General features: G+C 40.8%; 2 protein-coding genes across 6 annotated transcripts; both read left to right on the top strand.

Annotated features, from left to right (window-relative positions):
- Positions 1 to 94,157: 94,157 nt before the first annotated feature.
- Positions 94,158 to 226,555, top strand: PROM1 (prominin 1). Of its 5 annotated transcripts, none has more exons than XM_051964059.1 (27): positions 94,159 to 94,463; positions 102,843 to 103,302; positions 153,755 to 153,813; positions 162,607 to 162,812; positions 175,318 to 175,438; positions 176,440 to 176,503; positions 177,939 to 178,028; positions 182,930 to 183,147; positions 184,387 to 184,461; positions 187,593 to 187,656; positions 190,788 to 190,947; positions 195,974 to 196,126; positions 200,699 to 200,822; positions 201,713 to 201,816; positions 204,934 to 205,018; positions 207,044 to 207,190; positions 207,590 to 207,661; positions 211,033 to 211,125; positions 213,217 to 213,270; positions 214,366 to 214,446; positions 214,589 to 214,657; positions 216,351 to 216,443; positions 219,696 to 219,811; positions 220,437 to 220,460; positions 220,863 to 220,931; positions 224,000 to 224,039; positions 225,231 to 226,555. In XM_051964059.1, the coding sequence occupies exons 2-26, from the start codon at positions 103,080 to 103,082 to the stop codon at positions 224,016 to 224,018; spliced, it is 2,583 nt and encodes an 860-aa protein (XP_051820019.1). In that variant the 5' UTR covers positions 94,159 to 94,463; positions 102,843 to 103,079; the 3' UTR covers positions 224,019 to 224,039; positions 225,231 to 226,555. The 5 variants fall into 5 exon arrangements, with proteins under 5 accessions (XP_051820021.1, XP_051820020.1, XP_051820019.1 ...); XM_051964057.1 differs by having other exon boundaries at positions 94,159 to 94,518; XM_051964058.1 differs by lacking the exon at positions 94,159 to 94,463 and adding an exon at positions 95,370 to 95,503.
- An 11,754-nt stretch (positions 226,556 to 238,309) lies between these two features.
- FGFBP2 (fibroblast growth factor binding protein 2) lies at positions 238,310 to 241,046 on the top strand. The gene is made up of 2 exons (XM_051964128.1): positions 238,310 to 239,316; positions 240,570 to 241,046. The coding sequence occupies exon 1, from the start codon at positions 238,612 to 238,614 to the stop codon at positions 239,299 to 239,301; it is 690 nt and encodes a 229-aa protein (XP_051820088.1). The 5' UTR covers positions 238,310 to 238,611; the 3' UTR covers positions 239,302 to 239,316; positions 240,570 to 241,046.
- The last annotated feature ends 6,089 nt before the right edge of the window (positions 241,047 to 247,135 follow it).

Raw genomic sequence — 247,135 nt, 5'->3', positions numbered from 1 at the left:
TTTCTCCGGCTAATTCTAAGGCATCCAGGGGGCTAGCACAGTCATCACAAAAAAAGATGTGAAGTTTACTTAAGCCCACCCACATGTCACACCTCTGCCTTTTGCATTACAAGCGATTGATTCTTTGTCCCGTTCTGTGATTCTTAACCCTATAGTAGCGCTAGAAACATCGGCATTAAAATGTTGGAATTTTGTCTTGATTGTTGAAAGCGTTGAATGTTTCCCAAATGCACCCACCCTGCTTGCTGCTTGTTCCGCTCTGGACCCGGTTCATTGTCTGTCTGAGGCACCTGTGCAACATGTGCTGCTGAAGTAACTCAGTAGAGACTGCCCATTCAGGTTCCACGTCACAGTTTGGTGCTTCTCAGCCATTTGGTCTGATCCCATGTGAACCAAAAGGTTGATCACCTCGTAAATCCTGCCAGAGCACGTTGGGACGTTCAGAATCCTAACGTGCGACCGAAGACCTTGGTGTCCGGCAAGATTCCTCTTCCGTTTGATCTCGGTCCTTAGCACACTCCATTACACGGGCAGAGTCTTTGCACGAGACGTGCCCATCTTCATGATGGTATGTTGGCTTTTGCTTTCAACACGAGTGTGGCAAGTCCAGGCAGGGAGTATCCTACAAAATGATTCGGATTGCGTTTGGTCAGACCAAGAAACCATCGGCCAACTTCTCCTCCTTCCATTTACATGCATCTTCCGGCTTGTGCTTCATTAAGAACACCGCTATTTGTGTGGTTCAGGTTCTCCAGTAAAACATTAACTCCGTGATCATTAGAGAGCTCATATTTAGAATAGCAACGAGAGAGAGCAACTCTAGCTAATCTAAAAACGATTATTTTTAGCACTTTTTGCCTCCTTTCCCTCATTCTACTGCTATTTCTGTGGAAATGGAAGGAAAATTACACAAGATTATTTTCTATTTTTCTTTATTTCATGGGTTGCAATGCGCCAAAAAATTAATTAACCTCATGGCCATCCTATTGGTAATGAACGTGTCCTGGAGTCGATCCTAGACTGCAGAAACAACGCCACTGGGACTATATTCAAAGCCTTTTTAGCTTGGCAGAACATGACAGAATTGTGCTTCATTAGCTTAGCCTTCAAGAATTCAGGAACATCTCCACACCTTAATGAGGTGATGAAATAGGTCTCTAGTGGAAGAATTCTGGAAATGGAGGCTGCCCTAAAATGTGCTTGCTACACTTAAAACAAATATTTAGCAGTGCCGGGAAAGCTTTCTGGCTTTCTAACCTCACTCAGCTCCTTTTTTTGTTGCAACATGACTTCTCTGGTTCACCTAGACGCCAACAAAGAAAAGAGCAACTTGGATTACATATAAAAGCCCATCTTTAGAATATTCTGGTTTTTTTTTTTTTTTGGCTGAGCCAACTGGGGCTAAGTGACTTGCCCAGGGTCCCACAGCTAGGAAGTGTTAAGTGTCCCCAGGTCCTCCTGACTTCAGGGCTGGTGCTCTATCCACTGCACCACCTCGCTGCTTCCATATTCTAATTTCTAAAGGCAGGAAGAACATTTAACAAGTTCAGGACAGAAGTCTTTGGATCTCAAGGGAATAAACTATTTAACCTTTGGAACTATTACTGATTATGAAGAACTTAATGATTTCTCAGTATTTTTTGGTTTGTGAAATGTTTTGCATTTCTCATCAGGGAGTTAGGCTCAGGTAACAACTTGGTCTAAAGATGCTTCTAATAAAGTACAAAATGTGACAAATTAACTTTTAACCTTTGCAATTAAAGTACAAATATCAAATATTCAAAGCTTTTTTTCTTTCAGATGTGGAAATGTTCCAGCACAAGACAGTTACTTACAGGGTGCATATGTCCACACGTGAAACCTTTGATAGACTTTGATCCTTAAGTAATCAGCAATATGTCAATGGAGGAATTGGTCAACAGAGAATTAGTAGCACGTCTAAGATCGAAATAAAATTTCCTATGGGATCTGCCATCAATGTCCATGGCTATCTGTTTCTATGACGTTGGACACTTTTATCTAACATTTGATGGAGGGAAAATGGATGCCGTTTACCCCGAGATCAAACATCAAGCCGTCCGTCTATCTGGATCTTAGCTGCAAACTCCAGAGAAGGCTTTTACACACTACAAACTGGCCAGGAATTGAAGAGAGGTCAGAGGCTTGGGATTGGAAGACTCGGACCTAAATCTAATTCTAAGCCATTCTCCACTAGCCAAGGGCCTGTGAAGGGGAGCCCAGTGCCTCCCGAAGCGACCCATTCTTCTTGTGGAAACCTGCTAGCAAGTTTTCCCCTTCCATTCAGTGTCTCTTCTGATGTGCACCTTTTACTCTTGTGTTCTGCCTGGGGCTGAGCAGATGAGCTCCCCTTTGTGCACCAGCTTTCCAGATCCTCACGCGTCTCCTAAATCTCTGTTCTGATCGTGCCCAGTTCCTTCAGCTCGCCTTGTATGACATCATCCTATTACCTTCCTGCATGCTTTCCAACTAGGGGTCTTCCATGAAATGTGACCCCCATGCCCGAAAAGGGCAGAGGTCAATGGCATTATCAGCTCCCTCGTTCTGGACTCTGGTTCTCTTAAGACAACCTAACGCTGTACTCCTGAGCTTTTGTTTTGGATCATAGCACAACGTTGACTTTAATAATAATAATAATTATGTAGTGCTTTCCATTTTGCAAAGCGTTATTTCATTTTAGCTCTATAACAGCCTCTGGAGGTAATGCTACTATTAGCCTCCCTTCATGGAAGAGGAAACTGAGGCAGCAGTTAAAGGGCAAGGGTCAGACGGCTAAGAAGTGGCTGAATGTAATTGAATTTGTCTTCCTGACTCCTTACTGGTCCCCTCTCTACTGCCTTCAACTTGCTGTCCTTTTTCTAGCTCCCCCCCCCAAACCCTGGCAGTATGGCGTAATGGGAGGACCAAGGACTTAGAACTTGCTCCAGATTCCAGCTCTGCTGCTCCGGCAAGCCCCCAGACCCGGACCCAAACGATAAAGAGATTGGGCTCACCTACCAACGTCATCTCCACAAGACAGAAAAACCGTTGGCTGGAGAATGGCCACCCAGAACATTGGGTGCAAAGAACTCCTCATGTGGTCTCAGTGTTTTGAGCAAGACTGGACCGGACTATCCCATCATAGTGAAAGTCTTCCAAATTAGAACCATCCAAGCCAGAGTTTTGTTGTTAAACAACAGAAGCTTGACACAGTCATAAGAGCAGAAGGAGATATTCAGCAGGATTCAGCACTGGATTAAGCTGAGAAGCTTTCCACTCTTGGTCATGCTGCTGGTATGTTAGCCTGAAGCCTTAGGAAGGAGTCCCCTGACTCCTCACACTCCAGCTTTTTTTTTCTTTCTTTGCTCTAGTGATGGGAAATTATAGCAATAGCTTTAGTCAAAAACTTTTAAAATTTTTTCTTTTTTGTTTTTCAATTAATAAGCATTTGATTTCTCTAATCTTCTGCTTCACCTCCTGGGGGGGAAAAAAAAAAGCAAAATTCTTGAGACAGATAAGAACAGTCATGCAAAATGAACTCCCTCGTTAGCCTTGTCCAAAAATGTCTCCTTCTGCATCCTAGGTCTGTTACCTGTCTCAGTGGGTGGGCAGCATGCATCATGATCAGTCCCCTACAATTGCAGTCGGTCATTGCGTTGATTAGAATTCTGAAGTATTTCAAAGCCATTTGTCTTCACAGTGTTGTTGTTCTTGTAAAACTGGCTTTCCTGGTTCTGTGTTAGCAATTTGTCTAAGTCTTCCCAGGATTTTCTGAATTCATCCTTTTTGTCCTTTTTAATTGTGCAAGAATATTCCCTCACATCCATTAATTTTGCCATTCCCAGGTAATGGTTACCTCTTCCCTTAGTTTCAACTTTCTTTGCCATAACAAAAAGGGGTTGAGATCCATTTTGTCTTTTTCTTTGATACATTTGGGATATAAATCTAGTTGTGGCATCTCTGGACCAAAGGATAGCCACAATTTGTTAATTTTGGGAAGATGGCTCAACATTACTTTCCAGCATGACCAGACTAATCCATAAGTTCTATCAACAGTGCATTAATGGGCCTGATTGTCCTCAGTCTAACATTTGTCATTATTTTTGTCAACTGCCAATCCAACAAGAGGGAGAAGGAACCTCAGGGTTGCTCTGACTTGCATTCCTCTATTATTAACGAACTGGAGCATTTTTCTTCTATTTATTGATAGTTTATATTCCTTCCTTTGAAAACTTCCTATTCATAACTTTGACCATTTATACATTGGAAAATAGCTCTTGGTCCTATAATTTAAATCAGTTCCTTATGTCTTGGATAAATGAGACCCTTATCAAAGAAACTTTCTACAAAAAGTTTTTTCTCCAATTGTTTCCTTTCTAATTTTAATTATTGGTTTTATTTGTGCAAAAAAATTATATAATCAAAACAGTGCATTTTATCTTCTGTAATCCCTTCCAAACTTTAAATTAGTCATGAACTCCTCGTCCATAGATCTGAAATGCAATTTCTTCCTTGTTCTAACTGTATAGGATGTTGCCTTTTATGTCTTAAGTCATTTGTCCATTTGGAGTTTATATTGAATTATGGTGCAAGGTGTATATCTGTTCTTAACTCCTGCCAGATTGCCGTTCAATTTTCCCAACAGTTTTTTACAAATAATCCATCCCAGTAACTGCAGGATTGTGCGTTTATTAAACGTTATGCTCCTATGGTCCTTTACTTCTGTGTGTTGTGTCCAAGTCTGTTCCACTAATTGACCTCCCTTACTCCTTCTACCCGGTACAAATCATTTTAATGATTGCTGCTTTGTAGCATAGTTTAAGATCTAATAATGTGGCCCTCCTCTTCTCTCCCATTATATTTCATTTTTTCCCTTTAGGTTCTTGATCATTTATGTCTCCATATGAACTTTATTATTCTCTTTTCTCATTCTTCAGAATAATCCTTGGGAGGTTTGATTGGCACAACACTGAATAAATTAGATTACATAAATAGTGTTGTTAGTTTTATTGGTTCAACCCACCCATGACAATATTTCTCCAATTCATTCAGTTTGTCTTTATTTCCTCAGTATTTTGTATTTGGACTCACATTGTTCTTGTATGTGTCTCAATAAATCAGTTCCTAAATATGTCACGAATATTATTATTTTGAGCGGAATTCCTCTTATGTGCATTTGTTTTGTGTCTTGCAACTTTGTTGAATTATTTCGATTAATTTTAGTTGATTCTAAAATTTTCTAAGTAAGCCATATCATCTGCAAAAGCAATAATTTTGTTTTCTCCTTGCTTATTATGCCCATTCCCTCAATCTCTGGCTTTATTGCCATCCCTAGCATTCCTAACTTTTATGTTTAATAGTCATATTATAATGAATATCCTTGCTTTACCCCTGCTTTTATTGGGAAAGTCTCTAATTTTCCTCCATTATATATAATGCTTGTTCTTAGACTTTGTCAAAATACCTTTTCAACATCTATCAATATGACCATGTTTACTATGCTTTTCAGAGTCCACTATTCCACCAAGTCCAGTAATATCTATGAGGTCAATTTTCCTCCCTCACATTAGAATCTAAATCACCTTAATCATGATTCATGCTTTGTGCACTTGAATATGAATATCCAAATCTATGTGTTTTTCATATTGTCTCCTTTCTCAGATTTAGTCTCCTTTTTGCTGTTATTTTTCCTATGTTCTTCTTTGTGGTACCTAGTTTGGTAAATTATGTGTAGCCAGTTTGGGATTTGTTTGTTTTTAAGTTTAGGTATCTAGAAGAACTAGAAACGGTTTGATTTACCTAGAATAAATCAATCCCTTCCAAATATCAGTTAAATGAGGTGCTGTTATGTTAAATTTCAACTAGAAGAGACAATAAGGAATATTGGTTGATATGATAGAACTTATGGATGAGTCTGATCATGCTGTAAAGTAATTTTGAGCCATCTTCCCAAAATCAATATTTTTAAAGTTTTCAACTTTAACCTGATAAAAGAATGCCCTCTGACCTATAGCAGTAATATATCATCTGATTTGTAAGATTCCTTCCAGATTTAACTTTCTGTCAATCTAGAAGTAGCCTGAGAGTACATATTGGGCTTTGCTTTCCACATATATTTTTAGTTGGATTTCATTTAGGAGTTGCATTAGCTTCTGTTCCTTTCTAATTGCATCTATTCTGAGATTGCATAATGGATCAGATCTTGCCAGGTGAGTAACGAAAACCATAGAAATTAGTTCCTTCAGAAGCTTACCAAGCTAACACCAAAGCCTATGTCAGTGCCTCATCATGGGATAGAGGCAATTCTGGACTCTTGGAAACTCTGCCTCTGGAGTCTAAGTTCTAGAGATTCTTTGAAGCTAAAAAGATTTGGAATCGAGTCTCTTTCCAATTAGACTTTCGGATGTCCAAAGTTCAGTGTAACAAATCATAGAGATTCACCCGGACCACATGTTGGGTTGGTGATTGGTGGACTCTTTATTCTTGGCAATTCATAAAATTATATAATCAAAGGTGGTCCTTAATCCTAAAAGCCCCCTTTGTGGTCTTGTACCCATAATGATAGAATAAAGAAAAGGGCAGAGAAGACCTTAAGGACTGTGCCGTTGTTACACTTGCTATGAGCCTTAACCAGCAAAATAGTGATTTTTATCCAATGAAGTGACGTTATTGAAAGAAGTGAACCAACTCAGTATTGATATTCTTGCAATAAATCAAGCCATGGGACAAAAAGGAAGATAGGGCTAAATGAAAAAATGACTCGGTTTCTCGTTGGAGATAGAAGGGAATTCATGGGATAATATGTTAGAGATTAGAGATGTCTAGAAAAGAGGACATATTCTGAGCCAGGGAGGGACAGCTGAAGAAAAGGCATGAAATCAGGCAGGAGATAGAGTGAGGAACGGGAAGTAGACAAGAGTAACATAAATTTGGCAACACAGGAAAAAACCTGTCATGAAAGACCCCAAATGCCAAATAGAGGATTTTGTATCTGATGCTGGAAGCAATAGGGAGCCACCACATTTTGTGGAGAAAGAATGTGACATGGTCAAACCTGTACTTTTGGAAAATCACATTGACCACTGAGCAGTTGAATGACAAATCCGTTTGTTTCCATCTTTATTAGTGGGAATCACTAATTAAAATCACAGGATTTTAGCATGGAGTCTCTAGCACCAGCCACGGCTGAAAAATAATTCCCAAATGGAGGATGTGGGGAGAACGATAAGAACGCTACAGCAATTGCCCCAAGGAGATAACGAAGTTTTGAGCTAGGATGGTGGTCATGTGAGTGGAGACAAGGGGACATACACAAGAGATGTTGTGAAGATAGAAATTACAAGATGTGACAATGAGCTCGATGAATGAGAGTGACGAGTGGAGGATGAAACTGAGGTTACAGACCCGGGTGATTGGGAAAAATGGTGCCCTCAGCGTCACAAGGAAATTTGGAAAAACGAAGAGTTGAAGGAGAAAGAGAATGAGTTCTGTATTGTGGGATTTTTTTCCATCTCATTTCCCCTGTTAGAATGTGAACTCTTTAAGAGCAAGAAGTGTTCTTGTCCATATTTAGACCTGCACCCAACCTCAAGCCCAAGGCCTTGCTTTAGCACTCAGTGAACGATTTAATTGAGGTTTTTAATGCTGTTTCTTTGGTATTCTTATCCCTATTATAAGACTATTATAAGACTATAAGACTATCCCTATTATAAGACATAACTCTCATACTCTAGAGCTTATTCCAGAGCGTCTATCACGCCTTCATTCTATCCGCCTAAACTTTGCAAATGAAGAAGTTGGAGCTCATGGTGGTGAAATTACTTTTCTCAATGTCATCTAACTAGTTCCATTCTTTGGGAGAGTCTATGTGGATTAAATGTAGCCCAGGGAAACTCACACTGAATAATTACATTCCTTCCATCAAGAGGTAGTGTGGTAGAGTGGATAGAGAGGCAACAGCTTGGAGTCCGACTATGGCAGATAGGTTGACTATTGGTTATCATGCCATTTCCCAAGACTATAAATTAAAGTTCATTATCAATCTGCTTTCTTAAGTCTTGATATGATTTTTTTGTGTGTGCAGCAAGACAACTGTATAAATATGGATACATATATTGTATTTAACATATGCTTTAACATATTTAACATGTATGGGACTGCCTGCCATCTAGGGGAGGGGGTGGGGGGAAAGAGGGAAAAAGTTGGAACAGAATGTTTTGCAGGGGTCACTGTTGAAAAATTACCCCTGTATATGTTTTGTGAAAAAAAGCTTTAATTTAAAAAGGAAGACTCCATCCCAAAGCATTTATTAATGAGGCACAGAGCTTTGTAAATACAAAGAAAACCCAAGAACAAAGAGACAGACCAAGTCCAGTCCTGCTCTGTAGTAGCTTCTATTCTAATGGAGTAGTTGAACGGTAAATAACTTCTGGGCTCCCAGCACGCAGGGACTGCCTTTTGCCTTTCCTTGCATGGCCAGGGCTCGGGATAGTGGCTGAACGCGGCAGGCACTTAGCCGGTGCTGGCTGACCTGTCCTGGACACGAGAGATACACCGAGCAGAAGGGAGGGGAGCTCAGATGGGGAGAGGGGGTGATGTCTCCTGCAGAAGGTGTGGTTTGTCTGAGGTGATGGCGAGGGAGAGCATTTCAGGCATGAGGGGCCAGGGAGACAAAGGGGCGGAAATGGAGCATCCCGGATAAGGAGGAAATAGCAAGCCATTGTAGCTAAGTCATCAGTTGGATGGGGAGGAGTGATCCCTGTCAGGCAGAGGCCGTCAAGATCTTGCTTCACTTTGTGGATGGGAGGTTTCCTCCCCCTCTCTCTTCGGAGGGAAGAGTAAAAAGTCCGAGGGAATAGCCAAAGTCGTCTCAGGGATGACGTTGGGAACAAACTTTTAGTGTTTGGGGAGCACGTTAAGTTCGTCGGAATGGAAGTTAGGTTCATGGGCCTTCATTTTAGTGGACTGATGACAGTCCAGGGGGAAAATCCCTTTGTTGTTCAGCCGTTGGTGACAAATCTCTTCTTGAAGCAGAGAACTTCAGGGTTGTGAGGGACTTCTGCATCCACTAGTCCATGTCTGAAAAGCAATCCCCATTATCAAGCTGCTGCATTAAAGGAAAAAAATAATTAAGTGCTTGCGAGATGCCAGGAACTGCGTTAAAACTGGGGAAACAAAGAATTTCTTCTAACCAAGCCCTCTCCCAGTCGGGGCTTGGTTAGAAGAAATTCTAATGAGTTCCATTCGGATTTTAAGACACCTACTAACATTTTGTGGGAAATCTCTCAACACAATTAATATGACGGAGACTGGATCTCAGGACAAAACTAGGCTGGATGTCTGGATCCGGTGAATCACCAGGATTTGCTGAGCTGTGGTCAGGGGAATGTCCAGCCTCCCCACCCGTACCAGTCGGGCTGGTTTTTTACTGAAAGGCTGCAAGGCTTTGTGTCCAAGACGTCCGCGATTGGCTCAGGGCACTGAGGCTCAAACTGGGCCTTGACCCAGCTTCCTGACGTGCTCTGGTCATATGATCTGGCCTCCTGGTCACCTCCGGGCATAAATGACCGCTCTGTCCCCTGAGCTAAGGGCTGGAATATCCTCGTTGAATATCCCTCCTAAGCTCTGGCTAAGTTACCTGTTGTTAACTGCTAAATGACCCATACCTAATCATGCTCCTCATTTACTTTCTGTGTGGAACTTGATCGGAGAGGTTCCCTGCTGGAACCAGGCCTGCCCCCACCCCCGGGTGATTCAGGGTTAGCAGCTGAAAGTAAGCTCCAGGATCATCATCGATACCAATGGGTCCAACTCAGATGGAAATGGGGCCGGTAAACACGAGGACCCCGCCGAGCCAACGCTGACTTGGTTTTAAAGTTTTAATAATAAAATATGTTTTATTGTATTTTTCTTTATTTGGTTAAATATTTCCTGGTCACTTTTTAATTAGGTTCAGGCTGAACCTGAACCTGAACATGGGCTGTGTTTAACACCTCTGATTTAAACCAACCTTCCTTATTTTACAGATGGGGAAACTGAGGCCTAGAAGAGGCCTTGTTTAAATATTCACAGGTAAAAAAGCCAGAATTGCTGACTCTAAATCTACAATGTCCTCCTACCTTAGGGTGGCAAGTGCAGCCATATTTCTTTAATGACTGACTGTAAGTGGTCCCTTTTCCTGATTGTAACAGAACTGAGAAAATGAGATTGTACTTAATGTCTACTGCCTGTAGCCGTGTCTACAGCCCTGCCTTTCTTAAAAAACTAGCATACAAGCAACAAAACAGTTACCACTTAGTCCATTAGATTATAAAAGGATTTGTGAAACATCTATAAAGATCAGCGTGCAACGGGGGAGGGAAAGACTGTTTCGGATGAAGAATGACAAGTCATTCGTCTATTCACTGAACAATAAATATCTGATACGTGCAAGTCACCATGGAAACAATGGTCACGGTGTTCCATTTAAGAGCGCAAGCATGGAGTCTCATCTCAATTCTCCCACTAGCTACGTGCACGACCTTGGACAACAACTCCCGGCTCCTGCCTGTGACCTGGTCCTTGGTTGGGCTGAGTCACGTTGGCCAGACAGTTTGCTGCTGCTTGGATCACTTTGTATTCCCTTTTGCACACTTCATGTCCCCTCCATAGAACGTAAGCTCCTCAATAGCAGGATCTCTTTTCCTTTCACGTCCCTAGCAGCTGGCATGGCTTGAACATAGCAAGTAATTCATAAAGATATGTTGAATTCAGTTGAATTGCTATAACTGGAATGTCGTGGGAGGAAAATATATTGATAGGACCCACAAGATTTGGGGATGGAAAGAACCTGTGGATGTTTAAGAAATAGGAATATTCAATGGGAAGTGGATTTGAAGTTAGATCTGGATCCTAATTTTTGTTGCCTATAAAACCATGGTCACTTCATGGGTCTCAGTTTTCTCATATGTCAAATGAGAAGATTGGATTAAAATCATCTTTTCCCCTTCTAACTTTCTTCTATTTTTTCTAACTATCATCAGAGTTCCGCCAGGTAAGAAGAATATTGAGGACATTTTGTAGTAAAATGGGAAAAAACCTATTTTCATGCTGGAAAAAAAAATTATTGCATAGTGTAAGCATTTTTGATGTCTGAATAAATCCATGCTTAATGTTTTAGAGAGGGAAATGAGCTAGCATTAACATTTTCTCACAGAACCCACTTCCTATTGCCAGAAGACCAGATTCAGTGGAACAGAATTTGGAAGCTCCTGAATTTCATCTCAAAGGTCTCGAGAAGTCTGTGAAGTATCCACCTGGGAACAATAGAGAACAAACTGTTTCCCTGCCATGATAAGGATCTGGGTTACTAGCCAAGTATAATCACATTTCTTATTTTGGACAATAAGCCACAGTGTCACTGGTGAGTTCCACCCTATTCTGCCCCTTGCCAGTTGTACAGGTGCAGCTGTTGCTTGTATTCCCCACAATGTGTAAATTATACTGAGGTCATTTCAAAACTCCAGTAGCCATAGAGGTCACTCCAAGGTGCTGTCTCTGTTGCCCCAAGGATAATTCCTCAAATTGTGATCGGGGTGGGGTGAGGAGGAATTCTGCCTTGGTCAGAACATGAGCAGTTTTGTTTGGATCCAAGAACACACGAGAGATGGTATATGGAGGGTCCATTGTTCTAGACTAGGAAATCATGATTCAGTGTTCTTTAATTTACTTTCTGCCTTCAAATATGTCAAAAACAAATAAATTGGGAGTGAAATTATCTTGGCTGGGGAAGAGCCAAAGACGATATTTCAAAATAGAAAAGCATTCCTCAAAGACTTCATTGTGTGAGGAGAGAAAGGATCTTCATGTACACAAACAGTTTCTTTCTTTCTCTTGGTGTGCACTGTAACACATCAGTGCTAGAGTTACATTCCCTTATTGAATTTAGAAAAATTTTGTCTCTTCCTATTGATAGCCTGGAGCTGTCTGCCATGATAATGGTCACTGATGAAGGACAGAAAAAGGTAAGTCCTGCCTCAATTCTTCTCTTGATTTCTTTATAAATAGATATGTTTCCAAGCAAGGGGATCAGATAATGAAGTGTTTGATGTGTGCCAAAAGAAAGTAAATTTGAGATCATGGAAAAATGGCATACTTTGTAAAACTGAATTGAAATCGAATTCAAACACGCACAAACGCCGCTTCCCGTCGCCAACAACAAAAATGAGTAAAAAGATTACTTAGAAATGTGTTAATTTTCCATGTTTTACATGTATTGGACTACCTGACATCTAGAGGATGGGGTGGAGAGAAGGAGGGGAAAAGTTACAACAGAAGGTTTTGCAAGGGTCAATTTTGGGAAAATTACCCATGCGTGTGTTTTAGAAATAAAAAGCTATAATAATAATAATAATAATAATAATAATAATATCTCCTTAAGAGTAAAAAAAAATGTTAGTTCCATAGCTTCTTCAAATTGCTCAAATAAATTTACCATTTTAAGTTTCTCTAAAAAAAGAAAGAGAGAGAGAGAAGTGTTAATTTCTGGGAAACTAGAAACGCCCTGAATTGTGAATCAATAGAAATCTGAGCATTAGGAGGGACTTTAGAGGCCATCAAATTCAACTGCTCCCTAAAGGCTGAATCTGCCCTAGAGAATTCTTGATCGTCTTTAAGAAACTGTCGTCCAACCAACCTATGACTGGAAACTCACTACTTTCTAAAGCTGCCCAATCCGTTTCTGGACATTCTACTTCTTAGGATATAATTTCTTCTTATGTTGATTTTAAAATCTCTCACTAGAACTTGAATTTAAGAAGCACTTTGAACTTTTCAAAGCCTCTTTTGTTATTTTTTTTGACTGTTAGAATTACCTTGTGAAGAGTTTTGGGCTGGTCGAGTTGGAGGGACACTTAAAAGGGGATCCAGCCCAACTCTCTCCATTTTTTTTCCCATGGGGAAGGTAAGACCCAGAGAGGTTGTATGACTTGTTCTCAGTCGCAGCAGAAGAGCAGGATTCCAAATCCTGTTCTCTTCCACTGCAGTAGGAAAAATAACAAGTTTTGAAGGTTCTGATCAACTTGCTTTCTCCTCACTATCTAAATATTAGCTATTTCCTCAATATATAAAGCACATTAAAAGTTTCCTAAAATTCAACATAAATTAAAAGTTTAAAAAAAAGAATCAAAGATAGATAGATTCTCCAGTCTAGTAAAAAAAAAAAAAGTTTGTGTAAGATTCAGAAATAAAACCTAAGAGAAGCTCAGGTGGCATCTCAAGGACATCAGTATTCTCTTCGCTGTTTTACCTCCCACACAATTTAGACATGAAAATATTTACATTCTCATTTGGAAATATTGTAATGGGTGACCAAGATTATCACCTGATTTTCCTCAAAAGCCTGGAGTATGAAGCTTTATATAATAGCTAATTAATATTGGCTCAACATGTCAAAGCTTCCTTTGTCTTCCTAGCTCTTAGCTGGGTGCTTAGCACATAGTAGGTCCTTAATAATGTTTGTTGCCTGACTAATTGGTGACTGTCTCTGCTGAAGTCTATTTCCAGAATGTCTCCTCTCCCACCCATGTTTCTTTGGACTCCCTACTTTTCGGCCATCTTTGTAATTGGCCGTCTATCCAGACTGTACCATTTCCTCTTCTCTTTCCCCATCCCCAACCCCAGTTCTGGAACCATGAACCATAATCACAGTGTTCTTAATGGACACATAAGAACCCTGGACATAGATCAGAGGAAGCTAGTGCACCTGGGATACCTGCTCCCAGCCATTAGGATGAAGAGGACCCAGAGAAGATCCCAGGTGCCCTGAAACTTGGCATTTTATGATCCTATGTGTCAGGCCCACCCAGACTGCAGCTGTGGAAAAAGCCTGAGCACTCTTTCTCCAAATGATACCTTTTCCCTTTCTAATCAGTTAAATCCAGCTAATTACACCCAAGAAATACTCATTAAAATGATGTTAATTAGGTCCAGTAGTCCCTCTATAAACTGCTGGCCCCTGTATGTCTTCAGCAGAGAAGCATTTGCAAAGTCCTTTTTTATTTGAAATTCTTTAACTGGGCCATAGGTAATCTCCACTTACAGACTTCTGGCCCCATTTTAAAAGTCAGTCCCGTGTCTCGATGCAAAAGCTCGGTCCCCACTGAGAATTAAAAAGCCAACATTTCTACCCCTGCCTCGATTGTGTTCTAGAGCAGATGTGTCAAAGTGGCTGCAGAAAAAAGTTCCTGATCAGATTTATATGTAACTGGGAAATATTGAAACAAAAAAGCAGCATAATGCAACCAAGACAATACGGATTAGTGGCTTTCTGAGTGAATCTGCAAGCTACTTGAGTTTGCCACCATCATTCTAGGACTTGAGCCCAGGGACTCCATCTTGAAAGGAGGCCGGGTGGATTTGCTCTGTCCCAGGACCCCAGATTGCACTTCTTCCCTTCACTACCTGTCAGAGGACTTTGTCCTGGTGACAAAGCGAGGTGAGCCAGGACTCATGGACGGTCACACTGCACCAACCTGTCACCGCGACCCGAGCGCTAGGGGCCGCGGTGGGCAGGAGGAGGATGGGAGAGAGCACGAAGTCTGAAGTCAGTCCGTCAACATTTATTTATTGATCATATATATTTATCAGCACCTACAATGTGTCAGGCCCTGTGTTAAGCCCGGGAGATGCAAAAGAGGCGAGGATAATCCTTCCCTCAGGGAACTTCTAGTGTAGGGGACTTAGCCTAGTGGCCCTCCAGCCACTGTACAGTGAGCGCTGGGTATTTTTATTCTGGAGTATGGATTACCCCGACACTCCTTGGGGTTCCAGAAGGGTTCCTTTCATGACCGCCATCTTGTTTAATTCACCTACCTCCAACATGACTCAGATTTCCCTTTAGGGACCTCATCATGTTGTCCTGACTATTGATCTTGTTGCCAGATCATCAGTAGTGCAGTCTGAAGGATCCCTAAACCTCTCCTGCACCCCCACCCCCTCCCTTTCAGCACTGGGCTGCCAGGCTCCCAACACTGGAACATTGGAAGCATTTGATAAATGCTTTATCATTCCTCCTCGTTCATTCAGGTCTTCAGTGTGAAGACGCAGTGATCCCAGGCTCTCCGGGCCACAGAGCGGGAACTCCGTCAAGACTTTTGTCACTGGACCAGCTTCCAGGACCGACCCTGTCAGTCCACCATGGCTGCTCTTTAAATATCATCTGCTAAATGACCGAGTTTGCAATATTCTTTGGTGAAAAGAGTCTTCACGCTACTGAAATTGCTCATTCTTGAAGTATTGAAGGAAGAGCGTCTTAAGAACCTGATGAAAACTTGTGCTTCTGGGGGATTCTTACCTAAGAGGTGACTCATTAATTAGTGCAACTGATTATAAAGTTATGGCTCCTCAAAGGACACACCCACTGGGTGCTAACAGACTGCATTAAGGAATTCCCAAGAAGAGCAGTAATTTAGAAAGCAATTTATGGAAACATATGCTGGGAAAAGGGGGTCTGGGCGCTCATCAAGCCTGATAACCTTACTGTTCTATCAACACCCTTCTAATGTCAGGACAAAGCCAAAAGCTCCCTCCACTCTGGCTAAGCCCCCGGGGTGACTCATGGGAAGACAGCAATAAGCCCTATGTAGGTGGGGTCTGGAGCTGCTTTATTGGAGCTGCATCCAAGCCGGTGAGCCACCTCACAGAGGCCTGAGCATTACAGAGAGCCGTCCCTCCGCTGAGGGCCATCCCTGGCCAGACGCCAGGGCTCAGACACAGCGGCCCATTCTCGGTGCCGGCGGGCAGCAGAGGCAGCCTGGACCTTCGGGAAGCAGCTCGGAGAAAGCCATCGCTTTCACGTCCCCGGGAGCCCCGGGATTAGAGGGAGGCGTAGGGACTCCACCTGGGAAGGAGGGAGCCACTGTGTGGGAGATCCTGCTGCGACCCAGCCCTTCTACCTGTGTGGTCCTGGAGAGGCCGCTGGCTGTTTACCGGGCACAGACACCAGGCAGGCAATGAGCAGAACCGGGGAGTCGGGCTGCTCTTGGGGAAGATGCAACCGGGAGGAAGGCAAGGCAGATCCAAAGCCAGGAAGCCGGAGCCAGTTTGCTCCAAGGATATGGGCTTCGTAGACTGGTCTTATGGCTTTCAGGCCATCTCATTCTGTCCTCCATCCTAACCTGCTCTTCCGTATCCCTCCACATCCGAATAGATTCCCAGCATTGCCTGAGACATTGGTGTCTTTGCGCATGTCGTCCCCCAGACCTGGAGAGCGCTCCCCGTCACCCCCACCTTCTAAAGTCCCAGCTAAGCCACCTCCTCCAAGAGTCCTTTGTGATCTCCTGTGTCATCAGGACTGTCTGTCTCTTAAAGTAATGTTGCAACGCTGTGCGTACTTTGCTTGGCCATGTAGATGCATATAATCTCTTTGAGAGAAGACATGGTGTTGAGTTCATATCCTGCCTCTTCAGGATGGCGTCTTATTTCTAGGAAACATTTAAAGAGTGTTTGTTGGATGGAGTAGAACTTTTCAGGGAGCAATGTCTTGATGAATCTTCTGTTTCTATTTTGTATCTTCTTGTACCTCAATTTGATTGGATCCACTTGTGGGAATCCAAGACTGGGCTGGATGAATGTAAGGCACTGACTCCCACCACCAATTTCAGTGTACAGAATACAGATCCCAAAGTAACTACGAGGTCCTGCTTCCATGCCCCCCTGCCCCCCCCCCCACAGCACTCCCTCCTTCCTGAGGAACAGTGCCAGAGCTATTGTCTAGATCAGGGCTTCCTAAACTTTGCCTACTTGGGACCCCTTTTGCCCAAGACATTCTTATGGAATCCGTATAGAGTTATACAAAATAGGGACACAAATCAAACATTTCCTGATAATAAATCATAATTTCACAAACTCCACATTTAGTTACAAGACCCCATATGATGTCACAAGCCATAATTTAAGAAACGTTGGTCTAGATGGCTAAAGGATTACTGCTCAATGGAGCCTTTATTTAGAAAGAATGAACAAAAACTTTACCTGCTGTTGGTGAAAGATTATTGAACTGAAACACTACATTTAAAATAATGACACAAATTGGAGATTAGCCCTCTCTTGCAAGGAGTTCTGGCTCAGGATTCATGCCAGCTAAGGGAACCTGACCCCACAGAGAAGGGTTCAGACTTTTCTCATCTTCTCTGACTCCTTGTGCACTCACCTGGAATTAGGCCAGGAAAACTTCTGAAACAAAGCTCATATCTGGTTCGTGTCTAGGGTGGCCCTTAATAAAACCCCAAAGAGAAAAGTCACTCCATGTACAAAGTAGTATCAGGGATAGGGCATTTATTTATTCACTTCCTCTACCACAAAAGAATCATAAGCACACACTGACAAATCCTAAAGTGTGAAACAGTGACCTATGGTTCTTATTACACTCTCCTGGGATGGAAAGACTTCCAGGATACTTGGGGGACTTTGGAATTCATTTCACTTTCATCTCAGCCTGTATTGTCTAAGCAACAAGGTCCATATTTTCTGGCCAGCCATTCCTGTACAACTCATCCTCCATCTGCCTTTCTGTCTGTCTGCTCCCTGACACTTTACTTAATCTATCTATCTATCTATATCTATCTAATAGATATATATATATATATATCTATATCGAGACAGACAGAGAGAGAGAGAGAGAGAGAGAGAGAGAGATTGATTATTTTTCCCCTGGAAAGGATATAGCTTTTAATAACAATTCCTTCTGGGCAACCAGCAACTGATTCAATTACTCCTGACCTGCCACTGATGAGGATGTTGCTGACCCTGAAGCATCTATCTCAAAATTACTATTTGTCCATAATTCAGAAGGAGAAATAGAATAAATATCTGTATAGGTACTTCACCAAGTGCTTTTACAAATAATATATTATTTGATCCACCCTACAAGCCTACAAGATAGGTACTGTTATTATCTCCATCTTTTCAGTTGAAGTAACTGAGGAAGACAGGTTAAGGGACCTGCCCAGGGTACAGTAAGTGTCTGAGGCATTTAAATGCAGGTCTTCCTGACACCAGACCCACTCATGTTCTAGCTCCCGCATTCCCAGCTGCCTTCACAGGAGAGATTAAGAATCCTTTTTCAATCCTGTGAAGACATAGCACATCCTCCATATTCATTTACCATTGAAGACAGGTACAATCCAATGCTCTATTTACTCTGCCCCAAACATAGTGGAATATTACAACACTATAAGAAATGATGAATGAGGAGGATTTAGAAAAGTGTGGGATGATTTCGATGAACTGATAAAAATGGCCAAAGTAAGCAACGCAGGAAACAACGTATACGATGACTACAACCATGTTGATGCAAGATCCAGAAGAGAAAGTAAGCCTTGCCTAATGATCATGACCAAAGCTGGGGCCAGAGAAGAGTTGAGAAAATGTACTTCATTCTTCTCTTCATAGAGAAGGAGACTTACGTGTGTGGAACATTACGTATATGCTGACGTATTGGTTTTGTTGAACTTTTTTTCTCTTTCAACTTTATTCTTTGTGATAAGGATGGCTTCCTAGGTAGAGGAAGGGGAAGGATATATTTGGAGATGAAAGTGATATAAAAATAAAATGTCTGTTAAAATAATTTTTTAAAAAAGGAAGCCAGGATGGCTTGAGTGGACAGAGGGAATATTCTCTGAGTTTGCAGGGCACAGAGAGTGGTCTGTCTGGGTAGCAGAGCCCTCCAACTTAACTGTGTGCCTCTTTCTCTAATCTTTTTCAGAAGGCACAGTGTGAGGACAGAAAGGTCAGTGTTACTTCAGGAGCTGTCCACAATCAGGGCAGAGCCTCATGTTGCAGACCTTTCACTACTTCCCCACCACCAACCTGATTCCCGCTCTGTTCCATTCCCTTGGGGCTGTTGCATCCCAGATTTAGGAGAACTTACATGTATAACAAAAACATATCACTGCATATTTACTGAGCACCTCCTATGGTATTTAAAAACACTGCTCTGTGTGCTGAGGAAAACATAAAACTTAAGTGAGACACATTTCCTGACTTAAATGAATTTACGTTCTAGACGACAAATAAGACATTTGAAGTGGAGTTCAAATTGAGATGAGATTCAACAGATAAAGAGAAGTAGAAAAGAGGTTTAGGTGTAGGGAATAACTTAATGAAAGACTTGGAAGTGAAAAGGTAAAGGGTATTTAGAGGCCAAATAGTGAAAGAAGTGTTAAAGATTAGCAAACTTTTTAATTTTTTTTCTCAGATAGAGAGACCTGTCCCTAGTCCATGATTTGACCATCAATTAATCTAGCTGCAAAGGTTTTAGAAATTCTTGAAGGTCTGCTTCTCTTCCCCACACGTGCCTCCAAGTGTTGAGTGATGTTTCAATCCCCAGAGACAAGAATACAAACACCTGGGAATCCAACCTTCCTATTAAGCCTCAATGAGGGGAGGTGGAGCCAAGATGGGGGAGTAAAGGCAGGAACTGCCCCACCTTTCCCCAAACTACTCCAAATGCCTTAAAATAATGACTCTAAAGATGTTTTAGTGTCAGAAGACCCAAAAGAGGGAGAAGAACATTTTACAGCCAGAGTCAACTTAGGTCTGCAGAAAAGGTCCGTGGAAACAGGGTGGGAGTCTAACGTGCAAGCCCAGAGCAGCCCCAGCCTCAGCCTTAGTCCTGGCCCCAACCAGAGAAGCTGGACTCCGTTGCTTTAGCACTAGATCTTACAGCCACACTGAGGCTGGGACACCCCTAGGAGTTCCAGGGCAGAAAAGAGGGCTTGTGGTCAAGTCCCTAGAAGAAGCCCTGAAAACAGCTTGGGACAGTGCACCCCCTAACCCTGGAACCGGAGCCTGACTTTAACAAAGAGTTAAAAGCTGAGTAAAAGGCTAGAAAAATGAGCAGACAACAAAAAAGTGTCTGATCATAGAATGTTACTATGGTGACAAGGAAGGTCAAAACACACACTCAAAAGGAGATAACAAAGTCAAAGCTCCTACATCCAGAGCCTCCAAGAAAAATAAGAATTTGGCTCAGGCCGTGGAAGGTCCCAAAAAGGGATTTTGAAAGTCAAGTATGAGAAAGAGGGGGAAAATTGGGAAAAGAACTGAGTGGTGCAAAAGGAAATACAAAAAGCTAGTGAGAAGAATACCTTAAAAAAACCCAATGAGGAAATGCTTGCTTTGAAGGACACCCCGGGAGGATGGTCCAACACTTCTTGGAGACTCAAGTGACAGATGATAAGCCATTCATTCCCAACCCTGCAGAGGAAATTCAACTTCTCTCAATCAGGTAAACTTAGAAGAAAGCTCTAGGATCGGGTTTCCCTGACAGGGAGTTTTTCTGTGCATTTTCTGTCACAGCATTCTTGGTTTTGCATTGGGTTCTCCGTGCCTGACTGGATTCCACATGGAGATCCCGTGGATGGCTCAGCCCGGGCGGAGGCTATTCTGAGAAATCCCAGTCTGGCACTTCCAGGATGCCATCGTCCAGCCAGGGTTTTAGAGCAGTCCCGCCACAATACTGAGAACTCATGACCGTGTGGTTTGGCTAATGGCCTCTTTCTTCCTTGGTCCCATAGAGTGAAGCTCCCCCACTCATTCAACTATTCAGTTTAATACATAGAATAAAGAGGGGCAGTTGGGGGGGCGCAGTGGATAGAGCCCCAGCCCTGAAGTCAGGAGGACTTGAGTTCAAATCTGGCCTCAGACACTTAACCGGTCCTACTTGTGTGACCCTGGGCAAGTCTCTTAACCCCCAATTGCCTCAGGAAAAAAAATCATATAAAGAACCTATAGTACTACTATGTGTACTGTTGTACAGATACTCAGGATACAAATACAAAAATGAAACCTCTCTGGGCTCATATTCTTCCATAGCATTGTTTTTTCTGGTAGTTAAGAATTTAATCAAAGTGTATCTATATAACTTTCCTCAATACTCAAATGCATTTGCAGTCTCATCGATTTGGATATTCCCACCAGTAATTCAGATTGCAAGCCATCCATGGCTGCCCATGCTGTGACTCTTAGTAGCCAGAGCTAGCTCTAACACTGGAAGGAATTGTTCATTTTCAATGTGAATATTTACACCTGAGGAACTTGGCAATCATTTCAAATCATTGATTTATCATTGTATTTATTGGCTAGACTTAAGAAAGTATTCGTAACAATATAAAGTGTCATTTATTATGTTGTAACATTATAAAATTAGCAAAAGCATACACATATATGTACATGTGTGTAGGTGTGTATTTTTCTGGAGAACATTTAATATATTCCCGTTTTGCTCTATATACATTACTTGAGTTTGACAAGAGTAAAGTAGAAGGCTCAGGGAATGAAATCATCATTAGACCGGGGGCTTGGTGACATCATCATCATCATCATTGTCAATAACGGGCATTTCCATGATGCTTAAGGTTTGCAAAAAGCTTTGCATCTATTTCCTTATTTGAGCCTCACTTATTTGAGTCCCACTGGGGACTCTTGTCCCCAGTTTTCTGTGTTTGTCACAGGGAGGTTCTCCAGCATATCTAGTCTTCTCTTTCCAGACCATTCAAGTAGAATGACCCACTGTTATCTCATTTTGGCCAAAAACCTCATATATTTTCCACTAGTTCTTTGTCAAGACTTTTTATTTGCTATATAAAATAGCTTATGCCCATCATGTGGCTTTCCATTGCTTTGTCTGTGTGAGTTACTTTTAATTTCTTACAGATTATAGTATTCCAGGAAACACATTGCAATAATGGTATTTTTTTTTAAAGGATAGGAATTTTGGGGGGAAAATCTTGAGTCATTAAAGGGGTTTTGCATCTTTCTGAAGATAATCCAGTTTACTGTCCTCCCATCATTGAATTCTGTACCCAATTTGTTGTCCATTTGTGTGTATGAGTGTGTATGTGTGCATAAAAGCTTCTTTGTATGTGTGCACATGTATAATACCTGTCTATATACACTCATATGCATGTGGTGTACATGTGTGTATATATATGTGTGTATATATATATATATATATATGTGTGTGTGTGTGTGTGTGTGTGTGTGTGTGTGTGTATGAGTATATATAAAAATAAAAACATACCCACAATACACAAATCAATATAAAGTATGCATATGTGCGTATAGGGTATGTGTGTCTGTATACATATAGTCCCCCTAACTGCTTATCATAATCTAGGCAATAGACACTCTTCATTCATCTAGTTTTTTCTGGATCGATGATCAGGTCAGATCCTTTGGAGTGATTATAGATCTTTTTCAGAAAGCTCTGCAGCATTCTAGAGCTTGGTGAAAATAGTACAAACAGGAACATTTAAAGGATTTAACTGTGGCAAACTTTTATCTCCCTGTTTTATTCCTCCCCTGATATTTGTGATCATTAAGTTGTCTGTGGCTCTAACTTTCAAACAAGCTCAAATCTTTTTTTTTTTTTCTGGAGATGGTTTATTAGAAGAGAACTCTTAAAACTTATCTACTTTTAAGCAATTGCTTTGTTTACAATTGGGAAACAATCAGGACACTAGGATCTTACATGCTCTATGCCTTTCATTTGTAATAGTGAAGAGATGGGCTAGCATGTGAAAGCTGGCTCGGTGAACTGCAGATACTGTTAGGAAAGAAGGGAGATCCCTTTAATGTGCATGGAGATGACCCTATTCAAATCTTATGTAGATAAGAAAGGAGGCACATTGGTTGGTAGTTACTGATATTTCCTCACTTGTCTTTTTTTCCCCCAGTGTAAATCATATCCGAGATTATTTTTGATGCCCTAGGTATATCCTGTCCTTCAGATAGCTTGCCAATCAGTACCTTCAGTGCTCTCCCCTCTGGTACAAATCTCCTCTGTGTACACAAAGTCTAATCTAGTCGCTTTTCCTGTATTTGTTCTCTTTAGTGACATTTCTACTTATAAGCACATTTGGAACTGTGATTTCACAGCACAAATATGGTGGCTCCTCTGTCCTTCAGGTTGAGAAAATTTTGCTTCCAAAGCCTGTGCACGTCTTTCCCAATTTTTCTCTGCTTATTTTTCTTCTGCTTTTTTAATCCTTAAATATACTTGAAATGTCTTTGCTTAGCTGGTCCCTTGCTAAGCTTTCTTTAAACTGGGGTGTTTTCTCAGTTCTATGTGGTGATAGAAACAGGAAGAGAGCCTAGATTTATGATTTTCTAGGCAGAGGGAGATTCTAAGTGAGGAAACCCCTCTGTCTATCTATTTAGATTGGCTTCTTCTCTAAAATGCAAATCTTCTTGCATTCAAGATCAGCTCTATTCACTATTCCACATCATGTCTAATTTTGTGATATGATTAAAAATCTATATTTTTCCATAAAATTTGAAAACAAATTTATATTTTTTTCTTCCTTCCTCTCTCCCTCCCTCCATCCCTCCTTCTTTCCTTCCTTCCTTCTCTCCTTCCCTCCCTTCTTCCCTTCTTTTCCTTCCCTCCCTTTTTTCTTCCCTTCTTTTCCCTCCCTTCCTCCCTCCCCTCCTTTTCTCTTCTTCTTTTCCCTCTCTCCTTCCTTTTCTCCCTCCCTCCCTCCCTCTCTCCTTCCCTTTTTCCCTCTTTCCCTCCCACCCTCCTGCCTTCCTTCCTTCTTCTCTTTCCCTATCCCTCCCTCTCTTTCTCCCTTTCCCTCCCTCCCTGCCTCCCTCTCTCTCTCTCTCTCTCTCTCTCTCTCTCTCTCTCTCTCTCTCTCTCTCTCTCTCGCTTTCTTTCTTTCTTTGTGACTTGCCCAGATCACAGCAGATTTATATTCTAAACTAGTCTTGCTCTTGGCTGCCATCTCATTACCACGACAAGCATGTGTTGATTAACGTGATTTTAAGGCTGTCTCTATGAAAGAGATAAAATAGAGTTTAACTGTTTGTGTATTTTAAAGAGATTTTGCTTGTGTAGGATGCTATCCCGCTCCAGCTCGTCCTCCTCTGCTCCCAACTCCATCAGGACCTTGGACAGGACTCTAACAGCAGCTAGAACCAGGCTTGTGAGGGCCTTGGCAGCCACCACTTCCACACCAGGGCTGCCTCATAGACAACCTTCCCCACCTCCATTTCTAATTCTTTTACACAGAATGTAAACTCCATGAAAGCAAGGAGTCTTGCTTCTGCATGTTTGTATTCTCTCTGCTTAGCACAGTGCCTCTCGCACAGCAAGTGCTTTAAAACTGCTGTTTGGACGAGCCACTGAATGAATTGCTCTACGCTTGCCTCTGGTTCTAATCAGCAGATCTGCTTGGGGAGGACTCTCCGTTGGAAGCCTGGGATAGCCCCGCGTCGTCTCTGTCTGAGGACAGGGCATTTTCTACACTCTGTAGTCCTCAGCTTCTATTTATTTTCTCAGTTGCTAACTTGAGATGTTGATATTAATCTGCCCATCCCTCTGTGGTTTGTGGCCTGGTTACCTTAGAGATCAGCTCTCCCCTCGGGCTCCCCGGTGACAGACAGCTAGGATCACTTGGGGCTAACAGTCCCTCAACTAGGATTCCAGGGGTCTCCAGGGTGGGGAGAGGGTTGGGTATTACAAGTCGCTTCGGTCTCCAGCTCTGAAAAGATGGCCAGGTTGCCGAGGGACTGACGGGAGCTGAGGCTTTTGTTGTAGAATCCATGAGAAGTAGCCCCCTAGCACTGACCTGTCTCCTAGGAACTAGAGCTGGGCTCCCTGAGTCAGCGGGTTTATTTTTGGAAAGTTTTAAAGGTGTACAGAGATCCCTGTTCATTTCATCACATTGACAACAACTGCCTTTGCAACCTTTCCATGATGCTTCTTGCAAGCTTGTGCATTTAAAAATAAATAAGTATGAGATCTCCAAATATTTGAGCCATGGCTTAACTGAATTCAACAATCTTCTGACCCCAGTAACTAGAGTTAACTTTTCCTAATATCCACCTGCTTGCTCATCATGGCTCTATTTATAGATGATGAGGGGGGCAATAGAAAAGGCACCGACTCAGAAGTCTGCAGATCAGAGTTCTAGCTCCATCAAGCTCTATCACAGCAGATAGAGAGTCAGTCTGCAATCAGAAAGCACCGAGTTCAAATGTGACCTCAGATACTGACCAATCATATGATCTTGGGCAAATCATTTAACCTCTTTTTCAATTCAGTCAACATTCAATAAGTGCCTACTATGTGCCAGACACTGTGCTCAGCACTGGGAATGCAAAAAGAGACAAAAGATAGTTCTACTCTCGAGGATTTTACAATTTAATAGTGAAGACAATATGCAAACAAATGTATACAAAGAGATTTATATACAGGATACATAGGAAATAATTTAAAAAGAGAAATAAGTGAAATTAAGAGAAGCTGAAGGATGCTGTTCCGCTCCAATTCCACTTCTTGTGGAAGGTGGAATTTTAATTGGGACTTACAGGAAGTCAGGGAGGTCAATAGAGTGCAGGAGGGAGAACATTTCAGGCATTAGAGAAAGCCAGAGAAAATGCCCAGTCTTAAGTTTCCTCATAAATAAAATGGGGGAAATAACACCTCCCTTCCAGTGTCATTGGGACGATCAAATGAAATAATAATTGTAAAGCATTTAACATATTTGGTATATAGTAAGCATTGTATAAATTATTATTATTAATCAGCTACTTCCTATCTCAGTTTTGTCAGATACAATATAGGGGTACCACCATCTGCTGTACCCCCAACTGTTGTGGGGAGAAGCCGATGATTGTGAACATGTTTTGAAAAAATAATACTCTGCAAATGCAAGGATCTTAATTTTTAATAAATTGCCCATCTCAAAGTGATTTCCTCTCTTACTCATTTCTTCAATTTATTATGAATCTTAATGAGCTTGCAATCTGGCTTCTACCCTTACTGCTCTATTGAAAGCATCCTGCCCAAGGTCACGAATAACATCCTAGTATAACATCAGGAAGAATGAGCTCAGGACTAAGATCGCGGGAGATAAGAATTCTAGTCTCAACTCATTCCTCCACTGACTCTGGGTGATATCAAACCTTCATTTTCTTCAGGTCAAAAGAAGGAGGAAGACTAGATGATGTTTAAAGTGACATATTTTCTAGCATTATATTCTTCTGATTAACAAATTGAACATTTTTTCCTTCTCAAGGTCCCTTTCTGATATTTCTGCAACATCTCATACTGCCCCCACTTCCTTATTCTTGAAGCTTATCTCCTGTGGCTCATAGGTCACTATTTCATCTTACTTGTCCCATCACTAACCTGGCCACCCCTCCTTAAATTGCTAACCAAACTCCAGCCCCATTTCTTCTTTAAACTCTATAAATACGAGCTTACCCTGAGATCCAGCTCTTCAGTCCCCTTTTTCTTTATACCCTCTTTCAGTGATATCATTCATTCTCAAGAAGAACTTGATTTCCTATTTTTCCTGTTCATAACTTGTTTGTATATATTAATTTGCTTGTGAGCTCCTCAAGGATCAGGACTTTCTTTATCCTGATTTTTGTCTTTCTTTGTATCACTTAGCACAGAGCATGCTACCTAGGAAGAGCTTTATAAAAGTTGTGCTTTGCTTTGTTTTTTAGTTCTAACTCTCTAGTTGCCTTTTACCCATTTCCACTTTGATGCCCTACTACAAGGTCAAACTCAACATGTTTCAATCAAAAATTGCAAATTCCTTTCTCCACCACCTTAACTCCCCCTCCCTCCCCTTCCATAGTGGGGAGCAAACTAATGGGAAAGCAGGAACCCCTTTGGTGAAAGAGAACATGATCCAAAATTGTATATCAAGAGTATAAACAGGAAACAGGCAAACCAAGGTTCCCACAGTGGACCAAAGCCACAGGTCTACGTAAGTGCTGGGAAATGTAATTCACGGCAATGGTGTAAAGATAAAGATGAAACACACTAAAGTCTTATACAACTTCTCTGCCCAGAGCAGAGTTCATCAGATTATAGATTTAGAGCCGAGAAGTCACCTAATCCAACCCTTTCCCCCTTCCTCCATTTCGCATCTGAAGCACACTAAGTGACTTGACTTGCTAAAGGTCATATAGATAGATAGAGCTAAGATTATAGCACCTGAGTTTAAGTGTAGTACTCTTCCTCCTGAGCCACACTAGCTTTCAAACTATAGCCAGTCATGGATTTTTTCCATTCAGCTTTCTATAGTCCTGTACAAAACTCATCATTTTTCTTCTCTTTGACCTTCATTCAATATTCATTCAGCAAACATCTGTTAAATGTATCCTTTATACAAAATTCTCCTAAGGGAAATACAAAAATGAATAACACTCAATCCTTGCCCTCAAATAATTTCCCTCATTGTATGATTGATATCATATTTTCCATCACTTGGGCTCAAATCTTTGCAGATCTAGCTCCTCTTTGCTTCCCTCTCTCCTCTGTCCCAGTCCCCAAATTCTCCTGGGTCATTTGACCAGTCTTTTAATACTTGAAGGATTGTCAATGGCACATTGATTAAATTTCTTCTGATTGGCCCCAGTTGGCAGAAGTGAAGCGAGATCCTTCGGTAGCTTGCCGATAGCTGGAGAGCTAGCTGGATCTATTTCTATATAGATATATATGTAGAAATATGTATTATGTGTATAGGTATTATGTACATATATATGGATAGGTGTACATATCCATACAGACACATGTGTTTATTTGGTAAGAGTATTGTGTATAATGCCTCAGAATCCAGCCAAATGCTGGCAGATCTTTTGTAGGATATGTTGGGGAAGGGATTTCTGGTAAGAGTATTGTGTATAATGCCTCAGAATCCAGCCAAATGCTGGCAGATCTTTTGTGGGATATGTTGGGGAAGGGATTTCATTTGTTTGTGTCTTCTGCAGTCCCTTCCATCTCTGAAATTCTGCTCTATTACATTTCTCACATGTAATCCTTCCTTTCTTCTCCCATTTGTGTTGCACCAGGTCAAGCCCTCATCATCTCGACTATGACAATAACCTCGTGATTGTATGACTTGTGAAAACAAAAAGGATCCTTTTTCACTGTGATGAACACTCCATGAATTTTTATACGAATTCTCTTTTTCATGTGTCAGGTTTTCCCAGAACATCTCTAGGGGCCCAGCCTTTTCTTTTTGAAAACACACATATCATAATATTGCTTAATTTCAGATCAAAATCTCTGGCCATCCCTTATAATCTCCCTTTTAAAAAATATTTACATACAGAGCTACACACTGAGCAATTTTAATAATCCTCACACATCCCAAGCAAATGCCTGTATACGAACTAAAATATCTCATTTACATTTTAAATGAACATTTCCCCTCAAATTGACGCACTTTTTGTCCCAGACATATTCTAATATTAAGTCCTGATAATTTGTAGATGTCTTAGAAATAATTAGTACATGTCTTCATTATTTGCTGTCAAATTTACTTTTAGGGACAGATTTAAGTTCTAGTACAAAATACTAAGTGATTGGGGATCTGGATTTGAATACCTGCTCTGATACTTTCTAGGCAAGTCCCAACCTTGCTGAGCCTCAGTTTGTTCATCTGTGTAATGCTGGGGTCTTGTTCTTCATGGTGCCTCTATACTGTGTCCAGGGAACGAGACCCTTCACAAGGTGCCTTCTGGGCTGGTGCCCAAGTACATAGTGAGAGGAGAGCTCTAATGATCAGTCCCTCAGGAAGGTTTTGCTGGTTGCCTGGGATGAGAAATGTTCATAACGACCACTTTGCAACGTGCTTGCAGAACATTGTATTGTTCCGGGATGCCAAGCAACATCCTCAATAATCAATTTCTCAGTCCGTGCTTTCCTACTATTTTTACAGCACTTCTCCATCAGGACCCCAGATCTCAGCAAAGGGAAAGGTTTAGTTGTACAGTATTTTTTCCCAGTGTATCACTTGTTAAGATATAAAAATTTAATTTGGGGCTGGTATATTACTACTGAGGAGAGGAATATATGGAATGAGGGAGCTGGACCAAATGATCTAAGGCAGGAGTAATTAACCTGGAGACCATGAAAATCTTGAAAATTTCCTATTTTAATAACTGATTTTAGTAATTAGTTTCCTTTGCAATCATATATATCTTATGCTATGCATTTAAAAAGATTATTTTGGGAAGTGGGGACAGCTGGTTTTATCAGATTGCCAAAGGGATCCATAATACAAAAGAAATTAAAAACCATTGATCTAGGTAGGGCTCCTTCTCCACATGATCAGCTGTAGGTACTGCAGTCAAAACTGGATCCACATCTGAAAGGAAGTGTGCTGTAGTGGAAAGGATACAGGGCTCTGTAGGCAGCTGGATGGGTATGGCGTTGGAGGTCCTATACTCAAACCTTGTCTCGTATACTTAATGGTGTTGTGCCATGAACAAGACATTGAACCTCTCCCTGTTTCCTCATCCTTAAAAAGGAAAAAAAACAATCATCTCTGCCTTTCAGTGTTTTGTGAGGATCAAGTGAAATACATAAGCGAACTGCTACATGAATGCTAGCTAGTTGTCATCATTCCTGTTCAGATCCCAACTCTGACACTTAACAGGTGTGTTCAGATGAGCCAGTCCTGTCCATCAACAAGCACATCAATCAAAAAGCAACAAGTATTTATTAAGCACCTACTGTATTCCAGGCACTGTGCCACGTACTGGTGATACGAAGACAAAAAACATTGGTTTTTGTCTCATTGTTTCTAGTCTCATAGATTTTTATTTTATGCTGATATTCAACAAGTACATATGACAAATACAAGATAAACCGAAAATAGCTCAAGAAATACTGTGAGAAAGAAAGGTCTCAGTCGGTGGGAGCAGGAATCAGAAAAGACTCCGTGTAGAAGGTGATGCTAGAGATGAATCTTGAAAGAGGAAAGGGACGCCATAATGTGGAAGTGATGAGGGAGGGAATTCTAGCCTGGAAGGTGACAGGAAATGGAGTACTGTGATGAAGGAAAAGAAACATGGCCAGTGTGGCTGTATTGTAGGATGCAGGAAGGGAGATAAGTACTGAGGCTGGAAATATGGGCTGGGGCCAGGTTATGAAGTGCTTTCACTCTCTGTGCCTCTCTTTCTTCCTCTGCAAAATAGGTACACTGACACTTGTACCATCTACCCTATTGTTATTAGGAAAGCATTTTTGGAAACTCTGAAATCCTCTACATAAGTGATTTTTAATAAATTCAGGTGGTAAAAACACGATTGTTGACAGAGCAAGGATCATAGATTTTGATTTAGAAAAACACTCCAGAGATTATTTAATCCAAATCCTGCATTTTATTATGAAGAAATAGAGGCCCAAGAAAATTATATGACTTGGTCAAAGTCACCCAGTAGTAGGACCAAAGTTGGAGCCCACTTCCTCTGGTTCTAACACTCTTTCCACTGAAATCACCAGACTCACTTGGATGTGTGGGGGAGGGGGAGGGAGGAGGATAAAGAAGAGGAGGAGGAAGAGAGAAGGGAGAAAGAAACAGAGATGGAGAGAAAAAGGGAGACAGACAGAGACAGAGACCATGAGAGAGACTGAGACAGAGAGACAAATATACACACAGAAGGAGAGAGAGAAAATGAGACACACACACACAGAGACAGAGAGCTGGAGATGGAGAAGAGGACAGAGAGGGGGACAAAGAAAGAGGGAGAGAGAAAGGGAAGAAGGGAGGAAAGGAAAAAGAGAGGGAAGGAGGGACACAGAGAAACAGACACGGAGACAAAGAGAAAGATAGAAAGAGACAGAGAGATAGAAAGAGAAGATATAAGAAGAGGAGAGGGGGAAATAGACAGACAGATGGATAGATAGCTTGATTTTTGAGAAAAGGACAGGAAAAGGAGAGAGACAGTGACTGTATTATAGAGAGCCCATATCTTCTTTAGCAGTGATTTTTAAGAGGTTTCTTATAAAATAAAAATAAAAAACCTAAAGAGAAATATCACTAAGCTCTTTCACCTGCCCCAAGACTCCTCAAAATAATAATCAGATACTACACATACTGGATGACACAGCCCATCCCACATGAGCACTCATGGTGAAAAGACAGAAGCTTTCAGCAGCTCCCAGGCCAAGGAAAGCCTGGGCAAAGGGGTAGATTCTTGGGAGTTGCCCCCATAACAATGCTCTGACTGATGACAGCTAACCACAAAGCTCTAAATAGGGAAGCTAAATTAGCACTTTAAGGACAGATACATCAAGGGAAGCAGAAGCCAACGCCAAGAATGTAGAACATCAAGTTGGGGACCAAACAGAACTTTATCCTAGAGGACAGAAGGAGAAGGAGTCGGATTCTGGCACAAAACCCCAAATCAGGAACTGAGTTTGGAAATATTCATAAAAGAAGGCAACAAGCACAATAAAGAAAAGTGAAGAGATGCTGAAGATGGTAAAATGAGAAGAAGATATCTCCATAATTGCTTCAAGAAAGGTTTCAGAGGAGAAAGACGGTGTGGCCATAAAGATTATGAGAAGACTATGTAGCAAAACATTTTTTAATGTAAACAGTGCCTAAAATAAAGATATATAAGAAAGAATCAGATGGAGAAAAAATAGCTTAGAAATGAAATTCAAAAATCTTACCCAAGTAAGAGACCCTCTGAGAGAATAAACAAAATGGAACTCAAATATTCTTAGAGACAAGGAGAAAATAAGAACAAAAGCAAAAGTTCTCAGGAAGGTGACAACCAAAGCCCCCAGGTAAAATAAATAAACAAATGAAGAAATGAAACTACTATAAACAGCCAAAACCCAAGAATTCAATATCAAGAAACCACAGGATCACATAAGACCCAGCAAAAACCACTGTGAAGAAGAAAAAACCTTGGAAAGCAATATCATGAACTAGAAAAGACTAAAGTCTTATAATTAAAAATTATATATTCTGCAAGATAGTATAATCCCATAAGGCCATCAGTGTGGAATGAAACTTTAATAGAAGACTTTCAAATATTCTTTAAAAAAAATGCCTGAGTAGGAATTTCAATTGGAGTCAAGAGAAATCTAGAAAGGGAAATACATTTGAGCAACTGAAAGGGACTCAAAAATGAAAAATTCAAAAACATCATGTCTTCAAAGATCACAAAGGGAATTAAATATGACAGAAGGCCTGAGGTAGTTTTGTTCTGTTTTACAGCAATATAAAAGTGGGGGCAGGGAGAGGAATTTGGGAAGAAATGTAGAAGAGAAGTTGGCAGAACTCACTATGCTGCATATTTTGGTTGTGTATAAACCATATGTAAGCATCTAGGAAAGGGACAAGGGGTAAAAATATCATGCGAACCCCACTCTTGTCTGAACTACACAAACAGGAGTTAGATACACACAAACATACACACAAACATCTTTCTCTGATTCTGGTATAGAAATATGTTAAATGCAGAAAATAAATAGATAGCAATATGTTAAATGCAGAAAATAAAGAAATAGTAATATGTTAAATGCAGAAAATAAATAGATAGCAATATGTTAAATGCAGAAAATAAATAGATAGCAATATGTTAAATGCAGAAAATAAAAAAATAGTAATATGTTAAATGCAGAAAATAGATAGCAATATGTTAAATGCAGAAAATAAAAAATTAGTAATATGTTAAATGCAGAAAATAGATAGCAATATGTTAAATGCAGAAAATAAATAAATAGTAATATGTTAAATGCAGAAAATAAATAGGCAAGGCTAGAGATTTAAAAGGGAGGATCAAGGAAAGAATGGAAAGATCTCAAGCAAGACAAATTTTGAATTTAAAGAGTGAGTGATGAAGGATAGATAAAAAGGAAAGAAACAAAGTAGAAGCACGACTCCAGATCCAGAAGTAAAGTTGAGCAATAGAGGAGATGCAGAAGAGTTCAATTACTGATCACTAGCACTGCTCATATGCCTTCTTTTTATACCACTGTCTTCTTTGTAAATAAAATTGCAAGAAGACAAAAAAAGGAAAAAGTATAAGAGGAGAAGAGGAATCTATAAGAGGTAGCTATAGAGTTAACTGTCATAACTATGATTATGAATGGTAAGCACACTTTTGTAGATGAGTACAGCAGAATATGTTAGATGTCAGGACACCATCGGTTGCTTACAAGAAACAAACTTGAAACATGCAAATTACACAAGCATTAAAATGAGAGTTGAGCATAATTCATTATCAGGTAAACTCAAACAAGGCAACAGTAAAAGTAGACATGATTAAATGAGATAAATAGAGAAATTACCTTATGCTTTAAAACATAAATGATGAAATAATGTTTCTATTTAATACATATTCAAAGAGTGTCATAATATCTGAGTACATAAAGGAAAAACTAGTTGAATTATAAAGAGAAATAGACTACAAAACTAAGATAATTGGGGGTTTTTGATATACCCCTTAGACAAAACCAAATCCTACAAAGCAATAAACAGGAAAGAAATAAAAAACTTAAATAAAAATTTTAAAAAGTTAGATATCCTAGATCTCTAAGGACTATTGAATTGAAATAGAAAAGAATATCCATATTTTAGGTGCCATATGGCATATTTGCATAAATTACACAAATTTATTAGTTAAAAACCTTATACAAAAGAAGAAAAGAAAAACATACCATAGTGTTTAATAAAGACCTTAATTGCCAAGGTAATTATTTAACAAAAAGTGCTAGGAAAATCTGGAAACAGTGTGATGAGATTAGATTTAGAACATCACACACCATATGATAAAATAAATTCCAATTATATGCATGATTTATATATACGTGGTTGCATCACAAATTAAAAGATCAGAGAGATATCTTTCATAACCATCAATAGGGGAAGAGTTTTGTACTTTATAGGGTTTTTAAAAATAAGTATTCCTTACTTAGCTAAGTAAGGAATAGAAAGAAAGAGGCATAATTTTGATTGTATGAAATTAAAAATCTCTTGCCTCTCCCAAAATCAATGGACTTAAAATTGTAAGGGAAAACATTTGCAGCAATTTTCTCTTCTAAAGATCAGTTACTCAAGATATAAACGAAATAGATGCAAGTATATATGAATATATCATTCCTCAATAGGATATGAACTAGCAGTTATCAAAGAGAAGAAAAGCAAGTAATAAGGAGTCATTTAGACAAATTATTAATCATTAGCAATTAGAGAAATATAAATCAAAAGATCTTTGAGGTTATACCTTGCACCTTGGTAAAGATGACAAAAAATTGTGGGAGGAAAAGTGGGAGGAAAACACTTTAGTGAAGATGTGTTCATCCAACCATTATGGAAAAAAAATGTCAAATTCTATCCAATGAATCATTAAACTATGACCCAGCAATACCTTTGTTACATACAAACCCCAAATAGATGAAAAGAAAGGAATCGTATTTAGAGAAATATTCGTAGAGAAATGGAAAGAAGTAAAAAGTAGAGAGATATCCATCAGTTGGGGGAATCATTCAAAAACTTATGACATATGAATATAATTGATTACTATACCATAAAAATAACCACAGGAACAGACTCGGAAAAATAGGAAGATTCATATAATCTAACACAGACTAAGATGAACAAAAACAAACAAGATAAAGAAAAACCAATTTGAAAGACTTTAGAATTCTGAGTAATGAATTACTTAACGTAACTGACCACGATACATATTTCCTTCACTGTGACAAGAAGTGATGGATTAAAGGTGATGAAAAATAGTTTGAGACAACCCAGACAAGGCTGTCGTGTTGCTTTGACCTGTTATGCTGAATTGAGGACATGTGTGAACAGAAAAGGAAGAAGAACATGCTGAAAGTCCGCTTTTCCTGATCTTCTTTGTATATGGAAGGGTTCGTGCTTAGAGTTGTTTGTCAGATCTGGCTGGAGGGGCCTGACATCCTCCCCGTGTCCTGTACCCCCTGTTTGGAATCTTGCTAAAATAGCCCCTGGCCCCTGTGTGGGCCCAGTTTTCCACGGCCTTCCCCAGGCCTTAATGCTCTGACAGCTCTCCTCATGGATGCCATGGAACTGTGACCAGAGAGCAACAGTCGGCACTGCTAGAAAGGAGAATCGGGGTAGACGAGCTCTCCTCCAGGGCCTGTCGTTTATTGGGTTTCTGTGGGTAAAATCTCTTTGAATGTGCATCTGCGCCTGGATTCAATTCCCACATGCCCCCGCTGCCCAGATCAGCCTGCACACCAGACCTGCCTCTCGGGCAGAGTGACAGCTATAAAAGCCTGAAGGGGCAGGGGGCCCCGTGATGCAGGGGGAACACGGATCGTCCGTCCTGGCCCATTTTCAGAAAGGTGCCGGCCAGCTGAGCAGCGGTGGTCGATAGTGGCTGCTCTCGCAAAACAACTCGAAGGTTCTAAAGATCTTTGCTGTAGGTTCCAAGGGAGGGATGGGAGGTTAGAGTCTTTTCCCAGGGTGCTAATTAAAAACAAAACTGGACCAATGTGGATGCCGTAAATAATTCAACTTGCAGAAAGAACCTTGGGGTTCACCCCACTGCTCAAATCCCTGCAGAGTGCCTCACTAATTGTGGTTTTCAGAGCTTTGGAGCATCCTTCCCCAGAGAGGCTGAAACTTCCTGGCCCACAGCGGATTGCTCTATACTGGAGAACTTGAGAGATGAAGTTCTGCTCATTAGTCTCCGAGACTTCAAGTGATCAAGGAGCCTCAGAACATGGAGCTTCCCCCTTGTGTCCCCAAAGTCCGGTGTTGTGTTATGGGAAGACGCAGTGATTCTCTTGGAGGTCCACCTGAATGGCGAGACTATGCTTCTGAATGTCCTGGCTTCCTTTCACAGATCAGTATCTCTCTAGTTACTGTGAACTGACCTTAAAAATGTCCCTTGAATAGCAGCCCTTCTATTCAAATAGATCACCCCCTCCCCGATACCTCAGTTGGACTTGGCGTCAGGAATAGCTGAATTCAGATCTTGCATCGGACTCTTGCAGGCTGTAAGACGCCGGGCAAATCCTTTAATTTTTCTCGCTCAGTTTGCTCATCAGCAATTGGGATAATAAAAATACATACTTCACAGGGTTGCTGTGAAGACCATTCATGAGGGACTCCAGGCAGGCTCACTTCATTCCCAGCTCGGTTCTCTGTCTGGACTGTCTGGACCACTCTGCCTTCTCACCAGCAAAATTACCTCCTCCCCATTCCCTGCCACCTCCTCTTTACCTTTTTTCTTCCCTTAGCTCCTTAAATTGAGTCCCATCTTGTTTATATTGTTTTTATATCGGCAGCATTTAGCACGGTATTTAGCATGTAGCTCTTATTTAATAAGTGTTATCAATATGTTATTATAGATTGATCAATAGATAAGAGCTCTTACTATCTATCAATTGATCGATCTGTCTGTCTCTCTGCCTATCTCTCTGTCTAGATCAATTTCTCTAGCTAGATTATCCTCTCTAAAGTGTTTTGTCAACCTAAAAGTGCTAAAGAAATACTAGTTATTGATACAAAGTGAAGTGAGAACCAGGAGATCATTGTACACGGCAACAACAAGATTGTATGATCAATTCTGATGGACGCGGCTCTCTTCAACAATGAGATAATTTAGGCTAGTCCCAATGATCTTGTGATCGAGAGAGCCATCGGCACCCAGAGAGAGGCCTGTGGGAACTGAGTGTGGATCAAAGCAGATTTTCACCTTTTTGTTGTTGTTTGCTTGCTTTTTTTTTTTTCTTCGTTTTTCTCTTTTGGATCTGATTTCTCTTGTGCAGCATGAAAAATGTGGAAATATGTGTAGAGGAATTGTACCTGTTTAGCATATTGGATTACTTCTGTCTAATGGGGGAAAAGGAGGGAGAAAAATTTGGAACACAAGGTTTTGCAAGAGTGAATGTTGAAAACTCTTTGCATGGGTTTTGAAAATAAAAAGCTATTATTTTTTTAAAAAGAAAAGAAATGCTTGTAAAAAAGAAAGGAAGGAAGGAGGGAGGGAGAGACAGAGGGATGGAGGAAGGAAGAAATGCTAGTTATAATCAGCCTTGATGAACCTGTCTTCAGATAGTGACTGGATGCTAACTTGTTGGGGATATCAAAATAGGGATTACTCTCAAGTATGGGTTACACTTATCCACAACAACAGCAACAACAAAAATAAGCCCCTAAATAGGAATGCTAAATGTTTCACAAATATTATCTCAGTTGTTCATCACAACAGCTCTAAAAAGCAGGTGCTCTCAATTAGCTACATTTTACAGATAAGGAAACTACAGCTAAGGTCATGCAACTGGTGTCTGGGGGTTCAAATTCAAATCCTCCTGACCCCAAGTCCAGCAGGCAATCTGCTCCATCACCTGGATAGCTCCCGAGCTCCCTTCCAGGTCTCCCGTTCTGGGATGAGGTCCTAATTGGGATCTTCTTCCTTTTAGAGGGCGTTCCCACCGCTGTCCACAACCCCAGTGAGTGCCTTGCTGAGCATCACGTGGCAGACATCTTGCTTCCCAGAGTACAGCCGGGTTGCATGATTCCGCTGGTCCCTCCAAAGCTTCACCTTTTTATGGCAGATTATAATGTGCTTTGACCCTACCAATGGTCCAGATCCACAGAATTATTCAAGAAATTTCCAGTGTGAGACTAGAGATCCTGACTGGTCTCTAGTTTTCGCATAAGAACACAAACTTAAAGAAGTAATGAGACTGGCCAAGGCCCACACCCTTCCCCATCTTGTTACCCTTCAGTCCTAGATTTAAGTCCTACGGGAATCCGGAGCCCTCGCCACCCCAGGTTCAGTGCGAAGTATTTGGGGGCAATTACCCTTATGTAAGGGCCCCTTGAGATGCTCTCTTGAGCTCCCACCCAGGGCGTTCTCTCACAAAAGTCCGGCCCGAAATCACACATGAAGTAGCAGAGCATTTAATTGGAAAGGACCCATTACGTAATTACCAGAGAAAGTCAAGTGAGAGATTCATTCTCAGCACCATCAACAGTAAAAAGAGGAGGCAGCGGGCCAGGCTCTCCTGGCCCGGGTTCCCATGCTTGTGAGGAAAGGGAACATTCCCAGGAAGGTGGTTGCTCCCGTCGGCTCCTGGCGAGCCCTTCTCCTGGCTCTCCTCCTGGCAACCTGTGATGGCCTGCTATTTCTCCGCTGCGCTTTTTTAAAGCCCCTTGTCCCGCAGGGTCCTGGCTCCGCTGCACTGCCCTGCACTCCGCCCCCACAGCTGTCACCCACAGCAGCCCTGCCCTCTCCCATGCTCTCTGCTCCAAGCTGGCATCTGCTCCCGCAGCCAGGGGCACCTGGGTGGGCACAAAGGCTGACAGCACGAGTTTGTGAAACTGGCCAGAACCAAGGCGCTCCCCCGTGCAATCAACACATTTCAGCTCTTGGTCAGAAAGGGCCCCCACACCTAGCTGACAGACAGTGGGTTTATTGAGGGGATTATCGGCATTTTCTTACCTCCCTCCTCCCTCCCCAGCTGCAGGAGTGAAGGCAGCTCCATTCCCAGCCTCCACTCCAAGCCCAGGCTCCTTTTCACCTTATCGTGTCTTTGGCCCCTAACACTAGAGCTGTAAAGCTCCAGAAGGTCCTCTCAGTTGTGGAGAGGGGGAGCTGGTGACCTTGTCCTCCTTGCATCCCTCTCTTAACTGAAGAGCCCCAATCTGCTTAAGGAGTTTTGTTACCGTTCCTAGGACCCTCTCTTAGAGTGAATAAATGAATGAAAAAATCCATGTCTTAAGACTTGTTATATGAAATTCACTGTGTTAGGAACTAGAGATACAAATGGAGAAGTAAAACAGTCCCTGTTCTCAAGAAACTCACCTTCTAATGGGAAAGATGAGTATGTAGATTTTAGCTGCAAGTCCCACAGTTCTTAGGGAGCCGTAGCAAGCTCTTGAATGTCCTTTCCGCTCATAACGTTCTATCCATTTTTAACACTGACAATTCCAAGGACTTTGGAGATAAGAACTTTCTTCTTTGGGTCCCCTGTCACTGGGACATCTCCATAGGGGTTGCTATCAAGACGATGGCAGAGAGTTGGGTGGGAAGCATTGCTATTCTCAAAGCTCTCAGGTTCCGAGTCTCGGGCTGTCTCTGTCAGCACCTTTAGCCCACGATCCCAACCATGGCACTCTAGGACCCCTTTGGTGAGGCAGGAGGGGAAGTTATGGGGAGCTCACATTTGGATTCCATTGTTCTCATCCATTCAAGGTGAGGCAAAGGGTCAGCCTGGTACCCCCGGAATAGATCAGAACTTCCGGCTAGAGTGCTGGCAAGGGATCAGAATAGATCCTCTAGCTTGGACAGCTACGCTCCTCAGAAGCCTGTTAGTATTTGTGCCTGTCTACGCATGATCGCCTCGCTTTAACTGAATATGGTGGGCTATTGTAGGGGCCCCTCCAGGACTGGGAATGGAAGAGTCTGGGTGTAAGAGAGCTAGAGGTGTAAGCCCCATGGCAGAGAGGCAGATTCCTGCTGCAGCAGTATTCTGCAGTCCTCCTCGGACCAAACTCTTCCCACTTTCAGAAATACAATTACAGGAACGTTCTTGAATTCAACTTAATTCAATAAGTATTTATTAAGTGCTTACTATATGAAAAAACATTCTTATTAGAGCTAGAGGGATAAACAACTTAGAGAAGGTGAGATCTCTGCCTTAATTGAGCATGTAGCCTTGTGGGGAACAGGCAACAAACACATGCTGAGAAACAGCATATGTCTCAGTAGTCACTGCCTTTCAGAATAAGTAATGTGAAGGTCCAGGTTTGTAAAGATCAGAGGAGAGTGTTAGAAAAGCTGGAATTCGGGAGATCTAGAACAAACCACGGACTCCTCACCATCTAGCCACAAGACTGCTCAAGTTGTCTCCCATTTCTGTAACTCAGTTTCCCTATCTGTAAAGTAAGTGAGATGGAGGAGAGAAAATTGGAGCAAAAAACCAAGTGTTTGAAGTTGCAGATGTGACAAAAAATATTTAGAATAAACAACTTGGAGCCTGTAAAAAATTGAAATGTAGGAAGTAGGGAATAAGGGTAAGATGTATTTACTACAGAGAAAATGAACAAGGGAATAGTTTAAAATGATCTTTGGGGAATGATTATTCTTGGTCTCCTGTATTTTCACATCCATGTCTGCAGCTTGGGGTCAGGTTTAATGCACTGTGTCCAAGATGATAATGTTTGTCTCCCGGGAAACAAATGACCATTTAAGAATCCATCACTGACAATAGATAAAAAAAACCAAACCTTTTTCCTATAGAATTAATTAAATCTTGGTGTGAGTAATTGATCAATATAATAATAATAATAATAATAATAACTCAATTCTGTATTCCTTTAAGGTTTACAAAACATTTTCCTTAAACCATGCTATGAGATAGACTCTGCAATTTTATTGTGTTCACTTATAAAGATGTAAAAGCAATGGCTCGGAAAGGTTAAATAATTTGCTCAAGGTCACAGCTACTAAGTGTGAGCAATCTGTCACTTACCACAATCACTAGGGGTTGTGCTGTTTTTTATAGGAGAAATTTCCAAAGAACCGAGATTCACCCATTGGAACACATGCATGAATGGGTGATTTTTAAGAAGTAACCATTTGCATACGAGGCACCGTGCTAAATATTGATGATACAAAGAGAAAAGCGAGACAGTTCCTGCTCTCAATGCGCTCCCATTCTAAAGCAAAAGTCAACCCACTTAAGAAGTTTCAGCCGATCCTTAACACGTGATTTCTAATGTCATTTCTATCAATAATCACATCAATATCTAATGGTGAACCATTTGAGAACTTTCAGTGGCAAGGACATTATTTTCTAGTAGCTATGGCTACTGCATCCCAGAAACAATTTCCAGGTCATGTCTCCAACAGAGGTTGTTTCCTGGGATGGTGACCTGGGACTTGGACTGAAAGCAAGAATGGCAGGTTATGGGAAGGATGACTGGCCAACGGTGGCAGTTGGTCAGCAGTTGGAAGCAGCAAAATGGACCTCAGTAGCGATGGATCCCCTCAATGATGCCTTGGGGGAATCCAGCTAGGAGGAGGGCCAGGAGTCTTGAGGTTACTACTGGTCCCACAAAGCCCTGAATGTGGACTCCTTCCTTAGGAAATCTTTCTAAAATGTATCATGGCCAGTTCTATCTTTCCAAATGGAGAACAATCAACAGGATTTAAAGTTTTTCTCCATGACTCAGGTTTGTTATTATGTATGTAAGTTATTATATTCAAAAGATCTTTGATTTCATCAGTGGGGCCCCCATTTCCTCCATGGACACACATCACTGTCCCTCAGATCAAACTTTAGTAGACAAATTCATGAACTACTACAGCAAAACAAACAAAAAAAATCCATAACTTATGACTGCGCTTTTGAACATAGTTAGGTTGGGCCTTGGACACTAAAGCCTTCCATGAGCTTCTCCTTGAAATCCCTCTAAAGCTGCCCTCTGGCCACCCAAGCTGGCCAGGGCTACCACCATGCCACAGTGAGGCAGATTTGGGGGCAGAACTAGTTGTCACATGATTAGTAATAAAGCAGTGCCTTTAGGGGACATCGAGGTTGATGGGCTCTCTTTGGCTGAACCCAGTGGCCCCAGATCAGAGGATTGCTCTCTTTTTGGTGTGTTTGGTTCTATTTTTATTCCTATCAAAAGGTGAACTGCCTCTTCTGGGCGTACTTGTCTCCAGTAGAGCCATTGCTCGTGATTTACAGATTTTAATGTTCATTCTATCAGCTGAAGAACTAGCTAGTCAAACTTATGAGAACTATATATGACCATTAGGTGGAACAGTAAATAGAGAGCTGGACCTGGGGACAGGAAAATCTGAGCTCAAATCTGTCCTTGGATAGTTACTAGCTATGTGACCTTGGGCAAGATTTGATCTCCTCATCTGCCTCAGTTTCCTCCTCTGCAAAATCCCTCCTAGGATTTGGGGAGGATGAAATAAGAAAATATTTGCAGAGCATTTATGGACTTTAAAACACTATATCCATTATATACATGATTGCTATTTTTTAACAGCCATGATCAATTAAGTTCTAAGTCAAGACCTCACTGGTCCTCCTTTTTTAATCAAGAAAATGAGTAGTTTGAATGAGGTGATTTCTAAGCTCCCTTCTAAGTCTGAAACCCTAATTCACTTCACAATTATTGTCCAAAGAATGCAAATAAAACTGTGAATTATATTGCCCTCCATTTTGCAAATATAATTTGTGCTTAATCTAATGATTAGTGAGGAAGCTTGGAGAAGATTCGGATACACAGATACCTCTGGTACCCAAGCCCCTCAGCCAGCAGTTAGCACTCTAGATAAAGTCGCATTTAGCATTTGGACTCTGGCTTGGATCCCACCGGATCTTCCTCCCAGACCATTTAGACAGATTAGACAGCTCTAACTCCTGGGAGGCACTTTCCTGATGGGTGCGAGTGATGAGTAAGACATGGTCTTAGACACTGGGAGAATGAAGAGGTGGTTGTCTACTAGGTACTGAGGCAAGGCAGAGTAAGGCGTTGTCTATAGAAGCATCCTATTAATGGAAATATGTGTCACTTGGCACAAACTCACCCTCTTCAGTTAATAGAATAGTGACCATCAACACAACAGTCTTAATCATCCTATCAGATTAACCAAATACTGCCTTAAACAAGGAAGTTCCTTGAGGAAAGAGGATAAAAAGGAAGGAAACTCAGATGCTGAGTGGAGTGGCTGTTCTCATATGGAGTGGGGCTGTCTTACAATGGGCCTAAAGGGGGCATTTCAGAGTGGGAAGGAGTTAGGAAGAGGGCACTGAGCCGGTATAGGAAGGTATAGGTATCTATCCATGGGAGGGAAAAGAAGGAGGAGGAGGAAGAGGAAGAGAAGGAGGAGGAGGAGGAAGAGGAGAGGAGAAAGAGAAGGAGAAGGAGGAGGAGGAGAAGAAGGAGGAAGAGGAGGAGGAGGAAGAGAAAGTCATGAGAATAAACCTGAATAACAATCTCTCAAATCTCTGAGACCATCCTCAGATCTCCTTCAGTCTTCATGTGACTGCCCTTCAAATATTTAAAGACAGCAATGGTATCTTCCCCTCTTGCTTTAAGAAACTCAGATTGTTTGTGCATTGGAAAACCACCGAGGGTAATCAATAAACCTCAAACACACCAGATTGCAATGGCTACGGAAGGGACAATGAGGCTGATGACTCTGTGCAGTGCTTGTCATCGGTCTCTTGGAAATGAAGGACAAAACAGAATGGAGAAACTCATGTCCTAGTAAATTTCCTATTTTAATGTCCAGTTAGTGTTTTCAGTACAAAGAAAAGTGATGGGAATCAGGAGTGATTTGGATTGGAAAAACATTCCACAATACTTTTCAAGATGTTTGGATCTTAGAAAATCCCCAAATATATTTCGATGCAGCATTGCCAGAAATTTTCAAGAAAAATATAACGTGTTTTTTTTTTAATTTAATTCGGCTGAATTCAAATGATCAGTTTCTGCTTTTTTTTTTTGAAACTGCAGATTATAAATGAGCCCCTCCTGACAGTATCAGTTAAAAAAAAAAAAAAAAGGAAAAAAAATGAAACTAGAATTAAGGTTAAACAGTAAAAATTCTGTTATTATTCTTTATGGATTTCTGGAAGAATGCACAGCTGGACTTGCTCATGCATAATTTTTTTATTTGAGTCTAAGTTGCCAAAGGGCAAAGATAAATAGTGGATTGGGCTTCTTTATTTAACTATTGGGATAACTCATCACAATGATAAGAAGTTCCTGTTCCTTTTTGTTTGTCTGTGAGGCCTCTAAAACAGAAGTTTCTGCCCCCAAACAAATCTGAAGCACTTTTGAAAAGGAAATGCCAGAAGTTAGTGATATTTAATTAATTTATTTTCTCCAGGCTAGAGCTTACTGGGCAACTCATCCAAAACTCGTAGAGACAAGAAGAGAGCTTTAATATGAACAATAATAATTGAAGGAAGGAAATTATAGGATAAGGATTAGATCCATGATTTCATTGGTATATAGGGAACTCCATCTTTCTATGCATGTTGGAACATATTTTTTAAATTTATAGTTTGAGAGCATTAAAAAGTTAATTGATTTGTGCAAGTTGTATAGTCAGGAGGAGTCACAGGCGGCTCTTGAATCCGGGTCTTTCTAGTTTCAAGGAGAGCCTTCTTTCCAGGACACCATGCTGCCTCTACTGCAAGGGTTTACACATAGATGAAATTGATTACAGGAAATGTAATCTAGAGAATTAAAAGAACAACTTTTTTAGGTTCATCATCAGCAATTACTGAAGAAATAACTTCAAAATGCTTATTTTGGAACTCATATTAGAAGAGAAAATGCTAGGCTGTAATGGGGTCATGTCTAAAAGGCAAAATTTGCTCAGTGAATTTAACTTAATCTCCGGGGAAATAAACAGTTCAAAAAAATGAAATCCTTGCTATATAAAAATATATCCAGCAAAAAGATCTCTCTAAGTAGCAAACTCTACCATTTAATTGAACATAATGGGGGTGAAAATCATTTTAACAGTGTTTGTTAATGCCTTGTTTGATAAAAACTGCTTGGATTATTATTATTATCAATCATATTATTTATACTATTATATGAGTGATAATATAATTCATAGCAACAATGACTGTAGTAATATTAACAATTCCCTCAAAGCCCAACCCACTCTCCAGATCTCAGACAGAGGCGACAGCATAGCAGGGCAGTGCCAGATGAGGTGATACACAACTAGGAACTCTGGAACCCACGACCATGTCAGTTAAAAGGAAGGTGGGAAGTAAGCATTGATTAAGAGCTTACTGTGTGCCAGACACTGTGCTAAGTACTTTACAAACATCTCATTTGGTCTTTGTTATTACTATCCCATTTTAGAGATGAAGAAACTGAGGCAAACAGTTAAATGACTTGTCCAGAGTCACAAGCTAATAAGTGTCTGATGCTAGATTTGAACCTAATCTTCAGGACAGGCTCAGAGCTCTCTCCATGTCATTACCAGCAGCCACAGAAGCTGGACTGGCCAACTGGGCTCTGGGAACATGATTGGGTAATACCATATGGAGGTGCCATAGAGTACAGAGCAGCGTCCTGGAATCAGAAGTCTCATCTCCCTGAGTTCAAATCCAACTTCAGATACTCACTAGCTGTGTAACCCTGGGCAAGTCACTTCCCTCCTGTTTGCCTCAGTTTCCTCATCTGAAAAATGAGTTGCCAAAGGAAATGGTCAACCACTGCGGTATCTCTGCCAAGAAAACCCCAAATGAGATCACGAAGAAGCGGACATGAGTGAAAAACAACGGAAGAATAACCAGAAATTAGCTTAGATCCTGATACTTTTATTCACCTATAAAAAAGCAGTTATTTTATTATCTATGCAAAGGCACACAGCATGTTAAATACAACAGAATAATAGCAAGACAGGGACTTGTTCCAGACAGACTTCACTTGTAAATCCCAGTGAAAAAGATGAAAAGAAAGAAATGAGGAGGAGGAGGAAGAGGAGGAGGAGGAAGATAACAGACTACCAACAGCCTATGAATTGCCTAATCCAAGAATAGACTCAAAAGTCCCTCCATGGGCAACAAAATAACAGGAGGATAATAACAATAACCACAAGCCATGCTACTCACTTTATAAATATTATCTCATTTCATCCTCACAACAACCCTGGGAGATAAATGCTATTGTTATTATTATTCATTATTCTTTTTCTCTTCAGCACTCACTTGAACTCAACCAACAAATGATACTTTAACAAAGAAGCGTTAAATCAAAGGCTGAATCACGAGGATTTATTTGGGGAAATGGAGGCATTTATAATGGCAGTTTGTGGTGAGCTTTTTCTTCTCAAGACACAGCCAGGTGATAAAAGTTCAGATCTTTTATTATCCCAATATAGCCCGGTTAGCTTAGAGGCCAATCTCTCTGCTTGGTTCCAAGAGCTCTCTCCAAATGTCTTTAAATCCAAAGGTCTGGTCCTTCAGCCTCTGCCTCTGCTTTCTTCAGCCTCCAGCCAGCTCCAGTCTTCATGTCATTCCGGTGAAATCTCGACTTGTAGCGTCTTCCTCTCTCAAGAACCCCTTCGACTGGCCCATTGGCCTATTTATGCTCCTTCCAGAGAGAGGGATTATGGGTAGTTCTACTTAGTACCTTGTTTCAGGTTCTGCCCAAAACATCTTCTTGTAAGATTAGATCAACTCTAATTAGTTAGCAGTTAGTAAGGATTCCAACATCTCCCCCTTTCTTTTGTTTTAAAAGATAGGGGGTTTCTGAGGGGGTACACATAAATCCATCAATATGGGCCAGAACTTTGTAACAGATATACATGGTATACATAAATCCATCAATATGGGAGGCATTATACATAATTTACATAAGTACATAGCAATATAACACAGGCTAGTAGTAATGTAACAACATGAATCAACCTAAAAATTTACACATGTCCATAAGTCCTAGAAACAGTCCAATAGGATTCCATTGTCCATTAGTTCATGTGCCAGGAATCCAATAGTTCCTGTAAGCCCTGAAGTACTGCAAAAGTCTCATCAACAATTTTTCATCTCAGGGAACCCAATGATTCTTGCTGGTTTTTCAAGAAGTAAAACAGTTTCATCTTGTGTTAGGAAATCCAATGATTCCTGAAGCTTTTAAAAGTCTTTTTAACAGTTTCATAGTCAGCCATCTGATTCTTTCTCCATCTGTGGAAATATAAGCAGATCCTCTTCCCCAAGCAGCAGTTAATCTAATTCCCTTCTATTTACCAAATTTAGGATTTCTCCTCATCATCTGGTAATTACATTGGAGTCGTTTGCATTGGATATTGTCTTGTTGTCTTAAAAGGCCTGTATTCTTCCCAACTGTAATCCTGATTGCTTTTCTGTTGGTTGATGACATCAGAATCCTGAATTTCTAAAGTCTCTCTGGGTGTAACCTCAGCTGCTATCATGCCCCACCTGTCCTTTGATTGATACTTTGGAGCTGGGCCCTGCCTCTCATTCTTTTGGGTCAATATACATTTAGAGGCCCAATGAAAGCCTCGGTTACATTTTGTACATGGGGTTTTGGGTTTTCTCTCACCCTGTCTTCTCACTCCATCTCCATATCTACAATGAGCTCTCAAATGTCCAATTTTTCCGCACTGAAAACATCGACGAGTTTCTCTAGAATTCCTCTGCCAAGAAGGACCTTGTCTTTCCATGTTCATCATAGTCTGGGCATAATAAGCATTTGTGCCCACTGTGGCACAGCGTCTTATGATTTCTTCTAAAGGAGCATCTTTGTCTAGCCCCCATATAATTCTTTTGCAAACCTCATTGGCATTTTCCTTAGCCAAATGTTTAGTCATTATTTCTGTTGCTGCATTGTCTCCAATGGTTCTTATTACAGCTGTTTGTAAATGTCCACAAAATCTGCAAAAGGTTCATTGGGACCTTGCTCTATTTTTGTGAAAACATTATTTCCATCTTTCTGTCCAGGGAGAGAATTCCAAGCTTTTATTGCAGCCTTAGAAATTTGCTCATACACTGTTATGGGATAATAAATCTGTTCTGAACTCTCTGCATACTGACCTTCTCCAGTTAGTTGGTCAAAAGCAACTTGTACAATAGCTCCTGTTTGCCTATTGCGTTGGGTTTGAATCCTACATAATTCATGAAACTCCGAAAGCCACAATAAATTTTGTCCCGGTTCTAGACAAGTTTTTGTTATGGATTTCCAGTCATTCGGGGTTAGGATTTCATAAGACAAATTATCTAGTAACATCTTCACATAAGATGATGTAGCCCCATAAAGAGTGCAACCCTTTTTCAAATCTTTAATTTTTTCCAAATTAAAAGGAGTGTATCTTCTCCTTTTTTGACCTGAGGAGTTGAGCTCTTCAATCACAGGATATGCATTTATAAAATCAGATATATCTTCTCCTTCATTTTTTGCTTTAATTAATGCTTTTTCTAATCTTGTCAAATTCTGCTTTACAGGAGAAGCTGACTGCATTTCTGTCTCTCTCCCTCCCCCTTGTTCCACCCATGAAGGGTTAATTGCGGGGGGAGGGTCATGAGATGTGGAATCACCTAATTCCTCCTGCTGTGAAGTATCATACTCAGAATTGTAATTAACTCCATTCTCATCTGATTTGTCCTCCTTTTCACCTAGTAAAGTTGGCAATTCTTCCTCCTGTACTTTCCTTTTCATCATTCTATCACTTAAATAACTTCTTATAGCCAATTGTATTACATTATATGTATTAATTATTGAGTTAGGCCCATTTTTATCATAGAATTGACAAAGATCCTCTCCAACCAATTTCCATTCATTTAAATCTAATTCCTTATCAAGAGAGAAACAAGGACATATATCCTTTACAGTTTGTAAAAGTTCAGTGATTTGCTGTAAACTTATAATTAAACCTTGGCTTTCCATAACTTTGACAATGCTCTCTAAACATTTTCCTTGAACAGAAACAGGCTGTTTTCTAAATATCTTACCTCCAGGCACAGTAGGCTTGACCATTTCACCTTCTTGTATGTACAAAACAGTGTCCATCCACACACTGATGTGGGAAACTGGGGAATGTGTAGATAATATCCCAGTCACTAATACAGGTAGTCAACGTGTGACTTATCACCCAGGAGACGTAGTGGCATCAGAGTTACTCATACAGAATCCTAATAAGCAGCCTCGTGATAGTCACCCAGGTTCTGACTCCAGACCACAAAAACCAGAAATATACTGGACAGCAGCAGTAACGGCTGACTGACCTATGCTCACTATCTATATAAATGGCCTACCATTGGAAGGATTGGTAGACACAGGTGCGGATCGTACAGTTATTAGAGGTGCCAGTTGGCCCAGTCACTGGCCAAAGATTAAAGCAGATACCTATATGTCTGGAGTAGGAGGATCAATAGCAGCTGAAGTTAGTGCTGCCCCTATGAGATGGACTTTTGAAGCCAAAACAGGAGTTTTTACTCCTTTTATAGTTGAAAAAATCCCCATCAATCTGTGGGGAAGAGACGTTTTACAACAATTGGGGTTAAAAATGAGTACTTCGGTTTTTTAAGCAGGGCTGCTGTTGAAGGCCTGCCAACACTTTCACCTATTCCTATCCAATGGAAAACTGATACACCAGTGTGGATAGAACAGTGGCCCTTAAGTAGCGATAAAATTCAGGCCTTATTAGATATAGTACAGGAGCAGCTTGAACAAGGGCATTTACAACCTTCTCTAAGTCCTTGGAATTCACCAGTGTTCGTTGTAAAAAAGAAATCAGGAAAATGGAGGATGCTCACTGATTTAAGAAAAGTGAACGAACAGATGGAAACTATGGGAACTCTTCAGCCTGGACTTCCATCTCCTACTCAGCTTCCTAGAGAATGGCCTCTTTGGGTTATAGACATCAAGGATTGTTTCTATTCCATTCCTCTGGATAAGGAGGATATGAAGAGATTTGCCTTTTCGGTGCCCAGTGTCAATTTAGCTGAGCCTTATAAAAGATATGAACGGACGGTTTTGCCTCAGGGTATGAAGAACAGCCCCACTATGTGTCAAATGTATGTTGCTGCTGCTCTTGCTCCAATAAGAAAAGCATTTCCAAAAGTTATGCTATTACATTATATGGATGATATATTGGGTTGTGCACCTGAGGAACAAATTCTAGAAGCATGTCTACAAAAAACCATAGAAACACTAAGATACTACAAACTTCATATCGCTACAGAAAAAATTCAAAGGCATGCTCCTTTTCAATATTTAGGATATGAAATATATCCTAAGGCACTTACACTACAAAAACTGTCTTTAAGAACAGAGAGGTTGAACACCTTAAATGATTTCCAAAAATTAATAGGAGATATCCAATGGATGTGTCCAGTATTAGGTTTAACTACCAATCAATTGCAACCCCTATATGACATTTTAAGGGGAGACACTGCTTTAAATTCACCACGCCGGCTTACAAAAGAAGCTCAAGAGACCTTGAGAGAAGTTGAACTGGCTTTATCCAATGTAGTTGAGAGAGTAACTCAAAAACCCTTGGAAATATCAGTTTTTGCTACGAAAGAAGCACCCACAGCAGTCCTTCATCAAGGAGACAGTGTGATAGAGTGGGTGAACCTCCCAGCACAACCAGAACAAAGCCTTACGCCTTACCCAGTGCTTGTGGCTAGAATTCTATTAAAGGCCATTAAGCGAGCAGTACAATTATCTGGGACAAGACCTGACAAGATATATACCTTCTATACAAATGCACAAATTAATGTATGCTGTGAAACCATCCCAGAGTGGCAGATTTTATTGGCCATGGCTCCAAATTTTGCACATGGATCTCCATTAAAGATAACCAGACTACTGCATAATTGGCAATGGATTTTTGAAGAGAAGGTTTCTAAGGTTCCTCTTGAAGGACCAACCATCTTTACAGACGCAGCCAAACAAAATATTTGTGCTGTATACTCTCATGATCTAACCGTAAAAAGAGTAGTCAGAACTCCTTTTCAGTCCACTCAGCAGAACGAATTATATGCGATCATGCTAGCTCTCACTTATTACCCAGGCGACATAAATATAATATCTGATTCAGCCTATTCAGTAGGTGTGGTACAAAGAATTGCCACAGCCCAAATAAAATTTGCAGCTTCTAATATATATCAGCTCTTTAAGGAACTTCAAGAGCAAGTGAGAAAGCATCCAGGAAAGATTTATATCCTGCATGTCCATTCACATAGTGGACTTCCAGGTCCTATTTTTGATGGAAATTCAAAGGCAGATAGCCTTTTAACTATGTTGGCCAGTACGCCTTTATTTCAGGAGGCCCAGGAATCCCATTCTAAATACCATCAGGCTGCTCGAGCTTTGCGTTTACAGTTTGGGATTACAAAAGAAGAAGCTAGGAGCATAGTGAAAAGCTGTACAGCTTGCCTTCCCTTCCACGCTCCTACACTGCCTCCAGGGAAGAACCCTCGTGGTTTGAGACCCAATGAAATCTGGCAAATGGATGTGACTCATTATAAATCTTTTGGTCGTCTGTCTTTTATCCACGTTGTGGTAGACACCTTTTCAGGATTCACTTTTGCCATACCAGCAGCAAAAGAGACAGCCCGAGTGGTCACTGAATTCCTCATTCAAGCATTCGCAATTATGGGTGTGCCACAAGAAATAAAAACAGATAATGGACCGGCATATACCTCCAAACATTTTGAACACTTTTGTGCACAGTATAAGATTCTACACACTACTGGCATACCCTTCAATCCTCAAGGTCAAGCAATAGTAGAAAGAAGAAACAGAGACATTAAGACACTCCTCCAAAAACAAAAGAAAGGAGGAGCCACGGGTAACCCTAGAGAACTTCTAAATTTAGTTCTCTATACCATTAATTTTTTAATCTTTGATAAAGATGCACTGGCTCCAGCAGACAGGTTTTATAACCCACCAGAAGAGCAGTGTCCAGTGCGAGCAGCTCCACTATCTTTAGATAATCGCCAGGTGATGTGGAGAGACCCAGAAAGTGGTGAATGGAAGGGACCAGATAGACTAACTGCTTGGGGGAGAGGACTTCTGGCGCAGCTCCACTGAAATCCGTCAAAAGTGTTCTTTGCAGCAGAGTCGTTTCTCTCGAGTCTAGCGCGATCAGCCAGCCAAGAGGAAAAAGTGTATTCTGGAATGGCTGTCTCGCCTTATATGTGAACCTTCTGAGAGAATGGGATTATGGGTTTTCTCCCATAGTGCTCTCTGGCCCAAAGAACTTTAAGGTGTGGACTTTGAGTAAAGGTGGGAACACAAGCCTTGTCTTGATTAGTTCTACTTAGTATCTTGTTTCAGGTTCTGGCCAAAACAACTTCTTGTAAGATTAGATCAACTCTAATTACTTAGCAGTTAGTAAGGATTCCAACAGCAGTTGAAGAACATTGTCACGGGAAATGACTAAAGAGTTATTCTTTAAGAATCCAGAATTAGTGATCGATGCAGATTATGCCAGAAGAACCTGCAAAACACATCACTGCAAGCTATAAACCGTAGCCCCTAGCAAGGCAGGACCTGCTTATTAGAATTCCATAATATATGCTGCCCTCCTTTCGTGCACTGACCCATGGCCAATCCTCATGTGCTGTCGGCCGGGACATTGGAAAGTGCGGATTGAATAAAACAAGATGTTCATAGATCATCCAGGGAGAGAGTTAGGAACTGGACCCGTTATTTCGTTGGTTTAGGGAACTCCCAATGAAGGAAAGTCCTTCTATCAACAGAGGCAATTTTGGTAAATTAGTTTCCCAGAGCACTAAGAGGCCACAGAACCAGTCTATATTAGCAGCACAGCTTGAAGCAGGTCTTCCTGGCTCCAAGGCCAGTGCCTTGCCCACTCTCCCTCCATGGTAGTAATGATCACACATTATTGTCGCCGTTGTTATTATGATTATATAGGTGGCAAGACCGTGTGGGTAGTTAGGCCCACTGTGTGCTTCACAGGGAGCTAGGATACACACCTCCAGCCTCCTCTCCTTCCTCTTCTCCAAAGATGACCCTAATTACTGCTGGGAAGGGACACAGAAAGTTGGGGCTGGCGGCCACTTTGTTTTCCTCAGACAGAAGGGTATAGCTACCATTACATCTGTCTTCTCCCTTAAATATTGTTATATAGTATATATCACATAGAATATGTATTTATGTATATATAATATGTATAATATTATGTATGTGTATATAAACATATATACATATAGATACATAGATAAATGGATAAATAGATGAATAGATGGCTATATGGACAGACAGACAGACTAGGGGATGAGGCTTTCACATATAATCTAACTTCTGGAAAGGAGCAACCTCAGGCTTTCTCATCAAATACACCAGTTGTACAGTGAACGCACAGCACTCAGACCAGAAACTCATTTATCCAACTCAGTAGAAAGATAGAAGTCTGAGACTGTATACGGAGAATGTATATCAGACAATACAGAGTGAAGGAAGTCTTTCATTAAGAATGAGGTAATTTTATTCAGCTCAGACAGAGACCCCTACATCTCACCCAAGGGGAACCCCAAGGTCTCTAGCAAAGTAAGCTGGGACAGGGACGTGATGGAGGCTGCCAGGGTCTATCGTGTCAGCTTCTTCCCATCTTTTTCTCCCGATACCTAAAGTAGCTTCTTCCATCTTGGCTCTTGAAGCTTGAAGCTCAAAGCACCCACAGAAACTGCAGATTAAGAGACTTGAGCTTTGCCCTGTCCATCTCCCGGAGAAGGGCATTCGTTGCTAATATGAACAGAGAGACTCACGAGACTAGACTTGAAGACTGGGTTACATTTGTTTCCTTCCCCTGTCCTAGACTGGCAACTCATCTATAACTTAAACTCATAGAAAGTTACACGGGATGTTGAGAAGGTAAATGGTCTGCCCAAAGTCATAGTATGTGTGAGAAGCAGGAACTGCATCCAGGTCTCCTGGACGCCAGGGCTGGTCCTTTCTATGCTTTCCTATAGTTCTACAAATTTAAATTTTTTATTTTATTTTAGTGATGAATTACTTATCAAAATTCATCTTTTTTAACCTAATTTTTTTTCCTTGGGTCAGAGTGAAGAACCATGAACATTTGACATTTTGACCTGTGGATTTTAGTCCCTGACTCTACTTCTAACTAGCTGTGAGGGATCACATCTCTGAGTCAGTTTCTCTACTCCTCCATCTTTAAAAGGAGTTGGACTAGATGAGTTCTCTGTTCATTCTATTATTTGGTTCTAAGGTCCCTTCCAGCTTTACTATTTGGTTTGATGTCCAAGGTCCTTTCAATATATACATTCTCATGTTCTAATGTGCTTTACAAAGCCCACATTATGTGCTTTAAGGAAGTCTTTGTTGAGGCAGATTCTATTTGAGAGCTACAATCTAACACCCGAAAAGCTTTTATATTTCCCACTGTATTTAAATAATGCACAGGGAAAATGGTAAGTGACAAGGAGGAAACCGAACGGACCTTTCCCTAGTGTGGTGCCCCATGCGTCGCCAATTAAAAGAGCATTTCGATTCTCTCTGAAGCCATTTCCTTTCTGGGAATCTTGAAGTCTGCTGTAAGAATCAGAGGAACTAAACTGAGATTAGTCATGCATACCTGAATCACCCCAGTCTGTCATGCCTTAATTTAGTCCAGTCCATTTTGTAGCTCCGCATTAAGGTCAGAAAAGAACTAATTAGCAAAGGCTCAGGGAGGCCTTTCTTTTTCTCCAAAATGCTTCAGATTAATTATCTGCCATTAAACTTAATTTACACAAGTGACAAAGTACATTGTTCGGTCAGGACTGCCCAGGTATTGTTCTTGATCGACCTGGAGAAAAAAGAAAAAGAGAAAAACCTGTAGTATTCACTAAGGGTCAAAATGCAGAAGTTCTTGCTAAAGTAGAAGGTCGAAGCCCAATACTAACTTGACTGAGCCCTCTAGAGCCTCTCAAGCATAAGAAAGTGTTCTGCACCATTATCTCTTGCGATCCTCACTGCAGCCTCATGAGGTTAGGTAAGCAAGGGGCAAGAACTCCATTTTACTGATGGGAGTAAGAGCATACACAAAAAAGAGTGGATGCTCTTCCTAAGTCATTTATTCTGGGATTCAAACCCGTCTCCTTACTCCAAGGACAAAGCTCTTCCCACCATGACTTGTCACAGCAAACTCAGAAAACTTTGTTGCCTTTTCTTTCGTTGTCCATCTTGTTTCCCACTTCTGGCATGGCTTACCCCCATTTCTAGCCATTGACTTTTTTGCTTATTGACCCATTTTTGGATGCATGAATGAGTGAATGAATAATGAAAAACATTAAAAGTTGACTATGTATAAAGCATACAGAAGGAAGCACTGTAGGTCAGCTGAGTGGTACAGGGGATGGAGTACCAGACCCAGAGTCGGGAAGATCTGAATTCAAATCTGGCCTCAGATACTTACTAGCTGTGTGACCCTGGGCAAGTCACATAACTCTTCATTTCACTTTTCTCATCTGTAAAATGAATTGGAAAATGAAATGGCAAAGTAGTCCAGTTTCTCTAACTATAAAACCTCATATATCTTAAAGAGTTTGACATGAATGAAAACAACTAAAAAACAAAAACAATGGGACTACGGACTAGGAATATAAATAGCAAGAGAGTTCCTGTTCTCAAGGAGCTGATATTCTAAGGGAGAATTATCAATTAAACATTGATATCAGCTAAAATTCAGGTGAAAATGTCCTTTTGTCAGTCAATAAACATGAACCTTAAATTATAGAGTACAACAACAAAGTATTATATCAAGTTAGACTCAAGTTAAATTCTATTTTTTCCATGAAATATTTCCAGATGCTAAAATTGGAAGTGATTATTCCCTAGATTTGTTTTGGCTTTTTTTTTTTAATATACTTCTTTATACCCCTAAGATACTCATTCAATTTAAAGCTAAAAGAAACATTAAATCCATTTTGCATTTGAGGAAATTGAGCTAATGAATATTACATGTGTTTCTGTATCATCCATACTAGACTAGGTATTCCTAAATGAAAATAGTTATGGCTCATTTTTTTATCTCCCTAAGCTACAAGTATAGTTCTCCATATGACTGGATTTAATACATCCATTGGAAAGAACGGCTTCCTCATCTGTAATGTGGGGTTATTAACACTTACGTGACTTATTCTTACAGGGTTGCTTTGAGGATCACAAGAGATAATGGTGCAGAACACTTTGTTACCCTTGAACACAGTCTGTGATTCTTAGAAGGAAGTTTATTAAAAAGACAAAGAAAAGTAATTACATGACGTTGAATTTGATGTGTAAAACTCCATTGCTGATACTTGTTGAATGTTATTTTTTAAAAAAAGAATATGAACAGTTCTAACTTTGTTGCTGTTCAGTCATTTCACTTGTTTCCAACTCTTTACAATCCCATTGTGTTTTCTTGGCAAAGATACTGGCGTGTTTTGCCATTTCCTTCTCCAGCTTGTGATACAGATGAGGAACTGAGGCAAATAGGGTTAAGTGACATCTCACAGCTAGTAAGTATCTAAAGCCAGATTTGAACTTAGGAAGATGGGTCTTCCCAACTGCGGGTCTGCTACTCTGTCTTCTGCGTGGCCCAGCTGTACCACAACTCTAGCTACTGTGTTTATTTATTCAACGTATTTTTGAAGATGAAGATGCTTTGTAATTGCATCTCATAGCAACTCTCAGATTCCACCACTAAGCTTTAATCAAGCCTGGGGGATGCTAGGAATAGACTGGAACAAAGAAAACTGAACTCCAAAAAGCCATCAAGAGGATGAGGTTCCTTTTGCCCTTGAATTCTAACATCTGGCGTTTATAGACCATTCTTAAATTATCAAAATATTGTCTCACTCGTTCCTTATTATAGGCCTCTGGAAAATAGATAGGTGATGGTGTTATTATTATTATTCCCCACTTTACAGAAGAGGAAAATTAAGACACAAAAATGCTAAATTGTTTGTTAAGTTTGTCTGTTGGGGTCTGAATAGTCCAGTCACCTAGTTCAAACGCCATCATTTGATATTTGAGGAAATTGCCTCTGAGATAAGTGAAGTGACTATATACACAAGAAACAAGATTTAATCCAAAATCTTCTGACTCTGAATCCAATGAATTTCCCAGTTACATAGTTAAGTAACAGGTACGTTAATCTAGATGTAAATATGGGACTTTTTGCTCTATGATTCTTTCTGCTACATCAGAGATTCCTTACTGTAGCTCTTTAGAAATCATAAACTTTTGGGCCCATTGGCCAGTGGGGCTCCAATTAACTGCCCCAGATATGTTCTTAATGTTAAGAAAGATCAAGAAAGATCCCCAGCATGTTGAGTGGGACTCAGTGTGTTGGTATTCTTACTGCAGAAACAAAAGCCTTTACAAAGTTAGCAGAATTATCATTCTGGATCAACTAGCTAATTGGTGGCAGAAGGAAGACCAGTACACAAGTCCAGTGGTTCCCAGAGCATCTTTCTTTTCTCTTTCCCACATTGCCCTCAGAGAGAAAAGCTTGATTACCAAGCTTTGTGGTCACACCACAAATTAGCGTGTGGCCATATGGAGGAATGGATGGAGTCAGCGTGACTAAACCCATATTCCCCCTTTCCCATGCCCACATCTTTTGACCTGTGAAACAGCCTGTGATCATAATATTTTACCTGTTCCAAATGATCAAATTAAGGCTTAAATATGTAACATGCTTCTATATGTGGAAGTGAAGTATTTTAAAGTCTTATTGTAAACTTAATATTTTTCAGTAATCAAATAAATAAATGGCAAAATCTTACCCAATTGCCTTCACTTTTCACAGGATAGAACCAAAAAAACTAGAAGTCAACAAACAAGCAAATAAGATGTCTTTGTTCTATATCCCTTCCAGGCCTATCTAATTCTTGACCACCTGTGGTCCTGCTCATGTGAATTTTGTATTAATACAGTAAGGAAATAAATAGAATGAGAGAAACAGTATCTTCCATGTAAAGAGACAGGTAGATTTGTTGATAAAATCTTTACAATCGAATGTGATCCATATATTTCTCAGCCTTGCCCGACACAATATTTACTAGGTCCAATGTAGGATATGTTGGGAAATAAAGGTTCCTTCTTTGGTTTCAGACCACCAAGGAGCTGGTCTAGTAACTTCAAATGCTCAAAATACTCAAATGGACTGATGATCTCGTTAATGTGGGTATTGCCCATTTCGTGTAAATTTTAGGAAATATTTTATTTTCTCCCAATTACATAGAAAACCAATTTCAATATTCTTTTTTTAATTTTGGAATTCCAAATTCTTTCCATTCTTCTCTTCTGCCATATAATTTTTGATCAAATTCTCTTATAAACCCTTCATATGAGGTCCACTCAACATGCTGGCAACGTTTCTTACTGTCTCTTGACATTGAGAACACACCCGGAGCAGTTAGTTGGCCCCTTGAATAGACCAATGGCCCTAAAACCAGAAGGACCTAAATTCAAATCTGGCCTCAGTAGCTTTGCTACTCTGGAAAAGTCACTTAACCCTGTTTGAAGTAGAAGAAGAAAGAGGAAGAATAAGGAAAAGAAAGAGGAAGGAAGAAAAAGAGGAAGAAGGAAAAAGAAAAGGAAGAGTACTTGCATTATAATATGGATTTTAATTTTAATTTTCATAAGTCAGTTAATCAATAAACATTTATTAAGTGCCTACTGTGAGCCAGGCACTCTATTTTAAGCACTGGTGATTTAAAGAAAGGCAAAAGACAGACATTGGGGAGGCAACATAAAAATAACAAACTATAAATAAGCAACAGTGAGAAGGCACTAGAACTCAGGCAAATGGGGAAAGTCTTCTTCTAGGGGATGGGATTTTAGTGAGGAATTGAAGGAAGTGAGGAAAACCAGAACGTGGAGATGAGGAGGAAAAACAATTCAAAACCTGACAAATGTCAACACATGTAGATATTCTCATTTAGGAAATGTCATAAAATGAGATTATATAGAAACAAAAAAGTGTCTATTATATACAGCTTGATTTAAAAAAAAAAAAAAAAAGCATAAAACAACTGAAACCTATTAGTTCCAGAGCTGTCCTATTTGTCCATCTCTTCCTCTGGATGCCTTCTGTTCTCTTCAGTGTGTTTTTAAAATGCTTCATTGATGTTCTTTTCTTTTTCTTTTTCTTATATTGCTATTATACTCGCCCTTTCTCTTTACCAAGTCTTCTCCTCTAAAATAAAAACCTGCTGCTGTAACAAGTAAGCACATTGGAAGAAAGTAAATGCATACAATGTGTATGCAAATATCAGTTGGATTCTTCCTCCTTCACTTTGTGTTGGAAGGTCTTTCCTTTCCCTGATTGTCTCCTTCCTCATAGTTTTAGAACTTATCTGTTGATTTATCTGTTTGTGCTCTTGATTTTTATTGACTTTCTTCACCTTAAGATCTTTAGTGCTTCAACCTTTTTTCCCTTTCTATTTCTTTCCTGATTCTTTACTGGTGTTTATTAGCCCTCAGGACAAGACTGTGGCATTGCTTCAACATCATCCCACGCTGTGAGACTTCTGTTCACTGACCCAGGTCCTGCCATTAGTAGGCGCTGTGGGAGGAGGATTGGTCCTAGCTGACTTAACAGCCTTCTGTTCTTTGGACTTAGGGCATGACTTACTCTGGTTTCCTGGCCCTCTCCTTCCCCCAGTTCTCCATTTCTTCACTGGTGGAACAAATCACCATTTGCTGCTTTTTTCCAAGACAGGAAGGGATGGAAAGAACATTCTGACCAGAGCTTCTGGAAGTTTGGGGTCCTTAATGCAATAATCTCTACTCTCCTTTTTTATGTCACTGGAAAGAATCAAGATGTGAAATTTGTTATGGTAGAAGGAGAACATCTCACTATGTTCTCTTTCTATTTTTTTTTTCTTTAGTCATCATCACAGTTTGATCTGTGTCCCTGCCGGCACTGTGCAAGCTAGTGTGGAGAGATGCTGACCAAGCACTTTAAGGGTTAGCAAGTTCTGGAACTAATTCATTGCTAGTTTCCCTTGTCAGGAACTTTCTTTTGGGTCCTGTGCCTTGAGCTGTGATTGTTCTATCTCTAGCATGTGATTTCTCTTTTGCAGGAGTTTTAGGAATTAGTGGGAGTGGGAAAAGTGACTAATTTGCCCTCATCCTATCATATTCTCTTCCACCTTTTCATCTCTTTTTATCTCTTTACAAAGAAGGTGGTAAAAGAAGAGCAATATGAGAACACTAGTAATCTGGAATTGAATCTGCTTCCGTTCCATTGTCAGTGGAGTAAAGTTCCTGCAACGTCCACTGTCCCCCTCCCCAAGTTTGCGTGTTCTTTGCCTTTGGTGGCTCAATAATGATAAATAAGTTCTTCCTTTTCTTTCCCGTCTAAATCATAAAAAAAAATTATAAAAACAAGACAAAGCTACTCAGACACCAAGCTTTTCAACGTCCTCCGTGACTTTTAAAGACACTAGGATTTTGAAAGGACACCTACTTCTTCTCCCCCACTGGAATGGAAGCATCTCATTATCGTTCTTAAACCTTTTTTTTTTTTTTTTTTTTTTTTTACTAGCTACCCCTTTTGCCAGAGAAATTCGTTACAACTCTGAGTAGACTATCTAGATCAAACACTTACTGATAACAGGTCATAATTTCACAACCTCCACATTCACTTAAGTGACCCCAGAGAGGTCACTTTGATGACCTCAAACTTTTACCCCTTCCAGTTGCTCAGATGGACTTACCAGCCAGTCCTGTCTTTGACGCCTGTGTTTACATTTTAAACTTCCTTCACAGTTCTGGTATTTTCATCAGGGATACTCAAGAGTCTTCTATTGCTTTAAATGTCTATTATGTTTACCACAACATTATATTCAGTCTTAAGAGCATAAATTTGGAGTTGAAAGGGATCTTAGAGGCCATTAAATCAGTTTACAGATGGGATAACTGAGGCTGAGAAGAATCAAGTGACATGGCCAGCATTGCACAGGTAATAAGTAGGTGAAGCAGGAACTGAAATCAATTCTTCCTGACTCCAGGCCCAACACTCTACTAGTTCCTGTATCAAAACGTACCTTCCAGTCTCACAGGATAATTAATTCTTCATTGTACTCTTATTGTCTTTTGTCCTTTGGATTTTTTTTATTCCAAGATTTTCTCTCTTTTATGTTAGTTGCTACCATGGTTTCTTGATACTTGAATTCATTTTCTGGTTCCTTGCAGTTCTTTTATTTTTCCTTTAACCTGGAAGCTCTGGATTTTGGCTAAGAGATTCCTAAGAATTTTCAATTTGTTAATTTAAATTTTTTCAATGAACATTTTTTTCTCTGTTTTCTGCCTCTCTCTCCATTGGTAAAAAGGAAAGAAAAGAGAATCCTTATAACAAATAAGCATCAATAAAACAAATATCCACACTGACCAAGTCAAAGAATATGACTCATTCTGCATTTTGAGTCCAGCACTTCTCTGTCAGGAGGTAGGTATCCTACTTCATCAGTTCTCTAGAATCATAGTTGATTATTGCATTGACCAGAGTTCCTAATTCTTTCAAAATCATTTTGCTTTACAATGTTGTTATAATATAATTTTTCCCCGGTTCTGCTCAATTCATTCTGTATCAGTTCATACAATTCCTCCTGGGTTTCTCTAATACCATATCTTGTCTCATTCCTTATGGCACAACCGTACCTCATCACATTCAAATATCATGTGTTCAGTCATTTTCCAATTGATGACATTTCCTTAGGTTCTAGTTCTTTGTGACTACAAAAATAGTTGCTATAAATATTTCTTACACATAGATCCTTCTCCTCTTTCATCAATCTCTTTGGGGTACAGACAGGTAATGGTCTAGTTTTAAGGTGCTTTCTAGATAGCTTGATCAAATCACAATTTTAAAAACAGTACATTAATGTTCCCTGTTTTCCTGTAGCAATTTTGAGGTTTCTTTCAGATGATTATTGCTGGACCTTATTTTTACTTTGCCATCTTTTTCTAATAGATTTAAGAAGTTTTCAGTTCCAATTTCTTGAAATATGTTTTCCAGATCTTTTGTTTGATCTTGATTTTCAAGCAATCTGAGAAATTTTTCAATTATTTCTCCTTGACCTATTTTCCCAGATAAGTTGTTTTTGATAGTAGATTCCTTCAGTTTTCTTTCATTTTTTCAGTCTTTGATTTTGTTTTGTTTCTTGTCTCTTGGAGTCATTTAAATCTTTTTGCTCTATCTGTTTTAGAGAGTCCATTCTACTAGGGGAAAGCTTTTCAATTTCTATTCTAAACTATTTGTTCTCTTTCTATTTTTTTTTTCTTTAGATATCTTATTTTACTTTTTATCTCTTGTTTCATTTCTTTCAGGTTCTCTTGTAGTCCTTGTGACTACCCTATCCTTCCTACAATCCCCACCCCCATTCCTGAAGTTTTTGCTTGTAGTTTTTTTCAAAAGAACTCTCATTTTTTTTGGTTTGCCTCTGGGCATCGCTTGATCTATGTTATTTCCCCAGCTTGTTCCTGGTTTGGGATTCTGTTTCAGAGCCAGAATCCCATATTCTTGGACAGGATGATCAAACTCTTTTTGGTTTTGATATTAATGTCTGGGTTCTTACCACTGGCTTCCACCTTCACTACTGTGTCTATGCTCAGAATTCTGGGACGTTTCATATACCCCAAGATCTAGACTGACTCGTCAGAGTTTTACAGGATGCAGGTGCTCTTGGAGCATCTCTAATCAGAGAGCAATGGTAGACTTCTGATCTGTTTATCTGAGTTCATGCTGTTCTCTCTGACAGACTCACTTTGCTGCTGCTGTAGGTTTCAGGCTGTCTGGACTGGATAAAAGTGCTTACTATTGGTTCTCTTTGGGTTTTTCTATCATTATTTGATCTAGAATACTTTTAAGACCTTTGCTGGAGTACATATGGAGTGGTTGTCCCCCTCTATGAATTGTCACATTGCCAATTGAACTAGAAGTTCCTGATACTCATTTTCAATTCTCTGGAGAGTGTTCCATGAATCATGTCATACAATATAAATGGAAGCATATAAAAAATAGATTTTTAAAAATATCTTTTTATAGAAACTTTGGTTTTTTTACCATCAAGAATAGTGATGGCTCCACACATGGATGTCAATATTATAATCCAAGATGTGGTTATAAAGGAGGAAGAAATGATATCGGGAAACATAACTAGACTAAATAGAGTGTACATAAAGAAGGTTTATGCTCAAGGCAATGCAACTGTGAAGCTTTTAAAGATTTTCAAGGTATTTTAATGAAAGTAAGATACTAAAGGCAAGAGGAAAAAATATTATTATTATTACCAAAAAATAAGATAACAGAGCCCCAACAATTGTCAACTCATAAGCCTACCTTCCTATCTACATAAAATTTTATAAGAACAATCTAAAATCCATCGAGGGCACAATTGATGAGTACATTAGAAGGGAGCGGTAAGATTGTGTGGGTAATATTTCATATTATTTTTAAATCCAATTTTATTTTATTGTCAAGTCTGAATTCTTTCTCTTCTCCTTCCACATTCTCCCTCCACCCCACACACCCACTGAGAAAACAAGAGAAATAAAACTGATAACAAAAATGTATAGAGAAACAAAAAAAAATGTGGAACTGGCCATACTCCTCCCAAAAAACAAACATAAGTCACATTCTGGATTCTGAAGCCATCATCTCTCTACTGAGAGGCCGACAACACATTTTATCATGAGTCCCCTGCAATTGTGGCTGGTCTCTAGTGATCAGTGTTCCTAAGTCTTTCAGAGTTGTTTTAGACCATATCCTTTAACATCACATAATTAGACAAATAATATAGCAATTACAAGACCTCATTATGTTCATTCTTTGTTGACAATTAAAAAATATTTGCTTCAACGAAGCAAAACAGTATTTTAAGGACGCTCCTCCAACTAGGAATCTCCGTAGATAAATAGGAACCATCAATCCTTGGAAGATGTTATTATAACTAATTATCTTAAACTCACAAATATCAAACAAAGTCCAAAATAAGAAGAAATTTCTGGATTCACATCATCTAATTTCCTGATAATTTTCCTTCTCAATTTTCTCTCCTTACTCCTATTCAGAGAGAGAAGAAACTTCTAAGGTCATCTAAACCCAGTTTATACCAAGATAGCAAACCAGACAAAAAACCATGTTTTAGAAAAAAATGAAACTAAACAATCAGAATTAGAACCAGTAGATAAAGCACTGGGTTTGGGGGTCAAGAATATTTGAGTCTAGTCTCAGACAGTGACTTACTAGCTCTAGAACTTAGGGAAGTCACTTAACCTCTGTTTGCCTCAGTTTTTTCACCTGTAAAAAGGGGATAATAATAGCACCTACCTCCCAGGGTTGTTGTGATCATCAAATGAAATAATATTTGTAAGTCACTTAGCACAGTGTCTGGCACAAAATGACTGTTATACTAATATTAAAACAATTAATAAATTAATAGAGAAAATAATCTTAATACAGACACAGAGAGAGAGATCTGCATCTGAATGAAAAGAGAAAGAAACGAATCTCCTCTGGGACTTACACTCCAACCTGGGACAAGTGCAGACTTTTTTTTGCCGGGGGGGACTGAATCAAAACTTGCTGAGTTGGTTTCTCTACTTGAAGATTTCATTCTCTATCGTCCCCATCATAGCAGAAAAACCTTTCTGTCTGTCTCCTTGTGCTATCAGCAACCAGAAACACATTGGGCCATATGTCTCCCTTCCTGTACCATAACCATCCTCCCTTGGGACTCCCCACACTCCCTCCTGAAGTCTCTTTTACTTTCCTTAATGGAATTATGCAGTCGGCACACAGTTTCAAATGAACTGAAGTCCAGGGAATACAATCCATTGCTGTCTCTTTGTAAGTGCTTTGGAGTTTGGACAAATTCACAAGAGGGAAACATGTAATGAATGAATTTTAAATCATCTAAGAGAAGGGATATGGCCCCCCCAAAAAATCCCTGAGAGTGGACATGAGCGATCAAGGATAACTAAGCAGCTCTTGGATGCAAGAGAATGTAAAGGGGGAGGGATAATTAGGCACATAATCAGGAGGGTTCCTGTCCCCCTAGAGTGTTGAGGGCAATGATCTTCAGGCCAAAGCACAAGAAATAGGGTCAATATGGTCCTGCAATGGGCCATCCTAAAGACCTCAAAAACCTGATGTATCCCGAATTGAGTGTCCTGGGCCCTTCATCACTGCATACATCATTCCCTGTCACTGTGGACAAGTGCTTAGCACAGCGCCTGGTGCACAGTAGGTGCTTCTATACAATGCTTGCCCCATCCCTACCTTGCTATCAGTTATATTTCTGAGCCTTTGCAGATCTGTCTTCATTGATGTCGGTATTCCCGACCCCATTTCAGATTGCAACCTTCATATAAACTCAGTAAATTGTGAGAAATGGATATTTCTCTCTTATATTTAATAACTAATCATTGTATTAGAACCAAGATTTTTTCCTACTGCCTCATCCAAAGGCCTAGCAGAGTAATCTCTCTTTGAGATTTATTTACTCAGGCCAAGATATACAAGAAATCCTAAGCATGAGCTAATGGGTGTGTTCCTGCTCGTGGTTTGCTCTGACAGGCCCAAGGAAAGGTAGATTTTCTCCATTATAAGCTCAGGTGATACGGAAATTGAGGTCTCTGACCAAGGTTTGAGTGACCCGAGTCAATGCCCCAAGACCTTCCTTCTAATCTAGCTCCCATCTGCTTTGGTATTAACTAATCCAAGTTCTGTTTGCCACTCCTCAGAAATGCCCCCTCTCAGAAAGGCACATAAACTGTGACCCTGCTACCATTAGGGGTCTTTGATCTAAGAAAAACAGCCTAGTGACTCTCTCCTTGTTAATAACTTACTGGCTTTATTAATAAAATGATTAAATTACCCAGAAACTATGTCTCTCAGCCTTTTAAACTGTCACAAAATGGTCTTCAAGGGTTGCTGTGCCTGAAGTATTTATCACTTCAGAGCTAAACTAATAATGTGATCTTCTGAACTTGGGTAGACTAGGTCTTGGAGAATAGATGTGCCATTTATCACTTGACCTGGAAGAACTTTATCTGAGTTTTCAATTCCCTCACATAGCCCTTGGGAAACCAGTCACCTTCAGTTCTGATGAGACATCAGAGTCGGATCCTGGAATGAGAATTTAGAAGTCGGAGTGAGACCCACAGAGGTTAAGGAACTTGCAGAATGCCATACATAGAGTTTTGCCAAGCCAGAAGGGCTGAATACTGGTCTCTTGTTGGACTGTAGATCTATCATTCAAGGACTGGTCTAACTAAGTTTGGAGAACCTCATCATCGTTAGGTTGACTGCTGGTTAAACTTTTGTTTTTTTTTTTTTTTTTTTTACCACAGTAACTCTTGCTCTGTTAAGATGTTCATATCTGCCAAGATGGAGGCAATATTCACATCAGTGAAACTATGAACCTTTGCAAGCAACAGTCATGTCTCTGTTGTTATTCAATAGAGAATTGCATGAGACTTTTCAAATTAAATGGGCTTGATCACAAATTCTGTTCATTATCTTTTTTGATGGCTCTTCAGGGTCCTGTCATAACTACTATAGTGATTATCATTGTACTAAATGTCAAAATGCCTGCTAACAGAGATTTAAAGCAAGAAATATAGACCTATATTTGTTTGGGGACTTGATACTCACCATAGTCTTATTGGCTATAAAAAGATTTGGATTATCTTATGTTGAATTCCAAATAGTTATTTCAAATAAAAAGATTCAAGCAAATGACTATTAGTGAATTGATATTAGTCTGTGGGATATTCTCTAGCAATTTCCCCTTCTATTTTACTTTAAAAAGGAGGCCATTTGCTGTAAGTTTCTCTTTTCCCCTTATCTTCATCTTACAAACCCTTAACATAAATCCCTGTCATTTCCTCTTAGTCATCAATAAAGTAACCTTTCTCCTTGCCAAGACCAACTCTCAAAATATACCCTTGAAACCCTTCTACTTATTTAAGTAATCCCATTCCATCCCAACTCCACTAGCAGGTTGCCCCCTCTGTCATCTTCACTCTTCCAATTTTTTTTAAAATAATATTTTCCCCAATTACATGTTAAAACAATTTTTCATATTTATCTTTTTAAAAATTTTGATTTTCAAATACTTTTCCTCTCTCCTGCTTCCCCCCCATAGCTTGAAGTGATAATCAATCTGTTACAGGTTATACATGCGCAATCATATAAAACATTTTCATAATAGTCATTTTACATAAGACTTGAAAAAGAAATCAAAGAAAGAGAGAAAGGAACAAAGAAAGTAAAAGGAAGGAAAGAAGGAACAAGGAAGGAAGGAAGGAAGGAACAAGGAAGGAAAGAAGAGAAGAAGGAAGGAAGGAAGGAAAGAAGGAAGGAAGGAAAAAAGGGAGAGAGAGAAGGAAGGAAAGGAGAGAGGGAAGGAGGGAGGAGGGGAGGGAGAGAAGGAAAGACAGGGAAGAAGGGAGGAAGGGAGAGGGCAGAAGGAAAGAAAGAGGGAGGAAGGGAGGGAGAGAGAGAAGGAGGGAGGGACAGCTAAGTCATTCATAGTGTTATTACACAATGTTGCTATTAATGTGAACAACATTTTCCTGGTTCTGCTCACTTCACTTATATGAACTTCATCAGTTCATATAAGTCTTTCCAAGTTTTCTGAAGTCATCTTGCTGGTGGTTTCTTATAGAACAATAATATTCCATCACCATCATATACCACAACTTTCACTTATTTTCAATCTCATTGTATCAACTGAATCATTTCCTACTACCTACAAACATGCCCTTGTCTCCCCATTCAGAAACTAATTTTCTCTTGAACGTTCTGTCACTGCTATCACTCCAAATCTCTTTTGTTCTTTGTAGCTAAACTCTTTGAAAAAGCCATCTGCAATAGATGCCCTCATTTTTTCTTGTCTACTTCTTTTCTTAACCCATTCAATTTCGTTTCCAATCTTATCATTCCACCAAAATTACAGTGTCCAAAATACTAACAATCTTTTAGTTGACAAATCCAATGAACTTTTCTCAGTTTTCATTTTCCTTGATTTCTCTTCAGGATTTGACACTGTTAATCACTTTTTTTTTTTTTTACACATACCACTTTACACATATTTTCAAAATGAAACAGGCACTTCATATTTAGAAGAATAGCACATGTTTAATCTATACTAGAATGCCTGCTGTCTTGGGGAAGGAGAAGAAAGGGAGGGATAGAAAAAAATTTGGAAGACAAGATTTTGTTGAAAGCTAACTTTGCATGTATTTGGAAAAATAAACTATTATCGGAAAAAAAACAAGCATTTTCATAACACAGTACGATAAAAAGATGATTGCACATGAATCTGCAATTCTACCATGTATAGCATTCTATTCCCTCCAAATATACAGCAAAGCTTTCATGCAAATATTTTCCCCCTTTTTTCTTCCTTCCCTATTCCACCCCAGAGATGGTTACCATTAGACACAAATAGATATATATATGCATGTATGTAAGAAGTAGCCACTCTCAGATATAGGTGTCTATAACATATACATATATATATACACACACATATATTATATATATAATTATCCTCTACACACTTCTATTTATCAGTTCTTTCTCTGGATGCAGCTAGCATCTTTCTTCATGTGTCCTTTGTTTCTAATTTTTGTATTTGTAATAATCAAAATGACTGAAAATCATTCTCAAACCACTATTGCTGTTAATGTATAATGCTCCCTTGATTTTGCTCATTTCATTCTTCATCATTTTGTGCAAATTTTTCCATGCCTTTCTAAGATCATTGATCTCATTATTTCTTAGTGTTCCATCGCAACCATACCACAACTTGTACAGCCATTCCCCAATTGATGGGGTCCCTATAATTATCAGTTCTTTGCTACCAAAAAGAGAGCTCCTATAAACATCCCATTCACATTCAAAGTTATAATTATTTGAAAATTCACTTCAATCTTATTTTTACTTACCATTTTATTTCTCAGCCTCTCTTTTTACTCTATTCCTGTAACCTTATCTTCTTTCCTCACCCTCCCATCCCCATTTCATCCACCCTTCTAAAAGTTCTATCCCCTTCTTATTCCCCAGGTTTTTTTTTTTTTTTTACCTCTCTACATGTTCAGAAGACTTCATCCTTCCAATTGTTCACATGTTTCATCTTCAACTGAGATGAGAGTAAAATTAAAATATTATCAGTTCTCTAGCCCATCTACTTCTGTATTAGTTCTTCCTTTCATACTTTGTTTTTATAATATAATTGCTCCCTTTTATCTTTTCCTACACAATTTTGTTTTTTAAAATCACTATTTCATACACAACTGAGCCCCAACCTTTCTTTCAAATTATAATGATGTCAGTTTTCTTGATCCAGAGGATTTGATCTGAAGGAATCTATACCAAATCTATACCAAATCTCAGTCCTTGCAGGTTTTGTCTTTTCTGACGTCCTCTTAAATTGCCTTGAAGGACAGCTGCTTTACCCCTTTGTAAAATTATTCTAAGTTCACTTTATGGTGATTTTCTGTCTGTTTGTGAAGGAAATCTGGAGAGCCTAGAAGTTTTTGACCTGATCCGCCATTTTCCCAGAACTAATACCCCCTCCCCAAGAAATTTTAACAGAATGATCTAACTCTTAAATCTGCAGTGGTTAACCTCTTCTTCAGAGGTTTTATATAAGTAGGCAATAAATGCAGGTTGTCTCCCAGTTAACTACTAGCGTTTCTGTGAGAATTCCAAGTTAAAAGATCCCAGGTGAAAGTTTGCAGAATTTGTGAAGACAAAAAGTTCACCCAAGAATGGTGTTCACATTAAATCTAACTCTTTTGAAAATTCCAAAATTGGTGGACTTTTAAGTAAATATTCATAGTTTATTGATTATTTAATTAATATAGTCGCATGGAAATGCCTTTCAGAACTCTGGAGATTATCCATTTCATTTATTAGAGAATATTAGGTTTCTTGTTCTAAAAAAAATGGAGATAAGAGGTCCTATAAAAGCATTAATATCCCACCTTCAGAGAGCTACTCTCAGATCATGATAAGTTGGTAAAGTGTGCAGTGATTTAGAGTGGTGGTGTAAGCATTGAATTGAGATCTGTGAATTCTTCTTCTACCAGTCCAGGAGATAATGGCTTTTTCAGACACTATTAACAGGGACTATGTCTTCTGCTAATGACTCAGATGAAAGAAAACCATTTTCTTTTATCTGAAGTTGGCTTAAATGATCATGAGCCTGAAATGACCAGTTCCCCTGAATCATTCAGAAATGCCCTCGAGTGAAAAGTTACAGACTCCAAAATTATTCCATAGGGCAGAATGTGTGGTGTGCTCTCCCACTTATCACAAAATTTGTTTGGAAACCATAGCTATTCATTGTGGGCACAAAAATCTTCATGGCGAGTTACATTGACTTGAAGTGGAACTTGCTCAAGTGGATAAAAAGTCATTTCCTTTATTATAGAAAATGTACATGGGACAGGAAGGCCATACAAGTTAAAATATGAAAGTGGTGGGCTTTCCTTTTTGTAGTGACAAGGAACTGAAGATAGAGTGGATGCCCATTAGTTATGGTATATAAATATAATGGAATGTTATTGTTCTATAAGAAATGACAAGCAGGCTGATTTCAGAAAAGTCTTAGACAAACTGATGCTTTACCAAGTGAGCATTGCCAAGAGAACATTGTATACAGAAACAACAAGATTATGTGATGAGCAATTGCGATGGATTTGGTTCTATTCATCAATTAGGTGATTCAAGGCAATTCCAGTAGACTTGGGATGGAAAGTGTCATTCTTATCCAGAGAGACAAGTATGAAAATTACACGTGGATCAAAGCATAGTATTTTCACTTTTTGTTGTTGTTATTTGTTTGTTTTTTTCTTTTGATCTGATTTTTCTTTTGCGGCATGATGAATATGGAAATATGTTTAGAAAAATCGCACATCAAATTGCATGACATCCTGGGGACAGGGGAGGAAGGGAGAAAAATTTGGAACGCAAGGTTTTACTAAGATTAATGGTGAAAATTATCTTTGCATGTATTTGGAAAATTTTTTGAAAAAATATTTAAAAAATAGATGTGTCCTAGGGAACAAACTGGATAGCAAATAAAAGACATTAGTGAATAATCTCAAAAAAAAATGGTGGGCTTTTGACCAAGAATGGAGCACAAAAATGGTCCTTGGATGTCAGAATTCTTCACCATCCTTTCTACTACACAAAACAAGAATTGATATGCCTAAAGTATACTTTAAAAATTGAAAAAGGTGAAGAAAATGTAACTTTATGTAACTATCAAACTTATTCTTTAAAAGAGCAGTCACTGCAATCTAGGAAGAAAAATAACAGTGGAGAAACACACACATACACACACACACACACACACACACACACACACACACAGAGCAAATAAAATTCCAAAGAGGAACTAGCCCTACATCTTTGTCCTCAGATGGCTGTATGCAAATATTCAAAATAAATGTGTGTAAGACAAGATAGTCAGAGATCCTTATGTGAGGAAGCAAATTTGACCATATGACCATCTCCCTGAGTCTTCATCTGATAGGTCCAGGACAAATATGAGGCAGGAAGGCTATATCGTATCCCAGTGGGACTGAGTGGGTGAAAGAAAATGAGGGAGGGGTGGTAGCTAGTAGTATTTTATACTAAGAAAATCGAATGAGGAAATCTAGGAACCAAAAGAGAGTATCTTTCTAACAAGATGAGTAGAATAGGAAATAGGAAAAATAACATGATACTAAAAATAATTTCCCCTTTCCTCCAAGACCCCCCCCCCAAAAAAAACCCTTCTTTGCCTTAATGAACTGATTCAGTAAGCACAAATTTATTTTGAATGTCTTTGATCAAAGTCATCAGTAATCCGGGTCCTCTGTTCCTACCTAAGTAGAGTGAGTGACATCTCGGAAGACAGGAGTGGAATTGAAACAGTTTAGACATGGGGGCTAAAAGAAGAAGATTAATATAAGCTTTCTTAAACCTCTTAATGATATCCCAAACATTAATAGTGACTGACATCATGGAGTTTCACAGTACTAACTTAAAAACCAAGAAGGATTTGGTCCAAAGCAGCTGCCCAGTATAGAAAGCCTATTTCACTTGCAAAATAATATATATAATTTTCTAATATTTTCCAATATAATTTTCTCTCTACCAACCATATACTGGCACAGATATGGCATGTATGGAGCTTGGGAAACTCATCTTTAAGCTTAAAGGCACCTTTTTCCATTTCACCAATGAGGAAGCTAAGGCTCCAGAAGACGAAGTGACTGGGCCAAGGTGTCACGGGGCTTATTAAAGCAGAGCTGAGTCCTCAGATGTCAGCATTCTTCACCATCCTTTCCGCTACACAGAACTCGCCCGGGTCCCTGGCCAAATTTAAATCTGCCTACAGGCCTGAGGACAACTGGAGGGAAGGAGAGCCAGCCTCTAAATATTCACAACTATGGTAATCTAACAATTCATGAGCTGGCAATGGCGTCCCAGGAGCAGCAGGGCGGAAAAGAGAAGGGAAGGCAAGCAGCAGGTTTAGACAAGAGAGGGGGAGAAGAAGAGAATGAGCTCCTGCGTTCCGTTTGCTTGTGGCTGGCTGTCACGTGTGAGCCCCTTCCCTAAACCATCTGTCCCACTTCTCCTCCCCCAGCCTAAAAGTCTCACCAGTGGGGTCATTATTTTGAGGTTAAGGCACCATTTCCCAAAAGCTCCTGTTAAAAATTATAAATATTTTACTAGAAAGAAGCGATACACGCCGGCATGTGTCAACTTCATTTATCAAATTAGCAGAAAAACAGGCAGGGACCTGACAAGTCACATACAACTGAACTCTTGATGAAGGACAAGGAAAGACTTGGAGGCAGGCTCGAAGGGGAGAACTAGGCTTCTGGGGGAGATCAGGGGTCACTGAGCACCTTGGGGGATTGGGGAAATATCACCAGAGAGAGACGAGAAGGAAGCAGAATAATAACCATAATTGTATGGTGTCTCCTCCGACACCAGGGCCAGTTTTGTGTGGCTGTCAGTCGTGACGCGCAGTCTCCAAACAGTTAAAAATCATCATCACTCGGAGGGTGGCGGAGAGCTGCACGGTGGGTGTGGGGAGGCTGCAGCCCATAAAATGAGTGAACGAATGTCTCCGAAGTTCAACCCATACCAAGCGCTGGGCGACACAGAGGGATTCAGACAGAAACAGAAGGTGAGCCGGCTCCGTGCCGGGAGCGAAGGCTTCCCGCTGGCCGACCATTCCCTCTACGAGGACCTTCTTTGGGGCAGGTGCCCTCTAGGAACCCACATGAGCGTGAGGAAGTCCATGGACAGAACCACAGCAAAAGGGCAGGAAGGGTGGCGATGTGCTTGGCTAGAGGGAACATCCACCTCCCGGAGATCACAGCTCTGGTGGAATATTGGACCTTTGTCACAGTCCATAGCACTTTACAAATCATAATAGCTCACATTCTACAGCACTTTACAAATTATTATACTACATATTATCATATTATATGTTATTTTGTATATATTATATTGTTACTTATTATAATATAGTTATAATAACTCAATTCTATAGCACTTTACAAATCATTATACTACATATTATTGTTTATTATATTATATATTATTTTGTATAAATTGTTATATTATTACATGTTATAATTATAATAGCTCACATTCTATAGTATTTTACAAATAATAGTTCCCATTCTATAGCACTTTACAATTGTAGTAGCTCATATTCTACAGCACTTTACAAATTATTATACTATATATTATTATATATTATTTTGTATATATTATATTGTTACTTATAATATAGTTATAATAGCTCACGTTCTATAGCACTTTACAAATCATTATACTACATATTATTGTTTATTATATTATATATTATTTTGTATAAATTGTTATATTATTACATATTATAATTATAATAGCTCACATTCTATAGTATTTTACAAATAATAGTTCCCATTCTATAGCACTTTACAATTGTAATAGCTCACATTCTACAGCACTTTACAAATTATTATACTATATATTATTATATGTTATTTTGTATATTATATTGTTACTTATTATAATATAGTTATAATAGCTTACAATCTATAGCACTTTACAAATTATTAAACTATACATTGTTTATTATATTATGTTATTTTGTACATATTGTATTGTTACATATTATAATATGATTATAATAGCTCATATTTTATAGCACTTTACAAATTATACTTTCCATTATTGTATTATTATATTATATATTATTTTTGATTATATTATATTATTATATATTATAATACATACTACATATGTACTATGTACATACATACATCTACAGCACTTTATAATTATCATACTGTATATTATTATATTAGATTATATATTATTTATATATAGTTATATGATTACATATTATAATATAATTAAAATTGCTCATATTCTATAATACTTTACAAAGAGCTTTGACTTGGTGGCATAGAGAAGACAGTGGATCAGGAAGATGGAAAGCCTGGGTTTGAATGCTAGCTTGGACATTTACTATCCATATTAACCTTGGCGATGGACATCACTTCTGAGCCTCAGCTCCCCCATCTGTAATAACATTTGCAGTATTTTCCTCGTAGGGCTATTGTCAAAACCTAATGAGATGTTTGTAAAATGCTTCAAGTGTTATTAAAAATGGGAATCATCATTATTCCCACTTAGCAGATGAGGAAAAATTATTTGCTTCAGGTCCTTCAGCCACAGTAGGACTGAGCGCTAAGCTGGGCTTGAAACAAAATTCCCCGGCTTCCCATTCTGGCAAGGACCGGCTGTGGCTATTTCTATCCATGCTCCCAGACGTGGGCTAGGGTGTTGGTGACTCTGAGACTAACTGGTTAGAGGCAGATTATGGCAACTTTGTGAAACAAATCGGATGTTTTTGGCTCAAAAAGATGAAAAAACTCCCCAGATTCTCATCTATTTAACATGTCGGGCATCTTGCCTCAGTTACTCCTGACCCTGTGACAGCTTTCACAGCTAGACCAAGGCTAGGACATTTGGCTTCCTTCTAGACAGAGAATTCCCAGGAGAAGGAGGATTCTGGAACTGACCGAGAGGGAAGGGGCTCTTTCTCTAGCTTAGTAACAGAATTATTCACAAATAGGCACAGTTTTATAATATGGGGCTGCTGCCTCTTAGAGCAATGGTGTTATTTCACTCCGTGAACCAGGAAACCCGAGTGGATGATCTCGTAGACTCAGGATCCCAGGCCTGGAAGACGTGCCAGGAGTCCTCAAGCCTAGCCTGTACCCAAACAGGGAGCCCTTCCCCTCCACCTTGACAAGTGGTCTTCCATTCAACCTCTGCTTAAAGACCTCCCGGAGTGGGAAACTCACTGACTTCCAACACACCCCCAGTCCACTCTGGGGCACTTCTAACTTGTGCCGAGTCAAAATCTCCTCTGGTAACTCCTAAGTATTGCCCCACTTCTTCCTTCTGGAGCCAGGAAGAGCCAGACTAAAGCATCTTCCATGTAAGAGTCCTCCAACATGTTCTTGCTATCTTTTCTCTGCATTATACATCCCTCATTCTTTCTCCCGCCATGAATAGCCATCAACAATTCCTTCATCGCCTTGGTCCCTTTCCCCTGATCCTGTGCTAGTTTCTCATCCTTCTTAAAATATGGCATCAACCATTGAATTAGATACAATATTCCAGATACAATCCGAAGGAGAGGAATTCCCAGAGAGGGAATATGAATTAATGGCCAGAACAATGGTCAAGGAATAGGGAGAGACACTTCTTACCACAGGTGATTTTCCTGCAGTTTGAGTTTCCTCTGGTATAAAATTGGAACAATAATGTTGTTGATGTATTATTCCATATGCTGGCATTCTGTGGGCTGTGCCCCTTCACTTGAAGACTCTCCCTCCCCATCTCTGCCTCTGGCTTCCTGATAGTCTCCACTAATAGCTCGACTTTAGCAAGAACCCTTTCCAAAACCCCCAATATAATACCTCCCTTGTATTGATTATCTCTAGTTAATCCTGTTTACTTCTCGGTATAATTGTTTGCATGTTGTCTCTGCCAGCGGATCGAGCTCCTTGAGAGCCACTTCTGCAATTTGCCTCTTTTTGTATTCCCAGGGCTCAGCAGAGTACTTGGTACATAGTAGGTGCTTAATAATTGTTCCCTGATTGACCCATAAACCTCTCAGCAAGTATTTGCCACGTCCATATCAGGTATTATTTTTGCCCATTATGCTACGGAACCTTGAGACCCATGAAATACTCCGTAGATGTTCTCATAATCCCCATGAATTTTCAGTTTGATGAGAGCAAAGCGAGATGGCTTGTACGCCTTTTCAGATTCATTTTCAGCTTCCCAGCTTGCAACGCCACGCCTGGGACCGGAAGCCCTCCCACAAGCATATTGGTGGGACCTTTTATAGACCCTTTGAAGTCGGTAAAAGGGGTTCCTGGCAATTGCAGAGCTTTTCAGAAAGTAATGGCTGAAAGTCCTATTTGCTGAAAATATGACACTCAATTCCCAAGCATGACTTCTTCCTCTGCTTAGAACACCGTCCTTGGAACAATCGTCGGCCGACAAACAAAGCAGATTTTGATCTTATTTGTGTGACTTTTTTTTTTTTTAACACAAAAGCCTCTATCAGGAAAATGAGGGGCCTTTCTAATACACGTTTCATTTGCTTTAGGAGGAGTGGTTTCCTTTGTTTATAAAAATTTCCTCTTGGCTTAGATGAATGTAACTTGGAGAAATATGTCTTTGTTCTTCTGGCCACAAGTGACTGCTCCTGTCTGACCCCACTCTGAACTCTGTATTTCTCCTATTTTCTTCCATTCTTCCTTGTGTTGGATGGGTACATGTCTCCTTTCCCCTAGAAAGTCATTTGCCCTCTCAAGCTGTCTCCTCATCTGTAAAATGGGACTCATAAGAGTCAAGGATAAAATTTGTTAAGTTCTTAGCAGCTTTCAGCCTCTATAAATATGGGCTATTATTCTATGTACAGTGGCCTGCAAGTTTTAAAGCATTTGTAAATATGAGTTATAGTAACGTCATTATTGTTACAAGCACCTTTGGAGCAGGGAACTGATCTTATTCATCTTAGGGTGCTCCACGTGGTGCTCACTTGGGGAATTGTCCAAGACGGTTTAATGCCTTAACTTTTATATCAACGGGTCCTTTGTGTCCCTTGCCACTCTTTGGTAGTAAACTATCAAAGGACAGAGATTGTGCCATGTTTAAACTCTGCATCCATAGGCTGAGCCCAGATTTGAACAAGAGCAGGAGGAAAAGATTAATAGCTGAGGTCTAGAGTGTGCTGGTTAACAACTGGCTCTCTGGGGGAAGGGAGGAAATGTCCCCAGATGGGCTTTAAATTTAAACTACACTGTTAACATTTTTTCCATCACTTTCTTAAAACCAAACAATTAGCAAAAAAAATCAATTAATCAATCAACCAATTAGACAGGCCCTGATTTGTAACCTTTACTACATCATGATGTGTAAATGTTTATAATGAAAATTTAACAAGTGGCTCTCAAGCAGAGTTGGTATGAGCAGCAAATGCAGGGCCAGAAAGAGCTTTTGGGCCTAATTTCCAACTCTGCTCTTATTGTCTGTGTGACCCTGGCCATCCAGGCGAATCCATCTTCTGTTTCCTCCTCTATAAAACCCAAGTTATCTTGATGGCTTTATAGGATCTCTCCCAGTTCCTAAGTCCACACAAGGAGCTCCAAGTCACAGAGGAACTGGTGGTCAAGCCGGAATCCAAGGACAAGTGGGTTCTCAGCTCCCTGAGGAAGAGGCCTCCTTGGAGGTGTTTAGATGTTAGGCGCACAGCATATCGTGCACAGTATACGCAATTACCAGCTTATTTATTTATCCCCAAGTTATTGAAGTGAATTCAGTTCTCACTCCTAGGAGATTTTTTGGATTCCTACCCCTGCCATTGCGCCAAACTACGCACTCCTTAAAAATAAAAAAGAAACTTCTTCTTTTATGTTTATGTCTTGAAGAACTTTAATGCTATATGAAATCTCCTGGTAACTGGTTCTTAGAATTACTTTACATGCAAATGTTTTCCGCGCTACACATCCGTGACATCTCCTTTGTTTCCGCAGCTCTCCCAGTCTTCCAGGACATCACTGGGCTCCTGTTCCCTGAGGCTCCTGACATTTCATTGTCTAATTGCATTTTAACATACCTGGCTTTTTTTTCTTGCTGAGCTACACTGCCTTCATTATTACTAGTTTGCTTTTATTAAATTTGGCTTAAATATCTCCAATGCATGAGTTAACACTCCTTGGGTGACCTTGGCCAAACCACTTACTCCTTCTGGACTCAGTTTCCTCCCCTGTAAAATGAGAGGATTAGACTAGTTGACCTCTTCAAATCTATTATCCTAGGCCCCAGAAAAACTTTATAATTCAAGATTTTAAAAAAATAGAAAACAATTTTCTTTTCATTGTTAGTCTTATAATCTTTAATAATTTAAGGATCCTTGATTATTTTATTTTATTTTAATATTTATATTAGGCATCTAAATGACACAGTGCAGTCCTGGGCGACAAGTCAGGGAGACTTGAATTCAAATCCAACTTCAAGTATTTACTAGCTGTGTGAACTTGGACAAACTACAATCTCTGGCAATCTCAGTTTCCCTATCTATAAAATGAGGGTGATTATAGCATTTACCTCCCAGGGTTGTTGGGGAAGATCTAGCAAATAAAATAATATAAAGCACTTTGCAAACTTTGAAATGATATATAACTATATATATGTGTGTGTATAATTATATATAAATGCTTACTATTATTAGTATCAGTGCAAATCACAATCTATTTATACAACTTAGAAGTTTGATGAATTCTCAGGGCAAAAAGAGATAGCTGGATGACTCAGTGGATGGAGTACCAGGCCTGCAGACAGGAAGACTCATCTTCCTGAATTACAATCTGTTCTCAGACACTTATTAACTGAATGATCCTGTATAAGTCACTTGACCTGTTTGCCTCAGTTTTCTTGTTATAAAGTGAGCTGGACAGGGAAATGGCAAAGCATGTCAGTGTCTTTGCCATGAGGGATCAGGAATGACTGAACGGGGGAAGAAATTAAAGCCATTTTTAGTCATATGAAAAATTGTTCTAAGTTACTATTGATTAGAGAAATGCAAATTAAGACAACTCTGAGGTACCACTGTACATCTCTCAGATTGGCTGAGATGATGACAGGAGAAGGAAATAATAAATATTACAGGAAACATGGGAAAACTAGGATACCAATATTCTGTTGGAGGAGTTATAAACTAATTCAACCATTCTGGAGAGCAATTTGGAACTAGGCCCAAAGGACTAGCGTACCCTTTAATCCAGCTGGATCTCCACTGGCTTAAATCCCAAAGAAATGATAAAGGAGGAAAAGGGCTTCACATGTGCAAAACTGTTTGTGACAGCCCTTTTTGTAGTAGTGAGAAACTGGAAACTGAGTGGATGCCCATCAGTTGGAGAAGGCTGAATAAATTGTGATATATGAATGTTATGGAATATTATTGTTCTATAAGAAATGACTACAGGATGATTTCAGAAAGGCCTGGAGAGACTTACAGGGAAATGAGCAGAACCAGGAGAAAAACAGCAACAACAAGATTATGCAATGGTTAACCAACCATGATGGATGTGGCTCTTTTCAACAACAAGGTGATTCAGACCAGGTCCCATGGTCTTGTGATGAAGAGAGTCATCTGTACCCAGAGACAGGACTGTGGGAACTGAATGTGTTTCACAACATAAGATTTTCACCATTTTGGGTGCTGTTGTTAGTTGGCTTGTTTTTTCTTTCTCGGTTTTTTCCCCTTTTGAGCTGATTTTTTCTGAGCAGCATGATAAATGTGGCTATATGCTTAGAAAAAATGCACATTTTAACCATACTGGATTATCTGGGGAGAGAGAAAATTTTGGAATATAAGGTTTTGCAAGGATGAAGATTTAAAACTATTTTTGCACGTATTCTGAAAAACAAAAGGCTATTATTATTATTTTTTTTTTTAAAAAGAAACTAACGGGCACAGTGCAAAGAGGTTACCAGAAAGGAAAAAAAATTGACTGAATAGCAACAACATAGATAAAAATAATTACCTCCGATTCTTTGGTGATGACTTCATTCAAACATATTTAAGCTGGAAGAAAACAAAAGCCACCTAATTCATAAGGTATCTCTACTCTTCCAAGCCGACCCCCTGAACCCCTGTTTTATAGATGCCTATGATGGCACATCATCCTCAATGAAGATCATTGAATGAGATCATGAAGGGCATCAGTCTGGTCAAGTTTTCCTTGTATATCTCTTCTATTTCCTAGCACATGACTTTATTCAGAGTGTCCAGTAAATATTTGCTTCTATTAATATAGATGATCTGCTGATAATCTTTAAACCAGACTTATCGAGGCTGGTCCTCTGAGGATACACACACATGCATAGATTTCCCAGCGTGGTATGATCTACAAGAAAGGATTATCCTTCATTGGTGTAGCCTTTGATGGTGTCAGTTCTAGATCATGCTGAGAGAAAATGGTTTTAATAGATCGATGAAGTGATGTAGGAATTTTAGTAGAAAAAAATCCTTGGGTTAAAAAATCAGCCGCCTTGAATACTAGCTCTAGTTTTGTCTTTAGAACCAAAATAAATAAGATGTACTTCAGGTCTATTTGGGGTGATGGGACACATAGTAAGTCCACATGTCAGCCACTGTCCGAAGCAATGAGGATAAAACAAGTGGCAAAATTAAATCTCGACATTTAAGGAGCTCGGATTCCAATGAGAAAAAGAAGGGGAATCAACATTTGGATAGCAGGAAAATATGGGAGAGGCAGTATAAGCATGGGGGAGACAACAACATGAATATACTTATGTAGGATCAAGATATATGCAGTGAAAAGGGAAGGGGATCTTAGAGGAAGGCACTGAATGTTTCTAAATTAAAATATAATGATCCTATCAGAGGAGCCCATAGCTCAGTGAGATTAGGTGAGGGGTAGCTCAGAGGGCAAGGAAATGCTCCATGGTGGAAATGGCCTTTGAAGACTGAGGAGGATGTCAAGTTGGAAATGGGGGCTCAGAGGAGATATTCGAGGTATGGGACCCAGAAAAGCAAAGTCACAAGGGCAAGGAGGTGATGGTGAGCTTGGCTGTCAGCTGCCCTGCAAGCAAGAGGAGCCTGTATAAAATGGCATGGCCCATCAGGACTGCAGGAAACAAAATAGAGAAGTGCACACCTTCCTGATGCTGCTCTACCAAGGACAAGCAAATGTCCTGTCAGGGAGAAATCATGTAGCTCCAGGAAAAAAACACACACACACACACACACACACACACACACACACACACGAAACTTCATTCAAAATCCATTTATATGTAAAAGTAATTCTTAGAACATCTAATGGGAGGCTTAATGTGAGCTAAAAGGACTTGAAAGGAAAAACACAAAAGAGGATTTTGAAAGAAAAAAAAAGAAACGCATCATTTGAAACAGTAGAAAACTAAATAAAGGGAAAATGTGGCAACGCAAGCTGACAGGGAGTCAGTGTGATAGGATTTCTAGAATTTGGGGCTTCACATCAGCAAGAATTGGGGTCCAAAACCTCCCTCTGATATTTACTAGCTATGAAAATCAGTCCAATTCTCTATACCTCAGTTTCCCCATCTGTAAAATTAGGGCTTGATGACCTTTAAGATCTTTTTTTTGCACTAAATCTGCGATGTTATGGGTTTATTCAAATGAATATTTGGCCAAGTATTGACTATGTGTGAGGCCTGAGGATTCAAAAGCTGAATATAAGAAAGATTTTTATTTGAATCCAATCCAACAAGAAATACAGTGCTATCATAGTAATAAAAAGCAAGGCAGAGTGTGCGGTGCTAGGGATAGAAAGATGAAAATACAACCTTCCCTCCCAACAAGTCTCCATTCTACTGTGTGTTGAGGTGGAAAATGTGACATTTAAGCAGTTACACGTAGACATTCAATTGTGGGAAGAAATGAGCACTGGCAACAAAGAGGCTTGACAGAGGCTCCCATTAGGAGAAAGCACCTGGACTGTGCCTTGAGGAAGCTAGACCCAGCCCGATAGGACCCGTGATTGGGTGATGGGAACCAGGAAGCACACCTAGCCCTAGATCTGGGCCCTGGGCCATCCAGAGAGCCACGTGCTCCAGCCTCTGGCTGAAGGACCCTCGGGACTGGTGGCCCCTGTCAGTCCTGAGATAGCTGGTGGCAGGAGAGTGTCAGAGGTCACTGACAACCAAGACCAGAAGAGCTCCCAACTGGGTGGGCTCCAAAGCTTCTGGCTCCTTTTTGCTGTTGGGACACAGCCAACACAAGCTCTTCCTCAGACTTCCAAAAAGGGAGGATTTCTCCCCACCACCTCCGGCAGTTGTAACAGTCAGATTTTCAGTAGGAGCTACATCTCTCATCTAAATTTTGTATCTCTACATAACAAGGGTTTATATTGTTTTATAAATGAATTAATAGACTTTGTATTTTCTGCATCAGGGCTTAGGTATCTTCTGTCTCCTTTGTCAGTTCAACAACAAACAAATTAAGCTCTTACTATGTGAACAGAATTGTCCTATAGTTTACAGCATAAGCTGTATCCTTTAGACTCCAATACTTGTGTCAACATCATGCTCTCCTTGTCTTGGGTCTTCTACCTCTCAACTTTATTGCATGAGCTGCCTCAAGGCCTGAAGCCCCCAGCCTCTTCCCAGAAGTGGTCTTACTATTATTACTGATGATAGTTTAGTATTTGCACTGCTCTTGCTATGTGTCAGGCACAATGCTACCAGCCTGATGTATATCAGGGATCCTCAAAACAACTTTGTGTGACTTTGGGAACTGATCTGCCCTGGGCTTTCGCTTCCTTATCTGCAGAAGGGGGGATTTTCCATATTAAATCAACCAGGATCAAAGGTATGAACTAGGTGAGAAAAGTCTTGAGTCAATTTGGGAGGAGTGAAATATTTTGATTCATTGGGAAAAAAATCAGAGGATGCTCCACAAGAAATGAATTGTGATTGGTTGAATCAGGTATATATACATATAGTCAGATACATACATATATAGGTACATCTATCTATCATCTAATCTATCTACACACAACAAGCTCAAACTCAGTGTGTGTGTAGCTAAATGCTAACTCATATAATTCTGTAGCAGATTTCCAAAAGGAGAATTCCAACGATAGTCTGGCGGCGGTTAAAAGAATGAAAAGAATTGCCTTTAGGGAGCAAGGCAGAACGAATTTTCACCTTTTTTTAAACCACCTCCTTTGACCAGAAAACAACCTTGAAAGGTCAGAAAATTTGGACTTCCCAATAATACCTGGAGGAGTGTCCCTGGAGCAGCAGTGGCCAATGGCATTGTTTGAAGCAAGAACTGAGAGCTACCCCATGGGAACACTAGTCACAGTGAAGAAGGGCAGACCTGAGACTGGAAAGGCACTAAGTCTATTGAGAATTGCAGCCAAAGGGTACTTCAAGAGGGTACTGTGAGGAAATAGAAGAATTGCCAGTAACTAGGAAATGTGAGTTCCACTTCAGCCACATTTACTCTCCAAGTTTGAGCTTACTATCTCTTCCAGGACCTTGTGCATGGGTTTGGACTTTTTCCTCTTATCATCAACTCCACCATGCGTAAATGTACTACTACCTACAAGCATTCCTCAAAGCTTTAAATACATGAAAGAATCATTACTTTGCTCTCTGGTGAGTGAATTCTAGAAATATATGTGGCCATATTCCAGTTTGTGAGAAATGTCTGATACTAATTATTCTCATGATATAACATAGCAGTAAAAATCTTTTTGTAAAGCTGATTATCACTGGCTTACCGAAGATCAACAGACGGGGGCTCATGAACAACAGTATTAGAAAACTCCAGTTCTTCAACTTTATTCCTTCCAAGCTCACTAAGACTTTTTCTCCTCTCTGTCCCATACTATCAATATTAGTAGTCCACATCTGAGCAGGAAAAAACTCCATCTTTAGAAATCGAATCCTAAATGGCTGCAGTGTGTTCTGGGTTGACCGCTCTCTGACACCAAATGTGTGACTCATTGGAGAGATGACTCTCCCACATTACCAAGCAGGGCAGTTGCAGATCTTCCTTGAGAGAAGAAATTTTTACATCAAGAACTCCCTACACCAATGAAGTCACGAGTTGCAAAGACAGAAATGAAAATAGTCCTTGTTTTTAAAAAGCCTTCATCGAGTTGACAGTCTACATGTCTAACTGACAAGGATGGCAGAGGAAATGTGTATTCAGATAAGTAAAACAATCTTTGAGGGCTAAGAGTTAGCAATTGCAGAGATTCGGCCAAGCTTTGTGCTTGAGGGGGCATTGGAGACAACTTTCCAAAAAACTAGGGACTGTAAGAGAGAAGAGTGGGTAAGGCTGGCAAATAGCACTGGTGCAGTTGACAGCTGAAAATATAACTGAATCTTACACTTAATTCCAATTTCCATATTAGAGAAGAAAGTTGAAAGGGATCTTTTTGCATTTTTGATTTTGCCTTTCACTCATGTTATTAAAAAAAGTAACATTGATTTGGATTTTCTTTTTTTCTCTTCATCAAATCTACCATGCATGAATGCACTACCTATAAGCATTACCTGAAGCACTTTATACATGAAAGAATCATTCCTTTGTTATCTGGCTTATTGAATTACAGAAATATTATTCTTGTCAATAAAGCCTATGGGCAGAAAAAGAAAAACAAGATTAACAGGAAATTGAGATGAGACATTTACAAGAGAAGCCACCAGCACTTGTACCTACTGTGACCCGGTTTTTATGGAACATCTCCACCCACCCCTCGCTTCCACCATATTAAAAGCCAATTGCACTATTTTCAAATTGGGAAGGTATACTAAAAGGTTTGAAGGGGTTTTTGTTTTTGGTGCTTGCATGTTTTTGAAGCAAATGTACTAAGTTCATATGACAAAACTAGCCAGAAGAGTAGGGAAGAATTACCACACAGTGAAAGAATACTAGAACTGAGGAACCTTAAAAGGTATCTAGTACCTTTAAAAAATCCTTTAATATAACTTGTTCAATGGGTAATCATCTAGATACTCATTGTGTGACCATGAGAAAGTCATTTCACACTGTTTGCCTCAGTTTCCTCATCTGTGAAATGAGCTTGAGAAGAAAATGGCAAATCCCTCCAGTAGCTTTGCCAACAAAACCCCAAATGGGATCACAAAGAGTCAGATACGACTGCACCACAATTACTAGGAGATTCTTCAAAATATCAAATCTAAATTTGACTCTTTGAGTCTTCCACCCTTCTGAGGTTAAAAAATGCTTTGTTTCTTCAATTGGTCCTTATCTGACATGGTTGCCCTCTAGCGTATAATCTGCCTTAGCGATCTTTGTCCAACGGTATCTTTTTTGGTTAAAAGAAACATTTCTTACAGAGACTATGCCTTTTGGTAGCAAAAGTCAGTTTCTCACAACTCTTCCTCTCCCTGCCATTTTGTTTAATGGAGTGTATCAAGGGGTAACCAGGATGTCACCGAGGGTTTCAAATCTAATTCATTTATAAGTCCAAACATTACACTCTCCATGACGTTGGTCCTCTTTGAAAACAAAGAACGACTAATCCATTTCATAACAAGAGCTGTCGAATATAAGAAACAGCTAGCATTTACATGCCATAAAATTTGCAAAGCACTTTGCATATATGACTTCATTTTGTGTTCACAACTCTGGTATAAATTAGATGCTATTATTATTCCCCCTTTTATAGTTAGGGGGAAAAGGAAGCTAGAACTTAAATGATTTGCATGGGATCATACAGCTAGTGAGTGTCTGAGACTGGGCTTGAATTTAAGTTTTCCCAACTCCAGGTCCAGTGCTCTCTCCATTGAGTCACCTGACTGCCTGTTAAAGAAACTAGGGATTTTAATAGGGATATTTAGGGAGAAGAGAAAGTCTAAGGTTTGTATAATAACTCAGAATCGGTTGCTCATTCAATATTTGAAGAGTCATCACATGAAGAGGGATAAGATTTTTTTCTACTTGACACCACGAGGAAGAATCAGTAACAGTGGACAGAAATGGCTGCGGCAGATTTTGCTCTTCTTTTCGACCAATTTCCTTTTTTTTTTTTTTAAATTTTTTTTTATTTTTTTTAAAATTTTTTATTTAATAATTACATTATATTGACACTCGTTTCTGTTCCGATTTTTTTCCCCCTCCCTCCCTCCACCCCCTCCCCTAGATGGCAAGCAGTCCTTTATATGTTGGATATGTTGCAGTATATCCTAGATACAATATATGTTTGCAGAACCGAACAGTTCTCTTGTTGCGTAGGGAGAATTGGATTCAGAAGGTATAAATAATCCGGGAAGAAAAACAAAAATGCAGATAGTTTACATTCGTTTCCCAGTGTTCTTTCTTTGGGTGTAGCTGCTTTTGTCCGTCATTTATCAATTGAAACTCAGGTCTCTTTGTCAAAGAAATCCACTTCCATCAAAATATGTCCTCATACAATATCGTTGTCGAAGTGTATAATGATCTCCTGGTTCTGCTCATTTCACTTAGCATCAGTTCATGTAAGTCTCGCCAGTCCTCTCTGTATTCATCCTGCTGGTCATTTCTTACAGAACAATAATATTCCATAACATTCATATACCACAATTTACCCAGCCATTCTCCAATTGATGGGCATCCATTCATTTTCCAGTTTCTAGCCACTACAAACAGGGCTGCTACAAACATTTTGGCACATACAGGTCCCTTTCCCTTCTTTAGTATTTCTTTGGGATATAAGCCCAATAGAAACACTGCTGGATCAAAGGGTATGCACAATTTGATAATTTTTTGGGCATAATTCCAGATTGCTCTCCAGAATGGTTGGATTCGTTCACAACTCCACCAACAATGCATTAGTGTCCCCGTTTTCCCGCATCCCCTCCAACATTCATCATTATTTTTTCCTGTCATCTTAGCCAATCTGACAGGTGTGTAGTGGTATCTCAGAGTTGTCTTAATTTGCATTTCTCTGATCAATAATGATTTGGAACACTCTTTCATATGAGTGGTAATAGTTTCAATCTCATCCTCTGAAAATTGTCTGTTCATATCCTTTGACCATTTATCAATTGGAGAATGGCTTGATTTCTTATAAATTTGAGTCAGTTCTCTATATATTTTGGAAATGAGGCCTTTATCAGAACCTTTAACTGTGAAAATGTTTTCCCAGTTTGTTGCTTCCCTTCTAATCTTGTTTGCATTAGTTTTATTTGTACAAAAGCTTTTTAATTTGATGTAATCGAAATTTTCTATTCTGTGATCAGTAATGGTCTCTAGTTCATCTTTGGTCACAAATTTCTTTCTCCTCCACAAGTCTGAGAGATAAACTATTCTATGTTCCTCTAATTTATTTATAGTCTCGTTCTTTATGCCTAGGTCATAGACCCATTTTGATCTTATCTTGGTATATGGTGTTAAGTGTGGGTCCATGCCTAATTTCTGCCATACTGATTTCCAATTATCCCAGCAGTTTTTATCAAATAATGAATTCTTTTCCCAGAAGTTAGGGGCTTTGGGTTTGTCAAACACTAGATTGCTATAATTGACTATTCTGTCTTGTGAGCCTAGCCTTTTCCACTGATCCACTAATCTATTTCTTAGCCAATACCAAATGGTTTTGGTGACTGCTGCTTTATAATATAATTTTAGATCAGGTACAGCTAGGCCACCTTCATTTGATTTTTTTTTCATTAATTCCCTTGAGATTCTCGACTTTTTATTGTTCCATATGAATTTTGTTGTTATTTTTTCTAGATCAATAAAATATTTTCTTGGAAGTCTGATTGGTATAGCACTAAATAAATAGATTAGTTTAGGGAGTATTGTCATCTTTATTATGTTCGCTCGGCCGATCCAGGAGCACTTAATATTTTTCCAATTATTTCAGTCTGACTTTATTTGTGTGGAGACTTTTTTATAATTTTGCTCATATAATTCCTGACTTTCCTTTGGTAGATAGATTCCCAAATATTTTATGGTATCAACAGTTATTCTGAATGGAATTTCTCTTTGTATCTCTTGCTGTTGGGTTTTGTTGGTGATGTATAAAAATGCTGAGGATTTATGGGGATTTATTTTGTAGCCAGCTACTTTGCTAAAATTATGAATTATTTCCAATAGCTTTTTGGTAGAATCTCTGGGGTTCTCTAGGTATACCATCATATCATCTGCAAAGAGTGATAGTTTGGTTTCCTCATTGCCTACTCTAATTCCTTTTATATCTTTCTCGACTCTTATTGCCGAGGCTAGTGTTTCTAATACGATATTAAATAATAATGGTGATAGTGGGCAGCCTTGCTTCACTCCAGATCTTACTGGGAAAGGTTCCAGTTTTTCCCCATTGCATATGATGCTTACTGATGGTTTTAAATATATGCTCCTGACTATTTTAAGGAAAAGTCCATTTATTCCTATGCTCTCAAGTGTTTTTATTAGGAATGGATGTTGGATTTTATTAAATGCTTTTTCTGCATCTATTGAGATGATCATGTGGTTTTTGTTTGTTTGGTTATTGATATAGTCAATTATGCTAATAGTTTTCCTAATATTGAACCAGCCCTGCATTCCTGGTATAAATCCTACTTGGTCATAGTGTATTATCCTGGTGACAATTTTCTGTAATCTTTTTGCTAATATTTTATTTAAGATTTTAGCATCAATATTCATTAGGGAGATTGGTCTATAATTTTCTTTCTCTGTTTTCAGCCTACCTGGTTTAGGTATCAGTACCATATCTGTGTCATAAAAGGAGTTTGGTAGGACTCCTTCAATCCCTATTTTTTCAAATAGTTTATATAACATTGGAGTTAATTGTTCTTTAAATGTTTGGTAGAATTCACATGTAAATCCATCTGGTCCTGGGGATTTTTTCTTAGGGAGTTGATTGATAGTTTGTTCTATTTCTTTTTCTGAGATGGGACTGTTTAGGATATTTACTTCTTCCTCTGTTAGTTTGGGCAAGCTGTATTTTTGGAGGTATTTTTCTATTTCATTTAAGTTGTCGAATTTATTGGCATAAAGTTGGGCAAAGTAACTCCTAATTATTGCTCTAATTTCCTCTTCGTTAGTGGTGAGTTCTCCCTTTTCATTTTTAAGACTAACAATTTGATTTTCCTCTTTCCTTTTTTTAATCAGATTTACTAAGGGTTTGTCTATTTTGTTGGTTTTTTCATAGAACCAACTCTTAGTTTTATTAATCAATTCAATAGTTTTTTTACTTTCAATTTTATTGATCTCACCTTTTACTTTTAGAATTTCAAGTTTAGTGTTTGACTGGGGGTTTTTAATTTGTTCCTTTTCTAGCATTTTTAATTGCAAACCCAATTCATTGACCTTCTCTTTCTCTATTTTATACAAATAGGCCTCTAGAGATATGAAATTTCCCCTTATTACCGCTTTGGCTGCATCCCATACATTTTGGTATGATGTCTCATTATTATCGTTTTCTTGGGTGAAGTTATTAATTATGTCTATGATTTGCTGTTTCACCCAATCATTCTTTAGTATGAGATTATTTAGTTTCCAATTATTTTTTGGTCTACTTCCCCCTGCTTTTTTGTTGAATGTAATTTTCATTGCATCGTGGTCTGAAAAGGATGCATTTACTATTTCTGCCTTACTACATTTGAGTTTGAGGTTTTTATGTCCTAATATATGGTCAATTTTTGTATAGGTTCCATGAACTGCTGAAAAGAAAGTGTATTCCTTTCTGTCTCCATTACATTTTCTCCAGAGATCTATCATATCTAACTTTTCTAGTATTCTATTTACCTCTTTGACTTCTTTCTTATTTATTTTGTAGTTTGATTTATCTAATTCTGAGAGTGCAAGGTTAAGATCTCCCACTATTATAGTTTTACTGTCTATTTCTTCTTGCAGCTCTCTTAGTTTCTCTTTTAAGAATTTAGATGCTACCCCACTTGGTGCATATATGTTTAATATAGATAGTGTTTCGTTATCCATGCTACCCTTTAGCAAGATATAGTGTCCTTCCTTATCTCTTTTAATTAGGTCAATTTTTGCTTTAGCTTGATCTGAGATCAGGATGGCTACCCCTGCTTTTTTGACTTCACCTGAAGCATAGTAGATTTTGCTCCAACCTTTTACCTTTAACCTGCATGTATCTCCCCGCTTCAGGTGTGTTTCCTGTAAACAACATATTGTAGGATTCTGGCTTTTAATCCATTCTGCTAACCGCTTCCTCTTTATGGGGGAGTTTACCCCTAGACCAATTTCCTAATAAATAAAGGCTCCCAAATTGCAAAGGGCCATCTCATCAGGCAAAAGTTTTCCTTTCTCTGGAAGTCTTCAAACAAGGGCTGGATGATTGATTACTTGTTGGGGAATTGTAGAAGGCATTCTTTTTTAGCTGCTCTTTGGGCTGGATAGCTTCTTGCAGATTCTGAAATTGTAGTTTCTTTCAAGTTCCAGCTAACATCCCACCTTCTACAGGAAGCCATTCTTAGTCACTTAATGTTTATGCTTTCCCTTTATTAATCATCTCCAACTGGTCTACAATATAACTTGTTTGTACATAAGTTTTTGCACATCACTTCCTTCCATTACATTATGAGCTTTTTTTTTAGGGTAGGAACTGTCTTCTGCTTCTTTTTTTGTATCCTCAACTAACACAGGTATTGGACCATAAAAACTGCTTAAGAAATACTTATTGATTGACTGATAGATGCTTGATATAATAAAAGTGAATGTCATGATTTTCATGACATCTGTGTTATATTGTTCATTCCTCATTCTCAAAAAATAACCAAGAATACCATGAGCATGAGCAATGACACTAGGATGTCTTAACTTAGTAAATTGGATTTGTGGTGGCAAAACTGGACAAAATCCCAATTTTATTCTCTCCTCCAGTTATTGAAGTCTTGTGGCAAGACACCGGTCAGGAAGACGGGTGATGGCCCAGGATGCAGTGAATGACCTTGATCTTTCTAAATTAAGGTCTTTTCCAGGTCTAAGCTTGCCTCAGGTCATACACATTCCATGACTAAGGGCAAAGTAAGAATCGATGCCAAAGATGATTCAATTTACTATCCTAGAGATATCCACATGGGAAGGGAAAGACCCTCAGAATTTGTAGTCACAATAGAGAACAATTGCTATTTACATTAAGCCATCAAAACCTAAACAATGAACTCCAGAGGCATGGCCAGGGTTATATATACATATGTATACATATATACACAAATACATATATGTGTGTGTATGAATGTATTATAAAACAACTATATAATGATATAGTGCTAACATTTAAATAGGGAATAAAGAAACAAGTGTCTTTTTCCTGTTTTGGGGTTGAGGATTTGTAGAGAGAACTGGAAGGGAGAATAAAAGGAAGAATAAAGAGTATATAAGTAATATATAAATTCTAGTTAATATTATTCCAAAGTCCTCAGCATATCATTTAAAGTCTTTCACAATCTAGTCTTATTTATATTATTCCCATTAAGGCATACTGCTCTCATCATACTGACTGGCCTGCTGAACTTCCCCAAGCATCACAACACATCTCCCGCCTCTTTGCTTTAGAATGAGGAATCTCCCTCTGGTCTAGAAGGTATAACTTTCAACCACCAGCTCAAGTCTGGGCTCCTATCAGAGTTCTTTCCTGACTCTCTCTGTTATTAGCTCTCTCCCCTGCCTTCTTTTCCTCCCCTTGTCTTTTACCACTTACTTCTGATGCATTTACTTACACTTTTGATCTTCCACATAGAAAGTAAAGCTTCCTGAGGCCAGGGGCTGTTTCACTGTGGTCTTTGTATCCCTAGTATCTAGCATTGTATAAAATTTTTGAAGTTTTAGTCTCTGTTTGTTATCTAATTGATGTGGAAACCTCTCAGGGAAGTAATTCTACCAATCAAAGGAGATATTTGTAAAGCATTTGCACAATTCCTAGCATATAGTAGGTGCCATATAAATGCTTATTTACTCTTGATGTATTCACTCTCTCTCTAATGTAGATCTATAACCTGTAGGTAGTCTGAGGGATTAAGTGACTCGCTCAATATTTCAATCAGTAGATATTAGAGAGGGAACTTGAATTCTGGTCTTCTTGCTTTAAGACTAGCTGTCTGTTATGTTATTCTTCCTCTCTGCCTTACACACAGTTGGTGCTTATAAAATGTTTGTTGAATTTTGCCATATTTGTCTTTTCAACAGAGGTGATTTGGTTCAGTTCTGGTGGTTTTGAGGTGAAGAGAGCCATCTGCCCCCAGGAAAAGGAAAGGATTATGGTAACTGAGTTGGATCACAACATAGTTTTTTCACTTTTTTGTTGTTTGCTTGCTTTTTGTTTTTTTCTCGTTTTTTCCTTTTTGATCTTTTCTTTTTCTTTCTCTTTCTTTCTTTTTTTCTTTTCTTTTTTTCTTTTGTGCAGCCTGATAATTGTAGAAATATGTATAGAAGAATTGCACGTGTTTAACATATATTGGATTATTTGCCATCTAGGGATGGAGGAGAGGGAGAAAAAAATTGGAACACAAGGATTTTCAAGGGCGAATGTTGAAAGCTATCTATGCATGTGTTTTGTAAATGAAAAGTTAAAAAAAAAAAAAAAAGAATTTTGCCGTGAATAAAAATGAAGACACTCCACTTAAGTTCCTATGCAGAGTATAAATAGCACTGAAATGACCTAATATTTTACTCTAATGGCTTGCTTTGGTGGGAAATGATATGGGCCACGGCTGGGAAGTCACGGACAGATCAGAGTGAGTTTGGGGAGCCATGATGGCACTATTGTGGGTGCTTTCTTTACTCTTACAGATTGCCACCTAACTTTTGGCATAAGTGAAACAGAGGTGGCCAGAGATGATACAGAGGAAGAGGACTTGAGGGAGGGTCACTAAGCTCTGCTTGGTCTGATTCAGGGGATCTTAGATTTACAATCAGAGAGGGATCCCCTATTTAACACCCTCTTTTCAAAGAGGACAACCTGGAAAGAGGCGAGCGCCTTGCCCAGGATCACCCGGGTGGTCTGCTGTAGCAGCCTGGGCCTCCAGCCAGAGCTGGAGCTTGTGTGCTACACTGAGCTGGGGAAGCATCAGGGCCTGGAAGTATTTTGTCACATTGCTCATGCTCATTAATACCATCATCTGCCCAGGGAGGTGGTAAAGTGAGTAAAGTGCCAGCCCCAGAGACTTGCCAGCTGGGTGACCCTGAGCAAATCACTCCACTCTGCCTCAGTTTCTTCATCTGGAAAACGAAGGAAAATGCAAACCTCTCTGCCCAAAAAACTCCCAATGGGGGCGGGGAGGGAGACAAGATTGAGCCAGACCAGCTCTGGGTCAGCCAGGGTCTTTGGCTCCTGGCCGGTTTTTGCTGTGTTTGCTTTGGGTTTAGGGAGCTCCCAGTGTGCCTGAGAGTTTGGGGGTGGCTGAGGTGGACCAGCTAGTTCAGAGGCAGAGCGGAACTCAGGTCTCCTGACCCCAAGGACACTGAGGCAGGCTTCCTCCCCTGATTAGTCAGTCACACAGGTCTCCTGGATATTGTGCCTTAAGCCCTGCAAAGTCCCTTCCTCCTCGCACTGCGCAGAATTAGGTCTAGACATTATTGCACCACCGCCGGCGAGCTCAGACACTCATATCAGGCAGAGCCTCGTTTCCAGTTAGCTCCTAATCTCACGGTCCTGATCTCCAGCAACATTTAATTAAATTTTACCTATTTAGCCCCAAAGTGGAGTCGAGGGCTGCGTGTGAGATGCGGGATTTGGGGAGGAGAAGGAAGCGAAAATCCGTCCCTGGAGGCACCATCCACCTCCTGCCGGCCAAGTCTCTCCTCTTCCAGCCCTGTCTTCTCCCCCCAAATTAGGCTGGGCTGTAATTACTCATTTGCCACACGCTGTATCATCCGAGGGGCTTCTTAAGGCCTGAGGCTCTTAGCTCGTGCTCAATCACCCCCGTGGCCAGCACCAGGCCTCTGTAAATGTGGCTTGTGAAGGAGATTACAGAGGGACAAGGAGAAAGCAATGGGGGCTCCTCGGGGCGATTCTTCCTCTGGGAGCGGCTCCGGGCCGTCACCCAAGGTTTCCGGGGGGCCTGTGGCCTCCAATTACCCAGAGGAGACTCCCTTTGCTTCGAAAAGCCATCCGAGGAGAGCAATGTCCTGCGCTTGCCAATGAGGGAGTCGGGGTGCAGAGAGAATTAGGTCCCGGGTCGGGGAACTGGGGATCTCCATGCTTCGGGTTCACAAGCAAACTCCCATTTTGTCCTTTGCGAGGTTCAGCCTCTACCTGAAATATGTGTGAGAAAGGGGAGAAAGAGGCAGACAGAGACAGACAGAGAGACAGACGGACAGAGACACAGAGACGGAGAGATTGAGCACGACAGCCAGAGAAGCTGAAGCTGAGACGTTGTCTGCTCTCCACCTAGCTCTCCAACCCGACTCTGCAGTTGCAGGCATCCTTTCGGGGCCGGAGGTGGGGAGGACAAGGGAAGGGGGAGAAAAGATTCTCTTACAAATTTAAAACTCCGCAGCCTTTCGTACCCCCCCCCAGCCCCCGGGCCAATCCTAGGACTTAGGCTCGCTCTGAGGGCGCAACAGGTCCCCCAGTTTCTCGGTGGTTCCCAAGCTGCGAAGCTAAGTGACCTCCCCTCTCCCCTCCCCATTGAGGGGAAAGGGCGAAGGTGGGCGGCCTTGGGCCCAGCGGCTGGCCCGCGGGAAGGGCGAGCCTCCCAAAGTCGAAAAGCCCCCAGCCTCTGCCCATTGGGAGTCGGAGCCGGTTCCGCGCCCCCTGCACCGGCTGGTACGGGGGGGGGGGGGCGGGGACAGAGAGGTGCGGGAAGAGGAAGGGAGGGGAGGGTTCTCCGGAACCCCAGCCGGTGGTCCCCTGAAACTGGAGGCCAGTTCCGTGCCTCATAAATCATTCATGAGCCGGGGCTTCGAGGGCTGCAGAGCACGGAGCGAGTACGGGAGGCTGGTGTGTGTGCGGGCAGGGGGAGGAGGAGGAGGGAGGAGGGAAAGAGGAGGAGGAAGAGGAGGAGGTTGGGCTGCGGTAGCGGCAGCTGTGCTGGAGGGGAGCGGGAGTCCACGACGTGCCTTAGCCCGGCCGCAGCTGCAGCCCCAGAACTAGGTGCTAAGCTACGCAGGGGGGAGAGGGGAAAGCAGCTGCCAACAGCTGCCGGGAGGTGAGTACCCGCCCCGCGGGGGCCACTTCCAGGAGCTGGGAAATACCTGGGGAGAGGAGGAGGGCCCCGAACAGGGAATGCGGGGAGACCGCGGGCCCTTAGAAGCCATGGGGAGCGCCGGGATGGGAGGGAACCCCCAAAGCCGAGCTCCGGGGGGAGAGGTGTGCGGCGAGGGCTCCGGTGGGGCTGCGGCCACAGAGACACTTGACGTCGGGAGGTGGAGGCAGGAAGAGCGCGGGGCTAGAGCCCGGGCTGGGGGGAGGACGCCGGGAATCGGGGCTGGAAGGGGGGCGCGAACAGGGAGCAAACTTTTTTGACTTTTGCTGTAATTTTCCAGCGGCGCAGCTGGGGGTTTTCTCTTTGCAGTAGGGAGGGCTTGGGGGAAGAGACGTGAGAGTAAATCGGTCTGTGTTGGGGCTGAGTTGAAAAATAGGGGGGCAAGACTCGCCCCCGCCCCCCACCATGTTGTGACTTTATTGGAGGTCCTCTGGGACCGCGGGCTCGCCTTCTAGGAAGCTAAGCGTGGTAGCGAGAGCAGGTAGGGATGAGGGGGCGGAGGGCACGACGGGAGACGGGCTGGGTTAGAAGAACGCCGGCTCCATTGCTAAGGTGGAAGACGGGGCTCTCCTTCAGGAGCGCGATTCCCCGAGGAGCCCAGAGCGATCGTCCCTCCCGCCCGGCTTCCCCTCCGGGAAGCTTTGGGGATGGAGCGTTACCTAGTTTGCGGGAATGGAGCAGCAGAAACCACCAGACGGATCACAGGAGCTCCGTCCCCACCCCCCTTCCCTTCCCCTCCCTCTCTCTCCCCTCCCCTTCTCCCCACCTCTTTGCTCCCGCGGGATTCCGACCCAGAGCATCTTCCTGCTTGTCCCCGAGCGCTGAGCCCTCCAAGGCTGGGACCCGGACCCTGCCCTGGGGAGGAGAAAGGAAAAAGTGGAAGCTTTCGATTATCCGGCGTGGGCGGAAGCTCGGGCTCGGCGCACGGGTAGGGGGGGCGTGGGGTGTGGGAAGGGCTCCGGAGTTAGGGGATCCGGGCTCGGACCCGCGGCCAGTCCGAGCTCAGTCCCCGGCCGCCGGTCCCGGACAACAAAGGACAGACATGGAGAGAGGAGGAGCTTGGGTTGAGCCGGGAGTTTAGGCGCCTCGGACCACCCCCTCCCTCAAACCCTCCGAGTCTCGGCCGGTCCCGCTCCTGGGCAACCACACGGTGCGAGAGCCGTCCTGGGAGGGGGGCTCGGAATGCCGTTACCCTCCCCCCGCCCCCCGGCCGAAGAGCCTGCTGCCGCCAGGCTCCGCTCTTCCCTGGGCAAGTTCCAGTCAAGTTACTCCGGGTAACCCCGCGCGCCCCTCCCCTTAGCGGGTCGGTGCCGGAGGCTGGCCCCTCTCCCCGCACTCCTGGCCCGGGCTTCCTTCCTTTGAAATCGCCTTTGTATTCTACTGCTTTGGTGCACGGGAGCGGGGGGAGGGAGGAGGGAGGGAGAGGGGCGAGGACAGGGGGGAATATGGGGGAGGGGGCGGGAGGCCAGTGGAGAGCTGGTGGGTTCTGCGGGCCGCCTAGAGAATACTTAAAAAGAGAAAGGGGGTGGGGAGGACGCCCTCCTTCTCTGCTGGTGACAAGCGGTTGCTATAGGGAGAGCTTTGGGGCTGAATGGGGACCGGTCCCCGGCCTGAACGTTTCGGAGAGTCCTGTCGCCGAGCAGATACTGATGCTTTTTAAGGCTCCGAAGTGTCAGGGAGGGATTAGCAGGGGTTTTCTGTCCCTCCCCCCGACCTCGGAGCCCGAGTACGAGACTTGTAGTTCGACGTACGGAGAGGGGGATTGGGGGGTGGGGGGAGGAAGCAGGATTTACACGAGGCAGGGGCCTGGGGCTTGTAGGCTTTCTGGCTGGAAGGGCCCTTGGAGATCATCCAGCCCACCCGCCTCATTTTACAAATGAAAAACTCAAACCCAGCCAGTGTCTAAGATGACAAAGGTATCGACGACCTCAGCCAGGCTAGAAACTCAGACCTCAGATTTAGGTGCCAAGAGCCACGTTATGTTGGGTTTGGTTTTAAAGCTGGGATCTCTCCCATTTTAGGGGTGACAATCATACCCCTAGAGTTAGTTCTATACCCCAGACGCTGGGACTACCGGGAGGGTCATCCCTGGACCAATGAATGTAAGCTGCCTGGGAGTTCCTTTCTTGATCTACACGATGATCCCCCTTCTAGCTTCCAAATGCTGTGCTCAGCCCTCCCAAGCCCTCCCGGATTCGGGAGCCCTCCCGGATTCTGTTCTCTATCCCCCAAAGCCGGGCCAGAGAATTGGAATCGGGTCAAATAGCAAAGATAGAGATGGCTCGATGGGAAGGACCCTCACGTGGTCCGGGGAGCGGGGGGCTTCCGCTTGGCCCCCAGGGCAGATCCAGGAGCGATGGGTGGAAGTCCCAAAGAGGTGGCTTTAGCCTTAGTGTCAAGAAAGCACCTAGGGAACAGTTAGAGCTGTCCAAAAGAGGTATGGCTTCCCTCCGGAGCCAAAGCTTTCTCCTTCACCGGGACGCCCTCAAGTCCAAGCTACCTTATCTCCTGTCAGGGATGCTACAGTGCGAAATGCCTTTTGGGGATGAGTTGGATTAGTTGGCGGCGGGGGCTCCTTTGAACCGAAATGATGTGTGTCAATCTTGGGAGATCTGATGGTATTTGTGCCTCTTTCCTGTCAACGTAGAAATCTGGAACCATGAACTAGATGGATCATCCTTAGATAGGGGCCTTCAGAAGTTCCCAGAAATATCCTGCCCGAGGCAGGATAACATGAGATTGTCACTGGGGAAGGCCCAGAGCAGGCACAAAACTCTCCGCTCTAAAGCTCTAAAGACAAAACCCTAGTCTTGCTTTGAATCCAGTGTAGACCGTAATTTGAAGGTTTAGCTGTGCTCAGAGCGTTACTGAATGAACATTGCCCCCCTCCAAGTTCTTAATTTGATCTGGAAGATAAAATAAGACATGAGAATATTCCTGGGAAACAGGCTAGCCTTGGGCAGAACGGAAAAGGGGGTGACATAGCCTCTCCCTCTTCCCCGAGGGGTCTCTTCTCCCTCCTGAGGGGCAGCAGGAGAACCAGATTCAGGGCTTTGCTCTAGAGCTTAATTTTGGCCCTGGGCCACTGATTTTACTTAAACCTCAGCTCCGTCTTTGTAAAATGGAGTTCACATTAGCTGGCCATTGTCTCTTCCAGCTCCAGGTTAATGATTTTTAAACTTCCTCCATTGCAGCAGCACAGCTGTAAATCTGTTTACTCCAGGAGCCACTGTTGCCACCTTCCTCCCTCCTCCCACTCCCCACTGCTTTTGCCCAGAATTCAAAGGCCTGAAGCCTTTATGCTACTGAAACTAGGTTCCACTGAGTGAGTTTAGTTTTACTCCAGGAATCCTGTGTTTTGAAAGAATTGCTACCATTGGATGGTGGGGATACCTTTTCATTTAACTTATGATTTAGGAGAGTGTGGTACAGAAAACAAATGCGAAGAGACTAATGCTCAGTAAGTCTGGAAAGCCAGGTGGGCGTTGTTTATTTGGTTCCTTCTAAATTAAATATAAGATTAAACACAAGGACAGGCTTTGTGGCAACACCAAATCCTTTTTGAATTCATAGCATCTCCCTAAGGAGAGCTATAAGGTAGGTAACTTGGGGGGGGGGCACACTCCCCAGGTGATTCTATAAAGTGAGAGGACTTTTTGGGCAGGTGTTCCCAGGTAGTGCTATCAGATGGGTGCCCATGGAAGGGGGAGGCTCAAAAAGAGGGGAGAATTGTTCTGGCTGTTTTTGGAATGGGGCGCATGTGCTTCGTATTTTCTGTTGGGTTAAATGTAACCTCACCTATATTCAATGTTTGCTAACCTGGCTGTTTGCATAGGAGGTGAAGTCACCTTCTCACTGGGAAGACCCAAAACATAAACCGAGTTCTGATACTCCCCAGGGAAACCCCCGAGTGCGAGCGCACACCACAACATCATGTAATCAGAACCTCCAAAACCAGGGTCTTTGTGACCATCAGCTTTGGGAGTGAATTCCAAGTCATTATCCTGAGCCTCCCTTGGTTCTTTTATTTTCCTGAAACTGAACAGGTTGCACGACACCTGAGGTGTCTTTGCATCTGGTTTCTGGTGCCCTTCCACATCATGGCTTTTCTAATTGGGCAGGTCATGACTCGGATGACTTAGCATCCTAAAGCTCATTTTGTTTTCTGCCAGTTGCTGAAAATGAGGTAACGTTTACCTGCCAGCAAAGCCTATGGGTATTTTCTTCCACCCTGGGCCGATCCCACATTTATTAAACACTTACCAGGTTCTAGGCTCCTATTTTCAAAGTGCTTACCCCCTCTTGTGAGGAAGATGAGTACACAGAAAGAAAATCCAAAGTAATTGTGTAGGGTATTTGCCAGGATTAGTCCTGTGAAGGAGCTGAACTTTGAAGTAGGGATTCCACTAATCAGAGGAGAATTGAGTGTCTGGTCCAGATTTGGGGGGCTGAGGCAGCAGTGGAAGCCTGTAGATCTCGCTGAGTAGGCAAGTGACACGACCAGATTCGAGTTCTCGGAACTTTCCTTTGGCAACTTTGTGGAGAAAAGACTGGACCGGGAAAGGCTGGAGAAGGAAGCCCAGTTAGGAAACTGTAGCAAGCCTTGGTGAAGGCCATAACCTTGGGAGGTTGTACTACCAGAGGCAGTGTCCACAAAACATGGCAGTGATTTGAGGATTGAGAGGCTCATGATGGAAAGGCTGAAAGAATGAAGTTAGGAGAGGAGGGGGAAAGGTGAAGAGTTCTTTGGGAGCTTAGATGGACAAAGGAGTAAGTTGTGGCTCAGTATTCAGAGGACCTTTAATCCATAGAAAAAAGGGGGCATGTGGGAGAGGGGCAGGGTACAAGAGAGGGAGAGAGGAGGGGGTGAAAGGCAAGAGAAGTGCGTGCTGATGAGACATGAATGATGATCTACCGAGAGATCTAGGGGAAACTAGACACCCAGGAGAGGGAGGGGAGAGTCATGAAAACCTAGAAAAAAAGAGATTCGCTTAGGAGGAGGGGTATCCGAAATACTGTGTGCTGCTGAGAGATCCCAAAGCATGAGGACGGAAAGCCACGCTCTGCCAAGTAAGAGATCACTGGAAACCACAGAGGAAATGGTTTTAGCTGACTGAATTGGGAATCCAGAGAGTAAGAAGTGAGAGGGAGTTGAGAATGCTCAGGCAGAAAGCGTAGATGTCTTTTATGGAAGACAGGTTTTGGAAGAAAGATGTGGATGAAATGGACCATGCTGTAAATTTAAGGGAACTATATTCTCTTCCTTTGAAATATCTCCCCAGAAATAGTAACTCTGAGGTCAAAGAAGTGGACCCCATGGGGAAGTGTTGATTCTATTTCAAAAGAGAGCTCCCACTTGGATAGGGTGATGGGATTAACTAAAGACCTCCCACCTCCCAAGATAATCTGATGACAGGACCAATAGGGACAGTAATGGTGACTCATGCTCCTAATCCCTAAATCACCTCACAGTTTGTCTCTTCTCTACCTCTGAAATAAGGAATATCGCTGAGCAACCTGACTGCCTAAAGCTGTGTCATTTCAGTCATTTTCAGTGATTCCAACTCTTCATGACCTCAGTTGAGGTTTTCTTGGCAGGTACTAGAATGGTTTGCCATTTCCTTCCCCAGATCATTTAATAGATAAGAAAACTGAGATAAACAGGGTTAAATGGCTCGCCCAAGGTCACATAGTTATTGTGTTCAAAGCCAGATTTTAACTCGGGAAGATGTCTTTCTGACCCCAGGTCCTGCCTTAAGCCTATGTAACATCCAAAATGTATGTTCTTCAGCAGAGTTGGCTAGCCATCTACCAACTGTTCATTAGTTTATGCTAATTAAACTTTTTTATCTTTTAGCCTTGCTTTTAGATTTATTGAACACCAATCAAAAGGGCCTAGGTAGGAGCAATAACTCCAGGGCAAACTTTAGGATTTCTCAGCTGAAGAATATTGAAGGAATAGGGAATTCAAAGGAAAGTTCCCCCCTTCCCCTCCAAGCATGGAGATCTAGGAATATTTGGAAGCAATTTGAAAGAGTGTAGATGAGGATTCAGTGAATAATGGGAGATTAAAAATCAGAGGAAGGGGATGTTCCAAAGGGTCCTTAGGCAGAAAAGGATCAAAAGCACCTCTAAATGAACTGCTAGTGGTCCAGAAAAGGACTACCTCTTCCTCTATAAGAGGAACAGAGGGAGAGGGAAAGTGTGTGAGTAGGGGGGTGAAGGGATTTAAAATATAAAATTGGAGAATAAATGGAGCTTTCAACAGATGGCCTCATTTTTTACAGTGAAGTGTAAGATGAAATCCTTTGCAGAGAGAAAGAATGATTTGGATATTTGGGGAAGAGGGAGAAAAGGTGAGAACTACCTCTGAGATTCGTGTGACTGAATCAATCATGGAAAAATAAAAACATCATGTACCACTGAGATCAGATAACAAATTTGTAGTGGATGGATCTGGTTAGCACTCTGACTTCTGGGAAGAGAAGCAGAAAAGGTGTATAACAGGGGGCAATATTCCAGATTTAGGATTTTAAAAAGTTTAAATAGACTGAGTTCAAGATTTTGAAGGTGAGGCTGGAGCAGGGATGATGGCTTGGGAAAACCAGGCTAGAGTTGGACTAACTGGAAGGTGGGGTATGACCTGAGAGTAAAAGATGGAAGGACAAGAAATCCTAGTCAGAGAAAGACAGTTTACTCATGGATTGTGAAGATGTGAGCACATAGGACCAGATCAAAGAAATGAACATCTCTGTATGCGATGGGTCTAGGGAAGATATAACTCGTGGAACTTAAAGATGATAAGCTAGGGAAGGAGAAGCTTTGATTGGAGAGGGTAACAATGTAAGTTGATGCTCCCAAGTGTAAAGACTGAGGCAGAGAGGAAGAGGAAGGGGAAAGTATAGAAGTGACAGGGAATGATGGGAAAAATGCTTCTAATCAGGGGGAGTGAAGACTCAGGTATAAAATGAGAATCATTGGACCTTCCCTTCAAACTACTCTCAGATACAGCAACTGTAGAATACTGGCTCTGCCACTTGTATGAATCGTAGCCTCAGTTTCCCTCATCCACAAATTGATGGGGATACTAGATAATCTCTGAGATCCCCTTCAGCTCTAAAATCCAGGAGATAAACATTTGAATGGCTTTAACTAGGCTTAATATCAAATGTGACATTGTATGAAAGCCAGATTTCCCCATAATAATTAGGGCATTTCAATGGAAAAAAGATTAGAAAAGCAATTGCTAAATAATAAATTCTAATTATGTCTTACTTTTTTGTGTGTGCCCTATATTTTCTTCCTTTCTTTCTTTTAAATGGCTATGAGGCCTCAGAAACCTGAACAGCCTAAGCAGTTCTGGACCCCTGAGAGCCAACCCCTCATTCGACCTGCATGGTTCCCTGGGAAATAGAATATAGATAAAAGGTAGATTTGGAAACTGCCAGGTAGGAACAACGGGCAGCACTTACCTGCTCTCTGGGAGAAATCAAGTAGACCTTCTGCTGCAGCAAGGGACCCTTCTGAATCCTGGGAGAAAAGCATGGCCAGAGCATATTGTCTGACTTCTTAACGTTCCCAGAATAGACTCCCGGAATGTCAGAGGCAGAGCTGGAAGGAGCTTTAGAGATCATCCTACATTTTACAGATGAAGGATCTTTAAGGATCTGAGTCCTCCCCTCCACCTCCCTTTTCTCATCAGCACTACAAACTCCTGTCTGATTTCTAACTTCAACGTGCCCTGATTCTGACAGGGAGCCCAGACGTTTATTAAGTGCTTTTGGGTGCCAGGTGCCGTGCTAAGTGCTGGGGATTCAAGCAATCCAGCCAAGCCTTATCTACCAGGAGCTTAGATTCTAATGGGAAAACCATTATTGCAGAGTGCAGCTTGGGGAGTGAAAGGAAGGTTTGGTTCTGAAGTAGAAGCTTCTCTCTCTCTCAGATAAAGCATCTTAGAGCCAAGGTCCAGCCCTTTCTTCCACACTCACCCAAGGTCTGGGGGAGCTCTCCAGAGTCACTTAGTTCTGGACTTTGTTTCCTCATTTGTAAATCCAGGTCCCCTATCTCTAGGAATTGTTTTGAAGGTTCTCTGTAAATCACCTGACCAACTAAAGCCTTTGGAAATGGAAGCTATTGTTATGCATGTTTACCTGAATCAGACTAAGCTTTCCCGTAACTTAGGTGGGAACCTCTCCCTTCCTAGTGGAGAGCCTCCCAAGGGGAGGATGTGGGTATTAAGCTTTTTTTTTTCCTTATCTCTTTGCCAGGGTTGGTGTCCTTCTCACTCCTAGGAAAGACCTCCTCCATCAGCTCCGAGCACATGCCCACTTAATCCGGGGAGGAGGAGGAGCAGCCGTCTGGGAAGCCTGATGAACACACCTGCCCATGTCACTGGTCTGCTTCACAGAAACCCGGCTCGCCACCTGCCAGAAACACTTCCCAGCTTCAGAAGCAGAAGCGAGCCCCCCCAATCCCTCCTCATGTTTTCTGAATCTTGTTAAACTATGGCTCTCGTCCTCTGTTTACCGCTGCTGCTGGCGCTGCTCGGAGGGCCCGTTTCGGAGGGGCAGGCTGTGCCCCGGGACACCTCGGGAACTCTGGACTTGGGGTACCTCCCTGCTGGGAACTATGAGACTAACGTACATGTCGATTCGGGGCCCATCGAAATTTTGTTCCGAGTTGTCCGAGCCTTCCTTTTTGTGGTGCAGCCCAACCCTTTCCCTGAAGGTAAGTGACTCCCCCTTTTCATCTTCCCCCTCCCCCCCACCCCAGTCAGGAGTCTAGGAGAACTAGTTCCGGCGGGATGGACAAAAGCAATATGAGTTGAAATGGGTTAAGTGTTTTAGACCACAAGACATAGAGAAGCAGGATGTCAAACTCAGGATGGGGGCTTTTGTACTTGGGGGAGGGGGGTTCTTTGGCTTACTGTTAGGGAGTAAATTTATTTGGGGGTGTACGTGTAGAAACTCAAGTGTGGAAAAGAGTATTCATTCATTTTAATTAAAGATGAACTCCATAATGTTGTGGCCCTGGCGGTTAAAATTTAACTCCATGGATCAAGTATTAGACTTTGCTTTGGGCAAGGGGAGTCCGGGCTAAGCTTGTTTAGTCGCTCAAGTGTTAAATGGGATGCATGTCCATATGAGTTGTAAACAGTCTGGACTGTGGGGGAAGGGGATGATCTGGCTAACTGGGGGCATTTGTACTTCATTTGTGCACATATTAGCTGTATCATGTTGGGTCCATCTTCTTAATCCTATCCTCTTAAAGTAGTTTATGTTTATATTTGTGGGAATGAGATTATAAATTTAAAATGGCCAATGAGAAGTATGTTAGGTTGGGTATGGAATTTGCAAATAAAATTGCTTTTATTTTTAGATTACCTATCCATTTCCATTGAACTTAAAAGTTTCCTTATAGTCATAATATGCTTTATTTTTTAAAGCAGTTTCCTCTTCATTTGAGGAGTTGCCATACTATTTGGACTATTTTGAGGGGTAGTCATTGATGTGTGTTTTGAAAAGCCTTTTCATTAAATTAGCAGGAATTCCCATTTCAAAAATTAGATAAAACAAGTCAGTCACTTGTCTTAAAAATGTGAGTGTATACATATACACTTAGTAAACTATTATTTGATGTTCTTTTTATGGAAAAATTATGATTTTCTTAACTGAAACTCCACTCTCCCCCTCCCCCCTTTTAATTTACAAACTTCTCTGCTACTCTGACCTGGCACTGGAACTATATAAATATATACAGAAAGAGAAAAAACTGACAGACAGAGAGAGACAGAGACAGAGACAAAGAGAGACAGGAAGAAACAGAGAGAAACAGTGAGAGACAGACAGACTGAGGAAAGAGAGAAAGAGAGAGAGAGAGAGAGAGAGAGAGAGAGAGAGAGAGAGAGAGAGAGAGAGAGAGAGAGAGAGAATATGAATGAGAAATAAACAAAATTTGTCATAATTCCATGCTCCAGGGGTAGGTAGTGTATATGTTGAGATATCTAGCCACTGGGACAATGAAGTGAAAGTTGTTCACTCACTTGTTCAAGATTTAGAGTTCTAGGAAAAAGGATCACTTTGAACACAGTGTCTATTTCTAATTAAAGAAAATGGAGATAACAATTCAGACGTTTATGTTACTACATTAATATTCAAATACAACACTATAATCATCAGAAGAAAAGGAAAACAAATTATGAATAAGAAAAGAAGTTTATGCATAATAAACACTATGTACTAACAAGTTATTTCTGAATAGTTTCCAGTTTCTTGAGGGTTTTTTTTTTTCTTAAGTGTGAATATTGTAGATTAAGAAACTGTAGCTCTATGTGGTCTCTGTAATTTCTATCTCTTTCTTGAGGGGAAAATAAAGATGCTGAGAATTTGCTAATGGAGAACAATGCATTTACTTTATTTGAACTTTGTAGAGCTCCCTCCCCTCCCCCCAAGAATTGGTTCCTGTGTAGTATTCTTAGGCATATCATGTAATTAGCTAATCCCATAATCTTTCTTTCCATATGTTGTTCCATTTTACTGTCTCTGTTTTTAATGGGAAGGCTACTTCGTAATTTGTTTTTCAAGAGCGAACTGATTTTTAGTTTTCAATGCATGTGATAAAGCTAGAAGGCAGCTTTTGGCAGCCCATAAAGCTTTAGATGCACTCTGGAGTGTATATAACTCAAGTCTGCTGTTAATTAGACTGGGGCTTCAGAAGAACTTCAGTCTGAATATAATCTCTGAGCTTTGGCCCAGTTTATTTCTTAATCTTCATCGATATTTTTGTCTTCCAGTTTCAAAAAAAAGAAGTCCCAAATGTTTTAGCATCAAGCTGGAAGACTGAAGGAAAAAACATTGCTTAGATTGTGTCAAATAACCTGTTGTTGAAAGGGTGACCACTTAACCAACTTGTTTCCCTGACCCATTTTTTTTAATAAGTTTGATTGTTTTTATATGTAATATTCACCAAGTACACCACACTTTAAAGGACAGACGGGAGAGAGAGATTTTACCTCCTGGAGTCCTGTAATAAAGAAAGGGCTGCATAACTGGATAAAATGCTCAGTAAGCTTCAGTAGCTCACTATTACCTCTGGTATAAAATGCCCACTCTCTTATCTGGTATTTTAAGCACAGTCTCTCTCCAGCCTCTCTATACTATGACATATCTTCCCATTCCCAGAGATCTTCCCATCTTTCCAGCTCTACTGATCTAGCTACCCCTGGTCCACAGACTTTGTCCCTTGCCTTTGTGTGCTCGGGCTGTCCCCCCTTCCCCCAATACATTTTGGGATGTATTCCTCTTCTCTGCCATTTTGGAACGGCCTTCTCCCCACCTGTAGAGTCCCATCTCACTGAAATCACACTATTTTCTATTTGCTTCATCGTCCGTATGTTAGTTGGCTCTTGGAGAGTAAGAACTTTTTCACTTTTTCCGCGTATTCTCAGTGCCTGGACTTGGTGTCTGGGATATAGGGGAATATTGTTCTTTGTCCCTCTTTCTCAAAGACTATGACATCAGAGAAGTGACGTCCAAGGGAGGGGGGCTGGGCAAGGTCACTGGTCTCACTTTCCCCTCCAGAGCCATCTGGGTCCAGTGGCCAGAGAGAGATCAGGATGATGGGGATGGTCCTGGATGCAGTGGGAGATCTCTGCTTTTTGGGGGGGAAGAGAGGGAAGCTAGGGAAAGGATGAGTGGGGAGAATAAAGGAAGGCTCCTTAGAGGTGGGTAAGTGGGTTAACTAATACTTAAGTAGTGAGTCTGAAAGACTGGTTCAAATCTTGCCACTGTTACTAGTTGTGATTATGGACAAATCATTTCGATTGCTCCTTATCTGTGAGATGGAGATACTAATGCTTGGAGCGCCTACCTCCTAGGGTTGCTGTGGTACTTAAATGAGATAATATATTAATAATAATAATAATAATAATAATCACTAGCAATTATAGTATTCAAAGGTTTTCAAATATGGGAAAATTGAAGGGGAGCTCAAAGTCCTTGTTCATAGTCACATAAGTAGGAAGTTGATGAAGCTGGATTGAAGTTCAGGTCTTCCTAACTCAAAGCCCAGGGCCCTAACTCCGGCACCGGCTAGTTAGAGGTTAATGAGGCTGTAGTTCAGTTATTGCCTTGGAAGAGTTCCCCAGGAAGACAAGTCGTGTTCCCAGCCTCATGAATCCAAGTCTCTGAGGCAGACGCTTTACCCCCTGGGCTGCGCTCACAGCTTTCTGAGGCTTTGAGAATTTGGCAGAACCTGCCTAGGGGGAGGGCTTGTCTTCTCTGGGAGTTCCCCATGCCAATCAATCCTCAAGTCTAGTCTAAAACACTCAGAGGTCAAGTTGGAGCCACTGTGTACGGTTCTTCAAGTTTTTGTCAAGTGCTTTGCAAACACTCGGTGCCAGAGGCCCACGGCTCGAGAGATGCTAAGGATCTGGTACCAAAAAGCCCAGACTGACACTCGGGTTCGGACCAGAGCCCGAGAAGCTTTGCTTGGAGACCCCCGATGAGGGCGGAGACCCCCGGCTCCCCGGGCGGCCTGGGCACTTTCTGGACCGCTGTGCTTGTTGGAAAGCAGAAACAGGGAGGTGATCACGGCTCTCACCTGGGGCGTTGAGCTCATGTCCTAGTTGGTGGGAGGGACTGATAAAGCACAGCTGGGGGTGGGGGCAGCTTGCTTTGCTCCTCTGTTTGTGTGGGGTCCCATGGCCTTTGGGAGGCGGACTCGGGGACGTGAGACTGTGTGCAAGTAACTGAAGGGCCCCCTGGGGAACAGGGGCTGCTCTGGGTCAGTTTGGCCCCGCTGGGGTCAGAGGCAGAACGTGGAGCAACAGGGAAGTTGCAGAGAGGCAAGTGTAAGCCCAGGGCTGCCCTGGCCCCCCTCCTCGGAGGCAGCAGCAGGAGCCGGGGGCCATGGTGGAGATTTCTTCCCTGTCTGACTCGGTTTGGACAGAGCGGGCGGCCAGTCCCTCCGGCTCTCAGACCCCACTGAGGTTTCCCTGCCCTCAAACCTAACGCTGTGGCTCCTGTTCTCCCCAGGATGCCCCAAAGCCTCGTTCCGCTTCCCCAAGAACATCTCGTGGGGGCTTGGATGTGACCATGACCTTCTTAAGCCATTTCCTCCCACGGGTTAAACATCACCAGCCCTTTCCCTCGGCCTCCGTGTTGTCTGGGTCCCATCTAGATTAACGGACTCCTCAGGCCCCAGTGCCCAGACCTGGACTGCAGAGAGGCGAGTGGGCAGGGGCAGAGGGAGTCGGCTCCTTGTCTCTGGAAGCCCCGCGTTTCCTAATGCAGGCCACTGACTCATGGCGGGCTTGGGGTCCATCACAGCCCAGGTTCCCCCAGTAAACTGCTTGCTGCTGACCATCCTCCTCCCTCACGCTGCCCTTAGGGAACTGACGTTTGACCCCAAGTTAAAGACTTTAGCAAGAGAGGAAACGATTCTGGACTTGACCCGAATGAGAGTCTGCGGCCCAGGGGCAGAATCCCGACTTTCTGTTCTAGGTCCGCAGACTCCCAATCCAGGGCTTCTCCTGGCGGGGATGTTCCCTCGGCCGGACAGTGAGTTACTGTGGCAACGGGGCGACTATTTACACAGCAACAGCCTGTTCCGCACAAGACAATCTGGACAGCCGCCATGCTATCCGATGAGGTGCCGGGGAAGGAGTCTGTAAGCCATGACTCCAACTAACTGTGTCTCTTACTTGCCTCCTCCAGTTCTACATCATCGAGTCCTTGGGATTGTATTTTATAGATTTAAAAATATGGTCTTCTCCATAAATACTAAGCATTACTGCCTGGCCGGTACTACGGAGAGTGGGGCTGTGGGGATACAACGCGGCCCCTGAGCTTCCCCTCCTCCCTACGCCGGCAGCGTCCAGCCCTGGCTCCACTGCAGCCGTGGCTACTGGTCCCTCTCCCCTCACCCTGCCCTCCACAGCTGTCTGCTGTAGGGACAGATGCAGTCTAAGGGAGGGCGGGGAAGCAGCAGCTGCAAGAGAGGCCAGACAAGGCTGAGGGCTCTCATGCTCTCTGGGGGCCTCCCAGGGCTGGCCAGCTGCGGGGCTGAGGCAGAAGCAGGCTGAGGATGAGGAAGAGGAGGTTAAACTCGTCAGAGAACGAGCCGCTCTGTGTCTTTAACCTCGGTCTGCCTTGGTTTCCCCAGCGACAGTATGGAGGTAATAACAGCATCCGTATCCCAGGGTCGGTGCGAAGATCAGAAGAGGAAATGTTTGCAGAGAGGTTAGCAAAGAGCCTGGCACTAGTCATTGCTATATAAACAAGAGGTACAAGGAGGATGATGGGGATGGACAATGATGGAGGCCGAAAATAGGAGCTGGAAAATCAGGGGGAGGGATTTGGGGTCTCGATTAGCTCTTGAGCCGACTCCTCACCATTTGGTTTGTGGAGAAAAAGAGTAGAATATTGAAGCTTCGTACCCTAAACAGATTTCCGTGCTCCCTGTGGGCCATGGATCACTGGGCTAAGCCATTTAAGAACTTTCTCTAAGATTCTGGCTAAAAGTGGCTGCTGAACTAGTCTGAGCTGTTTCTAAGCCTCCTGGAGCTCCTGGGGAACAAATGGGACTGTGGAGGCACTCGAGTGGCCTGGAAGATCTCTTAAGGTGACCTCTGGTGCTGCTAGTTATCCAGCGCCCTCTTGCAAAGAAGGACTGGGTCATTCCCTTCTGAGACCCGTCAGAAAACCACCCTCCCCTTGTAGTCAGCTGGGGACCAGTTAGACAAAGATTAGATCTTGGGGAGAACAGCTCTGGCTTCTTAGGACTCAGTTCCGAGAAAAATAAGAAAAAAAAATGCTCCTCAAAAACTGACTTATAAAAAAGAGTTTGGAATCGAAGCAGTGCCTCCAGAATTGTTAGAGATCTTCCTTTCCCTGAAGGCTTGTCGAGGAAAGAGAGGGAGGGAAGGGAGAGAGAGAAAACACTTAATTAGCATTGAATGTGCTAAGTGCTGGGGTAGAAATGCAAAGCTTTAACAATCCCTGCCCTCAGGGAGTTTACTTTCTAACCTGGGAAGTCCCCACTTAGGGGAAGTGACCTTGCTGGATAAAGTGAAAGGAAATTCACCCGAGGCCAGACTGGAGATGGGCCAAAGATAAGATGGTGGCCAGAGGGGCCAACCCTGGGTCTGACCCTGATGGTCATTGAATGCTTATTGAGGTCAAACTCCAAAGCTTAATGATGTAATAGACCCACCTAACTTTTTTCCTCAAGAATTCCTTTAATGATTCTCCAGTCGATTTATATTTTCAATCTCATTCCATCTATTTTGGGGGAAGAGATGCAGTTAAGCTTAAGAAATGGAGCCGTGAGTATATGGAGGGAAGCCCAATGGAGCAAATTGTGAGATAAATTATTTAAAGGCTCTTACTAAACACACACACACAAGTTGTAGTGGAGTGAAAAGACCATGAAATTTCGACTTTGGGGATATGATTTTGTTCTCTGTCTATGAGACACATGAGCTCACTTAACTTCATTGGGCCTCCATCCTCCTAAAGATGAATTCAATTTCTAAGGTTATTTCAAGCTATCTAAATGCTACCATCCCATGGCTTAGAATACAGATGCCTTGTTAACCATTTCTCCAACTCCTTACCTTGCAACAACTCCCCTGTTAATGCCTTCTGATATGACTTTTATTATTGCAACTTCTAATTCACAAGGATGATACCGAACACAATGAGATTCCTCCTATTTCTATCCTTAACCAATCAGTGGCTACTTAACGTCATGAGAGAAGCTTTTGTCAACCATTCATTATTTTTCTCTTTGGGAGGGGAAGAAACCCTCAAAATTGTCTTTCCGAACATCTAAACACTACTTTTCTCCAAGGGTTCAAATCGTGCTTTCTCACACTTTCAACAAAAAGGAGAAAGAAATGTTCTCAAAGACACTGCTGCAGGTCACTTTTCCTCCCTAAATACTGTGGATGTGGAAAATGTCTACTTTTCAGTCTGGTTTTATAGCTCCATAAATGAGATAACTGCCCTGTAGTGATCTCGTGGGAGATGACTTACTCGTCTCACTTATTCTGCTGAGCTGCAAAAGTCCAACACAGATAAATGTGAAGATCTGTTGTGATTATTAAGGATGTGCCTATGTGGATATTAAAGCACAATCCACTTCTTCATGCAGTCTATTGGGTGTTTTATAAACTGGTAAATCAAAATGGGCAAGCCTCAATGAAACCATTTATAGTTACTCTTATACAACCAACTTATTCACATAATTCAGGGATGAAGTCTTTTATTTTGCCAGAATTAGCCAGATAGTAGGTTTGTTTAGCTTGATTGCTATTTGGATCTCCTTTAAATTAGATGGATGCGGGACTGAACTCTCCATTATTTTTCCTAATCCCTCTGTGCCCTTTTCTTTTTCCTCCCATCTTTCTCACCGAAATTTCCTGTTTTAGTCCTTTACGCCACCATTCTTCCAAGCTTGAAGCCTCGGGAGCTATTTTCTATTCCTCCCCACCCCTGATTGACCTTGAACCAGTCACTGAGTCCTATAAATTCCCACTTCCAAAAATGCCTCCTTGTACTTGGACCATATGATCTAAATTCTTTAGGGAACGATCAACCTGCTGTTTTGATTTTTGTCTCATGAATCCAGAATTGCTTAATTCAAACTGGAGGTAGTTTGATCTTGAGGAAAGAAGATAATGACTTCACAGGGTTAGATCTTTAAGTGTTAGAAGGATTTCCATGGACAAGGGGGGGAGTATTTGTTCATTGGGGCCGTGAAGGATAGGAGGAGGAGGAATGTATGGACACTGGATCAGACCAAATCTAGACTTGGTGTGGAAAAGCCTCCTAACAATTGGGATTCCATCCCTAAGTAGAATGGGCTGCTCTGGGAAATACTGGGTTCTTACTGGAAGCCTTCAAGATTCCTTTTTGGATATGGATGGGACAAGATGTTCATGGTAATTCAACCCCTGGAAAATTCTGTAATTTGTGGGTAGCTAGATGATAAAAATGGATAGTTGGTCATTTGAAATGGTAAAAATACTTAAATTTTGCTTTCTTTGAAAAAAATCAATGCACAAGTGAAATGTATATTTCCACAATAATAATAGTTGATGTTTTTGAAGTGCTAATTATCAGCCGAGCATTCTACTAAGTACTTTACAAACATTTTCTTATTGGATCCACACAACTCTGAGAGGTAGATAGTCTTTTTGAAGCTGGACTTTCTTGTTCAAAAACCAATTATGGAGACTCCTTCTGCTGATATAGACTGTAAGGCAGGGACAATTTCACTTCTTTATCTCTATTATCCAGTATAGGGCTGGAAAATGTTAAACGCTTAACAAGCTTTGTTAATTGGCTGCCTGAAATTTATGGTCAGGAAAAATTGATAAGTGACTTGCCTAGGGTCACATAACCGTGTGTCAAAGATGGGATGTAAGGGACCCCTGGGCCACCCCCTCCCCAGCTGCATCCTTAGGATTTCTGCACCTTTCTCCTCCCTGTAAATGAATTATCTTTTATTTGTTGCTTCTAATTAGAGTGTGGGTCCCTTCAAAGCCAGGACTCTCCACCTTGTTCTGCTCTGATCCCCAGGGTATAAGTGCTCAGTAAATGCACTTTCAATTCCGCTATTCTTTTATAGGGAGGCCAGCTTTCAATCCATCACTCCCGGCTGGGATTGAATAACAGTAAACAAATAGCTCTAGAAAAGGGTTTATAAATCCTGTTCCTATCTGGCTTGTGGGCTTTTAAATATTGAGCTCCTTTGAATTAATCTTATCTATCTCACACATGCCTTCCTAGGGCAAACTGAGTGTATACCGGCTGTGGGGAAGGAAGGCAGGGATTCTGTGCTCATCACACAGATTTAGCAAAAGACCCATGGAGGTGGCCCAGGCCTGGGCAGGCTGGCAGGCTCCCCGGGGGGCAGGGAGCTGCCCCCAGGGTTACTTGTAAGCCCGTGGTGCATTGGGTAGATTGTCAGATGGAGACCTGGACTTCTTCCTAGGGTCTCTGCAGTGGGTCCCTTGGGGCACAACTTCCTCCTCTTTGAGGGAGAAAGCACTTCTCCCCCTGGTGATTATGGGAAAGTGCTGTACAAAGGATTACTTCCTGTAAATAAACACGAGGTGCCCTTGTTGTTGACTTAATTCTGCTTAAAGTGTTTACTCACCCAGCCTGGCTGTGTAGGAAGTTGTATTGGGTAAACCACATGAAGGAGGAGGGGGGCAGCTGAGTGCCAGCTTCCATGGGCAGGGCACGTGCTTTCCCGAAGGGGACGTCCACCCTAAGGCGGCTTTGTCCCCCTGAAGGGGACCAGCTCGGCTTCTGGTCTGTCTCTTGGCCACCTCATCTCTAATGGAGAAATTCTAATACTCTACAACTGGGTGATGGAGCTTGGACCTAGACGTGAGTTCAAAACCAACCCCTAAATTTAGCAACTCTCCTTGGGCAAGGTAGTTGATCTTTGCCTCAGTTTCCTTATCTGCAAAATGGAGATAATGACACCTGCCTCCTGAGGATTGTTGTGAGGACAAAATGTGATCATATTTGCAAAATGTTTCATAAACCTAGTAGCCAGGGAGAGCAGTGTTGGAGTTTTAATCAGGAAAATGAGAGTTCAAATCCTGCTCAAGTTAGCTAATTCTTTAAGGGTGGTTGGGGGGTCTGGGCTGGAGTTTTAGCACAGTGTGACCCGGGATAAATCATTTAATCTCAAGTTTCCTCTTCCTAAAATGAGAGAGCCCCCAAACCTCCCTGGCTGATTTTTAGCAAGTCCTCTTATCTGTACAACTTCCAGCATAATCCACCTACATTATTGGATTTTCTGAAAAAATCGACCATTTAAAGGCTATTTTTCAGTCTTACTTACCTGGCCCCAGTTTTGTTAGCTTCCATTGAGAAAATGAGTGTAAGATACTTGGAAATGCTGATGTGAGGGCGGTTTGGTTACATAATTAAATCATATTTATTCTAGTTTGGGAGCTTGTTGCCCTCCAGTTGGAAAAGACCTTAGGAGTCATCCAGTTCTCCCATTTTAGGAGGATATCAGACTGTATAGCAGAGCTAAGACTCCAGTCTGGATCCCCCTTGCCTAAATCTGACACTCTTTCCCTCCATACATATGGTGGAAAGTGATTGGTCTCTTCTGAGCGGATCCTGCTGAGAAGGTCTTGCCTTTTGGTAAGCCAGAGTTTTGGTTCTTTCTTCGAGGAACTTGGACCTGTCATTGTGAACCGGTTAGAGAAAATCTAAGGGAAAATCAAGAACTGTAGCAAGCCTCCGGAGAGCACTGGGCATCTTGGGGACTTTCTGAGCCATCCCATTTGTCACTGGTCCCTGGGCAGGGGGTTTGAGAGCAGGAGGAGCTGGCTCAGTAGAATGATTCTGGCCATGAAATATTGCCCAAGAATGGTTCCCATGTTCGCATGGCGGGTAGATAGAAAATGTCACGTCGCGTCGCAAATACTGGTTGGAGTCCACAGTTCTGGGCTTTCAAGGTCTGTGCTGGACCCATAAGACCTGATGCCCTCCTGGGAGCCAAGCATCCAGATACATTTTCTGGTTTGCTGCTTCCCGGTCCCTGCTGCCCACGGTATCAGAAAAACATGGCGTGTTCAGCGATGAACAAGCCCCACAGAAAGGGGCCCCAGGTCAAACTGGTTTCAGGCTAAAATCTGATATGGAGATACCCGAACCACTCCTCTACCAGGAAGCTTAATCTATCTGATCTTTGGGCCACATAGGGTGATTAAATCTAAGATGCATCCAGTTAAATTACAGCGAGATTGAGAAAACTTTCCCTCCAAGTCCAACATGTAAAAACAAATATGATTAGTAATAAATATGATTACATAGCAGGAAGAGCTATGTAAATTGAGGAGCTTTCCTGGTCTTGTTGGAATAAAACAAGAAAAAAGACTCTTGAGGGTCATGATGGAACTTGAACAACATGGGTCTGAGTTTCTGCATTTGATGCTATAGTATTCATGAATTTTCTCATTCCCAGCCTAACTTCTGAGCAGCTCGAAGTTAAGGAATATTCTGCCTTTATTTATATTTATTCTTTATTGCCTGGGACTGACATTTTTCAGTATGCCAAAGTTTTCTTCCTGGATGCTACTAAGAGAGGAAGAAAGGGTCTCCGTAACAGGTATTCGTAGCGCTTAGAGGGAGCAGAGAGTGAATTACTAGGCTTAAGAAATCATGTTGTCAGGTCCTTGGCTCCCAGGGATTTAGTTTTGTACCCTGGTCTGTTGGGGCAATTCTGGGCTCTAATCCCCTCAGAGAAAAAGTGTTGGTGAATCATGTAGATGTGTACAAGGAACAATGGAGGTCAGCAGGCTTGGGGGAATTAGCAGAGATTTCATGAGAAGGAAGCACAGTAGGTGGATGGTGTTGACCTGGAGTCAGGGAGACAGGTTCCAATTCTACCTCAGATAGTTATTAATTGTCCCTCTCGGCAAATCACTTAATTTCCCTGGGTATCAGCTTCCTCTTTTAAATGAGTGTGTTGGACATCCAGTTCTAAAGCCATGATCTTCTGTCCTTAAGAGCTTTGCTCATCATTCATCAGTTTTCTCATGATCACATAATGGGTGCTAAGAGAACTCGAACTAGAATCCAGATCATTGGGCTTCCCATTCAAGGCTCTTTGTACCATGCCTAATTAAATTAAACTAATCTTTAAACACTTAACTATTTATTGAATGAATGCTAAGAAGCTAAATGGATTGATGTCAAGATAAATTCTGCCTGCATTTACTGGGCAGGCTTATAGTTTTAGGTATAAGGTTGGTACCATTAAAAGCATCAGACAATTTAAATCAATCTACAGGGTTTTAAGCATCCACTTTTGTACCAGGCACTATACTGGGTGCTAGGAATACATATTAAATTTTCCAATGGAGTGTTCCTGAGAGCTCTGCTGTTCGGTTCTGGGACGAGCTTGTTTTCCATTTACATTGTCTAAGAAGATGTTTGTATAGCTCCGTGGGATGTTCATTAATATCTGAATAAAAGCCATTCTGCATCCACTTGGTTTTTCCTGTGTAGATTGTTAGGCCAAATACTTGAGTGATTTGGGATATTTCGTGTGTGTGTGTGTGTGTGTGTGTGTGTGTGTGTGTGTGTACTTCGTTACCTTTATTTTCTAATTTATTCCGTATATATTTATTTATTATTCCATATATTTTTATTTATTATATCTTTATTTATTATATATATTATTATATGTATGGAATAAATTAGACTTTTAGAATTTAAAGACTCTGAATGCGACAATCTAGCATTTTAAGTAAACTGGTCACAAGAGACTTGTCCTCAAGGACGTGAAGATGGTTGAATAAAAAAATGAGGGCAGCTGGTCAGCATCTTCATTGAGGAACAACCAAAAAAAAAAGAGAGAGAGAGAGAAAATGGGTTTACAATTTAGCAGCAGGACAGCTATCAGGGCTTGTTTTCAGAGCTGAAAACCTTTACTTTTAGAAGGGGATTTATTGAAGGAGATTGGGAAATGTTCTTCCCCGGAGAGCTTTAAGTCTAGCCAACTACCTGGCAGTCTGGGATGTTTTACTCGCACCGGAAGTGGAAAAGGCTTTTACTTTGTAATTCAGTAAACTTGAAAATGCACCCGCTTGGGGGGAAGTAGCTTTTGGTGGGCCCCCTATCAAACGATCATTTAACCTTCACAAACTGACTCTGTGGTTCCTGTGGCCAGCGGGATCAAGCAGCCCTGGTGCGCCTTTCCAAGGGGATGTGTGTTCCCCAGTGCTCGGGAATCTCGGGAGGTTGCTTTCTTATGCTTTTCTCCAGATTTCCTTGGCATTTCCACAAACCTTCAGCAAGGGGTTGCAGCTCCAGGTCCTGGCTTTGTTGCGGGGATGGCAACGGGGGGAGGTGATCACTCTCGGAGACCAAAAGGAAGGCTCCTCCAGGAATGTTCCCAGGAGATCTGGCTTTGGGGAATTCAGAAGATAAAGGGATGGAGGGCTGGCTTGGAGAAGGGACACGGGGACACATTCATGGCAAGGAAGGTGACTTTAGGCTGTGGTAGTGTTGAGGTCTAGCTTTGGGGAACCTAAATGAAATTAAGGTTAAGGTCTAGTGGCAGGTTTGGGTACAGATTCGGCGCAAGGGGGTCTAGTAGCGGCGCGAGTTCCCAATAAAAGCATTTATTGGCCTGGAGAGCTAGATTGATAAAAGAGGTTTATTATTAGATAAGCAAAGTTAAAGTATAGGCAAAGGTAGAGATAAGGAGGGCACTGGACAGAGGGTCCAGTGGACAGAGGGTCCTCACATGGTAGCCATGTTTGGAATCTCTGCCAAGAGGGGTTCCCAGCGTGGCCTTTTTATCATAGGAGACTTAGCTCGGGGGCTTTCGGGTGTAGCCCCAAAGTTGGCTCATATCCGGGCAGGGCTGGGAACAGGTCAGATCTTCTATTGGAATTCAAAGGGACCGGGATTTGTGAGTTAAAGGGCCATTTACATTATTAACTAGGAGAGGCTGGGAATCTAGAAAGGAATCTTTCCCGCATCAGTAGCAGCTCATTCAAGGAGGTGGGTGCAAGGAAGATGCTTCTCCTGTGCATTACTGGAGAGGAGTGAATTATAGCGAGTGAATGTATACCTGCAAGTTATCAGGGTTGGTAGGAAAGGCTGCCATGCTGGATAGAAAATTGTTCTCGGAGCCAGGAAGACCTGGGTTAGGGTTTCAGCCTCAGGGCCAAAGGCAAGGCTCCGATTTTGTTAGTGATGGATCTGAATCAGAGGAAAGGATTTCCATCTGAAAGTCCTTTACAGGTCTACTCCCCATTCTTTCCCCCAACACAAACAGCCTGGAGACTGCTGAGTATCTGTCCTGAAGCCTAGACCAGATCAGTTGGAGGATCTCATCACTTTGGCCACAGGGGAATAAAAATGGATTTCACAAATGTAGTTCACAGAGTAACATTTCTTTTTCCAATCCCATTCCCTACCCTCATCCTCCCCAAAGTGAAGTTTCTTTTTCCTAAGCATTGTGGGAAATGGAGTCTATACAAAACTATACAAAAACTTCCCAGATCCCCCTCCTAAGGCACAGAGGGCTCTCCATGGGCATTTTTGGTGAAGGGAAGCCCGACACTGGCCAAGCCACAGATCCTCCACATGTTCCCATGTACTCAGGTCCGGTGGTTAGGGATGCAGAGGTGGAGGAGGTAGGGAATCTTTCAGCCCAGGACAGGAGCTCACCTTCTAGAGGAGGACATTCTAATGACTTGCAGAGATGCATTTTTTGAGCATGGTAAAGTCACAAAATGCTACGATAGTTTCCAAGACTTCCATTTCATTCTGGATCAGGCAGTTCAAAAATGGTTTCATGAAAAATATTGCAATTAAACTGCCATTTAAAGGTGGTATAGGATGCAAACCAAGAGATGGGGAAGAGGAGAGGCTAGGACTTTGGGGTGACCTAAGGATTTTTAAGACCCAGGAAGAAATGCAAAGAAACAGGAAAGAGAGAGATAAATGCCTACAGCAGTGAAGACCATCTTAGTCTGAAAAACCTGTTTTGCGGGAATGTCTTTTGTTGAGTGATTTCTGTTGAGGATGGTCTCCTCCTCCCTCAGGCTTCAGTCTGACCCTTTTAAGAATCCTCTCTGTGGAACATTGCTGTGATGGAAACATTCATCTTCCCTGTAAACCCATTGATTCCTCCTCCCATACACACTGGGACAAGCGCATTTGAGCCAGAATTCAGGGAGCAGTAAAGATGAGTTGTACAAAAGTTGTTAGAAGGCTAAGTCCTTGCTAGATTGCAGAAAGCATTGAATGCCTGCCTCATAAATGTCCTTTTCTCTTTATGAGGGAGCCATTTAGCCATCACTGAGAGCAGATTAGTTTGTAAAACTTACAGCTGTACAAGAATCATGGTCTTTACTATTCAATCCATAACCTTTTTCTTCTAGATGTCCTTCAGCCCCAGAATGCCATTTTTATTCAAACAACAAAACTCATGTAATTTTCCCAGGTAGAAAACTTTCAAACAAGGATTAAAGGAATAGTTTTGGCTCCCAGGGTCAAATTGGCTTCTGGTTTTAGGTTAATTCTTCTGTCACTGTTCCTAGAGATTCCCAATTGGGAAATATTGTTTGAAACTACTTAAGGAGACTGGGGATTTGGGGAATAAGGAATTGTCACAGAAGCTTTAAGACCCCCCTAAAGAAACATCAAGTGGCCAACCAGCCATCTCCCACTGACCTCACTGAAATCTGAGTCTGTCTGACTTGTATCTTGTCCAAAAGAAGTCACTAAAAGTGCTTGAAGACATGTTTATACTGCGGTCTCATTTATAACTCAGTCCCATTTAATTGACCAAATATTTATTGAGTGCTTCCTGTGTATCTGTTACAGTATAAGCAAAAACTTATTTCTGGCCCAGGGAGTCAGGAGTCCTGGACACCAGTGTGATCTCTGCTGCTAGCAGCTCTGAGACCTTGGGAAGACCAAGCCTTCTCACTTTCGATTGTCATAGCTCACAAAATCTCCCAGTTGAAAAGGCCCTCGGAGGCTGTTTAGCCATCCGACATCTGAACAGGGATGCTCTACAGCACTCCTTGGCAAATGGCCATTCAGTCTTCCCTAGAAAACTTCTGATGTTGCGGAGGGCCCCCAGTATTCCCAGGCAGCCTGTTTCCACTTGGAGATGGTTCTCATTCAGCGCCTCTTTTACCATGGCACGTTATTAGCCTGTGCCCAGCAGAATTGTGGGATTCCACGGGGAGACCTGTGCATGGACTGAGTTTGTAGCTCTCACAGACAATTCACGGCACGTCTGGTGGAAACTTGGCTATCTGGCAGCCAACACACCCTCTGAGAAGCTCTGATCGCACCCATCTCCTGCTGGGAAGTTTTCCCGTAGTATGGGACCAAAAGCTAATTGGAGTATAAGTAAATACTCATTAAACACATTCAGGTGTGGGAGAAATAATGATCAAGATGGGAAAGGGGAACATTTAGTGTGATTTCAATCATCAAAGACGCTTTCTATAAAGAGAGGGCACTTAGCTAACCCTTCCAGGAAGGATTACCAGAATAACAGACTTTTAACAAAATCCCCATGAGTTCTAGCTTATTTGGAGATCAGCGTCCTGTGTTGGATGGCACAGAGGATAGAGTTCTGGTCCTGCAGTCAGGAAGACTCAAATACTAGCTTTTTGACCTGGGCAAGGCTCTTACCAGCCTGCCTCTGTACGTAAGCCATCTGTAAAAAGAACCAGAGAAGAAAATGGCAGACTTCTCCAGTATCTCTGCCAAGAAAGCCCCAAATAGGGTCAGGGAGAGTTGGACTGAAGACCAGCACCATATCTTGTTAAAGTTATAAAGTCTGGGGAGCATAAAGCCTTTTTAAATAACCTGAGAGAGCTTTTCTCATGACTAAAGGTAAGCGGGGGCCTGAGTGTTGTGGTGCAGTGGAAGGAACATTTACTCTGGATAAATGGGACCCGGGGCCTCCAGTTCTGTTGTTGACTGGTGGGAAACTGGCTTGGAGAACCCCACCGGTTCTGCTCAATGAGAGGTTGGCTTTGATTACCTCGTCAGTCCAGTTCTTCCAACCTAAAGGTCAAATTTTAGCTGAGTGAATCTGAATATTTACCTGAACACAAAGGGGCCTTCCTCCCTTGCCCCATCATCCCCTTCCCCACAAACACCACGTGACATATAGATTTAGCCTCTAAGGCACCTAGATAAGTTTCTCTAATGATAGAATTGTCTGTTGAATGACAGAACCTTAGGGTTTGCAATGGACTTTGTGTGCATTTTGACACAAACACCAATCTAGATGATTCACAACCTGGCTTTTGCTCCTGGCTGTGTAAGCACTGAGTAAGTCATCTAGAAGATCATGGGGACGTAGAGTTTTGAACTGGAAGAACTTCTTTATGAATCTTCCCATGGTTACTACTCTTCTTCCTTCCCATTCTCTACCCTGCCCTGCTTCCCCCCACTTTTCTCTCTTCCCCACACATTTGTTGTTGGCTGCCATGATCATAGAGACCCCGAGTGAGGAGGCGAGGAAGGAGGAATGGTACCTATGTCAGGCGAGCAGGGCTTTAAAATTTGGATTCAAAGGGAAAGAACTAAAGCTCTCTGAGCATATTGTATTTCTTGCAGCGCTTTGCCTGAGCCCCTTCCTTCCCCACTCCCCCATTATCTTTGCTTCTATTAGATTGTAAGCTGCCAAAGAGGGTCTGGATCACCTTTATATCTCAGCACCATGAGCAATGTCTTGCTGGTTGTGGGCACTTAAGAGACATTTGTGGTGTTAAATGCACGAAGGCACTCAAAGAGTAAGCAGTGAAAATGGCCTAGGCAGAACAGCAAATGGCTACGACGTTCAGATGACATGTACTTTGGCTGGAGAAGCAGTGGCCAAATGTGAGTGGTCTGGCTGTACTCGGTCTGTGTCCAGAATTCTCTCCTCCCCCCATGTCTAGCTTTTCATACTGTTCATATTATGAATAGGGGAGTTCGATTTTGGGCAGAGAGAAGGTCTTATCAGATGTTCTATCTTACCTATTAGTCTTCTTTCCAGAGAAAGGATATTTTTGTTTACCTTAGGGCTCAGGCTGAGGAGGATATCTGAGGAGGCTTGGGCTTGAGATTGTCCTGTTGAGCTCCTTGTCAGAAAGATAACTTTGTTCTGGTGGCCAGAAAAACCAAGTATACTCATTACAGGTGGTCATAAAACCAATTTTAAAACCTCAAAGCCACAGTTATCAATTGGAACGGCTTTAAATGGGCCAAACAGGACAAAGGATCAGAATCTCTTTTTTGTTAGATTTTATGGATAACCATTTAAGTTGAAGAAATAAATGACTCTGCAGAGTATTTCTGAGAACCAGAAACCTTGAAGCCGAATATTGATAAAGTGACTATCCTGGTTCAAATAATCATCCCCGATAGAAATCTATGAATGAAATTCTGAATTATAATTGTTCTATTAAAAAGGAGCAGCTAATGTTTTTAGTTTGGTGCCAGTGTTTATTAAATATAGCATGTTTGATAATTGAGCCTGAAACTTATAAATGGATCCCTTCCAAACCTAATTGCCCTGAAATGACCTGGTGTGCCAGGGAAAGATGGGCTGTAGACGCTGCTTAATAACCCTGTGTAGGATGGATAACTGAGAGGCCCGAAATAATGAGATTTGGACAGCAGGACTCTGAGGAGTGCGATTGACTATGACATTCTGCTTAATGCAGCCACATCTACCCTAGTATAAGCTGACTGAATCCCAGAGGAAGCCTGCATAGCATGTAATTGAGTTTCCTTAAAAGGTCATTCGAAACTATTGCCTGTGAATAGAAATAAAGACATTGGAGTTATGTCTCACCGACTTCAGAAACAGGATATACACCTTAGATGTTTTACTGAGATGAGCACTGAATTCAGAAGGAAATAACGTCTCTCTTAGTCACCAAGGCATTTTAGAAATTTTAAGAATTTCAATTAATATTTACCATCTCCATTAAGATCTTCCTCTTGGGAATTTTTGTTACCCAGAATATTAGCTGAAAATGACTCAAGTAATTCGGTAATCACCTACTCAAGCGTGGAGGGACTTTATCAACAGGAGCTTTGCCACCGGCCATTGATTTTCACTGGCTACCTTAATGATCAAAGAACCATTGAGTGGAGTCAGTTATTCTGTTATATTTCTCTTCCCTCTCCTTTCCCTTCCTTCTTTTTTTTAGTGTACAAGTACTATATACATTTATATATAAATATACATTTATATGTTGGGTAGACCCTGTAGTAGAGTTGTTGGGTCCAGAATAGAAGAGGAGGACGAGAGAACATTTAGTTGCCTTTGGGAAATTGGAAAATGATTTTAATGACCCTAAAGTTCCCCCTAAAACAAAGACCTCACCTTTTAGTAATAATAATCTATGGCTGTAAGTCCTAGAATTCTAAAGTTTTTAAAGAATTGCCAGGCACTGAGCCCACACTATTATAGATATTATCTCAGGTACAACAAATAACCCTATGAGAGTTTTAATTGTGATCCTGTTTGAGGAAACTGAGACAGACAAGTTAGCGTGGGGGCAAAAGAGATGCGAGAAAGACAAATAACAGGTGAAGACCTGAAGGGAAAGGTGACATCAAAGTAATGAGTGATGAGGGAAAACGAGCTGGTCAAGGGGCGAAATGCATCAGCCGGACATCTCCCCTACTCTTTGGTGTCCTTGAAAGGCCGGCGTCCCCAGTATCTTGGCTGTTTTCCTGTGCTAACCTAGGGAATCCTAGGGAACGAAGGCCACCGGGTCTGGACCAGCGGAGGAAACAGTCACTCAGGTGCGATCATGGAGAGTGGTTCATAGGATGCCTCCGTTTTGTGCAGTTCTAAAACTCTGTGCTTCTCAGTAACCATCTGGGGCAGCCCACTGCATTTAGTGGTTTCCCTGGCTGGGGGTCTGAGCTAGAACCCCACTTCTGCAAGGAGGCTTTCTGGAGCCCTTTTGATGGTACCGCCTCCGTTTTAAGTTATCCCCAATTTATCCTCTATGTCTTGTTTACTTCTTGTTGTGTCCTTGCTTCCACCATAAACGCCCCGAGAACAGGGATTTCTCTGGGCCTTTCTTTGTACACCTGGAGTTTTTCACAAAGCTTGGCACATAAATGTTGGTAGCAGCCCTGTTTGTAGTGGCTAGAAACTGGAAAATGAATGGATGCCCATCAATTGGAGAATGGCTGGGTAAATTGTGGTATATGAATGTTATGGAATATTATTGTTCTGTAAGAAATGACCAGCAGGAGGAATACAGAGAGGCTTGGAGAGACCTACATGGACTGATGCTGAGTGAAATGAGCAGAACCAGGAGATCATTATATACTTCGACAACGATACTGTATGAGGATGTATTCTGATGGAAGTGGATTTCTATGACAAAGAGACCTAACTGAGTTTCAATGGATAAATGATGGACAGAAACAGCTACACTCAAAGAAAGAACACTGGGAAACGAATGTGAACTATTTGATTTTTGATTTTCTTCCCGAGTTATTTTTACCTTCTGAATCCAATTCTCCCTGTGCAACAGGAGAACTGTTCGGCTCTGCAAATATGTATTGTATCTAGGATATACTGCAACATATTTAACATATATAGGACTGCTTGCCATCTTGGGGGAGGGGGGGTGGAGGGAGGGAGGGGAAAAAACGAAACATAAGCGAGTGCAAGGGATAATGTTGTAAAAAATTACCCTGGCATGGGTTCTGTCAATATAAAGTTATTATTAAATAAAATAAAATTTAAAAAACAAAACAAAACAAAACAAAGCTTGGCACATAAGGTAGGTGCTTAAGGCTTGTGGGAATGATTCGATTTTCTTATTCCAAAGCTTTTTCTCTTTGCAACTCGTGCCTCTTGTCCTGGTTGTGCCTCCAGAATCAAGCATCAATAACCCGCAAATATTGATTTTTGCCCTTTTGCCAGGCATTGGGCTTGGCACTGAGGATACAAATAAAATGTATGAAACCATCCCTGCTCGTATTCTAATGCAAGAACACATCCAGCCTTTCCAGTATTTAAAGGTAGATAGCCTGTCTTTCCCCATGTCCTACCCCAATTTTTCTTTTTCTAATCTCAATATCCTTGATTCTTTTAAGCTTCACATGGCACGGTCCAGGCTCAAGCTGTCATCTTTGGGGCAATGGATACCTTCTAGCCTTCAAGATAGGGTGAAGAGGGGCCAAGATGGTGAAGAGGAAGAAAATAGAAAAACGAACCAAACTTTTACGTTTTAATTTTTATTTATTTAGTTTATTTATTATTAACTAAAAAGGATTCTTAGTGAGCAAGGAAGAGAGAGGGGGCCTCTGAGAAGAGGGAAAGACAAAGATATCAAAAGAGACCATTTGGATGGTTTGTTATTAGAGAAAGATGAAGTCTAAATCTAGGACAGTCCTCCCCATGCAGAAGCCGTGATTAGAATCATCCATGGAGAGGTCATCTGGGCTGTGTTTTTAAAAAAGCATGGAGTGTTAGAGCAAGGGAGATCTTATTATATTGTTTCTCAATAGGGATTTTGTGGTTCACAGGCACCGAAGGGGCTGAAAATGGAGTTATCGCTGAGATTGCCTGGGGTGCGGCTAATAACTTTTTCTAAATTGCATCTACAGGAAGCTCAGGCAGGGGACGGATCTGGAAACTCTGCCTGAGTTTGTCTAAGTGCCCGGCTGCTGCCCTTCCTGGGCTCGGCCCAAAGCACCCAACCGCAAGCTTTATGGACTTTCCCCACTTGGCCCCGTTGGGGATCTGAGTCACGATCGTTTGTCACTGAGCCCCAGAAAAAAAGCTCGGAAGGAAAATTCCCGATTCTTTTGGAAGGTCTGGGCTCCTGTGCTTTGATCTCTGTTGTGGATGTTATCAATGCGATGTTATCACATTCTGGTGACTCTTGTTCCCTGTGCCTGGGGAAGCCCCTTCCGCATCTGAAAGAGTCTCAAAGACTTTGGGATTACCTCATTTATTTGGAATTGTTGGGGGGGGGGGGCGGGAATGAGCCACCCTACTCAAGTCAACTAACCAAAGCTCGCTCCCACAAGTGATAAAGCGATGTATTTTTCTGTGCAATTAGTTCCCCGTTCCATGGGCATCCCGGCCTGGTGCGAAAGCCAAAGGAGAGTTACTTTGGCCGCAGGGGCAGGCCTGCCACTAATTAGCTGTGAGCGGACGCCTCCCTCCCAGGAGCTGCTATTTGCTCTAGTGCATCATAAAAATGTGGGAGGGCGGGCTCAGGGATTCCTCCGCTCTGACATCCCATCTGCACTTCCTTGTTCCTTAATCATAATGAACATAAGCTCATCTTTTAGTTCTTGCTGGTTTTTAAATAGTTTTCCTGACTTCTTTTCAACTAGTGGTAGCTATCACTCGTTCTTAACTGTTTACCTTGTCTTTTTATTTGACTGTTTCTAATCTGGCAAAAACCAAGCTAGTGTCTATTGGTCATTAGGCTTGAAAAGAGAACATAAGAAGCAGAAGAGCATCTGCTTTGTCATCTCTATTTTGAAAGTTCCAGAGTTTGAGGACGTTGAAGTTCTAACATTTCTAACGATCCAGGGTAAATCACTTAATCATATTTGACTCAGTTTCCTCATCTGTAAAAGGAACTGGAGAAGGAAAGGGGAACTCCCTCCAGTGTCACTGCCAAGAAAATCCCAAAATGGGAACGCAAAGAGTTAAGACAAGACTTGAAATGACCAAATGCCAAAATGTAGTTTATGACAAGGATGAATCAGCTTTTTATTTCTTATTTCCATGCCTTTGTATAGAAGATCCTTAGGAAGCTTCTAAAGTAGCCAGGGCCAAATGCCATAATAAAAACATCTAATGGAAAGAGTACAGAATTGAGAGCCTGCCGCCCTGGTGGTGGGACCTCGTGAGCCATTCTTCCCAAGGCCAATCAGAGGGCAGCCCTCTCTTAGTGACCATGAAGGAGAATGGGCAGTTGCCTCCCAGTGCCCTGGTGGGCTGCAGTCCTGCCTTGGAGCCTTCTGCTCTTCATTTTTCCATATTTGAGGAATAAGCTGATTGGACTAGGAGATCTCAGAGTTCCCCTTGCAGATCCTTAGTCTGATCTTATGAAGTATCATATGGCGGGGAGGGGGGGAAGACTTCTTAATTAAGAACACAATGGCATTGGGAGAATGGCTTTTGTTTAAACTCCCATCTACATGTCTTAAATTATTTTGTGATGGGCCCCTTTGGCAATCTGGCGAGACTATGACCCTCTTCTCAGAATACTCTTTTTATTTAAGGAAAATATACTGACTCTCAGTAAAATTAAAGATTAGTACTCCCTCTCCCCCCCCCCTTCAAGTGCCTGAACCCTCTGAAATCTATCTACCAGCCCCCTGAGGCTCTGTTTCCTAATCTAAGAAGAGCTGATTTCAAAGTGAAGGCATAGGGTGCCCAAAATTGGGAATTGCTTGGAAAATGGGTGAGATGAAGCATTTGAGTACAAAGAAGAGCATCATGGGAATACTGTTATAAGGAAGGCTTTATATCCTACTTTACATACCTTTTTTACATATTCCGGCTACTTCTTTTATATGCCCTCAGGTTGAAGGAATGGTTTATAGTATTATTGATTTATTAGAGTTGAAAAGGGTACATTTGAAATCATTTACTCCATTCTCATGCCATTTTATAGAGGAAAAACTGATCCCCAATGATGTGAAATAGTCTGCCCAAGGGAAGACAGATAGGAAATGATTGGAATCAAAATTCTATCTGGGTTTTCTGGATTTGCAAATGCAATACTCATTCCCTACAGAGTTGGTGGCTCCCATTCCCCTCTTCCCCACACATAACCTCGAGCTGAGGGTAGAAAGAGGCAATTTCTCTGGGATTCTTGGGTTCTTCACTGGTACCCTAACATCCTAAGACCACAGAGCCCAGGGGACCCAATCAGAAGGAAAGTGATTTTCTGATAGTAAGCAGTAAAACCAACATTTAATTTCAAATTTTCCTATTCCTAACTCTTGGTACTATATAATGTTTTCTTATACTATATTCTTCTGCATCTAGGATTGGTTTGCTCAGGAGTTCCTGATTACTACTTTTAAACTCCTGGGCTACATTTTCAAAGAATTTTGGAGCTTCTTTAAGTTCTTTGAGGTAGGATAAAGTGGTTATATTTTTTGAAGAAAGAAATGCATAAATGCTTGAAATGAGCACATTTTGTATCTTGGAGTGTAATTTGTAGTGCTGGATTTTAAAAAAGAGAAAGTGCCCTAAGAAAATGTTAGTTTATTTCAAAGAGTGGGTAAGGCTTTCTCTAGGGCACTTAAAATCCACATCAAAGGAGATTATCTAAAATATGGGAATTATGAGTATATAATCTAAAGAGTAATTAGAGTAAAGGTAAGAGAATTGCTTGAAATCTCAGGAAAGACAGAGGGGATCCCTGTGGAGGCTGGGGGCGGAATAGCAGTAATAGTGGAGAGATCTTGAGTTGGGAAAGTATTGCCAAGTTGTGAAAGTTCAAGTTCCCCAGTACTATGACATCTAGCACACAATAGGGATGACCATCTTTCAACCCATTCTTTGCCAAAACGTTATATGCACTTAGATGTGAGGAGGTTTTTTTTTTTTTTTTTTTTTTTAAACTTGTTGAAATAACTCCAACTTTATAATGAAAATAGGTAGGGGTTAAAAAAAATTACAGAGAATTTGCTTTATAGCCAGTTTTAGTAAATGACATCTATACTACAGAGAGATAGCAGAATCCTAGGTAACCCAGAGAAATTTTTCGTGTTGTTCACTTTTGAAGAGGAGCGTGACACAAGTTATGCTGACATTAAGGGAGGTCTCGTGGCCAAGCTGGGACGTTGGGACAGGCACAGTTTATAATATTATTATATTTCATATATATTTCATTATATATATACATATATATATATAAATATACTGGGGAATCTGTAGGAAATAATATTATAATTTTCATCCAATATTCCTAAAGAAACGATGCTCTCTGGGGTTTTGTGACACAGTTTATAAACTATATGGCTACAAAGGAATGGGAGATTGCACGGTGTGGGAGAGAAGAATTGGTTGGGAAGAGGATGAGTCTTGGTCCTGTCCCTGCCTCCCTGGGGATGTTGGATGAATCACTTGGTCTGGGCGAGTTTTAGTTTCCCAATCTGAAAAACCAGGGACTTAGATCCCAAATCCTGTGATCCAGAACGTGGTGTGAGACAGTGTGGTAAAGTGGTTAGGGAGGTGGACTCAAAGAGTCAGGAAACCCGAGTTCCAGTCCTTCCTCAATGCTTAACTGGGTGTGTGATCCTGGGGAAGCAAGGGAGCAAAGTCTTGCCTTTGGCCCGAATGTTCACGAAGCCAGAGGAGGTCCATAGACAATAACTAACAAGATAAGGGATCCTGGCCAAACACCTGCTGGGGAGGAGATGTCCAAGGGGACCAGGACGTCAGGGAGGGACGCCAGGATGCGAGGGCACTGGATTTCAGGGAGGTCGGGCTGGCCAAGGTCCCCGGCCTCACTTTCCCCTCCAGAACATCTGGGTCCAGAGACCAGAGGGAGATCAGGATGGTAGAGATGGCCCAGATGCAAAGAGACCTCGGCCTTTTTAAACCAGGACGTTCAACAGGTCTCAGGGTGACTGAGGCTGAACCCATCCAGGAGTAAGGCAAAGTTCTAACTGAAGCAAAGACTCCCCTTTCTCCAGAGAAAGTGGACAAACAGCACCCAGCCGGCCAGGAACGGGTCTGGAGTGAAACCTTCCTAAGGGGCAGTGGGAGTTACTGGGGGGTCGGGAGGAAAGCTCGCTCTTGGACAAAGACACAAAAAGCCAGGAACCTGGGGAGGTGGGGAAGGAGCCTCTTGGAAGCTGGTGCCCACAACCTTCCTACTGACGGGCAGAAGTTAGTGGGGAGCCACAGAGGCCCAGGGATTCTGCCAAATTAGGTGGGAGAATCAAGGCGGCGGGCTCTGCATATTTCTATGGAGGCCTTTTTTGGTGCATTTATTCGCAGTGGGGAAACTTGGGTGTTCAGGCTAAAGTTTTAATAAAGTATTCCTTTTTATCACCAGCCAGGCTTAGGGGGTTTCCTATCCATTACAACTAAGGATATACAGAAACTCACTGGAGGTTTGACATAGCTCTCCCTCCCCCTGCTCATGGGCCGGCTCCTGCCATTAATAAGTGTATGTTGAAAACAAAGGAGCCATTAAGATTAAACAAACAGAATTAATGTTTGTGTGGGGTTTGGTGGGAGAAGTCTCCAGAGCTGTGGGGCTGAATCCACTTCCCGTTTTGGATTTTCTGCTAGAAACTGGCTCTCTCTGGGGAAGGAACAGATTCCTGCTCAGCAGTCCTCAGTGACTCCCCGCTGAACGGCTGCTCCCCTTGCTTGGGACTCGCGCCTCCTACAATAGGGCGCCTCCTTTCTAGCCTTATCCCGTGGTTTTCCTCTCCAGATTCTCTGTCCTGCAGAGAAACTCAACTGAGGCACCTCCATGAGGGTCTCTGCCCAAGTCATTCCCAAGCAGAGCCAAAGAGTCTATAAGGAACTTCAGTGAACGTCTCCTCGAAGCCGTCCTCAGATTCCCTCACAATAACATAAGTGACCATGGGTCTAACCTCTGCTGGAAGACCTCCAGGGAGGGGAGCCCTTGGGGCAGCCCATTCTATTTATGGATGAGTAATCAATTGTTAATTAAAACTAAACTCATCTGGGGGCTGATCTGGAGTCAGAAAGATCAAGGCTAGTGTGATTCCGGGATCCTCCGTGTCTGCCTCAGTTTCCTCCTCTGTAAAATGGAAAGAAAATAGCACCTCCCTCACAGCATTGTTAGGAAGATGGCATTTATAAAAGGCTTTGAGAGAACTATTATTGTTATTGAAGTCGTCTCTTGGCAACTCCCATCTCCATTCCTTCTTTCAATCTGCCATTACAGAACAATTCTCCGACCTCTTCCAAATGACAGCTCTTCAGATCTTGGAACAAAACTATCACCTCCTTCCCCTGATTCCTTTTGCCTGTTGAATCCCACCTTTTCAACGGCAGCTTCTCAGGGTCCTGGACCCCCGCCCCCCCACTCCCACTTGAGTTTCATGTAATCCTTGGATTCTGCCTCTCCCAGGCATACTTGTTTGTATCACGATCACCTATGTCTGCCTCATGTCCTCCCTACTAGACTGGAAATTCCTTATTTAGCTGGAGCCACATCTTGCCTAAACTTCGTATCTCTGTCTACATGGTAGATCTTCATGGTAAATATGTGTTGGATTGTATTAAATTAATTTGTGCCTGCTTTACCATTTCTGGTCAGTGTTCTGGATGGTAAAAATGTTACCGAACAGGTCAGCTGGGTATTCCTTTTCGTGCAGTTATAAGCAGAAGTACGTTGTTCATTTATTTGAAAAATATGATGCTGACTCTCTTAAAAAGCAATTTTGTACCAAAGTAACCAAATGAAGCTACATGGTGTGGTGGATCAGGCACTGTGCTTAAAATCAGGAGGACTTATCCTCAAGATCCAGCCTCAGACCTTGGCTGTGTGACCCTGGGCAAGTCACTTAACTCTATGGATTTCAGTTTTCTCATCTATAAAATGATCTGGAGATGGGAGTCTATCTTTGCCCAGAAAACCCCAATGGAGACATGGAGAGTAAGACCATGGCTAACAGGACTCGGTAACAAGTACAAAAATTGAATGCATGAGTCTTCCCGAAGACTTGTGCACGTTATAGTCTGGTGTGATCGGCTCCACAAGTTGAGCTTAGTGAGATCAGCTTGGATTTTTCAGCTTCAGTTCTTGGTATGGAAGTAACAATGATTTTAGAGTCAGAGGACCCCAGGTTCATGGGCTCTGCTCACCCATGGAAGAGGGCGAGTCATATACCCTCAGGTGTTCAATTTTCTCATCTAGAAAACGAAGAAGTTGGATTTAGCCCCTGGGAACTCTAAATTCTCGGATTATTACAAAGTAGTCATTAAGGGAAGCAGTAAGAATGAGATCAGACGGAGGTTTCCTAGTCCATGTCCTGTAGCCTAAGGAAATAAGGAGCTGGTATTGGTTAGATGGAAGACGATGACATCCCCTAAAAGGTTTTAAAACAATCCATTTGTAGGCATTCAATAAATACTTGTGAAGTGGAATGAAAGACTGTTGTCTGTGAACGATTTACAGACATTGCAGTGTCTCAGAACCTATGGGGGGCAGGACTGGGCAAATCTATCTGAACGAGACCCCCTTCTCTTCTATCTCTGACAAGTGATCATCCAACCTTTGCTAATGATGGTAGAAGGTACATCCTCCTGTGGGAGCTCATTCTACTGAAGAATAGCTCTAATTGCTAGAAAGTCTCCCCCACGTTGACCTTGACTTTGCCTCGGTGAGATTTCCACTGCTCATCCCTTAATTCTGTCCTTTGAGACCCAGCAGTCCAAGACCCACAATAATCCTTCTCCCACATGACTATATTCAAATACTCAAATACAACAATCATATGTCCCCCAAATCTTCTCCAGGATAAATAAAACCCCCTGTTGCCTGTTCGGTTTCCTCATCTGTAAAATGGGGAGTATCTAAAGTGAGAAATGGGCATGTAAATCTTCCTGATTTCAGGTCTGGCTCTCTATATACTCTGCTGCTTTCTTGATCTATTCCATCTCACTCCATGGCTAGGATGGAAAAATCTTAAATTTGGTATTGTAGTAAGTGCAACTTTAGGGCATAAATGTAGTGAGGAAAAAAGAAAAAAGAAAACAACTCAAAAAGGAGAAAAAATAAGGTTTAAAGCAAAATAGTATGTTGTGATGAGAGGTGGTGGAGAGATACCAGAAAGGATTAGGAAGGAGATTTTTTAAAAAATGAAGTCACTTGAGGACCCGATAGAGGCAGAGGTAGGGTCCATGAACATGATTGGCTTGACTCAGGGGCTTTGGTAGGGAAATAACTGTGCCATCATAATGCCTCCCTTACTCAGAAGTAGGTTTTCTAGGGAGAAGAAATTTTGAGCAGTTGAAATAGCTGTCACTAAGCCCATTCACAAAGACCCAGATACTCGGGTGAACTTTGGACTCAAAGACCCGAGTTTGTGTCAGCTCCACTATCTCTCTCCTCTGTGATTTTGGACAAATTGCCGTCTTATCTAGGAATACGGGCACTATCTACCACGCTGGACTGCTCAGTCAGATAAATCGGTGTTTGCTGGGTACTATGCGACGTGCTGGTGATATAGAAACAAAAAAATTAAACAATCCCTGCTTTCAGAGGGCTTTTGTTCTTTAGACTTCTGTGTATGTAATTACAAACAAATAGGAGCTAAGGGGGAAGAGAAGGAAGAACTCACGTAAGCAAAAAGGTGGTGATTACAAAAAGGAAATCAGGGACTCTGAAAGAAATTTCAAATATAAATATCACTGGGATTTGTTCTTCTCGGCTTCCTTCTAGCTCTCTCTAAATCCTGGGAGTCTCAGTTCAGGATTCTAAGGGATTTGGATTCCCAAATCTATAAAAGATTACAAGTGAATAAAAAAGTGGGTTAGAAATGCTCTCTGGGCAAGTATTTGAACAGCAGCAGCCATATCTGAATGAATGTTGTATGTGATGAGAGAGAAGAACGTTGGGAGATGCAGAATTAGTGAAGTTCGTGGGGACATTCAGTGGAGGGGCATTACTTTACACAGCCCTTGAGTTTCATCATACAGCATTTAGAATTTTTTGCTCGTATATATATAAAATAGAACAATATTATAACCCACTAATAATTATGAGGCAGCAAGAGAATATTTTGTTAGTTTCCACACTCTTTTAAGAAAGCCTGAGAATCTATAATGTGTTTGGGAAATATATTTATTGAAAATAGCTACGTGATAAAATCTGGAATCTTGGAGTTGTGAGCTTCAGCTCTGTGGAATGTCCACTTATATGGAATACCTCATGCCCCAGTGCTACAGAAGAAAGCCATAATTATTGTATACTGGCTCAAGGAAGGCTGGCAGCCAGCAGGGAAAGACCCAGTCTTTGGTGTTTGAGCGATTTTGTTTGATCATGGTTTGGGGGAGGACAAGGGCAGGGGCTGATTCACTTGCTGTGATTGCTTTCCTTTGGTTTATAGTCAGTAGAGCGAAACAACTGATCTGTCAACAAGCATTTATTATGCTCTTATTGTGTAGCAGGCACTCTGCTAGGCAGTGGAGAGACAAGGACAAAATCACTTTGGGATCTTTTGGGGGGGCTCGGACCAGACTTGGGGTCTTTGTTAATTTCCTTGATGAAGCTGATGGCTTGAGTTGCAACTTAGTTTTACAGAAAAGTCCTTCTCATGGGGTAGACAACTTCATGGAGCATCTACACTGGGTGGAAGCAGTGTTTTGAAGAATAGAAAAGGACACAATCATTTTTAGACATTTGGGAGCTAAGCAGACTTTCCTAGGATGTGTATAATCTGTATATAGAATACTTAGTCTATAGTGCACAGAGAAAGTATTGCAGGAAGAGAGTTTCTGTCTCTCGTTTCTCTTTTCCTTCCCTTCCCCTCCATCCCTCTCCTTTTTTCTAAAAATAATCTTTAAAAATCCACGGTTATTTTTCACTGCAGCTGTCAACGCTTTCCTCTGTGCTGTTTTCCTACTTTTAATTGAATGACTAGAGTACCTTCTCCCCTAAGAGCTGACACACATTCATTATGTCTTACTGGAATTAATGATGGGGCTGTCTCTTGTATCCAGAGGAAGGAGCTCAGGAAACCCCTGTCATTTCAGTTGCTGTTGCCAAAATATTTGGCACAGTTCAGTTTCCCTTTGACCCCCCGTCCATGGCAAATGCTCATGTTTTGATGTTGCTTCATGCTTTATTATGCATGAACATATTATCTAAGCCGGCCTTACGCTGTGTTGGAGTGCCCCTCAATCAGTGATGTTCTTCAGGGTAAACAAAAGCTTGTGTTTTACAACGGAACATGGTCCAGAATAGAAATATTGCCCCGTGTCATTTATGAGAAGCACATGGCGGCGTGGTGCTTGGAATCTGACAGAGCAGAGGTCCAGATAAAGGTCCTGAAGGATTCATTTGCCCCTTTTAAAAATGATAGACTGCCTTAAAAGGCCCGTGTTCTGGGACTGAAGAACAGCAGCTGGCTTCGAGATGAATTCAAAAGGATTCCACTCACTGGATTGCAGACAAGAGGCAACTGAATTGGAACAGCAGAAGGACTGGCTTTGCAGCTGTCCTGGGTACGAGGCTTCCAGCCCTAACCCTAACTTGAAGCCAAAATGCATTTTTGAAATGCAAGTTCCTTCTCTGTAAATTAAGGATTGCTGCCTAATTTGTGGGATTGTTGTAAAAAAAAAAAAAAAAAACAACTTTTCAAACTGAAAAGAACCATATTAAGGAGCTGTAATTATTCATAGCATGTCTTTTGATTCGCAGCATTAGGCAGCCATTAGAAAGGCGATGCAGCATAATAGAAAAAGTATTGGATTTGGAATCAGGAGGACCTGGGTTGGGATTTGTCTCGACTAGCTCTGTGAGCTTGAGATGTCACTCACTTTGGATAATAATGACCCCTCCTTCTCAGATTGGTTCTGATGATTAAATGAGGTAATACCCAAAAAGAGTTTTGTCGAGTGCTTATACACATGTGAACTATTGGTTTTTTAAAAATTATTTATTTGGCACAGGAAGATTCCAAATGAGACATTCCCTCTACTGACACAAGTCCACTCATATGTGGTCTGTAATTTACTGTGTCAGGGCCGTCTGGGAGGGAATGAGAGTGCTCTATTAGTACCTCTATAAACACTTCAATCACTACTACTACTACTACTACTACTATTACCATTACTACTACTACTATTACCTACTAAGTACTACTACTATAACCATTACTACTACTACTACTACTACTACTACTACTACTACTACTACTACTAACTATTGCCAACTGCTACTATTATAACCATTATTACTACTACTACTAACTACAACAATGGCTATTACTACTACTACTACAACCATTACTACTACTACTACTACTATCTACTACTACGACGACGATCTACTATTAAGTACTACTACTATAACCATTATTACTACTACTACTATTATAATGATTACTACTACTACTACTAATAACTACTACTATTATAACCATTACTACTACTACTACTAACTACTACTAATATAACCATTACTACTACTATCTACTGCTGCTGCTACTACTACTACTCCTCCTACTACACTACCATCACCAGCACCACTACAGCAAATCCAGCATTTTTCTATTTGGATTCTAGCCAGTCTATTTTTTAAGGGGGAAAAGCCATAAAGATAGCCAGATTATTATTAACTGGGATCTAGAAACTTATTCCATTTACTCGCCATATAAAATGGTTGGAGGCAGCAACGGATAGAGCACTAGACCAGGAACCAGGATCTGAATTCAAATCCAGCCTCACATACTTCCTAGCTGTGTGACCCTGGACAAGTCATTTAACCTATGATTGTGGCAAATCATTCTGGTATCTTTGTGAAAGGAACTCCAAATAGACTCTCAATGGGCCAGACATGGTTGACCCTACAATAACAAAACTGAATGCCTAGAAAGAATAATTGCTTCAGGTCATCCTGTGGTATAGAGATGGAATCTAGTCCAATCTCCTAATGAGAAACCGAGTCTCAGAGAAGCAAAGTGACTCGCTCCAAATCTTGTGGGTTCAATGTCTAGGATTCGAAGCCCCCGTATTTGGAAAGGCTGATTGGGATGCCAGGCAGGTGGAAGACTGTCAGGAAGGAGACCGAGGTTCAGGTCCTCCTTCAGATACTAGTTCTGCAGCTTGTGAAAAGTGTCCTGAGCCTTCGATCTCAGCATTTTGGAGTCTGAATCAGCTGCTCTTGTCACTGTGCACACTACCTTCTTGTGTGTGTGGTTGTAGTTCTGTTATGCGGTTGTCAAATCCATTGTTGTCGTGGAAACTCCAGGTTCTCAGTGGAAGTTTATCTTTAGGCTTTTTGGAAAGGGAGGCAGTGGGATTGCTGATATTCCTCAGTGCCTCAGTTTCCAACAAGACAGCCTCCACTTCGTGACTCCCTGTTGCTGTGAGAATATCCTAAAGCCTAAGATGGAAGAAAAGGCAAAGCTCTTAAAATCACAAAGTTGAAAAATTGTAGTTTTTGCGATTATGGACCACAGTTCTCTTAAATAAAACCAAAGAACAAGCCGACTCTACCCAGTTGCAGTGGGTACCATTTGATTTAACAATAAGAAATCCCTGGTCCTTGTCGAGACAATGACAGAAACATTCAAAATGTTAGCCATCCCCCAAAGACAATCAAGGGAAGTAATTTCAAAATGCAGTGCTTGCAAAAATCAGCTTTTCCTCTGAGGTGTGTGGCCAGATGCACAGGTCACGGGAGACAAAGGCAAAGCGGCTCTCTGCTCATGTCGGATTTCTCGAGTCCGCAGCCTTAGAAGGGGCCCCAGGACCACAAAGGCCCTTAGTGACCTCCCGTCCGATCCCCTCCATTTTACAGCTGAGGAACTCTGGCCAAGAGAAATCAGATGATTTGCCTACCCAGGGCCATTCCCCTAGTAAGTGAATGTATGGGGACTATCCGGTGCCGGGCTGCCTTCTCAGCATGGAAAGAGACAAGCTGAAATCGGAAATAAAAATCCACGTGTTTGGGGCTGCTTGGCTAGGGAGGGAGCGCCGGGGAGGGATAAGGGTAAGCAGGGAGGGAGAAGCCAGGAGGTCTGGTTTAGAGCCCATGTCTAGCTGTGTGAACTTTGGAAATGGCTTCTTGTCTCTGAGCTTCAGGGTTACTGAATGCTGATGAGGAAGACACTTGAAGTGATGACCTGACAAAGCTGGGGAGAAAGGGCTCTACAAGCTTTACAATACTTTCTAAATGTTACAGTATGGTAGGCAGCGAAAGAGCTTAACCCTTGGCTTTATTTTAAAAACATATAACCCTGCCAGGGCCACGGGGTGGGGGACGTTCCCTATAATCCTGCTAAATGTCTCAGTTGGGATTTCTGGGGTGCAGCAGGCTAAGGCTGATGGGGCGAAATGAGGCAGTGTGTGGAGGAGTAAACCAACCTAGCTCAGAAATGGAGCTGATCAGGGCGCTCGTTTGCCACTGCCCTTCAGCTTTAGAACTGGATGCAAAGACCCAGTCCCCCAAAATCCCCAAATCCCCTAAAACAGCAATTTAAAGCACATTCAGGACTAAAAAGGAGGCTAATAAAAGTGTTGCCTTGTAGAAGAAGCCATAATGAATAGGGAAGAATCTATGATTAGTCCCTTAATCGATGGCATATAGATGGCTACTTTGAAGAGCTTTGATGATACTTGAAAATAGTTTCTTGAGCCTGAATGAGTAGAACGTGAATGAAATTTTTACTTAATTGATTCATCGTCCTTTAAAAAATAAAGCCAGTTTATTGTCTTGAATCTGAATTAGAAACGGTTAGCCTTGCATTCATCTGCTTAAAATATATACATTACGGTGGTTTGGAGAAAATTCAGAGAGAGAGAGAGAGAGAGAGAGAGAGAGTGAGTGTGTGTGTGTGTGTGTGTGTGTGTGTGTGTGTGTGTGTGTGTGTATGTATTTTCAAAAGCTATTCATTGGTTCAGAGCAAGATGTTTCTCAGAAACACAGACCATTCATTTTCTTTCCTTTCCACTCTGAAACATTATCTGTTGTCCTCTATGTTTTAATCCCTAGTTCCGTTGTCTTAGCAGTATTCATTATGTTGCCAGACCCCTGTCTCTGGTCTATCCTACCTCCTACCTCCTACTCACATCTTGCTGATGGTGTTGGAGGAAGTCACAGAACCATGTTCGCTGACTCTATTGCAGATTTATATTATTTAATCCCAACTGGACCTCACTACTCTCCAAAAGCCAATTCTAATAAGTTTTTCTCCGACCTGATTATCCTTGACTTCTGCAATATTGGACTCTGTTTTTAATCTGCTTTTCCTGGATCTTCTGTCCTTCTAGGGTTTCGTGATGCTGCTTTCTCCTGGTTCTCTCCCTATCTGCCCAACTGCTCTTTTTCAGTGCCCTTTGCTAGGCTTTTGTCCGCATTATGGACACTAAGCATGGGTCCTTCAAGGCTCCAACTTTAGCTTGAAACTACCTTGACTTCATCAGCTCCCAGATTATCTTCTCAATGCAAATGATTACCACATCTATGTATCCATCCCCAGTCCTGCTTTGGGACTATATTCACATGTCCTCAATTTACCTCTTGGACATGTCCAGTTGAATGGGATGTAGACTTCTCAAACTCAGCTTGTTGAAAACTGAATGCCTAGAAAGAATAATTCCTTCAGGTCATCCTATGGTGTAGAGATGGAATCTAGTCCGAACTCCTAATGAGAAACCAGTCTCAGAGAAGCAAAGAGACTGAAGGGTTGAAAACAGAACCCTGTTTCTTTTTGGCTAGACCCCCTCCAACTTCCCTGTTACTGCTTCACCATCCATTTACCCATCCTTGACTCTCCTCATCCCACTTATCCGGTCCATTGTTCCATCTTGTCATTTCTGCCTTCACAACAGCTGTCATTCTTCTCCCTCCCTCTACTCCTCTAATTTGATCTTCCCCACCTAATGCCTAGTCCATTATAATAGCGTCACTATCTGCCCCAAATCCAATTCAGCCTCCAGTCTGTGGCCAAGGAGAATTCTCCAAGATATCCATCTGATTTTGTCTCCCACACCCCCTCCCTCCAGCCCCCTTCATGGAACTCCGGTGGCTCCTTATTCCCCCCCAGATCAAACATAAAGTCCTTTCTTTGAGTGACATTTGCACACCCTGGCTCCTTGCTAATTTTCAAGCCTCTTTACACCTCATGCCCTCCTGTTCATTCTCTAACCCAGCACCTCTGGCTTTCTTGGAGTTCCACAGACATGAGCCACTGGCTGTCCTCCATCCCTGGAATGCTCTGTCCCCCCCTTATCTCTGCCTCTTAGTTTACCTTCCTTACTTCAAGGCTTAGCTCAAATTCCCTCTCCTGTAGGAAGCCTCTTCCCAGCCCCCTCTTTATCATTTCTTTCCACATACTCTATCTGCCTCTGGAATGGACCTACTTATGGACATGTCATCTGTCCCATCCGAATGTGATCTCCTTGGGGACAAGGACTATTCCCCCCTTTCTTGGGGTTCCCTAGACTTACCAGAATTCCTGGCACATAACAAGTGCTTAATAAATGTCAGTGGGTTGACTTTCTGATTGGTCACCAAACAATCCTTTCCTTTCCCCTGATGACTATCGCATTTCCCAAATAGTTATAGAAAATTTCTTCTTTTCCTCAGCCCTCTCAATTACCTTCTTTTAAAGAGAGGTAATGACTTCCTCCTTTCCTGGAAAATAATAGAGTTGTTACTTCTCAGCTTTCTCTTCTCCCCATTCTACATCTCAAAGCTTCTTGACATGATACACAGAAAGTGTTCTCACCATTATTCCATCCTCTCCCCCTTTATTCTAATCTCTGATGAAGCACCAGGCCCAGTCTCTGTGCTTGTAATCTTGATCCTGTCCCTTCCCACACTGTCTGAGAGTTGGCCATCATCTTGTCTCCCTGACTTCTGGCTCCTTCTCTGACCCCTACAATTATGACCAAATTTTTTCTTTACATGCTTAACAGATGTCCTTAATGTCTCCTGAATTAGGTGATGCAGTGGATAAAATGCTCCCCCTGGAGTCAGGAGCACTCATCTTTGCGAGTTCAAATCTGCCCTCAGACATTTCCTATTTGTATGATTCTGCACAAATCCATTGGATTTGGTTTCATCCCTTATAAAATGAGCTAGAAGAGACAAAGCTCTCCAGTATCTCTGCCAAGAAAATCCCAAATGGCGTCACAAAGAGTCGGTCACCACTGAAAAATGACCGAACAATAAATCCCCTCAAGCTGTCGCCCAATGTCTCCTCCCTTTCATAATTAAACTTCTAGAAAAAAGCCATCAAGAATTGTCATTGGTCCCTCTATGTCATGAGCTTCAACCATTTTTTCTCCACTCATGGCCACCAGTCTAGCTCACTCTTATCACCTCCAACTTGCACTTTTGTATTGATACTAATCAGATGTCATGTTCTTTTGTCTTTATTTTTTAATTCATTGCTCACAAAGTCCACAGCTAACATGTCTCTTCCCTTCTCAAGAAGCTCCTCAGTCTCTCTTACTCTTTCACAAAATATACTTTAAATCAGGCTTTTCAATTTGGAATTCATGGACCCTAAGGAGGTCTGGAACTTGGAGGAAAAAAAATGCCATCTTTCTTTTTTCCTTATGTCTAACCAACATCAAGCATTTCCTTCAGTTATTTAAAGGTGCTGCAGTGAATATAGGGCTGGATCTGGAGACAGGAAGGCCTGCCGACCCTTCCAGACCTAGCTTTATGATGCTAGGATGTTTAATTCATTCCAGGAATTGATTCTAGCTAAGATCTGCTGAATTCTGGCCCAACAAAATCCACCGGGAAGTCTGGCGGGCATTTCAATGTCCTTTTCTGTAAAATGAGGGGATTGAACAAGATGATCTCTTGTGATTGAGCAGCTCACCATGTCACTCGCCTGTCAATGTCCATGACCTCTACTTTGGAAAAGCATTTTTATAGTTTTACAAAATGCGTTTATTTGTGAGATCCAGTTCACTTTTTTTCTTATTTATAAGTAGTGAGCAGTTCTTTCCGTGTTATGCTACCAGTCCAAGAGAAAAGAAAGAATGAAATAGAGAATTTCATTTTACTCACAGCTTGGCTGGGTTACAGACATGCTTAAAATGATTTTTATGGCAGCCTGAGAATCGTCACTCTTTCATACATGGATCACCTCTTTCACATTTCAGTTATCATCTACTTAATAAATACGAGCTGTTGGTGCCTCTATTAAGTTCCTAATGAAGTGATTCCAAGTGTGCTGCTTTGTCTCCCAAGTTTCCTTAGTCTTATTGAAATCTTACTTACTTTCGTTCCTTTCTCAACTCTCAAAAAATATTTAGGTAATTGGGAATTACCATTAGGTAATTCATTTAGGTAGATAAGCTGCCTACCTTTCCTTCCACAAGCCCAGCAGCAATTTTTCAATTAGAATGGGCCTGTAATCAAGAATAGGGAACCCATTCTTGAAGCAAAACCTTGTAAACATTCCAGTTGAATTCAACAATTATCTGTTCTGAAACTAGCTTGTCCAAGGTGTACAGTAGTGATGATAAAAATAATTATGGCAGGAATGATCATAATACTGAGAGCATTTATATAGCATTTTACTTACATAAAGTGCTTTACAAATACCCTTTTTCAGCCTTACAATAATCATGGGAAGCAGGTCCTAGTAATATTTTCATTTTACAGGTGAGGAAACAGAGACAGAGAAGGTAGGAGATTTTTCCATGGTCACAAAGCTTGTAGGTGTCTCAGATCAGACCTGAATTCAGGTCCTTTTTAACTCTGAGTCCAGCATGGTATTTTTAATGGCATGTGCCCCAATAAGTGTCATAAGGCAGGAGTGGGATGGGAGCCAAAGAGAGGTGCACATTTAGAGAGGCTCTAAGGAGAGATTACTTCCAGCTATGGATTTGGGTCAGGCTTCTCGGAAAATGTGGCACCAGGTTGAGAGAAGAAGTAATGGGCTTTAGGGGATGAAGGATGGCTTGCTTAAATACACAGAGGCAGGATGGCTTCCTTTAGCGATCTGATTTGGCTAGAAAGTGGAGGAAACAAAGTAAAACCCTGCAGAAGTTGGCCGGAAACTTGGATTTAGAACCAGGTTACAGAGACCCTTGAAGGACTTTGTTTTTTGAATGAATGACTGAAAAAAGTATTTATTAAATTTCTAAATGTAGCTGGCACTGTGCTAAGCAAGCAAACACAAGCAAACAGGGCAATTCTTATTTTCAAGAAGCTTGTGTTCTTCTAATGGATGAGAACACACGTGAAAGGAGCTAGAAATGATAAGAAACAAAGCAAGCAACAGAGGAAGAAAATGGCCCAGAAAAGGCCTTGGGTCAAGGAAGGTGAAGGCTCATGTATTTATCAAAACCCAAGAGCACCAGAGGTGGAGTCTGAGTCTGTGTGAGAGCAGAATGAAGAGGAAGACAGCCAGCATGCTTTGGAAATGGCATTTCCATGACTGGAAAGGGGCTAAAAACAGGGGCGGGAGGAAAAGTTTGAAGTTCAAAATAACCGCAATTGTACTATCAATTTGTAGATCATTAGCGGAAAGTTGGCTACCATTAGGTAATTCATTTAAAAAATTCAGGTGATGAGTTCCTTGAAGATTAGATATAATTTATTATAGTTTTGATTGGAATTGGGAGAGCAAACATGTGATTGAATGCTTCTTGGTGTGTGACATTAGCTAAAAATCTCACAACCTGGTTTGGATTTCTGTAAATCCTATGAAAAGACCTATAATAACTCCGAAGTTATCATTTGATGGAATCCTTTTGGCAGTTTTTGCAATTCTGACTTCAAGAAAATGCATCTACATTTTGTAGCCACATGTAGATAAAGTAGCTTTCAGCAGCTCTTGGTAAAATAAAAACCAGTCCCTTGCATCATTTTGCTGCTAACTTTCGGTCTGAGTATAACAGCAGTGACAATTAGAGAATGATTCTTGAGGTCAAGTCCAATGAGGTGGACCCTTAACCTTAAATGCTAGGGGTGTGTACGTGTTTAAGTTAACTTTTATTTAGCTTTTGCACATAATGAAAGAAAAGGAAATAAACATATGTTAAAGTAATTTTTCAAAACTCATATTTCAACTAGTTTTTCTTGGCTGTTTTTCATGTGGAATACTTTTCTTTTTGGAAAGTATTTTGGAGGTCCTTTTTCTTGTTTACTCAGAAGTTTTTATTTGAAAATTCAAATCAATAAATATTTATTAAATGCCCACTCTGCGCGAAGCTCTGGGGATACACAGACAAATGCCAATGTTCTCTGCTCTTGAAGAACTTGCATTCTTTGGGGGCAGGAAGGATGCAACATATCTGTGGATCTGTAAACTTATCTCTGTGTGTATTCTTCCCCTCCTTCTTCCTTCATTCATTCCATTACTGCAGACCTCTCCATATCTTCTCATGCTGTGTAATTTCTGTTCACATTCCTTAGATCATTCCCAGTAACCTGAAGACCTTCCTCCAGGCCTTCTTATATTAGTGAGTAACAGTGAATCATCATTGGAAATATACTGATATCTTTTAATTTTTTTATTAAAGTTTTTTTATTTTTAAAACATATGCCTGAATAATTTTCAACACTCCCCCTTGCGTAAGGGTGTTCCAAATATTTCCCCCCTTTCTCCCCACCCTCTCCCCTAGATGGCAAATGATCCAGTATATATTAAACATGTGCAGTTCTTCTATATGGATTTCACAATTATTGTGTTGTACAAGAAAAATCAGATCAAAGAGAAAAGAAATGAGAAAATAAAAATGCAAGCAAACAACAACAAAAAAAGGTGAAAATACTAAGTTGTAGTCCACAGTCAATTCCCACAGTGCTCTCTGGATGTAAATGGCTCTCTTCATCACAAGATCATTGGAACTGGCCTGGATTGTCTCTTTGTCAAAAAGAGCCAGATCCTTCAGAATTGATCATTGTGTAATCTTGTTGTTGCCATGTACAGTGATCTCCTGGCCCTGCTCATTTCACTCAGCATCAGTTTATGTGAGTCTCTCCAGGACTTTCTGAAATCATCCTGTTGATTGTTTCTTATATAACAATAATATTCCGTCACATTTATATGCCATAACTTATTCAGTCATCCTGCACCTGATGGACAGCCACTCGGTTTCCCAGTTCCTTGCCACTACAAAAGGTGCCACAAACATTTTTGCACATGTGGGTCCTTTTCTCTTCTTTATGATCTCTTTTGGGATACAAACCTAGTAGAAACACTGCTGGATCAAAGGGTATTATGCATCTCTTTCTTACTTGATTTCTTTTTATTCCTTAGAGGCTGTCAAATTCTGAGCATCAGAGGGGGAAATCATTTGTTTTTAAAAGGTGAAGTTTTTTTGCATCAGGGAAAAATTTGAAATCCTCAAGCTCACTATGCAATTTCCCAAATACAATCCGAATCTTTCTCTTCCTGTTCCTTCCTTCGGTGCCCGACTCATTTTCCATCTGCTTTACCAGATTATTCTAGACATGGGGACTTTGTTTTGATGTAATAATTTTTTGTTTTAGTCTGAACTAAATAGATCCTTTCTCTCCATTAATTTTTTCTGTGTGCATTGTTACACTGATGATTTTTTGGGCAATCAAGGATCATGTTAAAGACACCATGGAAATGTTGGGCCTCGATGCGATCAGCCTAGTTCTTTGCAAACAGGCACTTATTGTCTTGGGGAGCTCCTTCATCCATTTGGACTTTGCCCAGGATGTGTTCCATAAATGCAGCAAAAACCTTTCTCAAACATCTATATCTCACCATTTTATGGCTCACTTTTTGTTTCTAATCACAAGGTCATTAAACATACTTATCTCTACGATTGTACTTTTTTCCATGTGTTTATGAACCAACTCTAAAAATAGTGGAGATTTTGTACTTTCTGCACCTTCCCTTCAGCTATAAGACAGCTCCAGATAATGGTTTGGGAAATCATTGGTGAAAGCTTGCATCATGGAGTAGACTTGGGACTGTTTCATCAGGGTTCAAATCTGGAAATTTCATTGTTAAGTGAAAAAATACATCATTATGGAAACAAATGGCTTTGTTCCATTTTCCATCTTTTTGTTGTACTTTGACCTATGAATATTCTCAGGTTGTGTGGTCATTTGGTCTCTTGCCATACTTGAGATACTCTATTTTTACATCCACTGTTTAAATTAATTTAAAGATTTTTATTGTTGTTAATGTCTTATTTTACATGGCTTTCATTTTCCAGTATGTTCCTCCCCTTCCCATTCCTGGTATTTCCTCTTATGATAAAGGGGGGAAAAAAAAGAAAGAGGTAGAAAAACCAGTTCTGCAAAAGCAAACAATGGATCAATCAGGTTTGTTCCATCTACATGGTCTCCAATCTTTGGAAAGAAGGGAAGAGGAAAAAAGAAAAAAGTCCAGTACAACAAGCAAAATAAATTCCCCAACTATCCCTCTCTATGTAGGGGTGGGAAGGAGAGAGAATAAATGAGTGTTTATTAATTGCAAAATAAATAGAGGGAGAAAAGCATGTTCTCTTATTTCTTCTTTGGGGCCAAGCTTGATCACTATAATTTCATAGTATTCAGTTTTGATTGTTTTGTTGTTGTTTTTCCTCAACCGTAGTATTGTCGTGTATATTGTTTCCTGGTTCCTTTTATTCAAATGGACTTTTCATTCAAAATCAACATTGTTCTTGGCTGCCATAACTCCCTGTTTGGCAACATGTACTTTCAGAAGTCAATAAAAGGTAATTTGAGGAAAGAGCAGCTGAGGGGATCAGGGGTTTTCTTGAGGGTGTGACTTCTGAGCTGAGCTGTGAGAATTCTGAAATATGGAGATGAATAGGGGGTGTGTTTCAGATATGGAGATAGGGAATGCTGTCATGCAGTGAAGTATGTGATAGGGAGTAAGATAAATAAACTTGGAAGGTAGATTGGGGCCAGATTTAAGAGAGTCTTGGACTTATATTATATCCCAGAAGTAATAGGGAGCCACAGAAAGCTTTCTAAGCAATGAGATGATGGGCAGATCTTGGAACATGCCTTAAGAATATTATCATGGCAGTTATGGGAAGGGAATTTAAATTAATTTTAAAAGGGAAGGAAATAATCACCTCTATAATACCTAGTATGTGCTAGGCCTGTGTGAATCACTTTTATTAATGTTATTTCATTTCATTCTCACCACAGCCTTGCAAGGTAGGTGTTGTTCTGTTATTATCTCCCATTTTTCAGTTGAACAAACTGAGGCAAACAGTGCTTAGGTGATTTGCCCAGAATCACACAGCTAGTGCCTGAGGCCGTATTTAAATTTGGACTTCTAAGCTAGTGCTCTTCCCACTGCACCACTGTGCAGGCCATTAGAATATTTAGGCAAGAAGTGATAAAGACCCAAACTGGGAGAGTGACGTGGTAAGTAGATGGAAGGAGACTGATTGTAAAAGGTCAAATGAACCGGACTTGGCAGCTAATGCAGTGACCTGTCAAAATAGGGAAGTTGGAAGGAAGGGTTTTTGAGAAAGGGCCAGTTCTTGATAATTTGTAGTCTGGAAATGTCGATTTTGACATATTCTCAGAATTTTCAGTTCACGATGATCAGCAGTTAGTTGCAGTTGAAGAGCTAATTCAGGAGAAATAAGGGCTTTTCTAGCTCAAATTGTTCTTTCCCCTAACACGTCTCTACTGATGACAGGATAATACCACCCTTCCGAGGACCTGGAGATGCAGCTCAGGAGTTGTTAGCCAGCCCTCCCACTATCCACTCATCTGCCAAATCTTGCTTCTATTTCCCCAGGATCCTTTACATCCATTCTCTTTCTTCTTGCTACTCATTTGCTCCCGATTTGCCCCCTTCCTTTGAGGTTCAGCTCATGTCCCATATCTTGATCTGCCCCCTTTCTTTCTCCTCTCCCTTCACTCCCTTACTATTCTTCAGTATCTACCCCTCCTGGAGATTCTTTGGAGATATTTTGTATTTATTTATTCTTTTCATATTGCTTCATCCTCAAGAGAAAGAATTTGTAAACTTACAATTTGTAAAAGGTAGCAACTTTACTTGGGTAAATCTGTACGGACTTTGTCTTTGTGCCCCAGTATGCAGCAAGCACTTAATAAATACTAAATTAATGAATGAGTAAGGATTTGAGAGTCAGCTGTATATAGGAGAGTCAATGCTTTTCATTAGTTCTTTTTGATTTCAACTTTGGCTTTATGTTTTACATTTGGGGACAATCTGGTTTACAAATTTTAACAGTAACCTAGTCTGTTGGTTACTGTTCTACTTTGGAAGAAACTCAACTTGTCACACAAAATAGAAGAATCATATGACTCTTGGGGGCCACCTGGTATAATCCCTGTATTTTAGATCAGGAAACAAGTTAAGTAACTTTTCTAAGGTCCTGTAGAGAGCCATCCTCAGAGGCGGGATTTGAACCAGAGTCTTCTCACTTTGTGCTCGGAGAAGGAAGAGCGGAGCTTTGGCTGGTGCGGTTGGAGTAAGATGCGTATGGATAATGTTCAGCATTGCTAACTGCTGTTGATTCAGCGAACATTTATTCAGAGACTCTGAGCCCTCTGCTAGGTCCTGGGGGAATTATAGAAAACACGGCAACGTCTCTGCCCTCATGGAGTTTCTCATGCAGAGTTAAAACCTCCCTACGAGGTAGAATGTAAAAGTCCAATGGTACCATTGCCCAAGAGCCTTGGGTAAGGACAGATGGCCGTTGCGGTGCATGGAAGTCTGGGAAGAGATTGAAAGCATTAACTTAATTACCTCTGAAAATGATCTCCACCAAGCAGATCTTTTTAATTCTCCTTAGAAAATATGTCGAGCATTAAGGTCGAGGATTATCGGTGCTCTAAAACTCTACGCACATATGTTCACCTAGATATGTCTCCAAGGTCCAAATAATTTTTGAGTGTAAGGTACATTTTTATCCACATTTCCCTGGTTTTCATGGCATCCAGTCAGAGACACACACAGCATGGTGGAGGGGAGAGGATCCTTGTTTTCTAGGATTATTCATTTATCAGTCGGTATCCTGGGTCTCCAACAATCGAAAGAGACCAGAGTTACAATTAGGTGAGCTATGGAGGGGCACCCAGGGAGATACTGTATGCAACTTGATGATAGTGGGACTTCTCTAGTTGCTTTTCTGGAAACCCAAGGAAGAAAAATTGAACTCATGAAAGACTTTAAAATTGCCTATATGAAGGCATATGCACATAATGAGCACAATGAGAAAAACTTTTTTTTTCTTCCTTTGATAGTTGCAGGAATATCCAGAGGTCTATGAGACCATTTTAGGGAGTCTACAAAGACAAAACTCTATTAATCACAATATTTTATTTTGTAATATTTTGATATGTACATAATAATTTACATTTAAATATTTTTAAATATTTTAATTTGTAATATGATAAATGTTAAGAGAATCACACAACCTGAAAGCTCTTTGAAAGAAAGAGTCCCCAATGGTTTTTCTTCACATAAAAAATACTGAGACAGTCTTTATTCTTACTTATACCAAGTCAAATGATTTCTGCAAAAAAAAGACAAAAGCATATTGTCACTGGGCTTTTTTCTATTTTTTCTTTTTTGTCATTAGACTTATGGAGCCATATTTGTTCACTGCAAGTCTTGCTGGGTTTCTCTGAATTCATCATGTTTGTCATTTTTTATAACCTAATAATATTCCATTACAGTCACATCACTATTTGTCTAACCATTTCTAAGTAATGGAGGCCACTTTTATCTCTTCTTTTACCCCTCCCCCTCATTTTTTTTGGTTAAAACAAAAGATTACACTCTAGATGTTTTTGTAATATGGGTCTTTTCCCTGGGTCCTAAGCCTCTTGGGGATATATGCCCAGAGGTAAGAGGTAGTTCCAAATTGCTTTCCAAAACAATTGAAAAAAAATCCACAACTCTATCAAAATGTGCAGTAATATCACTGTTCTCCCTCAGACCCACAAATAATCAGTATTTTCCTCTTTTTTCATCTTTTGAGTCCTTCAGAGTTGTATTTTGCATATTTCTTAGTAGCGATTTGGAGACCTTTCACATGGCTCCTTAGATTTGTTGCTCAGTTGCTTTTCTGTAAGGTCTAACTCTTAGAGAGCCCATTTGGGGTTTTCTTGGGAAAGATGCTAGAATGGTTTGCCATTTCCTTCTCCAGCTCATTTTACAGATGAAGAAACTGAGGCAAGTGGGGTTAAGTGACTTACCCAGAGCCACACATAGGAAGTCTCTGAGCTGGATTTGAAATCCAGAAGATGACCCTTCCTGACTTCAGCCCAGCACTCTATCTATTGTGCCATCTACTTAATAGTTTACATTTCTTTAATTTAAAATGGCTGCTTATCATCTATTGCAAAATCCCCATTTGTATCAATTCCCTATAAACTTGAGAGATCTTTGTAGGAGATTGTAATTTACACAGCTTACTCTCCCAAATTCTTGCATCATTATAGTGTTGAATGATACACTAGAATGATCCAAGAGTGAGCTAAGAGACTCTAAGAATCAGAAAGACAGATGTTGCCTTGTCCAAACTTTAGATGTACTCCAAGTGCTCTCTCCATGGAAAGCACTTAATTAAAAAAAAAAAATCAATGAATCCATGAGTGGTAGTTAACATGTAGTGTATTAAAAAGGAAAAGTGGGTTGCCCTTGGAAACTGTAGAAAAAATGAGAATAAAGTTTAAAGATGTAGCTTTGGAAGAGAAAAATCCCATCCCTAAATTTTCTTTGTGTCATTTCTTTGTTCTGCCTTTCTCTGTTTCATTGTGTTTCTATCTTTCTCTCTGTTTCTGTCTCTGTGTCTCTGTCTCTGTCTCTCTCTTTCTCTCTCTCCCTTTTTCTACCTCGCCTTTTACTCTTTGTATTTTGGTAGCAAAGTGTGAACCTGAATATGTCCAAATGCAACTAGGATCATCAGATTTCTTGGTTTATTTCTCTGCCAAATTGAATGTTAGCTTCTCCTCTACTCTCTGTAGTTCCATTTTCTCTTTGTTATTTTTATTTATTATCATGGAGGTGGAAGGAAGAAAAGTCCTAGGCACACAAAAATGAGAATGAACATGAGACTGTGTCTAGGAGAAGATCTTTATGTGAATATCCCATATAAAATCATAAAGAAACTGGAGATTTTGTGTGTGTGTGTGGGGGGTGGTATCCTATTAGCCTTGTCAGTACTATTTGCTATTATTTCAAAAGCCAAAAAAATTTGTTTCCAAATTTGAAATAAAAAAATAGTCATTTTTTTAAAATTTAAATTTGGAAACAAATTTGAAACACTGCACAGGTTTTTGGCTTCTGGAACTTCTTATGAGTTTTAGGTTAGGTTCTATAGGTCACTATACTGTGACTTTCCATACAACCCTCTGGGAAATGGATTTCACAAATGTAGTTCACAGAGTAACATTTCTTTTTCCAATCCCATTCCCTACCCTCATCCTCCCCAAAATGAAGTTTCTTTTTCCTAAGCATTGTGGGAAATGGAGTCTATACAAATGTTCTCTCTACATGTATTGCCTATGAAGGGGGTCATTGCCTTGTCCCTTTACTCTCTTGAAATAGATGGGAGAAGACTCGACTCTTGAACCCTGTAGTTTCTGCTCTGTTCCTTTCCCTTTCCATACATTGCTCCAGAGCCCGTTCCTCACTTTCTCTCTCTGGGGATCTGAATGATATCTTTTCCTCAGTGGACCCTCAAGGTGTTTTTGGTTGTTTGCCTTGTTCAAAGTCATCTGAGAGTCACTGTCTCTGACCAGACTTATATTAAAAAAGATTTTTGGTGAATATCATCAGAGAAAAGGGAATTAGGTGGTCCTGCAAGGGCAGTTTTCCTCCAGCCCAGAGAGCCTAATGTCCTTATCTAACAGTTACCCATTAAAGAGAAAGCAATATTCTTTCCCACATCGTTCCATTTGCATTTCAAAAGCAACCCTGTGGCTCACCGCTCTCTGTAGGGCAGGTAAGGGCTGTCTTTGCCCTGGACTGTTATTGTAGCCGCACTGATGACATTCTGATTACCAGGCTTCCCTTCCCAAGTCTCGTTGACTGGTTTTCTGAAGCGTGTGCCATTCAGCTGCCATTTGTTTTTTATTTCGTGTCGTCAAAACTTCCCCAGTTATAGCTTACCTTCCATAATTTGCATTTAGATTGGCAGCCCCATGATGGGATTTAGGAGAGACTCGAGGCTGTCCCAACAACAAATACAATTAGAAGTCATCTGCTTTGGGGAGGATTTCTGCACATGCTGAGCATCAATTTCATGTGGATTTGTATGAATCTCTTTCAGAGGATTGTGTTTTCTAACTTTGTCCTCAGATTCAGGGAGTACGCCTTGCCATCTTTTTTCTCCTGAAGGGCAGATTTCGGGTTTTTAACCCTTCTCAGGAAGCTGAGATCATCTGGTTTTGGATATTACAAGCTTCTTGCAGGACAGGAGTTGTGATGATGCTACGGGGTTGACCCATGAAGTAACAAGTAATATTATTTTATTTTAAATAACATATATATCACACTATATTACATGTAGATATTGTATATATAGTGTGTGTGATGTAATGCATTTGATAATGATGAATAATGATACCCTTCTTAATTCCTTCATGGTCAGTGAGTGGATAAATTCATCGTCTTCATTTCCTACAGCATTCACTGGAGAAGGGGAGGGAGGGAGAGAAGTTCTCTGGATCATATTTAGTATAATACTAGTAAGGACTGCACTCAGTGCATTTATTAAACACCTACTATATACCAAGATTGGGCTAAGTGCTTTGCAAATTTATTTCTTTTGCTCTTCATAATTACCATAGGAGATAGGTGCAATTATTATCTCCACTTTATAATTGAAGAAACTGAGGCAGTTTGTGACTTTCTTAGGGTCATAGTACTAAATCATCTGAGGTCAAATGTAGATTCAGGTCTTTCTGAATCATTCTGAGTTTTTGAACCTCCAAGCCTTGCCATGTCCAAGCCCACCTCCATGTCTTTAGTCCGCTGACACCGTTCTGAACCTTCTTGTGTAACCCAAGAATCTCTGTGCCTTTCTATCTGTTCTGCTCCCCAAACTGGAGTAGGAGCTCTCTGAAGGCAGGGATTGTGTTGTTTTTGCTGTTTGTAGCTAGCATTTAGCCCCGTGCGTAGCATAGAGCAAGCTCTTGCTAAACACTTTTGCATTCATTCATTATGTGTGTGCTTGTATTTTGTATACTATACATGTGTATACACATGTGTAAGCATCAGATTTTTGCTTGTTTCGCTTATGCATTCTTAAATCCTTCCCTGTTACTTTGCAGCCCTCCCCCATAGCTTGATGGCCCTAAGGTTTGTAGATCCTTGATTAGATAGTAGATAATGTCAAAAGTTTGGATTCTCCTGAGCTCTCATATTAAAAAACCACATTAAAATATGATGTATTTATACCTACGAACCACTTTCCCCTTTTCTCCCCTATTAAGACTGAAAACTCAAAGTAAGACTGTTGAAGTATATCAAGAGGGGGCCATCCTGACCTCTAGATCTAATTGGATCTCCATCTATGGTTAAAGATCTCAGATGAGCTATTGCCGAGCATTCTGGGTCCTACTAGAAAGGATGCTAGTCAGCCTTTACATAATGGATGTTCAGAATACATTTCCGAAATTTCAACACAAATTCTGAAATTCCCCTGAGAATCTTTCCCTTGGAAGATTGTTTCTTTGGTGACATAAAACTAAGGAGATGGGAATTGGGTTGGGATGGCCACAGAGAAGATCAGTTGGGTAATTCCTCAGTGACTTAATGACTTATTAAAGAGAGATGAGGAAGAGAAGTCAAGGAGAAAGTACCACAAGATGACACAATCTTATGACTCTTGATGCAAGATCTTGGGGCTTTTTTCAGTTGCATGCAAAGCATTTGTTTCTGCTGCAATGAAGGGACAGGTGAGCAGAAGCCCCATATGCCGGAGTCAGGACTTCCTGTTTCCAAGTGGAAAGCCAATCAATAACATTTATTAAGCATCCACTATATGAACCTTCAGGGCCCGGCACAATATTTTAGAAGAAAAATTATTAAACATTAAAAGAACATAACCAAGATTAGGGGGTATGATAAGGTCATCTCGAGGTATCTGGAAAAATCATTTCTGGGAACTCCTTCATTCCCCATCAGTGCCAAATATAGAAGGGAGTCTGAACTCTGATTTGCTTCATGTTATCCTTTTGGGTATTTGACACACCAGATACCACATCAAAGCTTTCCAAGATTTGCACAAAAAAGAAAGAAAAAGAAAAAAGGAGGGGCTTGAATGAATGCGCCTTTGAAACAAATTAAAGATGCAAAAGAGTAGGGTCTGTTGTGCTTAAATTTGGGGGCTAAGATTGGACAGTTAAGGCTGTCGCTTGGTAAAATTCTGATAGGATTGCTGCCAGGGAAGGTGTATTAACTATCGCCTGCACACTGGGAGATGATGATGCTCAGTGTCCAAAAACAACCGAAGACCAAACCAAAAAGCACATTTGCCCTTTATAGGTGGGAAAAATATTTTATGGAAAGACTAATAAATACAAGTCTAGATCTTTTTCACCTTACATGAAAAGCTAAATTTTTCCAGTGCTTTGCACAGTGTATGGCACATAGTAGATATTTAATAAATGTGTATTGATTGACTGACTGCAAACAGATGATCATATTCTAGAGAGATTGTCCAGAGGATGAGAATCTGACTCTCAGACCTGCTGGTTAAGAGAATTACATATAGCAATTTGCAGACCTTACGAGCCTCGTGGAAGGATAGTTTATTTTATGGCTATTAGCCATTAACTATAAAGTGCTATGTAATTATTGGCTGTTATCAATGTCAATCTATCTACCCTTAAAAATAAAAGTGAAATAAGAATGTTGGGGATCCTGATTTCAGAATGCAGCCATTGGTCATTATAAAGTCTTTACTGACCTTTTCACTGATATTTATCATCGTTCTGATAGTTCTTTGTGTCTTTTTTTTTTTTTTTTATTTTTAGACCTCATCAGAAAGACCGCACAAGGAAAATTCGAATACATAAAGAGTGATTATCAGAAGGTAATGGTCTTTTCAGTCTCTGCATGTCATTTGTGTTTTTCAAAGTCGGCATGTGCTTTGTCTCACTTGAAATCAGAGCTGATCCCGTAAATGACTCAGACTAGATTTACGTCTGGTGCCCATTTCGACTTCACCTGTTTGTGGGAAAGTTGAGTTTATGGCCTTTCAGAGTACTAGTCAAAGCTCCATTACTGGAATATGTTACATTTCCCAAACTAATAAAATATTTTAAAAGCAGGATCTAAAAGCAAAACTTTGTCCAGAGTGGATTAATTTCAGATTGAAATTCCATAGGTATTGATTCGGCATCACTTGGCAAGGTATACCCCCCGTTCTGGGTAAGATGAAGCTTCACAATGATACTTCTGTTCCTTTAATCTCAAGTTGATTATTAGTGTCTTTTGGGCTTGGGAGGTGGGATAGGAGTGAGGGGTGCCCAAAGTTTGTGTGTCCTGGGTGGTAAGGTCCCCAATCAGCTGTCGTGTCCTATTTATGGGTCCTTTCTTCTTTTTATGTGACATTAAATATCAACATAATATCTGAATAATGTCACCTGAAAAAGGAAACTGCTCAGGAGCTGAGCTGGTACTTAGTGAAAGTCAGCGAGGTGCTTTTAAAAAGGGAGCCACTGACTTATTTAAATGACTGGTGTGTCCCAGGAGGGCAGAAATTCTAAAGGGACCACTCCTGGGGGCCGCCAAGTGAAGCACCCCCAGTTACTGAACAGTGATACTCAGGAAAACACACACACACACACACACACACACACACACACACATTCAGCAACTCCTGGGAGAAGTTTATAGGACGCCTGTGCTATGGAAAAGGAGATTGCAGAAGAGATAAATCCCCTTTTCCCCAGGACACTAAGCCCCTTCCTGGCAGCAAAGCGGGCGTCCACTTAGGAAGGTATGTTTGCCATTTTTAGGCCCCTAGTTTTGTTTACGTATCTGAAAAATGTGTATCTGTTTCGACCCAACCCCTTGCCTCTTCGCTGTGTTTTCCCTTAAAGAATTAACTGGTCCAGCAGTTGCAGCCTGCAACAACTGGTTTGCCTCCCAGCAACTGGTTCAGGCTTGTGAGAGGATGCTGGGACCGGACCCTAAGATGGGAGAGGAGGAGTTTGTACCACTCGGGGGCTGCTGAAGCTGATGGACCACGGTCATAGTTTGAAATGCTAAAATAAATGAGACATTTTAAAAGCAAATTTAAGGCTCTCAGTTAAGAACCCGGGTCTAGGAGACAGTTCTAAAATATGGAAATGGCCCTGATGGGCCTTGGAGGCAAGATTCTGGATTTTAGGAAGAGACACCAGTTAACTCCTGAGCTAGGAGAATTGATGTCGTTGGTCTGGTGGTAGAGCTGGGCTCTGCCGGCCTTCAAGGAGACCCAGGGCCTGACTCCTTCCAAGCCCACCCCCTAACTGGGTCAGCAACAACAATATGGCCGGATATGTTAGAGGCCACGGACCTGAGCTTGAGAAAAAGCATTGAATTAGATCATTTGCCCTCCATAGAATGGCTAAAGGCCCTATAGTCGACCGGTGGCAGCAATACGTTCGCTGGCTGCTTTGGGAGCCTTCTGCCCCTTCCTAGGGAGACTGTCTGATGGCATTGTGAGCCCTGCCCAAGTGGGGTCTGGTGCGAAGAGGGCCAGACTGGGATCAGGAAGCCCAGGTTTAACCCCCCCCAGACTTCCCTTCCTAAAGTGAATAACGAGACATTCTCTATCGCTTCTGGAACTTGTGACAAAACGTAAGGATGGGGTCGGGGCCGTCTGCTGTAGTTTCTGGGATAGAGGGAAGTTTCCCAGGAGAAAAACATTCCCTCTACCGAAGCAGACGGTGCCCTTGTCTCCGATGTAGCGTTTCAGAAGCTGAGAGGTTAAGTGCTGGCTCAGTCGCACAGCCCGGATGTGTCGGAGTAGGATGTGAATCCAGGGCTTCCCGGCTTTGGGGCTCACGCTCCTTCCACTACGCCATGTGGGGTTCCTGGTTTAACATACACCCATCCCTGCCCACATGCTTATATGCCTACACATACATAGTACACACACACACACACACACACACACACACACACACACACAGACACACACACACACATATTGATACTTAAAAACCACTGCTGCTTCCAAAAAGTCCTCCCCTCCACACACCCTTATTATGCCAGAAAGGAGCCTGAAGAAAATAAACTAACACATTTTCTGTTTTTTTAACCTGAGGCCTTCTAGCACTAGCAGGTGCATATGTGTCATTAGCAGTCTTCTGGAATCAAGATTAATTATTATATCTGAAGCCGCATTAATTAATGCACGAGCCTTGTGGCTTGTGTTTCCTTTTAAATAAGTTTTCCTTCTGCCTCGGGTTATGGCTCTTTGAGGGCCATCTTCCACCTTTTTTCCTTTTGTCTCTGCTATAAGTGCAGACCGGGTTCGTAAATAACCGTCCCTTCCCCTCCATTTCCAGCCCCCATCCCACCTGGGGTTACTTGAGTTTTTGCCACCTAACCTTGTACCTCATTACCTTTATTATACTGTTCCCAGTAGCAAATAATCTAATCTACTCAGGGCTTAAGGAGGGTTTGTGGTCATAGAAGGATGATTCATTCTGTATTCATACTTAAGAAAGTCTAAGGATCCTTTGAAGCCATTAGAGGCTTTAAGAAAGTCCCACATTGAGGGGATAAGAGTGACGTCTTACCCTTGATCACAAAAGGGCTATCTGGGAAATTGCCCCTTAATAAGATATTATAGTGCCAAGATAGGCTGAGTCACATATAGATATACAGGTCCGAGTCTCCTCTGACACTTGCTGGCAATGGGGCCTGAGCAGTTATTTAACCCTTCACAATCATAGTAACTCTCCAAGGTTCTAATTGTGGCAGGATCGCAGACCTGTATTAGTAGGGCAGCCTGAAGGTAGCTTTACAAACCACTCCAGGAGCTCCGCCAAGGAAACCCTAAATGGGGTCAGGAAAAGCTGGACGTAACTAAAACTATTGAATTAGTAGGAGAAGTTTTCTTCATGGAGAATCCTCTGAACCACTTAAGTAATAAGTCTCTACCTCCAAGAATAGTATGACTATAAAATGGACTGATTTTTTTTTTTTAGGAGACAAACAAAACCAACCGATAATTGTCATCTTTGGAGACTAGATATTTATTTTAGAGTTGTCCAGGAGATTGGATTAGATCAGTTCAAATAAAGCATTTGTTGAGCATTCACTAAGTACCATACATTGTGCTAAATTGGAAATAAAGCAAAAAATAAACTTTAATTTCTTACCCTCAAGGAGCTTACACTCCAATGGGGTAAGGCAACGAATACATAAAAGGCAGCTGGAAAGTTGAGATCGGGAGGGTGATTTGGGCAGGAACCTACCTGTCAGAGAAGGCAGCTTTAAGAATGGAGGCTGGGAGAGGCTTTACCTTCAATGCTGTTATTCATTTAGCTTGAACACTCCTCTTAGTGATTGGATTGGATTTTATTTGCCTTTGATCCATTTAAAAAGAAGCAGTGAACGTTGCCACCACAGAGACTGTGCAAAAGTTCCCATCTCAGGGTCCAAAAGATCTCCCAGGAAGCCAGCAAACTTTTCTGCCAGAGCAATCCATACCTATGGAATAAGTGTATCGCGCATCGGGGTGCTAGCTGGGATAGAGCCTGGAATCCAGAAGGGATGAGTCCAAAACCCGTACTAGCTGTGTGATTCTGGGCAATTCACCTGCCCCTATTTACCTCACTTTCCCCAGCTATAAAATGATCTGGAGCAGGAAATGGCAAACCACTCCAATATCTCTGCCAAGAAAAGCCCAAATGGGGTCAGGAAGAATCAGACATGGCAACAGCTCTTATAGCAGGGTCAGCACTCACTTGACTGTAGAAGTGCTGATTTTAATTTTAATTTTTTCAAATTCAGCACCATTATCTTCTAGTCACATCCTGGATATATTATAGTAATGAAATGTATCATCTTTGGATTTTTGTTGGCAAAACCCCAAATAAATGTCCTTTAACCTGTCAGACTCAATTACAAGTGAATCCAAGGGGAATCTGTTGGTTTTTCTTTTCAGTCTGTTGATCACTTTCATTGGAAATCTTGAATTGCCTTGTGATTAATTCCCCATTCATCATGAGTATAAGAGCTTTCCCTTTTATAGTCTATTTCCACTGATCATCTGTCCACTTTATTTTTTTTTCCTGGATCCATGTTTAATATTTAAGTTTTCCTTGTTTATTTAATCATTGTTGCTTTTTTCCCCTAAAGTTTCTTCTTGGACCAGATCCCGTCTTATTTTAATTTCCTACCAATGCTTTTAATTAGGCTTTGTTTTACTTTGATAGTTAAGATTCTTTAATATTCATGAAGATTATAATTGGGTTGATAATGATTGGTTACCTGTATCTGAATAAGGTAAGTCAACTTCATTGTTCTTTCTGAGGTCAGGATGATCCATACTAGTCTTTGACATCCACCTTGCCTTGCCTGAGAACAACCGATTCAGGGGTTCCATAAAGAACACTCTCTTGGTATATTCAGACTGATGAGTACCTTAAGAAGTGTTTATTAAGTGAAGAAATGAAGACATTTGGAGTTTCTTGCCCCCTCTGGCAATTATTGAGTGCCTATTGTGTACCTGCCCCAGCATTACTTTTAGTGCTGTGGATGAATCAAAGAATTAAAAGTTATAATTCCCATGTTCAAAGAATGGTATCTACAGACCCTGAAGAAGAAGAAGCTCCAAATCAGATTGCTGCTTCTGGGTTTCTATTGTTCCTTTATATGACATAACCAGTTCAACTTTAAAAAGAAAGAAACAAAAATAAAAAATCTCAAAGGGGTTATTTGACTCAATTGAGGAAAACATCTTCTTTTGCTAAGATTTAACTATTGTTTGCAAATGGTATTTTTGAAATTTTAGACTTTTTTGGAAAGCTTTTAGGTGGCCAGAATAGACTATTTGATACTTGGAAACTGGATCTGTCAGACTCTATCCTCCATCTGCAGAAGGACTAGGGCTTTGGGGCCTGTGCTGCCATTGCAGGAGACATGATAGGTTCATCACTTTATTTGTTGGCTTTTTGACATTCCATAATTCCATGTTCCTATGCTTGTTATTATTATTATTAAAAGAGAACATAGCAGGAGTTCAGATGAGTTAGATCCTCTGAAGCCTGAGGAAGTCATAGTCAGAGTTTTCTGTATTTTTTCTCACCTCATGTTTTGGAGTTCTTTGTTATTATCCTGTTGGGGTAACAATAGAATTATGAGTTTTAGCATATCTACTTTTTATGTCTTTTTCTGTGCCCTAAAACCATCCCCCCAGAATCTCAACACCCCACCCCTCGCCATATCACCTCCTACTTTTTCACAGCAATAGAAAATTGATTGGGTGAATGACATTACTACCTTGTGTCTGAGATGGAGATGAGAGCGAAAGCTCTGACAGTCCCACCAGCCTGGAGAGGTCTGGATTTCAGTGCTGGTGATAGATTGATTGGATTTGTTGCCAAAGGATAAGCCCCCTACAATTCATGTCACCAGGTCCCCTCCAGGGTGATGGATTTGGGGGCTGCAGCAACTCTCAAAGAACATCTCAGAGGAATCCCCATCTGAACTGGAGGAAAGGGGATATCCTCACTACTCATGATCAGAGCTGCTTGAAGCACTTCTGAAGGAGTGAGATAAGGGAGCTTTAGTTGGTTCTTTGTGTGCCAGGCATATGGCACCCACCTCTCCCGCTTTCTTGCTTTTCAGCAGCTGTCCCCTTCCCTGCAAAGCTCTTCCTCTTCACCCCTGCCTCCTGGCTTCCTTCAAGCCTCCACACAGGTCCGAGCTTCCTCAAAGGGTCTCTCCTCGTCACCCCTGCTAGTTCCTTTCCTTTGAGACTACCTCCCCTTCATGTCATATTTATCTTGTACGTTCATAGCTTTTTCCATGTTTTCTTCCCTCATTAGAAAGTTAGTTCCTTGAGGGCAGAGACGGTATGTTTTTCTTTCTTTGTGTCTCCACCCTTAGCACAGTGCCTGGCACATGGTAAGTGTTTAATAAATCTTTGTTGGTGATGATGGAGTCTGTATAGCCCTAAGGAATCTGTAGATAGGTTACAGAAGTATCCATAAATTTGGATGTAAAAAAATTAGACCTTTATTTTTATATAATTGGTTTTCAACCTAATCTTATATATGATTTGCATTTCTGACTCCCATTAGGAACACAAGAGGAAAAAAAAGACTAAGATATATTAATTTGGAGTCTGCGGTAACCATACTTAAACAGTGTATGACAGAAAATCATTTACTGATGGCATTTAGAGAAATTAAAACCTAAAACCGAATACCAAAAGATGTCTCATACTTTGTAAATTCATTACTGTGATCTCTCTTTCTTCTGCATATTTCACACCCTTTTTCCTGTTTTTAACATGGTTTTATGAGTTACCAGGGCCAGTAAAATCCCTTACCTGGTAGCCAATTTTCTGTTTCTGAATTTTGTGTATAAACTTTCCATGTTAGGCCCTTGGTGAAGGCCCATCTGCTTGGGAGAGCTCAGAATGTAAAACTCCATCCAGTGATGAAGAATTGAGAGAACAAGCCATTGTGTTTTTCTGTTTCCCTCACTTTTGTGTCTATTGTTGATCCCTTCTCTCCAAGATAACTTAGTTTTAATTAGACATTAACTATTCCCATGATTTTTCAATTGTGTATTTGTTTGTTTTGTTTCTTGCTGCACGCTTCTTCTGCTTTGACTTCCACAGCCAGAATTTATAGTCTTGACACTAAAGGTAATTGACCCTATCACTATTGTTCTATAGCCATTATGTTGTATTTTTGATGAAAAGCAGCCGAGCGATTTTTGCTAAGATGTCCTGATGTAGTCTTTGTTGTAATGATTTCAATGAAATCTACATGGGTTCTAATTTACTTTGATATCCTCTCTAATATCTAAACCATGACTTTCTTTTTGTTTTAAGTTGTTGTGTTGTTCTACATGTGTATGTATGTATGTATGCATTTTTATATGTGAATTTTGGTCATACATACAGTATTAGAAATAAACTATTCCCTCTAAGTTCATGTTTTTTCAGTGTATGAAGAAATATCATTAGTCTTAACAGTCATTGGAATAGAATAAAAAGTGTGTGCACACACATTCACAAACACACGACTGTTTTTTTATAGCCTCCAAAGTTTTAGTAAGAGAATTAAATAGAAAAAGTAACATAAAATATTGTGTATATCTGTGTTTGGTGCATTTTAAATTTTGTCTTCTGGTTCTTGGGATAGAAAGATTTTCAAAAAACTTATTAAAAGAACTAGAAAAATAATCATGGATATCTATGAGTAAAAAAAATATACTATTAAGGTAACAACTCAGTGTATATCGGGCAGGATTTCTGACAGTGTAGTAGTAGGTCTAGAAGTTGTTACAAAAGTTGTGCTGCACTAAATTTAAAGGGTATTCCAAAAAAGCTCATATGGTTTAAAGTTGGCTCCAGATGAATGGAGGGTCAATGTTGGTTCTCGGGCAGTCCATATAGTTTGGGGATTTTTAACTTTTTCAGCATGAGAGAAAGCAGCTTCAAGTATTCCATTTTCTCTGACTCAGTATTGTTTAGAATTTTCTTTCAAATTACGATGGATGCTCTTAATCAGAAAAAAAAAAAAAAACTCACAGAAAAATCCCCTTTGTTTTTCCCTCCCCTGATGCAAAAAAAAACATTGTTATATTGAGTTGTTCATCAAATGTAAACTACAAACTTCCTAGTTTTCTTATTATGTAAATGGATTGCTTTCAGCAAATAAGTAATTTTATGCATGGATTCCAAGAATGAGATGAATTTTCTGAATTTAGGTACTTTTTTCATGCTATATTTTTGTTATCCTATCCTCTGGGTATAAGGTAGGATGAGTCTGCACTCAGGGAAGATATTATTGAGGCAACTAATTATATGTCCAAATCATCTTGGCTCTTAGGAAAGTAATACTAAATACATGAGCCGCCATATTGGGTCACGTCTGTGATCTCTGCTCTCCAGGATATTTTGTCAGCAGAAACCCAGAGAAATGTACCATGGAGGAAGGGAAAGAGGGGATAACTATATTCCATGTTGTTAGTATTAAAGATGAGATCTTTTCTTGTTTTTTTTTAATAAAACTTAAAATTATTTTTAATCCCAAATTCTCTCCCTTCTATTGAAAAGCCAAGCAATATTGTCTTCATTACATGAGTGAAATCATGGAAAATATATTTCTGTAATAGCAATACTGCAAAAAAGGAAGAAAAATAAAGTGAAAAAATATTTTTCAGTGTGCACTTAAAGTTCGTCAGTTTTCTCAGTGAGTTGTTCTAATCCGTCTCTTCGTTTTGGGGCAGATCATTTTAAAATTCCGCAGTCCCTTTTTTGAATCCATTTGTGCTATCCTTTGGTTTACTGCACCCCTTAAGTTTGCTACGCAATGTGGGAAGCAGTATTTATTTTCCTTCACTTGGGTTGAGGTAAGCATCTCAGGCAGTCTCAAAAACAAGACCCACCCTGTCCTAATTGGCTGAAGTCAGAGCGTTGATCTGTGGGTCTTGGAGTGGAGCATCGTGGTCTCTACTAAAGGCAAAGGGAGCACAGCCACTCAGAAAAGTCCCATCCTCCTTTGTCCCCCCGCAGGATAACTCCTTTCTCTGTTCTCTGGTGGTTTTGAACAACCCAAAGGGGGGATGGTCCAGCGGGGTCTGTGGAATGAGACGGGGGGCAGGCCCTCGCTAACGCCTCCTGTTCCCTCCGTGTGACTGCCAGGTGGTCCACTATGAGCTCGGCTTTCTCATCCTGGCCGGCCTGGGATTGCTGTTTGCCGTGCTGCTGCCCCTCGTGGGGCTGTGCTTCTGCATGTGCCGTTGCTGCAACAACTGCGGAGGGGAGATGCACCAGCGGCAGAAGAAGAACGGGGACTGTCGCCGGCGCGGCTTCGCCACTTCGCTCCTGGTGATTTCCCTGATAATGAGGCAAGTGAGGGAAGGGGCGCCTCCTCCCCGGGGAAGCTTCTGGCTTGGGAAGCCGAAACGTGCTTGGATGTCAGTCTTTTCCCAAGAAACGAGGGCGATAATACTGGGCTCAGGGTGAGCGAGAACCTGTGTCCAAATCCTCCTTCAACCTATTTACCCCTCTGCCAAATGGGATCGTTCTGCCTCTGGGACTTAGCCAGAGAAATCAATGAGATAAAATATACAATAACCCCCCATGTCAGCGCCCTTGTACCCTTTGCGCCTTTCAGCTTTGGACAATTAAAAAACCTCTAAGAGATCTTAGAACTTATCTAAGTCCAGTCTCCTGGCTCGGGGAAAATATCTTGGAAAAGTGACCATGGCATCTCTGACTAAATACTTGAGGCGATGGGGAGCTGGCTAACTTCCTCTGGGCGAGAACTCTTTCCTAGAATACGTTTTGGAATTATTGTAACCGTCCTTCTTCCAGGAGCCAAAATCTTCATTAACTCATTTCCATCCATTGGTCCTGTTTGATCTAAATTTAATAATGGGCATAATGAGAACTGCATTTGTTTGATGGCACATAGCTAGAATTAGTTACCCAGACACATAATAATAATAACAATCCCTCCTTCCAAGGAGCTCACCTTCCAATGAAGACAGGTACATGTACAAACACATATAGCCTAGATATGAAGTGAGGTACAAATAGGTACTAAGTTGTCATTTACAAGTTAGTGTGGGTGGGGGGCATTAGGAGTTATATAAAAAACTTCTACAGAAAATGGATCTTGAACTACTTACATAGAATAGGAGTCTGAGCTGGGGCGTAAGGAGAGAACACATTCTAGGAGAGTAAAACAACCAGTTCCAAGATGGGGCATCATACACTGGGGTAAGGATGAGGTGTCATGTGGGAAGAGAAGAGCTCAAAGAGTACAAGAGGGAGAGTTGTGTCTAATATGGACACAAAAAAACTTGTGGGTAATAATATAATGGGGAGAATGACGGTCCATGTGTGTTGAGTTGAGTGATGGTCCCAGTTAGGAGAGGTGAAGAAGTTGGTGAAATGGGAAGTTTTTCAAAGTATCTGAGGGGATCTCAATCTGTACATGCACAGAATTCCCAAATATGAGAATGGAGAGGAGGAACGTGACAGACGTTAAACTCTCAAACAAGAAAAAGTGGGCAGGGGGTTTTAGCAGTCACGTTAAGGAATAAAGAATGCACCTGGTCCAGATTCCAGCTCTGTACTGGAGTAGAGCATGTCTGGCCCTCGAGAAGGTGGTCAGGGACTCGGGGGCTTCTGGAAGGTTTAGGAGATGGAAGGAGTGGGGTGGGAAGAAGACTAACAGAAACGGCAGTTTGTTAATAAGAGAATGGCACTCCAGAAGGGAAGGGAGAGGGGGAAGATGGAGCAGGCTATGGGCACGGATGGGATAAGAATGAGGTGCAAAGCAGAGTAGGAGGGGAAGGGCGTTTTCCCCCAGGGAGCTTTCAGTGCTCAATCGCGGAGATTCAGAGAGAAGGAAGATAATGATGTTTGCTAGCCATGGAACCCTAGAAAACAAAGTGGGCTTCCAGGTCCCTGCTCCGATGTTGCCTGCATTTTCTCTCTCTTTAAAGGGTTGTGGTCTTGGTGTGGTCATCGTGGTCAGATGGGGAGAGGCTTGTGTCAATGGCCCTTCTTGATTGTGAAGGGCTGAATTCTGATTAATTTGCACATCTTCCTCCTCAGGAAAGGCAGCTGCGCCCTGCTGACATTTTTTGGGGGGTGACGGTGATGGAAGGATACAGGGTACAATAGGTTACCAGTTCTAAGGGGGGGGTTCACATAATTTGGTGGGGAGGCTTTGAGTCAGATGGCAAAATTTGGGTCAGTCTAGTGCTTTGTGGCAATTGTGTGGGGGTGAAGAGGAAGCAAGAGCCTTAATTATGGTAGGAGGGTGGCTCAAAAAAGCATGGCAAGACCTATATGAACTGACGCAAAGTGAAATGGGAAGAACTGGGAGATCATTGTTGAGTTACAATAATGTTGTAATAATAATCTGCAATGAAAGCCTTGGCTACTCTGCTCAATAGAGTGATCCAAGACAATTCTAAAGGATTCATGAGGAATCCTTTTCTCATTTTCTTTCTTTTTCTTTTGTAAAAATGACTAATATGAAAATAGGTTTTACATGATTTCACATGTAGAACTGATATATTGTTTGCTTTCCTAGTGAGCAGGGTAGTGGGTGAAAGGGAACGAGATAATTTGGAATTTAAAATTTTAATAATTAACAAATTATAGATTAAAAAAGCTAAAGTTACAGATTGCTGATTATGGGTAATCTGTTTTGGAGAAAAATAGATATATTATTAAATATCAGCTTTATAAAAATATGTAAAGCTATATAATTGGTTTTGATAATGCAAAGTCAGAATCCTAATTATTAATTCTGTTATTTCTGTTGCAGCAGGAGAGGACTAAATTTTATCTTGTGCTTGATGTCTTTTGGTGAATTTGGTGCTAGGACAGCACAAAAGCATAGAGTGTAGCATCGCGTTTAAGATCAGAATTCCCCTCACACTTTGATGCTTAAGGCAGTCTGGGATAGAGTCAGTGTTACAACCAGATGCCTAGCTGTCAATTCTCCCTCTTAAATGTCCTTAGGAATGAACAGTTCCTGCAGCTGTGGGGGATCTGCCACCTCCCTAGCTACAAGAGAAAAAAAATGTCAATTAAGGCCAGAATACTTGTCATCCCCAGCAAGGAGCCCTGAGCATTTCCTGTAAGCCATGGAATTCAACTTCATTTGCAGACATATGGTATAGTGTTGCTGATTCTGTAGACATGTCCTTACTAATCAGTCCTAACTGAGAAAAAATGTCATTCTGAAAAACCTAGAAATAGGTTGGTTTTCCCTCAATCTTTAAAAAAAATTTGCTTTAGATAAACAACAGCCGCCTGTCTCATTCCTGCTTAAGATACTTGAGATAATTTTCAGAGCATGTTTTCCCTGGTGTCTCTATAGTTAGACAAATATCTATATCTAAATACGTATAAAATAGTGACCTGTTTATCTGCAAAAGATTTGCTTCTGTTTCCTATTTGGGGTTTTTCTTCTTCTCCTGGAATTCAAACCCATAGTGCCCATATCTCATAGAGAATCTTTCCTAAGTGGCTGAATTATTTACATCTTATTTAAAATGTCAAAATATATAAAATTTACAAATTTGTCAAAGAAATATGCTTGACTTCCATTCATGCAAATAATGAAGGCTAAATTTATCTTCCTTTTTCTCTTTTGCTTGTGAGAAATCATTAGCATCAAGCATTCAGAGGATTTTTTTTTTTTTTGTCCATAGAACTCTTTTATTATATAATTTGAGTCTGGAGTAGCTTATCAACTATTCTAATCTTTCCTTCTTTCCAGTCTCCAATTGGAACCCAACTTCAATTCAATTGGACCAATATTTCTTAACTGTCTCCTTGTGCTTAGGCAATATGGAAGATAAAACGTGTCGGTTCTCATACAGACTCGAGTGGCTCCCCAGATATCGAGAGCAGGATTGTCTTTTGCCTGTTTTTGTATCCTTAAACATTATAATAGCTTTTTATTTTTCAAATACATGCAAAGATAGTTTATAACATTCACTTTTGCAAATCTCATGGTCCACATTTTTCTCAGACAAGAAGCAATCCAATATAGGATTAACATATGCAATTCTTCTAAACATATTTCTGTATTGGTCATGATGCACAAGAAAAAGCAAATAAGAGAGAAAGAAAAAAAAATGAGCAAACAAAAACACAACCAAAAGATGAAAATACTATGTATTGATTTACAGTCAGTGTCCATGGTTCTCTGTCTGAATGTGGATGACACTTTCCATCCAAGACTATTGGAACTGCTTTGAATCACTGTCTTATTGAAAAGAGCCAAGTCCATCACGGTTGATCATCACATAATCCCATTGTTACTGAGTATAATGTGCTTTTGGTTCTGCTCACTTAGCATCAATTCTTGTAAATCTCTCCAGGGTTTTCAGAAATCAGCCTGCTCATCATTTCTTACAGAACAATAATATTCCATAACATTCATATACCATAACTTCTTATTCAGCCATTCTCCAGCTGATGAGCATCCCCTCAGTTTCCAGTTCCTTGCTACTACAAAAGAGGCTGCTATAAACATTTTCCCACATGTGGGTCTTTTTTCCCTTTTTTACTTCATTTTTATTTATTTTAAAGATAAACTGAACTCCAGCATTACTTACTTTATTTAACATATTACCTTTTACAAGACACTTTCCTCAAAAACATCTAGAATTGGTAATGATATTACTCCTATTTTACAGAGCATGAATTTTTTTCAGGCAGGGAAAGAGGGGGCCCTCCAATATATAGATAGAGACATATACATATCTATTAATCTGTGCTATTAATTCTAGAAAATCAATAAAACAATAATTATATATACATCGATTAAGCTTGTGTGTATGTGCACGTATAAAATACAAATTTAGAGAGAACATAGGGCAAAAAGAGAGTGTGTATGAAAAAATGGATGAGTTCAGCAATCAGAAGAACTGGGTTTGATTCTGAGCTTTTTTCCTTATTACTTTAGGCAAGTGATGTAGTTTGGATCTCCATTTCCTCAACTGTCAAGTGAGTCTGTTGGACTAGATGATACTGCACATGAGCATATGTATGGATACATATATGTGTACATATAATAACAGTACATATGATATTTCATATATCATTTTAGAGTTGGAAAATGTTTTATATGTATTATTTCATTCACTCACTTCTGTGAATTAAAGGCTACAGCTATTATCCCCATTTTACTAATGAGCATCCTGAGATGAAGATGGCTCCTGGGAGTTGGGCAGCCTTGTTTGCACACTGGGAAGTGCCCAAGTCAGGATCCCCATTTTCACATTCAGTGTTCTCCACCACACCCTATTCACCACCTCTTTAAAAATGTCACCTGTGATTATTCTAATTACACATTTAAATGAACTTGACCTTTGAGGGAGTTTTCTCAGCACCAATCCATCCTAACAGTCTCTTTTCTTTTTTAGGTGGGGGGCCAAAATATGTTTTAGAATTTGCTTCCTTTCCTCTTGAATAGCTCTTGGTCCTTTTAAGAATTTCTTCATGTGTCTGTTGGCCAGTTTTTAATTGCTACAGGGTTTGGAAGAAGGACTAAAAGGGAGGAGTAAAGGAAAAGCAGGTTTTCTTTGCTGAGATTAGATAAAAGAGATTCACTACAAAGGTCAAGTTGATGTCGACATATAGAAGGGACATCCCAGATGTTCAGATACTGAAAAAAAGGAAAAAGCAGAGTAGGGGATGATCGTGCAGGGGGGAACATTGGAAAAAACCACTTGTTTCAGTAAAAAGAAACACAGCAATGTGTGTGCTGGAGTTCCTTCCCCCATCTTTCCCCAAAAGAAACAAAATATTTTGTTGTTTGTTGATTTTTTTTTTTTTTAATTTTCATCTCTGTTTGGTAAAATACATAGTAGTAATGGAAAAATTGTTCATGAATGGAATGAGACTAAGAATCAGAAACCACATGTTCTGTATAGATCTTGCTCTGCAACTGACAGCCTGTGTAGCTGTGACGCCATGACTTCCTTTACCCTCTTGGGGTTTTTACATCCCTTATCCTTAACATGAGGACTTTGGGCTGAATGATAGTTTAGATCCCTTCCAACCTCATATTAATTGTTAAATTGTCAGGGGAATATTTTGCACCTCAGACATCAGCAAACACTAAAAATTATGGGGTTTTAATTGTTTTATTGATTTTCTAGAATTAATAGCACAGATTAAACATAAAAGTGCTATATACATAGAGATATGTATATGTCTCTATCTATATATTGGAGGGCCCCCTCTTTCCTTTCCTAAAAAAAAATTTTCATGATCTATAAAATGGGAGTATATCATTTATGCTACTTACCACTTCTAGGTGGTTTTGAGGAAAGTGTCTTGTGAAAGGTAATGTGTTAAATAAATTAAGTAAGTAATACTGGGGTTCAGTTTCTTTTATCTTTAAAATAAAAACAAAGTAAAAAAGGGAAAAAAGACCCACATATAGAAAAATGTTTATAGCAGCCTCTTTTACAGGGGCAAGGAACTGGAAAGTGAGTGGATGCCCATCAGTTGGGGGATGGCTGAATGAGTTATAGTGTATGAATGTTATGGAATAGTATTGTTCTGTAAGAACTGATGAGCAGGCTGATTTCTGAAAACCCTGGAGAGATTTACAAGAACTGATGCTAAGTGAGCAGAACCAAAAGCACATTATACTCAGTAACAATGGGATTATGTGATGATCATCTGTGATGGACTTGGCTCTTTTCAATAAGACAGTGATTTAAAGCAGTTCCAAAAGTCTTGGATGGAAAGTGTCATCCACATTCAGACAGAGAACCATGGACACTGAATGTAGATCAATACATAGTATTTTCATCTTTTGGTGTTGTTTCCGTTTGCTCGTTTTTGTTTTTTTTTCTTTCTCCTGTTTTTTTTTTTTTTTTCCTTTTTGATCTGTTTTTTCTTGTGCATCATGACCAATACAAAAATATGTTTAGAAGAATTGCACATGTTAACCCTATATTGGATTGCTTGTTATCTTGAGGAGAAAGGAAGAAAAATGTGGACCAGGAAGTTTTGCAAAGGTGAATGTTAAAAACTATCTTTGCATTTATTTGGAAAAATAAAAAGCTATTAAAATCTTTGTAAAGAGTTTTAAAATAAGAGGCAATGTGATATAGCAGATAGTGAGCTAGGAGTAAAATCAGGAAAATCTAGATTTAGGTCCTAATATTTAAGACAAATACAGGCAATCTCTTGGTGTCTCTGCCAACTATTCTAGGACCTCAAATTACAAGTCAGTAGCCAGACTACATCAATGCATGGTATTTCCATACCTAGGGTTCTCCATAGTGATGAAAAACAGATTTAGAGAAAAAATTTTAAATAAAAATCAGACAGCATAATCTTTAATAGCCTTTTGAATCCCGAAAATTCTGTCTCTGTGATTGTGTGAATTAGTCATTTAGCTACAATTATGAGAATTTTGACTTTATAGCACTAAAAGAAGGATTTCCATGAATTTGGTATATTTCCCAGTGGTGACAGTCTTTTTTTTTTTAACTTGCAGAGCTTTCATTTTAAAAGTTCAGACTCTTAGCTCACCCCATTATCTGGTTCAGCAAGAGGATATTAAATCCAAATATAGGGTCTTTCACCATAGATTACATTAGAAAGAAATTGATTGATAATTTCATTGTGAAAGTTCTGGTTGAGTTTTTTCTTTTCCCTTTTCCCCCTTTCTTTTATAAAAATGAGCAGGTCTTGGGGAAGAATTAATTTTACTCTAGGGAATTTTCTATCTTGCCCTTTCTTTGTTTGAGCTATTTTCCATCTGCAGATGTGGAGAGAGCTAGAATTCCAGCAGATCAATGAGGCTCACATCTGTTCCTGTAATCTGTCCGGCCGTCACTTGAAGGTGGAATATCTTCCCTTCTCTGAGGTGACTGTTTAAACAGATGTACCTCTCTTCATTCTGGTCTAGAAAATGTCAGGTTCGCCTTCCCTCTTCTCCTACCCCTTGTTTCCTGACACCTTCACCACTGCATACTTGCAGGGCTTTTAAAGTGAAGAAAAACCAGATATTCCCCTGACTTGTCCAAGTTACTGAGCTGAACGAGGTTTCCAGATATGAGTCAAGTAAATGAGTTTTGGTAACTCAACATCAGTGAAATTTGAGTCCTGGTTGTTGGGTTTTTGTTTTTTTTTTCCAGAAAATTGAGTTCATTCTTGAGAGGATGTAATTACGGATTCCTGGCTTGGAGAACACAATCACTTTGGGATACAGAAAGAGCTAACCTACAAAATGAAACAATTTAGTGAGCTTGGTTGGCTTCTAGGATTATTTATTCTGGGGAGAGAAATAGAGAGAAATCCATCTACTGATCAATACCTTCTTTTTTTCATTTGTGTCATCAGTGCTAAATACATAAATATTAAAATTAATTAATATAGAGATCTGCTTGTGGATATGTTCATAAATATCTCTTTCATCATAGAGGTGGACATTAGGGATATGGTATGTCACCTTACTAATACGTGAAATTATATAGTTATAACACACACACACACACACACACACACACACACACACACACACACACGATTCCTTTTGATCAAAAAGGAGCCTGATGTTTTCCATTATTATCTCTGCAAATTGCTTTGCTAAGATGATTCATCCAGAATCACTCTCACTTTTTGGGGGATGTGTGAGCTTCATGATTTCTCATCACAGAATTCTGATCCTCAGATTGTTAAAATGTCTTTGTTCAAAGTGGGTTTTCTTAACAACTTTGCCTAAAATGGGGAAATCCAATCTGACTTTCCATTCTTGCTTTTCTTAATGAAGCAAGTTTTCCCAAAATGAGGAATTCCTTTGAAGGAAAAGACTCACTTGAGGCTCTTTTCAACCTCGGGTCTTATCTTGACAAAGGACAATGTGGTTTTTGGATTGACAATGTGAAATCAGTCTTCAGATCTAGAGCGAGTTGATTATGCAGTCGTGCGTTGTGGGGTTAGTGGACAGAGTCAACACTGGGACTCGGTCTATTTCTGACTTGGTTCTGCTGCAATCCTGGGTAAATCACTGCCTCAGTGATCCAGGAAACTGCTGGTTGCAGAGTGTAGACATGCATGTGTAGATGAACTTTCTCACCCAGTGATTTCCTGGAACCTCATGGAATGATGTGCTCTATCCCTATTCCTTATGGGATTTCAGAATAAAATTTCTTTGTAATTATTTTTAATGTTTTAATTTAAAAAAAAAATTTATGGTGCCTTTTTGATTTTTCCATTATAGTCTTTTCTGGATAAAAGGACATGATACCTCTTCCTCCTCTCCCTCTACCCTAAACTGAACCTTTATAATAAAAGGGAAAAAAAGTTAAATCAAAACAGATTGCCTGTACCAGGACTATATGACAGTATATACAATATATGTAATCCCTTAGCTTTTTGGAGAGGAGAGGGGTGTTTTTAATTTTCTTTTTCTTCTTTGAGATCAAAATCAATTATTACAATCATCCCAAAGTTAGCATCATTCCTGTATTCTTTTGATTTACAATGTTCTCCTCATTGCATATCGTTTTCTGCTTATTTCACTGAATCAGTTCATGATGTTTTTTATGTCATGAATTCTTTCCCTCCCTAACCTTTTGGCAGTTTGGAAAAGCCCACAGAATCCCTTTCTAAGAAAAATGTTTTTAAGTGCATAAAATAAAATAAAATACATGAGAATTCAAAAGAAACTAATTATAGTAAACAAAACCTTTTACAAAGCAACTCCAGATTGAGCCCCTAATTAGGGGTAGCTGGGTGTAGAGAGAGTGCCAGGCCTGGAGCCAGGAAGACCTCCTGGCTGTGTGCCTGTGGGTAAGTCGCCTTTCCCCATCTGCCTCAGTTTCCTCATTTGTAAAATGATATGGAGAAGGAAATGGCAATCCACTCCAGTATCTTTGTCAAGAAAATCTCTTGTGTGGTCAGGACATGATTGAAATGACTGAACAAGAATAACATTAGGTGTAAGTTATGTTTAATTTCTTAGTGGAAAACATTTTTATATATATTATAGTCCAGCTACTTTTTTCTACTTTTTTTTTTGTTAGCACAAAAAGTAATGCTTTATGAATGTAACTCTCAAAAGTTAAAGTATATTAACTGTGTACTTTTCATTGTACCTTTGAAAAATGGATTTTTCTTGAAATGCTGGCATTTTAGAGAAATAAAAAATAGAGAGAGCAGCTTCTTCTGTCAAAATAGCATTAAGTCTGGTTATCCTTGATAATAACATTGGATTTGAAGTAGTATAAAAGCACTTATGCCAAAGTAGGAAGAAGATACATAATTATAAGCCCTTGATTTAGAAAAAAATTCATTTTATTTTTTAGCTAGTTCAGTGCAAAGAAGAACAGAACATGGAGCATTTATATCTTGTTCATTTGTGATAAGTCACTCCCCATTTGGCTGTTTGCTCACAGACTTCTGTACAGAGTGATCTGCATTCTGACCGGACCGTTCAAAGAAACCTATTTCAGTTACTATGTCCAAACTCTTTGTTCTCAAACCCATGGAACACTGTAAGTTATTTGAGGACAGAGACTGTCATTTCGACCTTTTTAACCTCCAGTACTTGCATATGGCAGACACTTCAACAGGTTGACTTCAAAGATTCAATTATAGAATCTCATAACACTTAAATTTGTTCTGCAATTTAGCGTTGAAGGTGACATTCAGTTGGGGAACATCTATTTCTCATTCTGTTGTTTTTTTCTTGATTGAGATCATTCTGGATCAGCAGGGACTTGGACACGTCCAGCACTCAATATGCATCGGCTGAGATCCCTTGCTGATTGCTAATCTTCAGGGGGTAGGAGTTAAAACAATTTCTTGAAAAAACAGAAGGAAAAAAAGCCAATGACTTACATATAAATGACTATTCAGGGATAGCCTGTTACAAGAAATCCATTTTCTTCCCAGCAGCAACATTGCCTCCATTTCTAGACATTGGACTCATCCAGTATCCCTCCCCCATTACCCATGTTCACCTCTCAGTTCTAGGAGGCTTAGTGTAGGTCGAGTGAATGTTTAAAGGTGAGGCTGGCCTGAATCAAGGTGGAAACAGAATTTTGCATCTGGAAAATGAACACCTTGGCTCATATCAGCTTTGCCATTTTCTACCTGTGTAGTGTTCTTCTGCTAAAGAATAAACCAACTGTTGTCCCCTCCCCCAATTATTTGGTTCATTTTCCTCTTAATAAAATAAGGAATAAAAAAAAATCTACTTGCTTTTCCATATATAAAATCTGATTCTAGATTACACAAAAGAGCTATTTTTGCCTTCCTAACATGGGGAAGTTTCTACTCTGAGTCCTGATCATCCGCAGACAAGGAAAATCAATGATTCCCAGCGCTACTGACCACACAAAGAGAAGCTGGGCTTTCGGTCTCCCAAGCTGGGAATCTGAAAGCATTTTTTTTCTCCAATGGAAATAGTGTTATACATGATAAGAAGTTCTGGTAACTATGGTTACCATAGGATTTTTTTTTTCCCCCTCCAACAGAGCTTCAAGTACTTTGTGTATAGATTTCTGTCTGTTTTATCTAGGAACCTAACCGCCACGGAGACCAAATTTGTTGTTGTTGTTGGTAAGTGCAGCACGGTGTTCAAAACTATTTTTTTGTGTTTTTTTTTTTTGGCAAATTAACATTTACAGCATATCCCTTGTAAGGTGAGAACTAGCTGTAAACTTAGTGCAAATCTCAGCAGGAGATTTTGTCCAGAAAAGGAAAACAAGACAAATCTGTTTATCTTTTGGAAACTTGCAGATCTTCCTGGCCATTTTTGAGCTCTTCCATCCAACTGAATTCCAAGGGGGCAGGATTCCCTTCAGCTAATACCTATAGGGACAATATACCACTGGCACTTTTGTGAAATTGTATTTGATTCCATACTGCCACCTAGTGGCTGAATGAATCTGATGTCAAAATGAACCCATGACTTGGAGTAATTGACATTTTTTAAATTTAATTTTTAATTTTTAAATGGTATGTTTGAGGTCTTAGAAGCACATAGGATCAAAGATCTAGAACTGGAAGGAACCTCAGAGACTATCTAGTCCATCTCCCCCTTTTTTTTTATTTTAATAAAATAATTTAAATGACTTTCCTAGGATATAGGTTCTGTCATTTCACTAAATGACTTTTTTTGGCTTCATCATGAAAAACAATAGTCAAATAATTTTAAAGTAATTAATTACTAAGGAATGATTCATACTCAGTTTTAAAAGGTCGACTTAATATAGAAAAACATCTAGAAAATACATGAAATTCATTTTTTTAAAAACATTTAAGAATGTCACGTCATGTGGACTTGTGTGTTACATGATTTATAATTCAGTTCAACTCATTTATTAATATCTATTTAATGGTAAGTATTTTTGAGGTGCTTTGGGCTCAAAGATAAAGGAAGATATAATCTCTCTTTTCAGGGAACTTGGAGGTTTTTGGGGAAAATGTGTTGTTTGGGCAATATGTATGTATATTGAAAGGAAAGAAATAGGGAAGAAAAAAGAAGGAAGAGAGAAACAGAGATCTCAATTCCTTCACTTATGTGACGGGGGGTTAATCATTAAATCTGTATCTTGAGTTTTCCTGTAAAAATGGGTTTGGGGACCCCTTGACATCCTTTCAGATGTTATGCAGCAAAATATGCATAATGCAATGCTAAGGGTAAAGGAAATGTGAAGGGGGGAGAATGAGGAGTCAGGGAAGGCTTTGTGGAAGGTGGGCAGCTCCTGAGAAGGGGTTGGGAAGGTTCGGGAGAATATCTAATTCTCTGGACCACAGGTCAGCAGGAGAACTGCTGTGAGTCCATCTCAGAGGCCGTGTCCTGTCCCATCACATGGAAATGTCTTTTTCTTTTCTCCACAGTATTGGTGTTTTTTGTGCCTTTGCCGCAAACCAGCATCTTACCATGCAAATTAAAGGAGTTCAGCCACTAATAAAGAGCAATTTTAAAGACCTGAGAGCTCTTCTGACCCATACTCCAGAGGTAATGCCGTAATGTCTTTGTGTGAGACCATGAAATCCTGCTGTGGTAGGATGACCTGACTTTTCTGTGCAAGAGGAAGCAGTGACTTTTAAATGAGGGAGTGTGGTTTCCCGGCAAGAGCTCTGGGTTTGCAAGCAGAAAATCTGATTTTAAATCCAAATGCTGCCCATGTGTCTGACTGTGGATGCACTTTTTCACCTCCATGGGCCTTAGTCTCTCCTTTGCAAAATGGCAACAATACCTGTCCTGATGTTCCTCTCTCAGGGCCTCAGGTACCTCATCTGTCAAGTGAGGATGTTGGGACTGGCCTAGTTGCCAAGTGGTGGGGGCAGAGCCCACACACTGCAGACATTAATCATTATCTCAGGGGCCTGAAAGTATTCTGTCCAGTGAGAGTTCTGCTCCCTAAATATTCAAGACTATGTGTTGGGACAAACAATAATATTAAACATTTCATTGGATTTTTAGGAGTCTTGTAATAGAGGGAGTCTACATCTTGTTCAGAACAGAGAACCAAGAGAGATGAATTTTATTCCTTCCTTGTTAGTTAGGATTGTAATATTTTCTCCCTACTTACCTTGCAATTTTAACCATTTTCAAAATTCCAAGGGATGGATATTAAAATTTTTTTGCTTAAAAATTGACAAATTATATGCATCTAAGTATGGTTTGCTTTTGCTAAAAGCTGAGATGCTGGATAGGATTCTGAATCCATCAGTAAACATTTATAAACCATTTACTGTGTGACAGGTAGCATCCCCAGCCTTGAGAATACAACGACAAAAGCAAAATGCTTTCTTTCCCTCATGGAGGTGGTATTCTAATGGTAGAGATACCATGTACACACACGGTAATGCACCGAATAGATACAAGATGAGTACAAGGTAGTTTGGGGGGAGATGCCCTAGAATCTGGTGGAGCTCAAGAAAGACTTCCTATAGAAAACAACCCATAAACATTTATGAGAAATGTTTAATCTCTTTCTATATTTTTGTTTTCAGCAAATTGATTATCTAGTGAACCAATTCGATATCCCAAAGAATCAAGCCCTGTTAGATCTTGACAGTAAGTATTTTTTAAAAGGCCATTTTATTTCTTTTTTTTTGTAAAGACTACGAAAATCTCCCGTTAAAGTAGAGAAAGTTAAATATAAGCTATAGTAGTAATATATACAACATAAAGTAATATTCCATTGGACCTGTGTTTTTTGTTTTGTTTTGCTCTTCAAAGCCTTTGAATATAGTTTTGCCTTTTTAGTTCTGTAGTCACTGATATTGGTGTTTTATTTGCATTTGTTCAGTTCTTTCTGGAGCCCTGGTATCTCTAAGGCAAAGGAAGCTTTTCCTGCTTCTGCCTCATTCTTGTTCCTGTCAGAAAAGAGAGTTGATGGTACTAGAAGCTGCTCCCAGTATGAGTCTTCTGGTGCTCCTGTAGCTTCTCACCATTCGAGATGACCTTTTAAAAACGTATTACGACAAAATCCGTGGCCTTAATAAATAAAGCAGGCAAGAAAGTTGGGCATTGTTTACCCACCTGAAGTTAACCCAAGTCTTATACAGCAAAATGCAGCAGGCTTGGCAGTTAACTTGAAAAAACAGGACCATAATAGCTACAGATCTGAAGACTTTCAAATCTCTGTCATTCAAGTTAATTTTAGAGAGAACAAATGCAAATTACTGGAGGAAAACAATAGTTTCTTTTTTAAAAGCCATGCCATTTTAATACTTTAATTCATTTCAATCGGGATTTATTCAGTGTCTGCCAAGTACCAGGCCCTGGGATAAATGGAGAATTTTCTAATGTTTATAATTCAAATACATGTAAAACTGATTGTCTACATGCTTTTCCAGGTAAAAGCTTCCTGACCTTATTTATGGAAGAGAAAAAACTCATTGGAAGTGATTTGTAGATTAAATCAGCATACTAGAATCCTTTTAAAAAGTTTATTCCTATAAACATGTGCTGCTTCTAATTTTCTAAACATCACAAATTTGTGTGGAACACTCATTCTGCTAATGAAATCTCTAAGTCAGTTTTGGCCAAGCTAAGTTCAAGCTTGCTCAGATATTAAATGAGTGATTTCCAATTCTGGGAGATTTATTTAGGTCTTTTTTTTTCTTTGTCCCAAATGTTGGTTTTTTTGTATAATTTAGAAGAATATAGTTGTTTTGTTTTTTTAATTTATGTAAATATTGATGGAAGCTTAGATCCAGCCATCCCACGCACTTTAGATATGTGCCTGAAACATGCTTTGGGATCATGGCCCCAAAGGCTGAAGTTGGTCCAGTTCAGTGTGTCCCAAGAGGACCCATAAGGTGCTTATTACTCACGTGTGCATTTAGCTAAGAAAAAGGCTTGAGGTTTTAATTTGTCAGCCCGTTTCAACTACACTATGAGTGTCTGGAGTCTTAAGTGAATGTCTCTTCAAGTGTCATCCCGTGGGGCAAGAAGAAAATGCACCGCAGCTCCCTTCAAGCAGCCTCGTTTCTCTCTCATGCAGATATTGGACCGTTACTCGGAGGCCGAGTCCAAGATCAGTTAGGAAAGCAAGTCCTCCCAGCTCTTGATGCAGTTCTAACCATGGCAGGAGGTAAGCCCTTGTTGCACGTGATTACGAGGAATCACCACCGTGCCTTGGACACGAAGGACATATGCTGGGGGGCAAGTTACTGTAGTAGCTGGGATGCTTTCCCCTGATGTGGCCCCTCCATGGCAGCGCTGGGAGCTGGCTTTTGTGGCCAGGGGACTTTTCTCTTAATGCTGCTCCTGCATGATTATATTTATCTTTTGGATCTGGACTGGTGATTCCCTTTGTCTTCAGAGCTCTTGGGGTGAACACTCCCTCCACTGATACAGATCAAAGATCTAGAGTTGGAAAGAACTTCACAGGCCATTTAATCCAAACTGCTTCTTTTACAAATGGGGAAACTGAGACATGGGGAGGATAAGGGATAGACCGGCAACAGCCAACAATCTGTAATCATAATCCAGGATTCAGTGAGATGGAAGGATTTGCCCGTGATCACGCACCTAGTTTGTGCCACAGACAGGAAACAACAAAGTTGGCTCTGTCCACTCTAACCCTAACCCTAAATGCGCCACATCATCTCCTATGTGTATTTATAGCATGGAGACTTTGATTATGCTTAAGGAATAAGTTACTGTTAATGCTATGGTTATAGAATGAATTATTCTAACTATCTCTTAGAAATTAGTATTTTAAAAGCTCCTATGCAAAATATTTTTATTAAATATGTCCTTTTTGTAGCTGTATAGTCAACCGCTAACTAACGATTTTTTATTTTCCTGCAGTTCTGTTTCTATTATTTTTTCTAAATAATACATTTCCATTATTTAAAGATTCATCCTTTTTGTACCTTACTAATAAGACTTGAGGGCACCATTCTTTTAATTAATAATTTGTGAGTCTCCGTTGTCTCAGAGTACTGTGCTTGGTGCAGGGAGAGACACAGAGATCAGATAAGCTAGTCCCTGCCCTCATGAGGTTTACCCTCTTGCAGGCGGGATGAGGTGCAAACACAGAGAATCAGCATCTGCATCCCTGATACGTGTAATAGAGACATCGGAAATGTAGCGCTTTTTGAAGCTTGCAGGTGAAGGTTCTTACTGAGGGGACCTTTAGGGAAGTTTGGAAGAAGAGATAATAATATTGGAATAAGGCTCTGTAGGATGCATGGAAATTCAGCAGGTGGAGATTCGGAGGGAGAGCATTCTAGGCTGGGCTCAGGGTCACACAGCTCCAGAGTGTCAGAAGCCAGATCTCATTAGGACCATGAGTCTTCCTGAGACTCTGGCAGTGCTCCTCCACTGGCAGGACAAAAATGAACCTCTGCTGCGGGATGCCCTTTGCTCTCTCTCAGACTGATGCTAGTGGCAAGATTAGCCCCCAGATGGGTCAGTTGTAAAACAGAGGGCTGAGATGTTGTCACGGGACAGATAGTGAGTCGGGTGCCATAGAACTGTAGATGTTGAAGAGCCAGAAGACTATGTTCTCAAGCATTAGCTTGATACTTCCCTAACATATTAGCCATCTGGTGACCTTGGACTGAAGGCAACTTGGAAAAATGGATTTGAATGAGGAAGACCTCAGTTCAAAATCCATGTCATACATAGCCTGTAGATATGATGTATCCCCATCAGCAAGTCCCTGAATTTCTCTGTGTCTCAGTTTATTCATTTGTAAAGTGAGATTTTCTAAGATCCTTTCCAACTCTAAATCTATTCTCCTATGAATTCACTTCCCATTTCTTGGTCTCAGATGTCCTTATCTGTCAAGTGAATGGATTTTAGTCTAAGGACTTCTAATTCTAAAATTATAAAGCTATGATCCTATGTAGTCTCTAAAGTTTGGTTTTCTCATCTATAAAATGAAGCACTTGGACTAGATGATCTCCAAAGACCCTTCTAGATTGTGAATTCTATGATTTTATGTTATATAAGCATGAATTGATAAGAATGTTTTGGATTTCCCAAATGACTAATGTGTAAAAGATGCTTTTATCTCCAATCTATCATTTCCTTTTTCTGGTTACAAGTGATTGGTGGTCACCACAAGTTAATAGTCCCCTTTTTTGCCATTCTTGATTTTCCCTAGTGCTGATATTTTCCCAAGTAAAAAATGCTGTGTTTACTGGGGGAAAGAATAACTCTACCTGTCTTAGGTATCTCATTCTTAAATTTTAGATGGCTGCTCTTGATATGGTTAAACTGAAGAAAAGGCAAATTTTCTAAATAAAATTTTAAAATCCTTTTCCCAGATAGCATAGATGCTCAAGACACTGGGGCAGAATCTTGATTCTCCCAATAACTAACTCTGTGTCCCCTTGGAAAAGCTTTCAGCATTTGTATGTGCCTTTGAAATTACTGGGTTAGGCTAGAAATCTCTAAGGTCCCTTATAATACTAAGCATTGCATATTGACACGAATTCAAAAGTTCCATGAATTCAATAGTTTTACTGTTTCAAATTACAGAATCTCCAGCTTCAAGAGGGAAGAATTGCTTCCTGAGGGTTTTTTTCCTGTCAATAAGATGGCAATCATCACACATTCAATCTCTGTCTTGTGCTGAAAAAATTTATACCATTACCTCTTATTTTAAACTCTTAGAATAAACCCTGAATGAAATTTATTCTTTGATGTCTTTCAGACTCTTAAAATAAGGTAAACTGTTTACCTAGAATATCAGACTGAATCAGAAACCTGGGTCCAGTTCTCCCATTGGCCACCTTAGCTGTTAACTTATGAAATAACTTAACCTCTCTTAGATCCAATTACTTTTTCCCTTCTCTCTCTCTCTCTCTCTCTCTCTCTTTCTCTCTCTCTCTCTCTCTTTCTCTCTCTCTTTCTCTCTCTCTCTTTCTCTCTCTCTCTCTCTCTCTCTCTCTCTCTCCCCCCCCCCCCGTCTTCTTCTCTGCCACTTTCTTCCATTACATCTCCTTTTTACTCTCTGTCTGTCTGTCTCCCCTGTCTTCTGCTTCTTTCTTTCATTATCTCTCCTTTTTATTCTCTTTCCTCTTCTATCCTCTAACCAAAATACATGAAATATACTGTAGTTCTGGGGAAAATTAATAAATATATGCAGGTATGTATTTATTGTCTTTGGGGACCAAGTGAGATATGAAAAGACATTTTGCTCATGATCCTAAAATGATTTAGGAAGTCTGATTGTGTCTATACCCTAAAAGTCTTTGACCAGATCATCATATTTTCCTCATTACCTATCATTTTTTTGCTCTTTTTTTTTTTTAACTTATAGTCAAAGTGGAAAGGGCTACCAAAGGTAAAAACCCCCCAAACCCCAATCCCTGAGTAAAACGTGTGCTCTGTGCTGTGGAGTCTCTATTCTAGTACACTGATCCTCATTTTGGTGTATTTTCTCCTTGTGTGTGCCTAGTTCTATCTGTGCTGTGTTTTCTTTTTCTTGGGTAACACAGTGAAGTCTTGGCTGATGCTCTTTATGATATGAGTTGCTTCAATTCTCAGGGAAAAGGCTCTTTGAAAAAGCATTTCAGCTTGAGTGTTGATTGATTTGATGAACACAAGCCTGGGCACCTGGAGGCTGAATTCATTGAATCCACTTGGTAGCCTCCAGCCAGGACTAGGTCTCTGTTATTCAAGTCAGAGCTTCCCTTGGACAACAGTTCATGAGATCATGTGGATTGGATACAAAAAAAGCTGACATTTCTGTGGCACTTTTAAAGTTTAAAAAGCAATTCCTTTAGAATAACCTACAAGATTAGTTTTGCAACTATTACAATCCTCATTTCATAGATGAGGGACACTAAGACCCCCAAAGAATCAAATTTCTGGGGGTTCCTCATGGGCAAAATGGCACAGGTTGGACTCAGATGTAGGCCTTCTGGTTGCAAAACCAATGGAACATGGCTCTACATTGAGTCTTGGCTTGGAATCAAGAGAGCTGGGTGTTCTAGGCGATTACCCGAGTTTGGCACTCTGGCAGTGTTTAACCAACACTTTTATCTGTCTGTGGAACATGATGTGACCAAGTTTGCTCAGAACATAGACGTTGGTGCTCTTTCATCAGCTGAGCACTTTAACATGTCTCCATCAATCATTTGGCCAAGTCTCAATAGGCAACAAGACTCATCCAACTCATTCATCCCACCCCCTTGTGGCCAATTCCTGCTGGCTACATAATACAGTTTTATTTGAATTCTGCGGTCCCATGATTTTATTTGACTCCCACATTCATCAAAAAAATAACTTTTAAAAAAGAGTCTTAACTGTGGTCATTGAATTTAGACAGTAGTTGATTCTTTAAAAGAAAGAGAAGGGTTACACTGGACGTTCAGGCATTTGACTGTTTTTGTATGGGGAAAGGTAAGGCATTTCTTAGTATAAATTTTGGTCCAAATCAGTGCAAATTCGAGGCCTTCTCAAGTTCTCAATCACACTATGGAGTGTTTACTATGTGGGGCGCTGAGAGAGCTGAAGATTTCATCCTCCTCTATTCTCGGGGCTTGTCGTCTCCAGGGCTCGTGGAGGGAGATGGATTTCTTCTCCGTCAGGGTAGCTGTAGAGAAAGGCTTCCTGGTAAAGGTTGCATTTGCTCTGAACCTTGGACGCTGAAGGACCAGTCAGTCCATGGCGGGAGGACCACCCCATTGTGACTTCTCTGGCGGTGATTCTCTCCCCGCTCTCCTGGTTCCTAACCCAGGCTCCTCCAGGGCAGTGAGGATGCCCTGTTGTCCCGTGATGGCCGGGGTGTCTGGGATTGGTCACTGGCCTCTGGTAGAAACCCAAAGGAGGCTCTGGCTACCAGACTTGAAGAGAAGCTGTTTCTTTATGGCCCCCAGCGCCCAGAATATGTTCCCGATCGCCTCTGGAAAAAAAATGGCCCTGAATTGGAAGGTCCCTAGATAGTTGCTCCTTTGAAGTCAGCAAGAGTCGATTCTCATTCGCCAACCGGCGGGCTCCCCGTATCCTAACAAGCGTGCCGTCCGCCCACAGCGATCCGAGAAACCCGGGAGTCCCTGGAGAACGTGAACGCCTCCATAGAGATCCTCCGGGAGGGCACCCACAGGCTCAGCGCCAACCTCTCCGGGGCCAGAGAGAACCTCAGGAACACCCTCAACGACGCCGCCTGCTCCGAGGCTCAGGCTGCCTCCACCTGCAGCGTCATCAGGAACTCGCTGAACCAGCTGAGCATCAACGCCAACTTCAGCCGGGTGAGGAGGGCTTCGGGGTAAGGAGGCTCCCGGGCGAGGAGAGCTCCCGGGCTAGGAGGGGCTCCGGGGTGAGGAGGGCTCCGGGGGGAGGAGGGCTCCGGGGGGAGGAGGCTCTCGGGGGAGGAGGGCTCCGGGGGGAGGAGGCTCTCGGGGGAGGAGGGCTCCGGGGCGAAGGGGCCTCCCGGGTGAGGAGGGCTCCGGGGGGAGGAGGGCTCCGGGGGGAGGAGGCTCTCGGGGGAGGAGGGCTCCGGGGGGAGGAGGCTCTCGGGGGAGGAGGGCTCCGGGGCGAAGGGGCCTCCCGGGTGAGGAGGGCTCTCGGGTGAGGAGGCCTCCCGGGTGAGGAGGGCTCCGGGGTGAGGAGGCTCCCGGGCGAGGAGAGCTCCCGGGCTAGGAGGGGCTCCGGGGTGAGGAGGCTCCGGGGCAAGGAGGGCTTCCTAGCAAGGAGGGCTCTGGGCGAGGAGGGCTCCCAGGCAGAGCTCCCTGACCCCTCCAGCTCAGCCGGCCCGTCCCAAGGGGAAGGCAGCTTATGGTCCCAAGGGGAGGGCACTTATGCTCCAAAGCAGTGATCTGCCAAGCTCTGTTTGGGAAGGTAGAATGAAGGCGGACTTCCTGCGCTAAAATCCATCGCTCTGTAGTGTGAACATGAGCTAGAGGGACCCCCGAGAGCTCTCAGATCACATAGACCTTTTACAGAAATGCGTATGTTGAGGTTTTTGAGAGCAGTTTTCCCTCTCTGGCTCAGTCACTGGCTGTTCTAAGTTCTTTACTCCTCGGCAGCCCGGTACTTCCTGAGGGTTCGCCTAACAGGTGTCCAATTTAATGCTGACTCCCTAAGAACTATGCCCTGCTGTGGCTCAGACTCCGGAGAAGCACCCCCACCCCCACCCCCAGCTTCCTTGGAGCAGAGATCACAGGCAGCTCTCACTGTTCCCTGCCCACACTTGGACATTTTTAAACGAGCTGGATCCAGCCAACTAGGGGTCAGGAAATTGTGGCTCAGCCCTTGGGTCCAAGGTATGCCAGCTGAAGAAAACCCTCAGGATAGATCCAGTTGTTGACGCCTGAGCGGAGGGAACTTTCTCCCTAGGATTGGCAAGGACTGGCTTTGCTTCTTTCCCCATCTCTTAACACAGTGTCTAACTCGTGGTAAGTAAATGATCATTGACTTATTGATAATCAACATGGTTACATGTTTTGACTTTTTTTTTTTTTTTGGGGGGGGGTCTGCTCCCTTTTTAGCTTCCACCAGTGACCTCACAGCTTGCCAAAGTCAACGATGTTCTTAGAATTGATTTAGCCCATCTGGTCCAAAAGGTATGTTATTGCTAATTACTTCAGATTATTCTGTTTAATTTAGAATGGTAGAAATGTATGGGGCAAGGTGGGATGGGATGGTAGTTTGCGGCAAGAGAGAGAACGCTGAAATATTGGAAATAGGATCTTGTAGGAAATGGGAAGGTGGTGTTTTCCTCAAGATCATTTTAATTTTATATTCTGTTGCTGGGACTCTACTTGAAACCTTTGCAGCTTTGGAGAATCCAGAGATTAGGCTTCTGTGCTCTAGGCTTTGAAAAAGTAAGACACTCTCCTTGCATTAGAATGGGACTTATTTTAATACAGTCCCATTCGATGGAATCCAATTATCTATTTAATTTCTAGTACAAAATTTTAGTTTCATTGCAAGAAGGAAAACATGTTAGGTATGTATTTAAGGATATCATGGAGGAAATAAGGGAAAGAAAAAGAGGTAGATATATGAGTGCAAGAAAGGATGGTCTAAGTGCTGAACTGGAACCCAGAAAAATATCAAAAGAACCAGAGGAAATCCTTAAGTGCATTGAATGCACCTTCTTTGGAGAAAGAGGATGATCAGAAATTTCACGGGTAAAGTGGCAGGGATGGATTGTAATCCGTACTGATGGAAAATCCCATATTGCTGAAATCTGAGATCCCTAAAGTATCCAGCTACTATACACACATACACATGTGACACACATGTGAGTAAAGTGAGTATATGAAGAATTAGCTTTGTGCATGTATATTTAACATGCATGCTGTCATAGATGTGGTTGGACTTGGCAATTCATTCAAATTGATCTTTTTATCTCTGACTCTGTCTCTGTTTCTCTGTCTCTGTCTTTTTCTGTCTTTCTCTGGGTCTGTTTCTCCCTCCCTCCTTCCCTATCTCTATGTCTCTGCCTCTCTCTGTGTGCATCTGTCTCTCTATGTCTCTTTCTGCCTCTTTCTCTCCCTCTCTTTCTCTGTCTTCTCTCTTTCTTTCTGTCTCTGCCTCAGTCTCTGTCTCTCTCTAGCTCTGTCTCACAGTCTGTCTCTATCTCTGTCTCTTTTTCTCTCTGTGTCTTTCTCTCTGTCTCACATACACACACAGATCTTTTTTCTGGTCATTCCATATATATGAATGTACTCCCTCCTTTCCTTTTCCACAAGTCTTCTTCCTTTAACAGCTCAAATGCTGTCTTCCATATGAATGTTTTCCTGATTTCCTCAACTGCAAAAGCCCTCCTTCCCAAAATACCATATATATTGGACGACTGTATTTATTTTAATTATTCTTGGTAGTACATGTTACTTGGCATCTGCCCTGTCAGATGCTAATAAGTTTCTTATGAGTAAGAATTATTTCATTTATCATATTTGCGTGCCCAGCACCTAGAACAATGTTTGACACATAGTAGGGACTTAAGAAATGCTCATTTGTTGATCTCTTATTGCCGATCTTCATGTATCTAACCACTATGTATTCTGCAAGGCAAATTTTCACCTTGACGTCCCCTGCCCTCAGGAAGATTATAATCTTAATTACTTCTACAGTATGAGGTAGCTGGATAAATAAGACCCATAATTCATTTCAACAAGTATATTTAAGTACCTGTTCTGTGTGGGACACTGTGCAGAACATTGAGACTAGGAATAGTTGCCGTCTTCACAGAAAACCCGTGTACTTGGTGAGAAATGACTGAACCTATGTTCCATTATCACTAAAACACTTAATAGCTATGTGACTCTTGACTCGTCTGTCCCTCGCTTTCCTTATCTTTAAAATGGGAATAATAACAACACTTATTATGGTTGCCATTGGGATCACAGGAGATGATCTTTGCAAAGTACTATATAAATGAATGTCAGCTATTACTATTATAATTATTATTGAAAGACATGCAATTTAGAGACACTCTAGGGAACATGAGTTGATATCATTTGAAGGGGACAGAGCAGTAGCATGGAGAGGCTTTGCATAGGAGGGGATACCCACGAAGGAAGCGGAATTCTAGTAGTCAGAGGGAGGCTAGAGTAAATCTCAGACATTAAGGACAATCGTACAAAGGGATGCGAGAAATAAAATACCAGATTGGTGAAATTGCTAGAATAGTCTAGTAGAAGATGTGGCTGGAACCTAAATGTATAAAAATGATGATCATAAAACAGGTAATTATGGAAGGCTAGAGTCACAGGGAGCAGTTCAGATCATCAAGGGACAGAATATTGTGGAGCCTCAGTGAATGGCTACGTGTGAGAGATCATCCAGAACAGGAGAATAAGGATGCTGGGAGAAGAAACAGAAGTGTCATGAAAGTTATGATGTCAAGATCCTTCTAACTTTTATTTTTATGACCTATAATGTAAACGTGATAAAACTGAAAAAAGCTATTTTATATACACAAAAATCTGACCAAACTCTGATAATGCTTAACTTAAAGCAAACCTAATATATGGAAATTTATATTTAGTAAAAAAAAAAAAAAATTAAGGTAATCCTTTTTATACTCTGTGATACCCCTACAGGCAGAACAACCACAAAATAGTTTACCAAGATACCAGATGAACACTGGAGCTGCCAGTAACAGACCCAGACAAACTCAGTAAATAAGAAATGCAGCCAATGTGCATAAACTTTTAATGGAGACATTTGAAAAAGATTGAAAAAATCCATTTCTTAAATCTCAAATTTTACTATATTATTTATACTTTGTGATTAGTAAAGTTTATTAAAATTTTTTGATGCTAGCTCCTCTCCCACAGCTCCCTGTGGGTACAGATCTCCAACTTTGCAATGGAAATAAATTGGAAAAATATATTTCACAAATTCACTTTATAGCTAAATTTTCAGGAACGTATTTTCATAAAGATATCTCGTACCTTATTTTTATATGAATTAATTAAGTCGCTCCCTCTTCCTGAGATTGTCATGAGGATTTGTAAGCTAATATTTGTTTTGAATTTCTTATTGAAGAACATTAATCAAGTGTTTTGCTGGAAAGTGACTTTTTAAAAAAAATCTAAAGGAGCAAAGGGAAGTTGTTCTTAGTGTTATTTTTATGTGTTAGTCAAATATTACATTTATCTTGTAATTAATGATAAAGAATAAGTATGAATCATTTTTTTCATTATTGTGTGAATCTTTATTTTCCCCCAAAATATTTTAGGGATATGCAGCATTTAATAATACGCCTAAATTGGTGCAGAATCAAACTGAGAATATTGTAGCAGGTAAGACTGATAAAATACACTGTAATTTTCCATCTCTGGCTGGTGCTTGCATTATAATATCTGAAATGTGCTTTGCTAATTAAAGAAATGCTTTATCCCTGGGAAATGACAGGTTAACTTTCTTTCACTTGCATGGTAGCTATCAGATAAGGATCAGCAAAACAAAAACCGACAGTTATTTCGCTTTTTCTTCTAGCTTAATATTTTCAAGGAGTATACCATGTATTTATTGGGACTTCCATCATGATGTCAGACCTTAGACTGAGGTCATTTGGCTGATTGTCCAAAGATCATGATAAATCTAAATCAACACGAGCCCAAGTGACATTAAATGCTAACTATTTGTCCTGATTAGATCATTTTTCTTAAGTACCTAACTCTCCCCACACACACATGTGTACACACACACATGCATTACACCCCCCTACACACACACACACACACACACACACACACACACACACACACATTATATTTTTCATCTGGCATTATGTTTTCACAGTGCCAGTTCACTCTTAGGTGGGTGAAACATGTATTTTTTGCTATAAGATTTTAAAGAAAAACTTAAGTTTTCTACATTGCTGATGAAACTGTATTTGACATGAACATAATTCTTTTTTTTTTAATTAAAGCTTTTTATTTACAAAACATATGCATGGGTAATTTTTCAGCATTGACTCTTATAAAACCTTCTGTTCCAAGCTTTCCCTCCTTCCCTCCCACCCTCCAGACAGCAGGTAGTCCAATACATGTTAAATATATTAAAGTATATGTTAAATCCAGTATATGTCATAATTCTTGTTTAAGATTCCATAGAGTCAGATGTATTCTTGAAACAATCCCATAGGTCGGAAGACTTGGATGTCCGTTCACTAGGATACCATTTGCCACTGCAAGCAAGAAAGTCCTCTCTAATTAATTCTTGGTGGTGTTTTATGCTGCACCAAGGTTGATCACCTCACAGAGGCAGTCTCTCCAGATAATGTAATAGATGAATCTCTCATTTCTAAAACCATAAATCATGTGTGCAATGTCTCCTCTATTAGTCTTGCTATCAAAGCAACCTTAAAACATGGGTGTTTTCAACAGATATTAAGTGCCTGTTCTGGATAAGGTCCTGTACTAGTTGCTGGGAGAGATGCCCAGATAAATACATGGTGTATGCCCTCAAGGACTTTACAATTAAATTGGGGAGATAGCCTATGTATATGGATGTATTTCTATTGTATTATACTATTATATAAATATTATACATTACTATTATAATATTACTATTATAATATACTATTCATAGTTCTTATGAAGATGTTTTTATCACCCTCTTTGCTCAAATATTTTTCTCCCATCGTATGGATTGTTAGATGATTTATGGTATTTTTAAAAATAAAATCTTCTCCCCACTCCCCTCGTCCCCTGCAGGATATTAGCAACAATGTGCTGGGAATGGGCTGATGTGCTGTGGTGGCTAATGGGAGATCTGCTTCTCATCTAAACTTGCTTACTGTTCTCTATTTAATTTTTGCTTCCTCTTTGTGGACCTGCTCTGCCAACATTCGCAGCCCTTCCCTGTAAGTTTGGCAAAGTCGTACCCACACCGTGGGAGATGACGTAGTGCATCCTGGGTGGTGTGAACAAGCCAGAGTTTTCTCAGAAGGCCGTTCTAAATTTAATTGACTTAGTTCCATCTGTAATTTGCTTATGTTGCCGAGAAGTCTCGGGCTCTAGTGCAGAGACAATAATGACTGCGGATTTTACCTAAATGGCCCTGATCAAGTCCGTAGCCTGCTGTTATATAGAAGTCATTCAAACTGATGAAAAGAAAAACTCTGGACAAAAACTGATAGGGTTAGAAATGTCTAATGTCCGGCAAAACTTCTGTGCCGAAGAACCCAGGACAGAGTGAGGGCTCTGGAGATTAGCCAGCCTCAGGCCAGAGCTTTTCTGTGCAATCAGCTGTTAGTGTATGTCCAATTCCCACTTTTATGAGACTGTGGAACATGGAATATCAGCTCCAGTCATTCCCCTCAAGGATCTCTGCTGTTTCTCCTTTCCTGTATTGCCAGATACTGACCCTAGACCCTGAAAAATCTTTATAAAATGGTATTCCCAATGTTTTAAGATCCTACCATGATTGCAATGTTACTACAGCTTGTAGCTTGGAAATTATATGTCTTGCTGTTTAAAATAAAAAGAACATATCAGTGGGAAAAGTTAATTTGGGGCAGAAAATGAAAGGAAGATAAATTCTAAAAGATAAATAATCTAATCACATCATTTATTTTTGCAGTATTTGGACTTTGAAAGAGGTAGACTTGATTTTGAGGCCCATTGAAATGAGCTTAGTTCTCTAACCTCTTAGTTTTAGTACTTTTAGGGAGAACCATGGCACAGCAGGTATGTGTCAGTGGTTAGAAGGGTAAAAAGCCACTTGAGTAGGTGGAGAAAGATGGAGGATCCAGCTTTGGAGGTCCCTTCCTCTCTCTAAAAGCTGAGATAGGGCATGATTGGCCCAAGTCCGTTCCTGGATCCCTGGTTCTGATACGTAGTTAATTCATTTCAGTTTTGGGAAAACAGCATTTTTCTAGTCAGAAGGTCTATGTTGATTGAGAGGTATGACTGATGCTTTTTGGTCATGTGAGGAAAATGAAACTAAATGTTAAGTGCTTCATTTTGCACCCCGAGAAAGATCACAGACCCCAAAGATTGTGTTTCCTCTGAGAATTGTCACCCCGTGGACATCCAGAAAAAATACCCTTGAAAATGACCTGCCTCTGTGGGCTATTTCCTTAGGAAAAGCCAGTTTAAAGTTTCCTCATTTCCAAATTAACCTTTTCTTTTTATCTAATTAAATAGAAAAAAAAAAAAAAAAAAAAAACTCTGCCTTGATCCATATTCTGCATCATTCATTCAGTGTAAAGATAGTGTTATTTTGTTAATAATGGCCTTTTAGTGGTTTGGACACATTCACATTTGCCTGAGCATCTGGCTTAGTTTTGAGCATATAAATAAGTGAGGAGGGTCGGGGTCATGTTGGTATTGGTTCATCCCATTCCTCTTGCTTCTGAGCTGTTTTTGTGAGTCACCCCCTCCCCAGCTGGGTAATTTCATAACAGAGATGTGTTTATTTTCAGATATCAAAAGTATTTTGGATTCCATTGGCACAAATATCACTGATGTAATCAAAGCGCTTCCTATTCAGAAGATGATAAACGATTTTGTACTTTATCTTACTCAGACCGAGACATATATTGACACTTACTTCCCTTTAGTTGAACAATATGATTTCTATCGGTGAGTACTTGCCTTAGAGATGGTAAAGATCTAGATGAGATCTAAAGAGCGTTTTTAATTCTAGATTTTTTTTTGACAATCTTTTGGGAGGTGGCTGTTAAGTCTGGGTGGTCAGGGCAAATTGATGTATCATCTTAAGTCAAGATGGACAAAATCTTTGCAAAATTTCCCATTTTTCCAGAATTTCAGAATAGGAAGGGACCTTTGGTTCAACCTATATCTGAAGAGATGGAACAGTGATAAAGCAGTAGGCCTCGAATGAGCTCAAAACCAGCCTCAGATCTTTACTAATTCTGTGACTCTGCAGAAGTCAGTTAATCCATTTGCCTCAGTTTCCTCATCTATAAAATGAACTGGAGAAGGAAATAATAAAACACTCGAGGATCTTAGCCAAGGAAACCCCAAATGGGGACACGAGGAGCTGATCACAACTGAACAAGAAAAATACCTGAATAAAAATCTTCTCAGTATCCAGAATGGTCATTAAACTGTTTGCTTAATGACATCCAAGGAGGGAGAAAAACACTATATTCTGCATTATCTGGACCAACATGTACCAACATATTAAGCATTTAAAATAATCTAGGGGAAAATTTTTAAATAATATTTTACTTTTCCCCAATTACACATAGAGACAATTTTTAAGATTCATTAAAAAAAATTAATTGTTGAGTTCCAAATTTTCCAGGAAAATATTTTGATAAATCCTGGCCATATTTTGATAATTAGATTTGTAACTGAAAGGGCCCTCATACACCAATAGCCCACCTTCCTTAGTTTACAGACTAAACCCTTAAATTTACACTGAGCTAGGATTTCCACTTGGGTCCTCAGACTCCATGAGGATCCTCCGCCATTGTGATATGGTACAGACAAGGTGCTGTGGGTTGTCAAAAAGAGGATGAATCTTTGCCTGGTGGGCTGCTGGGGAGGTCTGGTGGAGAAAGTAAGATTACAATTCAATAAATTCATTATCAGTAAGTAAACATTTATTAAGCATCTACTATGTGCCAGATACTTGCCAAGGTGGAACAGGCAAGCTGGTCCTTGGGAGATTAGGAGCTTCTGGATGTTTGGGATGGGAAGAGAAAGGAGAATCCGGATCAGAAGAAAAGCTGACGAGTTCTCGTGTCAGCCTGGAGAAGATGGCGCGTGAAAGAGAAGTTGGAGTGATTTAAGGAGCTTGAATTTTGGGGAAGGAGAATGAACCTGAAATTGCTGGTCGAGAAAGAGGAAGATGGGATGATCAGAGAGGGAGGAGATAAGCTGGAGCGTGTACGGACAATGGCAGCCAAGAGGATGAAGTACCTCCAGCTGAAGTGTGGAAATAACTGCAAATTTGGCCCAGAGACCATGAAGGGGGCTGAGAGCTAACTGCGGATAGTGGGAGTGCCGGCCAGATGGGCAGCTAAGTAGTGCCAGAGTGCACAAAGTGCCCAGCCTAGAACCAGGAAGACTCATCTTCCTGAGTGCAAGTTGGCCCCCGCCGCTTACCAGCTGTATGACCCCTGGGCTAGAATCTTCATCCTGTTTTCCTCAGTTTCTTTTTCTGTAAAATGAACTGGAAATAGCAAACCACTCCAGTATCTCTGCCAAGAAAACCCCCATGGGATCATGGATGGTTAGATATAACTCTCAATGACTCAGCAGCTACAACAAATAGATTAGAGAGATTAAACTTTGGGGGGGGAGGGGTTGCCCCCAGGGCAGAACATGAAGCCGAGGGTGGAAGTTGTAGAATTAAATGGAGAGTCGATGTCAAAACTTCCTAGTGATTTTAGCTGTCCAAAAGTAGGATAAGCAGGCTTGATTTCAAGAGACTGTAAAGTCTTCTAGACGTCTCTTCTCTAAGAGTCAGGCTTGGGGTGCCTTTCAACTCCCCAGTTTTTGATTCTCTGAAGATGAGGAATCTAGTGAAGGGATTTGGGATAATGGAACTGTGAGATAGCAAGGTGAAGAGTAATGGCAATGGGAAAAAAGAGAAGAGGAGGAGCTTTCTGGTGTAACTGGGCGGTCAGTGGCTGAGCTCCAGAAGGCTGGACAATCCCCGGCACCTCAGTGCCCTTTCTTTCCTCATCTAAATGGAGGACTCCTTGAAATTCATGAGGGTAAAGATGAGCATCTCAAGGCTGTGTCACCTCCTAGACTCCACCATATGTCTCAGGGAACCTGGTAATTCAGTACTTTGCTGTGTCTGGCACATAGTAGGCTCTTCATAGATGGTGAGTGATGGATTGTTCATGTTCCTGCTGAGCTTTTATGGGCTGTACTGTTTCCTGAAAAGGACCCATTGTGTTGTTGAAGGAGCACTGGAAACCTGGGGTGGACCTGAGTCTCCAAGCCTCAATTTCCTTCTCTGTACAATGAGGAATATATAACTGCTCTCTGAGGACCTTTCCAGCACTGTGAGAATCCTCTCCCAGACAGATGCATCCCATAGAGATAACAAGAAGCAGCATTTGTTGGGCACTCACAGTAGTAATAATAATAGCCAATATCACACTTTAAAATTTGTAATTATCTTTACATTATCTTATTTGATTCTCAGCACTCTGAGAGGCCAATGCTATTATTATCTCCATTTTATAGATGAGCAAACTGAGGCTTAGAAAAGTGAGCTGATGTGTTTCCAGGATTGTCCAGCTATTAACTGAGGCAGAATTCCAACCCAGGTCTTCCTATCTCCCAAACTGGCACTTTGTCCACTGGGGAACCTACAGGTCCCTGGATAGAACCTGTACAAGCAGCTGATGATATGAAGAGATAAAAAGACAAGCTCGAAAAACAATAATCTTTTTCCTCAAGAAGTTTGTATATATATTTTTATTTGAACTTTACAACAACCTTTTGAGATAAATGTGCAATGACTCCTTTCCTATCAGCTGGGTGGTGCAAAGGATAAAGCTCTGAACCTGGAATCAGAAAATCTGAGTTCAAATCCAGACTTAGACATTTACTGATTGTGTGACTGTGAACAAGTCACTTACCTTCTATTTGCCTCATTCTCCTTGGCTATAAAATGGACATGCTTAAAAGAGGGTCAAATGAGATGATTATACAACACTTAGCACAGAGCTTGGAGCAGAATGACTGCTATATAAATGTTAGCTATTACTAATTACTATTAGCTATTATTACCACCATCACCACTCTTACTCCTATTCCTATTCTTACTACTACTACTACTACTGCTGCTGCTGCTACTACTGCTACTACTACTACACCAATAATTTTTACCATATGAGGAAAATGAGATTCAGTGAAGTTGTAGGTTAATGATGGTCACCTAGTTATGAGCCCGCAGTTTCCTGACTTTGCGACTAGCACAACAGATGCTCTGTCACACTCTAGCAAAGTAGTTCCATGAGACATTTGTCGGGCAATATAGAGTTAAAGTGATTCCATTCGGTTTTATTTCGTTGTTTTCAAATATTTGATTGCATATCTCCCGCTCTTGGAGACTTCTCAGCTGCTGGGACAGACTGTTAGAGCTTGTGGGCACGCCAGTTAAAACTAATTGAACATCCGTTACTCTAGAACGCCTCAGCAAAGTGACAGCATCTCTCTAAAATGGAGAGTGACATTCTTTGGCACCTGATTTATGGTGCTCGGAACATTTCTAAATATTTAATGCATCTGGTTGGTTTTTTCCAGGTTAGAGAATGGAATAATGCTCCCAAAGCAGTATTCCTATAATAGAAGAGTAGCATAGGTTTAAAAAAAATAATAACAACTTGGGAAAAAACTGGGTGTTTTTAATTATTCTTCCTTTAGAGTATAACAAACATTAATAATAAGTTTTTAAAAACTTGACAAGCGTCATGAAATGCTCACTAGTAATCTCCAAAGAGACCTTATTTAGAGATGGTTTTGCTTAAGTGGAAAGCAGTAAGAGAAAGAACATGGAGATGGGACTTACAAGCCCTGGTTTACATCCTCATCTTGTCCTGTGACTATGGCTCCGTTGCTTGCTATCCCTTAAGCTTGGTTTTCCATCTATAAAATGGCAACAGTAGGTCCGTCACTACCACCCACCAGGCTTATAAACATTGAGAAGTCTCCCTGGTAAGACTGAGCTCCTTAAGGGTTCGTTGTTGTTGTTATTGAGTCAGGTCCTACTCTCCTTGATGCCATTTGGGGTTTTCTTGGGAAAGATACCAGTGTATTTTGTCATTTCCTTCTCCAGCTCATTTTACACAACTGAGGCAAATGGGGTTAACTTGCCAAGTACTGATGAGTACTGGAGGTCATATCTTTCTGACTCCAAGCCCAGCAAGTGCCTGGCTCATAATGAGCCTTTAATGAATGCTCGATTAAGAGAGTAGACTTTGGTTCATGATCTGCCACTACCACATTATCTCTGTGGCTCTGGATAGCTCACTTATTCTATTAAAGCCCCAGACAACTCAGGATGACATTAGATTGGGGCACATTTGCTGACTTGCAATAGTGGCTGGGTCTTCCTCTTCACCAGGAGCCTCGTACACTGGTAAAATCACAGGTCTTGACAAAAAGCAAGTGCTTTGTAAAATGTGTGTTGTAGTTCCTTCTAACCCATGGCTCCTCTTTGGGAAGAGACCCCCAAAGCAATATAAAAGTAGTGTTTCTGGTTCTCACGCTGGGACCGCTTCCAAGTCCACCATCAGTCCAGTCCAACTTTAGTCAATAATTATGTATTCACTACCTTCTATGTCTAAGAGCCAGAGAGCCCTTATTTTCCAACTACTTACAGACTCTACTTGGGGTAATAGAGCATGCACATAAATAAATAATTGCAAAGAAGTCAGTACAAAGCAATTTTGTACTAACAGCTGAGCAACCCAAAAAGAACACTTGTATGATGTGCTGAATGAGCAATGCTCTCAGCAAGCAAGGGATTCTTAGACATTGCTGGAAAGAAGCGCGTTTCAGTATCGGGGGACGTCTGGGGAGCTGCTTTTGGCTAAAGGAAGAGTTTGATTAAGAATATTTGGCATCTTCCCTTGAAGTATTTGTTCCATAATGTGCCCGTAATCCTTTCCATCAGATGGCTGTGTTGTATAATTGCCTGCTGCTTGTTGATCCTCATCCTGGTCTTTTACTACCTGGGGTTATTGTGCGGCGCCTGCGGTTTTAACAAGCACAAGACCCCCACCACCCGCGGCTGTGTGTCCAACACTGGAGGCAACTTCCTCATGGCGTGAGTTCTTTCTTTCTTTCTAACACACTCAAGGGGATCCTTCCAGGTTCCATCTCGCAGATGGAGCCCAACAATTTAAAGGAACCAAAGTTCCATCTAGCACTATGGATGCTCTCAAGTTGTGGATCTCAAGGGAAATGTGTGGCTTTTCACGTGTGATTTCTTTGGTTTGGTGCCTTTCTAATGGTTAAAAGTGTAAGTGAGCATCTGAGCTAATGATCTCCAAGTGAGGTGCATGGACCATGGGAGGAAATGGTGAGCAAGATGTTCCTTTCAATTGTGGGTAGAAAAATATTAGACATTTTCATTAATTTTAGCTAAAATAAGGAAGAAGGAAAACTTTAAATATTTAGAATATAATATAAAATATAATAAAAGATGTAAATAAAATATAAATATATAATATATGTGAAATATGATAAATATATACATATATAATAAATATAATAAAATATATGCATAGATAAATAAAATACTATGAAATATAATATAAAAATATAGAATTTGAGGTGGCCTCACTAGGTCTGTATGTCAAATAAATTCATATCACAGCTAATACTTAGGGTTCCCTAAAGGAAGAGTAGGATTGCCTCAACATGGTGAGGTTGATCATGGCACCCTCATTCATTCATTCATCTACTTTCAGCATATTGAAATCTGTGGGCTTTGATTCATTGTATTTATGGATTTCATTATCCAGTTTTAGCTAAACTACCCATTACAAAACATAAGATGATTCCTTCAAAGAAACCACAATTTGAGGGTAATCTTAAGCAAACAAAAAAATTTCTAAGCAGATTCTTCTACTTGCTAGTATGAGTTCTTGATCAGTGACATTTCAAAATCGGTGATTATTCAAATAGTCAATTAAATTAATTTTAAATCAAGAGGATTATTTGAAACGCATTAACATTCACTCCCATTGATACTGAAGCTCACCTCAAAGACACATTGTTTCTCAAAGTATCAGCTAACACAAAGCATTTAAAAACTGCATTTATTTATTGTCAAAAATGATACTCTTTGTCACTTTTAAAAATTTACATCTGCACACTCTGAAAAGTGGGAGACAATTTCCTAACATATTTAAGAATCTTTTGAATGAATAGTTTTAGGGTTTTGAACTGGTAACAAATGTAAAAATTCAAGACCATTAAAGTAAATAGAAATTGACTAGCTGAGTTTTGATTAAAAACCTTTGCATAATTGGTGGATGGGATTGAAATGATCATAATTTAGTGAACTCAGAGATTTACTTCTTCCATTTGAAACTATGTATAGTTGGAAAATATTTTTATCAGTCATAATAGCCATTACATCTTTCATAATGGTAAGAAAACCCTTTTTCAGTTTATTAAAATAGAATATTACTTGGTAAGCTCAATGTATTCATTATTTTTGCAAATCTTGTTATATTAGTGATTCAGACATTGGGTTCTAAGTTCAGTTTGATTTAGCTGATACTTGAAACAAGCCAGGGAGGAAGAGAGGAGGGAAAGAGACAATTCCAGTTGTGGAGGTCAACCAGTGGAAATGCTACATTAGGAAAGATAGTGGCGTGTATGAGGAACGGCAAGGAAGCTGTTGTCCCTGGATTGCAGAATTCTTGGAGATGGGATAAGGTTTAACAAGGCTGGTGGTGAAGGACTTTAAATAAGGAGCTACTGGGCCTTTAGGAAGTAATATAAATTGATATTTATCTTTTTTTAAGATTCTATAGATCTGTCTCTCTAAGTATATCTGTAGATATAGTTATCAGTCAAAATCTGCCTTCTCACTCTCCCATTGAAACCTCTTCATCTCTCAATTGAGAATCAATCAATCAGAACATCTTTTCACATCAACCACATCCCCAAAAAATGTTGGTCTCATTCTTCAGTCTTGAATCTTTCATCTCTTGTTCAGGAGATAAATAAGATGTTTCATTATTTGTCTCCCTGGCATTGTTTTCCTAATTCTTTCTAATTTATTTGCCTTTCCCATTTTGCTATCACTGTATAAATTGTAGTCCTGACTTCTGTCCACTTTACTTTTCAAATTTCTCTGAAATCATCCCTTTTCATTATTGCTTACAACATAACAATATTCCATCACATTTATATACTATGATTCTCCAATTTATTGGTAGCTGCTCAGATTCCCATCCTTTGCTACTTCAAAAAGAACTGTAACTGCTTTTAGGTGCTTTAGAGTTTCTTTCTGTAGGCTTGATTTTGTGTGTGTGTGTGTGTGTGTGTGTGTAATTTCTTTTTTTGACCAGTTTAGTTTGGAAGAGAATCACAATCCTTCCATCCCTTCTTCCTATCTGTCTAGGTGACTATTGGACGCCATGATGATGTGAGGTGATTTTCCGTAACCTTCCTTCCCTCCTGCCCCAATTTATTTCTCTTCCTCTCAGTTTCCATTCTTGAGCTCATTAAGAGAACTCCTCCCAAGCCCTGTCCAATTGGGATTCCCTCTATGATACCTGATGATGTTAGAGGGCAGAGGGACACATGTATTATCTCCATTTATTCAAAGTTAAGCAGTTTATCCTTGTTCCATCCTTGATTATTGTTCATTTGCCTATTTGTGTTCATCGTGACTTGGTCTGGTGTGCTTTTGAGATCTGTTTGGAGGAGTCTTTTGGAAAGGGTCTCATTATACTGCTCCTGACCATTCTGCCCTTCTGGCTCCTTCTGAATAAGATCAATTTGACCTGCATAGAATAGAAGAGGGAGTGGGCTGGGGACTGGTTTAATTTAGAGGCACCAGGCTGGAATTTCCCTGAATCCTGAATTGAAATTAAGAGTAAGGACATGTATTCTTGCAGTTAAACCTAAAATGTTAAATTCCCAAGGAAAAAATCCACTTGTGTGTTGATCTGATTCCAAATTGAAACTCTGCCTGGAGAGCTGTTGATAAATTTGTTATTTCTAATTTCATCATTTTTGGATCTGAGGCCCCTTACCCCCAAAGCAGCGTTGGAATTGGATATTCCATTTTGATGGGTGGCTCAGAGAGAGGAAATTAAGTTGCTGTGGAGTCACTGACTGTACCTTTTCATAACTTGTCTCAAACTCCCTACCTCCTTTCCTCCCCTCCACCCCCCCATTGAAACTACAGGGTGACTCTCAGGCCAGAAAGCATATCCCCAACCCCACTTCCTCCCCCCGCCAAACACACCCCTCTTCTGCTTGAAGGCAATCTATCATTCCTGAAGTTTGTATAATGTTTGCTGTGTTTCATGGAGAATAGGGAGATGGTGAATCCCCGAATAGATGTGGTTTTTATTGAGGTTTAATTCATTCATTTCCCATAATGAGTTTTAATCCCAAGTTATTTTAAAGTTGACTTCAGATGATCCCAGGTATCGAGCAGTAGAATCATAGCTTTGCTGTTGGTTCCCTCAGCAGTACTCATGCTTTCCCTCATTTTATAGACATAATACATCTCTTTTAGACATCTGCTAAATAACCAGAGAATTGCAGGAGTAGAAAATATGGGAGGCGCAGTCAGGATAATCAGACTAATTAGAATTTTTAGGAGAATGTGCTATTTCATTTGGAAAATTGTTTAAATGATCTTTGAAGCCCGGAAGGAAGAATTCAGCATTTGAGCTTCAGATTCTGTCTTTTAGGAGGGGAGGGTAGGGAGACATGGTGATATGACTTTCCATCACATTCTGCCTGGAGGGGTAGAGATAGACTTAAAAAAAAAAAAAAAAACTTTAAAAAAAGTACCAGCTGCAGCTAAAAACTTCTATGATGAGTTGAGCCTAATTAAAATAGTAAATTATGGTTAATAATAATAATAATAAATAAAATCCCTGATAGTCTGTATTAATACAGTACTGGTGGGGAGTGGGGAGAAGAGAATAAAATATTTCCCCCTCTAATCTGACTTTCATTTTGATGTCATGTGGGATGCCACTAGACATGGAGGGTGAACCAGTTCTTTATAGGGCTCACTTTAACCTCACTATCTTGACATGAACCTAATTTAGCCATTGAAACAACTTTTGAGGTTACTGGTGGTCCCACCTTTATTTCTTTTTCTTCTCCTCAATCAATACCTTATTATTTTGCCTCTTCCAGATATTTTGAACCTTTTATCTTGGGGCAGAGCAGACCTACCTTGTCACCCACCTTTCTTTCCCCAGCCAACGCCATTGCTACCATCAGTCTCCAGGGCTAGTTTTCTGGTTGAACATTATTGAGTGTTAATGAGCTATCCACAAACGAAACCCACAAGATGTTTTGTTTTTAGTTAGACCTTTGATGCTTGAAGTGTGCTGTAATTATCTAGAATATGATCTGATAACCTTTAGTCATATCTGAGATATTAGGCCCCTGATATCCTATTTGATAGATGAGATATAAATTTAACAATCACATTTTAGGGCCACGTGGAGAACAAACATAAGCTTGATTCCATTCAGAAGGAATCTACCTTCCCTAATAGTTTGGATTAACCTGTAACCTATAAAAAGCTAGAGGTATATAAGTCCACTTTCCACATATTGTTTTGAAAGATAGTGAACACTGTATGAATCTTAATAGCTTGGTTGATCTTTTTTTTTCCTTCCTCCAGCGGCGTTGGATTCAGTTTCTTGTTTTCCTGGGCATTGATGAGCTTAGTGGTTTCCACATTTGTTTTGGGTGGAAATGTAGAAAAATTGGTCTGTGAGCCCTTTGAAGACAGGACTATATTTCAGGTAAAAATATGGTTAATAAATGTGTATGTGTGAATTTTGATATCATAATTCAAACTTTTAATTCCTATAATTAGTGTATGGCTTGAGGGAGTTGGGACTGAGGGGAGAGTTGAGCCTTTAAAGGGACAAAAACTATAAATGAGAGGAGAGGAGACAGTTTTTAATCCAATGAATTGAGGGTTTTTGTATTAGTAAGAAAAAGAAACGATTCCGATTCTTGGTTGTAGGTAAAATCTGCATTTAATATTTATGTTAATAGTTGCCCTTTAAAATGAGATTTCTTTATGGAGTCAGTGTATAAATAACATTTTATTTGAAAAAGAAGCAGAGATCCCACCCCAAAGATTTCCAGCTAACAGAAAAGAAATGAATAATCATTTGGTCTTAGATTTCTCCCTAGAGAATCAATTGCTAAAGACCATTAGGGGAGGGGAGCTGCTTGTAGTGAGTATTTAGTTATTGGACTATATCAGTGGAAACCAGATTTAGGCCACTATTCTGCTAAATTCTTTAGTAGCTGATTGTTCTCCTATAATGCTGATCTTCTTTTATTGAATCAAGGTACTTGATGTTGCTTTGCATATGCTTCAAAATCCATACCATGGGGGATGGGGAGGAGAAGGAATATTGAATTGTAACATGGGCTTGAATTTAGGTTCTAGTCATTTGTGATTATTTGTGATTCTAGGTAAGATGCCTACCCTGCTCTGGACATTTTTTCCCAATCTAAATCCTAGGATTTGTTTCTTATCTTTTAACTTAGGATGGGAAAATGAATGAATTCTTCATATAAAACAAATGAAGAGGAAGGGGAAATGTTGAGGTTATTTTTTCAAAAGATTGATGTAATTCATTATCTATATGATGATAAGAGGCTTTTTGGGTTCTAGGTTTTGGATACTCCTTATTTACTCAACGCACAATGGAAAAACTACCTTCCGGGTGCCCTGTTTAAAAATGCTGATGTTAATCTCACCTTTAAACAAGTTTACAGGTACAGAAATTAGTGATGAAAGATTTAGTGCGATATATTGTGATGATTTTTTGTTTTGTTTTGTTTTTAACTTTTCAAAATGAGAACGTTGTCTTCAAACATCTTCACGGGTAGTTTCTTTATACTATTCCTCCATCACCGTGGTAATTTTAGTGACTCTCCTCTATTGCCTACTGCAGCTCCTTTTGTCTTCTAGCCTAGGAATGGAACTGAGTTTGCTATCAAAAGAGGGGGGTTTGAATTGCCAGCTCTTCCATTTATCAACTGTGTGAATGCTGGCAAGTCATTTTATTTCTCTGCACTTCCTCATCTGTAAAATGGGAATGATAATTGTAATGTGTTCTGATGAAAGTACATTATAGACTGTCAAGCCCTTTAAAAATTGGAGAATTCACTAAGTATACAAATCATTTCTAGAGCTCTCCTTGGTTATAATGGGTAGCTTAAAACCCAGAATCTTGTATCTCTTTTCCTTAAATAATTAATTTACACTTCGAAAATTATTTCCATTTTTCTTCCCTATCCCCAAAGCCTTGCAAAGCCCTCCTACAATTTAATCTTCATTGAATACCACCTGAAAAAGTTTAGCATCATCTGCAAACTGGGAGAATTCACTGAATACTCATACATTAAAATATTAAATACAATCATAGCATTAATCCCTAAGGTACCCACTACTGACTCCCCTCAGAGATGTACCTGGTGGCTTTTATTTTTGCAGAGTTGCTTGGGGAGCACTGGGGGGCTATATGACTTGGTAGTGACAGGAATCTTGAACATTACTTTATTGACCCTGAAACTGGCTCTCTATGCAGTATGCAACATTACTGCCTAATCAGATAGTAAACCTATTACCTAACATTCATTTTAACATAAATAAGAATCGTTCTGTGTCCCCTTCCAAATCCATCAGAATAATTACAACGTTCCAATGATTGACATTGTTGCTGTTTTAATTATGGTACAACCTGCATTTTGATTATTCTGATCATGCTCAGTATCACTTTATGTGGATATATATATATATATATAATCTGTATTTTCTGATAGCTCTGTACATAGAAGGACCTGTACGCGTCAGTCTCTGATGTCACCGCCCTGATCTGGTTTCCTATATGCTATGCAATGTCCAACTGTGGGACTCATTTTTAAGTAGCCTTCAGTTCTGTGACCAGCAATAGAATACCAGACCCGACTGCACAGCATTGAACCAACTGACACTGACTGTGTTTTATAACCTTCATTGTCTTATGCGGCTTATTTTGAAATTTCTATAAATGGACAACTTTGGACCATAATACTAATGGGGGGAAAATGTCTTTGAGGTTAATTTGATACCATATAATGGAGAGCATTTTATATATAATGCCATTTTACATAGATAAGCCTGGGTAACTTTATTCATTTATTCATGCATATATCTATCTGTCCATTCACTTCATTCAGAGTTAATCCTAAATAGTGGATGTTCTTAGTAGACTAATCAGTAAGAAAAAGGTTCTTAATGATACAATCATTGTCTATTTGATGTAACCAGCCACCATTAGACTCAACTCCCACTTGATTTTATTACATTATAATTACAGTAATGTAATATTATATAATACTGTGTACTTTCTACTTTTTAAAGAGCTTTCACATAGGTGAACAACCCCCAATTTATGAGCAGGTGATGTGGCAAATGTTATTTGACTGAAGCTTATTGTATATTTTTTCCATAGAAACAATGATATCAGTTGTAGTTTAGGTCCTTGCCTGTTCCACAGAAATCCGTTTAACTTACAATTTATTTAAATCTAGTGGGTGTTTATTGTAAGTGTTCTACATAGAGGGATCTTGTGTCAAAACTTGTTAAAAGTTGCAGTCTGGATGGCTGGAACATGTTCCCATTCTTGGTAATACATCAGCCACAGGGCATGGGAACTTCCAGACACCAATACTGGTTGCATCAAGGTTGTGATTTCCAAAGACCAGGGATTTGTGACTGTGGGAAAGGGAAGGATGAGGGGGAGGAAGGTGGTTCCGGTGGGTGAGTCTAGTTGGGAGGGCAATCTTTGGCCAGAGTCATTGCTCTTTACCGATAAGCACAGAGAATTTGGCAATTATTACATAACTGAACGTTGCCCTTCATTTGGAAAGCTGATACTGACTTTATGACTATCCCTGGATATGATCAGTCCATATAATTTAATGTTACCTGTAATTGGCCCAAATAAAACATGAAAGGAAGGGCAGAGGGGTGTGGGGGAAAATCCAGTTGTAAGGGAAGATAGAGAGAAATCCTTGGTGGCTATATAAGGCCTCAGTTGTTCCCCCACCTCATTGATGTGGTTGTTACTTCCATCCCTACGAGTTCATCTCATTCTTGCCTGCATATGCTTTGATTTTTGTTCATTTACTTCCATGGATCTCCATGATTATTCAATGTGCTGGAGGCCCTTAGTAGATTGAATATTGTGCTTGGACTTGGGAAAACCCCCGAGTCCAACTCTTTTCTCAACTACTCACTAGCACTGCAAACATCCTGCACAAGCTGGTTTGCTCATCAATAAAATGGGGATAATAATAGCACCCACCTCACAGGGCTGTTGTATGGGGGCAAATGAAATAGGGCATGCAAGATATTCTGCAAACCTTCAGGTACCACATGACAGTTAGTGATCAGTCCTCAGGATGCTCCCTTTTTATTCTTCACTCATCTTAAATTTCTTTGTTACTTTGAATATTCTCTCTGATCCCATTAACTTTCCCTATAGAGTTATGGGGATTTGCTTCCTAGGATATTTTTCTGAGGCTATTTAAAGCTTAAATAAAAGACTGGAAAAATTCAGGAGGGAATATCCACTGACTGAGTATGGGGATAGTTCCAAAACCTGGATTGTACTGAGGGACAAAAATTGGGGGATGCAGGAAAAGGTGTCAGTGAGCATGGAAATAAGTCATTATACTCTCCCTTGCTGTGTCTCCAGCATTGAGAACCTCTTCTCCCTTCTCAGATTTAAAAAGAAAAAAAAGTAAAACCCAGAAATTTCAGATAACTTTCCCCTCAATCATTAGCAAAGAACATAGCACCAGCTTGGCCTTTGTGAATATGATTGATGTGTTTATTTCCCATAGTGACTGCAAGGAAAATAAAGGCATTTATACCTCTCTGCAGCTTGATAAATTCTACAATATCAGCAGATTTCTGGCCATTAATCAGGTAAGTCAATAGAACTTAGTGTGTAATGGACACATTACTCCATGTAATGAAGTTATCTCTCATGCTGGAGAACTTGCCTTGTAGATTTGCCAATAATAAATGATCGTAATGTGGTGCGCTCAAGTCAAAGCTTCCTGCGAAGGCTGTATGTTCCTCCGTGCTGGAGTCTCTTGGCACAGGACGCCCCCTTTCCCAGAGGGATTGATCATGTAACTAGTTATTTGTCTTTTGAAAGAGATCTTGTCAGCAAAGGACCAGAATTCCTCTCCCGGACTTGGTGTAAGGAAGGATAATTATCTCTGATACTTACTGTCCATGTGATCTTGGACGAGACATTTAATACATTGAAATCATCTGTAAAATAGGGATAATTGTATCTGTAATACTCCCGCCATCGGTTTGTTGTGAGGCTCAAATAAGGAAGCATATTTCTTTCCTGATGTTAAACTCTTATTAAAGCCTCAGCCTTTGGAATGATGTGGGACTGGGTCCCGCCATTACCCATTTTTGAAAGGCCATTTTGATAGAGTAGAAAAATTCTGGTCATCCTAGTTCTATCACTTACCTGTCGTGAGATCTCAACAAATCACCTCAATTCTTTGGGCCTCGATTCCCCATCTGTAAATGAGGGCGGATAGTACCTATAGTACCAGCCTCTCAGGCTGGTATAAAGTAACACAGCAAAAGTTGTTTGTGGATTTTAAAGTTCTGCCTACTGTTAGCCATTAGTATGATTATCATAAGCCTCCCATGATAACTTTCATTAGTAGCACCATGATTCCAATTAAGTGAATCATCCCAAATCCTTCCACTCATCCAAATCTTGCCCACTCATCAAGGTATGGGTCAACCCCAGGAGCCACTATCATAGAATGGAAAAGTCTTTCAATTGTAAGTAACTTTACAATCTACAGCCTCCCTCTACTGTTGACCGACTTTGGGCGAATTCCTTCATCTTCCCAACATCTCTTAAAGTTTCCTTATTTTGAAGTAATCTCCCTGTCCTCTGAAATCATAGCATATTTGTGTTTTAAGCTATTTTACTTGATGTTTTGCTTTACAGGGTATTGTGAACGTCTCAGTACAGTTTGCTTTTATACCCAAAAGGTTCTGAACAGAGCAGTAGGCACTGACTCAATCCCTCTGAATGCTTGATTTGGAGCTGCCATGATGGAGGTTCCACTGGCTCATCATAATTCAGTCATTTGGATAGAACTATTCAAAGAATAGTTGCAGCCAGCATCATGTTTAAAGTTTTGTGTCATGGAACTCTTCGGCAATCTGAGGTCTATGAACCCATTTGCAGAATCATGGTATTTAAAAAATAAAATAAAATACAGAGGATTATAAAGGAAAACAGTTTACAAGTGGAGATTATTCTTAAGTACTAGTCAAGTAGGGAACTAATACTCCTTATCATCCAAGTGAGTGCTTTGCTTTCTCTTACCCTGCCAGTTTTTAGTGTTTCTTCTCCCTCTTCTTGTTCCCTCCCTCTCTTTCTCCTCTCTGCCTCCTTTCCCTTTTCCTTCCCTTTCTCTCTCTCTCTCTTTTTACCCTCTTCTTCTCTTCTTCCTTCCCTCTCCACTTTCTCTTCCCTCCTCCTTTTCCTACTTTTCCTCTCTCCTCTTCCTCCAATATCTTGTATGTTCATATCATATGTCTATATATGTTGTCTCCCTGACCCATGTCGCTAAGCTCGAGGGCAGTCCCATAGAGTCAGATTTGGAAAAGACCATAAAAGTTTTCTAGTCCAGCCCACTTTCCATTTACAGATGAGAAAACTGAGGCTTACAGAGGCTAGTTCTGACAGAAGGTAATCAGCAGAACCAGGGTTTAAAGCCAAGTAGCTGACTCCAAGTCTAGCCCTCTTTCCTCTGTACTCCTTTTCTTTCCTGACACCTTGCACATGGAAGATTTCTGATAAATGTCTGTTGAAATCGATTTAATGATGCTATTTTCTTTGGCTTAAAAATTCAGTGTACAAATCATAAATTCACTTCTGCTTTCTATATTCTTTTAATACAGTATACCGAAGATCTAACATTTACATTTGACAGTATTAAAATAAACCTTAGCACCATAGTTTTACTGGATGAAGTAGGAAAAGAGAACCTTCTGAATTTTAGTTTCTCAGGAATAGATGGAATTGATTTTGCTGCTTACTTGACTGAGGTAAGCTTTTCATATTCTTGAATCTATTATTTAGAAAAAAAATTAAAACTGGAAAATATTTTTGCTTTTTTTACAAATGATGTATGGATTCTGTCACCTAAAAGAATAGCAGCTGAGCCCAGGATTTGAATCCTAGTTCTGAGACTTGCCAATTTGGTGCCCGTGAAGATTTGCATTTCCTCTTTGTAAAACGGGAATAACATATACAGCAGACTGCAAGCTTCTTATTGGCCAATATTATTTAATATTTGTATTTGTTTTGTATCATCAGTGCTTGACAAGTTTTCCTGTCAGTAAATTGCTCAATGAGGATTTTTTCTTTCATTCAGTCAATGATTTATTGTTGAATTAAATACTTGTGCTGACTACCTTACTGAAGGTCTTGACATCCTTTTTTAGGTCAATAAGAGTATAACAAAAGTGGATCTTTTGTCCTTTGCCAATGAATTGGAAGCAAGAGCAGAACAGTTGGTGAGTTTAAATTATTGATTTAATGGCATGTTATTGACAGCTATTATGAGATAATTGTGTAGTTTTCTTGGCAGACAAACATGTTCTATAAATGTGAATGATTTTTATTCTCATAACTTTTTTTTAATTCTTGAAACTGTTGGGCAATGGTATCAAGGATCTTCATTAAGGGACCTTAGCTTGAAAATCACATGGATCAGATCCAGTCTTGAAGGAAGGAATATGACTTTTAAAAGGGGAAGTCAGGCTCTTGAATCATTTGCTTTCTTATGCCTCCACCCCAGAGCAGAACTTTGGGAAAATCTCCCCAAGTTTAGGGGAGCTTAGGTTTGGGTTTCCAGAGAAGGGATTAAATATGGTACATTCTAGAATGGAACACAATATACAAAGTAGATCAGGTAGAGGACCAATCTATATTTCCTTATGCTTAAAACAAAAACAGTTCATAAATGCACATTGATATGGAAACAATCTTCACGTTCACAACTTCATGCATTTATGTGATTTTTATTAGTAATCTCATTTTCACTTTTGCATTGGCAACCACACTCATTTTGAGCAGCTAAGCACAGTAGAGAAAAAAGTAAGATGCATGATGTGTGCTGGTATCCAGCTCAGCACTTCATTGGTTTTGTTCACCCTACTGCTGTAATGAGAGCCCAGGCCATTCATTGCAAATTTCCATTGTTTGCCTTCAAAACTTAACAGTTTTTTTGTTATATTTTTGCTTGACTCTCACCCCCCCCCAAATGTAGTGCAAGTTCTTTGAGCTCTAGACCTAAATATGCCAAGTCAGTAATATAACTTAGTGAGAAAATAAAGATGTTAGATGCTACAATATCTGCAGCCTAGAATTATTTTTTGTTACAAAGAATTATAGTCAGAAAAGTGTATTTTCTGCAATTTTTGGTGAAAGATTAGTTTTTGGTGGACATGGGAGCCTAATCCTCTATTTCCTATAAAGTCAGTGTATCAACATTCACATTTTTTACATTTTCTGTAAATTCATGAGTTTTTGCCACCAGAGTTAGAAATATCTATTCAGTCACCTGTATTCAAGGAAAGATGCACAAGAAAAAGAGGCAGCCAGAACTTTAAAGTGAGGTCTATTAAGACAAACATACCATTTCACTGATACATGCAAGTAACCATCATTGCTGCTAGAAGAGAAGGGGAGAGATCCTCCTGTGGAAAGCCTAAGGAAGGGGTATGAAAAATCCTGCACCACTTAAAATTCAGATGGATATAGAAATGTATTTTACCCTATGGGGAAATAGAAGGACAAAGGCATAAGAGAAGGGAGGAGGAGTAACAGAAGGAAAAACCTATTGAGGGAGAGAAAACAAAGGAGGGACAAGGTGGAAAAAGAGGAAAAAAAAGTATATATAGGGGAGAAGAGAGAATGGAGGAAAATACACATCTGGTAAGCATAATTATGAGTGTGAATGGTATGAACTCACCCATAAAATGGAAGTGGTTAGCAGATTAGATTAAAAACCAGAACCCTGCAATGTATTGTTTACAAGAAACACATTTCAAACAGAGAAATACATACAGAGTAAGGGTAAAAGGCTAGAGTAGTAGAATATATTGTGCTTTAGCTGAAACAAAAAAAGCAGGGATAGCAATCCTGATCTCAGAAAAAAGCAAAAGCAATAGATCTAATTAAAAGAGATGAGGAAAGAAGCTGAAACTTGTTAAAAGGCACCATAGACAATGAAGTAATATCAATACTAAACATATATGCACCAAGTTATAGCATCCAAATTCTTAGAGAAGTAAAGTCAGTTATAGGAAGAAATAGACAGCAAAATTGTGGGAACCTCAATCCCATCCTCTAAATCCAGCCACAAAATAAGCAAGAATGAAGTTAGGAAGGTTAATAGAATCTTAGAAAACTTAGATATGATAGTTCTCTGGAGAAAAATAAATGGGAATAGGAAGGAATATGTATTTTCTCAGCAGTACGTGGCATCTACACAAAAATTGAATATGTATTAGGACATAAAAATCTCACAATCAAATGCAGAAAAGCAGAAATGGTAAATGCATCATTCCCAGATCATGATGCAATAAAAATTACATACAAAACATTAAAAATCCTCAATTAAAGACCAAATTAAAACTTCTGCAAATCAAAGGAGATATTAATAAAATTGAAAGTAAGAAAAATCCTGAAGTGTGAAAGTCATCTGGGTTGTAAACTAAAACATGCTAAGTTTTGCAGCTTAGTGAAAAAATAAAGGTATTAGATAACCTTCATTTCAGAATGTCTTGCAGCCACAAAGTCAATATCCAGGTACTGATTTCCTGGAAGGAGAGGAGCTCCAAAAGAACGAATAAAAAGTTCTCTCTGTATATAAGGCTCTTCGTGTCCCAGGCATAAAGTTTCAGGTTGAATGTATTCTTCATCAAGAGGCTCCCAAGGTGGACACCTCAGTTCCATCTTGATGCATGATTCTTGAGATGACCAGTGTTATATATGTCATTCTAAGGAATGTTACTAACAAAATCCTGCCTCTAAAAGGTCTCGATTGGGAAACCATACCCATTCTGCAATAATAATAAGTTTTATAACTTCCTGCTTCTTTTAAAAATGATTTTCCTTCATTATTTTTGATCCTATGAAGCAGGAAGCAAATACTGTTACTTTATCCATGTCTGCCCTATGGGGGGAAGGCAATGTAGTGTAGCAGAAGAGACTCTGGGCTTAGTCCAAATGCTGAGTCTGAGTCTCAGCATCCTACTTCCTGGTCCTATGAGTTTGTGAAAAGGCATTTGGCTTCCTCTCTGAATCCCAGTTCTCTTATTTGTATAAATGGAAATGATACAATACTACCCAATGTTGTAGCTGAGGAAAGAACTTTGCAAAATCTTAAAGCCCCGGAGAAAAGAGAATAATTATCATAACTATATCTTAAGTCATGTTGAATATATTTCAGCCAATCAAAAACAAGAAAATCTACTTGTCATCAGGGAAAGTAAAGAAAAAGAGTTTGATGTAATCCTTCCCAAAGCTGGGGGCATGAGAGAATGTGAAGGGCCTACAAATGTAAAACTTTACTCTTTGTTATTAGGTAGTGACTTTAATGGAAAGAAGTTCAACACACACCCTCAAGCTTGGGTTTCATCTACTGGGTTGCTCTTTTTATTTTTCTTTACTCATTTCCTTGCTTTCCACAGAAGCAAACAAATTAGAAAAGCTTAAAAATTAGTCTCCAAAGTCCATCTATACTCCCCATCTGTTCCCTTAAAAAGGACAGATGCATGGCTGTCCAACACTCCCAGAGGAGATGTTACTAATATTATTTTTCTGGGGAAGTCTAAAGTGCCTTTTGATCACTGATTGGTTATTTTTATTGTATTTCTAGCGCAAAGGAGCTTTGGAAAATGCCCTGAAAGGGCATGCAAGCAACATTCGGATGATCCATCGTCAACATGTGATCCCTCTGGAGCAAGAAATGGTAAACATGAGTTCATAAATAAGTGCCCAAGTTATAATTCACTGTAAATTTTTTCCCTACCACAAATCATTTCATAAAACCAGCTCTAGTTTAGGGGAAAGGCATATTCCCATTTCATGTATATTAAGCTAGGTTTTATAGTTGTACCTTTTTAAAAAATTTGACTTCCGTACTCAAATGTCTGCAAAATTGTAAAACAATTTAAAAGAAAATGGTGATCACTTTCACCATCTTTCTACTTTCTACTTTTATTTTTTTAGTCTGAGGGTTTGAGTTCATTTTATGTGAGTGGGGCATAGCCTTTAAAAATGTCACTGATTTAAATAATTCCACTTATTTATCCTTTTAAAACATCTCTTTGCCTATGAATCTTTTCAAATTGGCTCTTACTTATTTTCCAATTCTTTCTCTCCTAACTGACTGTCAAGAAATATGTTAAAGCCAGGGTAAGTGCCTTCTTTTTATATAGTTGATTAACTTATGAGTCTTGGTTGTCTTTATCCTTTCTTTTGTCCTCTTCTGTTTTCTGTTCTCTCTCTGTCTTCTTTCTCCTTATTAAAACTGAACGTGAGAATGCAGTTTGTGTGTTGTGATGTGCTTGGGGAAACTGGATCTGTCACAGATGGACATGGTCCTTATCAGTGAGTACTTATTATGTTCTGGGCATTGGGGTTAGGCAATAAAGATGCAGAAGAAGACAAAGCAACCCCTTTCCACAAGGTGCTGGATCTCTGTTGGAGAAGAAACCCCATGATCAGTTTTGTTATAGAGATATACCCATTCAGAGACACAGGGAATGGCAAGCTCAAGAGGGAAGACACTAACATGGTCAACAGTGGGAGAGGGCACCCAAGAAGATGCAATTTGAGTAGTAGTGAAGGAAATAGGGAAACCTGGAGGGGAAAGAAGTGTCCCAAACATGGAGGGCATCCATTGCCAAAGCACTGAGTCAGAAGATGGAATATTGTATTCCAAGGAGCAGCAGTCAGCGGGCTTGTACCATAAGATCATAAAGTATACACGGGAAAGCAGTGCAGGAAGGCTGAAGTCAAGCAGAGGGTTTTACTTTTCATCCCAGTAATGGGGAGCCACTGAGGTTTATTGAGTGTTGGGGCTGATCCAGTTAGATCTGAGCTTTAGGAAGATCCTTTTGTCAGGTGAGTGGAGGATTAACCAGGAGGGGAAGAGCTTAAGGCAGGGAGACTGACCATCCCAAACTTGCATGATATTTCTGGACCATGTTCCAGCAGAAGGTAAGCAAACATGCTGTGGGTGGGAACTAGTTTTCATATTGTCTTCTGTTGTCCCATAGCCTAACACACTGCCTTGGACATCGCAGGTGCTTAAGAAAATTTTGTTGGATTCATTTGGAGGAAATGGGCTGTTACAAAAGAAATTCTCAAGGGGAAGGCAGGGATCAGAGCAAAGATTCAGTAGAGTCTTGTCACTATTTTCACTTATTTGAAGGTTTATCTTGTAGCAGAAGTTGTAGATTTCTGTGGGAAAGCCCAAGAAACAGACCTAGAAGTAATGGATGGATGTTATAGGAAGGCCTATTGTGAATAAAAACTTCATATTAATTAGTGTGGATCTCCAAATGGGCTGCCATTTAAAGTAGTGAGCTCTCCACCTTTTATTCCTATTGCTAAAACAGTTTTTAAATGCTAATTTTCACTTCCTTAATTAAAATTCAATCATGACTAATTAGCCAATTTTCTCTCCCTATATTTATATTCATTCCTTGCTATCTCCCACATGCCTACAAAACATCCAACTTTTAAAAACTACTACTTCCAACTTCTGTAGAAATCAGTAAGTTCTAACCAGCTATTCCCTCAGTTACTTTTATTTTTCATTCTACTATATTGCCATCTGATGCATATGAAGATAATTGAATGCTTCCTTTTTCATGCTCTATTTCCCTGATGAGAAAAAATTTTGGGTTAGGGTCATTCCCTTTTGCTATTAGCATGTAGTAGCTTTCATGGAATCAGGTTATTCTGCCACTGTAGTGCCTATGGAGATTATTGCCAGATCAGATCTTGCAGTCCTACAATGACATGGAAAATATGATTTCTGCTTATTTCCCAGAGTACTTTAAATCAAAGTATCCGGCTATTACAAAAGACATCATCTGAACTTATGGTAAGTTTTTATTTTTGTTGCTTCTTCTTGCCTCAGGGGAGGTTCTTCTGTTTTAAAATATCTTCCATTCATGTTTTAGGGGAGAATTACTTCATGGTACATTTGGGTAAAAATAAGTCCCTGTCATCTTCTACCATTTTAAAATTCTAGATATATAACCTCTATGCAAGTACCTTTGGAATAATTTAAAGACTTTACGTTACTCTATTTTTGCAATCAACTCAGGGCACTTGGTGTGGGATTGAAGGCTGAGCCCACTCTTGATGGTGTAGACCAATTCTTTTCCTCAGCTATGAGTGGTAGATGGTCTCCAAAGACCTCACTGCTTTTGACTCACTGATATAATCCCAGTCATGGTTTTTGATGCTTCCATGGACCAGAGGATCTGCTGTCCCCCATGGCCAAAGACTGGGCCCCTCTTCTTGTCTGTCAATTTCAGAAATTCCCATGAGGCAAGAAATTGGAATTCAGGTCATTGCAAATCTTTAATCACTCATAAACCCTCTCTAGACTGCGTCTCCTTGTGCTAATGCGTCAGTGCTATTATTATTTATACCATCATAACCGCCATGGACAGTGGTTGAACAGACAGAGTGGAATAAATGGAATAATGGAATAGGGATGGAATAAATGAAAGGACATAGGAATAAAAGACATTTGGAGACCTAGATTCCAATTCATTTCTTGCCACAACCTACCTGAGAATCTTGGATCAGATGCTGATCCTCTCCTTGAACCTCCCTTTCCTTACCATTTAAATCTAGGCATGAGACGTGACCATTCATTCCCTTGGCCTCTGCTGAGGGAAAGAGAGCTAAACTTGGAATTAGAACAGGGTTCCTATCTTAGCTTTAGCATTTCCTTTCTATATGACTTTTGGCAAGTCATTTAACCTCAGTCTCCTTAATTGGAAAGTAGACAAAAATTACCCTTATGCTAACTTATACCTGCTCTGTAAAGTAAGCAGAGTATTCTTTCAACTCCAACATTTATCTCTGACTTATTTTGATCTTATTATTATATACTTGTACAAATCTGCATAAAAATCTCTGAAAAGTCTTGATATTATTATAAATAATTATTTTTTTCCCTCAGGTTAAAGTGTCTCAAGTCCTTGCCACTGTGGAAAGTGCACAGCTCCTCATTAATAATAATGCATCCTTTATTATTATTGAGGTAAGTTCTTTCCATTTTTAGACTGTGTCTGTGTGCATGTATTATTTTTCAGTATGCATATATTTACATATGTACATACATACATGTACTATTTTTTAGGTAAATATATGAGTAATAACTGTTTTTCTATTCAAATTTTCAGGAAACTAAGAAGTTTATGGGTATGATCATAGACTACTTTGAACAGTATTTTCAGTGGGTCAAAGATTCGGTAAGTGGGCTCTTTCATGTTCCTGACATAGCGTGATCATATCATTTCATATGTTTAAACATAAGTAAATTTAATAAATGCATTTTCTCATCACTTGACTAAGTACAAGTAAAAAGCAACCTGGAATTCTTTAAATGGGAGAATCATGGCAATGAAAGTGAAGAGAAGCACCATTTGTGGAACAGGAGAGGTGGGCTCGACTTGCTTCCACACAGTGTAGCTTTCCCCCCCTTGTATTCCTTGTTGCTTTGACTTGCAGTAATTGGAAGGAGAGATGCAATGGCCAGCCTGTATCTTCATGTGCTGATAATTCCATCTCTCCTGGAGAACTCTTGGCAGGAAATGCTTGCCTAAATTGGTCTCCAGGATTGCTGGAGAGCTCCAATATTACCAGGGTCAGCTAGCTGACCAACTAGTGATCGTGTTCTTGGGCTCTGCTGTCAACGAGCTGAGTGGCTTTTAGCAAATCTGAGGATCCCCCTTTGTCAGTGAGTTCACTGGATATGACAATTGATTAGGTAACATATCAGGTAGTACACAGAGAGCCCCAGAAATAAGACACAGCCCTTGACTCTTCTGCTTCCGTTGCGGTGGAGCAACACAACATGTGCACGAGCTGTGTAAGACGAGCGGCAGGAATGAGGGTCAGGTGAGGAAAGCCAGCGTTCCAGACACATGGAAAGTGATGGGAGAAAAGGCACGGGGGCCAAAGACCAAGAGGCAAGCACAGGGAGTGATGAATATTCCATTTGGGCTGAGCAGAGTGCTGTGGAGAGGAGCAATGGGGGGAGCGGAGAGGAAGGATATTGAATATGGCAGTAGTATGAATGATGTCTTGTAAGGGAGAAGAAAGTAGAGTCTTTTGAAATATTTCAGGTAACAGCAACAAGTTTCCATTGGCAACACTAAGCCTTTGGGCTCACCCTATAGATTATGCCATGTCCTAGATAACCACGATATTGGAAACAAATTTTTCTTAATTATACACACACCAGAGCTATTTCAGTGTTCTTGGTTTTAAAAAAGTTTTTAACTCAGTATATGAATTTAGAAGAATGACAATGGGTAAGACAGTTCTGAAATATTCAATAAACAAATATCCTGGTCCTTTTTCATTTTATGGTACAAAGCTGTGAACTCCATGAAACTTTGAAAAGGGAGAAGTAAAGTAAATACTGAGAGGAAAAAATTTAAATACTCAAAAACCCAAGTTTCTATTGGTGTGAAGGCAGGCAGCAGAGAAGGGAGAATAAGCAGTAGTGGAGGGTGGGAGACTGATTATGCTCAACAAACAATGAGGCTTATGTAAAAGTGGGAGAGGACCATGGCAGTGAAATCCAACAAATATACCGACTGGATTCTGAGCTGCTCCATTCGACTTCCTCTGATCCATCATCCATATCCTTTTGCTTCTGGCTTGACAGTAGAATATGGGTAACTCAGGAAAGATTTCTCCCCGTTATTGGAAAAATTAACTTGATGTCTTACTTGATAGCACATAAGTGTCATCTTTATATATGAAGGACTCTGACAATTAATACATGTTTGGGAAGTTGCTGATAGATTTTTACAAAGGTTTTGAATGTCAGGTTTTATTATAAAATGTTGGTTGAGTTATAAAAGTTTTGGTTGAGGTAATTCCACATTCAAAAATATTTGTCTTAACAAACCATTTCTTCTAATCCCCTTTTAGATCACCATGGATGTGGCAGCCTGCAAACCCCTTGCCAACATCATAGATACTGCTGTCGAGATGTTTCTGTGCAGTTATATCACTGACTCTATGGTAAGTGATATTTGTCTTAGAAAACATTAATTCAATCATTTTCTAAATGTTAGTTTTTCATTGCTATTATTCTACTCTCCTGTAAATATTTATATGATTTTTGGTTGTCCAATCATTTTTCAATCAAGCCTGACTCTTCCTGATCTCATCTGGCAAAGAGACTCGAACGGTTTTGCCATTTCCACTTCCAGCTCATTTTACAAATGAGGGAAACAGGGTTAAAAGGTTTGCTCAGTGTCACGCAGCTCAGAAATGTCCGAGGCTGGATTTGAACTCATGGAGATGAGTCTTGTCGACTCCTGACCTGGCATTCTGTGCGCTCCAGTGCCCTCTAGCTGGTAGTGAGTAGATGAGAGAGGCTATGGGAAGATACATGTAAAATACTTCATATTTTGGCAAATATTTCTTCAAAAATACAAGCAATATTCTGGATAGTTCTGATTGGGTGACAATTAATGGTATCCTTTTTGTCTCCTCCAATATGGGAGAAGAGAATGGACTTCAAGGCAGAAGGCCTAGATTCTAGACTGAACCCGTTTTCCTTCCCGTCCAACTTTCTGTGATCCAAGCTCTAAATGTGCCTACAAAGTCCCTTCTGCTCCCCAGAGCCCCAATTTTCTCACATGTAAATGGGAATAACAACACCTATTCTGTCTACCACAGAGGATTGTTAGGATCCAAACAACTAATGTCTGCAAAACATCACATCACTGCAAGTTATTATCATTAGCTAGAAACCATAATCAAAACATGGGCAAATAGTCCATGCTTCCGGCCAATTCGTTTCCTGAAAGATTCAGGGTAACACAAAGTCTATTTGACATTAAAATTATACTAACCATAACTTCATCTTTGATTCAGGACTTTCTAGAGCTTTGGGGCAATTATCACGAGCCTTCCCCTTCCTTAGAAACCATAATCAAAACATAGGCAAATAGTCCGTGCTTCCGGCCAATTCGTTTCCTGAAAGATTCAGGGTAACACAAAGTCTATTTGACATTAAAATTATACTAACCATAACTTCATCTTTAATCAAGACTTTCTAGAGCTTTGGGACAATTATCACTAATCTTCCTCTTCCCGTGGGGCAAGTACAATATGAAAAATACATAAAAAAGAAAAGCTCAGTTTTTTCCCCAATAACTTGGTGGGGGACAGGGGGCAGCACTGGATCTGGAGCCGGGTGACAGACTTAAATCTCACTTACGTATATGCCAGAATCATTGTATAGGATGTTCTCGTCACCGTGGGCTGGCTCTAATAAGAGAGCATGGAATGAAAATAAGTGTCAGGCGTACAGAAACCAAAGCCACAGACTGGGAGACTCCTGGTGTCTCAGGAAAAGGCTTGAGAGCTTCAGTGGGCTGTGACCCCCATTGTGAAATGACAGTACCCATGGCTGCCAAAGAAAGCTCGTGCAAGCTTAGTCTCTGCTCGCCCGTGAATGGTGTCCAGAAAAGGCAGATAGTGGACCCAGTGTCCCCTGCCCTGGTCAGACCACATCTGGTTTGTTTTCAATTCTGAGCTCTCCGTTTTGAGAGGGACATTGATAACCTCCTGCACGTGGAGAGAAAGTGAACAGAATATTATAGGGAATCGAGACCAGCACATGAGGAACTTGTAAAGAAATAATTGGGTGTGTGAGACCTGAAACAGAGAAACTTTGGGACTTTGAGTTTAGGGGGGGTAGGAGAAGAGGTCTAATGTATGACAAAGACAGAATAGTTCCAGAGAGTCCCAGGCTGAGACAAGGAGAAAGAGTTCTATTCCAGAAAAACTTTCTGGTAGTTAAAGCTGCTAACAACAGAATGGGCTTTTTGGCAATGTGATGAATAGAAATGTGAAGGCTTTGGTTGGATAACCCATTAGGGGTGGGAGCGTAGGGATAGGATGGTTAGAACTGGATGGTCCATGAAGTTCCTTGTGAATCTGTTGTTATTCGCTTGCCTTTTGTTTTCTTTCTCATTTTTTTTTTTCCTTTTTGATCTGATTTTTCTTGTTCAGCAAGGTAATTGTATAACTATCTGTACATGTATGGGATTTAACATATATTTTAACATGTTTAATATATATTGTATTACTTGCCATCTAGGGGAGTGGGTAGGGGGAAGGAGGGGAAAATTTGGAACATGATGTTTTGAAGGGGTCAATATTGAAAAATTATCCATGCATGTAATTTGAAAATAAACAACTTTAATTTAAAAAAAAAAAAAAACAACACTTTTTAAAAGGATCAGGTAGCATTTTTAGCTAAATGTTAAAGACTGGAAGAAATTCAGCTGGTACAAGTTTTGGTGGGAGGTGAGGAGAAGAGGGCACGCCAACTCCAGTGAATAGCTCATGTCATGGGAGAGTGCAGAACATCTTCAGAACACAGCAATTAATCTAATTTTCTGATGTATAGAGTATTAGGGGTGATGCTGCAGATTAAGTGTATGGACGGCATATTATTGTAATCAACATTTGAATGATACAGTTTGCAGAGCATTGTCCTAGTTTGAAGGGGGGAAATTTAACTTAAATAAGATCCCATTCCCTCCCTCATGGAGCATGTAGTCGAAGAGAGAGAATATGGTACATACCCAAACAGCTTTTCTAGAAAGTAATACAGAATCAGTGGAGCAAAAAGTTCACCAATGAAATGCCCAGAGCTGTGGGAAGAAGGATAAGTCATTTCTAAACAGAGGGGTCCCAGAAGTTTTCTCTTCCTGGAAAATGTGGCATTTGAATTGGGCTTAGAAGGTGAGTGGCTGAGTTGGGTATCGGGACCCCTCTCTGAATTCAAATCTAGTCTCAGCCCCTTTCTAGTTGTGTGACCCTGGACAAGGCACTCGACCCTGTTTGCTTCAGTGCCTCATGTGCACAATGATCTGAAGAAGGAAATATCAAAAGCAGAAGGAAATATCACAGGCGTTCCAGCATCCTTACCCAGAAAATCCCAAATGTGATCACAGAGAGCTGGCTGTGACTGGAAACAACTGAACCAAAAAGGAATTCAGGGGGAGGCAGATAAATTGCAAGCAAGAGTCAGGAAAACATAGGATGTAGATAAAGGATAAGGGATAATTGGTGTATCCCCTGTGTAGTCTAGTGCTTTTACAGGTTCACAAACTGTGGCAGAGGAGGGAACTGATTTACCTATGGTTATCAGAGTCCAGATTTGAACTCAGACCTTTGATAACACTCCAGTATTCCACCTCTACTGTGTTCCCATGATATTTCACTTAAGTTTTGCCTTTTGTTGTCTTCCAGAATGCGTTCTGGTTTGGCTTGGGAGGTGCCACCATGTTTTTAGTTCCTGCTATCATTCTTGCCGTAAAGCTATCCAAACATTATCGTCGAATGGATTCAGAAGATGTCTATGATGAGTAAGTGTGTGGATTTTAAGGAAGAAGGAAGGGATTCGACATTAAAATAAAAATTTCCCAAAGCCTCCCCATCGCCCCCACTCACATAATTCCACTTACTTAGAAATTCTATTTTTCCTATTTTGTCATAAAAAATAAAGGAGAAACATCTCGTATAGCGAGGGCTTACTCTAGTTAATAGTCAGTTAGCTCCCCTACATGAAATATTATCAGTCACACTAAATATTCCTTTGCTCTAGGGATCCTGGTCTTAATTATTTTCTCTTTAATTTCCTTGCTTTCTTTAACCAATCTTCTATTTCTTATTTACAGTTCTTCTGTCTCAGGGACTTGGCATTTCACTTTATGATAACTGTTTTTACTAGTTTTCATTTAACCATGTGTGGTGTTTTTGTTTTTGTTTTTCCTCACTATCCCATTAACTTACCTCTTGTGTGTGTTTGTGTTTCATTTTAAACTTCATCCATTGCGCTCCTTGTTCTTGATCTGTTTCCCCCCCAAGTCTGCCCTTCCTTTTAGCACTTCTAAGCTACTATAGTAGAAAGGCAGTATGGGAAAGCAGCTGTTACCTCCATGAGTATTTAAAAAAAAATAATTGTTTCCTTTTTTGTTTTATATCTTTTAGTGTTGAAACTTTACCCATGAAAAAGTAAGACTTTTTTTTTTTTTTTTAACAGTATTTAAATCTTTTCATAAAGCGGGTAGAGGGGATTTATGTTACTCAGTGATGGACCTTTGACTAATAACATACAGGTCTATTGCAAAACAGGTCCAGATGAAAATACAGTCAATGTAAAGCCTCTTAAAACAGATTTATATGCATCTATATATTATCTATATATTTAATGTATAAAAGTAGTTGTTTAGAGTGTTTGGTGGTGGTTTGTAAAGGATACTGAATTTGAGTTGACCTTTTTACATGTTGTACCAACATTAGTTTGTTTTTTATCTATTCTCCATTGCCTCTTACATTGTCTTTGTAATCCATGTTGCCACTTTTTCATCTTAGCAATAACATAAGTCTTTTTTTGGTATATTTATTTTGTTACAGTATGGAAAATGGTAATTATGGTTATCATAAAGATCATTTATATGGTCTTCACAATCCTGTTATGACAAGGTAACACAAAAACCTGAAACTGCATGCCTTATAGTCCTGGCTCTTTATGTGCTATATTAATCCTTTAATTGCATTGTCTGCATGCGTAAAAATCCACTTTTTTTTTCTTTTCTGCATGATGGTTTATTTGACGTGATTGATCTTAAGTCACACCGTGCACTGGGGGAGATTTGGTCATGCTTTCGAGTATTTTGGTGCATTTGAAAATACCAAAACACCTGAATAATTGTGCAAGATGTCACGGAATGAAAATGTCTTAAAATTACTTTGTACAGCAGGTGAAAGGCCACTGATGATTAAGTGCATTCACATGTTTTACATGTTTCGTTTAATCGGATTACTCCACAATCACTGAATCACTTTGTACTAATAAGGCTTATTGAGTTTCTATAGCAGTCCTTTGGGGAGTTTGTTTTATGCTGTTTTGTCATGTAGATAAGCTAGTCTGACACTTCTGAAAGAAAAGTTTTTAAAATGTGTAATCTAGGATTTTCTATCATGTTGTACATGTGTAAGGAAATCGTGAGAGGAATAGACAACTCCTTTCAAGAAAGACATCCTTAAAGGAATCGGCTCATGCTTACCAAGTCATGTTAAATTTGACAAGTATTATTGCATGTTGGGCTCAGGAAACTTGTCTTGGATTTATACCATGCAGCTTGTGGTATATTCTGCTATTTCTGAATGAAATGTTCAGTTTGATGGCACATGGTGGAGGCTTGGGGTTGGGGTTGGGGAGGAGAAGCAAGGAGTTGGATTTCCCCCTCTCTTAAATACATAGTTTCTCATTAATTTAACTTGTCCCTGGTGAGGAACTGAATCTATGAATCTAGGAACTAAATCAAACCCAAGATGGTTTCTTATTTCACAAAAGGAAAACCATGTCCATGCGGCCCTGTGCACATGTGGGGAAGGGAAGTTTTGTGGCTGGAGAAGTAGTCTTGGAGACAGGAAGATTTCAATTTGGATCCCGAGTTCTGTGACCCGTCAAGTCACTTACGGACCTTAGTGACTCTTGGTTTCTTTCCCCACAAAATGGTAAAGGTGCCATTTTGTGAGATGAGATATCGGACCCGTAGCAGCGCCAACAGTGAGAAGTGCAATACAAGTGGGAGCCATTCTTATTCTTTTCAGAGCCAAAGATGGTTTGTGTTTCTGTGGACTCCTTTGCTCCCTCTGCCTAAAGTTACTATGAAAAGTTGGGTAGAGAGCCCCTTGCTCATAATGACTTCAAGCAGAACAAGAAAATGGGTCTGTTCCAGATCATAGAATGGGAGACTTTCTTCCCCAAGGGAGAGGATATTGCTTCTACCTCTGAACCACAGATGTTTGAGAAAAGCAACAATTTGGGGCTTTTTCTTTTAGTCTAAATTTTAGATGCAAAGTTGAGAGAAAAGGAACAATGTGTAATGGTTAACACCTACTATGTACCAGATATCGAGCTTTATCCATTTTATCTCGTTTGGTCTGCATGACAACCTTAGCAGGGAGGTGCTAACATTGTCCCCATTTTACCGCTGAGGAAACTGAACCAGGGAGGTTAATCCGGATCACACAGCTAGAACGTTCCCAGAACCATCTTCCAAGCTCCAGGTCCACCACTCTACACTGTGCTAACCACCTAGCTATCTCTAATTTGGCATTTGCTCAGCTAGCTGGGAAGGGTCAATGAAGACTTGCTGGTGGACAGATTGAAGAAGAATTCTTGACCTCAGGATTCTTACTTGCTGCCCATATTCCCCCGGGCTTAGAGGTTTAGGTTTTCTAAAGACTATTGTTAGATCTTAATTCTGAGGTTCATAAACAGGCAGTAATACAAGGAATTTATTGGAATACAGCAATGACAAAAATAAGGAATCTGAGAAAGCAAAGAGACGTACATATATTCACACAAACATATAGACATTTATGTATATATAAATAATAGAGAAATAAATATTTTGTATGTAAACTTGGGGTTTAAGACAACGAAAGAAGAGGAAGAGCAGATTCGGGAGACATTTCATAGTTACATTTAGAGTATGATTTCCTCATTATCAATAACTTGAAAAGGGAAGCCTTTTTTCACACCATTGTTGAGCTGTCCCTTTGAGGGACAGATTTACTTTAGATAGCCATAATCAGTACATAATGCATGTTAATATATTCTTAATCAATAGAAAGACTATAAGATTGTAAAGTAGAAATTAAAAAGTTTGGTTTCAAGCACAGAGAATATTTTTTTGTAATAAAGTCTATACTAAAACGCGGCTTGTTTTCTGTCTTCCATGGAAAGGAGAAGGAAAAAGCAGCAATCCCATTGGAGAGCGAGTCATTCCTGGCTTCTCTCTTTTTATTACTTTTGCTAGTTTACATTTTTCTTCCATGTACTTTTGAGGGAAGATTAATTTTTTCTGAACTCGATGGTAGTTTTATTACATTGATTTTTAAAAGAAACTTTCGGACTAGGCTTTCCTGTGTACTTTCTTAAAAACATCTGGAAATGATATCAAAACATTTAGGTCACTGCTTCCTAATAAATGTATTTTTTGGTTCTATAAACCCTTTTCAACAATGTATTGAATTACTACAGGGCAATTCAATATCCTACTCATAATATTCTTTTACATTTATGAAGCACTCACAATATCTAGTGATAGTTTTTGTCTCCAAAAGCTTCATGTTAAAATTTACATTATACAGTCATAATTGTAAGATATTTTAAAAAGATCACTTGTTTGTTTTCACAGAGGAAAAATAGATCTGTAATGTACTTGGGAAATTCTCTATTGTCCAAGGTGCCATTAAAAGATTTTTAACTTCAGCCTTATTGTACATCGCAAAACCCCAAGGGGATTGCAGACCACTACATGGGAACCACTGATTTAAATGACTGTTCCACTTCGGAGAATTTCTTCTGAGGATGCCATTAGGACTTACACATTTTGGAAGCTTTGCTTTGCCACTAGTGTTCATGAGTTCAATTTATCCTAAAAGCCTTTAGGTCTTCTCTTCCTCATTATCACAGTTGTTCTTTCGCACTAGATCATTTTTCCAAAAGTGTTATATCTTTTTTTTCTTTTTTTTAGTGCCATGGAACAGTGGTAGAAGATATTGGAAGTGAATGAGGTAAGTTGGAAATTTCGACATGAAATAATTTGTGACTCCAGCAGAATCAATTTTGGCAATATATAGTAAATTATGATAGACTTTTTATTCCTTAAATCAGACAGCCTGTTCCACATTATACATATATATATAATTTATATAAACATATATAATTAATCATTAATGTGTTACACATACAATTATATATCATTACATATTATATTATAATCATATATAATATTTTACATATATAATTATAAAATATTACATATATAGTGACCTAATGGATAGAGAGCTGACCTTGAAGGCTGGAGTGTTTGAATTTTAATCCTGCCTTTGATGCATGCTAACTATGAGAACTTGGCCAAATTCTTTTTAGGAGGATGGGGATTCTCCATGCTCTAGGCCAGTGCTATCAAACATACCTTTGGCCTTCAGCATTTCTGAGTGTCTCTCTGATCCAAATCAGATATTGACATGTAATTTTAACAAAATTAGGAAAAATGCAATAAAATGAAAATAATATTGCACTTTAAAACCAAGATAATATGTGACCAGCAGGGATTTTATGGACTATTTAGTGGCCCTCATTTCTATTTGAGTTTAATTTTACTGCTCTAGATCAGGGCTTCTTAAACTGTCGTTTGCAACCTCATATGGGGGTCTCCTAACTGAATGCGGGAGTCGTGAAATTATAATTTATTATCAACAAAGTTTTAAGTGTAAACCTTTTTATATATGTAAATGTCTAGGGTCACGGAAAAATTTCTCAGGTCAAAAGGAGTCACAAGTGAAGAAGTTTCAGAAGCCCTGCTCTAAACAGCCCCTTGAGAGGATAAGTTGCAATTGTCCACCTGCACGGATCCTCAGCTTCTTATACAAGCTATATATCCTGCCCTGGGGCTTTGTAAACATTAGTGAAATTTAGAAGGGCATAAACATTGGACAAGTATACTCAGCAGTGTAGAAGCTTCTGCAAATGAGCCTTATCTTAATTATTTTTGCATTATTTTCATGTCATGAATTGCAGAGGTGACTTGAGATCATGTTTTTTGCTGTTTTCCCCCGGTTCCATAACAGCTAGTTATAGCATTGTGATACATATTCATTTCAGGACTTTATTTAGGATTCTGAATGACTAACTTTTTGCACTGATCCTATTTCGATGACTTTAAATGTTTCTTAAGTTATTTTATGACCCTTAATTTCCAGTCTCAAGATGCTTACGTGGAAGAGAACATAGCATTCTACCTATCTTCTGATCTACAAGCACCTTTCAAATCCAGTATGGTTTTTGATGGCTTACTAGTCACACAGCTTTAAACCAAGGAACCGCAGGACGTCACATGGGGTGCTATGATATGAGCTAAGGGACATGCATTTTCGGACTAGAGCTCAATCACCAGCACATCTTTCGGGTTGACCACTGTTCAAGGCGACTGCCACTGGATTTCAGATGTTGTAGGGGGCAGAGGAAGATCTTAGTTTTTGGTTTTTACTTTTTTACACTGGGTTTCTATCTCAAAACCACCCATACCTGTATATCGGCTCTGTTTAATGCTATTTTTCAGGGAACGACTACCTGTGTGTGATTGTTCCATTTTATTTTGGGAAATGCATTAAACTGACAACGTTTACATTGAAAATACATTTTATATGCAGTGATTTTTGTATATAAACCTTTTGTTACCACAGTCTTATAAGTGTTTAAAAAAAAAACCAAACAATCCTAGTATTGAATAATTTACTTTCAAAATGAGCATAAACCAGCATGATTGGTGTTGATTGTTGGTGCTGTTAAAGAATCCGTTTTTTACCAAAGTATGTGTGTGAATTCTACAGTATGTCCTTTTGGGCCCATATGCCACCTGTAAGGTATTTCTTCTACTCTTTAAATGATCGGTTATGATCGTTTTGAAAAGAATATACAGAAGAAAAATCTGAGAATCAGATTGATTCTTCATAGTAATTTGAAAAAAAAATAAAATATATAGGGTGCTTGGCTTTTTTAGGTCATTGGAAACTGGAATGGTTTTTAATAGATGTCAACTCCAGGAGGATGTCAATTCATCTGATCTATGAATTTGGGAGAAAAAAGACTGAGGCTATTTCTCTTGGAGGGAGCGCTTCCAATCTAATCGAGCTATTCAGGATTATTTGGCCATCAAAATAATTTGTATGGATTTCAAATGACTCAACTATTAAAAGGAGGCCATCTGAAAAATGGTCACAATTTTCAGACAGACACGATGCCAGAAGAGTACTATTTGCCAGACACCCTGTTTTTCTGTTTCTATGATAAATGATTCTTTGGGAAGAGATCCTAAAAATTAGGTGAAAGCTCCTAATAATTGTTTGCTGTGATTTATTTTTCTGCTAGATTACTCATATATCAGGTCAGAAGAGACCTCATCTCAGATAAACAAAATGTAGCACATGTGTAAAATTATTCAAAATGTCAGGTTTTTTTAAAAAGTTGTATCTTTCACTTGAAAATGATGTCCCCCAATTCGTTCCAATAAAAATAAGATGGCCTACTTGTTTGTGGATGACAGTTGTTTTCATTTGTGGGGGAGGAACAGGGAAAGAAAGGTGGCTTGAGGATACTGAATTTTACATGTGAAAACTTAGGTTTGTTTCAATATATCATGTATTTTTTTAAAGGGCTATTGTGTCTCTGATACTGGAAATACAGAAAAATTTCTTCAAAGCATACATTTCAATAAGGGAAACAAAACATATTCATATAAGCAAATATAAAATATAAATACTTTCTTCAATGAATGTATAAAATGGTGCCTTTTAAAACTTATTTTACCTTAATAGTGGGATATCCAATGATCTGTCCTTGGCCCTTTTTTTTTAAAAAATTTTTAATAGCTTTTTATTTACGAGTTATAGGCACGGGTAATTTTACAGCATTAACAATTGCCAAACCTTTCATTCTAATTTTTCCCCTCCTACCCCCAAGCGCTCCCCTAGATGACAGGATGACCAATACATATTGAATATGTTGAAGTATAAATTAAATACAAAATAAGTATACATATCCAAACCGTTATTTTGCTGTTCAAAAAGAATCAGACTCTGAAATATTGTGCAATTAGCCTTGGCCCTTTTCTGCTGTTCAACATGGTTATTGTTTCCTTAAGTGAAGGTATGAATGACATTCTTATTTAATTGGTAGATGTCACAGAGTTGGGAAGCACGCTAATATGTTGGATAATAGAATCCAAAAAAATATATCAACAGGCCAAGACAATGGACTGAGTCTTAATGAGTGCAAATTGAATAGAAATTTTCTATACTGGATTAAAAAGCCAGCTGTAAAGTCCAAGATAAAAAACATGGATAATACTTCATGTGAGAAAACCTAGAAGCTTCAGTGCAATGCAAGTTCATTGCATTGATTAAGCATCACTTGAGCACCTTCTGCATATTAGGCACAGCATTGGAGTTATAAATACAATGAATGAAATAATCTATCTTTAAGGTCCCCTCAGTCTAACAACATTTTAAAAAATTAATGTCATATTGAACGACATTAAAATAAGACCAGTAAATTGAACTATAATTTTTTCATTTTTTTTTCCAAGATGGCTAAAATGGAAATTTTTTTGATGTGAATGATTCCATATGTATAATGGATAATATATTTCTTGCTTTCCCAATGGATGGGGAGCCTAGAGGAGAGAGAATCTGAAACTCAAAAAAAATTTTTGAAAAGTGAAAAATAATAAATTTAAAAAATAAACATATCTTTACTTTGTCTTGGTCATATTCTATTTGTAGATTTTTGTATTCTGTTCTTGGCAGAATATTTTAGGTAAGGCTTTGATAACCCATAGTATCCAAAGAACCAGTAACTTGAAAAAAACTGACCGGGGAATCCCGCCATAATAGAATTAGCTGAAGAAACTTTGTGATAATTTGGCCTAAGAAAAGAATTAGGGAGCTGTGGGGCAGCTAATTGCTGTCTTGAAGCATTTGAAGAGCTGTCATGTAAAAGTAAGTACAGATTTTCTTTGCTTGTCCCCCTGGAAAAAATTTTAAAATGCTCAAGAAATTAAGGAGACATGTATGGGCAAAGAAGCTGATCCATATGGCTCAAACCATAGGTGTTTGAGAAAAGCTGCCACAATTGTCATTTGATTGAGCAAACCTCCCTCTCTTCATCGTACAAGAGGTTATATTCCCTGCTCATTCCTTCACTTCATTGCCAAGCCATAAATTAGGGTCCCAGGCTTGAAATAGAAAACAAATCATATGTATTTCAAATCAGGTTCTCGTGTGTGTGTGTGTGTGTGTGTGTGTGTGTGTGTGTGTGTGTGTGTGTGTGTTAATGTAAAGCAATTTATTCAAATTAAGCTGCTTGACTTGAAAATTTTTTATTTATTAGGTTATTTATTATAATAATTTATTCCCACTGCAAGACCAAGATTGCATGGAATAGCTGTTTGTGCGCTCGCAGTTTAGAACCCCAGAGTTAAAAACAATTGATATCCCAATTGGAAGCATAATCGTTCAGATGGAGTCTACGGTGGATTCGACCTTTGACTAGTTTGGTGGCAGAGGAGAAACAAAAACAGTAAGTCATTGATTGCTGAACCATTGCTGGTTATTTAGGGATCAAGCTGTCCACAAACAGATGTGATCCATGTGGTGATGGCTTAAGATGACAAAGGTTGTGTTGGACTTCCTAATGGATCTAAAACACAAAGCTTCTGAATTTGAAACACAAGAACTAGAAAGTGAAAACAAAAATATTGACCCCAATTTATTATTGCCTTTATTTCCAAATGTCCAGTGCAAGGCAATGGGAAGCTGCTTCTGAGAAGGTGTCTTAGCTTATCTTGAGGTATTCCTGGTCTAATTTCTCAGTTGTTGTTTTTAAATACTGGGTATCTCTCACCCAGTCTAGAAGAGTGGCTGCTTCTCATGGTCCAAATCCCACCGTTGCCTGGCACAGGAACAGGAGCTCTGACCTGTCCGATTTCCACCTGCTGGGGGCACCCCCTGAGGGGCTCAGCGCAAGAGTTCCTGTCTTGGTGTGAATGTCCAATTAGTGTTAGCCCTCCTGCGGCTCCGGCCCAAGCAATCTGCCAGCCTCGGCCCCTCCAGTAACAGGAATTGTAGTTACGCACCAGCATACCTGGCTAGTTTTTATTTCCAAAATAAAATTTAAAGATGTACGAGGTTGCTGCCATCTGCGCCAGCTGAATGTTCCAGTTTGTCAAGTGCAGGCTATGTTCGGGTTTCCGTGCAGCCAGGGATGGAGGAAAGAGCTGGGTCTGGAGCCAGGCTCTGGGCTCCCACTTTGCTCTTTCTGGGTCTCAGCTGTAAATACAGAATGGTTTGCTGACTGACCCTTCAGGGTCCCTTCTAATTGTAATTCCCACCTTGCTTCCAGCTGCAGCCTCGGTGCCTCTCGATAAGCCTGGGGAATAACTGCCAGCTGCCAACAGCTGGGGGCTCAACTTACAGCACTTTGCCAATGTGGCCGGGTTCTGAATAGGCTGATTGAGGGCAAATTATGGTGGTAATAAATGTCAGGCAAAAATCGCCATTGATGGGACTGGCCAAAAATACGACCAGAAGGATTTAATCGGTTTGATTGTGTCCAGCTCTGGGACCCCTTTGGGGGATTCTCTTGGCAAAGCGATGGATGGTTTACCATTTCCTTTTCCAGCTCCTTTTATAGATTTTGCCCAGAGTTTGCAGTTAGTAAGTGACACAACTAAAAATGATTCAACAAGATATATATACATATATATGTATGTATATGTGTGCATTTGTTGAGGCCCTCAGAGGCTGGGTGGGGTTGGCAAAGAGACCGGAGCATTGATGGAATTGCTCCTTGGGGCAGGCGGGGAAAAGGCTCTGATAGAGATCTGGGTTAGGTCATGGTCCCACCCTCTGTGGAGGTGGTCCGGCCCCAAATCCAAGTTGTGTCAGATGCCTGTGGAGGCCGTGGGCACCTCTACGTGCTGTGTCCAGCAAAGAAATCCCAGTCAGGTCCCTGAGGTTAAATTTCCTCCATTAGTCTGTCAATGGCTCACAGCATCTTGGCTGCACCCCTTTGGATCTGCCTGGCACTCTGCCTCAGGGAGCCTTTCCCTTCACCCCTTCCCCATGCCACCGGGTGTCCCTCTTCTCCCCACTCTGTCCCTTATGGGTCTTCTCCTCCTTATGGATAGCTAACTCTTTCAGGGTGCTAAGTCCCTCTTAGGATTTAGCCTGTCAGCCCCAACCTCATGGAGGGTGTCCCTTTTCTCCTGGCTAATGGGGAGTCCCACTAATGGGGAGTCTGTTTTCCATCATTAATTATTAAAACCCCTTTCCTTACTGTGTGCTCTCCCAACTAACTACCATTACTGGTATCTGTTGTATCTCTTTTATCCTGGCTGGAATCTCTTCTCCTAAGTAAGCCTACTTTTTGCCAAAGAGAATGGCCACTGCGAATTCTTCACATGACCGAACTCCAACATTTGGTGCTCCCCTAAATCACCTCACCTGGTGCCTACAGACCACATCATTTGCTATCTCACCCACATCACATATATGCATATATATCCATAATGTCTACATGTATATATGTATATACACACTATATGTGCATGTGTGTTCATAAATACATGTGAGTGCACACACTTTCATCCAGGGCCAAGTTTGGTCTATATTACAACACATTCAACTTCGCACGTGTTGTAATACAGACCAAACCTGGCCATGGAGGAAACCTGAAATAATGCACTTCCCAATTCCCTTAGCAAAGGCAGCGTACTCTGGGTGTGGGAGATGGCGTCCATTCAGATTTGCTTAATGTGCTCCTTTGAGTGTCCTGATTTTTCCCTCTCAGAGATGGAGGTGTTCCTGTGATGTAAAAGAAATTAATATCAGTAATTAAAAAAAAAAAAAAGACGTCATGGTTTAAAACAAACCCACTGTGAAAAGTTGCTTTGCTCGAGCTTCGCCCCCAGTTGGACCATGACTGAACAGCTCTGTTCTCATCTTATTTTGTTTTTTCTTTCCCTCTCTTACTCCCTTTGCTTTGTCCTTAGTATTCTGCTCTAGATCTGTTTCTTCTTCCCCTCTAGACTGACCACAGCCTGCCCTTCTGGCCTCCTGCTCCCAGGCTGCCCATTCCTTTCCTATTCTCCTTGAAGTCATTAGGGGAAGTGCTTTTCATTATTCTCTTCCTGGCTTCCACGCAGACTTCCTTCTGCTCTGATTGCTGGCATCTCCGCTCCCATCTCTAGGCCGGGGAATAGCAATGGTTTAGATGGAGCAGCAGCCATTTGCTAAATGAGTGGATTTGTGAGATGGAAAGGGAAGGTGTGATCACACATGGAACTGGAGCAAAATTTCCTGTAAAAAAAAAAGTCAATGGAATACAAACAAAAAGACTTTTAATATGAATTTCCTTGACAACCAATGCAGTGCTTTAACCATTCAGGGTGGATAGGGTTTAAAACCTCAATTCCATCCAGAATCAGTATCCCCACGGTATCTGCTGTGTCAGGAATAACTAAAAGAAAATGAATGGCCAGAAACATTTGCCACAATCGGGAAGACCTCAAAATCAATCTGGGAGGCACAAAGAATATTCCTGCTATGAATGCTAATTAGGGCACCATTCAGTAGGATCGAATGATTATAACTAGAATTTATGCAGTGCTTTACATGTTCTCATTCTGTTCTCACCAGATTTTATTGGTGCTGTTATTAAATCTATTCTATAGATGAGCAAATTGAACCTGACAGAGGTTATGTGACCCAAGGTCACACAACTGATGGAAATGCATGTTTTATTACATACATTAAAAATAAAATAAAATTTTAAAACAAATTTGAATTTGAGTCTTCCTGATTTCAGGTCCAACACTAAGACAATTCTATCTGACTTCCCCTAATATAAATCTAAGCTCTCTTGTTTGACTTTTTAAAAAACTTATTTTATTTTCAATTCATGAAACAAAAAGAACATTTCCATAATAGTACAATAGAAAAGGATAATTGTATATGACACTGCAAATCTACCATGTACAACTTGCTATTCCTTCCAAATATACACCAATGTTACCATGTAAATTTCTTTTTTTTTTATTTTTTCTTCCTTTTTTCCTACCTAGAAATGGTTACCATTAGACACAAATAGACACACACCCATGCATATATATGTAAAATTAGCCAATACCTACTTCTGTTTAGCATTTCTTTCCCAGGATGGAAACATTATCTTTCTTCATACGATCTTTATTTTTGATTTGTGTATTTGCAATCATCAAAATGACTTAGTCCCTCAGCATTATTCTCAAGATGATATTGCTGTTTGTATCTGACATTTAAGGTCTTTTACACCCTGACCCCATCCTGCCTTTCCAGCCTCTCATGTATTATACCCATTACCAAATACTACAATCCAGCCCCAACCCCCCACTGTTCCTTACACCCCACAATCCATCTCATCTCAGCCTTTGCAGACTGTCCTCCCATTCCCAAAATGGGAATCCACAATTTCCTTCAAGGCTCACGTCAATAATTACCTTCTACACCAGTGGTTCTCAAAATATGGTCTAGAGAATCCTGGGGCTCTCTGAAACCCTTTTAGAGGGTCTACAATTTCAAAAATAGTTTTTATTTCCAATATGGTAAATATTTATAAATATAATCCAGATAAAAACGCTTTGGAGAGATCCTCAATAATTTTTAATAGGATAAAGATACTGAAAACAAAAGTTTGAGAACCACTGTGCATGAATGGTTTCCTGATTTCCATGATGTCTCTTATCTCTCTCTGCTCCCCAAATTACATTATAGTAATTTTGCATAAATCTATTTATGTGCATACTTCCTCCCTTGCCAAACGTCCACGTTAAGTCAGGGTCTCTTTTCACTTTTGCACTCCCAACAATTAGCACAGAGCCTGACGCAGAGTACTTGCTTACAAATGCTAGTTTGAAGGATCGATGGATGGATAAATCTTTTCCTTCTCACTCCAAGACTGACTTTGGGCTGCAGCTAAATACAAAAATACCTAGGCCTCTAGGCTGGTATTTACACTGTAATTACACAGGGAACGTAGAAAGATGGTGGAGCAAAATAGCAGAACCACTTGAGACCTCTTTTTGCTAAAGCAAAATGATGTGTCCTGATGGCAGTCCTGGTGCTGAGGAAAGGCTTCCTCTGGAGGTGTTAGAGTTCCTCTGAGGTGTGTTTGTGTGTTCTTGAGCTAGCATTTATCTAACTTATTAATGATCTAAAATCATTCTTCTCTAAAATCCCTCAAATCTTCATTTAGGAACAATTATGAACAGTGTTAACCCTATGTCACAAGGTAAGTCACCGAAATGACCTTGAAAATATCTGTAAGTTCTCATGAAGGAACTTCCATGATGGCACCCTGACACAAAACATAATGTGTGATATTTGGAAATAAGATAATGGGGTGGATTTCTAAGCCAATATACCAGACCCATTATTTGCAAATGTTTTTAAAGAAGTGATTTCTGCCTAGGTGGTGTGATGTAGGAGAAAGAGACTAGTTGACCTGAAGTCCAAACACCCGAACAACCTCCTCGCTAGTACATGATCATCAAGTCCCTTAGCTCTTCTATGTCTCAGGTTCTTCATCTGTAAAATGTGTCAATAATACTCGCACTGTGTACCTCAATGAACAATGTAACAAAAACTATCTTGGAATCCTTAGAGTGCTACATAAATGTGTATTGTGATCAAAAATTCTGGAGGCTACACTAGCCCAAATGCATGTGCTACATAGTATAATGTGATAAGGGCAAAGAAAAGATCTAGATAAAAAATTCTAGGAAAAGTAGAGGAGGATGAGGAGGGAACAGCATATGAGCCAAGGAGTCCTGGGAATGCTGAATGATTCAACGGAGGCCACAGGTCAGAAGAAAAAGTTATTGAGATTTAGAGCTCTGCCATTGCCGTCATTATGGTACCGGAGGAGGAGCAAATGCATCCAACATTGGTCAGGGGACGATGATGTGGGCTATAAAATGGGGCTATTCTTTCACTCACCCTGTCTATCTCATAAGGTGGCTGAGAGAACTAAGTGGAAGAATTTTGTGATTGTAGAGAGCTCCATAAATCAGAGTAATTTCTAGTGAGTGAGTCACTGTTATATATCTTTTGTTGGATGCTGTTCTCCAAAGGGGCTAACTAGGGTGTGAATATGTATGTGACTAATTTAGGTTATGATTAATTATGTACATAGCCTGCTCCTGACCACACCAATCAGTGGAGGCTGTTTTTACCCATTCCAAAGCTGTGGTTTAAGGTGAGATTTGAGGAGATAGGACCGGATTGTTCAGGGAGGCTTCCGGCATTTGCTCCCACCAATTTCCTCAGAGCAAATTGGCATGGCCGAGAATCCCCGCTGTGCTCACCCATGGTGCATGTGGCAGAAGGGAACGCGGGATGTGGTGGGAGGAAAGGCTTCTCCGTGAAGTTCCCAAACCATTCCCTCCCACAAACATTGCCACGGAGGTTAGATTTGTTTGACTGATGTTTCTTCATCGAGCAATGACCAGTTAAATATGGGATCTGTCTAGAATGTTGTGGAAACCATTGGAGCAATTTCTTGTATTTCCTCTTTGTCCTCTTCCCTCCCCTTGATTCTTCCCAATGAGAGCAGTCATGTGGCTCCAAAGGAGCAGATGGTCAGAGCAAGCGGTCGGGATTTGGAGCATTAAGTCAGCAGGAAAATGACCCCTGCCAGAGCCAAGGGAGATGTCCAGCACGGCCTCCATATCTTCAGGCCAAGGGCTGGGCACAGGAGGCGTGGATTGGGGTAATCCCTGTTCAAAAACATACCCTTCTCTTGGCTTAAAAGAAAGTGGTTGGCAGTGTGGTCTCTCTTCCAGATGGGCAGAGTGGAAGGGCCATTCCAGGTCACAAGAAGCCATGCATGCTGCCACCCTGGGAAGCCATTTGAACAAACTGCTCCATCCCGGGAGATTGCAAGACTATGGTGGACAGCTGTACGAAGGTCACCTGTGACAATCCAATCCTGACTGGGAAACATGGAACAAGTGAGAAATGGGAAATCATTTAGAGGCATGGAACCCAGACTTCCTAGGTTATATCCAAAGGGCGAAAATGGCACCTCAGGGTCCTTTTGGTTCAATTGCCTCTCTTGTTTTTGCCCTTTTATCTCCTCTTGCTCAATGTTTCCTTTCTACATCTTCTTTTATTATTAGGTTTTTGGTTCCAAAGGATGGTTGATCCCTAAATCCCTTTGGCCCAGTTCCATCCTTTGCAAAATGAGAGGATTGGACTGTGTGATTTCTAGAATCCTTTCCAGTTCTAAATCCTAGCTAAGTGACTTGCTCAAGCTTGCTCAGGAAGCTTTCTATAGTCTTGAGTGTTTGGAGCCAAAGTTTTGTCTCTAAGTACAGCTTCTGTCCATAACAATAAGCAACTGGAGTCAGGCAGCGTCATGGAGCAGGTGATGAAGGAGAGCTGGGATTGGCCGAGAGGAAAGGGAGGGGCGATACAACATTTGGTGCTTTGAACAAACTCTGCCCTTTCCTTGGATTTCGGTGGAAATCTATATGGACTGATCTTTATGCTTTCCCAGACATATCCCATTGTCCAGATTCGTGGTGGTGGGTTTCCATGATGGAGGAACTAGCAATCCAATAAGTTGATGCTTTAGCAAATTGGGACTAAGACGGAATGACTTCTAGGACATCAACTGCAACTTCCCTTGTCTCTCTAAGTTCTAGATGTTTAAGTCTATATTTCTTAGTGAGAACAAGGGGATTTCCAGACCTCCCTCTTAGACTAAAGCCCCATTGGTGGTGGATTTTTTCTATTTCAGTCTTCTGTAAGGTTATCAGTAGAAACAAAAATCTGATCATACTCTGTGTTCTTCTTCTTTAAAATAGAATGGTTCTCTGAGAGCAGGTTTCTTGGGGAGGTAGTCCTAGTATCAGTTGCTCTTCTCTATCAATTGCTCTTCTCTACAACAACAAAAAACAACAGAGACTTTGTTTTCATTTATCCCGAGGGTCAGAAATCTCCTAAGAGAGCAAAAGATTGGCTATTCCCCCTAATCTCATGCTGGAGACAGTAGGTTGATCCTGCCTAATTGTTTCGCTGGAGGAAGAGGGAGAAAGGAGTGATGGGGAAGTGAAATTTTTGTGTCTATTATTATATGCTCATTCAGGTTTTTATTTACTAAGTTGTTAAAATATATGGTCTCCAACTTCCCGCCTGGGGGAAGGACTCAGTATCCGGAAAGGAGGATGTGGTTGGAGCTATAGCTAAAAATCAGGAAAACTGTACAATGCCCATTGGCCTTAGGCCACATTTGTCAAATTAGCTCTGCCAATGAGTAAAGAGCTAATGGGGACTTTCCAAGGAGACCCAGGTTTAGAGCTAAAAAGCAATTTGGTCTGGCAAGAGAATTCATGCCACAAATGGGAGCGCCCGGCCTTTGAGTGGTTGTAGACAAGGTGGAGAAGGGTGAGGGGGAAAGGAAGTTTCAGAATAGGTGGAAGAGCTAAAGTCAGCCAAGTGGGTGAGAAGTCCATCTTGCCGAACCTGTTTCTAGTGCTATGGAGGCACTATTCTCCATAGTAGGGCGCAGGGCATCTAGCTGAAGCCATAGTGGCTCGAATGAAATGAAATAAGACTTTTGCAGACTACGTGAATGTTGGATGTTACCATTTTAAGGTTAGAGGTTATTATTTTGAAATGAATGAAAAGCATTTATTAAGTGCTAAGCACTGTACTGATGATCGGGGGCACAGTTTTTCAAATTGCAATAGTTCGCTCCCCAACCAAGAAGCTTGCCCTCTAACTGAGGGAAACAACAGTGTATGAATGGGTTCTAAAGATGGGTAGAAAGTCCCATAAGTCCTAAGGGGCTAGCAGTAGAAATGGACACTTTGCCTTCTCTCTGTTGGAAGAATAAGAGAAAAGCTTTTTAGGACCGGAGCGATCTGGACATGTTTATAGTGGGTTAGAAGGAACCGGTGACAAAAGGGAGATTGAAGACATTTGAGAGAGAGAGAAGAAGCGATTGCTGGGGCCTTGTGGGTGAAGCAATGGAAGGTCAGCCTAAAAAGCTGGCCACTTATCTCTGTACATGTCTCTTCCATTTGAGTGTGAGCTTCTTCAGGGCACTTGCTTAGCTCAATGTCCAGGGCAGGGAAAGAGAAAGTGGGAAGAGTGGATGATGGAAACAAAACGCTGAGAAGAAAAAAGAGGTAACGGAGCCCCTAAGAGATGCTCTTTATCTTCTCAGTGACGTAGGAAGCTAAATCTCTGTTCCGCCAGTATCGGGCTAAGGCAGGAGAGGGAAGGAGCTCCCAAGGCTTGTGAAACTGTGCTCACGCTGTTAGGGAAAATGTCGGTAGGAATACTGACCCTCCTGGGGACCCATTGGGGGAGTACTGAGTGGAGAAGAGGGATCAGGAATACCCAGAGAGAGGGCAAGCTTCTGGGGTGGGGGCGAGCGATTGCTATTTTAAACCCCCAGCCATTAGTACCATGGTTGGCACTTAATAAATGCTTTCCATTCATTTCAAAAGAATAACATGCAACGTCCACGTCGGCTTTGAAGGGCTGCAGAATGCTTGCCTTATTCCACTGGAGCCATCATGGCTTCACCTAGATCAGGGAGGACACAGCAGCAAAATGTGGACAAAGGGACTTTGTGTGTGGCTTGCCGTCCCTCTAGCGCCCGGCACGGTGCCGGGCTCCAACAAATATCCTCTGAGTAATTCCTGCATGGATCCAAATGGATTTTTACCAAAACTACCAAAAGAAACGCCAAGGTCCAACACAGCTCAGGCTGCCTTTCCCACAAAGTCCTGGCTCAGCTCATGGAACGTCCGAGTTGGCTGCTGGAACCCCACGCCCACCGGCCGCAGGGCCTGCCACCCCGCTCTCCTCTGGGCTTCTCGCTGCAGTAACTCCTGGGCCCAGCACCAGGACACTGGGTCGGTACCCTGGCGAAGCCGCGCTCTTGCTGCTGTGGCTGGGGGGCGGGGGTGCGTCCGTGCCATCTGGGTAGAGGTGCCTCTGGCGGATTGTTCAGCACAGCCAGCAATGGGAGCGGCAGGAGGAAGAGGAGGGACCTTTTCTTCTTCCTCTCAGGGACTCACCTTGTCTGCCCCTCATGGTAGACGCCAGCTCAGAAAAAAAGGCTAAAAGTAACTGAGCCGGGGAAAACATTGCCTCCCTTCTTCTCTGTGTGTGTGTGTGTGTGTGTGTCTGAGTGTGTGTGTCTGAGTGTGTGTGTGTGTGGGGGGGGGGATGTATGTGTGAGTGTGACGGGCGCGGGCTCACTGAGTTGGTCCATCCTGGATATACTTAGAACAGCCCCTTCCAGGAAGGAGCCCAGTTGCCATTTGACACTCCCTCTAACTTAGCCCTGCAGAAACAGTTGGCTTTTTCATCCAGGATTCAGCCCACCAGGAGGGAGAAAGGGGGCTTTGTGTGGCTGCCCTTTAAGTCGGGGCCACCCGGGCTGCGGGCCCTTCCCTGCTTGGGGCTGAGTGGGGAAGGTCTGAGCAGGGAAGGTCTGAGCCGGGAAGGTCTGAGCTGGGAGCTGGCCATGGCGTTCGGGGCCTGCCTTCTGCTGCTGGCCGGCTGCTGTCTTGGGGCTTTGGGACAGACCCCGAGGCAGAAGAAAATCCCTCCTGGGGAAGACCTTCACTTCCAGACCAAGGGCAAGGATGCTTGTTCCATGAGGGTCAGCGACCAGGGGGAAATCCGCCTGAGGCTCGAGTGCAGGAACCAGGCCCGGGCCTCCTGGTGCGAGTACAGCGGGAAGCCGGGGCTCTGTGGGGCCTTCGTCAGCAACCCGACGCTCTACTGGAGCCAGGTGGTGCTGGGCCTGAGGAGGCTGAGTGAGCCCTGCCTGGCGGCCCCGGTGCTGAAGCCCCCTCTGTGCCAGGGCGCCGGGCCTGAGGCGCAGCTCAGGCAGGAGGCCTCCAGCCTGAAGGGGACCCCCAGCCTGAAGGGGCCCCCCCTCTCCAGCCAGCAGTCTGAAGATTCCAGGCCTTCCAAAGTGGGGCCCAGGCCTGAGGGGCCAGCCCAGAAAGACTCCAAGGAAGCCCAGGTGGGCAAAAGGTCCGCTAAGAAGGTGGTGAGAGCCAAGCCCACGGGCCCCGCTGCGGGGAAGCCGACCCCACCAGGGCAGCAGGCCCGCAGAGAGGAGGAGGCCCTGAGGATAGCCAAGGAGTACTGCTGGGAGCCCCTGCACAAGATCTGCTCTTACATCATCGGCATCTTCCTGGGCTAGGGACCCAGCCCCCAGGTAAAGCTCCCACCGCTCAGAATGACCCTCCCGCCAGAGCCAGGAAAAGGGGCCCAGTCCCTGGGGCTGTTTCATGGGGAGGAGATTAAGGCCGGTGAAGGACCCAAAAATCATGGATTTAGGGTCCGAGACACCCTAGAGACCCACTAATCCAATGCCTCCATTTACAGATATTTACCTGCTGACATTTACCTTGACCCAAACTACATTCAGGCAACAAGGATTTATTGTAAAACACTGTGTTAAATGCAGGCGGTTGGGGTGGATTTGGAAGCAAGAAAAAGAGTTAGAACCTTGTCTCAGACACTTAGTAGGTGTGTGAGCCTTGACAAATTTCTTACGTTCTCTAAATCCCAGGTTCCGTGTCTGGAAAGTGGAAAAAATAATAATCCCCATTCATAGCGTTCTTGTGAGGCCCCCAGTGACAGAGCATGTGAAAAGATGTGCTTTGCAAGCCTTAGAATGCCCTCTAAATGCAAACTCTGCTTATTGTTAAAAGTACAATCCCCGCTCTGTAGGAGCTCTCCTTCAAATGGGGAGACAAGTTGGGGGAAAAAAGCCTGTGCAAGATAAACGGGAGGTGACCTCCAAGGGAAGGCACCGGCAGCTGGGAGAGGGGAGGGGGAGGTGAGGAAAGGTCTCCTGCAGAAGGTAAGTGGAGCTTGGGGGAAGGAGGCAGAGGTGAATGATGAGAACAATGGTGGGGGGAGGAAATAGGTGCAGGATTGGAACCCTAAATCCTCACCCCAGATCTAGCTCACTACCCATTCTGAGGCTAAAACACAGGTGTTTGGGCTCAGTCCTTTACCCTTCTGATTGTGTGGAAACATTTATAGCCAGGTAATAACTTGAAATAGATTATCCTAGTGGGGGAGTTTTGTATTCACCTAAGATGGAGAGCCTCTGGGGGCAGGGGCTGGGGTCTAGTCTGTCCCCTGTGTTTTACTGATGAGGAAATTCTCCCTCCTCTGATAAAGAAATTGAGCTCCAAAAACGGGAGTGTCTTGAAGCTCGAGCTTCTGAACCCTAGTCAGAGAATTTCAGATCAGAAGGCTCTCACCCCAGTTCTGGGAGCTACTCACTGTCCCTCCAGACAGTGTTGGGAAGAAGGAAACAGAGGCACTGTGAGCCAGAGACTTAATCAGCATTGAGTGTTGCTCTGAGACTCAAAAGAGCACTTAAATGAGTTAAGCTGAAAATGAATGACATCACCTTTTTTTTTTTTCTTATCTTTTTGGTTTTCTTTTTTTCAGAGATCTCTGACAAGGATTCTACATGGTCTTTTGAGCCTCAGCCGTCCTCAGAGTGAATAAACTACTTGCCTATTGCCAGTTGAATGGATGTTTCAGCTACTGGGTTTTTTTGTTTATGTGTTTATTTGGTGTTTTGGTTTTGTTTGTTTTTGTTGTTTGGTGCATTGGGAAGGAAACACTCCCTTTATGAATTTATAGTTCAAAGTAATAAACTTTATGTGAGATTGCAGGGTTAGCTCAGGGGCTCGAGGCCCAAATGTAGTTTTACAGCTTATTTTCAAATCTTAGATGCACTGTAGGGAACCTGAAATATATTAACATTATTCTTTAGTCTTTAGATTAGATTTTCTAACAAAGTCTGTGTTTTGCAATGCTCTGCATGTGCTGTGTTGGATGCTCAAGCGCCTGGAGACGGCCTGCAGTCCTGTACGTCTGCCCCTTGTGTGTCAACAATAAATGAATGGCTTCAGGAGCCCACGTCAGAGACTCGGTGTCCTTCCATGTTAGTGGAAAGCATGGGTCCCTTGCTGGCCATTAGGTCCCCGAGTGGCCGTGGTTCATTTCCAAGAGGCTCAGAGAGAAGGCGTAAAAGAAATATTTACTGGAGAATATCACACACACATACACACACATACACACACACACACACACACACACACACACACACACACACACACACACAAATGGGCCAGAGGAGGCCAGTACCAATGTACTGTAAGGAAGCCAGGACAAAAGGCCCGATAAGGCAGAAGCAAATAGCAGTTATAGATGAAGAAGCTGGACTTCAAGACATTAAGTGACGTACTCAGATTCATACAGGTTTTATGATTAAGGCTAAACTAAATAAGATCATAGGTTATCGTTATTGTTTCTATGTAAATATGAATTCATTCATTCATATGTTTACTCAATAAATTAAAGAGTGATGAAATTAGCAGAATACTGGACCTGGAATCGGGAAGAGCTCTTCAAATCCAACCTGAGAACCGGGCAAGTCACTTAATCTCTCTGTAAAACAATGACAATAATACCATCTATCTCCTCAGGTGGTTGTAAGAATCAAGTGAGATGACAAAGTAAAGCACTTAGCAAAACTCCAAGCACATAGTGGGTGCTTTGTGTGAGCGATTTCATTTATTTATTCATTATTTAAATTATTTATTTAAAATTTATTTACTTATGTTTATTATTGTGTTCTATTTTTTTAAAATGTTTTAGCATCCATTTGGCAGACACTAAATAAAGCGAAGGTGATTAGTTCGGAGGAGACATTAGAGAGGGAAAAAAAATGGCAAAAGCTGTCTTAAAGGAAGGAGAAAAAATACTTTAGCCCAACTTAAGTCTTGTGTCTAACAATGAAACAGGCTGCCTTGTAAAGTAGTGAGCTTCCTGTTACTGAAGGTGTTCAAGCAGAGGCTGTGGCCCTCTATATGCTGAAATGACTCAACAACAAAAAGGAGAAGGTCAATTGTTGAGGGAGCCTTAGAAGTCATGGAGCCCACTGCCCTCATTTCACAGAGGAGCAGACCAAGGCCCAGAGAGACTGAACGGCTCGTCTTGAGTCCCACAATTAATCTGCAGCGAGTTCCGTCTTCCTGACAATCTGCTCCCCAACACTGGTGGGAGCGAGGGGCGGATGGGGTTGGGCCAGATCACCTCTGAGGTCCTTTGTCGCCCAGAAGTCACTGGATGGAGCCCGTGGCTCTGCTCGGCCATGTCTTCTCTCCCTTACTTTGTACAAGAACGTGGCCCCTGTGACACGGAGGTCCCAAAGACACCTGCCCTCCATCCCTCTCAGGGTTGCTGTAGGGAGCAAAGGAGACAGATGGGAAAAATTGGAAAATACAGTGGGAATGGACAGGGTTCCTGTTAGACCAAGGTCCCTCCCGGCTTTCAATTCTTAACACTGGCTTTTATGGGTGATGGGGAATGGGGGGAGACCCGGGCAATGGTGTCAAGCAGAGAAGAAGGCTTTCTCTCCCTCCAGGCCCAAAGGGCAGAGCCTTATTTATGTTTTTAATTAAGTAACTTTTAAAAGCAAAAAGTAGAGGCGTTTAGGTCCCGAGTCCCTGCCAGAGCAAGCTGGGATGGGTCTCTAGGAGGCCCCGGGCCAGAAGGCTCGCAGGAAGCCTCCCCTCCATGGGTTAGAAGCTGAGACTTTTCAAAGACAATTTCAGATGACCTTGGACAGGTGAGCTTTTATGTGTGAAGAGCCCTCCATTCTAAGGAGCAAAATGGAGTTTTGTTCCTTTTTTCCCACAACTTTTCTCCTCACGAGTCGCTGCCAGCTGTGAAGTAAACCGGCATTATTTTTGAAAGCACGTTAACTGCGCCCCCTCCGAGCTTTCCTGTTGGGACAGAGGTAGCCTGGACGCCGGCCAGCTTCACGAGCCCGGAGGGGTGCTGGGCGCAGGCTGAGGGCCCCCTTATGCCGTGGATGATGGAGCCAAGGCCGAGGCTTCAGGGGCCGAGCGGAGGAAGCGTGACTCCCACGGCCCGGCCGAGGCCAGCCCGCGAAGGCACAGCCCAAGACACCCATTTCCAGCCCTGGCTCCTACCGGGCTGACTTTTGCTTAACTTTATCTGTCTGTCACAAAGGAGGGTTTCAATTTGGGTAAGTGAAGGCAGGGAATTATCTTCTAAAAAACCATAAAAATATACAGAAGAAAACTTAAAATTTAAAAAGTTCACAAAGGATTTTTGTGAGGATTCTGTTACTCTCATTAAATCTAATCTATACTTACAAAAACTATATCTAAGATTCTTGGTTTCAGATACAGCCTCCAAAGGTCTAGTTCACCCCTGGCCGGATCTCCGGCTCCCGCTGTGGATGGCAACGTCTGGCACGGCTACCCGGGGGGGGGCTGCTGCCAACTTCAGTGACAACCCCGTATCTTTCAGCCTTTGACGCCTCCCAGCATCGTCAAGTGGTCATGGGAGTGGAGAGGGTCTGGGGGAAAGAGACCTCCTCCTCCTTCTCTTCCTCCTCCTCCTCCTCCTCCTCCTTGTCCTCCTCCTCCTCCTCCTCCTCCTCCTCCAATGGGCGATTTCTTTTCAGGATTCCCTCAAACATTGGGGCCGGAACGCCTGATTTCCAGTTGGCTTGCTGTGCCGTACACAGACCCAGTGTGCCCGTGATTCTTTCCAGCCATCATGGGCTGGTTCTTGTTGCTGTTATCGTTATTGTTGTTGACTTATCTCAGTCCTGTCTGACTCTGCCTGAGCCCACCTGGGGTTTTCCCGGCAGAGATACTGGGGGTTTGCCACTTCCTTCTCTAGGAACCTGAGGCAAACAGGGTTAAGTGACTTGCCCAGGGCCACAGAGAAGGTAAGTGTCCGAGGCCAGATGAGTTTTCTTGGGTCTGAGCCCAGGGCTCCATCCACGGGGAGACCTGGCTGGGATCATCCCCTTCATCCAGTGATGAAACTTGATACCTCCTAACGAATGAAGGACTTATTCATACCTGGTTTATACCTTTGATTCATTGATTAAATTAATGAAGCTGTCTGGAGCTTAGATATTACATTAATTGGGGTCAGGTAGAAAGCTCCCCGTCTTTTAATAGTGTGGGAGCAGAGCTTTCTGGTTGGGAGAGACCCAAGTAGTCCAACTCCTTCACTTTACAGATTAGGAAACTGAGGCCCAGAGAGGTCAAGTGATTTATCTGAGGTCATGGATGGAGCTAGGAACACAGTCAGAATTCAAACTCAGGTCTCTCTCTCTCTCTCCCTCCCCCCTTGCTTCCTATGGGGGGCAGGCTGCCCACAAATGGGGGGTGGGTTGGATGTCCCCCTTGGGCTCCCTCCCTCAGGGGTTACCAGTTGATGGAGCTGCTTTAGGCGCCACTTATCAGCCTTTCCCGACAGCCCTCCCTCGTGTGGGGGTGAAGGAGCCAAGAATGCAGAGACCCCGGGGCGGACCCGTCGGAGCCGAACAAGCTCCTGCTGTGTGCCTCTGTGAATGCCCGGCTCTGTTAGGAACCCGTTGCCCATCATGGGCACAAAGGAGGCTTTGAGGGGCGTTTGGCCCGGCCGCCACCTTGGGCTTGGGGGGTCTCAGGGCTGAATTCTGAGGGTTATTTTAACCTTGTCTTACAGCATCTGAGGCTGCTGTGGGGCCGGGGCCCTCCTGGGAGGAAGCCCGAGACCCTCCCCACGGCCCACTGTTGACTCTCTTCCTTCATGTGCACACTTCCTAGTAGCGGCCCAAGGACTGGCAGGTCTCCAAGGCCGGGCTTTCCCCCCTACTCCGCATTTTGTGTCTGTTCTGAGCTCCTGCCTGTGGACACCACCTAATAAGACCTGTCAGGAAGGACTCGGGAGTTCTTCTGTGCCACATGCTCCTCTCTTGCTCCGTGACCCCGCACTCCTTGGGTGCCATGTGACCCCGCACTCCCTGGGTGCCATGTGACCCGCACTCCTTGGGTGCCATGTGACCCCGCCCCCCTTGGGTGCCATGTGACCCCGCACCCCTTGGGTCTGTAGTTGCTCCCGCAGCCTGGGAATCTGGGTCTTCTGCCTCCTCGCCAGAGGTTCCTTCAGGCTCTCTTGGGCCATTTCCTCTGACTAAGTGCTCCCTAGAGCGAAGGACCAGTCTCCTGTCCCCCCGACTGGTTACACACCCCCCTCCCATATAACAGTAATTTCTGTACTTAATAGCTAAGATCGAATCATTTCATTTATGTCACATTGCTAAGAAAGCTGCTCTGTTTAAGGTTTTTTCCAGATAATTGAAGATTTTGTCCTTTTATTTAAGAAAAAAAATTTTAACCATTTTGGATGAAAGTCTTTCTAAAATTATTATTACCTTGCTACATATAATATATAATAGTTTTCCAATTATATGTAAAGAGGTTTTTTAATAATTGTTTTTTCATTTTTTAAATTGTATTCTATTTTTCCAAAAACACCCAAAGATAGTTTTCAACATTCACCTTTGCAAAAACTTGTGCCCCCAATTTTTCTCCTTCTCCTCCGTCCTCCCCTAGATAGCAAACATTCTGATATAGATTAAACATGAGGTACGTAACTTCTAAGCCTCAGATAACTGCCCTGACATCACTGGTAAGAGGGAGTTTTTATATAAGGAGTTCTCTCTGTTAATGAGATCCCTCATCAGTCCTTAAACATTTATTAAGCATCTAGTATGTGCCAGGCACTGTGTTAAGTACTGGGAGTATAAAGAAAAGGGGGAGAAGGGGAAACCAGTTCCTGTTCTACAAGAGCTTTGTAAACCATAAAGTCTCGTATAAATGTGAGCTTGAGGTGGCAGTGGGGAGGGAACTTCAGACTTAAGCTTAACTTGGTCAAGGTTATTTGTTACATAGAAACCAATCAGTTACATCCAGACCATGATTTATTTAGTAATGCATGCAGCTAATAAACTGGGACCAAGGTTCTTGGTAGCCCAAAACCCAGAACCCTGGTTTTGCAATACAGTTAATATACAATTTGGAGGGAGTAAAAAAGAGGAAAAACAGAGTTAGAAGGATGGAATACCTGGTTTCTTATTGATGGAGGGGACTGAGAGACAATGATGTGGGACCAGAGTTGTAGTTTTAGAACACTCCTTATAATGAGTAATTCATAATAATTAATAAAACAGTCTGAGCGTAGATGATTTATTGGCTAGACAGTCAAAAGAATAGGTCAGTGCCCGCTTAGTCTAAAGACTTTAAATACAGAGTAAATAGAATTTTATATCTAAAACAGTTAATCAAATAGGTCCCCAACATTCAGTTAATTATAGCAAAGAAAAATAATAGTATTTTATTTTTTCCAATTACATGTAAAGACAATTTTAACATTCCTTTAAAATGTTTTTTGATTTCCAAATTTTCTCTTTCTTTTCTGTCCCTTCCTCTTTCCCTAAAAAAGGTAAGCAATTTGATATGTCATATATGTGCAGTCATGTAAAACGTATTTCTACATCAGTCATGCACAACAAAAACAATTAATCAGGATACAAATTTAAGTTGTCTAATTTCTAATTGGAAGAAAGTTTAGAGGCTTTCTTGATTGGGAGGGGGAAAGAGTAAGTTTTGGTCCAGTTGGGAAGGAGACTTCATAAAATGAAAAGATGTTGATTAATTATATCCACCTACAAATATCAAACAATAGATGGCTTTCATGATCTAATTTGCCATGGATGAATACCAGAAAAACAGCAAAATGGAGGAGAATACATGTGCCATCCCAGGGTGGAGTCAGTGTTCAAACCCAGCCCCCGATTGGTCCTTCTGATTCTCACGCCAAAATAAGGTCTTTTGCCTACGGTCATCATTGTGTCTTATCATTTGGAGAGGAGAATAATTTTGTGATTTATCCAAATTCTAAGCAGTTGAAATTTGGATTCACAAATATTGGAGAAAGGCAAAATCTCATCTCTAGTGTTGCTTTTCATTTATTCACATTATCCTCAGCTGTTGCAGTGACTGTGACTCTATGATGGCCGCGATGGCTGTTGACAATGGGAATTACTGCTTCTCCAATCCATGGCCCCGATGAAGTTCTTGCATCTACTTTTCTGTCCCCTCTCTCTTGTTTTTGTTTCTGATATTTCAAAA

Source organism: Antechinus flavipes, chromosome 6 (assembly GCF_016432865.1).
Source record: "Antechinus flavipes isolate AdamAnt ecotype Samford, QLD, Australia chromosome 6, AdamAnt_v2, whole genome shotgun sequence".
In the NCBI taxonomy this organism is placed as follows: Eukaryota; Metazoa; Chordata; class Mammalia; order Dasyuromorphia; family Dasyuridae; genus Antechinus; species Antechinus flavipes.
Note: the sequence above shows the minus strand (reverse complement) of the source record. Positions and strands in the feature narration are given on the sequence as shown.

What these genes read in the sequence shown, in the direction of transcription:
- FGFBP2 (XM_051964128.1), top strand. Translation starts at nt 238,612, where the DNA reads ATGGCGTTCGGGGCCTGCCTTCTGCTGCTGGCCGGCTGCTGTCTTGGG.
- PROM1 (XM_051964059.1), top strand. Translation starts at nt 103,080, where the DNA reads ATGGCTCTCGTCCTCTGTTTACCGCTGCTGCTGGCGCTGCTCGGAGGG. An exon ending in TAGCCCATCTGGTCCAAAAG is followed by an intron (nt 184,462 to 187,592) that starts GTATGTTATTGC and finishes AAAATATTTTAG; the next exon opens with GGATATGCAGCATTTAATAA. An exon ending in TTGCTGCTTACTTGACTGAG is followed by an intron (nt 207,191 to 207,589) that starts GTAAGCTTTTCA and finishes ATCCTTTTTTAG; the next exon opens with GTCAATAAGAGTATAACAAA.